This window comes from Rhipicephalus microplus, chromosome X (genome assembly GCF_043290135.1).
Source record: "Rhipicephalus microplus isolate Deutch F79 chromosome X, USDA_Rmic, whole genome shotgun sequence".
In the NCBI taxonomy this organism is placed as follows: domain Eukaryota; kingdom Metazoa; phylum Arthropoda; class Arachnida; order Ixodida; family Ixodidae; genus Rhipicephalus; species Rhipicephalus microplus.
In genome coordinates, this window is record NC_134710.1 from 218,642,572 (window position 1) to 218,886,364 (window position 243,793).

The 243,793-nt window shown below is 44.5% G+C and overlaps 4 protein-coding genes, 1 long non-coding RNA gene and 6 pseudogenes across 11 annotated transcripts; 3 read left to right on the top strand and 8 right to left on the bottom strand.

Annotated features, from left to right (window-relative positions):
• Positions 1–14,361: 14,361 nt before the first annotated feature.
• LOC142775182 (CCR4-NOT transcription complex subunit 7 pseudogene) lies at positions 14,362–16,249 on the bottom strand (annotated as a pseudogene).
• Positions 16,250–19,457: 3,208 nt separating this feature from the next.
• On the top strand, positions 19,458–243,218 carry LOC119187546 (large ribosomal subunit protein eL14). 2 transcript variants are annotated; one of them, XM_075878661.1, is made up of 6 exons: positions 19,458–19,509; positions 200,942–201,007; positions 201,844–201,945; positions 229,639–229,833; positions 237,931–237,984; positions 243,077–243,218. In XM_075878661.1, exons 2-6 carry the CDS (start codon positions 201,005–201,007, stop codon positions 243,188–243,190), a joined length of 468 nt encoding a protein of 155 aa, XP_075734776.1. In that variant the 5' UTR covers positions 19,458–19,509; positions 200,942–201,004; the 3' UTR covers positions 243,191–243,218. The 2 variants fall into 2 exon arrangements, with proteins under 2 accessions (XP_075734776.1, XP_075734777.1); XM_075878662.1 differs by lacking the exons at positions 19,458–19,509; positions 200,942–201,007 and adding an exon at positions 90,359–90,363.
• LOC142775183 (CCR4-NOT transcription complex subunit 7 pseudogene) lies at positions 32,319–38,989 on the bottom strand (annotated as a pseudogene).
• On the bottom strand, positions 39,480–47,617 carry LOC142775184 (CCR4-NOT transcription complex subunit 7 pseudogene; annotated as a pseudogene).
• On the bottom strand, positions 53,717–68,979 carry LOC142775186 (CCR4-NOT transcription complex subunit 7-like). The gene is given in 5 exon segments (XM_075876528.1): positions 53,717–54,085; positions 56,959–57,598; positions 65,824–65,983; positions 68,533–68,586; positions 68,928–68,979. Coding segments are annotated over 5 exon segments (1,275 nt in total).
• On the bottom strand, positions 107,777–108,730 carry LOC119178531 (CCR4-NOT transcription complex subunit 7). The gene has a single exon (XM_037429737.2). It carries the CDS (start codon positions 108,728–108,730, stop codon positions 107,777–107,779), a length of 954 nt encoding a protein of 317 aa, XP_037285634.2.
• On the bottom strand, positions 119,340–151,016 carry LOC142775984 (uncharacterized). Of its 3 annotated transcripts, none has more exons than XR_012887209.1 (6): positions 150,584–151,016; positions 149,792–149,886; positions 147,134–147,258; positions 133,562–137,849; positions 120,129–120,263; positions 119,340–119,561 (listed from the first exon to the last, which is right to left on the bottom strand). It is a non-coding gene; the product is annotated as an uncharacterized LOC142775984 (long non-coding RNA). The 3 variants fall into 3 exon arrangements; XR_012887208.1 differs by having other exon boundaries at positions 133,451–137,849; XR_012887210.1 differs by lacking the exon at positions 133,562–137,849.
• LOC142776954 (CCR4-NOT transcription complex subunit 7 pseudogene) lies at positions 121,600–124,941 on the top strand (annotated as a pseudogene).
• LOC142776957 (CCR4-NOT transcription complex subunit 7 pseudogene) lies at positions 127,034–130,832 on the top strand (annotated as a pseudogene).
• LOC142775983 (uncharacterized) lies at positions 153,482–180,361 on the bottom strand (annotated as a pseudogene).
• LOC119187548 (selenoprotein K) lies at positions 191,999–200,761 on the bottom strand. Of its 4 annotated transcripts, none has more exons than XM_037435688.2 (6): positions 200,532–200,745; positions 200,355–200,442; positions 199,627–199,645; positions 199,479–199,540; positions 197,990–198,045; positions 191,999–192,323 (listed from the first exon to the last, which is right to left on the bottom strand). In XM_037435688.2, exons 1-6 carry the CDS (start codon positions 200,548–200,550, stop codon positions 192,289–192,291), a joined length of 279 nt encoding a protein of 92 aa, XP_037291585.2. In that variant the 5' UTR covers positions 200,551–200,745; the 3' UTR covers positions 191,999–192,288. The 4 variants fall into 4 exon arrangements, with proteins under 4 accessions (XP_037291585.2, XP_075734778.1, XP_037291586.2 ...); XM_037435689.2 differs by lacking the exon at positions 191,999–192,323 and adding an exon at positions 197,300–197,402 and having other exon boundaries at positions 200,532–200,752; XM_075878663.1 differs by lacking the exon at positions 199,627–199,645 and having other exon boundaries at positions 200,532–200,752.
• Positions 243,219–243,793: the final 575 nt, after the last annotated feature.

The window sequence follows — 243,793 nt, forward strand, 5'->3', positions numbered from 1 at the left end:
ATGACAAGGAGACGTTTTCTTAATAGACTGGAACGACGACATGATAAAAAATAGTGGTCTATTGATTCCAGATCTGAACAAAAGCTGCATAGGGGAGATATTCCCAGACCAGCCCTGTGTGAATATAGATTTATTTATTTATTTATTTAGGTACCTTCAGGGCCAGAGGCATTAGAGAGGGGAGTGGGTTACATTAATTACAAACATAATATAAAACAGAGCAAAAAAGGTATGAACACAACAAAACCAGGAAAATGCAATGTACTTCAGTGTTACACGTTATACAATGTTAGCTAAAAAAAAGCAGTTTTAAAAAGTTGGTGGTCCGAGATTGTTGCCGTCAGTGCGAGTAGGTGGTTCCATTCCTGTGAAGTACGTGGTATGAATGACTGGGAAAAGGAGTTAGTTCTGCAGGACGGCAAGCCGACTTCATGGACATAATTTATATGAGCTGAAATGTACCGAGGAGGCAGAATGAGTTCGTTTCGTAGCTGGCTGTGACAGAAAAGCTTATGGAAAAGACAAAGGCGAAGGATTTTCCTACGAGATGATAAGGAAGGTAATCCGAGGCTGGATTTCATAGTGCTTATGCTGGCAGTCCGGTTGTAGTTAGAGAGTATAAAACGAACAGAGTTATTTTGAACCATTTCAAGTGAGTGTATTAGATTTTCTTGGTTAGGATTCCAAACTGATGCAGCATACTTCAGTTTGGAGTGGATAAGCGTCTTGTAGAGAGGTAGGTTTAGTGTTGAAGGAGCCTGTGAGAAATGTCGACGTACGTAGCCGAGCATGCGATTAGCGTTAATAATTACGTACGTGGTATGCACGGACCAAGTGAGGTCGGTAGTAATATGTATTCTGAGATATTTGTAAGTGCTGACAGATTCCAGTGGAGCATCGTTCAGATAGTAAGGGGGCAATATACGGTTAATTCTAGATACGCGAAGGAACTTGCTTTTGCTAGTGTTGAGTTCCATTACCCATGTTTTACACCACACAGAAATAGCGGTAAGATCGGATTGAAGGGTTAATAGGTCATTGTTATTAGATATTTCACGAAAGAGGACGCAGTCATCGGCAAACGAGTGAATGTGAGAAGTAACAGATAAAGGTAAGTCGTTAATGTAAATAAGAAAGAGCAGGGGAGCCAGGACAGATCCTTGAGGGACTCCAGAAGAGACGTTCGTTCGGGGTGAGACGTTATCGTTAGCTAAAACAAACTGAGCGCGGTTAGAAAGGAAACATTCAAGCCGAAATAAAAGTTTCGGATCGAGATTAAGATATTGTAGTTTGTGAAGTAACAACTTGTGACATACTTTATCGAAAGCTTTGGAAAAGTCTAAAAAATGCAATCAGCGATGAATGAATGATCAAGAATGATGTTAAATCCATGGGTGAAAGATGCAAGTTGAGTCTCACATGAATAGTTTTTTCTGAAACTGTGTTGACACTTGGAAAAAACGAGGTAGATTCGAGAAAACCTGCCAGTTTGGAATATAATATGTGTTCTAGTACTTTACAAGGTACGCTGGTTAACGAGATAGGCCGGTAAATAGACGGTGAATGTTTGTTACCAGTTTTAAACAGTGCAGTTATCTTTCCAATCTTCATGTCGACGGGGAGACAGCCTTCATGAAGCGATTGTTCGAATATCTTCATTAGTATGATTGAACAATAAGAGCTGGTGTTTTTCAAAAATTTAGGACTGATCGTATCACACCCAGAAGACGAGGAAGGCTTTAAGGGCTTGATTACACTTTCAACACCAACGTAGTCAATAATAATAGGAGGCATGGGTGGGTAGTCACGATGGGGGGGTGGTCGGAACAGGGGCGTCTGTAGTTGCAGAGAAATTTCTGGAAAAGGCATCATTAAGGGCTTCTGCACACAAATTGGGGGGAATGGTGTTTCCAGCACTGTCAATCAAAGTTAACAATTCGCTATCTTTAGGGTTAATAACGCGAATAGATTCAAAGGGGGCACACGGCATCGCAGTCTTGTTAGCATGACTTCTAGTTGTCCAGTATGACACCAGCCGGATTTCCATCGGTATCTCAAATGTCTAAATTCAGTGCATGGTGTTACTGATTCTATGGCATCAGCCCTGAGTGCAAAATTTCGATATCTTATTGCCGTTATAATGGACAGCACCGGAAGCACAGAAGGTATTGGGCCATTTAATGCCATTCGAGCTAATGAGTCCGCCATTTCATTTAACTCTAACCCGCAATATCCAGGTACCCATAATAATTTTAGGAGCTTAAGCTGTGGATGAATTGTCGTAAGGAATGTCCTTAAGGCATCTGATTGAGATGAAACTGTCAGTGACCTACATACGGCCAGAAGGTCTGTAATTATAATAGCAGTGTAGGTGTACAAAGTTAGTTTTCGTAGTGCTAGAACAATTGCCAAATTCTTCAGCTTCAAAAATAGGTGTAAAGTCTGGTAGTCTTACTAAAAACGACCAGTCAAGTGGAGAAGAGTAAATACCTACTCCTGCCTTCTCATCTATTACTGAAGCATCAGTTGCTATTAGATTATTTGTTTCCACGTGCGCAAGGTAATCTTGCAAGCGGCTATTTAGGACACTGTGTGATTGAAATTTAGGCATAAGAACCACTGCATCTGCTCTCTCCTACACTCTCTCACACCACGTACTTGGTTTCTAGAGGAGAGGTTAAGCCCGCGCCCGCAGCTGCTGCTATAGAAGAGGGGGTGAAAGCAGAAAGCAGCGTTTGCCACGCACAACGCCGGATGCTTGAAATAGCTGAGTAATAAATGCATTCGCATTTGAAAATGACACCTCCAGCTATCACGAGACCACTGCGGGTGACCCTGGACGCAGTGATCGCCTACTTGAGAAGGCATCGAACTCACGGTCTCCGCCACCAAGACCGAGGCCTTGCTGATCCATCCGCTGGCGGCAGCACGACGCTACGTGAAACAGCTGAGATCCGGCAACCACTGCCTGCCTTAGAAGCTGACTGTGAGGCACCAGAGGTTTGCCGTCAACAACCCGCTCGCATGGACCCCAGCTGCCAAGCTCGCCAGCACAGAGATCCGACGTGTCCAGGAGGCCATCAGCAAGCTCCAACAGCGTGGCCGCGGTTGCTCCACCAAATTGGCACAACGGCTCATCCAGGTTTTGGCGTTCTCGGCATGCTGCGCCTACCCGCTGGTGGCCTTGACACCTGCCAGGAGAATGGACCTAGAAGGACATCCAAGGAGAGCAGTGGGGGCCATCCTGGGTCTCCCCATATACTCCCTCGGGGCAGCGACCCTGGCCGAGGCCCGAGAGTGGTGTCTGTCCTTGTGCATGCACCAGATTGCGCAGGGTGACATGGACCGCCTTCAACATGCCACCGACGGCAAGACCTTCATGGAGCGCCTTCACAGCTAGCCGAGATCACGGATTGGCACTCTTTGCGCACTCTGCAACCATATAGTCCCAGATCCGCAAGTCCCGGTGGCCCCACTTCGTCACCGGACACCTGAGGTCCACCTCTCCTTGGATGGAGCAACCAATCACCAAACGCCTCTTGAAGCACTGTAACAGGCCCCCGTCTCCAAGCTCCAGGAGAAAACGGCAGGCCGCCTCCAAGTGTTTACCGACGAATCCGTCATGCCATTAGGAACTGCAGCGGCTGCTTGTGTCATCCCATCACCGGGCCGTTAGCAAGCAGTGCCGACTACCCTTCCAGGTGAGCTCGATGGCAGCGGAGCTGGCGGGACTACGCCTGGCAGTTGACCTGCTGGCTGAGAATGTCCCTGCTGAGCCAACTGCAGTCCTGCGCGACAGCAAGGTGGCCCTGCAGACGCTGCCCAACCACCGCGTGCAGGGCTCACAAGGAGTCCTTTCTCTTCTTGTGTAGTCTGGATACTTTCAGTCTCGACAGCTGGGAACAGCTTCTTGTCATTGAAGTCTGGACTCGATTCCATTGATGCATCACACGCTTCCACGGCTGCTCGCGACCTTTCTCAACGTCTGTGTCTAATGACGTATGGCACTAAGAACCTGTTCTTACAATGCTTGTCTGACTTTGGGTGGTGACCCTCGCACAGCGTGCAACTATAATTGTACTCGTGCACCTTATCTGGGTTCTTGATCTCGCAAACATTTGCAGATGGTTTCAGCTGAGTTCAGACAGACGTCAGACTAATGTCCCAGCTCTTTAAAGACCGAACAAATGTCAATGTGCTCGCGCTAAAGAAAGAACTGAAAGTGAGGGACCATATCTCACGAATCTCAGCACTTTTTGTCCTTCTAACGCATTGATGATTGTCCCAGGGTCTTTGTTTCTCTGGGCCTGAAGAACCAGTGAGTTCGAATTCACAATCTTTCGCGTCACAATGTCCTGAGTATTGCTTACGAGGATCCCTGAAATCACTCCTTTAGAAGTGTCGTGGGTTACCGTCGCCTATGTGCTAACCTCGAAAAATTTGCCTCTAATGTCAATCTTCTTGACCTATCTTGAAACTCTGTCTTTGTCCGGAGTGCTTGCCACCATAATATTCTCTTTGAAGTTTGATTAGATGATGCCCCGTATGGCCTTATTTCCAGCATTGCCGCCTGTACTATTCCTTCAGCCACAACTCCAGCACCAATTCTCGAGATGTATAAACCTCCACGGGGTAGTGGCAATATTTCACTAAAGTCCTTGGGGGTGCCCACATGCGTCCCCCTTGCGCGATCTTGTGCTCGGTGTCATTTCTACTACGACTGGCTCGAGTATCTCCCCCAACGTCAGCCTTAGTCAAACCCTTGGCCACGGGAACGTCAACCACAGTAAGCTTATTCCTTGAGCGTCTCACTTCGACTTCCTCCCAACCCATTTCTCCTGGGCAATCCTCTGGAGAAATGTCTTCTCCATCAACTTGGTATTCAATCGTCAGTGGCCGCTCATTGAATGCGGAGAGCGTTGAGTCACGTAGCACCGGGCCGGCGCATCGGCAGCAATCGCCTCCAGAAATTAGGCTGAAATCCTTCCGTGGTGCTTTGTGCAAATATGTCCCAAAAACTGTTTAAACGTCAACTCACCAGCACAAAGGTATTATCTACTAATTCCACGAAAGCTCAAGCACACGATCAAATGAACAATTCGGCAAAAATCTGTGGTTTTCATAATAAAACATTCTAGAAAGCAGGAGCCAATCTTCTTGTGTGCACACTACACTCGGCTACCACTTTTCTTGGCACTGAAGTGAAAGCTACGGCGGCAGAGCTTTGGCACATGTAGCACTACGCGAAGTAGTCCGTATTAGCACGCGTGGAGAGGTAAAGGAGAAGGAAAGAGCACGTGCATGCATAGTAAGGATGGTCACGCCGACCACCGAATTGAGCTCCACCATAAGATGCTCCACATCGGGAAATTCTGGGTCTGAACGGGGATCGAGCTCCAGGCGTTCGCGTGGCAAAGGGTGTTCTACGGCACAGTCACACGTCTGCTTGTGAAGAGAGTGAAAATAATTTTTCCTGTTTGAGAATCAGTGAAAGTATCTTACATGCTTTACAAGCATACGCGTCCTGTATACATGCTTCCCAATACAAAATTAAAAAATTAGGAGACCCTAAAGCTTCGCCTTTAAGAGTTGAAAGTGATAACAATATCCTGTTCATAACGTGTACTTCAAACACTATAGGTGCATGAAAGATTTTCGACTTGCTCAGTACCTACTACATGACTTTTAGGGAATAGACGCAGTAGCGTGCGTGCCTTTTGTAGTGGGCGTCCTGCTTTAAATCACGAAGCTATCATAATAATCACATGTTCGGAGGCGCACTGGCAATGGGTGCTTCTACCAAGCATTATTACTGGAATACTTTATATTGCATTGTGAATCCTGGACGCGTGTGTTTTTAAAGCATGAAACCTACTTTCACTTCATTTCCAAGCAGAGGAAATTGTTTGCACTGTATTCACAAGCACACACGTACGTGGTTGTGTTGTAGAACATATACTTGCCACTCAAACAACCCGGGTTCAACCACCCCTCGGACCCAACAAGTTTAATTCGGTCCCCACTCTCAACCAGGATTTTATCATCATTTAGCTAATTCGCATAGTTCTCCACAATCAGTGATGCATGAGATGATTTTTCACTCACAATCAACGACGCCAACTCTGATATCGCCACCGGAATTTCTGCGAAAGAATGATGATGATGATGATGGTAGATTTTAGTGGCGCAAGGGCAACTCAGGCCAAAGAGCGCCAAAAACATGGTTTTTCGTTGGTTCAATTATAGAAAAAAATCTCAGGGTTGCAAGAATAAGAGAGTGGGGCATAGGGATTAAACTTAAGTGTAATGACTATGTATGATGAGTTTGAAACGGTCTAAACCTATGGGTTTTGAAAAAGTCACGCAGTGGCGGCAGTGGTCCTTGTCAGGACAAGGAGTGCGTGCTGCATGGCATTTGGTAAAGAAGTCTGAGCGGTTCTTTCAGGATTGAGAGAGGGCTGAGATTAGCGAGATTATGTAATTAAGTGCAGGAATCCGACATCAGCTAAGACCTTTAAAGCTACTTTTATGAGAAACATGGGATCGTCCCCAAGAAAAAATAAAGGGTGAGGGGTATGTGGCATTTGTATAGCTTTGGCAAATGATGCAGTTTTTATGGTTCAAGGTACGGGCACATAATTAAAACTCTAACGACAGATAGCACATCACCCCAATTTTCATAACACGGTGCAGGAGAGTTGCTTAAAAGGTGCGAGTGTGTTGCATGTGTATCACCGATCCTGAGTCTGCACAGTGCAACCTCTTGATGCCTGTTACGTTTTTCAGGAGCATATCTACCCATTCTTGGCTTTACTGTGTGCAATTTGTTTTCAATTGCTGCGTTCCATTCCTCTTGCTATTGCTTACGCATTCGGTTTTTGGTTAGCGGCCTCAAGTCCTCGTATGGGATGACGACTACGTCTACTGTTGGGCGGAGTGCTGCGGACTTCGCAAGTCGGTCCGCTGCCTCATTGCCAGCTATGTTGCAGTGTCCCGGAATCCAGCATAGCGTGATTTTAAGCTTGGATCTGTAGGCTGACATGAGGCAGTTTAGAAGGGTATTAGTCACTGGATTTTTATGTGTCTTTGCGGAAGACAACGCAGTCACTGCACTGAGGGAATCTGTGTATATGATGGAGGCTGGTTATTTCTTCTTTAAGATATGCCTTATGGCTAGCAGTATGCCATAGCACTCAGCAGTAAATATGCTGGTATGTTCATTTATTGTTGCAGATTCAGAGTACGCTGGGCCGTATGCAGCACATGCGACGGCCGAGGACTTGGAAGCATCAGTGTAGTACTCAGCACACCTGTATTTTGCCTGCAAGTATATAAAATGCTGATCGATTGCGACTGGGAGGCCATGCTTTCCTACTTCTAGGAATGACAAGCCGCAATTGATAGCTCGCATTTCCCATGAGCCACAGTGTCCTTGTGGGAACTTAGTTGAAGATTGGAGACGGGTATATTAAGATTTGCAAAGTGTGAAGCCACTCTGATGGGATACGTTGGCGTAGCTGATGGTCGCCTCAAGAACAGGTGGGCATTTGATGTATCCTGCAATAGCTCGCGAGATGGGTGGTCAACATGAGAGAGCATCTTGGTTGCATACTTGATGCTTGTGAACTGCCGTCGTCGTTCTAATGACCCCCGATCTGTCTCAACATACAGGCTGGCTATTGGGCAGGTTCGGAAAGCGCCTCTAGCCAGACAAAACTCATGGTGATCCACTGGGTCGAGCATCTTAAGTGCGGATCTCGATGCTGATTGGTACACAATCGAGCCATAATCAATACGTGAGAGCACTACACTACTGAGAAGGTTTAATAGACAGTCACGATCTGTACCCCATGACTGATGCGAAAGAATCTTGAGCAAGTTCAAGGCTTTCAAGCATTTCAGTCGCAGCTGCTTGATGTGTGGGACAAAGCTGAGCTTTTCATCCATCACAACACCTAGAAATTTATGATCCTTCTTAGTAACAATGGTGTGTCCGTTCATTGAAATGTTAAGTGACGGCCTTATGCCACGTAGTTTTGAAAAGAGTAGGCAGACAGTCTTGTCACAGTTAAACTTAAAACCATTTTTGTCTGCCCAGCTTGAGAGCTTATTTACTGCCAACTGAATCTGACGTTCAAAGAGGGCTAGGTTGCAAGATTTGAAGCTGATCTGAATGTCATCCACATATACAGAGTAGGAAATTGTTTTAGGCAGTATAGTGTTTATGGAGTTCATTTTTACGATGAATTGTGTGCAACTAAGCACACTACCTTGGGGGACACCATTTGCCTGCGTAAACCGCCTTGAAAAGACATTTCCAACACGACCCACGAACGTACGTTCAGAGAGGTAGCTTTGAATTGTATTCAGCATGTTCCCTGACACTCCAAGAGATTGCAAGTCACGGAGAAGGCGATAACGCCATGTCGTGTCATAAGCCTTCTCCAAGTCGAAAAATACAGAAAGGCAGTGTTGTTTGTGAATGAAGGCATCCCTGACGTAGGATTAGAATGCTATGAGTGGGTCAGCTGTCGACCGGCCTGATCTGAATCAAGCTTGACGGCGGTCAAGGAAGCCATTATATTCAAGGTAATACATCAGGCGGCGGTTCACCATTTTTTCAAATACCTTGAACAAGCAGCTAGTCAGAGCGATAGGCCTATAACTAGCGACAAGTGTGGCTTCTTTTCCTTGTTTGAGGATGGGTATTATAACTGCCTCTTTCCAGGCCTTGGGTAGACGCCCGGATGACCATACGCTGTTGAACAGTAAGAGAATGACATCAAGCGTGTGTTCGTGTAAGTGTTTCAGCATGCCATATGTAATCTTGTCTTGGCCTGCAGCTGAGTTGCCACAAGTTGCCAGCACTGCCTTCAATTAGTTGATGGTAAACAGAGTATTGTAGCCTCCAGCAGATGGCCTTCTATCGCGGATAGGCTTACGTTCCTCAGCAAGCTTGTGCCATTTAAAGGAGTCTGTATAATGTGCTGAGCTGAAGATATACTCAAAGTGTTGGCCTATGGTATCTGCCTGGTGTTCCAGCGTATCACCAGCAGTACTGACGAGAGGGACCGAATGAGTGTTGTGCCCTTGAAGTGCTCTTACTCTGTTGTACACCCTATGCATATCAGTGTATGAGTTAACTGACGAGAGAAAGGACTGCCAGCTCAGCCTCTTTAATTCTCGTCGAATACGCCTACCATTTGCTTTTGCACGCTTGAAAGTCATCAGGTTGTCAGCTGTCGGGTACCTGTAAAATTTCGACCAAGCTTTGCTTTGGTTCTCACGAGCTTTTTTGCACTCCGCATTCCACCACGGTCATCGTTTGTTTCGCGTCTTGTCAGATGTCTGTGGGATCGATCGCTCTGCGGCCTGTATGATATGAAGTAGGACTAAATGCTTCACAGTCATCAATGTCTAGGTTTTCAACAGGAGAACGCGAGAGTTCTGCAAGTTCTCGGAAAAATTTTCAGTCAGCATCCTGTGCTCTAAACCTGAATACATTTGTAGTCGTCTTACTTGTACTTCCTGTGTGTTTTAGGCAGACAGGAAAATGATCACTTCCATAGAGGTTATGAATAACAGACCAATCTGTCGTTTCCATGAGTGAAGGGGAGCCGACAGCAAGATCTTTGGCTGTGTATGAGTTGCACGCTGCGTTAAAGTGCGTTGGTTCTTTTTTGTTAAATATACAGAAGCCGGAGTACAAGAGGAAGTTTTCGATTAAGAAGCCTCAAGAATCTGTTCTGCATCCCCATAGGGGGTTGTGTGCATTAAAATCTCCAACCAAGAGGAATGAATGCGGGAGCTGGTCGACTAGAGTTTCCAACTCTTTTGTACACAGGTGGTAGTCTGGAGGGATATATAGTGAGCACGCAGTTGTCATTCGTCCAAAGAAAAGAGTTCGTATTGCCACTGCCTCTAAGTCAGTAACCAGAGTGAGGTTTTGGGACGGGAGTGCTTTCTGCACCACGATGGCGACACCGCCGGATGAATGGGCAGTGCCATGCCTGTCCTTTCGGTATACCGCATATCTTCTTGGAAAGTTAGTGTGTGTTGAGTTTAAGTGAGTCTCCTGCCGGCAAAGTATGTTAGGTTGGTGTTGCGGAAGTATTTCATAAATGTCATCCAGGTTCTTCAGTAGACCTAGGCAGTTCCAGTAGATGATACTCTCGGCAGCCATTTTTTAAGAAGGAAGAAGGGTAGGAGGGTTATTCAGACTTCACCACGTTTGTCAGGCGCCTGGACTGGAGGGTCTTTCTTTCCTCTGAGGCGTTCTGTTGGCCTCCGCTTCACTAGGATGGATTCCGTGAGCATCGGAGACACTGAGGACGCCGGTGTCACATCCATTGCCCCCTGTGAACACTCGGAGGCTGACGGAGGTTTCTCAAGAGGGACAGGTGCCCTCTCAGTTGTCTGCGTCATCCCCGAGCTTTCACGGAGGTTGACTTGCAGGGTTTGGATTGTCTGTTTTGTCTCCGAGGTCTGATGGAGGTGGACCTGCGAGACTTCGAACGTGGGTGCAGCCATCGGCTGCTTGGTAGGGGGCCGAGATGTGCACACATCAGCAAAGCTGTACTGCGTGCCCATTATTGCTAGTCGCCACCCGGCCCCCTGGCGCGCTGCGCCAGCGTCTGTTCTTCCGGAGAAGAGCGACACCTTCTTCCGGGCTTCAAAGATAGTGATGTTTTCCACTACTTTTATCTGGATGATTTCCTTTTCTTTTTGAAAATTTCACATGTCCACGAATACGCTGCGTGCGGCCCGTGACAGATAGGGCACTCTGTTTGCGTGGAAGTACAGCTCTCCGTTGGGTGCTCATGATCACCACATTTTGCACATGTTTGTTTTCCGCGAAAGGTGTTCGACCCATGTCCGTATTTCTAGCTTTTGTAGCACCTTCTAAAGTTGGGTATGTAGAGCGGACTTTGGAGTGAAGGAACACAGCTTTCACGGATTCTGGCAGGATGGAGCGGTTAAATATTAGTACTATATGAGGCGTCACCACTTCTTCATTGTTTCGCCTGATGATTATCCGACGGATGGCTACTAGGCCTTGCTCTCGAAAGCCTTCAAGGAGCTCAGCTTCAGTTTCTCGCATCAGATCACGTTGTGAAATGACGCCTTGCACAGTGTTAAGACTGCGATGGGGGGTGATAGACACGTCCAGGTGGGCGAACTGCTTCTGTTTAAGGAGAGTGTTTGCATGCTGTTTCTGGCTTACTTCAACAAGAAGATCACCGGATGACAGTTTCTTTGCGTCGCACTTTTTGCCTATTAGGTTAGCAAGGGTTTTAGCTATCAGGAAAACCGAGAGTCCTGCGTCAGAGACATTATCTGCCAGAGAGTGTATGACTAGAAAGCGTGGGAGGTAGTCACAATCGCTTCCGGTTCGTTTGGAGCTTTCATGGGTGCGGTTCCTTTTCAGGGACCGATCATTGAGGAGGGGGAAAGATTTTGCCATGTGGTGCATTTCATGTTCGGCGGCGATGGTGACCACCCACCACCGGGCCCAACAGGGGGACGTTACAAGGTAGATCACTTGAATGCGCCAGTCATACATCGCCGCTATAACCAGATATAACTACCAGATGTTGGGTAACTATACAAGGTTAACCCCTGCCGCCAGGAAATTTGGAAGTAAACGGAAGATAGGAGATGACAGGATAGATAAAAATAAGAGATAAAGACGAAGATGAGAGAGGAGAGATATAGGAAAAGGCGACTGCCGGTTTCCCCTAGGTGGGTTAGCCCAGGGGTGCCGTCTACATGAAGCCGGGGCCAAAGGGGTGTGTTGCCTCTGCCGGGGGGCCTTAAAGGTCCAATCACCCGGCGTCGGCTCAACCCCCAAGATCCCCTTTTCCCCGGACACGGCATAGTCACGAACGGCTAGGCGTGGGAGGGAGTCAAAGCTCCCCCGTTAGCTCGGGTCCGTGGTGTCGCTACACACCAAACGACTACTTGCGCAGGCGCCCCTTCGGGGAATTTCGGCGAAACAAGCTCACGCCGACCACCGAATTGAGCTCGACCATAATATGATCCATATCTGGAAATTCTGGGTCTGAACGGGGATCGCGCTCGAGTCGTTCGCATGGCAAAGGGTGTTCTACGTCACAGGCACGCATCTGCTTGTGAAGAGAGCGAAAATAATTTCCCCTGTTTGGAAAATCAGTGAAAGTAACTTACATGCTTTACAAGCACACGCGTTCTGTATACATGCTTCCCAATACAAAATTATAAACGTAGGAGACCCTAAAGCTTCGCCTTTAGGAGTTGAAAGCGATATTAATATCCGGTTCATAACGTGTACTTCGAACACTATAGCTGCCTGAAAGATTTTCGACTTGCTCAGTACCTACTACATGACCTTTAGGAAATGGACGCAGTAGCGTGTGTGCCTTTTGTAGTGGGCGTCCTGGTTTAAACCATGAAACTATCATAATAGTCACATGTTCTGAGGCGCACTGGCAATGGGTGCTTCTACCAAGCATTATTACTGCAATACTTTATGTTGCATTGTGAGTCCTGGACGCGTGTGTTTCTAAAGCATGAAACCTACTTTCATTTTATTTCCAAGCAGAGGAAATTGTTTTCACTGTATTCACAAGCAGACACGTACGTGGCTGTGTGGTAGAACATATACGTGCCACCCAAACAACCCGGGTTTAATCAACCCTCGGACGCAACAATTTTATTTCGGTCCCCACTCTCAACCAGGATTTTATTACCATTTAGCTGATTTGCATAGTTCCGACATTTCAGGGATGCATAGGATGATTTTTCACTCACAAACAACGACACCGACCCTGATATCGACGCCACAATTTCTGCGAAATAAGCTCGTTATCGCTATCGCGTTAATATTGTCGTTATAATGTGTGGTAAAAACGTGAATTGCCATCTGCTTCACAACATGTGATTATCAAGACTTCGTGGTTCAAAACCAGTCACCGACTACAAAAGGCCCACATGCTGCGCCTATTTCATTAAGGCAACTTAGTGCTGCACAGCAAGTTCAAAAATATTTCATGCACTAAGTGCACGAAGAATGCACTTGGGACAAGATATCGCTATCACGTTCAACTCTAAATGCAAAGCCTAATGAGCCTCATAACGGAAGCGCTGCTGAACCTTCATTTAAAATACGATTCTTTTTATACAGAATCAGCGTGAAAAAAGCGAGCTTACAATCTCAGAGCAGCGGTACCCATAAAAAAATGGTCGACAAGTTGGCTTATTTGCAGCTCAATATTGCGATTGACTGCACTTGGCCAATTGTGAAAGAGAGCCACGTGGAAAGTGCGAAACTCAGGTTCCTGAAAAGTGCTTCTACATATTGTAATTTAGCGCAACTTGGTGTCCCTAGAAATGCCCACTCATTCAAACGCACGCTTTCACTCATTCGAGCACGCTACCACTCAAGAAACGGACGCCAGACCAAAAATTCTTTAGTGGTAGCGTTTGTGATTGTATGAGAGTTTTAGAAAAAGGGGTTAACGATATAGACAGCTCAGTACTCTACTATGGGAGTGTCCCTCAGCTTCGCACTTGCACAATGGAGTCTTCCTGTACTTGGTACTGGGGATGCCAAGTAGCGGCGAATTACTGACGATACGACGAGTTAGCAAAAATCTCAGCAAAAAGATATAGTAAGATACGGCAACTGCAAATTTTTTAATTTCGCATAGAGTTACTGTATATGCTGCTGCCTAAACGTAGCGTATACTGTATTTCTAAATTTACTCTACATGCTACGCCATCTAGCGCCTTACTTGGAAAGCCCCCCCCTCCCCCTTACTCCAGCGCTGTGCGTGCTAACGCTGAGAATCAAGCCTCACTCTTGCAGATACTGCAGATGTCAAGGTTAACATCTTCTGTAACAAAATACTACACAAAGGTACATACCCTGGACATAAAGATCGTTAACGCTTACATACCTTGAAGGGTCACGGTGCTAGCGCTCCATCCCTTTGCGTATGACAAAATGAAAAAAAGTCCAAGAGCTGCCCCGCTGTGACTAGCTATACTATTACAAAAGTTATAATCGTTGATAAAACCAGAATGCAGCTTGAAGCCGAAGATCAATTAAATGCATGCGCTTACAATCACTCGAACTGCCGCTAAGTGTTTTCAGCGTTCAAACTCGAATAAAAAACTACGCATCAATGAAAAACACACGATATGTATATTCGCTGTGGCACGATATACAACGTACAAAACAATATGGAGAAGTTTAGAAAAACATAACTGATATAAAAGTCCGCTGATGAAACATGCAGGAATTCAAAAGGTGTCAATCCAAAATGAAAATGCAAATATAAGTGAAACATGAGTCCGGTTGCGGCAAGGCTTTAAAGAAGTTCAGGTCACGACGTTCCTGGAGACCGGTGTCGAATAGACGACCAGGGGGAACCTCGATAGCATTTGAGCATTATGGCGTGAATTTGTGCGTACTTCGAACATTTGCTCACCGTACGTGCCGTAAGACGTGTCCAGGCTGTGCAAGAAACCGGAGAGCTGTGAATCGTCCAGCTTGTCTTGGAAAAACAATTTTCGAATCTTGAAAAAAGTCACCCCCGTAAGCAAGCTGTCGCTTCCCGCTTGGTGTTGTAATCCGACTCTTTCAATCTGCAGCTGCCCAGACACTTCCTGCAGGCTTCTCCTGAGGCTTCCGCAACTCTTCATTAGGTACATGATATCGTAAATGCAAGGAAAATAAAGTTTTAGCGTCTCAAAAAAATCTGTCTCAGCCACAGGCAGGTTTTCGCCGGTAAGCATCTCCAACAGGTAGCCGAAGTCGTAGCCAGTGTGAAATGTGAGCCACTTAAACTCGTCTGATAGAACCAATCCTGAAGTTATGAGTAACTGGACAAACTCAAACGGTTCAATGCGTTCCTCTTCATGCCTGTGAAAATTTATACCGGACTGGACAAGGAGGTCAATCGAGTCTTGCGCGAACGTGTCTTTCGACAAGCAACACTTGAAGGAGAACTGCCAGATAGAGATGTGTTCGTGCTTGTTGCCATGCTCGTCGAAAAATCTGATGCCCAGGTGGATAATCTTGAGAAAGTTCACATTGAAACTCACATTTGGTCTTATTAGTCGATGAGGCTTCGGAATATTTCAACGGGCTGCTTTACGACGCCAGAGAACTCAGGATCCATTGCGATATAGCTGTACCTTTGGACCAGGCACCTGATGGTGTAGAACTCTTCCTTGACGTTGGAGGCCCAAACGTCGCGTATTTCGCAGGCCCTGTCGTCTATGGACAAGGCGCTTATACTGGTACCATCAGAGCTGCTGCTGCTGAAGCTCAACTTACTGAACGCTTCACGTACACCAGACACGGTTCACTCGCAGGAGGTCTTCGAACCTTTGCAGCCAACAAGCAAGATGCTAATGGCGATTCCTTTGCAGTTGACCTTGGTGCTCGTGCCTTTTTAGAAACTGAGCGCTGGGTAACTGGTGAGTTGCGATGATTATGATGATGATGCCTCCACTGTGGCTCTTGCCCACTCAGGCGGTTTGGTTCAAAATTGAGGATAGGAAATTTGAGGCCTTTCGAATGATACCTAACCCTAACAGAACGAGGATAAGCACACGTAAATACAGAAATAGGGCAATATTTTTTTTGCCATTTCAACCAGACAGAACAATATATATCTCATATTGAAATTGCAGTAATTTTGAACACGTTAAAAATTATGTTTAGAATTTGCCTAATTATATTATAGCAACAAATATGCAATTTAGAATTTAGAGGCCCATTGGTTTTGTTTCACGAAGATAACTGCAAACGGCATTAAAGTCATTCCTGTAGCTGTAGCCCACAACCGAAGCACCATAGGAGAGTATATTCTCTATGAGGAAGGGCAGCCCAACATTCGTGATTGGGATGACAAGGAGACGTTTTTTTAAATAGACCGGAACGGCTTCATGACAAAAAATAATGGTCTATTGATTCCAGATCGGAACAAAAGCTGCATAGGGGAGATATTCCCAGACCAGCCCTCTGTGAATATAGATTCAAAGGGGGCACACGGCATCGCAGTCTTGTTAGCATGACTTCTAGTTGTCCAGTATGACACCAGCCGGATTTCCATCTTTATCTCAAATGTCTAAATTCAGTGCATGGTGTTACTTATTCCATGGTGTCAGCCCTGAGTGCAAATTTTCGATATCTTATAGCCGTCATACTGGACAGCACCGGAAGCACAGAAGGTGTAGGGTGATGTCGTTGCCACCTCATGTTTTTGACGTCACTAAAGAATTGTTGTTCCTTCCTGCCTTAATGTATTCTAGTATAGTTGATCTGCTACATTTAGTCGCTGGAGACGTAAATCAGAACCCAGGTCTCGCTATTGCCGATCTGTCGCGCTCCATGGCTTCGGTTCTGGAATAAGTTCGCAGAGTCAAGGAAGGTCAGAGCGCTACACTCTAAGCCAAAAATGGCCGAAATGGGAGCAACGGCTGTTTTTACTCCTTCAGACCGACTGTTACTCTCAGAAAAGACCAAGCGGAACAAGATGGCCGACTTGTTCGAGAATGGGGGAGCAACTGTATTCATCTTAAGTTTGTAAGGGAGCAACGGAAGGAGGAACCGCTGTAAATGCTCTCGTCACGCAACGGTTACTCCCCGGCAGGACACCGCACACAAATATGCATGCCGCCCACATTGATATTCATGGGCCAGATTATTGTTTGTTCTGTGTGCCAAACGTCACCAAACCAAAACAGTGATTTATTTTAGCATCCGTAGATAATAAGATAGCAGTGCTGGCTGAACACAGAAGGCCTGAGAATACAGTACGGCAAATACCTAACACACGCAGCAGCAGAATGGAGAGTTGGCACGTCAAAGCGGACCGAACGCCGAAACACGTGCAAAACAACGATAAAAATAGCCTAGACACGCCGTTCGTCCGCGAAGTAAGGGCGTCAAAGTCGATCAAGCACCGAAACACGTGCATAAAGAGCCCCCCCCCCCCCCCACCCAGATATATCGGAGAAGAAAAAAAAAAGCGGACCCAGACGCGCTTCTCATAAGCCATACACTTAGTAGCACGCTTCACCGTGTAGTTTGAGGGCAGAATGACAAATCTGCGCCATCTGCGCCCGCACGACAAGTGTGGCGCTAGCGTAGCAAACGATGTAAGTTACAAAGTAATTTTTATTCAGTGTTTATGTTGACTAGCACTGAATAAAAATTATACTCAACTTTTTATGTTTATTTATGGGTTTTAGTGTACCTCAGTTTTTTTTATAATTGTATTAGGAGAACACACTGAAATCATTGCGCTGACGCCTGTGCTGCCACTGCTCGACGTTTTTTTTTTCGGCGCAACTAGGTTCGCGTTCGCACTACTCATCATGACCTACTACACTCCTGACCTGTTCAGATAGCGGGGTTCCTATGGGAGCGCGTGTCCCCGCTCTCGTTCAATCGCTCGCCGTAGGTGGCGCTACCTATAACCTGTTCGTCTGCTACTGTGCGGCCGGCAGGAGGGCGACGGACTGATACCATGCGTCTGCTTCTGTGACAAACTGCCTATACGTGTGATTGTTTTTTGCTGAAAAGGCTAACGTGTGCTATGTGTTACATTTTAGTAGTTAGGCTATACTGGTTGATTGACTTCTAAAGCTGTATATTTGCGTAGAAATGTCTTGCTGCATGGTTGTTTTTGCCATTCCAGCCTAAAAAAACTTCAATTTAGTATTCATAAAGCTTTTGACTAATAATGTACTCATTGGTAATAGAATATCAAACTGATTTTAGGTTGTTTAGGACGCGTCAGGTGAAACGCAGTGCCCCTGTTGAGCACTTACCTTGGACACTCGCCCTGGACAGGTGTTACACTTGTAGTCAATTGATAGAAGAGAATAATGCACATACGCCCACGGACGCATATCAAGGAGAGACACAGGAATTGAAGCTTTAACTCTTACTGTGACCTACACAACAAAAATTGTGCGTCAAATTTCGCTACGGGAGTTTGTCTGCTGGAACGGGGAGCGCTGGCCGATGCGCGTTTCTATGATTTTATATGTCCGTGCGATGAGACGATATGGTAAAGGCAGTGATGTGCCTATCGAGGGCAACACATTGCGACCCCAATAAAGTTTTTATCGTCATCATTATCATCATCTTGTCGAGCATAGTTAATAATAATAATAATAATAATAATAATAATAATAATAATAATAATAATAATAATAATAATGTTTTATTTTTCATCAATAGTTTGATGAAGGACAGCGGCAGGTAAAAGCTGCTCTTCGAAAGAGGCAGCTTGACATAGGCCCACAGACGCCTTTAGCACGACAGCACTGGCAAACAGTTAGCAATGTTATCTAAGCAACAATTACAAAAATATCAAGTTCAAATTCTAAAAATAAAAATAGCAACCATGATAACAATGTAGCAACTGCAAAGAAATCTTGAAAACTATACATGTGTATATCGTGCAATTGAGTTCGGGTACAGAGTAAGAAATCTATGCCAGCTTTCACATATTTATCAATTAACGTAGAAACTGTGTAGAACAACCTATCTGTGGAGTAGTTTGTTCTCGAAGTTTTTATTTTCCATGTTTCTTTATGTCATGTTTCGAACAAATTATTTGGCTGCAGTTTCGAGAGGTCGTACAAATAATGTCGACTTTCTTGAAATTGACGCCTGACCACCAATGCTAACTTAAAATCGTAGAGACGATGTAGGGGTGGTATTCCAGCCTGTTGAAACAATTCACTTCTGCGAGCATCATACGACCAGTAAAAAATTATTCTAATATACGTCTTTTGCATCAGGTACAGTTTTTGTAAGCGCGTGTTAGTCGTAGTCCTTCATACCAAGAAACAATAAGCAAGATGCCAACAGAACAGTCATTTATAAAGTAAGAATTTTACCTTGTATAGTAGAACAGTTTTGCCACTGTACACCGTGCCCTCTACGCGAGATAACTGACCCAGCACACTGTAAATGCGATCGTTTCAAAGCATATTGCTCGAAAATGTAACTCCAAGAATTTTTATACAATTTACTAACTCAATAATAGTATCGCCATACTTGAAATGTATGTTTTCATTAACAGACTTATTTTTAGGGCGGAATAGTACCGCCTTTGTTGTACTAGTGGTTATGTTTGATTGATAGCGCCCAAGGGCGACACCCGCAGTTGGGGCGCGTACACATGCTGAAAATGTGCCATTATACTCGTTTGTCAATGAAAAGCAGATCCCTCAAAGTGATATCAAGGTCCACACGAATGCAGCCAACTCTGACGAGGAATCATATCGCTTTATTTGCCATATTTTACACATTCATACACAATTCATGCACAATAAGAACGATTTGCACTGCCACAGCGATGGCTGAAGCAGACGACAGCGAACAGGTGCTGCCTAGCGCCACGCCGCTCGTAGGTGACGGCCCTAGCGGCAGAAGGTATGAACTAGAACGTGGGCGCTGGAAGAGGTGCTCTCTGGGCAGGTCAGGAGTGTAGTAGGTCATGCTACTCATAATCATTTGGTCTGTAGTCGGTGAGCACATGGACGTGCGGGCTTGTGAGCTATGTTTTGATCGTGTGTGTGTGTCGCAGATTTGCGTTTCTACTTTTTCGTGATGAAGGTTAGTGTATATTTATCTTTATGGAGCGCGAAGTAGTTGTGGATTTTGCTGCCGGGTGGAACAAACACATCGTAAACACGTCTTCAGCTATCTGCAAGCCTGTTCGCTCGTCGGACAAAGGACCGAGCATGCATCAGCGTGCAGGTGAGTGGCATTTCCAGCAAGATTTAATGCTCTTACAATACATTGTTGAGTGGTTGCGCTATTGAAAGAGAAATGATTTGCTCTTATTCGCCGTATCCATTGCTTGCCGTATCGGACTAAATTATTTCTATTACCGCCTGCATACCCTCTTGCTTCCCCTGTCACCACTGCAGTGCCAGTGTACTTTTGCAGTTAAAAGTTCATTTACGCAACACTACCTCGCTTGAAAAAACATTGGGGCGGGGTTGTAGCTGCATTCATACTGGCACTTTTCTACCATTGGCTTTATGTAATGTTAACGGCTGAGTGTTGGGGCCTTGGGCCGCATTTTTTAGAGCTATAAAGTGTATGTAAATCAGTGAGTGAACAAATCATTGTCGCATCACTTCACTGGCATAGCCAGGCGGTTGCGCACAGAATTTTTTTAGGCCGGGCGTAGGGAGCCCAAATTGACGACCATATTCGCTTGCCCGGCCTATTCAGATAAGCGGACCCCCCCCCCCCCCTCCCCGCACGCCTAAAAAAAAAAAATCTGCCCACATCACTGCGTCACTTGCTTCACCTCTGCGCTGAACGTACTATTTTATAAGCGCACCATCAAGCGAGCAGTTTACATATTGACAGAACAATTGGAGGAGGAATGACCCAAATCTTTCAGATATCTTTAGAGATGCAAAACCTTAGCAAAACTGAATATTGTAAAAGACAATCATAAATGCTGTATGTTCTCGTTAGCGTTGTCATTATTCTGCATCATGAAATCTTTATGCGCTGTGAAAACTTGGCATGCCGTTGAAGTCACATATCGACGTTAATACCGATCGACGAAAATTTCGACAACCTCAATAACACCGTTTGGGATTTGCCGCATGCACATAATTAGGCTGATTCCCACTTCACTGCTACCAAATTAAACAATATTTGATGCATGCCTTTTACTTTTTTTTCAGAGATATGACACAAATTTGGTTATACTGCAGATGCTCCCAACGATGCTAAAGTACAGAAAGCAAGTGAATTTTGGTAAGTGCAGACTTTTTGTACTACGTATATGAAAGCATCGCTTTTTAGGGGCAAACTGTGCATGTGTTGGCCAGAGAATAGTTCATCATGCCACATGGTTACACTGGCACTGACGATTCGACATGGCTCCGCTGGCCCGTGTGTGTGCTCACACTGTTACCGTTAAGATAAAATGTTTATGTTTTCATTGCAGGGATTGCTGTTTGTACTAAAAAGCCAACTGCCAAGATTTGTTTACGCTGGTACTGCTAAAAGTATGCTTTCCCTATTTACATGGATTTTGGCTTGCACAAAGCATAACACTTGGGCCTAGATTCACAAAGCTGTCCATGCGCAGGCCTTCATAACAGCGTTTCTTGACTTGCCTTTACCCTGTTTTCTGCAGATGTTTCGAGGGTTTAAAAGTGCCACAGCATGTTGACCTCCCCCACTCTGAAATATTCGCGTTCAAAGTTCCGCAAGAGTGGGCTTAACTTTCTTGTGCACCTCTTTGCTAGTCCAAGATAATGAAGTGTTATGCTCTTACTAGAGGTGGCAGTGTTTCTAATGTTTGTATTTCCATCACATTCACCAAGTATGCGATCTTGGCTTGACTGGTAGCACATCCTCAACAAATGTCTTTGTGGCACATGTAGAAGGCAGTACAAAATGAATAGGCAGACATTCACACCGGGAGATAACTTCTAATAATGCTTTTTTTTGGAAACCACGGTGTGCTTATTCCAATTTGTCTAACAAGCAGTAACCTGTTTGGCTGTGAACCAACAAGACGTTGAACTAATAGAAGCATCACATCTTGTTGCTCTCAAATATATATGTATTGGCAACCTATCTGTGACACTGTCAAACAAAGAATCAGAATATCTGTGCATGCCTTAAGATATATTGCTTCCTCGACAACCGAGTGAACAAATGCACCCTAGTTTACTAAATTTAAAAAATTTTTTCAAGGTAGCACGGTCTAAATTTTTTGTCTATAGCTTTTGTCGAGCCGTTTGCGTCAGGTACAAAGAAATATACTGAAGATTATCATGTAGCCTTTGCAAATGGTTGCTTTCAAGCAGGCTTTGCCTGCTTGGCTTGTGCCTACAGGTATTGCACAATTCAAGACGCAGCAGCGTATGATAGAACAGTAGAATCGAGAGCATCTATGTGCACGAGCTAAATAAGTATTTTAACATGAGCGGACAGTACGTGTTATTTGCCACACACATGACCACACTTAGAATGCCCATTGGTGAATGGGCTCATAGAAATGTCACTCAGCTGTGTATAGGAAACAAGTTAGCTGAACCTAAGGGTATCTTTAACTGCTACAAATATGCCTTGTTGAGGTGCTGCACATTTTCTTCCAGAATATTGCTGTCTGAGACATCATGTGAAGAGCGTCTATCACATCAGCATTTATATGGCTTGCCAAGTAACGTTTGGCCGAACCTTCCTTTTTTCACATTTAGTTTTGCAGTAGACATCCTAGAATGTAAGCGCTGCTGCAGTGTGTGTGACTCATTGTTATGAATTGATTCTGGCATGTTTAACCTCACATTTCTATTTTTTTTCTTGCAGCAATGAGATGCTTCACATATGCCTGCGGTGACGTTCCGCTGGGCTAGCCTGATGGAAACAACAGCTGCGAAACTTGAGTTCTTCAGAATTGGAGAAGTTGCCCTTCTCTCACCAATGATGACACAGACTGCCCTATGCTAGAAATTCAAGATTGTTTATCCACGGATGACGCAGAAAACCTTTGATGTATTGTGTTTGTTTAGTGCTGGCTGTAGTGTGGCGAAGTCTACTTTTACGTGTGGTCACACGTCGCCTCATAAAAAGAACAATAAAGCATTTATTTTCCTTTCAATATTGTCCACTTTTTGTGTTAGAAGCACCCAAGCAGTGCTCTTCCAAGGAGCTCTCGCCATGTGTTAAGCGTGTGACAAGCATACTCGAGATAAATACTCATTTCCCCAAGGAGTAACTGGAAGCATGTGCAGTTGGTTTTCAGAGAGTAACTGCGAACACGTGGGAGGAACGGTAAAGAGTAACTGTTGCTCTTAGAAGAGCAACTGGTGGGAGTAATGGTTGGTCGGCAGGGAGCAACTGGTGGGAGTAACTGTTGGTCTGCAGGGAGGAACTGGAGAGAGTAACTGTTCATCCCCCGAAGGAGGAACTGAAAGGAGAGCAACGGTTCCTCCCTCTGCAGTTACTCCTTTTAGGAGAGTAATGGGAGTGGCAATGCAATTGCTCCCTGAAAGGAGCAACCCCTATACCCCTGTTGCTCCGTTTTGGCTTAGAGTGTATACGGTGGTAACTTCAGGGCGTAAAGGAAAAACAGGTTGCGACTGACCTTGAAATCGAGAGTTTAAATGAAAGGGTCGGGACACTGGAAGCGGCCTACTCTCCGGTCGATCCTAGTTAAACAAGCGCTTCAAATGTTTCTGACATCGTCAATCAACTAAAAAGAATAACGTCGCGGTGCGATGATACCGAAAATAAAATGCGACGTTTCAATATACTTTTTTTGGCATTGAAGATGATGAGAAGGAAGATTGGACGGCAACTGAACTAAAGATCATATCTTTCTGTTCCAAAAATCTTGACATCACAATGACTGGTTCACAATTTCATAGGGTACATAGATCAGGTCGCTTTGCTTCAAACAAATGTCGGCCTATAATATCAAAATTGACCGTCTTCAAGGACAAGCAAAATATTCTGGCTTCCACCCGCAAACTTAAAGGGTCCAAATTTGGAATAAGCGAAGACTTTTCACCCTCAACACGTCAATCAAGAAGGAAATTGCTGGAAGAAGCCAGGGGAAAGGCTAAACCTTATAGATTATCGGTAGATAAGCTCCGAATTGATAGAGAGACATGCGTTTTTGACTCCTCCACGAACTCTGTTGTTTTATCTTCACGATAGCTAGAGAAAAAGAGGAATAAGTGTGGTCGTAGTAAACCATCGAAACCCACCTCCACTTCTCTGCTGTCAGTTTTATTCACTAACATCAGAAGTCTTCTACCGAAATGCGACCTAGTTTCATCCTTCCTTGAGGACAGCTGTTCAAAGGTCGTAGCACTTACAGAGACTGGCTTGTGCCCTATTATCAGGAACAAGCAATTGCTGTTTGATAAGAACTACACCATTTATAGGCGTGACCGCACACATAGGAGAGGTGGAGGGGTACTGCCAGCCATTAAGAACGACATTGCATCATTCATAATTGATACGTTCTCTGATCTGGAAATAGTATGAGCAGCATGTAGGGCTCACACCAAGAACATACTAATAGGCGTTTGCTATCGTCCACCCGATGCTAGTCCGCTATTCCAAGATGATTTGCGAAAGAGCATCTCGGCCGCAATCAAGGGAGTCCTACGGATCACGTGTACCTTTTTGGTGACTTTAACTTACCCAATATCGACTGGCCCACTTTATCATCACCCTGCCAAACTTCAACTGATTTCATTAACCTTTCGTTGGATTTCAACTTTTCACAAGTGGTAAACAGACCCACACGTGGTACTAATGTTCTAGATTTGGTGCTAACCACCGCCATGATACGATAGGCACAATCGAATACTGTGACGGTTTTAGTGACCACAATCTCCTGCAACTCACCATCCACAAACCGGTACCAAACATAGATTGCATGGCTACGAAGTTCATTCGTAACTACAATAGAGCGGACTACATGGCATGAACAATGAATTAGCGGCCTTCTTCATCAGTCTTTTATACAATCTTTCTCTCTTCAGTCTGTGGCTGAAAATTGGCTTGCATTTAAGAACAAAATGCCAGAGTTGGTGGACAGGTATGTGCCTCTCATCTCTATCTCTCACGATAACAAAAATCTCTGGTTCAGTTCATCACTTCGCAAACTGCGAAATAAAAAGAAGCGGTTCTACACTGCAGCCAGACCTTCATCCAGCGCGCCTTCCTGAGAAAGGTACAATACATGCCTGAAAGTATATTCATCGACTATATGTTCCGCCAAAAACAAGTACTACTGACATGACCTATCGTCCCTCCTGCAGTCAAACCCACGAAAGTTCTGGCAAACCATATCTCCTGGAAATGAATCGCGACAACTCTGTCTTTCCAATGACTACAACACACCACTAAGAGATGAGCAATGCTCGCACGAGTTCAACAAACGTTTCTCGTCAGTATTTACTAAAGAAGATCACCTTAATGTGCCTTATGTTCCAGATTTAGGTTGCCCTTACATGACACCAATAACGGCCACTGAGGATGGAGTTGCGTGTCTCATAAATAACCTTAAACTATCAAAATCGGCGGGTGTAGATAATTTAAACGCTAAGATATTGAAAAATACCCTACCGCTCTCTAGCGAAATACTATGCATAATATTTAATCAATCACTGTCGACTGGACAATTACCTAAAGACTGGAATATTGCCAGGGTTATTCCGGTATTCAAAGCTGAAAAGAAATTTCAACCAGACAACTACGGCCCCATCTCCCTAACTTGCATTTCCTGTAAAATGCTAGAGCACATAATTGCATCACACATCTACCACCACTTGGGGACTAATAATTTCTTTTTCGTAAATCAAGATGGATTTCGTAAAAATATGTCATGTGATACGCAATTGTTTGAACTTACTACTGACTTGCACTTTAACGTGGACAACAATCTACAAACCGATAGCATTTTTCTTGAATTTTCCAAAGCTTTTGACCGGGTCGCCCATTGTCGTTTGTTTTCCAAATTAAATTCCCTTGGACTGGACTCTGCTAGCTTATCTTGGATTAGAAATTTCTTATCATCTCGCCAAGAATTCACCGTAAATAATAACTGTGTTTCTTCCTTAGCTGATGTAACTTCCGGAGTCCCTCAAGGTAGCGTTCTAGGCCCTTTACTCTTCCTTGATTACATTAATGACCTGCCCAACAATATTTCCTCAAGTATTGGATTTTTCGCCAATGACTGTATCATTTATAGAAAAATGACATCTCCCGAGAAATACCACATCCTGCAAAGTGAAATTAACCTTATAAATATGTGGTGTCGAAAATGGCTCATGGTATTGAACTCCGGACTATGTAAACTCATTTCTTTCACCCGCAAACAATCGAACTCTGATTTTTCCTACGTAATTAACAACTCTGTCATATCTCGTGTTCAGTCATTTAAGTACCTAGGGATAATCTTGACTCACAATTTTCATGGCACCCTCACATTACCGCTCTCTGTGCTAAAGCATCTCAAACGCTTGGATACACTCGTCGTAACCTCCGTAAATCACCACCTAACATTCGCAAGTTAGCGTACCTTACCTTCATTCGCCCACAGTTAGAATTCGCCTCATCTATTTGGTCCCCTTATCAAGACTACTTAAATACCACCTTAGAGCTTGTTGAAAACCGTGCCGCTCGTTTTATTACCGGAAATTACGAACGAAAATCTAGTATCACTAAAATAAAACTCTAACTTTCGCTGCACCCTCTTTAGGTTCGCCGGTGTGTTTCCCTTTCATGTCTGCCTCATGGATACCTTCAAAACACCAGGCCTCATTCTCTCCCTTTGAAAACACCACTGCGCATGTCTAGGCAGCTCCATAATCGTGGCAGTTTCGAGCGCATATTCGGCAACACAAAGGCGTTTACTTGTTCTGCGCTTCCACACGCCATCCAGCTTTGGAATGATCTACCTAGTGATATCAATTCGATCACAAATCGCAAAGCCTTTCACTACCGCCTACTCGAACATTTCATGCGTGCGTAGTTATTTCTTGTTCATTCTCTCTAGATGTGTTATCTTATGTATAAAATTGTTTAACGTTGTATTATGTTGCATTGTAGTATTGTAAAGGCTGCCAAAATTTTCTTTATTTTACAATCACTAACTGTTCATGGTAATAAAGTTCGCGTTTCGTGCACGCTCTTCCTTTGTTTAGTTTTTCTACTGGGGTGTTACTCTATTGCTTTTCTGGCAGTCGTTTAGATCACAGTGCACTTTCCATATTGTGCCATCTTGATTTCATCTTTTTATATTTGTCTCAAGTCATGTTTTACCATGTATCGCCCCCCTTACACAATGCTCCAACTAGAAGCCTATAAGGTATTGTGAATAATGCCATTCCAGCTAATGAGCCCGCCATTTCATTTAACTCTAACCCGCAATGTCCAGGTACCAATAATAATTTTAGGAGCTTAAGCTGTGGATGAATTGGCGTAAGGAATGTCCTTAACGCATCTGATTGAGATGAAACTGTCAGTGACGTACATACGGACAGGGGGTCTAAAATTATTATAGCAGTGTGGGTGTACAAAGTTACTTTTCGTAGTGCTAGAACAATTGCCAAAAGTTCAGCTTCAAAAACAGGTGTAAAGTCTGGTAGTCTTACTGAAAACGACCTGTCGAGTGGAGAAGAGTAAATACCTACTCCTGCCTTCTCATATATTACTGAAGCATCAGTGGCTTATACATTATTTGTTTCCAAGTTTGCAAGGTAATCTTGCAATCGGCTATTTAGGACACTGTGTGATTAAAATTTAGGCTTAAGAAGCACTGCATCTCTCTCTCCTACACTCTCTCGCACCACGTGCTTGGTTGCTAGAGGAGAGGTTAAGCTCGCGCCCGCAGCTGCTGCTATGGAAGAGGGGGTGAAAGCTGAAAGTGGCGTTTGCCACGCACAACGCAGGATGCTTTTTAACAGCTGAGTAATAAATGCATTCGCATTTAAAAATGACACCTCCAGCTATCAGGAGATCGCTGCGGGTGACCCTGGACGCAGTGATTGCCTACTTGTGAAGGCATCGGACTCATGGTCTCCGCCACCAAGACCGAAGCCTTGCTGATCCATCCGCTGGCGGCAGCACGATGCTACGTGAAACATCTGAGATCCGGCAAACACTGCCCCCTTGGAAGCTGACTGTGAGGCACCAGAGCTTCGCCGTCGACCACCGGCTCACATGGACCCCAGCTGCCAAGCTCGCCAGCACAGAGATCCAACGTGTCCAGGAGGCCATCAGCAAGCTCCAACAGCGTGGCCGCGGTTGCTCCACCAAGTTAGCACTATGGCTTATCCAGGTTTTGGCGTCCTCGGTATGTTGCGCCTACCCGCTGGTGGCCTTGACACCTGCCAGGAGAATGGACCTGGAAGGACATCCCAGGAGAGCAGTGGGGGCCATCCTGGGTCTCCCCATATATTCCCCGCGGCAGCGACCCTGGCCGAGGCCCGAGAGTGGTGTCTGTCCTTGTGCATGCTCCAGCGTGCGCAGGGGAACATGGACCGCCTTCATCATTCCACCGACGGCAAGACCTTCATGGAGCGCCTTCACAGTTAGCCGAGATCACGCATTGGCACTCTCTGCGCACTCTGCCACCAGATTGTTCCAGAACCGCATCTCCCGGTGGCCCCGCCCCGTCACCGGACACCAGAGGTCCACCTCTCCTTGGATGCATCAACCAATCACCAAACGTATTTTGAAGCCAAGCAACAGGCCGCCATCTCCAAGCTCCAGGAGCAAATGGCAGGCCGCCTCCAAGTATTCACCGACGAATCCGTCATGCCATTAGGAACCGCAGCGGCTGCTTCTGTCATCCCATCCCCGGGCCGTTAGCAAGCAGTGCCTACTACCCTTCCCGGTGAGCTCGACAGCAGCGGAGCTGGCGGGACTACGCCTTGCAGTAGACCTGCTGGCTCAGAATGTCCCTGCTGAGCCAATTGCAGTCTTGCGCGACAGCAAGGTTTCCCCGCAGACGCTGCCCAACCACCGCGTGCAGGGCTCACCAGGAGGCCTTTCTCTTCGTGTGTAGTCTAGATGCTTTGAGTCTCGACAGCTGGGAACAGCTGCTTGTCATTGAAGTCTGGACTCGATTCTATTGATGCATCACACGCTTCCGCGGCTGCTCACCACCTTTCTCAACGTCTGCGTCTAATGACGTATGGCACTAAGAACCCGTTCTTGCAATCTTTGTCTGACTTGGGGTGGTGACCGTCGCACAGCGTGCATCTATAATTGCACTGGTGAACCTTATCTGGGTTCTTGATCTCGAAAAGAATTGCAGATGGTTTCAGTAGGGTTCAGACAGACGTCAGACTAATGTCCCAGCTTTTTAAAGACCAAACAAATGTCGATGTGCTCGCGCTAAAGGAAGAACTGAAAGTGAGGGACCATATCTCACTTATCTCGGCACTTTTTATCTTTCTAACGCAATGATGATTGTCCCAGGGTCTTTTTTTCTCTGGGCCTGCAGAACCAGCGGGTCTTTCGAATTCACAATCTTTCGCGCCACAATGTCCTGGATATTGCTTACGAGGATCCCTGAAATTGCTCCTTTAGAAGTGTCGTGGGGTACCGTGGCCTACGTGCTAACCTCGAAAAATTTGCCTCTAATGTCAATTTTCTTGACCTATCTTGAATCTCTGTCTTTGTCCGGAGTGCTTTCCACTATAATATTCTCTTTGAAGTTTGATTAGATTATGTCCCGTATGGCCTTTTTTCCCGCATTGCCGCCTGTACTATTCCATCAGCCACGGCTACAGCACCAATTCTCGAGATGTCTAAACCTCCACGGGGTAGTAGCACAATTTCGCTAAAGTCCTTGGAGAGAGCCCACATGCGTCCCCCTTGCGCGATCTTGTGCTCGGTGTCATTTCTACTACGACTGGTTCGAGTATCTCCCCAAACGGCAGCCTTAGTCGAACCCTTTGCCACGGGAACGTTAACCGCGGTAAGCTCATTCCTTGAGCGTCTCACTTCGACTTCGTTCCAACCCATGTAACCCGGGCAATCCTCTGGAGAGATGTCTTCTCCATCAACTTGGTATTCCATCGTCAGTGGCCGCTCCTTGAATGCGGAGAGCGTTGAGTCACGTAGCACCGGGCCGGTGCATCGGCAGCAATCGCCTCCAGAAGTTAGGCTGAAATTCTTCAGTGGAAATTTTGTGCAAATATGTCCCAAAAATTGGTTAAACATCAACTCACCAGAACAAAGGTATTGTCTACTAATTCCTCGAAAGCTTAGGCACACGATCAAATAGAAAACTCGGAAAATATCAGTGGTTTTCACAGTAATACAATCTGGAAAGCAGGAGCCAATCTTCTCTTGTGCACACTACACTCGGCTACAACTTTTCTTGGCCCTGAAGTGAAAGCTACGGAGGCAGAGCTTCGGCACGTGTAGCACTACGCGAAGTAGTCCGTATTAGCACGCGTGGAGAGGTAAAGGAGAAAAAAGAGCACGTGCATGCATAGTAAGGGTGGTCACGCCGACCACCGAATTGAGCTCGATCATAATATGATCCATATTTGGAAATTCTGGGTCTGAACGGGGATCGAGCTCGAGTCGTTCGCATGGCAAAAGGTGTTCTACGTCACAGCCACGCGTCTGCTTGTGAAAAGATTGAAAATAATTTCCCCTGTTTAGAAAATCAGTGAAAGTAACTTACATGCTTTACAAGCACACGCGTTCTGTATACATGCTTCCAAATACAAAATTAAAAACGTTGGAGACCCTAAAGCTTCGCCTTTAGGAGTTAAAAGCGATACTAATATCCTCTTCATAACGTGTACTTCAAACACTATAGGTGCATGAAAGATTTTCGACTTGCTCAGTACCTACTACATGACCTTTAGGGAATAGACGCAGTAGCGTGTGTGCCTTCTGTAGTGGTTGTCCTGCTTTAAACCATGAAGCTATCATAATAATCACATGTTCTGAGGCGCACTGGCAATGGGTGCTTCTACCAAGCATTATTACTGCAATACTTTATGTTTATGTTGCATTGTGAGTCCTGGACGCGTGTGTTTCTAAAGCATCAAACCTACTTTCACTTCATTTCCAAGCAGAAGAAATTGTTTTCACTGTATTCACAAGCAGACACGTACGTGACTGTGTGGTAGAACATGTACTTGCCACGCAAACAACCCGGGTTCAATCACCCCTCGGACCCAACAATTTTAATTCGGTCCCCACTCTCAATCAGGATTTTATCATCATTTAGCTAATTTGCATAGTTCCCGACATTTCATTGATGCATAAGATGATTTTTCACTCACAAACAACGACGCTGACCCTGATATTGACGCCGGAATTTCTGCGAAACAAGCTCGTTAGCGCTATCTCGTTAATATTGCCGTTATAATGTGTGGTAGAAGCGTGCATTGCCATCGGGCGTCACAACATATGATTATCAAGACTTCGTGGTTCAAAACCAGTCACCGACTACAAAAGGCACACATGCTGCGCCCATTTCACTAAGGCAACCTAGTGCTGCACAGCAAGTTCAAAAATATTTTATGCACTAAGTGCACAAAGAATGCACTTGGGACAAGATATCGCTATCACGTTCAACTCTATATGCAAAGCCTAATGAGCCTCATAACAGAAGGGCTGCTGAACTTTCATTTAAAATACGATTCTTTTTATACAGAATCAGCGTGAAAAAAGCGAGCTTACAATACCAGAGCAGCGGTACCCATAAACAAATGGTCGACAAGTTGGCTTAATTGCACCTCAATATTGCGATTGACTGCACTTGGCCAATTGTGAACGAGCGGCACGTGGAAAGTGCGAAACTCAGGTTCCTGAAAAGTGCTTCTACATATTGTAATTTAGCGCAACTTGGTGTCCCTAGAAATGCCCACTCATTCAAACGCACGCTTTCACTCATTCGAGCACGCTACCACTCAAGAAACGGACGCCAGACCAAAACTTCTTTAGTGGTAGCGTTTGTGATTGTATGAGTGTTTAAGAAAAAGGAGTTAACGATATAGACAGCTCAGTACTCTACTATGGGAGTGTCCCACTTCGCACTTGCACAATGGAGTCTTCCTGTACTTGGTAATGGGGATGCCAAGTAGCGGCGAATTACTGACGATATGACGAGTTAGCAAAAAGCTCAGCAAAAAGATATAGTAAGATACGGCAACTGCAAATTTTTAAATTTCGCATATAGTTACTGTATATGCTGCTACCTAAAGGTAGCGTATACTGTATTTCTAAATTTGCTCTACGTGCTACGCCATCTAGCGCCTTACTGGGAAAGCCCTCCCTCCCCCTTATTCCAGCGAAGTGCTTGCTGACGCTGAATATCAAGCCTCACTCTTGCAGACACTGCAGATGTCAAGGTTAACATCTTCTGTATCAAAATACTACACTAAGGTACATACCCTGGACATAAAGATCGTTAACGCTTACATACCTTGAAGGCTCACGGTGCTAGCGCTCCATCCCTTTGCGTATGACAAAAGGAAAAAAAGTCCAAGAGCTGCCCTTCTGTGACCAGCTATACTATTACAAAAGTTATAATCGTTGATAAAACCAGAATGCAGCTTGAAGCCGAAGATCAATTAAATGCATGCGCTTAATATCACTCGAACTGCCGCTAAGTGTTTTCAGCGTTCAAACTCGAATAAAAAACTACGCATCAATGAAAAACACACGATACGTATATTCGCTGTGTCACGACATGCAACGTACAAAACAATATGGAGAAGTTTAGAAAAACATAACTGATATAAAAGTCCGCTGATGGAACATGCAAGAATTCAAAAGGTGTCAAGCCAAAATCAAAACGCAAATGTAAGTTAAACAAGAGTCCGGTTGCGGCAAGGCTTTAAAGAAGTTTAGGTCACGACGTTCCTGGAGACCGGTGTCGAATAGACGACCAAGGGGGACCTCGATAGCATTTGAGCAATATGGCGTGCATTTGTGCGTACTTCGAACATTTGCTCACCGTACGTGCCGTAAGACGTGTCCAGGCTGTGCAAGAAACCGGAGAGCTGTGAATCGTCCAGCTTGTCTTGAAAAAACAATTTTCGAATCTTGAAAAAGGTCACCCCCGTAAGCAAGCTGTCGCTTCCCGCTTGGTGTTGTAATCCGACTCTTTCGATCTGCAGCTGCCCAGACACTTCCTGCAGGCTTCTCCTGAGGCTTCCGCAACTCTTCATTAGGTACATGATATCGTAAATTCAAGGAAAATAAAGTTTTAGCGTCTCAAAGAAATCTGTCTCAGCCACGGGCAGGTTTTCGCCGGTAAGCATCTCCAACAGGTAGCCGAAGTCGTAGCCACTGTGAAATGTGAGCCACTTAAACTCGTCAGATAGAACCAATCCTGAAGTTATGAGTAACTGGGCAAACTCAAACGGTTCAATGCGTTCCTCTTCATGCCTGTGAAAACTTATACCGGACTGGACAAGGAGGTCAATCGAGTCTTGCGCGAACGTGTCTTTCGACAAGCAACACTTGAAGGAGAACTGCCAGATAGAGATGTGTTCGGGCTTGTTGCCATGCTCGTCGAAAAATGTGATGCCCAGGTGGATAATCTTGAGAAAGTTCACATTGAAACTCACATTTGGTCTTATTAGTCGGTGAGGCTTCGGAATATTCCAACGGGCTGCGTTACGACGCCAGAGAACTCAGCATTCATTGCGATATAGCTGTACCTCTTGACCAGGCACCTGATGGTGTAGAACTCTTCCTTGAGGTTGGAGGCCCAAACATCGCGGATTTCGCAGGCCCTGTCGTCTATGGACAAGGCGCTTATACTGGTACCATCAGAGCTGCTGCTACTGAAGCTCAACTTACTGAACGCTTCACGTACACCAGACACGGTTCACTCGCAGCGGGTCTTCGAACCTTTGCTGCCAACAAACAAGATGCTAATGGCGATTCCTTTTCAGTTGACCTTGGTGCTCGTGCCTTTTTAGAAACTGAGCGCTGGGTAACTGGTGCGTTACGATGATTATGATGATGATGGTGATGATGATGCCTCCACTGTGGCTCTTGCCCACTCAGGCGGATTGGTCCAAATATAGGATAGGAAATTCGAGGCCTTTTGAATGATACCTAATCCTAACAGAACGAGGATAAGCACACGTAAATACAGAAAGAGGGCAATATTTTTTTGCCATTTCAACCAGACAGAATAATATGTATCTCATATTGAAATTGCAGTAATTTTGAACACGTTTAAAAATTGATGTTTAGAATTTGCCTCATAATATTATAATAACAAATATGCAATTTAGAACTTAGAGGCCCATTGGTTTTGTTTCACGAAGATAACTGCAAACGGGATTAAAGTCATTCCTGTAGCTGTAGCCCACAACCGAAGCACCATAGGAGAGTATATTCTCAATGGGGAAGGGCAGCCCAAGGTTCGTGAATGGGATGACAAGGAGACGTTTTTTTTTAATAGACCGGAACGGCTACATGACAAAAAATAATGGTCCATTGATTCCAGATCGGAACAAAAGCTGCATAGGGGAGATATTCCAAGACCAGCCCTCTGTGAATATAGATTCAAAGGGGGCACACGGCATCGCAGTCTTGTTAGCATGACTTCTAGTTGTCCAGTATGACACCAGCCGGATTTCCATCTTTATCTCAAATGTCTAAATTCAGTGCATGGTGTTACTGATTCCATGGTGTCATCCCTGAGTGCAAATTTTCGATATCTTATAGCCGTCATACTGGACAGCACCGGAAGCACAGAAGGTGTAGGGTGATGTCGTGCCCACCTCATGTTTTTGACGTCACTAAAGAATTGTTGTTCCTTCCTGCCTTAATGTATTCTAGTATAGTTGATCTGCTACATTTAGTCGCTGGAGACGTAAATCAGAACCCAGGTCTCGCTATTGCCGATCTGTCGCGCTCCATGGCTTCGGTTCTGGAATACGTTCGCAGAGTCAAGGAAGGTCAGAGCGCTATACGGTGGTAACTTCAGGGCGTAAAGGAAAAACAGGTTGCGACTGACCTTGAAATCAAGAGTTTAAATGAAAGGGTCGGGACACTGGAAGCGGCCTACTCTCCGGTCGATCCTAGTTAAACAAGCGCTTCAAATGTTTCTGACATCGTCAATCAAATAAAAAGAATAACGTCGCGGTGCGATGATACCGAAAATAAAATGCGACGTTTTAATATACTTTTTTTGGCATTGAAGATGATGAGAAGGAAGATTGGACGGCAACTGAACTAAAGATCATATCTTTCTGTTCCAAAAATCTTGACATCACAATGACTGGTTCACAATTTCATAGGGTACATAGATCAGGTCGCTTTGCTTCAAACAAATGTCGGCCTATAATAGCAAAATTGACCGCCTTCAAGGACAAGCAAAATATTCTGGCTTCCACCCGCAAACTTAAAGGGTCCAAATTTGGAATAAGCGAAGACTTTTCACCCTCAACACGTCAAGCAAGAAGGAAATTGCTGGAATAAGCCAGGGGAAAGGCTAAACCTTATAGATTATCGGTTGATAAGCTCCGAATTGATAGAGAGACATGCGTTTTTGACTCCTCCACGAACTCTGTTGTTTATCTTCACGATAGCTAGAGAAAAAGAGGAATAAGTGTGGTCGTAGTAAACCATCGAAACCCACCTCCACTTCTCTGCTATCAGTTTTATTCACTAACATCAGAAGTCTTCTACCGAAATGCGACCTAGTTTCATCCTTCCTTGAGGACAGCTGTCCAAAGGTCGTAGCACTTACAGAGACTGGCTTGTGCCCTATTATCAGGGACAAGCAATTGCTGTTTGATAAGAACTACACCATTTATAGGCGTGACCGCACACATAGGAGAGGTGGAGGGGTACTGCTAGCCATTAAGAACGACATTGCATCATTCATAATTGATACGTTCTCTGATCTGGAAATAGTATGAGCAGCATGTAGGGCTCACACCAAGAACATACTAATAGGCGTTTGCTATCGTCCACCCGATGCTAGTCCGCTATTCCAAGATGATTTGTGAAAGAGCATCTCGGCCGCAATCAAGGGATGTCCTACGGATCACGTGTACCTTTTTGGTGACTTTAACTTACCCAATATCGACTGGCCCACTTTATCATCACCCTGCCAAACTTCAACTGATTTTATTAACCTTTCGTTGGATTTCAACTTTTCACAAGTGGTAAACAGACCCACACGTGGTACTAATGTTCTAGATTTGGTGCTAACCACCGCCATGATACGATAGGCACAATCAAATACTGTGACGGTTTTACTGACCACAATCTCCTGCAACTCACCATCCACAAACCGGTACCAAACATTCGTAACTACAATAGAGCGGACTACATGGCATGAACAATGAATTAGCGGCCTTCTTCATCAGTCTTTTATACAATCTTTCTCTCTTCAGTCTGTGGCTGAAAATTGGCTTGCATTTAAGAACAAAATGTCAGAGTTGGTGGACAGGTATGTGCCTCTCATCTCTATTGCTCACGATAACAAAAATCTCTGGTTCAGTTCATCACTTCGCAAACTGCGAAATAAAAAGAAGCGGTTCTACACTGCAGCCAGACCTTCATCCAGCGCGCCTTCCTGAGAAAGGTACAATACATGCCTGAAAGTATATTCATCGACTATATGTTCCGCCAAAAACAAGTACTACTCACATGACCTATCCTCCCTCCTGCAGTCAAACCCACGAAAGTTCTGGCAAACCATATCTCCTGGAAATGAATCGCGACAACTCTGTCTTTCCAATGACTACAACACACCACTAAGAGATGAGCAATGCTCGCACGAGTTCAACAAACTTTTCTCGTCAGTATTTACTAAAGAAGATCACCTTAATGTGCCTTATGTTCCAGATTTAGGTTGCCCTTACATGACACCAATAACGGTCACTGAGGATGGAGTTGCGTGTCTCATAAATAACCTTAAACTATCAACATCGGCGGGTGTAGATAATTTAAACGCTAAGATATTGAAAAATACCCTACCGCTTTCTAGCGAAATACTATGCATAATATTTAATCAATCACTGGCGACTGGACAATTACCTAAAGACTGGAATATTGCCAGGGTTATTCCGGTATTCAAAGCTGAAAAGAAATTTCAACCAGACAACTACGGCCCCATCTCCCTAACTTGCATTTCCTGTAAAATGCTAGAGCACATAATTGCATCACACATCTACCACCACTTGGGGACTAATAATTTCTTTTTCGTAAATCAAGATGGATTTCGTAAAAATATGTCAAGTGATACGCAATTGTTTGAACTTACTACTGACTTGCACTTTAACGTGGACAACAATCTACAAACCGATAGCATTTTTCTTGAATTTTCCAAAGCTTTTGACCGGGTCGCCCATGGTCGTTTGTTTTCCAAATTAAATTCCCTTGGACTGGACTCTGCTAGCTTATCTTGGATTAGAAATTTCTTATCATCTCGCCAAGAATTCACCGTAAATAATAACTGTGTTTCTCCCTTAGCTGATGTAACTTCCGGAGTCCCTCAAGGTAGCGTTCTAGGCCCTTTACTCTTCCTTGATTACATTAATGACCTGCCCAACAATATTTCCTCAAGTATTGGATTTTTCGCCGATGACTGTATCATTTATAGAAAAATGACATCTCCCGAGAAATACCACATCCTGCAAAGTGAAATTAACCTTATAAATATGTGGTGTCGAAAATGGCTCATGGTATTGAACTCCGGACTATGTAAACTCATTTCTTTCACCCGCAAACAATCGAACTCTGATTTTTCCTACGTCATTAACAACTCTGTCATATCTCGTGTTCAGTCATTTAAGTACCTAGGGATAATCTTGACTCACAATTTTCATGGCACCCTCACATTACCGCTCTCTGTGCTAAAGCATCTCAAACGCTTGGATACACTCGTCGTAACCTCCGTAAATCACCACCTAACATTCGCAAGTTAGCGTACCTTACCTTCATTCGCCCACAGTTAGAATTCGCCTCATCTATTTGGTCCCCTTATCAAGACTACTTAAATACCACCTTAGAGCTTGTTGAAAACCGTTCCGCTCGTTTTATTACCGGAAATTACGAACGAAAATCTAGTATCACTAAAATAAATCTCTAACTTTCGCTGCACCCTCTTTAGGTTCGCCGGTGTGTTTCCCTTTTATGTCTGCCTCATGGATACCTTCAAAACACCAGGCCTCATTCTCTCCCTTTGAAAACCCCACTGCGCATGTCTAGGCAGCTCCATATTCGTGGCAGTTTCGAGCGCATATTCGGCAACACAAAGGCGTTTACTTGTTCTGCGCAGCCACACGCCATCCAGCTTTGGAATGATCTACCTAGTGATATCAATTCGATCACAAATCGCAAAGCCTTTCACTACCGCCTACTCGAACATTTCATGCGTGCGTAGTTATTTCTTGTTCATTCTCTCTAGATGTGTTATCTTATGTATAAAATTGTTTAACGTTGTATAATGTTGCATTGTAGTATTGTAAAGGCTGCCAACATTTTCTTTATTTTACAATCACTAACTGTTCATGGTAATAAAGTTCGCGTTTCGTGCACGCTCTTCCTTTGTTTAGTTTTTCTACTGGGGTGTTACTCTATTGCTTTTCTGGCAGTCGTTTAGATCACAGTGCACTTTCCATATTGTGCCATCTTGATTTCATCTTTTTATATTTGTCTCAAGTCATGTTTTACCATGTATCGCCCCCCTTACACAATGCTCCAACTAGGAGCCTATAAGGTATTGTGAATAATGCCATTCCAGCTAATGAGCCCGCCATTTCATTTAACTCTAACCCGCAATGTCCAGGTACCAATAATAATTTTAGGAGCTTAAGCTGTGGATGAATTGGCGTAAGGAATGTCCTTAACGCATCTGATTGAGATGAAACTGTCAGTGACGTACATACGGACAGGGGGTCTAAAATTATTATAGCAGTGTGGGTGTACAAAGTTACTTTTCGTAGTGCTAGAACAATTGCCAAAAGTTCAGCTTCAAAAACAGGTGTAAAGTCTGGTAGTCTTACTGAAAACGACCTGTCGAGTGGAGAAGAGTAAATACCTACTCCTGCCTTCTCATATATTACTGAAGCATCAGTGGCTTATACATTATTTGTTTCCACGTTTGCAAGGTAATCTTGCAAGCGGCTATTTAGGACACTGTGTGATTAAAATTTAGGCTTAAGAAGCACTGCATCTGCTCTCTCCTACACTCTCTCGCACCACGTGCTTGGTTGCTAGAGGAGAGGTTAAGCACGCGCCCGCAGCTGCTGCTATGGAAGAGGGGGTGAAAGCTGAAAGTGTCGTTTGCCACGCACAACGCAGGATGCTTTTAAACAGCTGAGTAATAAATGCATTCGCATTTAAAAATGACACCTCCATCTATCAGGAGATCGTTGCGGGTGACCCTGGACGCAGTGATTGCCTACTTGTGAAGGCATCGGACTCATGGTCTCCGCCACCAAGACCGAAGCCTTGCTGATCCATCCGCTGGCGGCAGCACGACGCTACGTGAAACATCTGAGATCCGGCAAACACTGCCCCCTTGGAAGCTGACTGTGAGGCACCAGAGCTTCGCCGTCGACCACCGGCTCACATGGACCCCAGCTGCCAAGCTCGCCAGCACAGAGATCCAACGTGTCCAGGAGGCCATCAGCAAGCTCCAAGAGCGTGGCCGCGGTTGCTCCACCAAGTTAGCACTATGGCTTATCCAGGTTTTGGCGTCCTCGGTATGTTGCGCCTACCCGCTGGTGGCCTTGACACCTGCCAGGAGAATGTACCTGGAAGGACATCCCAGGAGAGCAGTGGGGGCCATCCTGGGTCTCCCCATATATTCCCCGCGGCAGCGACCCTGGCCGAGGCCTGAGAGTGGTGTCTGTCCTTGTGCATGCTCCAGCGTGCGCAGGGGAACATGGACCGCCTTCATCATTCCACCGACGACAAGACCTTCATGGAGCGCCTTCACAGTTAGCCGAGATCACGCATTGGCACTCTCTGCGCACTCTGCCACCAGATGGTTCCAGAACCGCATCTCCCGGTGGCCCCGCCCCGTCACCGGACACCAGAGGTCCACCTCTCCTTGGATGCATCAACCAATCACCAAACGTATTTTGAAGCCAAGCAACAGGCCGCCATCTCCAAGCTCCAGGAGCAAATGGCAGGCCGCCTCCAAGTATTCACCGACGAATCCGTCATGCCATTAGGAACCGCAGCGGCTGCTTCTGTCATCCCATCCCCGGGCCGTTAGCAAGCAGTGCCTACTACCCTTCCCGGTGAGCTTGACAGCAGCGGAGCTGGCGGGACTACGCCTGGCAGTAGACCTGCTGGCTCAGAATGTCCCTGCTGAGCCAATTGCAGTCTTGCGCGACAGCAAGGTTTCCCCGCAGACGCTGCCCAACCACCGCGTGCAGGGCTCACCAGGAGGCCTTTCTCTTCGTGTGTAGTCTAGATGCTTTGAGTCTCGACAGCTGGGAACAGCTGCTTGTCATTGAAGTCTGGACTCGATTCTATTGATGCATCACACGCTTCCGCGGCTGCTCACCACCTTTCTCAACGTCTGCGTCTAATGACGTATGGCACTAAGAACCCGTTCTTGCAATCTTTGTCTGACTTGGGGTGGTGACCGTCACACAGCGTGCATCTATAATTGCACTGGTGAACCTTATCTGGGTTCTTGATCTCGAAAAGAATTGCAGATGGTTTCAGTAGGGTTCAGACAGACGTCAGACTAATGTCCCAGCTTTTTAAAGACCAAACAAATGTCGATGTGCTCGCGCTAAAGGAAGAACTGAAAGTGAGGGACCATATCTCACTTATCTCGGCACTTTTTATCTTTCTAACGCAATGATGATTGTCCCAGGGTCTTTTTTTCTCTGGGCCTGCAGAACCAGCGGGTCTTTCGAATTCACAATCTTTCGCGCCACAATGTCCTGGATATTGCTTACGAGGATCCCTGAAATTGCTCCTTTAGAAGTGTCGTGGGGTACCGTGGCCTACGTGCTAACCTCGAAAAATTTGCCTCTAATGTCAATTTTCTTGACCTATCTTGAATCTCTGTCTTTGTCCGGAGTGCTTTCCACTATAATATTCTCTTTGAAGTTTGATTAGATTATGTCCCGTATGGCCTTTTTTCCCGCATTGCCGCCTGTACTATTCCATCAGCCACGGCTACAGCACCAATTCTCGAGATGTCTAAACCTCCACGGGGTAGTAGCACAATTTCGCTAAAGTCCTTGGAGAGAGCCCACATGCGTCCCCCTTGCGCGATCTTGTGCTCGGTGTCATTTCTACTACGACTGGTTCGAGTATCTCCCCAAACGGCAGCCTTAGTCGAACCCTTTGCCACGGTAACATTAACCGCGGTAAGCTCATTCCTTGAGCGTCTCACTTCGACTTCGTTCCAACCCATCTAACCCGGGCAATCCTCTGGAGAGATGTCTTCTCCATCAACTTGGTATTCCATCGTCAGTGGCCGCTCCTTGAATGCGGAGAGCGTGAGTCACGTAGCACCGGGCCGGTGCATCGGCAGCAATCGCCTCCAGAAGTTAGGCTGAAATTCTTCGGTGGTAATTTTGTGCAAATATGTCCCAAAAATTGTTTAAACGTCAACTCACCAGAACAAAGGTATTCTCTACTAATTCCTCGAAAGCTTAGGCACACGATCAAATAGAAAACTCGGAAAATATCAGTGGTTTTCACAGTAATACAATCTGGAAAGCAGGAGCCAATCTTCTCGTGTGCACACTACACTCGGCTACAACTTTTCTTGGCCCTGAAGTGAAAGCTACGGAGGCAGAGCTTCGGCACGTGTAGCACTACGCGAAGTAGTCCGTATTAGCACGCGTGGAGAGGTAAAGGAGAAAAAAGAGCACGTGCATGCATAGTAAGGGTGGTCACGCCGACCACCGAATTGAGCTCGATCATAATATGATCCATATTTGGAAATTCTGGGTCTGAACGGGGATCGAGCTCGAGTCTTTCGCATGGCAAAAGGTGTTCTACGTCACAGCCACGCGTCTGCTTGTGAAAAGATTGAAAATAATTTCCCCTGTTTAGAAAATCAGTGAAAGTAACTTACATGCTTTACAAGCACACGCGTTCTGTGTATACATGCTTCCAAATACAAAATTAAAAACGTTGGAGACCCTAAAGCTTCGCCTTTAGGAGTTAAAAGCGATAATAATATCCTCTTCATAACGTGTACTTCAAACACTATAGGTGCATGAAAGATTTTCGACTTGCTCAGTACCTACTACATGACCTTTAGGGAATAGACGCAGTAGCGTGTGTGCCTTCTGTAGTGGTTGTCCTGCTTTAAACCATGAAGCTATCATAATAATCACATGTTCTGAGGCGCACTGGCAATGGGTGCTTCTACCAAGCATTATTACTGCAATACTTTATGTTTATGTTGCATTGTGAGTCCTGGACGCGTGTGTTTCTAAAGCATCAAACCTACTTTCACTTCATTTCCAAGCAGAAGAAATTGTTTTCACTGTATTCACAAGCAGACACGTACGTGACTGTGTGGTAGAACATGTACTTGCCACGCAAACAACCCGGGTTCAATCACCCCTCGGACCCAACAATTTTAATTCAGTCCCCACTCTCAATCAGGATTTTATTATCATTTAGCTAATTTGCATAGTTCCCGACATTTCATTGATGCATAAGATGATTTTTCACTCACAAACAACGACGCTGACCCTGATATTGACGCCAGAATTTCTGCGAAACAAGCTCGTTAGCGCTATCTCGTTAATATTGCCGTTATAATGTGTGGTAGAAGCGTGCATTGCCATCGGGCGTCACAACATATGATTATCAAGACTTCGTGGTTCAAAACCAGTCACCGACTACAAAAGGCACACATGCTGCGCCCATTTCACTAAGGCAACCTAGTGCTGCACAGCAAGTTCAAAAATATTTCATGCACTAAGTGCACAAAGAATGCACTTGGGACAAGATATCGCTATCACGTTCAACTCTATATGCAAAGCCTAATGAGCCTCATAACAGAAGGGCTGCTGAACTTTCATTTAAAATACGATTCTTTTTATACAGAATCAGCGTGAAAAAAGCGAGCTTACAATACCAGAGCAGCGGTACCCATAAACAAATGGTCGACAAGTTGCCTTAATTGCACCTCAATATTGCGATTGACTGCACTTGGCCAATTGTGAACGAGCGGCACGTGGAAAGTGCGAAACTCAGGTTCCTGAAAAGTGCTTCTACATATTGTAATTTAGCGCAACTTGGTGTCCCTAGAAATGCCCACTCATTCAAACGCACGCTTTCACTCATTCGAGCACGCTACCACTCAAGAAACGGACGCCAGACCAAAAATTCTTTAGTGGTAGCGTTTGTGATTGTATGAGTGTTTAAGAAAAAGGAGTTAACGATATAGACAGCTCAGTACTCTACTATGGGAGTGTCCCACTTCGCACTTGCACAATGGAGTCTTCCAGTACTTGGTAATGGGGATGCCAAGTAGCGGCGAATTACTGACGATATGACGAGTTAGCAAAAAGCTCAGCAAAAAGATATAGTAATATACGGCAACTGCAAATTTTTAAATTTCGCATATAGTTAATGTATATGCTGCTACCTAAAGGTAGCGTATACTGTATTTCTAAATTTGCTCTACGTGCTACGCCATCTAGCGCCTTACTGGGAAAGCCCTCCCTCCCCCTTATTCCAGTGAAGTGCTTGCTGACGCTGAGAATCAAGCCTCACTCTTGCAGACACTGCAGATGTCAAGGTTAACATCTTCTGTATCAAAATACTACACTAAGGTACATACCCTGGACATAAAGATCGTTAACGCTTAGATACCTTGAAGGCTCACGGTGCTAGCGCTCCATCCCTTTGCGTATGACAAAAGGAAAAAAAGTCCAAGAGCTGCCCTTCTGTGACCAGCTATACTATTACAAAAGTTATAATCGTTGATAAAACCAGAATGCAGCTTGAAGCCGAAGATCAAATTAATGCATGCGCTTAATATCACTCGAACTGCCGCTAAGTGTTTTCAGCGTTCAAATTCGAATAAAAAACTACGCATCAATGAAAAACACACGATACGTATTTTCGATTTGTCACGACATGCAACGTACAAAACAATATGGAGAAGTTTAGAAAAACATAACTTATATCAAAGTCCGCTGATGGAACATGCAAGAATTCAAAAGGTGTCAATCCAAAATCAAAACGCAAATGTAAGTTAAACAAGAGTCCGGTTGCGGCAAGGCTTTAAAGAAGTTCAGGTCACGACGTTCCTGGAGACCGGTGTCGAATAGACGACCAAGGGGGACCTCGATAGCATTTGAGCAATATGGCGTGCATTTGTGCGTACTTCGAACATTTGCTCACCGTACGTGCCGTAAGACGTGTCCAGGCTGTGCAAGAAACAAGAGAGCTGTGAATCGTCCAGGTTGTCTTGGAAAAACAATTTTCGAATCTTGAAAAAGGTCACCCCCGTAAGCAAGCTGTCGCTTCCCGCTTGGTGTTGTAATCCGACTCTTTCGATCTGCAGCTGCCCAGACACTTCCTGCAGGCTTCTCCTGAGGCTTCCGCAACTCTTCATTAGGTACATGATATCGTAAATGCAAGGAAAATAAAGTTTTAGCGTCTCAAAAAAATCTGTCTCAGCCACAGGCAGGTTTTCGCCGGTAAGCATCTCCAACAGGTAGCCGAAGTCGTAGCCAGTGTGAAATGTGAGCCACTTAAACTCGTCTGATAGAACCAATCCTGAAGTTATGAGTAACTGGACAAACTCAAACGGTTCAATGCGTTCCTCTTCATGCCTGTGAAAATTTATACCGGACTGGACAAGGAGGTCAATCGAGTCTTGCGCGAACGTGTTTTTCGACAAGCAACACTTGAAGGAGAACTGCCAGATAGAGATGTGTTCGGGCTTGTTGCCATGCTCGTCGAAAAATCTGATGCCCAGGTGGATAATCTTGAGAAAGTTCACATTGAAACTCACATTTGGTCTTATTAGTCGGTGAGGCTTCGGAATATTCCAACGGGCTGCGTTACGACGCCAGAGAACTCAGCATTCATTGCGATATAGCTGTACCTCTTGACCAGGCACCTGATGGTGTAGAACTCTTCCTTGAGGTTGGAGGCCCAAACATCGCGGATTTCGCGGGCCCTGTCGTCTATGGACAAGGCGCTTATACTGGTACCATCAGAGCTGCTGCTGCTGAAGCTCAACTTACTGAACGCTTCACGTACACCAGACACGGTTCACTCGCAGGAGGTCTTCGAACCTTTGCAGCCAACAAGCAAGATGCTAATGGCGATTCCTTTTCAGTTGACCTTGGTGCTCGTGGCTTTTTAGAAACTGAGCGCTGGGTAACTGGTGCGTTACGATGATTATGATGATGATGGTGATGATGATGCCTCCACTGTGGCTCTTGCCCACTCAGGCGGATTGGTTCAAAATTGAGGATAGGAAATTTGAGGCCTTTCGAATGATACCTAATCCTAACAGAACGAGGATAAGCACACGTAAATACAGAAAGAGGGCAATATTTTTTTTGCCATTTCAACCAAACAGAATAATATATATCTCATATTGAAATTGCAGTAATTTTGAACACGTTTAAAAATTGATGTTTAGAATTTGCCTTATAATATTATAATAACAAATATGAAATTTAGAACTTAGAGGCCCTTTGGTTTTGTTTCACGAAGATAACTGCAAACGGGATTAAAGTCATTCCTGTAGCTGTAGCCCACAACCGAAGCACCATAGGAGAGTATATTCTCAATGGGGAAGGGCAGCCCAAGGTTCGTGAATGGGATGACAAGGAGACGTTTTTTTTTTTAATAGACCGGAACGGCTACATGACAAAAAATAATGGTCTATTGATTCCAGATCGGAACAAAAGCTGCATAGGGGAGATATTCCCAGACCAGCCCTCTGTGAATATAGATTCAAAGGGGGCACACGGCATCGCAGTCTTGTTAGCATGACTTCTAGTTGTCCAGTATGACACCAGCCGGATTTCCATCTTTATCTCAAATGTCTAAATTCAGTGCATGGTGTTACTGATTCCATGGTGTCAGCCCTGAGTGCAAATTTTCGATATCTTATAGCCGTCATACTGGACAGCACCGGAAGCACAGAAGGTGTAGGGTGATGTCGTTGCCACCTCATGTTTTTGACGTCACTAAAGAATTGTTGTTCCTTCCTGCCTTAATGTATTCTAGTATAGTTGATCTGCTACATTTAGTCGCTGGAGACGTAAATCAGAACCCAGGTCTCGCTATTGCCGATCTGTCGCGCTCCATGGCTTCGGTTCTGGAATAAGTTCGCAGAGTCAAGGAAGGTCAGAGCGCTATACGGTGGTAACTTCAGGGCGTAAAGGAAAAACAGGCTGCGACTGACCTTGAAATCAAAAGTTTAAATGAAAAGGTCGGGACACTGGAAGCGGCCTACTCTCCGGTCGATCCTAGTTAAACAAGCGCTTCAAATGTTTCTGACATCGTCAATCAACTAAAAATAATAACGTCGCGGTGCGATGATACCGAAAATAAAATGCGACGTTTCAATATACTTTTTTTGGCATTGAAGATGATGAGAGGGAAGATTGGACGGCAACTGAACTAAAGATCATATCTTTCTGTTCCAAAAATCTTGACATCACAATGACTGGTTCACAATTTCATAGGGTACATAGATCAGGTCGCTTTGCTTCAAACAAATGTCGGCCTATAATAGCAAAATTGACCGCCTTCAAGGACAAGCAAAATATTCTGGCTTCCACCCGCAAACTTAAAGGGTCCAAATTTGGAATAAGCGAAGACTTTTCACCCTCAACACGTCAAGCAAAAAGGAAATTGCTGGAATAAGCAACGGGAAAGGCTATACCTTATAGATTATCGGTTGATAAGCTCCGAATTGATAGAGAGATATGCGTTTTTGACTCCTCCACGAACTCTGTTGTTTTATATTCACGATAGCTAGAGAAAAAAATAATAAGTGTGGTCGTAGTAAACCATCGAAACCCACCTCCACTTTTCTGCTATCAGTTTTATTCACTAACATCAGAAGTCTTCTACCGAAATGCGACCTAGTTTCATCCTTCCTTGAGGACAGCTGTCCAAAGGTCCTAGCACTTACAGAGACTGGCTTGTGCCCTAATATCAGGGACAAGGAATTGCTGTTTGATAAGAACTACACCATTTATAGGCGTGACCGCACACAAAGGAGCGGTGGAGGGGTACTGCTAGCCATTAAGAACGACATTGCATCATTCATAATTGATACGTTCTCTGATCTTGAACTAGTATGAGCAGCATGTAGGGCTCACACCAAGAACATACTAATAGGCGTTTGCTATCGTCCACCCGATGCTAGTCCGCTATTCCAAGATGATTTGCGAAAGAGCATCTCGGCCGCAATCAAGGGATGTCCTACGGATCACGTGTACTTTTTTGGTGACTTTAACTTACCCAATATCGACTGGCCCACTTTATCATCACCCTACCAAACTTCAAATGATTTCATTAACCTTTCGTTGGATTTCAACTTTCCACAAGTGGTAAACAGACCCACACGTGGTACTAAGGTTGTAGATTTGGTGCTAGCCACAGCCCCTGATACGATAGGCACAATCGAATACTGTGACGGTTTTAGTGACCACAATCTCCTGCAAATCACCATCCACAAACCGGTACCAAACATAGGTTGCATGGCTACGAAGTTCACTCGTAACCACCATAGAGCGGACTACATATGCATGAACAATGAAGTAGCGGCGTTCTTCATCAGTCTTTTATACAATCTTTCTCTCTTCAGTCTGTGGCTGAAAATTGGCTTGCATTTAAGAACAAAATGTCAGAGTTGGTGGACAGGTATGTGCCTCTCATCTCTATTACTCACGATAACAAAAATCTTTGGTTCAGTTCATCACTGCGCAAACTGCGAAATAAAAAGAAGCGGTTCTATACTGCAGCCAGACCTTCATCCAGCGCGCCTTCCTGAGAAAGGTACAATACATGCCTGAAAGAATATTCATCGGCTATAAGTTCCGCCAAAAACAAGTACTACTCACATGACCTATCCTCCCTCCTGCAGTCAAACCCACGAAAGTTCTGGCAAACCATATCTCCTGGAAATGAATCGCGACAAATCTGTCTTTTCAATGACTACAACACACCACTAACAGATGAGCAATGCTCGCACGAGTTCAACAAATTTTTCTCGTCAGTATTTACTAAAGAAGATCACCTTAATGTGCCGTATGTTCCAGATTTAGGTTGCCCTTACAAGACACCAATAACGGTCACTGAGGATGGAGTTGCGTGTCTCATAAATAACCTTAAACTATCAACATCGGCGGGTGTAGATAATTTAAACGCTAAGATATTGAAAAATACCCTACCACTTTCTAGCAAAATACTATGCATAATATTTAATCAATCACTGTCGGCTGGACAATTATCTAAAGACTGGAATATTGCCAGGGTTATTCCGGTATTCAAAGCTGAAAAGAAATTTAAACCAGACAACTACGGCCCCATCTCCCTAACTTGCATTTCCTGTAAAATGCTAGAGCACACAATTGCATCACACATCTACCACCACTTGGAGACTAATCATTTCTTTTTCGTAAATCAACATGGATTTCGTAAAAATATGTCATGTGATACGCAATTGTTTGAACTTACTACTGACTTGCTCTTTAACATGGACAACAATCTACAAACCGATAGCATTTTTCTAGAATTTTGCAAAGCTTTTGACCGGGTCGCCCATTGTCGTTTGTTTTCCAAATTAAATTCCCTTGGACTGGACTCTGCTAGCTTATCTTGGATTAGAAATGTCTTATCATCTCGTCAAGAATTCACCGTAAATAATAACTGTGTTTCTCCCTTAGCTGATGTAACTTCCGGAGTCCCTCAAGGTAGCGTTCTAGGCCCTTTACTCTTCCTTGATTACATTAATGGCCTGCCCAACAATATTTCCTCAAGTATTAGATTTTTCGCCGATGACTGTATCATTTATAGAAAAATATCATCTCCCGAGGATCACCACATCCTTCAAAGTGAAATTAACCTTATAACTATGTGGTGTCGAGATTGGCTCATGGTATTGAACTCCGGACAATGTAAACTCATTTCTCTCACCCGCAAACAATCGAACTCTGATTTTTCCTACGTCATTAACAACTCTGTCATATCTCGTGTTCAGTCATTAAAGTACCTAGGGATAATCTTGACTCACAATTTTCATGGCACCCTCACATTACCGCTCTTTTTGCTAAAGCATCTCAAACGTTTGGATACACTCGTCGTAACCTCCGTAGATCACCACCTAACGTTCGCAAGTTAGCGTACCTTACCTTCATTCGCCCGCAGTTAGAATTCGCCTCATCTATTTGGTCCCCTTAACAAGACTACTTAAATACCAACTTAGAGCTTGTTCAAAACCGTGCCGCTCGTTTTATTACCTGAAATTACGAACGAAAATTCAGTATTTATTTATTTATTTATTTATTTATTTATTTATTTTACCCTCAGGGCCAAATGGCATTACAGAGGGGGGTGGGTTATTTACAATAAAATATTGAATTTAACAAAAAAAGCAGTGAATACGGTTAAATCGTACAAATAAATTTGGAAGAGCACAATGTTTGTTAATATGCTGTATAATAATACATGTTAGGTAATACAACAACAAGCCTAAATATACAATGTTAGCTGTTGCAACAAAACACAAAAAAAAAGAACTTATTACACAATGTTAGCTAAAGCATCACGGAACAAATTGTTATCAGTAATAGCAACAATGTCACCGGGAAGTCTGTTCCACTCCTTTGATGAGCGAGGCAAAAAAGAATTGAAAAAAGTTTTTGTGTTGCATGAAGGGATGCCTACTTTGTGATGGTGGTCAATGCGGTGGGAAATGTGCTGTGGGCGAAGTAGTAGTTTAGCATGCAAGATGGGATGATGGTAGATCTTGTGAAATAGAGTTAGACGGGAGACTTTTCTGCGAGATGCTAAGGAAGGAAGTGCAAGTGAAGTTTTCATGGTTGAAATGCTAGCGGTTCTGTTATAATTGGACAATATAAAACGAACGGAGTTATTCTGAACAAGTTCAAGGGAAGTTACCAGGTTATTATAGGTAGGGTCCCACACGGTTGTAGCATATTCTAGTTTAGAGCGTATTAGTGTTTTATAAAGTAGCAGTTTTAAACCATGTGGAGCGTTAAAAAAGTTACGTCGTAAATAGCCAAGCATGCGGTTAGCATTGATAATGATGTATTCAATATGAGTTGTCCAGTTGAGGTTAGTTGTTATGTGAACTCCAAGATATTTATAAGAGTTAACAGAATCCAAAGGAATGTTATTAAGATAGTAAATAGGTGAAGTAGTGCAACTTCTTGATACACGCATGATTTTACACTTTTTAATGTTTAGGTCCATTAGCCATTTATCACACCAGTTAGATATAGCGTTAAGGTCAGACTGCAATATATTAATGTCATTATCGGTAGTAATTTCTCGAAAAATAACACAGTCGTCAGCAAATAGATGAATTTTTGATGATACAACTGATGACAGGTCATTAATATAAATGAGAAACAACAAGGGACCTAAGACGGACCCTTGCGGAACGCCAGAATGAACTTCGCGAAATGGAGAATTATGACAGTTGGCAGTAACGAATTGTGATCTGTTAGTGAGAAAGCATTCAATCCACATTAGTAGGTTACCGTCAAGGTTTAGTTGGTGTAGTTTGTAAAGTAGAAGTCTATGGCAAACCTTGTCAAAAGCTTTTGAAAAATCTAAAAAAATACAGTCAGCATGGGATGATTTATCAAGGATCTGATGTAAGTGATGGGTGAATGATATTAGCTGTGTTTCACATGAATATGTTTTACGGAAGCCATGTTGTGCTGACGTGAAAAATGAATTTGATTCTAAAAAATTGACTATGTTTGTAAATATTATATGCTCGAGCATTTTACAACAAATACTGGTTAAAGAAATGGGACGATAATTATTCGAAGAGTGTTTATTACCAGATTTATGGAGTGGAACGACTTTTCCGATTTTCCATTGACTAGGAATAGTAGAAGTATCTAGTGACTGTTGAAAAATTTTAGTAACTATAATGGAACTATAAGCGCTAGTATTTTTTAAAAATTTTGTGTTAATACCATCATAACCAGGAGATGAATCGTTCTTAAGTGTCACTAAAATAAAACTCTAACTTTCACTGCAGCCTCTTTAGGATCGCCGGTGTGTTTCCCTTTTATGTCTGCCTGATGGATACCTTCAAAACACCAGGCCTCATTCTCTCCCTTTGAAAACCCCACTTCGCATGTCTAGGCAGCTCCATAATCGTGGCAGTTTGGAGCGCAACACAAAGGCGTTTACTTGTTCTGCGTTGCCACACGCCATCCAGCTTTGGAATGATCTACCTGGTGATATCAATTCGATCACAAATTGCAAAGCCTTTCACTTCCGCCTACTCGAATATTTCATGCTTGCGTAGTTATTTCTTTTTCATTCTCTCTAGATGTGTTACCTTATGTTTAAAATTGTTTAACGTTGTATCTTGTTGCATTGTAGTATTGTAAACGCTGCCAAAATTTTCTTTATTTTACAATCACTAACTGTTCATGTTAATTAAGTTCGCGTTTCGTGCACGCTCTTCCTTTGTTTAGTTTTTCTACTGGGGTGTTACTCTATTGCTTTTCTGGCAGTCGTTTAGATCACAGTGCACTTTCCATATTGTGCCATCTTGATTTCATCTTTTTATATTTGTCTCAAGTCATGTTTTACCATGTATCGCCCCCCTTACACAATGCTCCAACTAGGAGCCTATAAGGTATTGTGAATAATGCCATTCCAGCTAATGAGCCCGCCATTTCATTTAACTCTAACCCGCAATGTCCAGGTACCAATAATAATTTTAGGAGCTTAAGCTGTGGATGAATTGGCGTAAGGAATGTCCTTAACGCATCTGATTGAGATGAAACTGTCAGTGACGTACATACGGACAGGGGGTCTAAAATTATTATAGCAGTGTGGGTGTACAAAGTTACTTTTCGTAGTGCTAGAACGATTGCCAAAAGTTCAGCTTCAAAAACAGGTGTAAAGTCTGGTAGTCTTACTGAAAACGACCATCAAGTGGAGAAGAGTAAATACCTACTTTTGCCTTCTCATCTATTACTGAAGCATCAGTTGCTATTACATCATTTGTTTCCACGTGTGCAAGGTAATCTTGCAAGCGGCTAATTAGAACACTGTGTGATTGAAATTTAGGCTTAAGAAGCACTGCATCTGCTCTCTCCTACACTTTCTCGCACCACGTGCTTGGTTGCTAGAGGAGAGGTTAAGCACGCGCCCGCAGCTGCTGCTATGGAAGAGGGGGTGAAAGCTGAAAGTGGCGTTTGCCACGCACAACGCAGGATGCTTGAAATAGCCGAGTAATAAATGCATTCACATTTAAAAATGACACCTCCAGCTATCAGGAGACCGCTGCGGGTGACCCTGGACGCAGTGATCGCCTACTTGTGAAGGCATCGGACTCATGGTCTCCGCCACCAAGACCGAGGCCTTGCTGATCGATCCGCTGGCGGCAGCACGACGCTACGTGAAACATCTGAGATCTGGCAACCACTGCCTCCCTTGGAAGCTGACTGTGAGGCACCAGAGCTTCGCCGTCGACCACCGGCTCACATGGACCCCAGCTGCCAAGCTCGCCAGCACAGAGATCCAACGTGTCCAGGAGGCCATCAGCAAGCTCCAACAGCGTGGCCGCGGTTCCTCCCCCAAGTTGGCACTATGGCTCATCCAGGTTTTGGCGTCCTCGGTATGTTGCGCCTACCCGCTGGTGGCCTTGACACCTGCCAGGAGAATGGACCTGGAAGGACATCCCAGGAGAGCAGTGGGGGCCATCCTGGGTCTCCCCATATACTCCTCCGCGGCAGCGACCCTGGCCGAGGTCCGAGAGTGGTGTCTGTCCTTGTGCATGCTCCAGCGTGCGCAGGGGAACATGGACCGCCTTCATCATGCCACCGACGGCAAGACCTTCATGGAGCGCCTTCACAGTTAGCCGAGATCACGTATTGGCACTCTCTGCGCACTCTGCCACCAGATGGTTCCAGAAGCGCATCTCCCGGTGGCCCCGCCCCGTCACCGGACACCAGAGGTCCACCTCTCCTTGGATGGAGCAACCAATTACCAAACGTATTTTGAAGCCAAGCAACAGGCCGCCGTCTCCAAGCTCCAGGAGCAAATGGCAGGCCGCCTCCAAGTATTCACTGACGAATCCGTCATGCCATTAGGAACCGCAGCGGCTGCTTGTGTCATCCCATCCCCGGGCCGTTAGCAAGCAGTGCCTACTACCCTTCCCGGTGAGCTCGACGGCAGCGGAGCTGGCGGGACTACGCCTGGCAGTGGACCTGCTGGCTCAGAATGTCCCTGCTGAGCCAATTTCAGTCCTGCGCGACAGCAAGGTTTCCCTGCAGACGCTGCCCAACCACCGCGTGCAGGGCTCACCAGGAGGTCTTTCTCTTCTTGTGTAGTCTGGATGCTTTGAGTCTCGACAGCTGGGAACAGCTGCTTGTCATTGAAGTCTGGACTCGATTCTATTGATACATCACACGCTTCCGCGGCTGCTCACCACCTTTCTCAACGTCGGCGTCTAATGACGTATGGCACTAAGAACCCGTTCTTGCAATCCTTGTCTGACTTGGGGTGGTGACCGTCGCACAGCGTGCATCTATAATTGCACTGGTGAACCTTATCTGGGTTCTTGATCTCGAAAACATTTTCAGATGGTTTCAGTATGGTTCAGACAGACGTCAGACTAATGTCCCAGCTTTTTAAAGACCAAACAAATGTCGATGTGCTCGCGCTAAAGGAAGAACTGAAATTGAGGGACCATATCTCACTTATCTCGGCACTTTTTATCTTTCTAACGCAATGATGATTGTCCTAGGGTCTTTTTTTTCTGGGCCTGCAGAACCAGCGGGTCTTTCGAATTCACAATCTTTCGCGCCACATTGTCCTGGGTATTGCTTACGAGGATCCCTGAAATCGCTCCTTTAGAAGTGTCGTGGGGTACCGTGGCCTACGTGCTAACCTCGAAAAATTTGCCTCTAATGTCAATTTTCTTGGCCTATCTTGAATCTCAGTCTTTGTCCGGAGTGCTTGCCACTATAATATTCTCTTTGAAGTTTGATTAGATTATGTCCCGTATGGCCTTTTTTCCCGCATTGTCGCCTGTACTATTCCATCAGCCACGGCTACAGCACCGATTCTCGAGATGTCTAATCCTCCACGGGGTAGTAGCACAATTTCGCTAAAGTCCTTGGGGAGAGCCCCCATGCGTCCCCCTTGCGCGATTTTGTGCTCGGTGTCATTTCTACTACGACTGGCTCGAGTATCTCCCCCAACGGCAGCCTTAGTCGAACCCTTGGCCACGGGAACGTTAACCGCGGTAAGCTCATTCCTTGAGCGTCTCACTTCGACTTCGTTCCAACCCATGAAACCCGGGCAATCCTCTGGAGAGATGTTTTCTCCATCAACTTGGTATTCCATCGTCAGTGGCCGCTCCTTGAATGCGGAGAGCGTTGAGTCACGTAGCACCGGGCCGGCACATCAGCAGCAATAGCCTCCAGAAGTTAGGCTGAAATTCTTCGGTGGTAATTTTGTGCAAATATGTCCAAAAAATTGTTTAAACGTCAACTCACCAGCACAAAGATACTGTCTACTAATTCCTCGAAAGCTTAGGCACACGATAAATAAAAAACTCGGAAAATATCTGTGGTTTTCACAGTAAAACATTCTGGAAAGCAGGAGCCAATCTTCTCGTGTGCACACTACACTCGGCTACAACATTTCTTGGCCCTGAAGTGAAAGCTACGGAGGCAGATCTTCGGCACATGTAGCACTACGCGAAGTAGTCGGTATTAGCACGCGTGGAGAGGTAAAGGAGAAAAAAGGAGCACGTGCATGCATAGTAAGGGTGGTCACGCCGACCACCGAATCGAGCTCGACCATAATATGATCCATATCTGGAAATTCTGGGTCTGAACGCGGATCGAGCTCGAGTCGTTCGCATGGTAAAGGGTGTTCTACGTCACAGGCACGCATCTGCTTGTGAAGAGAGCGAAAATAATTTCCCCTGTTTGGAAAATCAGTGAAAGTAACTTACATGCTTTACAAGCACACGCGTTCTGTATACATGCTTCTCAATACAAAATTATAAACGTAGGAGACCCTAAAGCTTCGCCTTTAGGAGTTGAAAGCGATATTAATATCCTGTTCATAACGTGTACTTCGAACACTATAGCTGCCTGAAAGATTTTCGACTTGCTCAGTACCTACTACATGACCTTTAGGAAATAGACGCAGTAGCGTGTGTGCCTTTTGTAGTGGGCGTCCTGGTTTAAACCCTGAAGCTATCATAATAGTCACATGTTCTGAGGCGCACTGGCAATGGGTGCTTCTACCAAGCATTATTACTGCAATACTTTATGTTTATGTTGCATTGTGAGTCCTGGACGCGTGTGTTTCTAAAGCATCAAACCTACTTTCACTTCATTTCCAAGCAGAAGAAATTGTTTTCACTGTATTCACAAGCAGACACGTACGTGACTGTGTGGTAGAACATGTACTCGCCACGCAAACAACCCGGGTTCAATCACCCCTCGGACCCAACAATTTTAATTCGGTCCCCACTCTCAATCAGGATTTTATTATCATTTAGCTAATTTGCATAGTTCCCGACATTTCATTGATGCATAAGATGATTTTTCACTCACAAACAACGACGCTGACCCTGATATTGACGCCGGAATTTCTGCGAAACAAGCTCGTTAGCGCTATCTCGTTAATATTGCCGTTATAATGTGTGGTAGAAGCGTGCATTGCCATCGGGCGTCACAACATATGATTATCAAGACTTCGTGGTTCAAAACCAGTCACCGACTACAAAAGGCACACATGCTGCGCCCATTTCACTAAGGCAACCTAGTGCTGCACAGCAAGTTCAAAAATATTTCATGCACTAAGTGCACAAAGAATGCACTTGGGACAAGATATCGCTATCACGTTCAACTCTATATGCAAAGCCTAATGAGCCTCATAACAGAAGGGCTGCTGAACTTTCATTTAAAATACGATTCTTTTTATACAGAATCAGCGTGAAAAAAGCGAGCTTACAATCCCAGAGCAGCGGTACCCATAAACAAATGGTCGACAAGTTGGCTTAATTGCAGCTCAATATTGCGATTGACTGCACTTGGCCAATTGTGAACGAGCGGCACGTGGAAAGTGCGAAACTCAGGTTCCTGAAAAGTGCTTCTACATATTGTAATTTAGCGCAACTTGGTGTCCCTAGAAATGCCCACTCATTCAAACGCACGCTTTCACTCATTCGAGCACGCTACCACTCAAGAAACGGACGCCAGACCAAAAATTCTTAAGTGGTAGCGTTTGTGATTTTATGAGTGTTTAAGAAAAAGGGGTTAACGATAAAGACAGCTCAGTACTCTACTATGGGAGTGTCCCACTTCGCACTTGCACAATGGAGGGTTCCTGTACTTGGTAATGGGGATGCCAAGTAGCGGCGAATTACTGACAATATGACGAGTTAGCAAAAAGCTCAGCAAAAAGATATAGTAAGATACGGCAACTGCAAATTTTTTTAATTTCGCATAGAGTTACTGTATATGCTGCTACCTAAAGGTAGCGTATACTGTATTTCTAAATTTGCTCTACGTTCTACGCCATCTACCGCCTTACTTAGAAAGCCCCCCCTCCCCCTTACTCCAGCGAAGTGCGTGCTGACGCTGAGAATCAAACCTCACTCTTGCAGACACTGCAGATGTCAAGGTTAACATCTTCTGTAACAAAATACTACACTAAGGTACATACCCTGGACATAAAGATCGTTAACGCTTGCATACCTTGAAGGGTCACGGTGCTAGCGCTCCATGCCTTTGCGTATGACAAAATGAAAAAAGTCCAAGAGCTGCCCCGCTGTGACTAGCTATACTATTACAAAAGTTATAATCGTTGATAAAACCAGAATGCAGCTTGAAGCCAAAGATCAATTAAATGCATGCGCTTAATATCACTCGAACTGCCGCTAAGTGTTTTCAGCGTTCAACCTCGAATAAAAAACTACGCATCAATGAAAAACACACGATATGTATATTCGCTGTGGCACGACATGCAACGTACAAAACAATATGGAGAAATTTAGAAAAACATAACTTATATAAAAGTCCGCTGATGGAACATGCAAGGATTCAAAATGTGTCAATCCAAAATCAAAACGCAAATGTAAGTGAAACAAGAGTCCGGTTGCGGCAAGGCTTTAAAGAAGTTCAGGTCATGACGTTCCTGGAGACCGGTGTCGAATAGACGACCAGGGGGGACCTCTATAGCAATTGAGCAATATGGCGTGCATTTGTGCGTACTTCGAACATTTGCTCACCGTACGTGCCGTAAGACGTGTCCAGGCTGTGCAAGAAACAGTAGAGCTGTGAATCGTCCAGCTTGTCTTGGAAAAACAATTTTCGAATCTTGAAAAAGGTCACCCCCGTAAGCAAGCTGTCGCTTCCCGCTTGGTGTTGTAATCCGACTCTTTCGATCTGCAGCTGCCCAGACACTTCCTGCAGGCTTCTCCTGAGGCTTCCGCAACTCTTCATTAGGTACATGATATCGTAAATGCAATGAAAATAAAGTTTTAGCTTCTCGAAGAAATCTGTCTCAGCCACAGGCAGGTTTTCGCCGGTAAGCATCTCCAACAGGTAGCCGAAGTCGTAGCCACTGTGAAATGTGAGCCACTTAAACTCGTCTGATAGAACCAATCTTGAAGTTATGAGTAACTGGGCAAACACAAACCGTTCAATGCGTTCCTCTTCATGCCTGTGAAAATTTATACCGGACTGGACAAGGAGGTCAATCGAGTCTTGCGCGAACGTGTCTTTCGACAAGCAACACTTGAAGGAGAACTGCCAGATAGAGATGTGTTCGGGCTTGTTGCCATGCTCGTCGAAAAATGTGATGCCCAGGTGGATAATCTTGAGAAAGTTCACATTGAAACTCATATTTGGTCTTATTAGTCGGTGAGGCTTCGGAATATTCCAACGGGCTGCGTTACGACGCCAGAGAACTCAGCATCCATTGCGTTATAGCTGTACCTCTGGACCAGGCACCTGAAGGTGTAGAACTCTTCCTTGAGGTTGGAGGCCCAAACATCGCGGATTTCGCAGGCCCTGTCGTCTATGGACAAGGCGCTTATACTGGTACCATCAGAGCTGCTGCTACTGAAGCTCAACTTACTGAACGCTTCACGTACACCAGACACGGTTCACTCGCAGCGGGTCTTCGAACCTTTGCTGCCAACTCGCAGGGGGCCTTCGAACCTTTGCTGCCAACAAGCAAGATGCTAATGGCGATTCCTTTTCAGTGGACCTTGGTGCTCGTGCCTTCTTAGAAACTGAGCGCTGGGTAACTGGTGCGTTACGATGATTATGATGATGATGTTGATGATGCCTCCACTGTGGCTATTGCCCACTCAGGGGGATTGGCCCAAAATTGAGGATAGGAAATTTGAGGCCTTTAGAATGATACCTAATCCTAACAGAACGAGGATAAGCACACGTAAAAACAGAAAGAGGGCAATATTTTTTTGCCAATTCAACCAGGCAGAATAATATATATCTCATATTGAAATTGCAGTAATTTTGACCACGTTTAAAATTGATGTTTAGAATTTGCTTAATATTATTATAATAACAATTATCCAACTTAGAATTTAGAGGCTCATTCGTTTTGTTTCACGAAGATAACTGCAAAGGGCATTAAAGGCATTTCTGTAGCTGTAGCCCACAACCGGAGCACCAAAAGAGAGTATATTCTCAATGGGGAAGGGCAGCCCAAGGTTAGCAAATGGGATGACAAGGAGACGTTTCTTTTAATAGACTGGATTGGCGACATGACAAAAAATAATGGTCTATTGATTCCAGATCTGAACAAAAGCTGCATAGGGGAGATATTCCCAGACCAGCCCTCTGTGAATATAGATTCAAAAGGGGCACACGGCATCGCAGTCTTGTTAGCATGACAACTAGTTGTCCAGTATGACACCAGCTGGATTTCCATCGATATCTGAAATGTCTAAATTCAGTGCATGGTGTTACTGATTCCATGGCATCAGCCCTGAGTACAAATTTTCGATATCTTATAGCCGTTATACTGGACAGCACCGGAAGCACAGAAGGTATAGGGCGGTGTCGTGCCCACCTCATGTTTTTGATGTCACTAAGAAATTGTTGTTCCTTCCTGCCTTAACGTATTCTAGTATAGTTGATCTGCTTCATTTAGTCGCTGGAGACGTAGAGAAGAACCCAGGTCCCGCTTTTGCCGATCTGTCGCGCTCCATGGCTTCGGTTCTGGAAACAGTTCGCAGAATCGAAGAGGGTCAGAGCGCTATACTGCGGGAACTTCAGGGCTTAAAGGAAAAACAGGTTGCGACTGACCTTGAAATCAAGAGTTTAAATGAAAGGGTCGGGACACTGGAAGCGGCCTACTCTCCGGTCGCTCCTAATGAAACAAACGCTTCAAATGTTTCTGACATCGTCAATCAACTAAAAAGGATAACGTCGCGGTGCGATGATACCGAAAATAGAATGCGACGTTTCAATATACTTTTTTTGGCATTGAAGGTGATGAGAAGGAAGATTCGACGGCGACGGAACTAAAGATCTTATCTTTCTGTTCCAAAAATCTTGACATCACAATGACTGGTTCACAATTTATATGGTACATAGGTCAGGTCGCTTTGCTTCAAACAAATGTGGGCCTAAAATAGCAAAAATGACCGCCTTAAAGGACAAGCAAAACATTCTGGCTTCCGCCCGCAAACTAAAAGGGTCAAAATTTGGAATAAGCGAATACTTTTCGCCCTCAACACGTCAAGCAAGAAAGAAATTGCTGGAATATGCCAGGGGAAAGGCTAAACCTTATAGATTATCGGTTGATAAGCTCCGAATAGATAGAGAGACATACGTTTTTGACTCCTCCACGAAATCTGTTGTTTTATCTTCACGATAGCTAGAGAAAAAGAGGAATAAGTGTGGTCGTAGTAACCCATCGAAACCCACCTCCACTTTTATTTTATCAGTTTTATTCACTTACTTCAGAAGTCTTCTACCGAAATGCGACCTAGTTTCATCCTTCCTTGATGACAGCTGTCCAAAAGTCGCAGCACTTACAGAGACTGGGTTGTGCCCTAATATCAGGGACAAGGAATTGCTGTTTGATAAGAACTACACCATTTATAGGCGTGACCGCACACAAAGGAGAGGTGTAGCGGTACTGCAAGCCATTAAGAACGACATTGCATCATTCATAATTGATACGTTCTCTGATCTGGAAATAGTATGGGCAGTATGTAGGGCTCACACCAAGAACATACTAATAGGCGTTTGCTATCGTCCACCCGATGCTAGTCAGCTATTCCCAGATGATTTGCGAAAGAGCATCTCGGCCGCAATCAAGGGATGTCCTACGGATCACGTGTACCTTTTTAGTGACTTTAACTTCCCAATATCGACTGGCCCACTTTATCATCACCCTGCCAAACTTCAAATGATTTCATTAACCTTTCGTTGGATTTCAACTTTTCACAAGTGGTTAATAGACCCACACGTGGTACTAATGTTCTAGACTTGGTGCTAACCACCGCCCCTGATACGATAGGCACAATCGAATACTGTGATGGTTTTAGTGACCACAATCTCCTGCAACTCACCATCCACAAACCGGTACCAAACATAGGTTCCATGGCTACGAAGTTCATTCGTGACTACAATAGAGCGGACTACATAGCATGAACAATGAATTAGCGGCCTTCTTCATCAGTCTTTTATACAATCTTTCTCTCTTCAGTCTGTGGCTGAAAATTGGCTTGCATTTAAGAACAAAATGTCAGAGTTGGTGGACAGGTATGTGCCTCTCATCTCTATTGCTCACGATAACAAATATCTCTGGTTCAGTTCATCACTGCGCACACTGCGAAATAAAAAGAAGCGGTTTTACACTGCAGCCAGACCTTCATCCAGCGCGCCTTCCTGGGAAAGGTACAATACATGCCTGAAAGAATATTCATCGGCTATAAGTACCGCCAAAAACAAGTACTACTTGTAGCGAGAGAGGAAGACGGGACGGCGGCCGACGTGGTCGTGTCGTTCTCTCGCCACTTTATTCCACGCCTGAAGCGGAGCTGCGTGGCTTTCCACGTCCGACACACCAAGTGCCCTAGCTTGTTCAAATCCTCGCGCAGCTCGAGCTAGCATCAGCTGCGCGAGAGGCGCGACGCGGTGATTGAGAAATGATGATGGTGATAATGGCACTACATACTCACATGACCTATCCTCCCTCCTGCAGTCAAACCCACGAAAGTTCTGGCAAACCATATCTCCTGGAAATGAATCGCGACAAATCTGTCTCTTCAATGACGACAACACACCACTAACAGATGAGCAATGCTCGCCCGAGTTCAAAAAATTTTTCCGTGAGTATTTACTAAAGAAGATCACCTAAATGTGCCTTATGTTCCAGATTTATGTTACCCTTACATGACACCAATAACGGTCACTGAGGATAGAGTTGCGTGTCTCATAAATAACCTTAAACTATCAACATCGGCGGGTGTAGATAATTTAAACGCTAAGATATTGAAAAATACCCTACCGCTTTCTAGCGAAATACTATGCAGAATATTTAATCAATCTCTGTCGACTGGAATATTACCTAAAGACTGGAATATTGCCAGGGTTATTCCGGTATTCAAAGCTGAAAAGAAAAATCAACCAGACAACTACGGCCCCATCTCCCTAACTTGCATATCCTGTAAAATGCTAGAGCACATAATTGCATCGCACATCTACCACCACTTGGAGACTAATAATTTCTTTTTCATAAATCAACATGGATTTCGTAAAAATATGTCATGTGATACGCAACTGTTTGAACTTACTACTGACTTGCACTTTAACATGGACAACAATCTACAAACAGATAGCATATTTCTTGACTTTTCCAAAGCTTTTGACCGGGTCGCCCATTGTCGTTTGTTTTCAAAATTAAATTCCCTTAGAATGGACTCTGCTAGCTTATCTTAGATTAGAAATTTCTTATCGTCTCGCCAACAATTCACCGTAAATAATCACTGTGTTTCTCCCTTAGCTGATGTAACTTCCGGAGTCCCTCAAGGTAGCGTTCTAGGCCCTTTACTCTTCCTTATTTACATTAATGAGCTGCCCAACAGTATTTCCTCAAGTATTAGGTTTTTCGCCGATGACTGTATCATTTATAGAAGAATAACATCTCCCGAGGATCACAACATCCTGCAAAGTGAAATTAACCTTATAAATATGTGGTGTCAAAAATGGCTCATGGTATAGAACTCCGGAAAATGTAAACTCATTTCTTTCACCCGCAAACAATCGAACTCTGATTTTTCCTACGTCATTAACAACTCTGTCATAACTCAAGTTCAGTCATTCAAGTATCTAGGGATAATCTTGACTCTCAATTTTCATGGCGCCCTCACATTACCGCTCTCTGTGCTAGCGCATCTCAAACACTTGGATACACTCGTCGTAACCTCCGTAAATCGCCACCTGACATTCGCAAGTTAGCGTGCCTTACATTCATTCGCCCGCAGTTAGAATTCGCCGCATCTATTTGGTCCCCTTATCAAGACTACTTAAATACTAACTTAGAGCTTGTTGAAAACCGTGCCACTCGTTTTATTAGCGAAAAGTAGGAACGAAAACCCAGTATCACTAAAATAAAACTAACTTTCGCTGCACCCTCTTCAGGTTTGCCGGTGTGTTTCCCTTTTATGTCTGCCTCAAGAATACCTTCAAAACACCAGGCCTCATTCTCTCCCTTTGAAATCTTCACTGCGCATGTCTAGGCGGCTCCATAATCGTGGCAGTTTCGAGCGCATATTCGGCAACACAAAGGCGTTTACTTGTTCTGCACTGCCACCACCATCCAGCTTTGGAATGATCTACTTGGTGATATCACTTCGATCACAAATCGCAAAGCCTTTCACTATCACCTACTCGAACATTTCATGCTTGCGTAGTTATTGATTGATTGATTTGTGGGGTTTAACGTCCCAAAACCACCATATGATTATGAGAGACGCCGTAGTGGAGGACTCCGGAAATTTTGACCACCTGGGGTTATTTAACGTGCACCCAAATCTGAGCCCACGGGCCTACGACATTTCCGCCTCCATCGGAAATGCAGCCGCCGCAGCCGGGATGTGAACCCGCGACCTGCGGGTCAGCAGCCGAGTACCTTAGCCACTAGAACATTGCGTAGTTATTTCTCTTTCATTCTCTCTAGATGTGTTATCTTATGTTTCAAATTGTTTAACGTTGTATCATGTTGCATTGTAGTATTGTAAACGCTGCCAAAATTTTCTTTATTTCACAATCACTAACTGTTCATGTTAATTAAGTTCGCGTTTTGCGCACGCTCTTCCTTTGTTGAGTATTTCTACTGGGGTGTTACTATTGCTTTTCTGGCAGTTGTTTAGATCACAGTGCACTTTCCAAATTGTGCCATCTTGATTTCATCTTTTTATATTTGTTTCAAGTCATGTTGTGCCATGTATCGCCCCCCTTACACAATGCTCCGATTAGGAGCCTGTAAGGTATTGTGAATAATGCCATTCCAGCTAATGAGCCCGCCATTTCATTCAACTCTAACCCACAATGTCCAGGTACCCATAATAGTTTTCGGAGCTTAAGCTGTGGTGGAATTGGCGTAAGGAATGCCCTTAAGGCATCTGATTGAGATGAAACTGTCAGTGACGTACATACGGACAGGGGGTCTAAAATTATTATAGCAGTGTGGGTGTACAAAGTTACTTTTCGTAGTGCTAGAACAATTGCCAAAAGTTCAGCTTCAAAAACAGGTGTAAAGTCTGGTAGTCTTACTGAAAACGACCTGTCGAGTGGAGAAGAGTAAATACCTACTCCTGCCTTCTCATATATTACTGAAGCATCAGTGGCTTATACATTATTTGTTTCCACGTTTGCAAGGTAATCTTGCAAGCGGCTATTTAGGACACTGTGTGATTAAAATTTAGGCTTAAGAAGCACTGCATCTGCTCTCTCCTACACTCTCTCGCACCACGTGCTTGGTTGCTAGAGGAGAGGTTAAGCACGCGCCCGCAGCTGCTGCTATGGAAGAGGGGGTGAAAGCTGAAAGTGGCGTTTGCCACGCACAACGCTGGATGCTTTTAAACAGCTGAGTAATAAATGCATTCGCATTTAAAAATGACACCTCCAGCTATCAGGAGATCGCTGCGGGTGACCCTGGACGCAGTGATTGCCTACTTGTGAAGGCATCGGACTCATGGTCTCCGCCACCAAGACCGAAGCCTTGCTGATCCATCCGCTGGCGGCAGCACGACGCTACGTGAAAACTGAGATCCGGCAACAACTGCCTGCATTGGAAGCTGACTGTGAGGCACCAGAGCTTCGCCGTCGACCACCGGCTCACATGGACCCCAGCTGCCAAGCTCGCCAGCACAGAGATCCAACGTGTCCAGGAGGCCATCAGCAAGCTCCAACAGCGTGGCCGGGGTTGCTCCACCAAGTTGGCACTACGGCTCATCCAGGTTTTGGCGTCCTCGGTATGTTGCGCCTACCCGCTGGTGGCCTTGACACCTGCCAGGAGAATGTACCTGGAAGGACATCCCAGGAGAGCAGTGGGGGCCATCCTGGGTCTCCCCATATACTCCCCTGAGACAGCGACCCTGGCCGATGCCCGAGAGTAGTGTCTGTCCTTGTGCATGCTCCAGCGTGCGTAGAGGAACATGGACCGGCTTACATGCCACCGACGGCAAGACCTTCATGGAGCGCCTTCACAGCTATCCGAGATCACGGATTGGCACTCTCTGCGCATTCTGCCACCAGATGGTCCCAGATCCGCAAGTCCCTGTGGCCCCACCCCGTCACCAGACAACTGAGGTCCGCCTTTCCTTGGATGGAGCAACCAATCACCAAACGCCTTTTGAAGCCCTGAAATAGGCCGCCGTCTCCAAGCTCTAGGAGCAAATGGCAGGCCGCCTCCAAGTATTTACCGACGAATCCGTCATGCCATTAAGAACTGCAGCGGCTGCTTGTGTCATCCCATCCCCGGGCCGTTAGCAAGCAGTGCCGACTACCCTTCCCGGTGAGCTCGACGGCAGCGGAGCTGGCGGGGCTACGACTGGCAGTGGACCTGCTGGCTGAGAATGTCCCTGCTGAGCAAATACCAGTCCTACGAGACAGCAAGGTGGCCCTGCAGACGCTGCCCAAACAGTGTGCAGGGCTCACCAGGAGGCCTTTCTCTTCTTGTGTAGTCTGGATGCTTTGAGTCTCGACAGCGGGGAACAGCTGCTTGTCATTGAAGTCTGGACTTCATTCCATTGATGCATCACACGTTTCCGCGGCTGCTCGCGAGCTTTCTCAACGTCTGCGTCTAATGACATATGGCACTCAAAACCTGTTCTTGCAATCCTTGTCTGACTTGGGGTGGTGACCGTCGCACAGCGTGCATCTATTATTGCACTGGTGCACCTTATCTGGGTTCTTGATCTCGCAAACATTTGCAGATGGTTTCAGCTGAGTTCCGACAGACGTCAGACTAATGTCCCAGCTTTTTAAAGACCAAACAAATGTCGATGTGCTCGCGCGCTAAAGGAAGAACTGAAAGTAAGGGACCATATCTCACGAATCACGGCACTTTTTGTCCTTCTAACGCAATGATGATTGTCCCAGGGTCTTTGTTTTTCGGGGCCTGCAGAACTAGCGGGTCTTTCGAATTCAATCTTTCGCGTCATTATGTCCTGAGTATTGCTTATAGGATGATCCCTGAAATCGCTCCTTTAGAAGTGTCGTTGGATACCTTGGCCTATGTGCTAATCTCGAAAAATTTGCCTCTAATGTCAATTTTCTTGACCTATCTTGAAACTCTATCTTTGTCCGGAGTGCTTGCCATGATAATATTCTCTTTGAAGTTTGATTAGATGATGTCCCGTATGGCCTTTTTCCCGCATTGCCGCCTGTACTATTCCATCAGCCACGGCTCCAGCACCAATTCTCGAGATGTCTAAACCTCCACGGGGTAGTAGCACAATTTCGCTAAAGTCCTTGGGGAGTGCCCACGTGCGTCCCCCTTGCGCGATCTTGTGCTCGGTGACGTTTGGTCACCTTTGGTCTCACATTTGGTCTTATTCACATTTGGTTTTATTCTCACATTCTCACATTTGGTTTTATTAGTCGGTGAGGCTTCGGAATATTCCAACGGGCTGCGTAACGACGCCAGAGAACTCAGTATCCATTGTGATGTAGCTGTACCTTTGGACCAGGCGCCTGATGGTGTAGAACTCTTCCTCGAGGTTGGAGGCCCAAATATCGCGGATTTCTCAGGCCCTGTCGTCTATGGACAAGGCGCTTATACTGGTACCATCAGAGCTGCTGCTACTGAAGCTCAACTTACTGAACGCTTCACGTACACCAGACACGGTTCACTCGCAGCGGGTCTTCGAACCTTTGCTGCCAACTCGCAGGGGGCCTTCGAACCTTTGCTGCCAACAAGCAAGATGCTAATGGCGATTCCTTTTCAGTGGACCTTGGTGCTCGTGCCTTCTTAGAAACTGAGCGCTGGGTAACTGGTGCGTTACGATGATTATGATGATGATGTTGATGATGCCTCCACTGTGGCTATTGCCCACTCAGGGGGATTGGCCCAAAATTGAGGATAGGAAATTTGAGGCCTTTCGAATGATACCTAATCCTAACAGAACGAGGATAAGCACACGTAAAAACAGAAAGAGGGCAATATTTTTTTGCCAATTCAACCAGGCAGAATAATATATATCTCATATTGAAATTGCAGTAATTTTGACCACGTTTAAAATTGATGTTTAGAATTTGCCTAATATTATTATAATAACAATTATCCAATTTAGAATTTAGGGGCTCATTCGTTTTGTTTCACGAAGATAACTGCAAACGTCATTAAAGGCATTCCTGTAGCTGTAGCCCACAACCGGAGCACCAAAGGAGAGTATATTCTCAATGGGGAAGGGCAGCCCAAGGTTAGCAAATGGGATGACAAGGAGACGTTTCTTTTAATAGACTGGAACGGCGACATGACAAAAAATAATGGTCTATTGATTCCAGATCTGAACAAAAGCTGCATAGGGGAGATATTCCCAGACCATCCCTCTGTGAATATAGATTCAAAAGGGGCACACGGCATTGCAGTCTTGTTAGCATGACAACTAGTTGTCCAGTATGACACCAGCTGGATTTCCATCAATATCTGAAATGTCTAAATTCAGTGCATGGTGTTACTGATTCCATGGCATCAGCCCCGAGTGCAAATTTTCGATATCTTATAGCCGTTATACTGGACAGCACCGGAAGCACAGAAGGTATAGGGCGGTGTCGTGCCCACCTCATGTTTTTGATGTCACTAAGAAATTGTTGTTCCTTCCTGCCTTAACGTATTCTAGTATAGTTGATCTGCTTCATTTAGTCGCTGGAGACGTAGAGAAGAACCCAGGTCCCGCTTTTGCCGATCTGTCGCGCTCCATGGCTTCGGTTCTGGAAACAGTTCGCAGAATCGAAGAAGGTCAGAGCGCTATACTGCGGGAACTTCAGGGCTTAAAGGAAAAACAGGTTGCGACTGACCTTGAAATCAAGAGTTTAAATGAAAGGGTCGGGACACTGGAAGCGGCCCACTCTCCGGTCGCTCCTAATGAAACAAACGCTTCAAATGTTTCTGACATCGTCAATCAACTAAAAAGTATAACGTCGCGGTGCGATGATACCGAAAATAGAATGCGACGTTTCAATATACTTTTTTTGGCATTGAAGGTGATGAGAAGGAAGATTCGACGGCGACTGAACTAAAGATCTTATCTTTCTGTTCTTAAAATCTTGACATCACAATGACTGGTTCACAATTTATAGGGTACATAGGTCAGGTCGCTTTGCTTCAAACAAATGTCGGCCTAAAATAGCAAAAATGACCGCCTTCAAGGACAAGCAAAACATTCTGGCTTCCGCCCGCAAACTAAAAGGGTCAAAATTTGGAATAAGCGAAGACTTTTCGCCCTCAACACGTCAAGCAAGAAAGAAATTGCTGGAATATGCCAGGGGAAAGGCTAAACCTTATAGATTATCGGTTGATAAGCTCCGAATAGATAGAGAGACATACGTTTTTGACTCCTCCACGAAATCTGTTGTTTTATCTTCACGATAGCTAGAGAAAAAGAGGAATAAGTGTGGTCGTAGTAACCCATCGAAACCCACCTCCACTTTTATTTTATCAGTTTTATTCACTTACATCAGAAGTCTTCTACCGAAATCCGACCTAGTTTCATCCTTCCTTGATGACAGCTGTCCAAAAGTCGTAGCACTTACAGAGACTGGGTTGTGCCCTAATATTAGGGACAAGGAATTGCTGTTTGATAAGAACTACACCATTTATAGGCGTGACCGCACACAAAGGAGAGGTGTAGCGGTACTGCAAGCCATTAAGAACGACATTGCATCATTCATAATTGATACGTTCTCTGATCTGGAAATAGTATGGGCAGTATGTAGGGCTCACACCAAGAACATACTAATAGGCGTTTGCTATCGTCCACCCGATGCTAGTCAGCTATTCCCACATGATTTGCGAAAGAGCATCTCGGCCGCAATCAAGGGATGTCCTACGGATCACGTGTACCTTTTTAGTGACTTTAACTTACCCAATATCGACTGGCCCACTTTTTCATCACCCTGCCAAACTTCAAATGATTTCATTAACTTTTCGTTGGACTTCAACTTTTCACAAGTGGTTAATAGATCCACACGTGGTACTAATGTTCTAGACTTGGTGCTAACCACCGCCCCTGATACGATAGGCACAATCGAATACTGTGATGGTTTTAGTGACCACAATCCCCTGCAACTCACCATCCACAAACCGGTACCAAACATAGGTTCCATGGCTACGAAGTTCATTCGCGACTACAATAGAGCGGACAACATAGGCATGAACTATGAATTAGCTGCCTTCTTCCATCAGTCTTTTATACAATCTTTCTCTCTTCAGCCTGTGGTTGAAAATTCGCTTGTATTTAAGAACGAAATGTCAGAGTTGGTGGACAGGTATGTGCCTCTCATCTCAATTGCTCACGATAACAAAAATTCCTGGTTCAGTTCATCACTGCGCAAACTGCGAAATAAAAAGAAGCGGTTCTACACTGCAGCCAGACCGTCATCTAGCGCGCCTTCCTGGGAAAGGTACAATACATGCCTGAAAGAATATTCATCGGCTATAAGTTCCGCCAAAAACAAGTACTACTCACATGACCTATCGTCCCTTCTGCAGTCAAGCCCACGAAAGTTCTGGCAAACCATATCTCCTGGAAATGAATCGCGACAAATCTGTCTCTTCAATGACGACAACACACCACTAACAGATGAGCAATGCTCGCACGAGTTCAACAATTTTTTCTCGTTAGTATTTACTAAAGAAGATCACCTAAATGTGCCTTATGTTCCAGATTTATGTTACCCATACATGACACCAATAACGGTCACTGAGGATAGAGTTGCGTGTCTCATAAATAACCTTAAACTATCAACATCGGCGGATGTAGATAATTTAAACGCTAAGATATTGAAAAATACCCTACCGCTTTCTAGCGAAATACTATGCAGAATATTTATTCAATCACTGTCGACTGGACAATTACCTAAAGACTGGAATATTGCCAGGGTTATTCCGGTATTCAAAGCTGAAAAGATAAATCAACCAGACAACTACGGCCCCATCTCCCTAACTTGCATTTCCTGTAAAATGCTAGAGCACATAATTGCATCGCACATCTACCACCACTTGGAGACTAATAATTTCTTTTTCATAAATAAACATGGATTTCGTAAAAATATGTCATGTGATACGCAATTGTTCGAACTTACTACTGACTTGCACTTTAACATGGACAACAATCTACAAACAGATAGCATTTTTCTTGACTTTCCAAAGCTTTTGACCGCGTCGCCCATTGTCGTTTATTTTCCAAATTAAATTTCCTTGGACTGTACTCCTCTAGCTTATCTTGGATTAGAAATTTCTTATAATCTCGCCAACAATTCACCGTAAATAATAACTGTGTTTCTCCCTTAGCTGATGTAACTTCCAGAGTCCCTCAAGGTAGCGTTCTAAGCCCTTTACTCTTCCTTATTTACATTAATGACCTGCCCAAATATATTTCCTTAAGTATTAGGTTTTTCGCCGATGACTGTATCATTTATAGAAGAATAACATCTCCAGAGGATCACAACATCCTGAGAGTGAAATTAACCTTATAAATATGTGGTGTCAAAAATGGCTCATGGTATTGAACTCCGGAAAATGTAAACTCATTTCTTTCACCCACAAACAATCGAACTCTGATTTTTCCTACGTCATTAACAACTCTGTCATATCTCGTGTTCAGTCATTCAAATATCTTGGGATAATCTTGACTCACAATTTTCATAGCTCCCTCACATTACCGCTCTCTGTGCTAGCGCATCTCAAACGCTTGGATACACTCATCGTAACCTCCGTAAATCACCACCTCACATTCGCAAGTTAGCGTACCTTACCTTCATTAGCCCGCAGTTAGAATTCGCCGCATCTATTTGGTCCCTTTATCAAGACTACTTAAATACTAACTTAGAGCTTGTTCAAAACCGTGCCGCTCGTTTTATTACCGGAAAGTACCAACGAAAATCCAGTATCACTAAAATAAAACTGCAACTTTCGCTGCACCCTCTTCAGGTTTGCCGGTGTGTTTCCCTTTTATGTCTGCCTCAAGGATACCTTCAAAACACCAGGCCTCATTCTCTCCCTGTGAAAAACCCACTGCGCATGTCTAGGCGGCTTCATAATCGGGGCAGTTTCGAGCGCATATTCGGCAACACAAAGGCGTTTACTTGTTCTGCGCTGCCACACGCCATCCAGCTTTGGAATGATCTACCTGGTGATATCACTTCGATCACAAATCGCAAAGCCTTTCACTACCGCCTACTCGAACATTTCATGCTTGCGTAGTTATTTCTTGTTCATTCTCTCTAGATGTGTTATCTTATGTTTCAATTTGTTTAACGTTGTATCATGTTGCATTGTAGTATTGTAAACACTGCCAAAATTTCTTTATTTTACAATCACTAACTGTTATGTTAATTAAGTTCGCGTTTCGTGCACGCTCTTCTTTTGTTTAGTTTTTCTACTGGCGTGTTACTGTTGCTTTTCTGGCAGTCGTTCAGATCACAGTGCACTTTCCATATTGTGCCATCTTGATTTATTCTTTTTATATTTGTCTCAAGTCATGTTTTACCATGTATCGCCCCCCTTACACAATGCTCCAATTAGGAGCCTGTAAGGTGTATTGAATAATGCCATTCCAGCTAATGAGCCCGCCATTTCATTTAACTCTAACCCGCAAATTCCAGGTACCCATAATAGCTTTAGGAGCTTAAGCTGTGGATGAATTGGCGTAAGAAATGTCCTTAAGGCATCTGGGTGATATAAAACTGTCAGTGACGTACATACGGAGAGGGGGTCTAAAATTATTATAGCAGTGTGGGTGTACAAAGTTAGTTTTCGCAGTGCTAGAACAATTGCCAAATGTTCAGCTTCAAAAATGGGTGTAAAGTGTGTTAGTCTTAATGAAAACGACCAGTGAAGCGGAGAAGAGTAAATACCTACTCCTGCCTTCTCATCCATTGCTGAAGCATCAGTTGCTATTACATTATTTGTTTCCATGTGTGCAAGGTAATCTTACAAGCGGCTATTTAGGACACTGTGTGATTGAAATTTAGGCTTAAAGGGAAAAATCTCATCATATTTCTTTATGAGATTTTGAATTGGCTCGTTAGCTGCAGGTATATCTCAAATTTTTACGTTTATTCTGTCTAGTTGCTTCTGAACAAAATTAATTTGTGGTGCATGAAAATGTGACCAATGATCAAGAAAAAGAGAGTCCGGGTCGTTGACGAATACATATACTGATCGTCTTACCGAATAGCTAAAAATTTTAGATAAGGCTGAAGCGTTAGGATACAGAATCGACAAGGCAAAGTTGGTAAGCGCGCCTCCTAGTACAAAACATTGATCGCAACAAACTTAGGGAGCCCTATAGTCGCAGGGCCTCATACTCCAAAACAATCAAAGGTTTAAGCTTAAAAGCCGGGCCACCTGAGAATAACACACATCCAAATTTTAGTATGGGACGCATTACATTTCGTAAATCATAAGCAGAGTGTCCCCGCGTAAAGCATTGCGTCTACTGGTCAATCTGCGAATCATGCCTAAGGCACGTTGTGCCGTACATGCCCTACTCTCTATGTGAGGAGCCCAGTGTAATTTATCATTATAAAGCATTCCCAAATAATTAAGCGACTCAACTTGCGGAATAGGCTCTCTTAAAACATATAATAGACGAGATAAGATCTGTTAATGGAAATAGCAACATTCCACTTTTGTTTACATTTAGTGACAAGCATATTGTCTCTAGCCACCCCTCTAACAAATTCATATACCTCTGCAGTTTTTGATAGATGGAATGATTGTCAATGTCTGCTGCAAAGAAGGCAATGCCATCAGCATACACATATACATGCACATCCTGGCTGTAAGGGATTGAACTCATTAAGATGTTGAATAATATTGGAGACAAAACAGCCCCTTGGGGAACACCGCGAGTTTGTTTAAATTTTGTCGAAGCGCAGCAATTTTTAAAGCAATAAAAAAACCTTGCTCTCACACATTCACCCAGGCACGCAATATTACACTTTGGGAAATTCTGGCTTAGAAGTATCTCCAATATCACTAATAATTCCACACTGGCATAAGCTTTGGCGATGTCCAAAGTCAAAAGAGCAGCATGTTGCCTTGTTTAGCGAACATGTTGGATACAGCTTTCTAAATCAGCGTGGGCAAACCATATCGAACAGTGTTCTCTGGAGCCAACTTATTAGGGTTTAATAATTTATTTTCTGTCATCCAGCTTGTCATTCTCTTATGAAGCACCCTCTCAAGAAGCTTTACCATATTAGAAGTAAGGGAATCTTGTATGTATTCTATGGTATAGCCTAAACCTTGTTTCTTTTGTATCGAAATTATTTTGCTTATTTCCAATACTATGGAATCAAGGCGCACTTAACGAGTAATTTAAAGTGTTCAGGAGGTCACCTGGTGATAATTCAAATAATAATTTCATCATGGCAGCTGTAATTCCGTCTGCACCGGGAGCTGATGAGGGAAAATTTCGAAGAATCTGAGCTAACTCTTCAAATGTAACTCTAGTAAAATTTGTTATTAAAATGGGAGGTCTTAGATTATACAGCATGCTTGATGTGAATCGACACTCTAGTTCTTTTGCAATGATTTCCAAAGATTTCTTCATATCATCGGGCGACACGATTTCACAGACTGCATTGGTTGGAGATGACAGAATTTTACGCGAGGTGAGGAACCTAAATCGGGCACTTTTGTTTTCAGGGTTAAAAAGATGGTCATAATGATTTCTATCATATTTGTCTTTAGCTAAGAAAACTGTGCACTTAAAAATTGCAGCATCAACTTGTTATTGGACCAATTTATTGAACACTGATTATACAAAAGTACTTCCACGTGGCCTGTCGTCGTCGGTAATCCCGTGCGCACTCAGAATTCTACCACGGACTCTGATTTGTGCTGTTTGCAGACTTAACTACGAATTCAGCTTTTTTATACGTTCTTTTGAGCAATGCACATAGTCTCATCGCTTTTGTGTTTTCTGTCTTTTAATAATGACTGGTCAAGGCAGATTCCAAATCTTGTTTAAATTTATCATATTTTATATATACTCGGTTCTGACTGCATGATGGTGTTGTAGGGCAAACAATATCAGATATTACTGTCAAGTGATCACTGTTGGTGGCACAATCCAAGACAGTTCATGACGAACTAGTGAGGGAAGAACTAAGAAAACTTAAATCCAATGCTGAGCGAGACATGTCACTAATGAAAGTACGGTTTCGGGAATACAGGCACTATAAATCGTTATCTGCTGTCCTCTCCCACAATCAGTTACCACAACCATCGGATCGAAAACCCCAACAGGTAGGGTGGGAATCGAAATTACCCACCAGAATTTTATGTCTACAACGAGATGTCAGTGTAACGCCCAAACATCGTGTGTCTAGAACCCATGTGGGGAATATGATTTGACTAATAAGTAAGGCAGGCAACCTGTCAAAGTGATTTTGAAGACGAAAATTTCACTTTCCAGTGACATATGCTTATACGTGATTTTAGCCTTCAGACTTATTTTATTATAATAAAAAATGCCAGGCCTCCACCTTTCGATGGACGGTCTAGACGGAAATATTTATATCTATTTATTGAAAGGTCTGATGTTCTAAAAGCAGGTTTCTTGTAAAGCAATTATATCTGGATTGAATTTCAATGCTAAAAATGATAAATCGATTACTGCTGAATAAATTGATCAGCAATTTCAGTGAAGAATTTTAAGTGACCCTATGGTTTGGCTAAAATAGTTCCGGTGACTGCCTTACTTAAGATACTGTCTTTTAGAAAGTCGTTGTTAGATTGGGTGTCCCTTTGGTATTTCTTAGACTTTGAGTGCCTAGGCTAAGTACTTTTTTTGCTCAAAGGGGATCTTGAGCGCTTTAGTGATCGGGGGTCCATCTCCATTTCATCTGATTCTGACATGTGTTCCCCGGTAGCTTTGCTTTGACCCAGAGTGAGTTCACCAGATGCACTCTCAACTTGAGCACCATGTGAGAAGGTAAATGAGATTACCTCTTTTGAAGGACCTTTACTTTCGCTACTGTGAGTAGGTGGGCTGAGATTTTCAGCTATGCCCAATAAGTGGGCCATCTGGTTCGTGAGTATAAGGGTCAACGTCTCATAAAGGCTTCCAGCTGGGCATTTCATCGCCTTTTTCATTGCTTAATCAATTGCTTCCGCACTAGAAGCAGAGAGCGACCCTTTCATTGCTGGTATATGACGGGCTGTAATACTAGCATAATCTAAGTTTCGTGCTTGAATTTCTTATTGCTGTTCTTATGCTTCATCAAACTTTCTTAAGCTCAAAACTGTGATACCTTTGTCGAATTGAACCACGAATATCCAAATAAAATTCAGGGTTCATAGCATGACAGTTATTATCAACGTGTAACAGTCTTTGTCCAGAAATTCTGATTTCATGACTTCAGTCATGTTGTTCTTTAAATGCGTGTAAGTTTACTAGCTTAGAAAGGTACCAGAGCAAGGCATAGCTAAAAACATGGTGTCGTCCTTTGTTTTCAAGCTAATAACAGAACATTTACCCCCATTGCTTCAATTATGTAGTTAAACTAGTAATACTGGCCCATACTAGTGTTGCACAAGCTAGTTTCCGACGAATTTGCAGCACAATGTCAACTGATCATACTCACACAGTACAAGGTAACACTTTAAGCGTGCCACAACACGGCGTCACTGTGAGGTTGTGATTTACCCTCTGGTCATTCTCGTGATAAAGAATCGCGATATGACAGATTGCGATGTGTGTGAGCGTGTCTTTTGGTTGTGCACAGCATAAATATTCTTAGTCCAGTATGCGAAACGGCTCATACAGAACACTTCGTGGGCTATAGCTGGTTCTAGAACTACCGCGTGATTGGTGGGAATAAACCTAATCGATCTCACGTACTACCCGCTTCGTGAACCGCGTCTCAAATTCTCAGGCTCTTTTGTTAGGTTGTATATTATTGTTACCTTTGATACAGAAATGATGATCTAACATTACCCGCCATTGCTATAGCTATATCCTTGTCAAACATGACCATTGGATTGCATATGTGTAGGTTATATCTCTTACATCTGCAAAGAGCTTTACGCAACGCGCAGGAGCTTACACAGCCCTTGTAGTTTTGCCGGTAAACATCACCCAGAAGTGATAAAGCTTTTTGTTTGTCTATATGGCGTAAAATAATAAGAAGAAAAAACAATATGCCTCACCAGCTGCTGTGCAGAGTGCACAATGTGATACTCTAGGTGTCACATTCACGAGCCAGCCCAAAACATTGAAATTTGAACCTGTGTGCAGCTTAAGAATCCACAAAAATGAATTTAGTGCAATTCATGCGCCTTGCTGCGAAGTCATTTTCTTGTTATTGTTTGGTCCGGTGACTTTTTATTATTGTTGCGCCACATTTGCTGAGTGAAATCAGCTATACAAGGAGACTAAAGTGTACTGATACTTGAAGTTATTCTGCGCAATCAATACTGTGTGGCTTGTATGCGTGTAAGGAGAAGCACAAGGCCCTGAGACACAAACAAGTCCTTGCGTAAAAAAAATGAGGAAGGTGGAATGCCTTTCACCTTTTTTACGGAGGCGTTATAGCATCAATATATAATGTAGAACATCTCTCGTTTCATAGGCATTTCTGCCAAAATGCGTAACCGTGGTACACAGGTACGACAAATGCCTGGTTCAGCACAACATCGCAAGATGACACCTTGTGGTGAAAATGGAAAAAATAGCTTTCATTTATTGACCGTATTTTTGCACTTATCACAGTCCTAAACGGCTAAGTAAATTGAAGATAAAGACTTAATTTAAGATACCCCCTCAGTATTTCATTGCACACAGGTAGCTTCAGATATTTGCACTCTTGTCTGTACGCATATTGTGCAGTTTAAAGAAAAGTATGTGTCGGTATAAGGTGCTTTGCTTTATTTTCCTTATGATTTCTTGGAATGAATGCGGTCTTGAACATGGTTGGTATTTTGACATTTTGCCATGCAGCATTCCATCATATTATCCATGTTTAGAATGGGAGAGAGTGTGAGGTAGCCATACATAGGGATGGTCACACTACGTGTTAATGGCGTACGCAAACACGTGACTGACGGTCATGTGAGCAAACATAATATCAGAGTGTCCGAAGATGCAGCACATAGTTTAGGCGAAAACTTAAGAGCGAGCCATTGAGCTCCAGATCACGTCATACTTCCCAAATTCTTTAGTGAACTCACAAGCGCAAAATTTATCAGTTGGGTAGTTTTAACTTCAACCTTCGTTCACCGGTGCGAGTGTTGAAGCGGGTGTTACTCCAGATGCTAATGAATGTGATTTGTAGAGACTATCCGAAGGAAAAGTTCAATTCAGAGTATACTGCCTGACCTTAGGTTGTTGTTTTATCAAGGTGCTGTGTTGCATTTTGCTTTTAATGAACTGAAACAAACTGTCGTTTGTTTCGTGTGCTGCCCATGTTCTCAGCATGTTCAGCTGGGAACCTCATTTGCCTCTATAGATTATGTATCTCACCACGAAACTATTTCACTGCCACAGCTGCACCATCTAATGAATGCATTTATTGTTTCCATGTGTGTCTCAAACTGCAACTTGCGAATCTTCGTATTAATGCACTCTAGTTCTCGTTGCTTCGTGTATATGCGTGTTTCGCATTCTTGAAAATGGTCATCCACAGATGAAATGTGTGATGTGAAGAATATTACAAGCACCTGAAGACAAGGGTTTGCATTTTCTTCCAGCCCCTGTAGGCCGACATCGAGTGTAGAAGCCTTGCACGAATTATGTATGATGTACAGATGCAATACAACAAACAAGAGTTCTTTTATATCCTGGATTGTGTCTGTCGTCACTGTTTTCGCCTTACTCTTGTTTTCTTAAGACGGGTCCAATAACCAAACAACGAGCGAGCCTTGTGGTCAAGGCGGTCGAGAAAAAAAATAAAAAGCGTTCTATCGTCTGCGGCATCTTTTTTTTCTTTCACCTAAGCAATAGGATGACTGCTCTGTTCTTAAAGAAAAGCGCCTTGTAACAATATCGGTCATAAAAAAATTTAACGGCAAATTGCTACGAGAAGTAATGCACCTGAAGTTTTGTTTCCTGTAGTTAGTATTTAAACGACGCCCTATCAAGGCTATGTGGATGTACTAACACTCATTATTGAGCGAGTGTATCGAATGTATTAAAAATGCTAGTGACACACTATAAGATAGTTAACGTGACAATATTTTGCGCAAACGGTACTTAATTATTCATATTACTTCACATTTATGAACATGCAGAGGCATATCCATGTGACGTGCAAGGTCGGACTTCTCCTCCAGCTCTCTCACTGCACAGCCTGCAGCCGCTTTGGCGTCTCCTTTTTTATTATTCTTGTTGTGCTTCACATCGACAAAATCTGTAAAATACTGCTGCAGCTCCGTCCCTGACTGTACAAAATGGTGAATAACTGTTCAGGAAAAATGTTACGCTCTTCATCCCAACGAGCCGCCAAAATCCGGTGTGCATTCGAATTATAGCCGAACTTCTATAACCGGAGACGCTTATCAAAGCCTGGACTACCTACAGTCGTTGCATCTCGGTTGTTCTTTTTGTCTGTATTGTTTTCTGTCTGCAACATCCGAAGGATATCTGCAAGGGATTTAATGAGGATGCAATAATTTCGAATGCAAATGGACGTCCACGAAACATCCTATAAAACAAAACCCGAGAGACTTTTCCAAACGGCTACAGACGGTTATATACGTCTTTGTCTAAGAGAACACCTAAAGTAGACATTTTCAAAAGAGAAGAATAGCGCCTCAAATGTGCTTGCTTGCAGTTTATTGGTATTTTTAACAACTCCAACATATCCTCTTCTGCCAAATAAGTTCATTATATTGCCACATTCCATTTCCCAAGTTTTTCGGGGGATTTATTGTTGTATCGTAATTTATTCGATACAACAATAAACCGGACCGTTCATGTACCGGACGGGGGCGTCCGGTACATAAACGAAGCAGCACCTCCACCAGATGTCACGGGGTCGTGACGTGGCCAAAGACAGGAGACTTCGTGTTGGGATTTAACTGTTTATTTGGGCGAACCTGCGCCCAGTAAACGGAAAGTCCAATTACAGCAGCAGTCTTGCACAGATAGCAGTCTCGGACTGATAGCGGCGAATGGAGCGTCGGCCTTCGTTCAACAACTGACAAGCGGTGAAGCGCGTCGGCATTTATACTCTTGCCGTCGAATGTTCTAGCGTTATTGCTGGCGGTGGCGTAGGTTCCAGAATAATCTGTACCATTTGCACAGTGGAAGTGATTTTATCGAAATGATCTACTACAGTCCGGAACCTTCTCGAAAACTGCAGGTGCGGTTTGCGCTGAGAGTCGTGTGGTGTTTTGGGACGATAACAAAAACTTGGGAAATGGAACGTGGCAATATATACTTCAAGGCATTGTTTAGGCACTATAAAGAGCCAGCGTTCAACGTCCAGTTCAATGATTCTGTGAAATTTGTGTCGAGAAAGTAACAAAATGCCCAAAACTCATGTAAAAAAAAAAGGTGACCGTCAGTTTTACCACAAAATGACGCAATTACTAGCAATCTCCCTGAAATAATTGACTTTACACCACAAGTACGAGTGTACAGCTGCCTATTTTTCGAACCTGAACGTGCGAGCGCTGACCGCCGAGTCATTAATTCTCTCTTCTCGGTCTGCCGTTGTCCGGATCCCAGAACAGCCAAGGAGACGACAGCTGAAGACTGTTCTATAACGACAATATGGGTGCGTGCGCGTTTTGTCGTTATATAATTTCACCGCTGTGCTCAGTTAATAACGCTTTCATATACTAGGTGGTCAACGCCAGTGCGTTTAGGTTTTAAAAATCGGTCGCTGTACGTGCGTGTGGCATATTCTCTTCAAGCATATCGACGCTTGCTGCCACAAGAGGTCCATTCGTTTCACCCGCACTTTGTGAACCGGTTCACGGAGGCACTGCACTTTGGCATTCCTTTCTCGAGTTCAACATGGTGGCTGCGGCACCCCAGTATTCGCTTCGAAAAAAATTGGTTCCAAATCTGCTTGTTACACCGCAAATGTAGTCGAAAGACAATAGTCTTGCTTCTGGAGAGAGTGAACAAAATGTTCATTTGATGTTCTGCGCAAGAAAATCGGTGAATGGTATTCTGGAGGCACTGCGTTAGAGTGCCTCAAGCGTGTAGCGGAGGCGAAGGAGCGCATCGAGGCACGTTAGACACAAGCGCCATCTGGCAGTTATCTTCGAAAAACAAGGCGTGCAGCCTGCGGAGAAAGATGCGCGTCAGTCTCAGAGGCGATATTGTGTGGAACACAAAATGACGGGCAGGTGCCACCACCGTGAGGTCGTAGCAAAGCGTTGGAAACAACTTTTTTGAGCATCGCGTTGCACTGTCAGCACGGCGCGCTAAAACGCTTCATTTCTTAGAGTTACTTGTGTGTGCCTCTTCTAGTATAACGGCAGACATATAAAACTTCGAAGTGTTGTTATGGCACCTCAGATATGCGCATTAATTGCTTTTTAATTGACAATCGCACAACTATGAACGCTAAACCTTGAGCAATATTGGTGGGCGCTGTGAATGGGGTTGGCCGTTCGGTACCGTTTGAGGTATCGTTAGGGCGGACAAACAGACAAATGTACCGACAGACAGACCAAAATTGTTTTGTGGAAGGTCCCCAAGAAAGACTATCATCTTTAAAAGTGCAGCTGTCGTGCAATGCTAGTTCATGTATTCTCAGCACCTGCTCGTGAGGTAGTGCCGAGACCATGCAACACAAAATGACTGCAGCTGCAGCAGACGACACCGCTGGCGGCATTCATGTCTGTTTTAGCCTGTGTTTTAGCGGCGTGCAACAAGTATGACAGTGAACATCTTCAGGTACCCAAGTAACCATGAATATGCGGTGGGCATACGACGGGACGAACATTTCGAATATTCCGGACATCCATCAAATGTCCACGAATGTACACTGTACGTGTACACCGTACGTGTACACTGTAACACGACGGACCAAATCCGTCTTTTCCGCCGCGTATGGCGCATCACGTGACCCCACGTCGTGGATTTCTGCCATCCGTGCCAGGTCCGCATACATCGCAGACGGAAAATGCGAAGCTCGTTTTTGCAATCTGATTCGCGCGGAATAACACAACCGATTTATCTGAGGGTGACATGACAAATCTGGCAAGAAGCGCCGATTTTTCTTTTTCTCGTTTGGTTTCGTAAAATTAGCCGACGAAGTGGCTGGTGGCACCATCTTTACAAATTAAGAATAAGAAGCACTCGCACATTAATATGAGCTCTGAGATTTGGTAGGACTTGCGCTATCGCGAATCACCAAGCTCATTTTCTGCCAATAGCAGTCTACAGCTCCCAGAAAACGAATGCGGCGGTCGAAAGCAGTACACCAAATTGTCATGTGTACGTTGCCGCTTATGCTTGAGGACCCATATACCTAAAGCCGACACAACCATAAGTTTGGGAATAACAGCCGAAGCAATGTGCGACGAAGAGCTTTAACATTTGAAGCCGGCAGCTCTCGCTTCATCTAGTACCACCACATAATATATATATATATATATATATATATATATATATATATATATATATATATATATATATATATATATATATATATATATATATATATATATATATATATATATATATATTCTGCTCACTTCGTCCATCGTCTGGATGTGATTCGCTGCCGGAAGGAGGCGGAACAATCGTCCGCGGAAAAGATTTGCGCGGATATGTCCGTCGTGTGGATACACGCTGAATACCGCTTTCTTCAGACAAAGACATGCCGCCAGATACAAAAGTTGGTCGCCATGCACTGAACGAGGTAAAAAAGCAAGTCACGGTTCAGCCCCTCTCCAGTGTCATTTCCGTCGGCACCACAACATGCAAAAATTTATAGGAGACGTCATCGAGGGCCACCAGCTCCTGCTTCTGAACCGTAAGATCTGCCTCTCAAGAGACATGGCCGAGCTACGGGATGGCAAAGCGAGGATAATACTGATGAATTTCAGCCACGAATATCCATCACCTCCACAAATGTAACCGGTAGTGACACTGATGAAGGAAGTGGTTACTTTTCTAACATTAAACGATTTAGCCAAACTTGCGGCTAAAAAGTAGAAACGTCAGACAGCGCAAGTCATCCAATGTACACTGACATCGGCTAATAAAGAGTCGGCCGTCGATAAAATTCACAAGCGGCCAAACACGTGAGCCTGTATACATGTATAATCGAAGATTCCAGCGTTATCGCTAAAGGCTGCGTAAGCTCCAGAACTAACTTTAGTGTTCGCGCTTTGCACGCAATCTCATCGCAAGGTTCTCTAGATATCTAGATAGTTACCAGTCCAGATAATCTATATTGCTACCAGTCATTTGGGCCCACTTTGCGCAAAGCAGCGGTTACAGTGTAACTGGGCGCGGTAACATGAAAATATAAACAAAGGAGCCCGTGTGGCGATATAGTTGTCCCTTTCGCTGTCTTCGTGTCTGTCGCAGGCTTGCTCTTCCGAATATCATGAACCAACTCCCCAAGCATGCTACGTCAATGTTGCCTTGTTTCAAACATTGTTGTGACAAATCGGCATCGAGATCTTATCAGTCCAATTTAGTGAGAGATAGAAAACGGCTAAAAGAAAGGCGCGGATTGTTCGGCTTGATAGCCTGCCGTATCGCATGGAGTGCAGTACGAAGCGAAGAAAAACGCAAGACATTATATGCATACCCAAAGTTCAGTGTTTTGTCCGCATTCATGTTCTGTGCGTCATTTCACACTAACTTTATGGTGGTCTTTATTCTTTCCAATTGTCCACCTGTTTAACCGGCGAAGCTTTTGGCTGAGGATCATTTCTGTTTGTTAGAGCGCGTGTCGTATATTGCGCTTTCCTTTTTTTTCTTCCTTACAGGAGATGTGTTCCAGTTTTTGAAGTGATTCTTTCCAAATATGTACACCCAAAATAGCGCTCTTGCTGATTCGGACTGCTGAACAATATAATCATTTGCTGTCATACGCATCCATTAGAATTAAAGGCCCCGGACACCAAGTTGCAAAAGCCATATACTTGTGTTGTTTGAGAAGGCTCTGTGCGGGGGCACATCTAACTGATTATTAGTGGCGAGTGTTGCCTATGAGATATTTTCATCACTATCAGCCTGACTACGCCCACTGCAGAGCAAAGGTCTCTACCATTATCAGCCACTCAACCCTGTCTTTCAGCGGGCACGTTATAACAGCGAACTTTTGATCTCATCAGCCCTCTTAACTTTCTGTCTCCCATTCATGTTTTTGACTTTCTTGGAAATTTAGTGAGTAACTTTTCATAATGAGTCGTTATCCTGCCTACGTGCTACGTGCCCGGACCATGTCCCTTTCCTGTTCTTGATTTCAACTATAAGGGAGAGGAAGACGAAGTGATTCTCTTGTGGAACACATCTTGCGGTCTGTGCTGTATTTTCTGCGTTCCACAGCGCAACAGCGGGGTCTCCAGCCCCCTACATCGCGGTCATGGATGTACAATCCCCGGAGACTCACCCAGTACCAGTTCATCCACGGGCATTGCTTCAAGAAAGCGTGGTAATTCATCAAGTGAGAGCCAGGACACCGAGCTGTACTCTGCATCAGACTACGAGTCCTCGGAAGACGGCTTCTAACCTGCGCTCTACCGCAAGGCCAAACGAATAATCACGAACGCATCATTGGGTTCAAGTACAACCACTGTGAGGACAGCGCCTCAGCGATGGCCTCACTCCATTCTGTTTGTGCCGCAGACTACTACTTCCAATCTACGCTTCCTCAACAGGCAAGCACTGTCCTTGTACCTTGAAAACATTGTGCCTAACAAGATTAAGGACATCAGGCTAAACACGAGAAAGAATATTTTGGCAATCGACGTGAGGAACCCGAGTGCACTGAACACGCTACAGCATGTGTCGGAGCTGGGAAACAACAAAATCCGATCCGTCATACCAGCGAATGGTGACACCGTAACAAAAGTTATCTATGACATAGACACTGAAATCGCTAATGAAGATCTTCCTGTACTGACAAAACCAGTGAGTGAAAACAACGTCATTGTGCATGCTGGTCGCCTAGGCAACTCTCGTTGTGTGCGAATAACATTAAAAGGTGACTGTCTTCCCTCTTACGTGAAGGTTGGCCATTTCCGTCACCAGGTTCGCCCATTTATTCCGAAGCCTATGCAGTGTTTCAAGTGCCAGAAGATTGGCCACGTGAAGGGCATTTGCAGAAATTCCGCAGTGTGCCCCGATGCGCTGAACACCACTCAGAAGACGACTGTAATGCAACTACGTTGAAATGCCCCAACTGCCAAGGAGCTCATAGTGCTTCCTCCAAAGACTGTCCTCTGATTAAGAAAGAGATTTATATTCTAAAGCAAATGGTGCGAGACAACTCGACTCACAAAGAAGCTGTGCAAAAAGTAAGGCGAAGGCGCCGTCATCGTCGAAGGTCCTTACGAAGGACAGTGCAAAATCTGACGAGAAAGTCAGAAACTCAAGTGAAATCGACAGGCGCGGCTCCTAGCACGGCAAACATCAGCGCTGAAAGAGAAGATGCTGGAAGATCTCTCTCTCCAAAGGAATGGCCACCCCTTCAGCCTAGACGATCTGTTGCGCCTCAACAGAAGCCGCCTACACGACCTGTTGAGCCTCAACAGAACAGCAACAACAAAGAACCTCAACAAAGAGCCTCAACAACAAAGGACAAGCACAAAGTGCTGCAACGGCCGGGAAGCCAGATCATCGCGTGATGGTGATGCTAAGATCATTAGTGGACACCATTCGCATGTTGTTAAGCGACATGAATACACCGTCAGCCAAAAGTGCCCTTCAAGTACTGGACGCGCTTAGTCCAGTGCTAGCAGTCCTAGAGTAGACCATGGCTAACCCATCACTGTCTTTCCGGTATGAGGTTCGTAAAGCAGCAATACTGCTGTGGAATGTCAAGGGACTGAGATCACGCATTGGTGACTTTCCTCGATTTGTGTACGTAAAATATGTTTCCCGTAATCGTCATCTGTGAGCCGAACTTATCGAGTGCAATACGACTCTCGGGCTACGAACCTTTTATGTCGTCTACTGTTACTGAAAGCAGCAAGGTTCTGGTGTACATTCGCCGAGATCTCACTTACATCCTTCAACCTGTACCACCTCATGACGGAAACCAATACGTATGCTTAAGAGTGAAAAAGAGGAGGCTCAACATCACTGTGTTTGGCGCATACCTATCACCATCAAGCCGTTACGATCAAAAAAGACTACGAGACATCATAGCGTTAACTCCTGACCCGTGTGTTATCATTGGAGATTTTAACGCTCATCATACATTATGGGGAAGTCAGAATACCAACATGAAGGGCAGAAGCTTGGTGTCTTTTGCCTCCGACAACCAACTTTGGTTACTGAACGATGGCAGTCCTACATTTTTACGTGGCTCCACATACAGTAGCTGTCTCGACTTGGCTTTTGTTTCGCGAAGCCTAGTGAAACATACTGAATGGTTCACGGATATAGAAACGCACGGGAGTGAACATATTCCAACATACGTCAAGATCAGAGGATTGTCGCCTCCTAGAGTGCGCGACATGGTTAAAAGAGTGGACTGGAAAAAATTTCAGTCTCGTATGGAACACCAATGCCAAGAACACATATCCGATTTACAAGAGGCCATCAAGAGCACTGTAAAAGAGACTGTGTGTACGATCACATGCCCTGTAAGAATCATGGACATCGACATAGAGCTCGAGCGGCTTCGAGCCTTGCGACGACGAGCTGAAAGAAGGTACCGGCGCACGAAGGACATAGAAGATTTACGGACTGCTAGACGTATGCAGAAGAAGATCAAACGTTGGTTGGACAAGCTAGAATTCCAACGCTGGATTACTCTCTGCGAGTCACTCGACCCTAGTAAGCCTTTATCGCAGATATGGAGGACGGTTAGAGGTTTGCGGTCATCGCCCATTCAGAAGTCACCATTGAAGGCTGTAGCCCTTCACCAAAATCGACCAGATGTGGACGTTGCTGAAGAGTTCTGTACCGGATTATCAGGGCAAACTACAGCCATCAGCAGCTCACCACTTTCGAGCAGTTGTCCGCCACCACGTGATTTCTGTATGGACTTCCCGTTCACCATTCAGGGGCTCAAAGCAGCACTCGCTTCATGCAAACGTACCTCCGCACCAGGACCTGACGGAATCTCCTACAGAGCCCTGTGTCATCTGGGTGAGCGCGCAAGAATAGCTCTACTTCAGCTATATAATGATTGTTGGCTAGAGGGCTCTGTCCCCTTAAGTTGGAAAACTAGTCGTCTAGTACCATTACTACAGCCTGGCAAATCACCATTGCAACTCTCCTCCTATCGCCCGATCGCATTGGCTAGTTGCGTGGGTAAAGTGATGGAGAGAATGATTCTCGGCCGACTCGAGTGGTACTTGGAGTATCATGAGATCTACCCAAATGCCATGGCTGGCTTTCGACGTGGTCGATCATCGATCGATAGCGTCATCGACCTAATCACGTACGTTGAACACGAGAAAGACCATAAGCGTCTTTGCGCCTCTCTGTTCCTTGAGGTCAAAGGAGCCTATGAAAACGTTACACATGAAGCCGTCCTTACCGCACTAGAAGAGATTGGAGTGGGAGGCCGAATGTTTAATTGGATACGCAGTTACCTCCAAATGCGATCCTATTATGTGAGTACAGAGTCCGGGAACGCGTCTGCACATTTCAGTTGTCGAGGCGTCCCTCAAGGTAGTGTACTGAGCCCCGTGCTATTCAATATAACACTAATCGCTCTCCATACGCACCTACCAAACAATATTTGTCTATCAACATACGCTGATGACATCTGCATCTAGACATCTGCGGTAATTCGCCTGCAGTTACGAGCGAGAATACAAAGAGCTGCTACTGCAACTGCTTTGTATCTACGCAATCCAGGCCTGGAAATTTCCTCCGGAAAGTGCGCTCTTCTGGAATTTACGCGCAAACCCATGTCGAATTACAGAGTGTCAATTAACGGTCAAAATATACCATATCGTCGATCTCACAAATTTCTGGGTGTCATAGTCGACAGAGACATATCATGAAGCCCTCATGTGTCGTATTTGAAAAAGCGATTGACAGGAATATGCCATCTTTTCAAGTTTCTCGCTGAAAAGACTTGGGGAATGCAGCCTAATGCTTTGTTACGACTGTACAGGGTGATTTTCCTTGGCTTTTTACGATACAGTCTGCCTGCATTATCAAACGCCAGCAAAACAAGTGGACGCATGATACAAAGCGTTCAGGCACAGGCGCTTCGAATATGTCTAGGTCTGCCTCAGGGTGCCTCAACAATGGCGACTATAGCTATAGCCAAAGACCACCTCGTGCAGACCAATATTGAAATTGAAGCTTTGAGGACACACATAAGGCATGTGGGCCGGACTCCCCATCACCACCTAGCCTCTCTACCAGTGGATAGGCCTCATACTTCCTTTTGTCGAACAATAACTACAAATGGTGACTACCTACCAACTGGTTTTACGCCCGCGGCGAGACCTTCAATTCCTCCATGGTGCCTCAAACAGCCAGTCATCAACCTGACAATACCAGGCATCCAGAAAAAAACGAGATTTCTCAAAAAAACAAGCAGCTCGCCTTACTTCTGCTGTACGAGAAGTACCAAGACTGCACCCACGTCTACACCCACGGCTCCGTCCTGCCAAACAGCTCAACTGCAGTGGTCGTTATTCCAATGCACGCCACAATCATCAAACTCAGGACAGCTCATGCAACCACAACAACGGCAGCAGAGCTTGCAGCGCTTCGCGCTGCGCTGCGTTTCATTAACGACCAAAGCACGCAACGGTGGACGATTTTCTGTGACTTCAAGGCGGCACTGCAGTCACTTCTGTCAAATCTACGCCGTGGTCCACACGAGCAGTTGGTATTTGAAACATCGGAAATGCTACGCCATATAACAGAGAAAAGGCACCACGTTATATTTCAGTGGTTGCAAAGACACTGTGGAATTATCGGTAACGAACGAGCTGATCAAGCTGCCCGTTCAGCCCTTACAGAAGACAACGACCAGTCAATACCTCTCTCAAGGACGCACGCTGCTAGGAAGCTCCGCATGCTTGCTCACCAACGCTCCATGGCTCTTTGGAATGAGCCTCTATTTACGCATGTAAGATTACGATCCCTCGATCCAACGTTAAGCATGCAGCTTCCAACAAAAATTCGACGAGGCGACGCTACTGCTCTGTGCAGACTATGGTTGGCAGTCGCGTTTACCCGTGCGTACGCGTTCCGCATAGGTATGGCCGACATCGCCGACTGTGCACCCTGCGGATATGAAGAAACCATTCGACACATCCTGTGTGACTGCCCGAAATACAACCTGGAAAGACAACAGCTTTCCAATAAACTAAACAGGTTAGATGACCAGCCGCTGTCAGAAGAAAGTATACTGCGCCATCGTCATGACTCATTGTCACAGACGAAAGCCGTGCAAGCGCTACTGGGCTTCTTACGAACTACTGGCCTGTCGGAACGCCTCTGAGTGGACTGATTTTGTGTGTGCGTGTGTGTCGGTGTTTTTCTCTTATTCATTTTTTAACTCTTCCTTTCTCTTTCAACCCCCTATTCTCCAACCCCAGTGTATGGTAGCATACAGGATATTAGCATCTGGTTAACCTCCCTGCCTTCCTTTTTTCTCGTTTCTCTCTCTCAACTATATGATATCCTCGACACCGGTTCGACCCCGGGGAAGTAAGGAAAGGCCTAGAAGGAATGTAAAGAGGCAAAACCGCTGGTGAGGATAAGGTAAAACGATGAACCTGCTGAATAGTGGCGGAGAAGTTGTGTTGAAAAAAAATCGCGAAGCCTATGTGGACTGTACAGCAGTCACAGCGAAAGCTGGACAAGCGACCTTGCAGAACCTTTTTTATACACTCTTTGGGTAACTGCTACAACCACACATGCTGGGCGCCCACTGCGCCATAAATTATCATATTTTTGTGTAGTAGGACACCATTCGCTATGTTATCCTTCGTTATTCTTCGGAGAAGCATGATATTCGCTGCACACCTGCTCTAAATAGTGTGCGATTTTTTATGCAGTCACTGACGATGATGAATTCTGCCAGAAGTGGGTATGCGCCACAGTTAATAGGGGACCAAAAAGAAGTTTTCTAATGGGTTGGACTACTGGACGACCAACTCGTTGGGCAATTGGCATTGTGTGACGCCTTGTTGCTCCTTTGATGCTCGAAAACGCTTTATTACTCATACTAACGTGATTCTTCTCCCGGCATCAAGCTTGCCTAGGGCCAGTTTAAAAACGAGTTCCAAGCGCCATCGTGGCTAAATGGTATAGAATACTGGGCTGGCACGCAGTGACCCGGGTTCAAATATCGTAGTGTCCTAGGTGTTTTTTTTTTTTACCGAGTTTTCTTTTTCTGATTTCTCGTGATGCTGGTTACGAGCATCAGCGGCGGCGGCGGCGGAAACTACGGCGCCGCACATGACTCGTGTTCTGATCTCATAACAGCTTTCGCTGTAAAACTGGCCACCTTATACGTGTCTCTTGGCAGGAAGCGTACCAGAATCTTGAAAGAACGCCGACATTATCTTAATTCGTAGGAAAAGAGGCGTCAAGAACTTAAAAAATTACATACCGACCAGCTCACCATCCGTCTTCTACAAACTATTTAAAAAATAATAGCTAATAGTACTAAGGCGACATAGAAATCAATCAACTAAAGGATCAAGCAGAATTTCGTACATGCTACTCCATAGTATACCGCAATCATCCTATCAATCAGATAATAGGGAAATGCGCGAAATACAACCAACCCCTATACACAGCTTTCAAAGAATAAAAGAAGGCGTTTGACTCGAAACATCGGCAGTATAATGCAGGCCCTAGGGAATCAGGGCATCGATTAACCCTACATGTAAACATACTGGAAGAAATTTACAGCGGATCCAAAGCCACCATAGTACTCCATAAAGAAAGCGACAGAATCCAGATAAAGCAAGGTGTGAGGCAGAGAGACACGACTTCTCCCGTGCTATTTCCCGTGTTTTTACAGGAGCTAGGTATTCGGGACCATAGAGTGGGAAGAGTTATGGATAAGAGTTAATGAATAGCATCTGAGTAACCTGCGATTCGCTGATGACATTGCCTTGATGAGTAACTCAGGAGACTAATTACAGCTCATTATTACTGAACTGAACAGGGAAAGCAGAAGAGTAGGTCTGAAAATTAATACGCACAAAACTAAAGTAATGGGCAACAGTATCGACAGAAAACAGCATTTTGCGATAGGTGGAGGAACGCTGCAAGTTGTAAAGGAATATATCTACTTGGAACAGGTAGTAACCACGGAGATGAACCATGAGTGTGAAATAACTAAAAGAACAAGGATGGGGTGGATCACGTTCGGCAAGCATTCTCAAATCGTGAATAGTAGTCCGCCACTAACCCTCAATACGAAGGTTTATAACAGCTGCATTTTGCCAGTACTTACCTACGGAGCAGAAACATGTAGGCTTACAATAAGGGTTCAGCTTTAAATTGATAACGACTCAGTGAGCGATGTAAATGAAAGTGATAGGTGACACCTATCACTTTCATTTAGTCTATAACCTCAAGAGAATAGAATAAAGCAGAGTTGGTCAGGGAACAATTAAGATATCTTCATTTGTTTTTAAAGTAAGGGTTCGTGCTTGCCCAAGTATTCAGGCGCAATTGTCGTATTCTGTGGATTGACATAGATAGGGGGTTCCTTTGGGATCTAGCAAAGGCCAAGCAAATATCGTCGGCGTCAGAGAACGTTTGCGGGACTTACCGGCGCCCCTCTCACTGGGTTGTTGGTCTCAAGATGGTTTTGATTGCTTAAGCCAGAATTGCTTTTCGTTTTTCTGAGGAAGAAACCCTCAAATCATCTGCATAGTTTCATTATACACCATCCGCGGTCCCCAAAAATTAAAGGCACTAACTGGCTTTCCAGTAGGTTCCCAGGGCACATTAGTCGGCTCAAGCTGCAAATAGCTCAAAAGGTTCAATAAAAGCTCGTTAGTTCGAACACGAAAAAGACTACAAAATTGCTTGAATCAAGCGGAGTTCGAATGAGCGGGCGGACGCCACAGTCAACGGACATCGTATGCACACAGCGTGGGCAGAACGCGAAGCATCCACTTCAGGATCGCTAATTGAAAACTAGGCTCGTTTGTGGCAAGTGGTTTCGTAAGTTACTTTCATGGTGCTCCAACAGAAAAGAGAATTATTTGATCAGCCAGTGATGCGCCAGAAACAAGCACTAAAACACATTCATGTGAGCAGGAAGTTGTAATGTCGAAATATATTTCGGTATTTATGCTACAAAACAGGCTTACTCACATGGAAGAGTGAACGCAATCAAAATAACAACAATCAATAACTTGCACTTGCTTTTGATTCTTCTGTCATAATTCAAAATGATCATCGTTCGCAGCTTACCTAAAACTCCAAGACAGCGTCGAAAATGCCGCTCTTTCGTTGTTTCGCATCTCTAGTACATTTGCCTTTGTTCTTATTGTGATCACTCTGGGCCGATTTCTGCGAGGAGCAATGAAAACCAGGGACGCTCTGTTCACATTAACCATTGTGGGGGCCGAGGTTTTCGAATTATCAGGACTTTTCTTTCATGAAAAATTTAACACTGCTTCACAGATTGTCATGTTTTATTCCTACTTCCAGGAAATGATCATTTAAGTGTGGCTGCTGTATGGTATGGTAAATTGAGAACACAAGTGTCATTTTAATGTGATCATGACATTATGTATGTCTTAGATAACATGCAGTGTAAAGTACTTTTATTTCACATGATCATTTCTTTCGAACTATGTCTCTGGGAAACCGATTTGCAGTTAATGGTTTTGTGAACTGATTGGATCTGAAACACAGGGAAGTGATAAATGGCACAAAAAGACACAGACAAAAGGAAACAGACATGCGCAGTGACTCACAATTTATTTCATTTTGACAAGTGCATGAAATATAAAGCAGTTTGTTTTAACGAGGGAACGCGTATCTCCTTTTGTCTGTGTTTTCATACTGTCTATTATTTCACAAATTCCTTGCTAGTTCTTTTTTTTCTTGAAAACCACAGCAAGTTTTTTGGAGTTCATTTGTTGACTTTTGTACCAACAACACTTTTGTATAATATATGTTCAGTGACAGTAATAAAAAATGGCTACAATATTTTCGATAACTGCGTCTGCAAATACAACGTTTGTCTGTACTGTACAACTATACTTCTGAATGCAGTAGCCATGTTTAATTCTGAATGCAGTAGCCATGTTATTTGTTTCACAATACAGGTTTTTTATATATTCAGGTTGCATGGACTACAGTGGGCACTACTACATGCACTGCATGTTTTATTCAACATGACAGAGATATGCATCAAGTGACATGTACCGTTTCCTGCTTCATATTTCTTTCTTTTTCTGGGGAACGCCTGGGCTCCAACCGCTCTACTCTACTAGATGAGTTTCATGAGCCCTGTGCGCGTTAAGAGCACGCAAGCTGGCAGTGTTTAGCGTGAAACAAAAAGAAATAAGACGCCAAAGGACCCATGGATGAACGCGTGGCGTAGTGAGAAACAGCACACTGCCACAAAACAACTAACGTTGAAACAAGTTCGTCTCGTCTTAGTTTATGCACTGGACACAGAAGACCAATGCGCAAATTCCACAGGTGATACAAACCACTTACCTTAAAACAGCTTACATCCGGAGTAGTTCAAGTGGTGCGTCTTCTTCGCTGGCCGGCAGCCCAAACGAACGCATAATAAATAAAAATTCACAGGACGCCAGCTGCATAAGAACGCAACTCGTTTCAGCGACACCGTCAGTGAAAAGCCCACATGTTTCAGCGTAATATCTATGGCGTGCGACTTCAACAAGCTTCACCAGCGCAAAGCTAGCGTTATGCTATAGCGTCAATGCGTGCCGCCCTCTTGCATCAAACGAAACAAAAACAAACAAGAAATACCAGAAGCGCACTGAGATTATATGATAGTCTTCAGCCAATAGCGGGGTCACATTTTTCCGATACATCTCCTGCGATGTGATATGAAAACACGCGTCCCCCCGGGCAGGCGGTGAAGCGGCTTGAAGGGGCGGTGTTCCGCGGACAGCTGAATGTTGGCGAAGTGTCAAGGCAGCGTCGATACGGTCCACATCAGAACAGCCTGCAGAGAGGGAGGAGTTGGCATGACCATGCTTCATGCAGTGACGTGACCCCTTGTCAAGAGCACTGCCTTCGGCACCGTCAAAAGTGTCCAAGCGTTGAATACAAACGTCTTGAGCTTGGAATCGCCGAGATTTAGGCTGCTACGCTACTTTAATAACAATTCTGTGCATGTCCGGTCATTTTCGCGCCTCCAGGTGGTCTCACCAATCTGGGAGCGCCCTAGGCGTCTTATGGTTACGGCGGCACAATCTCAATTTAACACGAGCGTGAACAGTCTATGGACGAATGAAAGTTCGCTGTTGAAGGGGTACTTACACGGCATTTTTCACTCATGTTTCTTTTTTTTTCATCAATTGATATGCCCAGGCATCCGAGAGCGCAGGAAGTGTACCTGTAAGCGTGAGTACGACCTGAAAAAGTAATCACAGCCAACTTGCGCGTGCACATGCTACCAGGATGAGCACGCGCATGTTTTCGTTACTTATTTTGGCACGCACTTCACTTCTTCGATCGTCTGCTGCGTGCCGCACGTGTGGCGACTGTCGCGGCAGGGGGGCGCAACGTTGGGATGGCATCTAGGGACCCTACATGAACACTGGTAGGCTTTTTAATGGCATAACTTTTAAGACAATCCGAATTATGTCAGCAACCACATGTTGCGGGAGTGTACATGCGTAGTGAAGTGCAGCGAATAGAGTAAACGTTGCTTCGTTGGCGTCCAGTCTCCGAGTATAGGCCGCGGCGCACGAAGTCGACGGGGGCTTGTGGCCACGCCGTATCGGACGGGAATCCGTGAAACTTCCACCTACTGTCCCCTGTTTCATTGGCGCAAGACATCACAGGGCAAAATGTCGGTGTCATGAGGATGAATTCGAAATCAAACTATTTCTTGCCCCTCTGATAAGCGTATATCTCGTATTCGCGTGCGCGTACACTATTCCAGACTCCGCTAGCTCGCTTCACAGGTACGCTGCATGACAGTGACCGCACGGTGCGGGCAGACAACTGAGAATGCGACTCGAAAGTACAGTGTTATGGAACGTTTTGTAGTGGTAAGAGCGAAGTGGGCGCCCGTGGGCGGCAGCTGCCATGGTTTCAAAAAAGCTTACGGCCGCGGGTGACGCTGCTGCGGCTAGCCCGGGCTTTAGGCTAGAGTCTCGTAAGCATTCAAAATTGACCAGACCAATCGCTCCATCAACTAAAATGGCCAAAGAATTAGGAGAAAAGTCAGAGAGGCCGAGATGATTTATAGGATGAGAGCGATGGAAAAGAAGCCAGCTCTCCGTAACTACCGAAAGAGCAAGAACAAAATAAGGCGGAAGAGGTGTTATGATAATTCAAGGGGAAGCGCTATCTGTTCGAAGCGAAGTCCGATTGCCTTAGAACGCGTAGTCATAAAGCGAGATACAGTAAAGAAGCAGAACAATGTACATGCTGTGTATATAGTTAAGGAAACGATATTACATGTTATGATTGACTGCGGCGATATCCACCCAGGGGTACCTGTGGGTACAAGCCTTTCGCTTTCAGGGACAAACATGGAAATCTAAAAAAGTCCGCGATAGAAACAATGAAAAGACGGTTAGAGTAGTGGTGGCAGAAAAGTAGAGATAAAGCACAGAGATAGTGGAAAAATAAGGTCATTAAGCCTGAAGAGGCGGAGAGATGAAACACAATTTTATATTTTTCTTCGCAATACTAAGATCGATTTAACCAAGTAGATACGGCATTAACCAAGTAAGGCATCAACAATAAGGCAATAAGGCATTCCCAAGTAGACAACCCCACCATAAGAAGCAAGATTTCTATTTGCTTTTTTTTTTCTTGGGAGCCTGGGGGCACACATGTAACCGCCCCGTTGTAAAGGGGACACTCATACCATCCATCCATCCGAGTAGAAAACAGGTTGCAACGTGTGCGAAGGAGTGAGTGCTCGGCGCAGCTCAACCAGCGAAAAACCACTGTGCGTGAATTGTTGCTTTGTGTAGTGATCCTTTTGTGCGTGTGCGTGCGAGCGTTTGTGCGAGTGTGTGCGTGTGCCTGTGCGTGCGTCGGCGATGAAACTTTCTATATTTTGATGTATAAGAAGAGAAAGATGGTCATGCATTGCTTTGTTTCGGGTTGCCAGACAGGCTACCCCGACAATCGCAGGGTTCGCAAGACCACAGTAAGACCACAGCAGGGTTCGGAAGCTGCACCTCAAACGGAATGACAAACCTCTGGCCGAGACTACTGCCAGTGCGAAAAACATTTTGCTGAACATCTTGTTATTCGCGTCTGTAAACGTTATCGGCGGTGTTATGATCGGCATCGGCCTGCCCAGCTTGACCCCGCTTTGACGCATGAGACTTTGTGGCTGAGCCTACCCTGATTTCTTCTGGGTCAGTGCTCCCAGAGATGCACCAAGAGCGGCGACAACAGAAAACTTGTTCTTCTAGTTATCCCAGGCCATCGGCGCCGCTCGTAAAACCCTTTGGACCCGCCTGACCGACTGACAGATTAGGAAGAGCTGTTGGCCGTCGAGGCGGCTTGCTTTGTCGTCAAGATGCCCGGGGCAAAATGCCCAGCGTCTGAGGACTGTCTGCGAATGCATTTCCCACGTTCACAGTGGCACCTTGAGACCACTGTTTCCACAATTTGTGGTCTACCAGGTGCCACATACCCATCACTGCAACAGACTACGACATTGACTTCCCCTTAAGACTCCACGTTTTCGTGCTGTGACGTGAAGTGTCAACGTGGTGTTCAGTGTTTTCTCCCTCGCCATGGCACGGACTGGACATGCCTCTTTCTCCTTTCGTATGTTGGGGAGGAGATGGCGTTTCACCTTTCCCTTTTGACGGCGGAGGTGAATATCACACTTTTAATTATCCTGTCCTGGCCTTCATTATTTTTTTATTCCTACAGGGAACCCTGGGAAGGCCAGGACATAAAACAGAAGCGTCAAGGCGCTCCCGACAAGCTCTCACAAGCTACAAGAAGTTCACAGAAGCTCGATGGCTTCCATGACCCCATCATGCAGCAACACGTTACCTGTAAATATTGTAAATAAAAGTAAGTGTTGACAGCTCAGTGCTGCTCTCCTCGACATATCCTTGAAACTCTGGCTGGCTCCGGTCCTCTGGGCTGACCCCCGAACATATCAGCGGTAACCAAGTGCGAATGTCCCGGGGTGCTGTCGCTGCAGGTGCGGTGCCAACGCTGTTACCCAACCTACCTGCATACTTCAGTAAGCCACGACCAGAGCGAAAACGTCGCGGTGTTCCTCCATCCGAATCAGTGAAAAAAGTACGATTGTCTTGTCATGATATGAGCACGAAGACCAAAATTCTGACACAAACGCAAGGCCCATCGAAAACGACAAAGAAAATTCTGCAGGAGACTGGCAGGCCTTCGCTGTCTACTTCAGTGAGTGTCTCTTCCACGTCATTATATCATTTCTGAATTTTCATATTCACTCCTGTTGTCTTAGCATTGCGCGATAATTTTGTAAGATTGTCTTGAAATATATATGTTTTACTTTATCTTTCCAACGTTCGTAGCTTCTAAACTACAATCAGTAGGAAGTAAACTGCCTTTTGGTGTGTTGTACTTGGGATAATTCTTTGTCCTTCCTAGAAAGCTATCTTTATTTGACACTTTCTTTGGATTGTTCATATATAAATGAGAAAAACCCTTGATATTAGGTTCAGCAAACTGAATGAACCTAATGAAGTCTTGTTAAAATAAACACTTGAGCATAACCTTTCAAATTTCAACGCGGTAGCCACATCTCAACGCATACGCACGCCCGCGCACACACACCCACTATATCGCCTTGCCTTTCGCTCGCCAGCCTTCACTCCTCGGTGGTTACATAAATTGTGCCTCAAGGGAAAAGCCAATACACAGATTGGCCAAAGCGCAAACACCATCCAGCGCTTAACCACGCCGCAGTGGTCCAGTAGCTATAGGGTTCTCGGCTGAGGACCTGCAGGTTGCGGGATCGAATCCCCGCTGCAGCGGCTGCGTTTCCGATGCAGGTAAAAGTGCTGTAGGTCCATGTGCCCAGATTTGGGTGCACGTAAAAGAACACCAAATGGTCAAAACTTCCGAAGCCCTCCCCTAGGGCGTCTCTCATTATCATGTGGTGGTTTCAGGACGTTAAACCCCACATATCAATCAATCAAACCTCCGGCTCTTATCTTCAGTTGCACATGGAATTTTCGCTGATGGCCAAAGATACCACAACGAACGCCGGAATTTCAGCGAGACGAGCTTTTCAGCGCTGTTGTATTAAAATGATTTTATTTGTCATAGTATTACACACTTTTTGACCATTCGCAACACCATGTGCTTTCATAAGTACTATATTTTTCATTAAAATATTGTGCGCAATTCGTACGAGCGTTGTTCGGCGCAACTCCTATGAAAATGCATGGGAAAGGTTTGCCATCAAGTCTAAACGGTGAAGCACAGCAGCGCGGTAAATTACTCGTGGTTCACTATGCTCAAAATGACAAGATAAAGAGCCTTCCGCAGTGCTGAAACGATCACACGGCAGCTACATATGCTTTCCACGCACGACAGATCAATAGAAAAAAAAAGTTTGCAGCGTTGTACCGCGCTATACCGTTTTTTTTTTCACACCAGAACCTAGTGGTAGCTAAGGTCCATAGATCAAACAGCTTTCCAAGGTATTCACTCATTGTTCTCGATTCTGTCCTCCTCACTCTCTCACTTACCCCTCATTTTTTCCACTATCCGCGTCGGTAATTGGTGCATTCCTTGCACGTGGTCTTGCAAATGGCTGGTGGTGTTATTTAATTATATGCAAAAGGTTCAAAACGCGTGCCCATACGCATTTGGCTGCAGCCGCATTTTCGTCGGACTATATAAAGACGAAATAGTAGCCAGGACCTATTATGCATAGGAGGAGCGTTCCAGTTGGCGCCGAATCGGGCAAGATTGTTTCGCGGTGCGTGTCCGCTGCAACATCCACGTTTTTAAACAAAGCTGGGTTGTCTTAAAATAACAGAAAACGCTTTCGCTCTTTTCAACGTACATCGTGCTATCCCAAATGATGCACACCTTGAAGTGTAGCGATGAAACATTCCACCCGAACGCTTTCGTGCAACGCCGTCGACGTACGTCGAAGAAGATCTGCGAAGCGAGCCTCAACTTGCCGGTTCTTGTTGAAACGCCAGGAGCGCGTCTAATGCGCTTCTAGCGTATGCCAGGTGTTTTACTTGTGCGTATTCACGTACACAACAGCTGCAGGGCGTAATGAACGCACCTTCAGGAACATTTCACGCTTAACCAGTTCGAGCCACCGTCGTAGCATAAAAAGAGCCGAAACGCGCTGCTTCTCGACCTCTCAGCGGTAGAACCACGGCCGCTGGATAAAAAAAAAAAACTTTTTTATCCAGCGGCCATGGTAGAACTCTAACTTTTTCGGAAGTTCCGCGCACCACACCATAGTTACCTGGCATCACGACTGTCAAAATGGGAGCATTAAAAAAACTGTCATCGCAGTGCTGCAAATCAAGCATTCGTACCAGTCTGGCCGCGGTTTTTCTTTGCGTGTGCACAAGCCGGCTGTAATCACTCGTCACAATGTCACGCTTTGTGGTGACTGACAGGATCCACCAAGAAGCGTGTTCACTGTGTCACAGGGTGAACACCACCAAAACAAATTCGGAAAACCGGGTGTACTGCGATGCACGATGCGAGATGCCATGAATAGCCGTGTGAAATATGAAACTGCACAACGTTGCCAGGTGAGTACACACACTTCGCTTGGCTCTTGTGTTGTACCGTTTGTATTCATATAGGTAACCCTTTATTGTACGACTCATTTCTATCCATTTTGTTTCATTAACATCTATTCCCCGTAACCACCGAAGCAAAACGTTCTCCTTTTTATGAAAGTTTTCAACCTTCTAGGGGGTGCGCCGGGAACATAAGCGAGGAGGACAGGGGAGGGGGTTGCTACCTTAGCCACTAGTTTTATCTAGGCACCTTAGCGGTAGCTATACAGCTGCGCCACCGGTGGCGTCAACTTTTTAAATGCGAAGCATTTCTTAGTCGCACGATGTCACGCTTCATGCGTTGTCGTTGTCCACAACCCACTGCACATTCTCGCACCTCGTGTGTCCTGCCGCATGCCAGCGTGTCGTGCCAACTGTTTGCCCCCCCCCCCCTCCTCTCTAGCAGTGTGTTTACTAGCAGACGTGGCAACACAGGCCACGTCTGCTAGTAAACACCGACAATCATTCAATAAATAACAATAATAAAAACGAAATAACAATTAGGCATTACCGAACCATACCCAATTACGCAACATTCGCACAATACCCCGATCACTCGCGGACGCATTTACTCGAGTTCCCACCGCAGTAAGATGTGCGCGGCACTTTTTTTAGCCTCACGAGAAGCGCTTCGCTCTTGCCACTACAAGACCTTTTAAGCTGCCATTTTTGTGTTTTGGTGCTTGAGGTCATCACAATATAGCTAGACTGCGGCTTGTATTTACCACGGTACACAAGGGCCACGTTTATAAACGTTTCACCAGGGATAGTACTCTGGCCTGAGTGAAGTTATAGGGTCGATGACGGAAGGTGCGCCGCGAGAAGTTTGACTTTAATATCACAATAAAATGACTTTTCAGTATTTCCTACAGAGCGTCACCCTTGCGTAGAGCCGTCTCTCTGTAAAAAAAAATCAGTACAGTAAAGTAAACTCGCCTCCGAAAAAAGGTCAATTTTTCCAAAACAGCACCTAACATTTCTGGACGTTTGTTTAAAATGCACTTTCTCTACGTTTATTGTGACAGAGCTATCGAAGGCTTTGAAGTTTTATTAGGGACTGGCAAAGAGATTATGAGATACACCAACTTTCAAATGTTTTCATGTATTTTAAGTTTTACCTGCTAAGTGTACACAGCATCTCACTATAGCCTGTGAAAAAGAAGGCCCCCGTTAAGGCGCGTTTCAGTGTCTTTCCTAAATATGTAGTACTACCTAGCGAACGCCAGTTGGTGCGCTAGTACCACCTAGCGTTACCCAGTTGGTGCGTATGCCGCCAGCATACGCACCAACTGGGTAACGATGTGCCAAATGGGAGGGTGCTTTCGATTCCCGAGAGTTTTACTGCTGCCCCCTCCCTTCCCCATCTCCTTTTTTGAACAACCTAAGCGATCAAAACGCAGTGCAAATACACGGTACGTCGGGAGAAGAGATCCTTAATGTTATTGCATAAAAATGCCCCTCAACCCTCTCGTAGGGAATCGTGAAGAAATGCGAATGCATTGCATGGCGCCCATGACGGTGTTTCGCACGTGAGGACCCAACGTTTGAAGAATCCATTAAGGCTTTTGGACGCAGGTGGCGTTTTTATTCGCGAGAAACGCGAATAAAACTTAATCTATAAAGGCAAGGGAGAAAAGGACAAGATTCGCTCGTATAGACCACTAACCATTACATCGGTACTATACAGGATGGCGATGCAAGCAGTAAAAATGAAAATAGAAACATGGGCCGAACATAACGATATTTTGGGAGAACTTCAGAACGGATTTCGAGTCGACAGGCGGTTAGACGATAACCTGTTTGTTCTCACTCAGTGTATAGAAATATCTAAAATAGAGAATAGGCCCTTGTACGTGGCTTTTCTAGACATCACTGGGGCATACGACAACGTTAATCAGGAAATTTTGTGGGATATATTGAAAGGAATGGGCATGGGCGACGACTGTATACAGCTTTTGAGGGAGATATACCGAGAAAATACAGTTTGCATAGAGTGGGAAGGAATGCGTAGCAAAGAGAACGTTGAGGTTAGCAGGGGTCTGAGACAGGGATGTCCTTTGTCCCCGCTGTTATTCATGCTGTACATGGTGAGTATGGAAAAAGCGCTAGAAGGTAGCAACATTGGTTTTAATCTGTCACACAAACAGGGCGGCATGATGATTGAGCAGAAGCTTCCAGGTTTATTTTATGCGGACGATATCGTCTTATTTGCGGACAGTCGAGATGATATACAGCAGCTGGCGAATATATGCGGAAGGGAAGGTGAAGCTCTTGGACTAGGATTCAGTGTAACGAAGTGTGGATTGATGGTATTCAATGATCCCTGTGATCAGACGGTGTCCATACAAGGCCAAGAAATACCGAGGGTAAGTGAATACAAGTACCTTGGAGTATGGGTAAATGAGAGTGATAGATACATGGAGGTACAGGAAAAAGCCTCGGCAGCAAAAGGAAAGAGGAATGCGGCAATAATGAAGCACAGAGCGTTGTGGGGATACAATAGGTATGAGGTGCTTCGAGGTCTGTGGAAGGGTGTAATGGTTCCAGGGCTTACTTTTGGGAACTCAGTGGTGTGCATGAGGGCAGAGGTGCAATCGGGAATGGATGTAAATCAAAGGACTGTGGGACGCCTCGCGTTGGGTGCTCACGGGAAGACGACAAACGAGGCTGTAAAGGGCGATATGGGGTGGGCAGGTTTTGAGGCGAGGGAAGCGCAGAGCAAAATAAGGTTCGAAGAAAGGCTAAGAAATATGAAGGAGAGTAGATGGGCAGAGAAGGTGTTCCGTTATTTGTATAGGAAGAGCGTGGACACACAGTGGAGAAAAAGAACTAGAAGACTCACTAGTAAGTATACGGCTGGTATTGTAAGCCATATGTCAACAAAGAGCGTTAAGGGAAAAGTCAGGGAGGCGGAGAGGATTTACTGGATGGCAGCTATGGAGAAAAAACCGGCTTTGAGTAACTACCGAAAGGGCAAAAATGAAATAAGGAGGGAGGCATTTTACGATAATTCAAGGGGAAGCGCTTTACTGTTTGAAGCGAGATCGGGTTGCCTTAGAACGCGTAGTTATAAAGCAAGATTCAGTAAAGAAGAAGAACAATGCACATGCTGCGGGAAAGATAAGGAAACGGCGGAGCATGTTCTGATTGAATGTGGAGATATCCACCCGGGTGTACGTTTGGGCACGAGCCTACAGGAAGCCTTGGGTTTTAGGGACAACAATGGAAAGCTGAACACACCCGCGATTGAAATAAGTAAGAGACGGTTAGAGTATTGGTGGCAGAAAATTAGAGAGAAAGGACAAAAATAAATATTGGAAAAATAAAATATGGACAGTGTGCCGTAAATGGCAGAGAACTTAAGCTGAAAATTTACCTTTTTTCCATTAAGATAGAATTTATCGAAGTAGAGGCATTAGGCCAACATAAAAAAAGAAAAAAGGTTTTTTTTTTTTTTTGTCGAGCCTGGTGGCATACTTGTCACCACCCCGTTATAAAGGGGGCGCTCATAGCATCCATCCATCCAACGCGGTATGCGTTTTCAGCTCTATACTTGGAACACTTTCTGTGGCTATAAAGGGAAGGCTACGGAGCCAAAGTGGGCGTGTGCCACCGCTGAAGCATATAATGCCACAAATGCGCCCATGTTTACCGCATGAAAATAATGAAAAGAACAACATTAGTTTCTACTGGATGCTGTTTAATAAGAGACGCTGCACGCCCTGAGGAGATATTCATATATGTTGTTGATTTCTGAAGGGTCGCTTCGCATTTTTGCACGTCTGAAAACATCGCACGTTTTCGTCTATAGGTAAGCACGTGTCACCCTCCAGCCCTTCCGACCACTCGCTGAAGGAGCGTGTGACGAATTTCACCTAGGAATAGCTGTGCAAGCAGAGGTATCAAATTGTGTGCAGTGTGATTACCTAAATACGGCCGTCATTTGAAACGTGAGCCGAACCGGACTATTTCGCGGAGTAGCGGAGCCGTAGCTCCACCCCCATGGCTTTCCCTTTATTGCCACAGAAAGTTCTCCCTGAGTATAGTAGCTAGCGTGCGCGGTTAAAAATATATCAACTGAACAAAAAAGGCGTTCTCGGATGGGCATTGGCATTTCACAGCGGCCTCTCGAGCACACAATCCCGGATTTCTTGAGGGCGCCCACCCAGCGAACGCTTGCGAGTGAGGCGTGAGTGAATGGGAAAGTGGGGTACAAGGAGGAGAGAGAGCGTATAGCGAAAGATAAACGCAGGAAAGCACTGCATCTACCCTCTCCTACACTTTCTCGCACCACGTGCTCGGTCGCTAGAAGAGAGGTTAAGCATGCGTGCCCGCAGCTGCTGCTATGGAAGAGGGGGTGAAAGCGGAAAGCCTCATTTGCCATGGAGAACGGCGGATGCTTAAAAAGCCGACTAATGCAGTCGCATTTGAAAATGACACCTCCAGCTATCAGGAGATCACTGCAGGTGACCTTGGACGCAGCAATCACCTACATGAGGAGGCATCGAACTAACGGTCTCCGCCACCAAGACCGAGGCCATGCTGATCCATCCGCTCGCGGCAGCACGACGCTACGTGAAATAGCTGAGAGCCGGCAACTACTGCCTGCCTTGGAAGCTGACTGCGAGGCACCAGAAGTTCGCCATCTACCACCGGCTCACATGGACCCCAGCTGCCAAGCTCGCCAGCACAGAGATCCGACGTGTCCAGGAGGCCATCAGCAAGCTCCAATAGCGTGGCCGTTGTTGCTTCGCACTATGGCTCATCCAGGTTTCGGCCTCCTCGCTATTGCTGCGCCTACCCGCTGGTGACCTTGACACCTGCCAGGAGAATGGACCTGGAAGGACATCCCAGCAGAGCACTGGGGGCCATCCTGGGTCTCCTCAAGTACTCCCCTGGGGCAGCGACTCTGGGTAAGGCCCAAGAGTGGTCTGTGTGCTTGCGCATGCTCCAGCGTGCGCAGGGGCACATCGAGCACCTTCAACATGCCACCGACGGCAAGACTCTCCTGAAGCGCCTTCGAAGCTAGGGGAGGTCACGGATCGGCACTCTCTTCGCACTCTGCCACCAGATGGTCCCAGATCCGCAAGTCCCGGTGGCCCCGCCTCCGCCTCGTCACCGGGCACCTGAGGTCCACCTGTCCTTGGATGGAGCAACCAATCACCTAACGCCTTTTACAGCACTGCAACAGGCTGCCGTCTGCAAGCTCCAGGAGCAACTGGCAGGCTGGCTCCAAGTATTCACCGACAGATCCGTCATGCAAGATGGAACCGCAGCGGATGCTTGTGTCATCCCGTCGCCGCGCCGTTAGCAAGCAGTGTCGACTACCCTTCCCGGTGAGCTCGACGGCAGCAGAGCTGGCGGGTCTACACCTGGCAGTGGACCTGCTGGCTGAGGACGTCCCTGCTGAGCCATGTGCAGTCCTGTGGGACAGCAAGGCAGCCCTTCAGACGCTGCCCAACCACCACGTGAAGGGCTCACCAGGAGCCCATTCTATTCTTTTATATTCTGGATGCTTTGAGTCCAGACAGGTGGGAACAGCTGGTTGTCATTGAAGTCTGGATTCGATGCCATTGATGCGTCACACGCTTCCGCGGCTGCTTGCGACCATTCCCAACGTCTGCGTCTGATCACGTATGGCACTAAGAACCTGTTAATGCACTCCTTGTCTGACTTAGGCTGGGGACCGTCACACAGCGTGCATCTTGAATTGACTGGTGCAGTTTATCGGGGTTGTTGATCTCGCAACATTCGCAGATGGTTTCAGCTGCATTCGGACAGACGTCATATCATTGTCCCAGCTTTTTAAAGACCTAGCAAATATCGATGTGCGTGCGCTAAAGGGAGAACTGCAAAAGTGAAGGACCACATCTCACGAATCTCGGCAGTTCGTGTCCTTCGAACGCAATGATAATTGTCCCAGTGTCCTTCATTCTCTTGGCCTGCAGCAGGGGGTCTTTCGCACTCACAATATTTCGCGTCACAATGTGCTCAGTATCGCTTTCGAGGATCCCGCAAATCACTCCTTCAGAAGTGTCGTGGGGTACCGTGGTGTATGCGCTAACCTCGAAAACTTTGCCCCCAACGTCAATTTTCTTAACCTTGTGGTATCTGGAAACTCTGTCTTTGTCCGGAGTGCTTGCCACCGTAATATTCTCCTTGAAGTTTGATTAGATGATGTCCCGCATGGCCATTTTCCCCGCATGGCCACCAGTACTATTCCATCAGCTACTGCTGAGCATCCATTCTCGAGATGTCTAAACCTCCACGGGGGGGTACCACAATTTCGCTAAAGTCCTTGGCTAGTGCCGACATGCGTCCCCTTTGCGCAATCTTGTGCTCGGTGTCATTTCTACTACGACTGGCTCGAGCGTCTCTTCCAACAGCAGCCTTATTCGAACCCTTGGCCACGGGAACGTTAACCGCGGTCAACTTACACCTTGAGCGTCTCACTTCGACTTCCTTCCAACCCATGTCTCCCGGGCAATCCTCTGGAAAGATCTCTTCTCCATCGACTTTGTATTCCATCGTCAGTGGCCGCTCGTTGAACGCGGAGAGCGTTGAGTCACGTAGCACTGGGCCGGCGCCTCAGCAGCAATCACCTCCGAGGTTAGCCTGAAATCTTTCAGTGGTGTTTCCCTGCAAACATGTCCAAAAAATTGTTTAAAAGTCCACTCACCGGCACAAAGGTATTATTTACTAATTCCTCGAGAACTGTGGCACACGATGAAATAAAAAACTCGGTAAAAATCCGTGGTTTTCACAGTAAAACATTCTGGAAAGCAGGGGCCGATCTTCTCGCGTACACACTACACTCGGCGACAATTTTTCTTGGCACTGAAGGGAAAGCTACGGAGGCGGAACTTCGGCACATGTAGCACTACGCGAAGTAGTCCATATTAGCGCGCGTGGAGAGGTAAAGGAGAGGGAAAGAGCACGCGCATGCAGAGTAAGGGTGGTCACGCCAACCATTGAATTGAGCTCGACCATAAGGTTATCCACATCTGAAAATTCTGGGTCTGAACGGGGATCGAGCCCGAGTCGTTCACGTGGCAAAGGGTGTTCTAGGGCACAGCCACACGTCTGGTTGTGAAGAGAGTGAAACTAATTTCCCTTGTTTGGAAATTCAGTGAAAGTAACTTACATGCATGCTTTACAAACACACGCATCCTGTAGACATTCTTCACAATACAAAATAAAAAACTAGGAAACCCTCAAGCTTCGCCTATAGAAGTTGAAAGCGGTAACAGTATCCTGTTCATAATTTGCACTTCAAACGCTATAGGTGCATGAAAGATTTTCGACTTGCTCAGTACCTACTACATGACCTTTAGGGAATAGACGCAGTAGCGTGTGTGCCTTTTGTAGTGGGCGTCTTGCTTTAAGCCACGAAGCTATCATGCTAATCACATGTTCTGAGGCGCACTGGCAATGGGTGCTTCTACCAAGCATTATTACTGCAATACTTCATGTTGCATTGTGAATCCTGGACGCGCATGTTTCTAAGGCATGAAACCTACTTTCACTGCATTTCCAAGCACAGGAAATTGTTTCACTGTATTCACAAGCAGACACGTACGTGGCTGTGTGGTAGAACATATACTTGCCACGCAAACAACCCGGGTTATATCCCCCCTCGTACCCAACAATTTTAATTCAGTCCCCACTCTGATTCATGATTTTATTATCATTTAGCTAATTTGCATAGTTCTCGACATTTCAGTGACGCGTAATATGATTTTCACTCACAAACAACGACGCCGACTCTGATATCGACGCCGGAATATCTGCAAAACAAGCTCGTTAGCGTTATCGCGTTAATATTGCAGTTATAATGTGTGGTAGCAGCGTGCATTGCCATCGGGCGTAACAAGTGATTATCGAAATTTCGTGGTTCGAAACCGGTCACCGACTACAAAAGGCACACATGTTACTGCGTCTATTTCACTAAGGCAACTTAGTGCTGCACGGCAAGTTCGAAAATATTTCATGCACTAAGTTCACGAAAAATGAACTACAGGGACAAGATATCGCTATCAGGTTCAACTCTAAATGCTAAACCTAATGGGCATCCTAACGGAAGGCCTGTGGAGTCTTCATTCAAAATACTCTTCTTTTTAAATCGGAATGAGCATGAAAAAAGCGAGCTTGCAATCTCAGAGCAGTGGTGCCCAAAAACGAACGATCAACAAGTTGGCTTGATTGCATGTCAGAATTGCGAGTGGCTGCACTTGGCCAATGGCGAAAGAGCGGCACGTGCAAAGTGCGACACTCAGGTACCCTGAAAAGTGCATCTACATATTGTAATTTAGCGCAACTTGGTGTCCCTAGAAATGCCCACACATTCACGCATGCTTTCACTCATTCACGCACGCTACCACTCATAAAACGGACGCCAGACCAAAAATATTTAGTGGTAGCGTTTGTGATTGTATGAGTGCTTGTTTGGAAAAAGTGGTTAACGATATAGAGTGCTCGATACTCTACTATGGCAGTATCCCTGGGTCTCGCACTTGCACAATGGAGTCCTCCTGTACTTGGTACTGGGTATGCCGAGTAGAGCGAATTACTAACGATACGACGAGTTAGAAACAAGCTCAGCGAAAGAATATATTAGAATATGGCAACTTAAAATTTTCTAAATCTTCTCTACATGCTGCGCCACCTGGCGGCTTACTTGGAAACGTCCCCCCCCCCCCCTCTTACTCCAGCGCAGTGCGTGCTGATACTGAGGATCATGCCTCACTCTTGCAGACGCTGCAGATGTCAAGGTTAACATCTTCTGTAACAAAATACTACACTAAGGTACATACCCTGGACATAAGGATCGTTAACGCATACATACCTTGAAGGGTCACGGTGCTAGCGCTCCCTCCCTTTGCGTGTGACAAAATGAAAAAAAAGTCCGAGAGCTGCCCCGCTGTGACTAGCTATACTATTACGGAAGTTATAATCGTTGATAAAACCAGAATGCAGCTTGAAGCCGAAAATCAATTATATGCATGCGCTTACAATCACTCGAATTGTCGCTAAGTGTTTTCAGCGTTCAAACTCGAATAAAAAACTACGCATCAATGAAAAACACGCGATATGTATATTCGCTGTGCCACGACGTACAACGTACAAGACAATATAGAGAAGTTTAGAAAAACATAACTTATATAAAAGCCCGCTGATGGAACATGCGACAATTCAAAATGTGTCAATCCAAAATGAACATGCAAATGTAAGTGAAACATGAGTCTGGTTGCGGCAGGCCTTTGAAGAAGTTCAGGTCACGACGTTCCTGAAGACCGGTCTCGAGTAGATGACAAGGGGAGACCTCGAAAGCATCTGAGCAATGTGACGAGCACTTGTACGATATTCGAACATTTTGTCGCCGTAAGGGCCGTAAGACGCGCTCAGGCCGTACAAGAAACCACAGAGCTGTGAGTTGTCCAGCTTGTCTTCGAGAAACACTTTTCGGATCTTGAAAAACGTTGCCCCAGTAAGCAAGCTGTCGCTTCCCGCTCGGTGTTGTGATGACACTCTTTCAATCTGCAGCTGCCTAGCCACTTCCTGCAGGCTTCCCCTGAGGCTTCCGCAAGTCTTCATTAGGTACTTGATATCATAAATGCAAGGAAAATAAAGTTTTAGCGTCTCAAAGAAATCCGTCTCAGCCACGGGCAGATTTTCACCGGTAAGCATCTCCAACAGGTAGCCGAAGTCGTAGCCACTGTGAAAAGTAAGCCACCTAACTTCGCCTGATAGAACAAGTCCTGAAGTTATGAGAAACTGGGCAAATTCAAACGGTTCAATGCCTTCCTCTTCATGCCTGCGAAAATTTATACCGGACTGGACAAGGAGGTCAATCGAGTCTTGCGCGAACGTGTCTTTCGACAAGCAAAACTTGAAGTTGAACTGCCAGGTAGAGATGTGTTCGGGCTTGTTATCATGCCCGTCAAAAAATGTTGTGCCCAGCTGGATAATCTTGAGCAAGTTCACATTGAAACGCATCATTTGGTAATGGTAGTCGGTGAGGCTTCGGACTATTCCAACTGGCTGCGTTACGCTGCCAGAGAACTCAGTATGCATTGCGATGTAGCTGTACCTTTGGACCAGGCGTCTGATGGTGTAGAACTCTTCCTCGAGGTTGGAGGCCCAAACATCACGGATTTCGCAGGCCCTGTCGTCTACGGACAATGCGCTTATACTGGTACCACCAGAGCTGCTGCTGAAGCTCATCTTCCTGAACGCTTCACTGACACCAGATATGGTTCACGAGCAGTCGGTTGTCAAACCTTTGCTGCCAACGAGCAAGATGCTAATGGCGATTCCTTTTCAGTTGGCCTTGGTGCTCGTGCCTTCTTAGAAACTGAGCGCTGGGTAATTGGTGCGTTACGATGATTATGATGATGATGATGATGATGCCTCCACTATGACTCTGGCCCACTCAGGGGGATTGGCCGAGAATTGAGGATATGAAATTCAAGGCCTTTCGAATGATACCTAATCCTAACAGAAGGAGGATAAGCACACGTAACTACAGAAAGAGTGAAAAAATTTTTTTGCCATTTTGCCGAGACTGAATAATATATATCTCGAATCGAAATTGCAGTAATTTTGAACACGTTTAAAATTGATGTTTAGAATTTGTTTAATAATATTATAATAACAAACATGCAAATTAGAATTTAGAGGCGCATTCGTTTTGTTACACGAAGATAACTGCAAATGGCAATAAATGCATTCCTGTGGCTGTAGCCCACAACCGTAGAACCAAAGGAGAGTAAATTATCAATGGGGAAGGGTAGCCCAAGGTTAGCAAATGGGATGACAAAAAGACGCTTTCTTAGTAGACTGTAACGGCGACATGGCAAAAAATAATGGTCTATTGATTCCAGATCTGTACAAAAGCTGCATAGGGGAGATATTCCCACACCAGCCCTGTGTGAATGTAGATTCAAAGGGGGCACACGGCATCGCAGTCTTGTTAGCATGACTTCCAGTTGTATAGTATGACACCAGCCGGATTTCAATCAATATTGCAAATGTCTAAATTCAGTGCATGGTGTTACTGATTCTATGGCATCAGCCCTGAGTGCAAATTTTCGATATCTTATCGCCGTTATACTGGACAGCACCGGAAGCACAGAAGGTATTGAACCATGTAATGCCAATTGAGCTAATGAGTGCGTCATTTCATTAAACTCTTACCCGCTATGTCCAGGTACCCATGATAACTTTAAGAGCTTAAGCTGTGGAGGAATTATCGTAAGGAATGTCCTTAAGCCATCTGATTGAGATGAAACTGTCAGTAACGTACATACGGAAAGAGAGTCTGTAATTATTATTGCAGTATGGGCGTCCAAAGTTAGTTTTTGTAGTGCTAGAACAAATGACAAAAGTTCAGCTTCAAAAATAGATGTAAAGTCTGGTAGTCTTACTGAAAACGACCAGTCAAGTGAAGTAATTACCTACTCCTGCCTTCTCATCCATTACTGAAGCATCAGTTGCTATTACATTATTTGTTTCCACGTGTTCAAGGTAATCTTTCAAGCGGCTATTTAGGACACTGTATGATTGAAATTCAGGCTTAAAGGGAAAAATCTCATCATATTTCTTTATGAGATTTTGATTTGGCTCGTTAGCTGCTGGTATATTTCAAATTTTTACGTTTATTCTGTCTAGTTGCTTCTGAACAAAATTAATTTGTGGTGCATGAAAATGTGACCAATGATCAAGAAAAAAAGAGTCCGGGTCGTTGATGAATACATATTCTGATCGTCTTACCGAATAGCTATAAAATTTTAGATGAGGCTGAACCGTTAGGATACAGAATCGACAAGGCAAAGTTGTAAGCACGCCTCCTGGTACAAAACATTGTTCGCAACAAACTTAGGGAGCCCTACAGTCGCAGGGCCTCACGCTCTAAAACAATCAAAGGTTTAAGCTTAAAAGCCGGGCCACCTGAGATTAACACACATCAAAATTCTAGTATGCGGCGCATTACATTTTGTAAATCATAAGCAGACTGTCTTTGCGTAAAGCATTGCGTCTACTGCTCAATCTGCGAATCATGCCTAAGGCACGTTGTGCCTTACATGCCCTACTCTCTATGTGAGGAGCCCAGTTTATTTTATCATTATAAATCATTCCCAAATATTTAAGCGACTCAACTTGCGGTATAGGCTCCCTTAAAACATTTAATAATTGAGATAGGATCTGTTAATGGAAATAGCAACATTCCACTTTTGTTTAGATTTAGTGACATGCATATTGTCTCTAGCCACCCCTCTAGCAAATTCATATACCTCTGCAGTTTTTGATATAATGATTGAATGTCAATTTCTGCTGCAAAGAAGGCAATGTCATCAGCATACACATATACGTGCACATCCTGGCTGTAAGGGATTGAACTCATTAAGATGTTGAATAATATTGGAGACAAAACAGCCCCTTGGGGAACTCCGCGAGTTTGTTTAAAGTTTTGTCAAAGCGCAGCCATTCTTAAAGCAATAAATTATCTTGCTCTCATGAATTCTCCCAGGCACGTAATAATATACTTTAGGAAATTCTGGCTTAGAAGTATCTCCAATATCACTGAAAATTCCACACTGTCTTATGCTTTGGCTATCTCCAATGTCACTAGAGCAGCATGTTGCCTTGTTTTGCGAGCAATTTGGGTACGGCTTTCTGAATCAGTGTGGGCACACCATATCGAACAGTGTTCTCTGAAGCCAATTTGATTTGGGTTTAATAATTTATTTTCTGCCATCCAGCTTGTCATTCTCTTATGAAGCACCCTCTCAAGAAGCTTTACCATATTAGAAGTAAGGGAAATTGGTCGCATGTTTTCTATGGTATAGCCTAAACCTTGTTTGTTCTGTATCTAAAATATTTTGCTAATTTCCAATCATATGGAATCAAGGCATGTCTTAACGAGTAATTTATAGTGTTCAGAGGGTCACCTGGTGATAATTCAAATAGTAATTTTATCATGGCACCTGTAATTCCGTCTGGACCGGGAGCTGATGAGGAAAAATTCCGAACAATCTGAGCTAACTCTTCCAATGTAACTCCAGTAAAATCTGTTATTACCATGGGAGGTCTTAGATGATACAACTTGCTTGATGTGAATCGAAACTAGTTCTTTTGCGATGATTTCCAAAGATTTCTTCATATCATCGGGTGACACGATTTCACAGACTGCATTGGTTGGAGATGACAGAATTTTACGCGATGTGAGGAACATAAATAGGGCACTTTTGTTTTTAGGGTTATAAAGATAGTCATATAATGATTTCTATCATATTTGTCTTTAGCTAAGGAAACTGTGCGCTTAAAATTTGCAGCATAAAACTTGTAATCGGACAAATTACGTGGACACTGATTGTACAAAACTTTTTTCCACACGGCCTGTCGTCGTCGGTAATCCCGTGCGCACTCAGGATTCCATCATGGACTGTGATTTGTGCAGTTTGCAGACTTAACTACGAAGTTAAGCTTTTTATAGGTACTTTTGAGCAACGCACATAGTCTCATAGCTTTTGTGTCTTCTGTATTTTCAGAATGAATGGTCAAGGCAGATTCCCGATCTTGTTTAAATTTATTATATTTTATATATACTCGGTTCTGACTGCATGATGGTGTTGTAGGGCAAACAATATCAAATATTACTGGCAAGTGATCACTGTTGGTGGCACAATCCAAGACAGTCCATGACGAACTAGTGAGGGAAGAACTAAGAAAACCTAAATGCAATGTTGAGCGAGACATGTCACTAATAAAAGTAGGTGTTCGGGAATTGAGGCACAATAAATTGCTTCCTGCTGCCCACTCCCACAATCATTTACCCCAACCATCGGTTCGAAAACCCACAAAGGTATGGTGGGAATTGAAATCACCCACCAGGATTTTATCTCTACAACGAGATGTTAGTGCAACGCACAAACATCGTGTGTCTAGAACACATGAGGGGAAACATGCATTCACTAAAAAGAAAGGCAGGCAACCTGTCAAAGTGATTTCGAAGGCGAAAATTTCGCTTTCCAGTTACATATGCTTATACGCGATTTTATCCTTTAGACTTATTTTATTATTAATAAAAAATGCCAGGCCTCCACCGTTCGATGGACGGTATAGACGGAAAGATTTATATCTATTCAATTGAAAGGTCTGATATGTTAAAAGCATGATTCTTGTAATGCAATTATATCTGGATTGAATTTCGATGCTAAAAATGATAAATCGGTTACTACTGAATGAATTGATCGGCTATTTCAGTGAAGAATTTTAAGCGACCCTATGATTAGGCTAAAATGGTTTTGGTGACTGCCTTATTTAGAATACTGTCTCATAGAAAGTCGTCTTTAGATTGGGTGTTCTTTTGGTATTTCTTGGACTTTGAGTGCCTAGGCTAAGTACTTTTTTTGCTCAAAGGGGATCTTGAGCGCTTTAGTGATCGGGGGTCCATCTCCATTTCATCTGATTCCGACATGTGTTCCCCGGTAGCTTTGCTTTGACCCAGAGTGAGTTCACCAGATGCACTCTCAACTTGAGCACCATTTGAGAAGGTAAATGAGATTACCTCTTTTGAAGGACCTTTACTTTCGCTACTGTGAGTAGGTGGGCTGAGATTTTCAGCTATGCCCAATAAGTGGGCCATCTGGTTCATGAGTATATGGGTCAACGTCTCATAAAGGCATCCAGCTGGGCGTTCCATTGCCTTTTCTATTGCTTTATCAATTGCTTCCACAATAGAAGCAGAGAGGGACCCTTTCATTGCTGGTATAAGACGGACTCTAATGCTAGCATAATCTAAGTTTCGTGCTTGAATTTCTTATTGCTGTTCGTTTGCTTCATCAACCTTTCTTAAGCTCAAAACTGTGATGCTTTTGTCGAATTTAGCCAGGGATGTTCAAATAAAATACAGGGTTTATAGCATGTCAGTTATTATCAACGTGTAACAGTCTTTGTCCAGAAATTCTTATTTCATGACTTCAGTCATGTTTTTTTCTTAAATGCGTGTAAATTTACTTGCTTAGAAAGGTGCCAGAGCAAGGCATAGCTAGAAACATTGTGTCGTCCTTTGTTTTCCAGCTAATTAACAGGACATTTGCCCCCATTGCTTCAATTCTGTAGTTAAACTAGTATACTGGCCCATACTAGTGTTGCACAAGCTAGTCTACCGACGAATTTGCAGCACAACGTCAACTGATCATATTCACACAGTTCAAGGTAACACTTTAAGCGTACCACAACACGGCGTCATTGTGAGGTTGTGATTTAGCCTCTGGTCATACTCGTGATTAAAAAACGCAATATCACAGATTGCGGTGTGTATGAGCGTGTCTTTTGGTTGTGCAAACATAAATAATATTAGTCCAGTATGCGAAACGGCTCATACAGAATACTTCGTGGGCTATAGCTGGTTCTAGAAATACCGCGTGATTGGTGGGCGTAAACCTAATCAATCTCACGTACTACCCGCTTCTTAAACCGCGTCTCAAACTGATTGATATGTGGGATTTAACGTCCCAAAACTACCATATGATTATGAGAGACGCCGTAGTGGAGGGGTCCGGAAATTTAGACCACCTCGGGTTCTTTAACATGCACCCAAATCTGAGTCTAAAGTCTCAGGCTGTTTTGTTAGGTTGTGTATTATTGTTACCTTTGATACAGAAATTGCAATTTAAAATTACCCGTCATTGTTAACTATATCCTTGTCGAACATGACCACTGGATTGCATATATGTAGGTCATTCCTCTTACATCTGCAAAGAGCTTTACGAAACGTGCAGGAGCTTACACGGCCATTGTAGTTTTGCCGGTAAACATCACCCAGAAGTGATAAAGCTTTTTGTTTGTCTATATGGCGTAAAATAAGAAGAAAAAAAACAATGTGCCTTGCCAGGTGCTGTGCAGAGTGCACAATGTGACACTCTAGGTGTCACATTCAGGAGCCAGCCCAAAACACTAAAGGTTGAACCTGTGCGCAGCTTAAGAATCCACAAAAATGAATTTAGTGCAATTCATGTGCCTTGCTGCGAAGCTATTTTCTTGTTATTGTTTGGTCCGATTAGTTTTTATTATTGTTGCGTCACATTTGCAAGTGAAATCAGCTACACAAGGAGACTAAAGTGTACAGATACTTGCAGTTATTCTGCGCAATCAATACTGTGTGACTTGTATGCGTGTAAGAACAAGCACAAGGAGAAACAAACAAGTCCTTGCGTAAAAAAAAGGTGCAAGAGGGAATGCCTATCACCTTTTTTACGAAGGCGCTAGATCATCAATATATATCCTGGAACATCTATCGTTTCATAGGCATCTCTGCCAAAATGCGTAACAGTGGTACACAGGTGCGACAAATGCCTGGTTCAGCAAACATCGCATGCAAGATGACACTTTGTGGTGAAAATGGAGTAAATAGCTTTCATTCAATGACCATATTTTTGCACTTATCACAGTCTAAAAAGGCTGAGGAAAACGAAGATAAAGACCTAATTTAAAGTTCCCCCTCAGTATTTCATTGCACACAGGTAGCTTCAGATATTTGCACACTCTTGTCTGTACGCATATTGTGCCGTGTAAAGAAAAGTATGTGTCGGTATAAGGTGCTTTTCTTTATTTTCCTTACGATTTCTTAGAATGAGTGCGACCTTGAACATGGTTGATGTTATGCCATTTTGTCATGCAGCATTACATCATATTATCGTTGTTTAGAATGGGAGAGAGTGTGAAGTAGCCGTACATGGGATGGTCACACTACATGTTAATGGCGTACGCAAACATGTGACTGACGGTCATGTGAGCAAACATCTTTTCAGAGTGTCCGAAGATGCAGCTCATAAATTAGGCGAAAACGTAAGAGCAAGCCATCGAGCTCCAAATCACCTCATACTTCCCAAATGTTTTAATGAACTCACAAACGCAAAATTTATTAATTGGGTAGTTTTAAGTTCAACCTTCGTTCACCGGTGCGAATGTTGAAGCGGGTTTTACTCCAGATGCTAATGAATGTGATTTGTAGAGACTATTCGAAGGAAAAGTTCAATTCAGAGAATACTGCCTGACCTTCGGTTGTTGTTTCATTTTATCAAGGCGCTGTGTTATATTTTGCTTTTAATCAACTGACACAAACTGTCGGTTGTTTCGTGGGCTGACCATGTTCTCAGCATGTGCAGCTGGGAACCTTATTTGCCTCCATGAATTATGTATCTCACCACGAAACTATATCACTGCCACAGCTGCGCTATAAAATAAATGCGTTTTTTTTTTTTGTTTCCGTGTGTGTCTGGAAACTGCCACTTGCGAATCTTCGTATCAATGCACTCTAGTTCACGTTGCTACGTGTATATCCTTGTTTTGCATTCTTGAAAATGGTTAGCCACTGATGAAAATTGTGATGTGAAGGAAATTACAAGCACCTGAAGACAAGGGTTTGCATTTTCTTCCGGCCCCTGAAGGCCGACATCAAGTGTAGAAGCCTTGCACAAATTATGTATGATGTACAGATGCAATACAACAAACAAAAGTTCTTTTATTTCCTGGACTGTGTATGTCGTCACTGTTCTCGCCTTACTCTTGTTTTCTTAAGACGGGTCCAATAACCAAACAACGAGCGATCCTTGAGGTCAAAGCGGTCAAGAAAAATAAAAAGCGTTATATCATCTGCGGCATCTTTTTTTTTTCACCTAAGCAATAAGATGACTGCTCTGATCATAAAGAAAAGCGTCTTGTTACAATATCGGTTACAAAAAATATTAACAGCAAATCGCTACGAGAAGTTATGCACCTGAAGTTTTGTTTCCTCTAGTTTGTATGTTTGTATTTAAACGACGCCCTATCAAGCCTATTTTGAAGTACTAACACTCATTATTGAGCGTGTATCAAATGTATTAAAAATGCTAGTGACACACTATAAGATAGTTTTCATGAAAAAAATTTTGCCCACGGGTTACTTACATATTACTTCACATTTATGAACATGCAGATGCATATCCATGTGACGTGCAAGGTCGGACTTCTCCTCCAGCTCTCTCACTGCACAGCCAGCAGCCGCTTTCACGTCTCCTTTTTTATTATTCTTGTTGTGCTTCACAGCGACCAAGTCAGTAAAATACTGCTGCAGCTCCGTCACTGACTGTACAAGATGCTGAATAACTGCTCAGAGAAAATGTTAGTCTTCATCCTAATGGGCCACAAAAATTCGGTGGACATTCGAATTATAGCCGAACGTTGATATTTGTAGACGGTTTTCTAAGTCTGCAGCTCGTTGCATTTCGGTTGTTCTTTACGTCCGTATTGTTTCCTGTCTTCAACGTCCGAAGGATATCTGCAAAGGATTTCATAAGAACGCAATAATTTGCACAGCAAATGGACATCCACGAAACACCCTATGAAAAAAACCTGAAAGACTTTTCCAAACGGCTACAAACGGTTACATTCGTCTTTGTATAAGAGAAGTCCTAAAACAGGCATTTTCAAAGAAATGAATAGCGCCTTAAATGTGCTCGCTTGCAGTTTATTAGTATTTTTAAAACTCCAACATAGCCTCATCTGCCAAATAAGTTCATAACGTGTACTTCAAGGCATTGCTTAGGCACTATAGAGAGCCATCCTTCAACGTCCACCTCAATGATTCTGTGAAATTTGTGTCGAGAAAGTGCCAAAATGCCGAAAAGCCATGTCAAAAAAGCGGCGACCGTAAGTTTTACTACAAAATGACGCAACTACAAGCAACTTCCCTAAAATAATTGACTTTACACCACAAGTACGAGTGTACAGCTGCCTATTTTTCAAACCAGAATGTACGAGCACTGACCGCCGAGTAATTAATTCTCTCTTCCCGGTCTGCCGTTGTCCGGATCCCAGAACAGCCTAGGAGACGACAGCTGAAGACTGTTATATAACGACAATATGCGTGCATGCACTTTTGTCGTTATATAATTTCGCCGCTGTGCTCAGTTATTAACGCTCTCATAGACTGAGTGGTCAACGCCAGCGCGTTTGGGTTTAAAAAATCGGTGGCTGTACGTGCGTGTGGCCTATTCTCTTATAGCCAAGGCACTCGCATAACGACGCTTGCTGCAACAAGAGGTAGATTCATTTCACCTGCACTTCGTGAACCAGTTCACGGAGGCACTACACTTTGGCATTCGTTTCACGAGTTCAACATGTTGGACGGCACCTCAATATTCGTTTTGAAAAAGTGCAGCTGTCGTACAAGGCTAGTTCACGAATTTCCTGCAGCTGCTCGCGAGGCAGTGCCAAGTGCATGCAGCACAAGATGGCTGAAGCTGCGGCAGACGACACAGCCGATGGCACTCGTGTCTGTTTTAGTCTGTCTTTTAGCGGCGTGCAACAAGTATGACAGTGAACATTTTCTGGTACCCAAGTAACCATGAATATCTGGTGGGCATACGACGGGACGTACATTTCGAATATTACGGACGTCCATCAATTGTCCACGAATGTACACTGTACGTGTACACTGTAACATGACGGACCAAATCCGTCTTTTCTGCCGCGTATGGCACATCACGTGACCCCACGTCGCGGATTTCTGCCATCCGTGCCGGGTCCGCGTACATCGCGGACGGAAAATGCGAAGCTCGTTTTCGCAATGGGATTCGCGCGGAATAACACAACAGGTTTATCTGAGGGTGACATGACAAATCTGGCAACAAGCACCAATTTTTCTTTTTCTCAAGTTTCAAGTTTTATTATTTCCAAAAACAAGGTACAAAATTTAAGAAATACAGACGAGGGTTCCAGAGCCAGAGACTTTAGTGGGACCCTCGGTTTGTCGATACAAATCGACGATAAAATTTATACAGAGCAACAGAAAATTCTCAAGCACCTCGATGCCCTGCGATGAGTGCGTGCAAACGTGGACGATAATCCACGGTGGCCACTGAGGATGCGGGAAGTCAAGCACGAGTAGGCCCTGTTTGCAGAAAAAGTGCGTCTTAGAACGGGGATATGCCACCGCAACTGCAGCTGCCAAAAAACTTGTTTGGTGTCGCAAATTTAGCCGACGAAGTGGCTGGTGGCACCATCTAGAGAAATTAGGAATAACTTTGTCTTCCCTTCGTCCGTTTGCCTTTTTTGAAAATCTAGTCATATGATTATGAGAGACGCCGTAGTGGAGGGCTCCGGAAATTTCGACCACCTGGGGTTCTTTAACGTGCACCCAAATCTGAGCACACGGGCCTACATTTCCGCCTCCATCGGAAATGCAGCCGCCGCAGCCGGGGTTTGAACCCGTGACCTGGCGCCATAAATTATCAATTTTTGTGTAGTAGAACAGCATTCGCTATGCTATCCTTCGTTATACTTCGGAGAAGCATGGTATTCGCTGCACACCTGCTAGAAATAGTGTGCAATTTTTTTTTATCCACACTGCAAAAAATATTTTCCCTCGATTACGTAAAAAGGTGTAGGTAACATGCTGACAACCACTTCCGTAAAAATAAAATAGTACACCAGAGATTACGTAGAACACATTGAACGTACAGATTGTTAAACTTTCACTGAGATCTCCGCAATGAATAAAGTAAAGGCTGCTACGAAACAAAACCTCCTCCGTAAGGCCATTTATCACACATTATTTATATTACTATTGCTACATGTCCGTAAATAACAAACATGTTTCCATTAAATTCAAAATGAGGCATACGTAATCAGCAGATTTTTCTTCTACAAGTACAAGGTCAATCAAAATTTCCCAGGCCACTATTCCAATTATTCCTGTGGCAGCGTCCCCTGGGAACTTTTGACTGCACCCGCACATGCTAAAACTTTACGAAGTGAATTTAAATGTTTAAAAACCAACAAGGACAAGTTTACTATTCACTGAAATCAGACTTTATTTTTCCATTATCATAAAATGAAATACAGCACAGACATGTTACAAGTTGTGTGAACAAAAATGGTCAAAAAATTATTTTATTTCAGCAGCTTTGTATCTGGAATTTTAAATATGAAGAAGGAATATCATAACTTCCAGATGCCCGAAGCACCTGTGTTGTGTTCTTAGTGCAACAGTATTGTGCAGACTTCTTTTCTGAAAAAGAGGAAAAACATTTTGTCAGCACAACCAGACCAGGCGAGTACAGAGCAAAAAACGTTACGAGCACAATCAATTTATCCATTTGAAAACTCCTAACAGGCCTTGTTAGAGACACTGGATTGCAGCACAAAAATAAATGATCACACATAATAAAATATATTACATTCATATCGAATGACATGGCTGAAAGCACAAACAACTTTATAAGCACACTAAAATATCGGCTAACAATATTAGTTGAAGCAAAAGGTGCAAAGGAGTTATTCAATGTATTAAACAATTCAACGATTAGGGTTATACCATGCAAAATCACCCAGTATTTCTTTGAACATCATGAATATAGCGGAAAAAGTTTTCACATTTCTCGAAGTTTGAAACTCGTCCTGGTCATTTAATTCCGTTGCCGAATCTTTTGCTCCCGAGTTATGAGTCTGCAATATGGCACCGACTGAGCTAAAAGTGGTCAAACAATACATATTTTCAAATGTAGTTTTGAATGCACTCAATAAATGGCATTTCCAGCAAGGTAATGAATTGATCTAACTAAAAGTAATGACTTACTTATGTATATCATTTCTTCAAGAGATTTGGCCACGAGCAATATTGAATAATGTTGCCAGGTTGGGATTTTTTTCTGGTAACTTGGCAAATGCCAAGGACACAAATAGGATATGTGCTGGGGTCCTTTTTGACATGCTGCAAATGAAAAATCATTTATGTACTGAAGTTTAGCAGATAGTCTAAAAAATTGTGAATATCACTTTCTTTGGGAAAAGCTCTGTATTAATTGTCAAAAAGCTTGCCTTGGTGGTCGGACAAAAAATATGCACAACATTCCATTTTGAATCTCTATGTACTACCTCAATATAACTGAAGTTGCTAAAGCGTGTTCTTTTTTAAAGTCGAGAGTATTTTTTGAAATTATGTATCTCCACCAGCTTAACCCCTACTTTACTCAAGTGGCATGAGCACTCGCAAGGGCATTTTTCCACAGACTTCCACAGACCTGAGGTACACACAGCAAGCTTGATGCAGAGCAATTGAAGTTGGAATGGGGCTATCATGTGCATTCTATTGCCAACAGAGGTGCACTACAACGAATGTCGCTAGGGTGGGGAGACCAGCAGCGTAGCAAAAAGATATTTTTCGCTTGGGGGTGGTGTGTGAGGGGAAGGCAACTGCGGTCATACTTTATGTACATTCTTGTGTGTTTGCATGTGTGCATGTAGGTATGCACATGCAGAACTAATAAAATCACAGCATATCTACGCAGTGAATGATGATGTGTGGGGCGAAGCTTCAGAGGGTTTTATCGGTAACCGTGAATCAGTCTGTCTGTCTGTCACTCACACTAGAACCTTCTGCTGAGTCATCGATAAACTAGGCGGTCACGAACCGGTCACAGTAGAAGGATGATCCACGGCTTTACCATACAAAATACCTGGACTGTGCTGGGGTGGGAGGGGGGAGAGAGTTAAGCAGCTCCTCCTGCCTTCCTGGCTACGCCACTGGTGATGATGCCCAGATCAGCCATCAAGCCGTTAAAAAGTATAAAGTACAATGTTATTCCTAACGTACAACATAAACGAGACTATCGCCTTGGCTACTAGTTTTTAATTTAATGTTTTTTTTTGCTTCTGTATTTATATGACAGGCTTTGGGTCTCCGGGAGCAGGGTGCTCTCCTGAAAGCCAGTAAAATAAGTAGTGGTGTTTTACAGTAGCATTTATTAGTGTACTGCATCAATGCTACAAGCATGCTACAAGATGTATGTACTGTATATGGCTAGATATGGTCTTCTCGCCATAGTCCATAGTCCACCATATCTATGGACCATATATCCATATATCCACATATCCACCATATCTATGGACGCTGAGAAGAGTCACCCCTCAACCGGTTCATCGTCGTGCGTTTCAACAGAAAAGCGGGCCGCTTCAACCACCTTCTTCGATTGCACTGTAGTCGAAGCGGCACTCTCATCTACATCAATCACGCCTTGAAATGGCTTCCGCCTGGTCGGGTACTGGCGATGGATGGCGTACATCCAAGTTTTGAGGGCTTTGCCGACATGAATAGCCACCTGAAGCCCATGCTTTTGCGAAATATGGTGTGGTCGCCGTCAACCTGGCTGGACCATGCACCATTGGGTCTGTGTAGCCCACTGAATTGACATTTGCTTTCCCGGAGCGAATTCCCCAGCATGCACGAAGCAAACGGAAGCCAGAGTCGACGACCGTCACCACGAGCGCCGAGGGGGGCAGGCGTCGGTGGACGAGTTACTGACGTTTCCCGATTCCTCGTTGGTCTTACGCGCGCGCACCCGTATTACCACGAGGACGGATTGCGGAAAGATTCGCCCCATTCGTCATCATTCACCTGGTGGATATGGGATGACTTTTATCAATTGGTTGATAATGATATTTGAAAACCTGTATTTGAAGCGGTGCGAAGCCATGACCATAACAGGCGCCCTTGAAACCGTTACAGCTCACCCCGCGTAACCTTCGCAAGCCAAATCTCTTCCCAATTCTATTCGGCACCCGAACTGGTCACATGCGCATCACGTTCTTCAGCAAGCCCAACACCATAGCACTAGAGCAGCACTGTTTTATTCACTACCATTCATTTGTGGTCCATATACTGCTCGTTTGTGCGGGGGAAAGTGCGCGCGCCTCATCAGTCCGGCTGTGGTGCGGGATGAATGCTTTGGGGCGCGCTTTTGGAAACACTGGCTTAGACGCTGCAGAATATATGACCAGATTGAGTGCTCGAATGTGCAAGACCACTAATTTTGTTTACAGGGCTGACGTCTCCTCGATGGGCTAACCGCGAAGACGCGAACGCATGTAAAACACAGGCACATTAGCCCCGCATGCCGTTGCAATTCACGGGAAAAAAACGAAAAGTTACACCATCTTGCGAAGGGGACAATGCCGTGATGCGGAGCGTCGCGGTTGCGCAGCGCGAGCAGTCGGTTTTTTAAAACAACAATCTCGCTAACAGACGCTGCCTGCGTCGGCGTTGAGAGAAACCGCGGGGAGGAGTGATAGAGGAGAGCTTGGAGCCAGCGTACGTTAGCATACTCTCCTTGTTTAGGCGTTGGGAGGCAACTGAGGGTGGCGAAGGAGAGGAGAGAGCGGGAAGGCGGCGCCATTTGCAATGGGCGAGCGAACGCAAGTAGATGCTAGAAGAAATGTGGAGAGCGTAACGTGCAGCTGGAGAGAGAGAAATGGGAGAGTTGTCCATGGCTAGTGTGATTGCGGAATGCGGACGCGTGACATAACCCCGAACTGCGCCGTGTCGCCGGTAGGCAGACAGAAATTAGCTGCCTTCTTCCTTTTTCTTACGAACCACTAACCAACCAAGCAGAGATGATCCGCACCCGAAAGACGCGAACATTCCCTTTTTGCGCCTCACTATTTGACCAAAGTTTATTATCTTTTCAAGCGAAAATTTGCACAATATACGAATGCCATGTGAAATAATTTTCCCCGTGTCACGTGCCTAAGTTGGCGACGTCAGAGCGCATTCGTCTACCTGGAGGACCGACACCACAGCACTAAGTTTACGCCATATCTACGTTTTCGTCACGCGTCTACGCCTACGTCCACGTCAACGGCTCTCATTTTTCGGAGCGCGCTCCGCGAAAAGGAGGGCAAGCAGCGTTCATCTTAAAATTTACCCCTTTTGAGGCCCTTCGTCCTGTAGCATTGCAAACAAATTTGGCAGACGTGATCAGAACGCCCCTTGTATGCATTGTGCTCGTCAGCTCAAAATCATCAAACCTGGTGAGGGCCTCTCTTTAAGATCAGACAACCGCGGAAGCACGACAAAACACACAAAATATGATTGAAATGCATTTACAGTTTTGTGCCACAAAACGAAGAAGCGGCCCACTGATGCGACACAGGTTTTTCCCGTGGCTCTGCATAATGCAGCCCATTTGTGCTTACTTCCATAAGTTTCTTCTCCTAAAGCCACTGAAGAGGTCGTTGCAGCACTCAGAATAAATGTGAAAAAAAAACACCTTCTCCAACTGCTTTCAACAGGTTTACAATATGGTCACTGTTTTAAGGAGATTCAAAAACGAAACCGTCAGTCCAGTAGCGCCACTATAACACTAACCACGCTTTTTAAAACGAAAGTCACGTGAAAGTCTTTTCTTTTCCATTTTAATACAACTGTCAGCAAGGACACCCAGCGAAAGTGAAGAAAATTTACACTTAAAGTGAAAAACAATGTATTATTTTGTTAGCAAACCAGTTACCCAGTGCTCAGTTTTTAAGAAGGCACGTGCGGCATGGTCAGCTGAAAAGGAATCGCCATTAGCATCTTGCTTCTTGGCAGCAAAGGTTGGAAGACCCCGTGCGTGTGAACCAAGTCTGGTGACAGTGAAGCGTTTAGTAACTTAAGCTTCAGCAGCTCCAGCAGACACAGTAGCAGCTCCGATGGTACCATGGCAGTCTAAGCGCCTTGTCCATAGACGACAGGGTTCTTGAAATCCGCGATGTTTGGGCCTCCAACCTCGAGGAAGAGTTCTACACCATCAGGCGCCTGGTCCAAAGGTACCACTACATCGCAATGAATACTGAGTTTTCTGGCTCGTAACGCAGCCCGTTGGAATATTCTGAAGCCTCACCGACTACCAATACCAAACTATGTGTTACGATGTGAACTTGCTCAAGATTATCCAGCTGGGCATCACATTTTTCGACGAGCATGGCAACAAGCCCGAACACATCTCTACCTGGAAGTTCACCTTCAACTTTTGCTTGTCTAAATAATGTTCGCGCAAGGCTCAATTGACCTCCGGGTCAAGTCCGGTATAAAGTTTAGCAGGCATGAAAAGGAAGGAACCATTTGAGTTTCCCAGTGACTCATAACTTCAGGACTTGTTCTATCAGACGAAGTTAACTGGCTCACGTTTCACAGTGGCTTGGACTTCGGCTATCTATTGGAGATGCTTACAGGTGAAAACCTGCCCGTGCCTGAGACGGATTCGTTTAAGATGCTAAAGCTTTATTTTTCATGCATTTACGATGTCAAGTACCTAATGAAGAGTTGCGGAAGCCTCAGAGGAAGCCTACATGAAGTGGCTGGGCAGCTCCAGATCGTGAGAGTCGGATTACATAACCAAGCGGCAAGCGACAGCTTGCTTACTGGGGCGACCTTTTTCAAGATCCGAAAAGTGTTTTTCCAAGACAAGCTGGACGACTCACAGCTCTGCGGTTTTTTGTACGGCCTGGGCGCGTCTTACGGCACTGACGGTGACCAAATGTTCGAAGTTCGCACAAGTGCACGCCATATTGCTCAGATGCTATCGAGGTCCCCCCTGCTCGTCTATCCACACCGATCTCCGGGAACGTCGTGACCTGAAGTTCTTCAAAGCCCTGCCGCAACCAGACTGATGTTTCACTTACATTTGCATTCTCATTTTGGATTGACACAACTTGCATTGCTGCATGTTCCATCAGTGGACTTTTATATAAGTCATACTTTTCCAAACTGCTCCATTTGGTTTTGTACGTTGTACGTTGTACCACAGCCAATATACATATCGCATGTTTTTCGTTGATACGTAGTTTTCTACTCAAGTTCGAACGCTGAAAACATTTAGCGACAATTCGAGTGATCGCAAGCGCATGCATTTCATTCATCTTCGGCTTCAAGCTGCTTTATGGTCTTATCAACGATGATAACTTTCGTAATAAAGTATAGCTATAGTCACAGCGGGGCAGCTCGGGCACTTTTTTTTTTTCATTTTGTCAAACGTAGAGGCAGGGAGCACTAGCGCCGTGATCCTTCAATGTGAGCAAGCGTTAACAATCTTCATGTCCAGGTTATGTGCCTTAGTGTAATATTTTGTTACAGTAGACGTTAACCTTGACACCTGCAGTTTGTGCAAGAATGGACCTTTCCAGATATTGACTGGAAAGTTCCAAGATATTGACTACCTCGGGACCTCCTCCTGCATACTTATTCACAATGTACACTTCTGATGCTAATAAAGAAACATTGATTGATTGATTGATTGATTGATTGATTGATTGATTGATTGATTGACGCGTCCCCCTTACGGCGGCTAGGAAGCATTATGGCAAACCGGATCGCCAGCGGAGTGTCGTCTGCTAGCGGAAGCGTTGGCTCACCCTGTTTCCCACAGCGCGCGAGCGTACGAACGCATAGTTGCCGGAATGTCCCACGTCATAATCCTGCTTCAATCTGCACTCACAGAAGAGGCCTCACCCAGAGCAACATGCAGTCAGAAAGCACTAGAATCTTTGACTTAATAATGACTTGAGAAATTTTTCACGTACCCGCGAAAAGGCCCATTGAATAGCAAACTTTTATCGGCTTTCGCGGCGAGTCCACTGTGTTTCGTTGATCGTATTCACCTGTAGCGGAAGCTTTTGTCATTTCTTTTGTTGTCAGTATGACCGTACAGCTTCATCATTAGTACTTCATGTCGGGGACCGTCACTCGCGGTGTGCTTCCGCATGATACGCTGTGCAAGACCACGCACTTCGCCAATGATAATGTCGGAATCCCACCCTTCCATATGAGTTTTAGCCCCTTTGTGCATTGCATATTTGAACACTTATTGCCTGTTTCTAATGCTGCGTATGAGAATGTTTGCACTTAGGACGCTGAGAGTAGTAAAAACCAGCTACCAGCACACGCAGCATATTTTGCATGCAGTAGTTGCTTTCAAACAACGTAAGACCTGCTGTCTCTGCGTAGTTCTTTGAGAATTTTCGACCTGACTGCGCAAAGGTAATGACTAGTTAACAATAGGAAGAAATATACAACGGAATGAGCGTCAGTGTGCATAACTCACCCAGTATTCTATTTTACTGTTTCAGCTCTCGTGATTGCTTGTTTCACAGTTTATGATTATGCTAATTTAGTAATTTCTCGTTTTATAGATCTCCCTCTCCAAGCTGCCCAAAACATGCAAATGTTCGATCCTGTCACCTTTTCCAAAAGGGCCAAACACAAAATATCTGAAGAACTCTCCTCAGACGTATTCAGAAGGAAACATTGCACAGCATGAACATTCTTACGGTGCTAATAATTCCTAACCATCTCGGCACAGATCGTTTAAGCCAGAAAACGTCTAGGCCTAACTAAAATATCAATGTAAACAAAGCGACAACATTAGCGTTTTCGCGTTTATTGCGTGGTTCATATTTCCATAGTGTTCCTATTACTAAAATAAACTTGTAACAATGCTTCGCGTGGTGACCCGTCCGACATTATCGTTTTCTTTTCCTTTTCACTGTTCTTTAACTTATTGACCATCCGATAAATGGTGCCACTGCCCCAGCTGGGGCACGTAAGCCACGTAAACGCTATTCCGCCCACAACGTACGTTTGCTGCATGCTAACGCTATTCCTGTATATTCCGCTATCACGCTAACGGCAAACTATATAACTGTCTAGTGTTTGACAAGCACAAGGACATGGTGAAAAAAATCGAGCGTGGAACTACGCCCAGAGCACAGTCTCCGGAGATTGCAAAGATCATCACCACCTCAGTGCTACCGAAGGCCTCAGACCGCAGGTGCGCGTGCCTCAACCGGTTCATCGTCGTGCGTTTCAACAGAAAAGCGGGCCGCTTCAACCACCTCCTTCGATTGCACTGTAGTCGAAGCGGCACTCTCATCTACATCAATCACGCCTTGAAATGGCTTCCGCCTGGTCGGGTACTGGCGATGGATGGCGTACATCCAAGTTTTGAGGGCTTTGCCGACATGAATAGCCACCTGAAGCCCATGCTTTTGCGAAATATGGTGTGGTCGCCGTCAACCTGGCTGGACCATGCACCATTGGGTCTGTGTAGCCCACTGAATTGACATTTGCTTTCCCGGAGCGAATTCCCCAGCATGCACGAAGCAAACGGAAGCCAGAGTCGACGACCGTCACCACGAGCGCCGAGGGGGGCAGGCGTCGGTGGACGAGTTACTGACGTTTCCCGATTCCTCGTTGGTCTTACGCGCGCGCACCCGTATTACCACGAGGACGGATTGCGGAAAGATTCGCCCCATTCGTCATCATTCACCTGGTGGATATGGGATGACTTTTATCAATTGGTTGATAATGATATTTGAAAACCTGTATTTGAAGCGGTGCGAAGCCATGACCATAACAGGCGCCCTTGAAACCGTTACAGCTCACCCCGCGTAACCTTCGCAAGCCAAATCTCTTCCCAATTCTATTCGGCACCCGAACTGGTCACATGCGCATCACGTTCTTCAGCAAGCCCAACACCATAGCACTAGAGCAGCACTGTTTTATTCACTACCATTCATTTGTGGTCCATATACTGCTCGTTTGTGCGGGGGAAAGTGCACGCGCCTCATCAGTCCGGCTGTGGTGCGGGATGAATGCTTTGGGGCGCGCTTTTGGAAACACTGGCTTAGACGCTGCAGAATATATGACCAGATTGAGTGCTCGAATGTGCAAGACCACTAATTTTGTTTACAGGGCTGACGTCTCCTCGATGGGCTAACCGCGAAGACGCGAACGCATGTAAAACACAGGCACATTAGCCCCGCATGCCGTTGCAATTCACGGGAAAAAAACGAAAAGTTACACCATCTTGCGAAGGGGACAATGCCGTGATGCGGAGCGTCGCGGTTGCGCAGCGCGAGCAGTCGGTTTTTTAAAACAACAAACTCGCTAACAGACGCTGCCTGCGTCGGCGTTGAGAGAAACCGCGGGGAGGAGTGATAGAGGAGAGCTTGGAGCCAGCGTATACGTTAGCATACTCTCCTTGTTTAGGCGTTGGGGGGCAACTGAGGGTGGCGAAGGAGAGGAGAGAGCGGGAAGGCGGCGCCATTTGCAAGGGGCGAGCGAACGCAAGTAGATGGTAGAAGAAATGTGGAGAGAGTAACGCGCAGCTGGAGAGAGAGAAAGAGGAGAGTTGTCCATGGCTAGTGTGATTGCGGAATGCGGACGCGTGACATAACCCCGAACTGCGCCGTGTCGCCGGTAGGCAGACAGAAATTAGGTGCCTTCTTCCTTTTTCTTACGAACCACTAACCAACCAAGCAGAGATGATCCGCACCCGAAAGACGCGAACATTCCCTTTTTGCGCCTCACTATTTGACCAAAGTTTATTATCTTTTCAAGCGAAAATTTGCACAATATACGAATGCCATGTGAAATAATTTTCCCCGTGTCACGTGCCTAAGTTGGCGACGTCAGAGCGCATTCGTCTACCTGGAGGACCGACACCACAGCACTAAGTTTACGCCATATCTACGTTTTCGTCACGCGTCTACGCCTACGTCCACGTCAACGGCTCTCATTTTTCGGAGCACGCTCCGCGAAAAGGAGGGCAAGCAGCGTTCATCTTAAAATTTACCCCTTTTGAGGCCCTTCGTCCTGTAGCATTGCAAACAAATTTGGCAGACGTGATCAGAACGCCCCTTGTATGCATTGTGCTCGTCAGCTCAAAATCATCAAACCTGGTGAGGGCCTCTCTTTAAGATCAGACAACCGCGGAAGCACGACAAAACACACAAAATATGATTGAAATGCATTTACAGTTTTGTGCCACAAAACAAAGAAGCGGCCCACTGATGCGACACAGGTTTTTCCCGTGGCTCTGCATAATGCAGCCCATTTGTGCTTACTTCCATAAGATTCTTCTCCTAAAGCCACTGAAGAGGTCGTTGCAGCACTCAGAATAAATGTGAAAAAAAAACACCTTCTCCAACTGCTTTCAACAGGTTTACAATATGGTCACTGTTTTAAGGAGATTCAAAAACGAAACCGTCAGTCCAGTAGCGCCACTATAACACTAACCACGCTTTTTAAAACGAAAGTCACGTGAAAGTCTTTTCTTTTCCATTTTAATACAACTGTCAGCAAGGACACCCAGCGAAAGTGAAGAAAATTTACACTTAAAGTGAAAAACAATGTATTATTTTGTTAGCAAACCAGTTACCCAGTGCTCAGTTTTTAAGAAGGCACGTGCGGCATGGTCAGCTGAAAAGGAATCGCCATTAGCATCTTGCTTCTTGGCAGCAAAGGTTGGAAGACCCCGTGCGTGTGAACCAAGTCTCGTGACAGTGAAGCGTTTAGTAACTTAAGCTTCAGCAGCTCCAGCAGACACAGTAGCAGCTCCGATGGTACCATGGCAGTCTAAGCGCCTTATCCATAGACGACAGGGCTCTTGAAATCCGCGATGTTTGGGCCTCCAACCTCGAGGAAGAGTTCTACACCATCAGGCGCCTGGTCCAAAGGTACCACTACATCGCAATGAATACTGAGTTTTCTGGCTCGTAACGCAGCCCGTTGGAATATTCTGAAGCCTCACCGACTACCAATACCAAACTATGTGTTACGATGTGAACTTGCTCAAGATTATCCAGCTGGGCATCACATTTTTCGACGAGCATGGCAACAAGCCCGAACACATCTCTACCTGGAAGTTCACCTTCAACTTTTGCTTGTCTAAATAACGTTCGCGCAAGGCTCAATTGACCTCCGGGTCAAGTCCGGTATAAAGTTTCGCAGGCATGAAAAGGAAGGAACCATTTGAGTTTCCCAGTGACTCATAACTTCAGGACTTGTTCTATCAGACGAAGTTAACTGGCTCACGTTTCACAGTGGCTTGGACTTCGGCTATCTATTGGAGATGCTTACAGGTGAAAACCTACCCGTGGCTGAGACGGATTCGTTTAAGATGCTAAAGCTTTATTTTTCATGCATTTACGATGTCCAGTACCTAATGAAGAGTTGCGGAATCCTCAGGGGAAGCCTACATGAAGTGGCTGGGCAGCTCCAGATCGTGAGAGTCGGATTACATAACCAAGCGGCAAGCGACAGCTTGCTTACTGGGGCGACCTTTTTCAAGATCCGAAAAGTGTTTTTCCAAGACAAGCTGGACGACTCACAGCTCTGCGGTTTTTTGTACGGCCTGGGCGCGTATTACGGCACTGACGGCGACCAAATGTTCGAAGTTCGCACAAGTGCACGCCATATTGCTCAGATGCTATCGAGGTCCCCCCTGCTCGTCTATTCCACACCGGTCTCCGGGAACGTCGTGACCTGAAGTTCTTTAAAGCCCTGCCGCAACCAGACTGATGTTTCACTTACATTTGCATTCTCATTTTGGATTGACACAACTTGCATTGCTGCATGTTCCATCAGTGGACTTTTATATAAGTCATACTTTTCCAAACTGCTCCATTTTGTTTTGTACGTTGTATGTTGTGCCACAGCCAATATACATATCGCATGTTTTTCGTTGATACGTAGTTTTCTACTCAAGTTCGAACGCTGAAAAGACTTAGCGACAATTCGAATGATCGTAAGCGCATGCATTTCATTCATCTTCGGCTTCAAGCTGCATTATGGTCTTATCAACGATGATAACTTTCGTAATAAAGTATAGCTATAGTCACAGCGGGGCAGCTCTGGCACTTTTTTTTTTTTCATTTTGTCAAACGTAGAGGCAGGGAGCACTAGCGCCGTGATCCTTCAGTGTGAGTAAGCGTTAACAATCCTCATGTCCAGGTTATGTGCCTTAGTGTAATATTTTGTTACAGAAGACGTTAACCTTGACACCTGCATTTTGTGCAAAAATGGACCTTTCCAGATATTGACGCGTGCCCCTTACGGCGGCTAGGAAGCATTATGGCAAACCGGATCGCCGGCGGAGTGTTGCCTGCTAGCGGAAGCGTTGGCTCACCCTGTTTCCCACAGCGCGCGGGCGCACGAACGCATAGTTGCCGGAATGTCCCACGTCATAATCCTGCTTCAATCTGCACTCACAGAAGAGGCCTCATCCAGAGCAACATGCAGTCAGAAAGCACTAGTATCTTTGACTTGATAATGACTTGAGAAATTTCTCACGTACCCGCGAAAAGGCCCATTGAATAGCAAACTTTTATCGGCTTTCGCGGCGAGTCCACTGTGCTTCGTTGATAGTATTTAGCTTTTGTCATTTCTTTTATTGTCAGTATGACCGTACAGCTTCATCATTAGTACTTCATGTCGGGGACCGTCACTCGCGGTGTGCTTCCACGCGATACGCTGTGCAAGACCACGCACTTCGCCAATGATAATGTCGGAATCCCACCCTTACATATGAGTTCCAGCCCCTTTGTGCATTGCATATTTGAACACTGATTGCCTGTTTCAAATGCTGCGTATGAGAAAGTTTGCACTTGGGACGCTGAGAGTAGTAAAAACCAGCTACCAGCACGTCCAGCATTATTTGCATGCAGTATTTGCTTTCAAACAACGTAAACCTGCTGTCTCTGCGTAGTTCTTTATTAATGTTGGACCTGACTGCACAAAAAGTCATGACTAGTTAACAATAGAAACAAATATACAACGGAATGTGGGGCAGTGTGCATAATTCGCACAATATTCTGTTTTACTGTTTCAGCTCTCACGATCACTTGTTTCGCAGTTTATGATTATGCTAATTTAGTAATTTGTCGTTCGTATAGATCTGCCTCTCCAAGCTGCCAAAGACAAACAACCGTTCGATCCTGTCATCCTTGCGAAAAGGGCCAAGGACAAAATATCTGAAGAACTTGCCTCAGGCGTATTCAGAAAGAAACATTGCGCAGCATGAACATTCTTACGGTGCTAATAAGCACTCACTATCTGGGCACAGATGGTTTAAGCCAGAAAACTTTGCAGTGGAAGGCTGTTAATGGTAAAAATGTTTTAATAAGCAATAGTTAAAGCCTCATTCAGTGTTGGAAAGGGATAGACGGCCACAGCAGCGCTTACATTAGCTGAGAATGTGAAAGAAACTGACGGCGAGTGTAGCTTTTGTATTATTAATCATGAAACTACAACTAGCGCTCTTTGCCTTGACACAGCCCCGCCGTGGTGGTCTAGTGGCCAAGGTACTCGGCTGCGGACCCGCAGATCGCGGGATCGAATCCCGGCTTCGGCGGCTGCATTTCCAATGGAGGCGGAAATGTTGTAGACTCGTGTGCTCAGATTTGGGCGCACGTTAAAGAACCCCAGATGGTCAAAATTTTCGGAGCCCTCCACTACGTACAGAGTTTCCTAAAATTAACTAGAGGACACTCTGGCGCTGCGATCGCTCAGCGACCATGGGAATGATGGGTAGTACACACATTTGCCTAGTCTTCGTACTTGCGGGCCGTGAATCGTAATTGCGGCTTCGTTTATTACAGGTTACGGTTTTGTTTTGAAAGAAAGAAAGAACCTTTTTGAACTTAGGGACTTCATTGAAAATAGTAAGCTTAAAAGAATAAGGTTGTGAAGCGCAAACGGTGAACATTTGCTAATTTAGGTTTTCCTGAAAAAACAGCTCCAAGCCACACGAACTCACACGGAGCCAGAAGCAGGCCAGAAGTACGAAAATTAGACAAATGTGTGTACTACCCATCATTCCCATCACTGTACCCATGCTCGTTGAAGCGCCGCGTGTTGCAACTCCCATAGACACTAGCGCCAGAGTTCCCTCTAGTAAGTAATGTGGGAAACTCTATGCCACAACGGCGTCTCTCATAATCTTATGGAGGTTTTGGGACATTAAACACCACATATCAACATCATTTGCCTTGACAAAGGGAAAAAGAGAGAGAGATGCGCGAAGCGAAAATGGGTGAGTCCACTAGGTTTATAGTCTATGAAAAGCAGATGCGATTGAACATAACCATGCAGTAAACAGCAAATAAACACTACGTAATCGCGCGAAAACGAAAAAAAACTCGCAGGGTTTCCTATGCATTCACCCAAGGCGACCTGAAGGCGACAGCCGTCTGCTTCTTTCTGTTCAGTCAACTTATTGCCCGCCCGCCCCGCGAATGTTTCTGCACCTAAAGTGGCTTCGCGCTGATTTATGATTGGAGGCATTCCAAACTTCAGCACCTCACCTCGTTCTGCTCGGCCTGCGTCATATTTGTGCCGATAAGACGATAACAAAGCAGTGCAAAGTGACGATGTCGTCTCAAGACGTGATCATGGAACCGTCATGATGACCTTACGCATTCTGGAGATCCGTGATGTCACGATGACGTCGTGTGGTGTCGCCATCAGGCGATGATTTGTGCATCCCTCCTGTTGACGCCGACACCGCGGGACGCCAAAGCCACCAACGGTGAATTTTCGTTTTTAGGCGAAAACCTGAAATGCCTCATCAAACACGAAACTTGACCGTCTGCGTACCACGTCGGCGACGTCGAGTGATCGAAAAAAACCCACCGCATGATGATACCATATATGACGTCATACATCGCCAAAATTGTGACGTCTTGAAAATATCGCGTGACTTCATCTGAACACATCATCGCATGACATCCGAGCTTGGTGCTATGTGGCCCCATCAAGAAGGCAATGCAATATCAGTTTTGCAGTGCCTCCGATTTTGGAGGCAGTGCAAATCTCGTTAGCAAGTTTTTTAAGGCTGGTGTGAATGGTGGCGGGCTGGGGCGTCGGCCGGTGGGTGCAAAAGGGGCATTGGTCCCCTTAAAGCCACATCGGCATCTGTCCACGCCCAAGCTACACCAGTGTTCTCACCCAGCTGCGACGCAACACGGGTTCACACCCACCGCAAAACCTTGCTGACAGTCATAGACGGGCGTGGTAGCATCAGTACATCGACTGGGAAGAAAAAGAAGATGGCTTTCGCCATCGACTCATCTTAGGTGGATGTATAAGGGACTTTGTGAGTTTTTAACGCGGTATGTAAGCCTCTCGCCTTAATAAATTCGCGTAGTTAATTACAGGGTAAACTGCAGGTGTCAGCCCCCTAATCACAGTGAGGACACAGATAACAAAGGTCCAACTTAGCTGGAGCACCACGAACATCGAAGCTATGAAGTAGCCCCAAGCAATGAGTGAATAATATAATTGTTGACGTTTAACGTCCCAAACCCATCATGCGATTATGAGATATGCCGTAGTGAAGGGCTCCAGAAATTTAAGCACACGGGTCTAAAGCATTTTCGCCGCCATCGAAAATGCGACTGCCGCGGCCGCGGCCAACACGCAAGTCGCAACCTGCGGGCTAGCAGCCGAATGCCTTAGCCACTAGACCACCGTGGCGGGTAAGCAATGAATGAAATGTCCAGTGACTTTCACGTATATCCCAGCACCAAGCAAGTGTGTCCACCGCTTTCCTTATTCGGCATATTCAGTGATGATTACGATTATTTGCTATGAACAACACGGTCGAGTATGCGTGAATGAAAGTCAGAGCGATCAGAAGAAGCGTTTCTTCACACTAGCAGCTCCTTACACCAGCGAAAACCACTCACGGTGCGCGATGAAAGCAGGCGAAAGCGGGAAAGCGTCGTCTGCTCTGACCACTGGCGCTCCGCTCTCCTATAATGCCCCAGAGCCGATTCACCAAGGGAAGGAGCCGCGCTGCTATTTCTGGAAAGGTCAATAAGGCTTGATCCTCAGCGTTAGCATGCACTGCGTCGGAGTGAGGGGGGGCGTTTCGGAGTAAGCCGCTAGATGGCGCAGCATGTAGAGCAAAATTTTGAAAAATGCAGTTGCCGTATCTCTCTATATCCGTATCTATCTCTATCTCCGTACCTATCTATCTCCGTATCTATCTCTATATAGCTTGTTGCAAACTCGTCTTATCGTCAGTAATTTGCCGCTATATACTTGGCATACCCAGTACCAAGTACAGGAGGACTCTATTCTGTCAAGTGCGAGACCCAAGGACACTGCCATAGTAGAGTACCGAGCACTCTATATCGTTAACCACTTTTTCCAAACACTCATACAATCACAAACGCTACCACCAAACAATTTTTGGTCTGGCGTCCGTTTCTTGAGTGGTAGCGTGCGTGAATGAGTGGGCATTTCTAGGGACACCAAATTGCGTTAAATTACAATATGTAGATGCATTTTTCAGGGAACCTGAGTTTCGCACTTTCCACGTGCCGCTCTTTCACAATTAGCCAAGTGCAGCCACTCGCAATACTGAGCTGCAATCAAGCCAACTTGTCGATCGTTCGTTTTTGGGTACCACTGCTCTGAAACTGCAAGCTCGCTTTTTTCATGCTCATTCTGATTAAAAAAGAAGCGTACTTTAAATGAAGGTTCAGCAGCCCTTCCGTTAGGATGCCCATTAGGCTTAGCATTTAGAGTTGAACGTGATAGCAATATCCTGTCCCTATAGTTCATTTTTCGTGCACTTAGTGCATGAAATATTTTCGAACTTGCTGTGCAGCACTAGGTTGCCTTAGTGGAATAGGCGCAGTAACATGTGTGCCTTTTGTAGTCGGTGATTGGTTTTGAACCATGAAGTCTTGATAATCACATGTTGTGACGCCCGATGGCAATGCGTGCTTCTACCACACATTATAACTGCAATATTAACGCAATAGCGCTAACGAGCATGTTTCGCAGAAATTCCGGCGTCGATATCAGGGTCGGCATCATTGTTTGTGAGCGAAAAATCATCTTATGCATGACTGAAATATCGAGAACTATGCAAATGAGCTAAATGATAACAAAATCCTGGTTGAGAGTGGGGACCGAAATAAAATCGTTGGGTCCGAGTGGTGATTGAACCCGGATCGTTTGCGTGGCAAGTATATGTTCTACTACACAGCCACGTATACACGTGTCTGCTTGTGAATAAAGTGAAAACAATTTTCTCTGCTTGGAAATGCAGTTAAAGTATGTTTCATGCTTTACAAACACACGTGTCCAGGATTCACTATGCAACATAAAGTATTGCAGTAATAGTACTTTGTAGAAGCACCCAGTTTCAAGATAGGTTAAGAAAATTGACATTGGAGGCAAAGTTTATGAGGTTAGAGCATACGCCACGGTACCCCACGACGCTTCTAAAGGAGCGATTTACGGGATCCTCGTAAGCAATACACAGGACATTGTGACGCAAAAGATTGTGAATGCGAAAGACCTGCTAGTGCTGCAGGCCAAGAGAATCAAGAACACTGGGACAATCATTGCGTTCAAAGGACACAAAGTGCCGAGATTCGTGAAATATGGTCCTTCATTTTTTCAGTGCTCCCTTTAGGGCAAGCACATCGACATTTGTTAGGTCTGTGGAAAGCTGGGACATTAGTCTGACGTGTGTCCGAACCCAGCTGAAACTATCTGCAAATGTTGTGAGATCAAGAACCCAGATAAAGCGCACAAGTGCAAATCAAGTTGCACGCTGTGCAACGGTCACCACCCCACGTTAGAAAAGTAGTGCAAGAACAGGTTCTTAGTGCCATACGTCGTCAGACGCAGACGTTGGAAAAGGTCGCGAGCAGCCGCGGAAGCATGTGACGCATCAATGACATCAAGTCCAGACTTCAACGACAAGCAGCTGTTCCCACCCGTCGGGGTTCAATGCATCCAGACTACACAAGAACAGGATGGGCTCCCTGTGAGCCCTGCACGTGGTGGTTGGGCCGCGTCTGCAGGGCCGCCTTGCTGTCGCACAGGACTGCAATTGGCTCAGCAGGGACGTCCTCAGGCAGCAGGTCCGCTGCTAGGCGTAGTCCCGCCAGCTCCGCTGCCGTCGAACTCACCGGGAAGAGTATCGACACTGCCTGCTAACGGCCCGAGATGGGATGACACAAGCAGCCGCTGCGGTTCCATCTGGCATGACGGATCTGTCGATGAACACTTGGAGCCAGCCTGCCAGTTGCTCGAGGAGCTTGGAGATGGCGGTCTGTTGCAGTGCTGCAGAAGGCGTTCTGGGCTTGGTTGCTCAATCCAAGGACAGGTGGACCTCAGGTGTCCATCGACGGTGCGAAGGCGGGGTCACCGGGTCTTTCGGATCTGGCACCATCTGGTGGTATAATGCTTAGAGAGCGCGAATCCGTGACCTCAGCGAGCTGCAAAGGCGCTCCAGGAGCGTCCTGCCGTCGGTGGCATGGCGAGGGTGGTTGATGTGCCCCAGCGCACGCTGCAGCATGCGCAGGGACAGGGACCACTCTCGGGCCTCAGCCAGGGTTGCTGCCACGGTGGAATGTTTGGGGAGACCCAGGATGGCCTCCACTGCTCTCCTGTGATGTCCCTCCAGGTCCATTCTCCTGGTGTCAAGGATCCCAGTGGGTAGGCGCAGCAGTACTGAGGACGCCGAAACCTGGATGAGCCGTAGTGCCAACTTGGTGGAGAAGCCGCCGTCACGCTGTTGGAGCTTGCTGATGGCCCCCTGGACACGTCAGATCTCTGTGCTGGCGAGCTTGGCAGCTGGGATCTTTGTGAGCCAGTGGTCGATGACGAACCCCCGGTACCTCACAGCCAGCTTCCAAGGCAATCAGCGATTCCAAGGCAGGCAGCGTCCAGGGCCACCTGCAGTGATTTCCTGATGGCTCGAGGTGTCATTTTTAAATGCGAATGCATTTCTTAGTCGGCTATTTCAGGCATTCGGCGTTGTGCATCGCAAACGCGGCTTTCCGCTTTCACACTCCTCTCCCATGGCAACAGCTACGGGCACGCGTGCTTATCCTCGCCCCTAGAAACCGGAGCACGTGGTGCGAGAGAGTGTAGGATGCAGTCCTTCCCCGCTCTTATGTCTCGCCATTCGCTATCTCTCCTCTCTGCGTCCCAGTTTGCTATTTGCTCGCGCCTCACTCTCGAACGTTCGCTGGCTGGGCGCCCTCAAGCTCGAGATGCCACTGTGCAACGCCAACGCCGAGATCGCTTTTTGTTTTGTTCATTTCATATATTTTTAACCGTGCACGCTAGGTACTAGAGCCCACGACAGAAAAACACCACATGCGTCGACCGGCGCTATTGGCTGGACGGTGAAATAAAAAGCATTTTTTTTCCAACTCTGGGTCCTCACATGCGAAACACCGTCATGGACGTCATGCAATGCATTCGCATTTTCTCACGATTCCTTACGAGAGGGATGAGGGGCACTTTTATGCAATAACATTAAGGATCTCTTCTCCCGACGTACCATGTATTTGCACTGCGTTTTGATCGCTTAGGTTGTTCAAAAAAGGATATGGGGAAGGGAGGGGGCAGCAGTAAAACTTGCGGGAATCGAAAGCACCCTCCCATTTGGCACATCGTTACTCAGTGGGCGTGTACGCTGGCGGCGTGTTGTCGAAACATATCGCCGGAAATGTATGGGACAAATGCTGCATTGCCATTGGCTAAAAGTGGTCATGTCACCTAAGTAAGCTGCTTTCCGTATTTTTTGTTGGTTTTTTTTTCAAGCGAGATGGCAGTGACCACGTCCAGGTTGTTTTGCGATGAGGAAACGTACGCTAAACGTGCCAAGTGTCGCGGAAACGCGTTGTGTGTTTTTACACAGCTGGTTCGCTCCAATTTTTAGGGGCGAAGCTAATCCGTGGGTCTGTCCCTCCTAGCTGGTACGCGACCGCCTGGATTTATCACCCACTCAGTAGGTGGGGATGAATGACAGATGGACGGACAAACGAACAGACAGGCGGATGGACAGACAGACGATTCATGGTTTACCGATAAAACCCTCCGAAGCTTCGCCCCACTCATCATCATTCACTCCGTGAATATGCTGTGATTTTTTTATTTACTACGCGTCAGTTTGGGCTACCAGCCGGCGAAGAAGACCTGGCACTTGTACAACTTTGGATGTCAGCTGTTTTAAATAAGTGATTGTCTCACGTGTAACATTTACGCTGCGGTCTTCTGTTTTGCGCGTACGCAAAAGCAAGGCATTTTTTTTTTTTACGTTACTGTGGTTTTGTGACAGGTTACTGGTTCTCGCTACCCCGCGCGATCGCCCAAGGGTCCTTTGCCATCTTTTGATATAGCACCATGCACCACCTTCCAGATTACGCGCTATTACCGTACACAGTAGTAGTAGTAGCGGTTGGTGCCTAGGCCTTCGCTAGATGGTACTACAGATTTAAGAAAGACACTAAAACGCGCATTAATGGGGCCTTCTTTTTCACAGACTATAGTGAAATGCTGTGCACACTTAGCAGGTAAAACTTAACATACACGAAAACAAGAAATCGTGTGTCGAAAGTAGGTCATCTCTTTGCCAGTCCTTATTAAACTTCAAATCATTCGATAGCTCTGTCACATCATACGTAGAGAAAGTGCATTTTAAACAAACGTCCAAAAAATGTTTAGTGCTGTTTTGGAAAAATTGACCTTTTTTTCGGAGGCGAGTTTCCTTTACTCTACTAATAGCCTGTATATAGAGACGGCTCTATGCAAGAGTGACGCTTCGCAGGAAATGCTGATCAGACATTTTATTGTGATATTAAAGTCATACTTCTCGCGGCGCACCTACCGACATCGACCCTATACCATCACTCAGGCCGCAGTACTAAACGTGGTGAAACGTTTCTAAACGTGTCCCTGGTGTACCCTGGTGACTTCAAGCAGCAGTCTAGCTATAGTAGTGGTTACCTCAAGCACCAAAACACAAAAATGGCAGCTTAAAAAGTTTTGTAGTGGCAAAAGCAAGGCGCTTCTCGGGAGGCTAAGAAAAAGTGCCACCCGCATCTTTCCACGGTGGGAACTCGAGTAAATGCGCCCGCGAGTGATTGGGATATTGCATGAATGTTGCGTAATTGGGTATGGTTCGGGAATGCTTCGTTATTTCATGTTTATTGTTCTTATTCATTGAACGAAGGAGAAGCGCTGCCTTTAACGAGTGGTGGGACGCTGATATGCGGTCTAGTGCCTACGTATACAGGGTGGCCGGTTGTGCAGCTCGAGCAGTCCGTTTTTACTAGCAGGCGCTGCCTGTGTTGCCCTTGCGAAGAGGGAGAGGGGAGGGGGGCAAACAGTTGGCACGAGACGCAAGCATGCGGCACGGCACGCGAGCATGAGTAGTGGGATGTGGACAACGCCGACGCACGAAGCGTGACATCATGCTACTAAGAAATGCTTCGCATTTAAGAAGCGGATGCCACCGGTGGCGCTGCTGTATAGCTACCACTATAGGGTGCCTCGGTGCGCGCGGCCCCGCAAGCGAAGCGAACATCGAGGCACTCCAGTTACCGCTAAGGTCCCTAGATAAAGCAAGTGGCTAAGGTAGCAACAACATCCCCTTTCCTCCTCGCTTATGTTCTGGGCACACCACCTAGAAGGTTGAAAACTTTCATAAAAAAGAGAACGTTTTGATTCAGTTGCTATGGGGAATAGATGCAAATAAAACAAAATGGAAGGAAATGATTCGTAGAATAAAGAGCACAAAAGCCAAGCGAAATGTATGTACTCAACTGGCAATGTTGTGCATGGGTGCTATTCTGGACACTATCTAATTCCGCCATATTGTCAAATTTTGCAATGGCGGCATTTTAAGCGAATCAGAGAGGTCGTAGCAGCTTTCTTGGCCAATTAGCATCGATCAATGGTGGAATTCGACAACATGGCATAATTCGACAATGTCCAGAATAGCAACCCTGTTCCATATTTCACACGGTTATTCATGGCATTTCGCATCGTACATCGTGGTTCACCCAGTTCTCTGAATGTGTTTTGCTCGTGTTTGTGCCGTGACACAGTGAAGGCACTTCTTGGTGGATCCTGTCAGTCACCACAGGGCGTGACATTGTGACGAGTGATTACAGCCGGCTTATGCACACGCAAAGAAAAACCGTGGCCAGACTGGTAAGAACGCTTGACTAGCAGCACTGCGATGACAGTTTTTTTTTTAACGTGCCCATTTTGACAATCGTCATGACAGGTGACTCTGGTGTGGTGCGCGGCACTTCCGAAAAAGTTAAGAGTTCTACCATGGCCACTGGATAAAAAAGTTTTTTTTTTTAATCCAGAGGCCGTGGTTCTACCGGTGAGATGTCACGAAGCAGCACATCTCGGCTCTTTTTATGCCACGACGGTGGCTCGAACTGGTCAAGCGTGAAATGTTCCTGAAGGTGCGTTCATTACACCCTGCAGCTGTTGTGTACGTGCATACACACAAGTAAAACAACTGGCATGCACTAGAAAAGGATTAGACGCGCTCCTGGCGTTTCAACAAGAACCGGCAAGTAGAGGCTCGCTTCGCAGATCCGCTTCGACGTACGTCGACAGCGTTGCACGAAAGCGTTCGGGTGAAATGTTTCATCGCTACACTTCAAGGTGTGCATCATTTTGGATAGCACGATGTACGTTGAAAAGAGCGAAAGCGTTTTTTGTTATTTTAGGGCAACACAGCTTTATTTAAAAACTCGGATGTTGCATTGAATACGCACCGCGAAACAATCTTGACCAATTTGGCGCCAGCGGCCAGAAGTCAGACATTGTGGCAGTTGAGGAAGTGTCCCCCCAGGTGTCACAAGTGGGTCAAAAATTGTGCCCGTGCTGCGCTTACCAAAGCAGTGGCGAGGGAATCTTTCGAGACATTGTACTCTTCCTCACTCTTTCCCTCCCACACCCCCTTCTGAGCATTGTGTCTGTCTTCGCTCGACTGCGGCCGGGCTGCGAGTTTACAAAGGCGAGCGGATAGACCCCCCCCCCCCCCAATGCACTGCGCCAGGCGCTCTTACAAGGCTCTCGGAAGCTTCGCGCTCATTGGTTCGTACGTGATGTCGTCAGCAAACATGGCTGCGCCCAGGACGATGCTGCAGGAATTCGCGTGTCGGGCGGGGGCACAGCTGATGAAGACGCCGCGACGAAAGCGAGAACAAAGTTGACGCTCGCACGCGTACTGGCGAACCGCCTACAGTGAATGGGAAGATGGCGCTATCAATAAGTTGGTGCTACCAAGGTTGTGCGCACGCCTGTGTCGACGCTGCCGCAAGACTCGTCGCTCCGTTTGCAACGGTCGCCGAAAGCATCGAAGTCGGCACAGATATGCACTGAAAAATGGATGATGACGGTTTGAAGAGTTCATGTGCGGACTATATAACAATAATCGTAACTCGATAAAATTTATTGCAGCTCGAAGAGCCGGTTTCGGAGCACTTGAGTGCCTACGTCGCGCACATCACTCGATCGCTGAGCTTGCACTCACTCTGGCATATCTTAGGCTGCTCGTAGTGAATGCCACCACTACTGATTATGACAGTGATGCCAAATGAGAAGCACGAATATGTGTAGCAGCTTCTCGATAGACCTGCAAACGAATGTCTTCGTAGTGTCACTCTATCAACACACCAAGCAATTCCGTTCACACGAGGAGCGAGAGGCCACGCTATTATTAGAAGAGAAGGACGCGGGTGACAGCGTATTCCCTCTAGGCCAAATACACTTCGAAATCTACTGTATGTTGTGCATGCAAAGAACCCGCCTCAAGTCAGCGATTTTTTTTTCTCACTTCACCGCGATGCATGCATGTAGAGCGGTGAAGCGTTGACAGCCTGAACACTGTTGTATTACAGACGCGCGCAAGCAAGTGGTTTGGGAGTAGTAAATTTCAAAAGCGAATTCAATATAAATCCAATAATAGTATAACCAAAAATAACGCTTAAGTTAACCTAATACTCTTCTGATAGTTTTCAAATGGAAAGGAAACCTTTTTAAAAATAATCCTAGAACTCCAAAACAGTTTATTTGAAATAAATATTCACGAGCTGTCACCAAATAATACTACAATTATGAAAACTGTGATAAGCTTGTATACAGCAGCGGCCAGAGCCTTCAAAATACTTTTCAACTGTATGTAAAAATGCCTCAGCAACTCCATTATTCAAGTTACAACTCTGTTGCCAGCTTTTAAGTAAAATCTAAACAATTTTGAACCGAACACCATGCATTCAGCTAAAGATTTATTGGAACAGGCAAAATTATCACAACATATACCCTGGCACAGAGAGCATGTAAAAATCAAGTCTTGAAAGCTGTATCTGTAAGAACAATTTACGTGAACAAGAGACTTACTGGCATGTGTTTCCCTTCGTGAAGCTAATTGCAGTCATAGTCCCTAGCGTCAATGATGAAAACAGAAAAGGATTAATGTGATGCAGTTCCACCACAGTAAAAAACAGAGTGAAAGTGCAGTTTGCAGGAAAAATGCTTTATCTGGTAATGGTTATAGAATCAATAGTGCTGCCAATACTTAGGCTGCATTTATTGTGGTAGTTCAGGGATTACAAAAAGAAAATAAACCTTCAGTTGATCCCATGTTTTGCTGCTTCAGGGTTGTCCCATCGGGCTAATTATTTTTTTAAATATTGGGTATTTCATGTATGTACAATTAAATTTAATTAGTGAATGCTATTTGGTCCGTTATTTAAATATTTGCACACCTCTAGTAGGGTTGCTGCTACCAATGGCCCACCATCTTTTTGTGTGAATGTGATTGGGCATCTGTAAACATCACGAGTGCTTTTTGTGCTGTATCCCATCTCTCATTGAACACACCCTTGCACATTCCTCAAGGTATGTAAATGGAAAATAGAAAACGCACCTGGCTACAAGTGATGCCAATTTGTGACATGCAATGCAAGTAAAAACTTAAGTGGATTTGGTGAAAGTTGATCTTAATCATGCCGTCCATTAGCAAGAAGGATCAGTTTATTGCACATGTTTTTTACTCTTAGCTTACATCAGTTAACTAAGCATAAGCCTGTTCATAAGAACTTACTTGTTTATTATTGCATTATTTGTGCAATAATGATAAAAACACAAGGTCAGACAGCACAAAATAACTCTGCTGAGATAGGAATAAAGTTAACTAAGCAAACTACAAAAAAAGTACATATTAATATTCAGCCCATGCCAGACAGAAAATGCAGTGAGTGCCAATACATTAACGAAATTCTTGCCGAAATCACAAGTTGCAGCCTGGATAAATTATAATTGTTAATATCAATAAAATGTATTTTTTGAGAAGGTTTGGAAGCATCCATTTTCTGGCTAAAGTTGAGTCAAATGCTTACATACTCTGAGTGCTTTGTTGCAAGACAATAGTAAAAACAAATGTAAAACCTCACATCAACATTTCAATGTTGTCCTGAAATAAAAAAAGAAAATGCCATATGATAATTGTTTTGCCAGAGAATTCTGGATATGAGAAGATTAATTGAGGCTGTCATAAGATGTGTTGAAAATTAAAAAATTACTTGCCACTGCAAACTGCTTGGGGAATGTGAAATTCACGTATATTGTTATTACAGGTATGTGAATTGCTTTATATATTTCTCACAGCAATAACACATGCAGCACAACACGCTATATTCAGATGTTTTTTTGGCCTTTCGGGATAAAAATATCTTTTTACTTGGGATAAATTTAGAAAATAATTGACAAGTCTGACAACTAGTACATGTGTATTGCCATGTGTGTTTTATTTCGATAAAGTCGGGTTTCCCCCACAAAGACTCTAAGCAACACTCGGTGCAGCAGTTTTTCAGGAGCTTCGTGATAACTTGAGATCACACTGTTAAGTTTGTGGGCAGGATGCGAATAGTCTAGTGCTTACGCAGCCACCAGCAATAACCCCAGAATTTTCAATAGCACTTGTATAAAAGCAGATGCACTGTACTGCTTGTCAGAATATTCATGGCCGACGCACTGTTTACCGCTATTAGGGCAGACTATGTATTGCATGTAGTTTGGCTTTCCATACTGCAGGCAAACTTTCGCTAAAATGAAAAGTTTAGTCTCAACCCGGCCGACTACTGCAGTCTTCAACATCATGGCCACGTGACAATATTAGTTTTTATGTCTCTCCAAGAGGTGTTTACATCTATAAATCCAGAAAGTTGAAATTTCATTTCTTAGAAATGTGCAGATGTACAACTGCAAAATTATGAAGTCTACTACTAACAGCTACCTTTTTTTGTTTTATTGTGAATTCATTTGGTGATGCAGAGCAGTACACAAGTGCCACTATTGATGGAGACTATGTGACAAAGCCCATCGATCCTTAAAGCAGCTTACATCTCAAGCTGTCTAGCATGCTGTACGAGTGAAGGTTTCTAAACAAATTTCCAAATGAGGCAATTGTTGCGGATGATTGCGACCGTGCGACAACAAGCAGGAGAACCAAAGAGAAAGAAGAATGGGAGGACACAAGCGGTAGAAATAAACATTAACATTTTTAGTGTAGGGCTCTGGTCTTGAATACACGACAGCAATGACGTGCTGGTCACAATGACCTGCTTGTGGTCCCCCATTTTCTCAGATTAGCAATGGGATGTAAAGAGCTCTTATAATTGCACAGCAAAAGTCCTTGGACACCATTATTATTAAAGAAATGGTGCACAGTTAATGGTTTAAGAATTCACACAAATAAAACACAGTTCATTATCTTCCATTTGAGTCATAATGTTCTTTCACCTACCTCGGCTATTACTATCAAGAGCCACAGACATCTTTGTTCCACTAAGTTCACATTCTTGGGAGTACTCCTAGACGCTCATCTAAAGTACTATCATCACATTTCACTTATAAGACAGATGATGGCTCATGGTGTCAGATCATTAATTAAAGAATGACCATGCTTCAACTTTGCTTAAGCTTTACTACGCCATTATCCACAGTCATATTACCTACTGCATCACGTCATGGACCAACACCTATCCATCTCATATTCTCCCACTTCAACGACTCCAAAACCAAGCCATTCCCATCCTAACATTCAGTACTCTATTCACCAGCGTGCCCCCGCTTCTTCAGCAACATAGTGTACTAACAGTGTGTAATTTATTCAAACATACCCTGAGAATTCTTCTGTTTAAGTGTTTTAACGCTTTCATAACAGCCAATGTCTTACAAAAATTTCAATTGGTAAACGCTAATCCCACCAGGTTCGCCTCTAACAACAATTTTTTACTACCACATACACGCACTAACTATGGAGAACACACTGCCATATTTGCTGCCATACATCTTTGGAATTCAATATCACTATGCACTAAACAATTTACATTCAATACTTTTAAGTAGATTTGAAATGTCTGGTGTATCATTCATTGAAGTCCCTTTTGTTCAATATTCTACTGCCATCTTCTTCATAGCCATGTATAATTACCGAAGATTGTTTTATTACCATTTCAGCTGGAATTTACTTACAAGTTTGCCTTGTCTTTATTTCTATCATAATTACTTGCCACTTTTTAGTTGCCATTTTTCTATAATTATCAACATGTATATTTTTCACAGGAGCTTTGAGCCTTTAAGCCTTGTGCTATGGGACCTCCCTCTGTATATACTAACCCATATTCGTTTACGTATTTTGCAACACATAGCATTTTTGACCGACTGACCTACATAGCCATAACACAGCAGACAAATTGACAAGACAGACCGAATGGCTTATCCTACGGAATTTTAGTAGTTTAAAATATCACCAGCAAAAAGCATTTGAATTCAAGGATTATGAACATGCTAGAAATTGAAGTCATTGCGCAGTGGAAAGTACACCCAGCCCTCGAAAAGTTGAGGTGGGTTCGACTTTGATTTCACCTTTGATGACAGACAGTACTGTGGTGTAACTGTGCTTGCAGATGACCTAACAGAGCAGACTTTGATTGTTTTAGGTTAAGTGAAGGCGAAAACATCCAGCACTACAAACTGTATTTGCGACTTTTTTTATTCAAAGTAAATATTAAGTCTCCATGGGAGCAGGTTTGCTCTGGCAATTCATGGATTCATTTTACACTTTCAATTGTTAGCAAAGGTTGTGTTGCACAACAGTTTCTTGTCAAGCAGAATAAGAAATTATGTGTACTAAACACCTTCAGAAAAAGTCCACAAAGGCGGATGCTTTCCTTATTGCAGTACTTGTCCACACTGAGCTGAGCAGCAGTACGCGGCAGCATCCCAGCTACGGTCACAGATCCACATTGCTTCAGGGGCCAGCCTAGAATAGAGAGGATAAAACAAAATGGTTTTAAATTTTAAGTTCAGCAACCTGCTGTTTAGTGACATTTATAGTTCTTTTTTAGGACAGTTGCATGCAAAGAAGTCAGCACTTTTAGGTGTGTCAAGATCACAGAGCAAGTCACAGAGATGGCATAGCATCGAGTACGAAACCGACAGCTGCACAAGTGGCTAAATCAAAGACTGAACGCAAGGAATGGAAGCAGAGATAGGGTTGCATTGTTAAAAAAATTATGTGACATAATCCCGTATTTAGTCTACTAGACTGCTTTACCATTCAAGCTGAATATAGATGAATCACAATAGTGAATAGGAGCGATACTCTAATAGCGAGATTAAAGACTGCCAAATAGTATCTAACTTTGTGTGGTTGGTTGTCGCAGCTACACGTTTAACAAAGCGAGAGTGAATTGCACGACAACAAAGAAGGAAGCACCGGCCATCCTAAAGGCACCCAGAAGCTTCCACGAAAGACGGTGGTGCAGTATCTGTATTGGAGATCCCACTAGCTGATGTGTAAAACAGTAAATGCTGTCAAGCTTTGAGAAAAAACTGAAGTTCTAAAACTGACACAAGCAGGATTGATCACACTGCCATCCATACTAATAAAAAAATATTCAATCTCTATCATAACTGCTGTCATTTGGGTGGTCATGACGGCATCCAGTGTACATACATGAAGCTAACAAAGCAGTTCACATGATCTGGCATAAAAGAAGAAACAAGATAATCATATCATGAATGCCAGATTAATAAAGTAAAGTTTAGGCAACTGACTCAACATATGGTATCACAACACTTTTCTGCACCGTTGGAGGTCACTCACATGGACTTAGGAGAACTTGATAAAAAAAAATCTAAAGGTTATGGCTTGTAAATGGTTGGTGGCAGCAAATGCAGAAAAGGCCATACCAACGATCTGATTTCCTTTCTAAACTAAAAGATGTCTAACAAAAAGTCAGTATTAGTGAGACAGTGAACCAGATTCACAGAGTAATCAACCCAATAAACGGATAAACCAACAGCGAATTGCACTCAGGTTCACTGCTCCATGTCAATCAGCAGCTAATGGGCTAGTAAAGCCAACTAATTAAGACATATTGTAATACTTCAGCATGTGTCCAGGCTTCCCAGAAGGATGGAAGAGCTGCCTTTAAATGACGTAGCTTATCGTGCACAGCCCTAAAGAGCATCTCTTGGGCGCACACTTCTTATGCATTTTTACATACTGCAGCCTCAATGAAGCTATTGCAAGAGTGGGAAAAAAAACAAGAACAAAAATATTCATGAACGGATTTTTGACTGCTCCTGCAAAACAACATATTTACCAGCCAATGTGGCTGTGAGTTGAAATGATAATCAGCCTGACAGAAGAGAGAACTAAAGAGGGTGAAGTAAAGTACAGAAAGAGAGTGAAAAGGAACTTCGACAAAAAACAATATAGCTGTACCGAGAATTGAGGTTTGGGACTAAGTGCTAGCGATGAAAGAATTGCGAAACTCAGCAGCGAGTCACAGAGGGCCATTCTCTTTTGTCAAAATGGCAAGCCAGCAGGGACATTTAAAAATTGCCCGATACGTCGGCCTCAATAGCTCCTTCGAATTGGCCTCCACAACCAATATTCTAAAGAAATATGACACCACTTTTCAAAGGTGAGTTTACCCTACCATGCGAATTTTATGGATACAAATATCACTCTGAGCAAGTGAGAAGCAAATAAAATCATGATAAGATATATTATAGTCAAGTTTCCCATGGCACATCAGGCAATTCTAGGGACTTTATGCTGCAATCTGGCTAGTTGTGATGACATCAGGTACCAAAACGGCCCTTCAGCGTCGCAAAATCTATCAAAATGACTGCTTGTGGGTTGGCAATGGAACCACAGTGCGTAGCAGCCGAGCAAGTTTCACGATTTCTCGCACAACCACATGACGAGGAGCTGATATTGTGTTACAATGTCAGGGCACTGTAGATATAGAAACTAGCTTTTAAAATGATACTGTTATTACTTTTGCGGAGTGCACTCGCACTTTGCAGTACATTTTCTAGATCCTTGAAGGTTGGGCCTTTCATTTCCCGCAAGAAAATAAATTTTGCAGTTAGTACCCCTTTATCATCCGGGAGGTTAGAAAACAAGTGCTGCGGAAGTGAAGCAAGCTTAAGCAGTTGCAAAAGACAAATGATTTCTTGCATAGGCAACTAGGAGGACTGAGGTATTAAATAAAGAAGTTAGAAATGATGACAAGGAGAGAATGTGTCTCTGTATTATGTGCAGTCTTTTTACATACCACCTGTTAGCAACTTGTACGATAGATAGGCCAAGGTTAGTGTGCATTGAAAGAAAAATGTGAACTAACTTTTGCAAGACCACCAAAATTTGAGTATGTGTTTTTTAAACAATGCATAACGAATATGTGTCAATAGCATAGCATTGAGCCATTTTGTTAGTTACACCTTTGAGTATAATTATGGTGATAATGTTAGCATAATCTGAACAAATCAAACATTACCTTTCAACCTGAGGTGTAATGATGTTTTCTTCTTTTTTTCATGGAGCCGAAACTAGCAGTGTTCCAAAGGGCCCAAGGAATTTCTCAGCAAGGTGCTGCAAACAGATTATAAACTGTTCATAAACTGATCATTCACAGTCCTACAGCTAGTGTAGCACTCCCTGTCACGTGCACTCGGCACACAATCATAATCCATTTGCCTTACGCGAACATGTATTCTCTGTAAAAGAGAATGCCAAGGAGGGTGCATTTTCTAACACTACGCGCAACTTAGCTGCAGCTGGTTATTCTCTTCATTCACAGGACATTTGTCAATTAATTTACGTGTAAAGAATGCAAGCTCAAACCGCTAACGATTCCGGATTGCAGTTTTGATGTACACACTGCACTCTTTCCCACACTAACTGCAGTGATTTGCAACATGATGCTTACTCTGGGCACGCGATCGTAAAGATTCCTACATGCCTTCCCTAAAATACATAACAGCTATGCGGTGAAGCCTCATGTAACGCGTGCGTCTTTTTTTTTTTTTTTTGCTATTATTTTAGAGCTTTCGACAAATACTCAAAGCTGTGGGTAGCAGTTTAAATTTTTTTTTGTGGTTTAGTTTATTCCACTGAAGTCTATGCGCACTAAATGCACTGTGCAACAGCAGCAATAGTCGTGCTCGCGCTGGGTAGCGTAAACCGAAGCTGTGCCTGCCCGAGCATCGTTTGCGAACTTGAGCGCACCGACGGTCTCGTAAGCAAGCATTTTATGGCTCTGTTCAGAACTGCAAAAAAAAGAACTTACCGAGACCAGCATCTCGACGTCTTCTTAATCTTTACTGGATACGACGGCCCACTTTTTGGTGTCTCCTGCAGTCGTTGAAAGCGGACCATCACTGCCGGAGGCAGTGAAGTGCAGCTTCGGTAGAGGCACGCTCACAGCGTTTCTCGGCACACTCGAAGTTTCCACGCGTCCCTCCGAATGTTCGGAAGGCATTTTTATCGATCAAGATCGCCTCAGTAAACACAGCGCGCGCGAAGTCTTGCCTGGCAGCTGCCTGCAGCATCGTCATGGGCGCAGCTATGTTTCCTGACGACACCACTGGTAGGACTGGTAGGTGTTCTGTGACGACGCCACACACGAACCAATGAGTGCGCAGCTTCCGAGAGCCTCGTAAGAGCGCCTGGCGCAGTGCATTGTGGGTGGGTCTATCCGCTCGCCTTTCTAAACTCGCGGCCGGGCCGCGCGTTTACAAAGGCGAGCGGATAGAGCCACCCAGAATGCACCGCGAGTCAGCGCTCTTGGAGGCTATGCATTTCCGCCGGCCTAACTGTGTCATCACGCTGTCGCTCCCCGCACTTTCGTATAGTGTTGCAGCAGCCTAGCGGGGGGTCGCGCTCGCGGAAGGAAGCCCTGCCAAGGCATATGGCCCTGCAATCGGATGCTCGCGAAGTAATCGTGTGCGGCTCGTCTGACCGAACGTGCTGCGCTGAGTTAGATACTCGTGAATAAAGTGTGTGCCCCCACCTCTCACTGTCGCAAAGCCGCGTTATTCAGGACGCAATAAAGCCGAGTCGCCACTACGCCTGTTGCCAAGTGCTCGGAAGGAAGCCCTGCGCCGAGTAGGATACTCGCGAAAGAAGCGTGTGCGCCTACCTCCCACTGAACGAACGCCCTACGCCGAGTTGGATACTCATGAAGAAAGCGTGTGCCCCACCTTTCACTGCCGAGTCGCAAAGCCGCGCCGTTCAGGATGCATTGAAGCCGAGTCGACTGACTACGCCTGATACACCTAGGCCTGCTGCGAAAAACGCCACACCGGGGATTACTGCACTCCACTTGGTGAGTTTTTGGCGATTCTCAGCATGCTGTTATTGAAAGCGAGTTTCCGATACTGTCGTTTTAAATAAGGCTACGAACTGTGCTCGGGCAGCAAGGACAGAAATGTAGTGGTGATACATGCGTGCGATCGTGAAATCCTTGAAAGCCTGCGCGCAAAACTTTGTCGTGCGTCACTACCACAATGTCGAAACTAAAAGTAAAGCATGCAACCTCAAGACATTGTCTTTAGTCGAACTAATTTGAGACAAGAGAATTAAACTTGTCGGATGTTTTTTTTTTCATGGCTTCACTGCAATACGGCCCCGTGTTCAGGTGAAGGCAAGTTAGACTCGCAGTTATCCTCGCCCGTTCGTGGTTGTCGCTTTTTTTTTCGCCCCCCTGTGTTATTATGTGATCTGAAAATAATCTGCCACCCTTCTCTATGAAACTGTCGAGTGCATTCCATGCGGCTCTACTTTGCTGATGTCTCCTTTGAGAGGCTTCTTTAATAAAAGAATGTATGAGTGCAAAGCTTACTAAAATCACAGCTGCCAACTGTTGTAACCACCATACCCATGCAAAAATAAATATGCAATACATGCGATAATAATTTATTAACATGAAAACTGTTTCATGAGAGAACACTGAAGGTATCTACAGGAGAATGGCACAACAAAGATAACACTTTATGCGTCAAGCATAGACATACGTGAATGTACACATTGATGAGTTTATGTATGAACAGTCATGGTAATAACTTTGAAAAGCAAAATGAACTCTGCTTGCAGTGCAAGCTGAAGGAAAATTGAGAAGGGAGACAGGAAAGAGCGTACTCTTTCCTGTCCCCCTTCTCGTTTTTCCATCAGCTTGCACTGCTAGCAGAGTTTTCAAGTATGAAACCAACTAGTCTGCAAAGAAGTATTGATTCAAAAAGCACAAAGTCTTTGTTAGAATTTCAGTGGTAGCGGCATAGCAGGCACGTATATTAAATGGACACTATCGACACGATGCTGTCATGCCAATGTGTGTAAAGTACACAGATGAAGCATGGTGCATACACAGGCAATATCAATTTGACTTTCTGTTGACCAGAAAGCACTATACTGCAATTAGGCTCAGCCATCTTGAGACTAGAGTAGGGCTTTGTTGTTTTGAGCTAAAATTGAAAATGCAAGTGGCACATCGGTACTAAAATTGTGGGCTCCGTAGTTGGCCATCATATAATGATGCACTGGATGATGTGGTGTTCACAGAAGGGCATACTATTGCTGACAGCACAGGTAGTTTGCCGGGTCAACACATAAGGGTGCATTGCAGGGAACTTGGTGGTGACAAGTGGTGTTCTGGTACCGTTTTATACATTGAGTGATGTGGGCCGACAGCACTGAGGACCAACCCACCACATCTAGTGGTGACCTGCAGGTTACGGCATTGAAATCCCGGCCGCGGTGGCAGTCTCGATGCAGCACAATGGAATGAAAAAGGGTGAGTGCACTATACAATGGGACGGCGTGTCATAACGCAAAATAGCTCAATCGGCCGCTATCAAGCAAGGTATCAAATAAGAATAAACAGCAAACAACAAAATGGAGAAGATGAATTAAAAGAAACCATGCTAAGTTGTCAATACACTGTAATGTTGCTAATTAGACGATTCGGAGCAAGAAAAGTACGGTTAAAGTCTAAAAACGCGCCCGACTACACTTTCTGGAAGCTAATAGCAGTTTCTTGAGGTGCCTTCTGGGAGAACCTCATAGGGTACTTCAGTATTTCGCTGTAAAACCTTGTAAGGCACGAAATAGAATCATAGCCCAAAAACCTTCTCCGAAAATATGTCTGTGCCCCAACGGGTGTTTCATAAATGATATTGTTACTGGTAGATGACTGAAAACAGGTATGTTTACAATATATACAGTCACAGTAATGCGGGTAAAAACAACTGCGATAGCGAGAGCAGGCACCACCTAGTCCTTCACTTTTTCGTCCTCTCTATGTGAGCGGCACATAACGTTACCCTCCGGCGGTGAAGGCACCGACTCGGTGCAGTCAGAGAAAGACGGTATAGAGGTGGTTATTATACATGTGCGTTGCGGCAGCCCGGTGTATGACATGGCTTCAGACGTACAACGTAAACGATGTTGGTACGGGGTGAGTCGACGAGGACAAAGACAATTCAATTTCTTATGTCACGACGGTCACTTGGCGGTGCATAGGGTACGGTTCGGATGGCGGGAACAGTAGCTTTGTAAAAAGCCCAATACAGCGTGCTGGAGACCACAGCACAGGAATCCTGGAGGCAAGTGAGTGTTTATATGACTGCTCTCATAATGAAATCGTTGGCCCGCTTGTGAGTCGGTTAGCCGAACGCACACAAGTTGACGTGTATGGTCTGCATGGGCTATAGCTTATTGAGCGTATTCAGTGGGTGGGCATGTTGAAGGAGGCATCATTGGTGTCCATAGGCAACATTGGATTTCAGTCAAATAAAATAAAGGCGAACAGCCAGCTGCCTCGTGTTACGACGTATATGTTACACAAGACTAAGACACCTTGTATGTAAACCATGTACGGCTCCGTTAAGGTTCGGGCACGGCACGAAAGTTCGTTATGTTGGCGTGCAACGGACTTTCCGAAAAGGTTTTTTTTTATTTTTTGAAGCACATTGGATGAAGCACGAGCCAAAAAAAACGAGCGAACCTCTTTGGAAGAACGTGTAATAGGGAAGTTGATGACGGCGCATATTTTTGCTGGATCAGCTTGTTTACTTGCAGCGTCAACAAGATGGCCAAGCACGGCGATCTCCAGGCGCAAAAAGCAGCATTTTGAAGAGTTGAGTTGAAGATCAGCAATGTGAAAGACTTGCAATATGGCCGACAAGTTTTGCAGGTGACTAATGAATGTAAGGGGAGAAAACTACGATATTGTCCAGGCAGCAGAGAGGCATGTGGACCACTTGAAACCCCCTCTGTAGAGAGTCCATCACACGCTCAAAATGTTGCTGGCGCATTACACAACCCAAAGGGCATGGCTTAACTCCCAATCATTTTCATCGACAGCTATTTGTCAATAGCCCAAACGAAGGTCGATGGAAGAAAAGTACCGTGCACCAAAAGGGAATCAATGGCGTCGTCTATTTGCAGCAATAGGCAGAAGTATTTTTTGATTTTGTTGAAGTGCTGGTGAAATGCCGGTAGTCGACGCAGAACTGCCAGGTGTTGTCTTTGTTTTTTACAAATACTATGGGCGACGCTCAAGGGCTCGAAAATGGCTCCATGATGTCCTTAGAGAGTATTTCATCAACTTCCGTTTGAATGACGCTGCGATCGGTCGCGGAGACATGCTAAGGGTGTCGATGAATGGGTGTTGTGTCCGCGTTGTCGATTCGATGCCTCACTAGATATGTTTGTCCAAGTTTGGGTGAAGCGAAATCAAAAGTTGCGGTATGTCTCCTACGAAAAGTGTAGGTCCTGGCTTTTAGAAGGATCAGGGTTCGGGCAGGCAATCATGTTTTCGAATGTGTCATCAGGTGTTGGGCCAGCAGCAGGGCTGCCTGGAGGCGACTGTGGGGCATCAATGGCCAGAGCAACAGGGTTGTTTGCGTCTAAAGGTGATATTGTGCCCAGCGAGATACCTTCAGGAAGCAGTTGTGCGCAGCGTCCAAAGTTCAGGACAGGTGTGCAAAAGTTGTTCGCAGAAACAGTCACAAGATAGTGAGGCAAAACTAATCTTCGCGTCAGTAGAACGTCCAAGGAGCAACGTCCAGAACAGCAAAGAGAACTGAGGTGTTGTGGTCATCGAAGCTCACATGCGCAAAGCACATTCGAAGGACGGTAGGTGTACGGCTATTGGCTTCGCGAACAACAGGTGATGAGGCGCGTGTAACGACTTTACGAAGACGACGAGAAAGGTGAGCACTCATCAATGATTATTGAGCCCTTGTGTGGATGAGCGCTGAAACAGGCATGCCCTCTACATCTACATCCGTAAGCTTTTGTCGAGATGCCAGAGTTAACAGAGGATTTCCGAGTCGATCAGTCAAGGCCGCATCACCTTCCGGGAGCTGCACTGGTCTGTTTTCCCGAGGAAGGACGGTGAGGGGGAGCGACGGGACATAAGCAACCGAGAAAGTCGTTGGGTCTGGGGAGACGGCGACGGCTCATAATGTGGGGTTGATGTTCGGGCATTAGTGTTCAGTGGATTGGCGTGCAAAGGGGAGGATGAAGTGTCGTCTGGACGGCATGGTGCACGAGGAGACGATGGCCGACGATAGCGACAATAGAGGGAAATGTGACCGGCGCCATTGCAGTTGAAGCATATCGACCCGTCTTCTCGCGTGCGCCACTGGTTCGAATCATGGTACCCGGAATAAGTCAGTTGTGGCTGGTAGTATGGAGCAGGGCTGACGTAGAACGACTTTGGGCACATACAGGCTGGATGCCTGCATTCGCCAGTTCTTCGCGCACGGCGGCCTGAATTAATGACACTGTCGGGCGGGCCTCCTCGTGAGAATTAGTCTGGGGAGCAGATGGAGTTGCTGCCTCGATATTACGCCGCACGAGACGCAGGAAGTTTTTGGTACAGGGCGGCGGCTGGATCTAGACGTCTTTGCACGACGACGTGGCAGCAGTGGTAGGGAGCTGAACAAATTGCTGCGTAACATGTCGGCTTTTTGCTTCTTCGAAACTTCAGCACTCCCTGATAATGTCGTAAATGGTGGAGCAGTCTTTGTACACGAGCAAGTGAAGGGCGTCGTGAGCGATGCCTTCATTAATGTGGGTGACTGTTGGCTTCGGCCATTTGGCTATCAACTTGCCCGCACAAGGCTAAGACATCTTGTATGTAAACCATGTGCAGCTCCTTTGAGGTTTGGGCACGGCACGAGAGTTCTTTCTCTTGGCATGCAATGGGCTTTCCAAAAAGGTGTTTCATTTTTTTTGTTTATATACGTCTTTTTTTTGTTACGTAGGTTTAAATTCTCCTCGTGTGTGTCGAACCACACGTTGGCCCTACCCCTGAGGTAGTACCTGACGTTTGCAAGCATCAAAGTCGAATCCCAGCGATTGGTCTTGCTGCTGCACTCTTAGTTGGCCAGCCACTTCTCCACCTGACTGTTATCAGTCCCGCAGAAGGGGCCTGGGCCTCGGAGGTGGGTCACGACAATGTGACTGGGTGCATTCGGCATAGCGGGGGCTGGATCAGCAGAATTGTCTGCCGGCATGATGGACTGTCCAAGAATACGCCCGCTGCGAAGTTCCGTTGTGTGCTCCTGATGTGTCCAGCACCTCCACCTAAGATGTTACGGGGAGATGACAGAAAACGAGTGTATTTACAATATTCATAGTAACAATACTGCGGTTGAAAACAACCACGATGGCCAGGACAGGCACCACCTAGTCTTTTAACTTCTTCGGTTTCTAGGTAAGCAGCACATAACTATACTGTCAGTGTCGTGGTTTGGACATTAACCCCACCGCCACTCAAAAAACGCAATTGAAGAGCTCGTTACTCCTGACGGTAAGGCGAAACAAAAGTCGCTCATGGTGGAATGGCACAATGTTACTGCACAACATTGATGAGTATCTGATTGTGACTTGTGAGGGCCACACCTGGTGGGTCCAAGAGACTAGTGGGATTAGTGGGCACCATTCTTTAACATCAGCTTTGACAAGGCTGTATGCATGATACTGAGGTAATAGTGCAGAGCCAAATGCTTCTGCCTGTGGCTAAGCTGACCAATTGTAAGGTTATGATATTACAGCTAATGCGAGGAGTCGTTCTCGCTTTGGTTCAATCAAAGATGAAGCATTAAGTGCAGCGGTGGCGATGAGCTGCTCCTTCGCGTAGATTTAGGTTCACTTTAAAGAATCCCACATGGCCCAATTTGATCCGAAGTCACCCACTGTGGGCCCCGTCGCGGTGGTCTACTGGCTAAAATACTTAACCGCTGACCCGCAGGTCGTGGCATTGAATCCCGGCTGTGGTGACTACATTTTCGATGGAGGTGGAAATGGTGTAGGCCAGTGTGCCCAGATTTGGGAGCCCGTTAGAGAACCCCAGGTGGTCGAAATTTCCGGAGCTTTCCACTACGGCGTCTCTCACAATCATATGGTGGTTTTGGGACGTTAAACCCCACATATCATCAGTCGCCCACTGCGGTGTGCTTCACAATCATATCATCGTTTCGCCACATAAAACCCTAGAAATGATGTTTGAAACCAAGTTGGCTCTGTGCCTAGAACTGTCGTGAGCCCAGTTGGTGGGAGGCAGCTGCCATTCAGTGCAGCCTTGCACCAGGCACATTTTTCTCTATGCTGTGGCTCAAAGAATGGGGCCTCTTCTTTGCTCTCTTGGCAGCTGGCTCAACTGCTGGGCGCCCTGTAGGGACCCTCTTGGACCCCCTTGTAAGCCCTGGCCTACGCCTAGCAGTGCTGGTCGGTTGCACCCTTATGTGACGGGCCTGGCGACGTCTTGCTGCAGCGGTAGCCTTGAATGCCAGCATCAGTCCTGTCCCATCGCTGCTGTTCTGAACACGAGCAAGCTCCTCTGCAAGGCCCTTCACGATATCAAGGTAAGCTGGATTGTGTGCATTCATAGAATGCACACGCCGCAACTGGATCTCCAGGAACTCGTATGCATGTTCTTGGCCCTGCACCAAAAGTGATGAAAGAAATATACTTCAAGTGTACAGCACACCAACAAGAACTGCACATTTATTTTGCTCCTCTCTAACTGCAGACAACTACTCGAGAATAAAGTTCAAGCTGAGGAGTCAGTTTAAGTTAAGGTTTTCCTGTCACCTGTTTTGACTATTCTGTTAGTGTAAGTGCTGCTAATACCAACAATTGGTGACCTGTAGTCCCAAACATGGAACAATACCACACCAATAGTGTTGAAATCTTGAAATCGCCCTCAGAATGATGACATCCACCAATATGAAATTGTAAATTCGTGAGTGCGGTAGAGCACAATAATATGCTTACAGGAATAAAAGAAGCCTTGACTACTGTTCAGTAGCATTCCCTATGTTTAATTGAAAAGTACTTCAGGGCCCTTTCAAGGGGCTTGTCCTACCTGGGCAAGTTGGGCTGCATCAGGCACCGACGGCACAGGTGCGAGGTGTGTGGCCTTTTGCGTGCTGGTGCCTTGCAATGCTTGGAGTTCGTCTGGCTCCTCCTGCTGGGCACTGGTACCTGCCGTGGTTCTGGAACTACGGCTGGGCTCCTCCTCTTGGAAGGGTTCGAAAAATATCCTGGGGGGTCACTTCTCGCCCAGGGCCAGCTGTCCCAGTTGGTACCGGTCGTCAGTACTCAGTGCCGGAGCATTCGGAAACAGTCCTCCGTACTTTTTCTGCACCAAAGCCTGGTGCTTACAAAATGCACCTTGTTTACCAAAGAGACATGTACATAGTCCTATGTCAGCATAGACCTCATAACTGGAGCTGGGGTGGGTCGCACTAGGCACAATGTACTGTCCCTGGCCTACCACTTGGATGGCCTCGGCTGCATCTTTCGGCATTCTCGACAGCAGCCGCTTCTACAGTAGTTGATGGGCTGCAACACGGCTGTAGGCGTGGCGGAGGATACGGCTTTCAAAGTATTTCTCCCACACCAGAGCCACAGAGTCTACGAGTGCGACTGCATTAAATGCTTTGACTCTGTTCAGGATAATGTCTTTGAGCACGCGTATGGTTGCCTCCGCAAAATTGTTGGTGTTGTGGCCCCTTGTCAACACGTCCAAACGGTAGAGCTGCACCCACTCTTCTTGTCGGCGCAAGAATGTCAGAACTCTAGACACGAAGGCATCGTGTTGTAGGGCCTTCACTTCGGCAGTGGCAGCTTCAAGTTTTTCTGCTGTGTCTGCATACATGACCTGCAGATAGCAGGAAATTTTTCAATGAGGTGCTCGTATTTGGATATTTTCGCTTTTTTTAAACTGCACCATAATACAGATTCATGCTTCACTGTCTGCATTGAAGTCACTTTGTGGTCTGCACATGCTTGCCCCAGTTCAAAAGGCCAGTAAACAATCCCCAAGGACCAAAAATCAAAAATATCTGCACCTTTGCTCCGTGAACATGCTGCCTCCTCAAGGATTTTGCAAATACTTTATTAAGGAATTCACAGGGGTTAGAACATTGGTTTCAGCTAGTTTCAAATTTTCGTGTGGTCTCGCCACCCTTCTCTTTCAAAGGGAGGAAAAAGCGTAGCCTGCCGTCGTGACTGGCTTAACCCAATCGATGAGCTGCGTGCTTCGTCAAGTCGCCGATCGGCGAATTTGTGTCACTGCTCATGAAAGAAGGATTGGTCAGGTGTAGGAAAGGAGCGCGGGAATTGTTTTTCTAAATGGAGGCTGTGCACGGTGCGCAGCGCTGTAATCTGGAAATTGATTGCTGCAGTCTGCTCTACGAATTGCCAAGCGGTGGTCCATAAAAGTTGATGCTGCTGACATTTTCTGTACGCTTGTGCGAATAGGGAATTTTCGGTTCGAAGTGAATTCGAAGCGAATAGTGATTTTGGTCGAATAATATCTAATTGAATTGTAATAGTATATATATTGCATATTATAAACAAAAAGGGGCATATTTGTCATGGCCAAACAAACTTGCACAGATCTTTAAAAATTGAAACAGGGCCTATGCAAAGGCCATTTTTTTTTTCATCAAAGGAAGTGGCAACAACTTCGAATTGTAGCAGCATTCGACTTTTGGTGCAGTCCAAGTAATAGCCAGTAAAATATGCTGCGTTTCAATTTTTTTTTTACTTAGAGCATATAAATCTGTGTAACGAGCTTTTAAACTGAAAACAACAAAAAAAGCAGAATCAATGTCATTGTAATTCTTTATTAAAACCTTGAAGTGGGGCTTTGCTGCAGTGCGAATTTCTCTTGATTACGTGTTTTCACGGCTTAGCACCAATTCACTGCAGTGAAACCACTTTTACATCTGGTCTAATATGCTTGGGTAACTGCTTTCATGGTTTAGCATCCCTCCACTGCCGTAAAACCACCTTTACAGAGTGTTACGTGTGGACTAATATACACCTATTTTGTTCGTTTTTAATAATTCAAAAATTTCAGCAATTTAACTTTGATTCAAATCAAATTTGAGTACTGCATTATTCATTTGAATATTCAAAGCATTTGAATATTTGTACAAGCCTCATTTTATGGCATTCGAAATCATTTGAACCCACCAGACGTTTACTGGTGTACTTTTTAAATGTGATTAAAATGGACACAAATACTGTCTGCGTTTTCATCTGCAGATTAGGGAATCTTGTGCGGCATACACTCCAAATTATATCGCAAGGAAGTGAAGGTAATTCATGCACTAGCCTTGCAGGACAGCTGTGCTTTTTATGCACCTATGCTGCTATGCCAGCACCATCATCTTGGAAACATGAAACGAATGCTAAAATAGCAGACCATTGTGAATTTGTTCACTAAGTGCAGATGCAACGAATGCACCTCGTATCTTAGAGCTAGAGTTACAACTAGATTGCAAAAAAACTTGCCAGTTGGAAGGCAGACATGAATCGTCTCCTCTGGTCTTTGTCGACAGAGTTGTGAGATGTCGTCAGTCAGCGCCACTCCGCTTGTGCCACATGAAAATGGCACAAAAGCTGCCTTGCTGACGGCCATGTCTGCTGTAAGGCGGCCTTCTCAGCACTCGAATTGTCACTCATGAATACCTGTGGGGCCTGGCAGACAATGTAATAAAGTTGAAAGCTGTTCATAGTTATAAAAGCATAGAAAAGTCGTGGCTGTTGTGAGAACAATTTTCGTGGGTGAATCAAAAAATATAAATAGCCTTGGCTAATAATTTTCTATTGAATTTGAGTTCGCTATTTGCTTTTTAATAAACTATAGAGAGCAGTAACATTTATGGTAAGTTTCAAGGTTAAAGACAATTGTAAGTTTGCATCTGTTACCAGTATATTAAAAAGAAGAGAGAGTTCGGGCAATAGGTCCACGAACTCACTCATTGGCCAACTCACACGGACTCACTCAGACTCACATTATGAGTCTGAGTCTGGATAAGCACTATTTTTGTGAGTCGAAGTCCGAGAGAGTTTGTTTGAAGAAAATTTTAGTGAGTGTGAGTCCGAGCGGGTTCGGCTAAGCAAAATTTTGGAGAGTCTGAGTCCGAGTGTGTCTAAAGCGCAAAATATATTTCTTGAGTGAGTTCCACTTTCTTTTGCCGACTTGAGGTTCCACCTAGACATTTTCAGCATTACTCAGCCTTACCTAGATTCACATTTATACTCACATCTATTCATAGGTATTCCAAAGCAGTGTTTTTCATACACCGTTTTTTTTGGTCCAGCTTAATGGAGCTATTTGCTATTGTGTCATTACTTACACTATGCGAATTCAGAAATGTCTTCAGAAGTAGTTACAAAAGTTCCATAGGAAACTACAGGTTTTCCCGCTCACTTTGATCCAAGTGAAGAACTTGACTGTGGGCAGTGATGAGTCAGAAACAGGTACACGCTCAATAAATTAGGGCAGAGCAAATTAGAAATCATTTAAGAGGCTTTCGTCCTGCAGGGCACATAAGACGCAAACTCGTGACCCTGATGTGGAAAACGGAAGTCATATTTTATATTCATATTAGTTATCTTTTATTCAAACAAAATTATGTGTATTCGATGAACGCGTGCTTCAAGCAAACACGCTTCAGGAATACTAGCGTTGTCTTTTTATATGAGAACAGGAGTTTCCCTTTTTATGCTTTTATAAAAAACCCAATTCCAAATGAACCGAAACAAATGCAACTTGGGTTTTAAATGGTTGTTTCTGATTTCAAGAACGAATGAATATCAAGTCAAATCAAACTTTATTTATTTACCATACAAAAACTGGAGGGTCGCCAAGGCTAAAAGCCGCGAGAAGGGCTTGAAAAAGGCCCTGGTGACCATCTGTCTATCACCGGGCTGAGCAGACGACTGCGAATCCCTCAGCGAATAAGTAGCCGAAAGCAGTCTGCTTAGCAGACGACACGAATCTATGCATATGGGATGGTGTACATGGTTAGCCAGAATAATGCAGTAGCGACGAACCATACACTGACTCTATGAGCAAATACTCTTAGTACCCATAAATGCAATCAACACACACTGTTCTTTTTTTTATTTTGAAGCTAAGACACCAAAATGTTAAGAGGAAATAGCAATGCGCACTTCATTTCATAAGCGCAAGCATGCATAGGTGAAGGAAAAGTTCTTCCTGTGACTTCATGTTTACGTTATTTTCACATTTATACTGTATAAAGCGGCAAACTAGTGTTTCTAGTGCGTGGATTAAAATGACTGGCACTTTAATTAGTCATTGGCAATTGGATTAAACTCACTGACATGCGGCCTCATTGAGTTGGCGCTTGGATTAAATGTTTGGCACATGGATTAAATAGCTCAGCGCTCAGATTATTTCAATGGCAAGCAGATTATTTAAGCTGGCACTTGGATTAAAGTGGGCGGGAAAACCTGTAGTTCAGATTATGAATTATAGTCAAGCCACGCATTGAGCACTGGCCTCTACATTTTCTTCACTAGTTGCTCTTGTAATTTTGTGTTAACAATGCTATTGTAGAGAATTGGGATGGCATTAATATATAGCAATTCACTGTGCACAAAATTTACAATTTTGTGCCTACTTCCTTACTTACTGGTTGGCCTCCAAAGCAGAGAGGATGGGCTTCCTTGAGGAGCTTGAAAGCAGCCAGGTAGCCATCGGTGCTCTGCTCCTTGTGAATTAGTACTGCGAGTGGGACAGCACCAGCCTTGGTCGCAGTCAGCACCACTGTTACTGTGCATTTGGTGGTGTCGCATGAGGCAGTCGAATCAACAAAGACGATCTCCATCGCCAGCTCGAGGTTATGAGCTCGTCGCATGATGGGGATAACCACGACCACTGCCCAGCAGGCACTGCTGCCACCACGAGTCACACTTATGTGAGTGCCTGGAAAGTTATGTGGAATGGCAGGTGGTCTTTTAAGAGCAATCTTCAGGCGCATGACTTTTAATGGCCATTTTGCTCTCTGTACAGTGCAAAGTATTCCTGCAAAGTAAGTTTTTGTTCTAGCTTCACCTTGCCTTTTAAAAACGTCTTGCAGGCTTTTTTCAAGCGATCATAACATTACCTCATTGTCGGAGTTTGTTGCCTCACAAATCAATTGCAGCAAAAATATTTTGACTCCTTGAAGTACGAGTGGAGTTCAGGTTTACTGCAATCTTTTTGTACTTCATTTATTGATTCTCCACGAGCACACTGTCAGCTACACAGCGATTAATGACAAAGGGAAAGAGGCTACATCAGCGAGCATTGTTACAAATTAGTATCAGATAGAGCAGGGAAGATGAGCAAAATCAAGAGAGCATGGACCCGTGCAGGTGCCCGCATTCCCTTATGAATGCGGAGCATTTCTTTGTGTACTGCATGCACTTTCGGTATCTATCTACCTGTATATATATATATATATATATATATATATATATATATATATCTATATATATATATATATATATATATATATATATATATATATATATATATATATATATATATATATATATATATATATATATATATATATATATATATCTGTCTATCTATATATCTATCTATCCATCTATCTATCTAATCTATCTATCTAAGCCCTGCCGCGGTGGTCTAGTGGCTAAGGTACTCGGCTGCTGTCCCACAGGGTGCGGGATCGAATCCTGGTTGCGGTGGTGGCATCTATCTATCTGCCTGTCTATCTCTATCTATCTATCTAGCCGCTTACGTCTGGGTGCTCACGTGATAATCTCCTTAACTTGGTGGGAACCTAAATTATTATGAGAGGGTTTGATGATTATGACACGCTGGTCAAAACGCAAATAACATTATATGTATTGTTAAACACTTCTTGTTAAACAGTTAAACAGTGGCACATACCTTGCCACAGCTGTTTGACACTTGGTATCTATCCAAAAACGACGAGAACACACATGGGCCATTGTAACGCATGAACGTGAAAGGGACTCTGAAACACCTTTTTAAGTAACCATGGAATGGATTCACTAAAAGAGCATATTGCCTCACGAATTAAACGCTGCAAAAATTTTAAGAATACGTCCGGTATGAGGGGACTCGCAAAGATTTGTCATGCTGCAATTGCATTCGCTCTGCTCTCATCCCGGCGAAAGCTCTGGGAGCTAAGCCGGGGGGGGGGGGGGGGGTATGGCATGGGCAAAAAAAAAAAATATGTCACACGTGTCTTTTGTCATTGAAAACTTTCTTTTTGTTTTTTTTTTCGCTTTGAATACATGGTCTTTTCTGTGTGATTGCGAGCGCGCGTGGGGACAAGTTGCGGCATCTCGCGGCGATCCCTGTAAGGACCGAACGCGCCATGTTAAAATCAGCGAATGGCTCATAGATGGCCTTTGAATAATTTTTCAGCTTCCTCCGTCATTTGTTGAAACGAGAGAAAGCAATTTTTAGCTGACTTTGGTCATTTATTTATTGCAAATTTCAAGCCGCGTACTGCACTATAATATTTGGCTCGTGTGTTCTCGGGAGCCTCTTCTACCAAATGGCAACATTTTCTGGCCATGCTCAAAAAGTGTTGCAGGGCCTCTTTAAGACAAAACTGACAGTGGCAGCGTTTACTCGACAAACACAAAGAAAAATGTCAGAGTGCGAGCAGGGCCCCGCCGCGGTGGTCTAATGGCTAAGGTACTCGGCTGCTGACTTGCACGTCGCGGAATCGAATTCTGGCTGCGGCGGCTGCATTTTCGATGCAGGCAAAAATGTAGGCTAGTGTGCTCAGATTAGGGTGTACGTTAAAGAACCCCAGGTGGTTGGAATTTGCGAAGCCCTTCACTACAGCGTCTCTCATAATCATATGGTGGTTTTGGGACGTCAAACTCCACATATTAATCTATCAGGGTACCAGCAGGAGTCGAACCCAAGCATAATGCGAGGCAATCAAGAATTCTACCACAGAGCCATGCTAGATCTCTGAACTATTTTTCAAATAGACCGTAACGTTCGTAAATCGTCAAATGTGGTTGCAGTGCTGGCTATGCAATCTCATAAAGATTACATATTTACTCCTATGCTACAACCTTTATGTTTTGTAAATGTGCATTGTAGTTAGGTGCCATGCGCAGAAGTAGATTTATGTACCAGTATCCAGGGCTACCATCCTTGCAAGCACAAACCCTTCATATTAGCTTATCACTTCTGGTGTTGCTAATACTCATGTTACTGATGGCACCGTTGTGCAAGTGCAAACAACTGGTTATAGAAACATCTGCAACTGTTCAATATGCATCTGTTCCTGCAACATTTGTACATATATTTAGCATCATTTCATAACATGTCGCTGAATAAAAAAAGTTACAACACGGCCACCTTCCCTTTGCATGCTTCACATAATGTGAAGTCCCAAAGTATATGGGATCTGCTGAATTTTTTTTTAGTTTCGCATCTGTCAAATAAGGTGTTCTCTGTTTTGGCTCTACTTCTCAGTCTTCAATGGTATGGCGCCAGGACCAGGATAAGATAGGTTTAAGATACCTGACCATCTTCCTGAACAGTGAGAGCAATCGGTGCCACCAAGCTAGGCAGAATGTGCCGCCATGCGAACGAACAGAAAGGAAGCGGAGCAAGCTGTTCAAAGAAACATAACAAGCCGTTCATCCAGTGATCAATATATGTCATAATTCAGTGTTCAAGCGGCTGTGTGTCTGTGGTACAGACTGGGAGGTGTATCAGTTATAGGCCTCGCAAACGTGTCAATTCATGTAAAGATTGGTGTTTGTAGTAATTTAGCCACACATTGTGCTAGGCATGGCTGCAGCATGCCTTCGTCTGTCGGATGTTACAGTCCTAAAATGCTGTTGTCAAAGGCTCGCACGGGAGATATTTGAGGCTTTTGCCATCCACCAAAGGGGCCATAGATGTGTGAGCACTCCGCTACTTAATCTGTTTGAAAAAAAAAAAAAAAATCAATTTGATGTGACGCACATGACTGAAGATTTGTAATCTAACCATTTTTTTTTTTGTATCCTTGTATCCTTGATCTTGTCAATTAAAATTTCAGTTGACAGTCAGCACCCATTTTTGTATCGCCTTCCTTTGTCCCATTCTTGCGCTTTACGCTTCTTTTCTTTTTTTGTTTTCTCCCAAGTTTAAATGGCCTCTCTAGATTGACCTGTGTGGCTGACACTCTGTACAGCTCTGGTTGCTGCTGCTGTCATGCTTTCCGAAATTTCAACACTTCCTTTAATGACATTTACAACTAATCCTTTCAAGTAACAGCCAAGAAAGACAAAAAATGCCTTTGACAAAGATAAATACTTACATTGAAACATAGGCCGGCCAGTTTGAGGCATCTCATTTCTTTTTTTCATGTTTTATATTTCACAATTTGTTTCTATGGGCTGACTCGCGAGCTTCATTAATGCTGGTTCCCTGTGAATTGATGCTCATGCAATGTGTCAGTTGGTCTAGATTGCCAACTTATGCCTTGAACCAAAAACCTTTTAAAAATAAGTCAGTGTCGCTCTCAAAGAAAATAAATAACGTTTTTGTTATTTCTTTTATCTGGTCATGTATATGTTCTTCTTCCCCCCTTTCTTTTTCATCATTTCGGTTTCCCTATCAATCTGATCTGGTTTCGCCACTTGAAACTCCGACCGTCTGTGCACCTCTTGGGCTTTAAGTTTGCCATACTCAAGGTTACTCCAAGAATTTGATGTTTCTGATTTCACAGGAACATAAATTCATCAAAAAGTTGTGGGTTTCAAAGTAAATACATCATTTCTTACTTCCCAAGAAAATAATGGTAAATGTATGCTCTGACTGGCAGGTGCAGTGTACAACCAAGCCACTGGCATGAATCACAAGTAGATGAGGCTTTGTGCTGAATGTGTCTGTAATTTGTCATAGCTACAACTTCACCATTCACACATTGAAAATGAGTGCTTATGCTTGTGAATACTGTTTTACGTAGAGGACAGATTCTCCCACAAGTTTAGACATACCTTGAGCTGCATACAAAGAAGCCTTTTCCTCCAGTTTCAGCACTGGGTCGATGTAGGTACCACCAAAACAGGCCTCCCTCCAAACGCTGTGCCAGTGGTAGACCGTTCTTTGAGGCGGATTTAAAGCCGCATTGGCCAGCTTTGCAGGGCCATCATCTTCCATAGAGAGCTTGCTCTCATGCAGTCTCCTTGCTTCACTAGGGGTCATGCCTTCGCTGAAGTAACGGAGGAATGTTTGCCTTGTTGACCTAGTGCCGCGAAGTAGCCGCAGAGCATCCGCTGAGTCGGTGCTGTGGCTGTGCCTGTCGTCGATTCGTATCACTGCAGAAAGAGGCACCTCTCTCTGCAGATACTTGTCCCTGCGTTTGGTGTCAAACGTGGCCAGCTTTATTTTTACGTCAACTTTTGCCATGCACTTGGCATTGCGTGGGCCACTCTTCTTGTTCTTTGTGTGATGCTGGCAGCGCCAAATTTTGTGAAAAGCCATCCTGCATGACACACATGGGTGCAAATGGGGATAAGCTCTTTCATAATGCACTGCTTTGTAAAATATAATTATCTAAGTAAGAATAACTAGAAGTACAAAACTTTTCACAGTTGCACTGCTGAAATAGCTATGCTTTTATCACATTTGCAGCTGGCTGCTCGTATGTTGTATTCTGTGCAATGGCATGGTACCGTACGATTGTATGAGCACCATATGAGTGGTTGTCACACATCTCACTGGGGCACCCCAGAAGTGCTTCAGCTGCCATGCCATCATGAAGATGATGGTAGTGTTGAACAATCGTTTGGCTCGGTGCACGCCAGGAAAGGACTCTGTCTGTACAGACTGTTGACTGAAAGCAACAAAGAATTATTCAATACTCACAATAACCTTTAACTTCAGCAATTATGACAGATTTTGGACTCCACAACTTGGTGAATATTTTTTTGCCTGACTTGACAATGTGTTAAATAAGTTGTAGTTGGTATTGTTTGCGACGGTCCCCTCTTCCCCTCCCGAGCCAGAAAAAAAAAAGAGGCATCTAGAATTTGTGGCAGAATTGCATAGAGACGGGCAGTATATGAACGTGACATTAACATCAAGTTGGGTATTTATACCAAGAGCCTGCTACAACACATGGCAAGTTCAGCTACCACCCTTTTCAGCATCGCTGGTTAGGCCAATACTTGTAGCTTTTGCAGAGCCTGCTAGGTGAAATGACACATAATGTTGCAATCTATTAGCACCAAGCAAAGTTTTATGGTAGGGCACATGCTTCGGTGCTGAAGTTGCCACATTCAAGATACTGCAGTGTGCGCATGTCATTGCAGTAGTGCAAGACCGGTTGCAGCAGGCAAAGTTTCCGAACAGATGGTAGTTATACATGAATATTGTGAGCTCAACCAAGAGCTAGGTGGCTTTCGTCAACTGCCTCTTCATTATCATTAGCTCAAGCAAGTAATCTCTGTTGAGTATTCAGTTATTGAGTTAAGATGGCTTGTTGGGCAAGTTGGTATATAGTCTTGGTGGGAACCCCAGCAGCATCAACAGAATGCAGAAGCAACCAAGGCAAAAAAAGACAGGGACAGGAAGGACGCTAAGCTGCCAAGTGGCGTGTCTACTACACTGTTGGTATTCCCACCTAGATGTTATTGGCCTGGAGAGATTTTAGGACTATGCAGCTCTTATCTGTGTTGTTCAATGAGCACTAAAATTTACTGCAGTAACTTAGAGACCCTGCTACATTTTTTAAGTAGTCATCTAATGGCTATTTAAAGGAGTTCATTGTCGTACGAATCGACTGCCGCAACAATTTTCAGTGTCAAGTATGGCCAGAGTTAATGGGGTTGGTCGCGTTTTTAAGTGCTTTCTGTACTAGCGAGCGGGCTGAAAACTACACAAGCATGTATAAAAAAAGACAAGATTAGGCAGACCTGTTCGCCAGCGCGCGTCGCCCTTTTTTTTTTTTTTTCTTGGAATGCTAAGCTACTTGCAGCGCGACGAGCGAACATCGCCGCATATTGGGACGGCCGCGGTAACATTGCCCATCACGGGGTGTCATATCAGCCAGTGGCCGTCCACTTTGAGTTTATGGCACGGTTAGGTTGACGGCATCATCGGGGGGAGAGAAGAGCGAACGATTTGAAGATGTTTAAGAATTGTAAATTCTGTTTCACGTCCTGCGCTATGTTTGGCTCACATGCCCTGAGGAGCCTAGACTACCAATTCAGCACAATTGAATATGACGCGCAAGTAGGCGCGTAGAGGACACGGGACAGAGCGCGTTTTTTCGCCATGGTGAAAAATGGTCAAGCACTCGTGTTTCGATCGCCTACCACTTTTTTTTTTTTTTTCGCCGAAAGACCGCGAAAACGTCTTGGCGCACGCTCAGCGTTATTTGTGTGCCTCTTCGGTCGAAATGTTTCAGTATGTAGCAGTTTTCACATCTCGGCGCAATTGCCGCAGCAACCTCATTACCGCAAATGGAGCTGCCGCCATGACACCAATAAAATCGCCTTGTAGCGCGGCGCGGAATTTCGAAACTATGATTTCAGCTGTAAGCCCTGTGTAAATGATCGCTCAAACGGCTGTAGTGCAGTAAATGGCATCGACAAGACAAACCCACCTTTCCCCAGCACTCTGGACGCGCCAGACAATCCAAGAAGTGTTGGTCCGTACGCTGTACGCTTCCATCCATTCATTGACGGCGTCTTCGTCGGCCAAGTTCGCTCGGAACACGGACTCGTGTTCAGTAGACTGCTGGTCATCTCTTACGACCTCAAGTGGCTGACGCATCTCCTCCATTGTGCCTCGATATTGTGCAACAACGCGATCGGCACTCGTACAAACTTGACGGTCACAACCAAAGTGGTAGGACGAACTTCGTGGAGCGATCGCTTTGGTCTGACGTCACCGCCGATTCAGCATGTACACTGTGGCCGGTAATGTTTCGTTCTACGCCGAAGAATTCGCAGTCATCAGCATGAAAATTCCCTATTTCGGGGATTTTTCCCTGTTAACGTTGACGAAAGTTCCAGCATATTTCCCTGCATAACAGTACTCATTTCCGTGCTCATCTACGCAAACACTATAATTACACTGTATGGTGTACTGGCCACTTTTGAAATCATGACTAGCCTACCCGCTGTCGCACAACAAAGCCATGGCATATTCATTCATATAGTGATAGTACACTGCACATTGCGGGATTCAAGTCTAACACCAATAATGAACTAGAAATCGCTCCGCGTATATCAAATCTCAAGGATTCTGCTAGCGTGGTGCATGCACCAGAACCGATAACAGCAGATGAAGGCGCACTGTGACCGCTAATTATCGGTCGTCATATGAGAATTTAACCATTCCTGAAATACCCTGCAATATTGCGAAGATTTCTTTTGGCTCAAAATGACAGGCGAATATTCCCCGATAAAACAAAAATTTCCTGCACGGAACATCACTGAGTGGCTGCGCCTGTGAGACATACTTCACCGTGTGTAATCGCTTTGAAAGGTGGTTTCACTGCCGCATAGGTTCTCTGTGCGGTGAAACCAACCACTTTGGGGATATTCGCAATGCCGTGAAGCGACCTTTCAAGACTCAGTAAGGTTATAGTGCCTGCAACCCTGTTAATTTTAAACAGCGAATTTCATTGGACATTTGTATTTATAGTGGGATCATATCATAACATCCATCTATATTAAAACACTTGTGGGCTCTTATCGCAATAACAACAAAAGTTTATTGAGAAAACTGAGTTCATATGTGTTACAAAAAAAAATCAAGCAATGCTTTATACCGCACTGCACTAGCAATGAGGTGGCACCTCGCTTCCAATTTTCTTTGTCTATTTGAATAGAACCATCATATGCATCATTTATAAATTTGTTGTACTGTTCTTGGGTCATTTATTCTCAAATCGTACATTCTGAATTTTCTTTGTTTTGGAAATTTTGGGTATACAGTGTTTTTATTTCATAACTTGATAAGACAGATGCTTGGGCTAGTTAGTGATAGGGATTCAACATATTTGTACAGCGCAAGACTACGAGTAGTTACGATGTAACTACAGAAGAAGATACAAGGACAGAAAGAGCGCTGACAACTGAAATTTTATTAACGAAAATGCTAGAAATATATACTCATGACGGAACACCACCGCGCAATGTATTGCATCACAGCAAGACAATCATCATCTCATTATATGGTTACAACGCCACAGCTCAGCACAAGTTCACAATCAATTGTGTCAAAGCCAGAAACTCGCTTTCTTTTTTAGTCAGAGCAAGCGAAGGCATGCTGATACATCGATCACCCAGCATTTGCATTTCATTGGCCTCCATAATCTCTCGTGTTAGCTGCTGACGGTGTTTGGCTACAACAGTGCACTTTTCGAAGTGTTGGAGGGCCCTATTAAGTTTAAAAGCTTGTTATATGGGCCAAGTAGGAAACCTTTAAACACAAATATTTCACTGTGTACAACTTGCAATGTAGTCATATTTAAATCATACATTTAATAGAATCTTGCTTCCACTTTGCTTCAACCCAAGGTAGCGTAAGTCAGAAAAACTTGTGAGGCTTGTTCAGACTCGGACTCAATAAACATTTTTGGGAGCCGTACTCACTATCACAAAAATTTGTTCAGCTGGACTCGCTCGGACTCACTGTCTTTTTCGACCACAATGCCAGTGCTTTTTAACACCGAAATTTCACGTAATCGATGCTCTTGTTGGCACCTTTTCTTATGGTGCCTTCGAATACGAGTTACAAGTGCTTGTAAACCAGTAAGGTCGTTTTTCTTGAAAGAGATGACAGCGCAATATATATTCATCACCAACTTTTCTGTTATTAAATGTATTGAAGGAGAGGTTATCACAAACTTCCTTTAGTTGTCAATGGTTAGGGAAAAATCGAGGCCTTCCACCATGTAATTCATGCCACTGATCAATAAATATTCAAATGGTATATAAAAGACACGGCTTTGAAATATGTGAGCATTGACGCGAGTATGAACGCTGATCTAGGTAAAGCGGATAGTAATACTGAAGACGAGTAGGTATGACCATAGCTTGGCAAACAAAAATCGAACTCAGATTCCCTCAGGAAATGTATCTTGCACTTTGGACTCGCTCGGACTCAGAAACACCAAAATTTTCCAGAGACGGATTCATTTAGACGCACACTCACAGAAATGTTAACTCATTCTGAGACTAGCGTCTCGATCCGAGTCAGAGTGAGTAGACTCCGAAGTGAGTTCGCTAATATCTACAAGATAGAGACATTCCTGGTATAAGAGCAAAAAAGGACACTGCTAAGAGGCGAGGAAATTACACAAGCGCATGTGATATTCGTACAAGCCTATTTCTTATTCGTAAAATGTTTAAGGTTATTGGATTATAATAAAAATGCTTGATTTTAAATGATTCAACTAAATTACTACTTTTTCAACCTCACATAACTATTTGCCCATCACTAAACCTTGCAGTTCTTGCTTCTTCTGGCTGTTTTGGACAGGTGCGTGAAAGAAGTTGTGGCCGAAAATCACATGCATGTTTTCTGACAGGGCGAACTGTTGGAGGGCTATATTTTTCAATCAAATGTTGAATGGTAGAACTGAAGATTACCAAGCATATACAAGCTGTCTTGTCAGGTTTCATGCATATTCGGAATTCGCTGCGAGAAGGGTTCGACATATGTAATCAATTTGCAGTATTTCTAGTGCAATGAAGCTGTAATATTGGCGTACAATTTTTTTAAAGGGACTGTCAACTGCACAGAACTTTTTGCTTATTATGGTGACTCATCAGCACCAATGAGCATGTTTTTTTACCATATAAAAGGAGTAATTTTGATGTTGAAAATCTACAAAGCAACTGCTGGCATCACCCAGCAGCTATGTGGTTCAATTTATCCACACAGAAATGCTCGCAAGTAGGCTGGCTTTGCTTTAAAACAAACATGTTTAACTTGAAATTGCATTTCATTCCCTTGAGGCAACTTTAGACTGCACAAGAGAGCACTTTTGCTTGTTTTATCACGCGTTCAAAGAGGCACCGTGGCACTGCCGGCGAGACGGTCGCGTGCTTGCCTACGGCGGAGAAAAGCGAGTGCTGCGCCTGGCGCCGCTCTCAACAACAACAACAAAAAAGTCTTTGGCAAGTGTTAGCACAACTGATTTCAGTAAATTTTCAAACCTTGCCCGTGGGTCCAGTGTCATCTAGTAATGTTGCGCGATCATTTGTGCTTAAAGTGCACAACAGTACTTATCAAAGTTCTAACATTGGAGAACATTTTGCCATCACGTTTCGCTTAATCATGTTGCCCATGCTGGCTCTCATCCCATATGCATCGCAGAACACCTAAACACAACTGCAAGACAGCGGGGACATTCTGCTGTTTTGTGAAGGACATTTCATGTTTGTTTTAGTTGCATGCACACTTGGCAGGAGTAAAACCACTACAGTTCGTTTCACAATGCTGGCGTACCAGTGTTGCTGGAACAAAGTCTTCCCCTCAACTGTGGTGGTTTTTGAGGCTAACTAAACAAAGCTGGAGAAACTTCAGTAATACATTATCTGACAATTTCCATGCTTTATACGACCAGTACGGTGTATGTAGTATTACTGGTGAAGGCCTTGCAAAAACTGCACACGGTTTCAGTTTTAGACTTTCACACCACTGTGATCACGTTAACCAGCCATCGTTCCGGGCGTTCATCACTCCGATGGAAGAAGACTGAACGCAGAATAAAAAATTTTTTCAGAGGATTTCTACACACTCGCCAGAGAAGCCGTTGGAATGTTGGACACTTCAGACGTATGGTTTTTATTGCGATACAAAACAGCAAAGCAGTGGAGGACTATCATAGTCACTTGAAAGTGAAAGACTTACTTGGGGTGCTGCCTTGCATTCTGGCCTTCAGAGCTTGCATTTGAATGACTAAATTACTTATGAGCCCAGACTCGGAGAGGACACTGCACTTGTTTGCACTTGTTTCATCATGAACCTTTACCAACACGCCCAACTGGCAGTCATCCTACATACTTATGAGCGCTAAATAAAGCTAGAATAGATTTATCGTCATTGTGCCCTACCCACCAGAAGCTCCAGATGGTCTCTCAATGCCCGTGGGGTGTGTGAAAAATGATGCAAACAGACAGTTTTCATTTCACTTGGGTATTTGCTTACTTGTAAATAATAAAATCACAAATGTTCATTTTCATGAGTTTGGTACAATAAAGACATAATAGTAACACGCCGTTAATACAAAATAATTGAACTCTCTTTTTTTTTTCTTGCAAATGGTGCTTTCATTCCTTATTGAGCCACCTTTGCTGCTTCTCAGCGCACAAGCGCCACCATCCATTGCCGCGCACCCCCACAAGGCAGTCCTACATGCCCATGAAGCATAGAAAAATGTGAGCCATGTTAACTCAATAGTGTGTGCCCACAGTTGACATGCATCTCCATGTGCAGTACCCTGTAGGTGTGCTGCTTGCCGAAAATATATCTGGTAAGCTTAATGATCAAAATATGTCATCCACAATGCACTTCTCATGGTGTTGTATGTATTATGTCATGGGGTCCTCTTTATTGTGCTGCTTGTGTGCTTTTCTGTGTGTTCAATTTCCTGCCTTCTTTTTTACTTGTACTATAGTTCTGATACATCTAGGATTGCTGACTGTTTCCATTTCCTCATATTTCCTTGCAAAGTTCTGAGAAACTAGAATAAAAATTGACTTGAAAGCAGGTCGCAGAACGCGATACTTAAAAACACTTTGGTATCTTTCCTACTTGCAGGCTGGCCACCAAACCTCGGTGCTAAGGGCTTGAATGCCACTGGGTTGTAGTTGCCACCAACAGCAAGGGGATCGCGTCGTGATGGAAGAAGGGGATGCACGTGATCACGTGCGATGCAGCAGCAATACTGGCGCGAGGGGGACAGAAAATAAAGAAAACATTGGTTGTGTGAAAACCTGTCGAGTCTTTTTCTCACTTGTGCTACACAAGGTATTGTAACGTTCTCCTCATTGTGACCATGTACTGTGATAGGGACAGCAGCTGCCTTTGTGTAGTATTTCTGAATGCTTTGTTGTTGTTACTAACACAAAGCTGTCACATAATTTAACCTTTTACCTCACTAAAATTATAAGTGAACTGTAATAATTACAAGAGCAAGCCTAAAAATGTTGATACTTCATGTTACTTTGCCTGAAAAATGTTAGTTTTTGAAGCATGAAGTTGGTTTTGTTTAATCCTAAACAAGCGAACTCCACTTCTTAAAGGAGTGCCAACCCCTGATGTCCGACTAAGTTGGCATAAAAAGGACTGAATCATCGGCTTTCAGTGCTTGCAAGGAATGCTGGGTGAATGTCAACCGTTTGACACGCTATGTACACAATTGTGTACATCCCTTGATTTTTCTATTGGTATTTGTAGGGGCTAAGAATTATCAATATATAACTTCGTTTTGCAGCATACAGTTGCATATTTATTTTTATTTTATTTACTCTCAAAATCCTTACGGCATAATAGAGGGGACTGGTTACAAAGTAGACAAGGAAAATGCAGCATGAAAAGTTACTAAACAAAGAATAAACTCATCATTACACAATGTTAGCTGTGTAAGGACAACAAACACAATACATAATTCAGCCTGTAAATACAGAATGTTAGTTAGTCTATTTTGCATAATTACAGAATACTGAGTAAAGTTTATTGGAAAACAATTACTAATAGTGACATGTCTTCAGGTAGTTGGTTTCAATGTACCAATGTACAAGATGAAAACACTGGGAGTTGCATAATGCGATGCCAACCTTATGACGAGGTCACTGCAATGGGATATGTACCGAGGATTCAGGATTAGTTGGTCATGCAGGGTGGTATGACTGAATAATTCGTGAAATGAAGCCAAATAGGATATTTTACAAGGGGGTGCAAAAGAAGCAAGGCTTCGGCTAGATTTAATTGAAGTTATACCAGCAATGCAATTACAGTGAGAAGGTTTCAAGTGGATGGAGTTATTCTGTACAAACAAGTGAATCAAGTTGTCATGGCAAGGGTCTCGCACAGAAGAGGCATATTCAAGATTGAAACGTAATAATGTTTCATATAGGAGTAGTTTTAGTGTATATCGGGGTTTTGAGAAGGTGCAATGTATGTAGCCTAACTTGTGATCGGCATTATTAGTAACATATTCAGTGTGAGGTGCCTGAGGTAAGTTCAATGAGATAAGAACACCTAATTATTTATATGAGTTGACCCGATTGCGTAGGACATTTACCTAGTATGTTAGCAAGATGTCTGCATATCTTCTTATGCATGTTTGCTTACATTTACGCATGTTTAAATCTATTTGCCATGTGCTGCACCAAGCTGCTACAGTGTTGAGGTAAGATTGGAGAAATGAACTGCCATTACCACTAGTTATTTTATTGGAAATTACGCAGTAATCTAAAAAACATTAATGTTTGAAGAAGTTGAAGATTACAGGCTCAAGGTCGGCGTCGGGTATCTTTTTTGGCACTGGAGCTGGGTTCATGGCTTGATGGGGGGCGCCCAGAACATAAAAGAAAACACCTCCACCAGATGTCGCATAGTTGTGATATGGACTAAGGCAGCAGGCGGCACTTCCAAGATGAAATTTTTTGTTTGGCCATACTTGTGGCCGAGAAACAAAGTCAAAGACTACAGTAAAGCACAAGTTCGGTTTCTTTTTGAATGCATCTCGTGTTATGCCGTTATTTTTGTAGCAATAGAATATCGAGTGCCTTGAAATGTCAGTTTCACACAAGTACATACAGTTCTTCGTAGGTGGTATCTGAAAGGGCTAAGAGAGCAGTTCACTTTTATTACTTTTTTTTCTTCTCGAAGAAACCCTTGCACCACTTGGGCCGTAGCCCAATCATTCGCAAAGTTTGAGATTAGCTAGTTTGTATGACGAGACCTCAATGTCGAGGTGTTTCATGCATTTGGCACTGTAGTCACTGCCTGCATTGCTTCATTTATGGTGCTGGCAACAGTGCTGTCACCAGGGATATTTTAGGGGGAAAGAGGAACACATGCTCAGTACAGTACTTGCAACAACCCTGAATGGCAGTGAAAAACTTGTGCAAATACACATGCCAGTCATGAGGCATATGAACATCGATACTTGTATAATGCCTTGCTGAACCGAAACTTCGTATAGAGATTAAAAAGAGGTGTGAGCATAACATTTCACAGCTCTGCATTTGGATACCCTCGCACTTTTTGAAGTTTATATTTCGGGCTTCTGGATTTTTAGATGTCCACATCTCTTTGAGAAACATGAACTAGTATGCCAGCAGTCGTCAAGCTTCTAATCTTCATAACTGCAGAAATATTAGAAATGTATGCAAAGGCATAAGCTATCTTTTATCCTCAATGCCAAAAGACATAATAAACTGGGTGTATTATGCTGTGTCTATAGGTGCTATTATGAATATTTTCATCACATTACAAAGACTTAGCATCGATGTGTACAGCTGACTGAAATGCGTGGCCTCCACATTAGACCAAAAACTTATGTTGGCAAGTATTTTTACATTTTCAAGGCCACTTGTGGCAGCCTCAGTTGGTCTAATTTTGTTCAGAATGCTTCTTCAATAGTAAGAAATATATTGCTTTTTCTTTTTACAACAGCTTATAAGTCTTACAGGCGGTTTACTATTTCCTCTGATTTTAACATTACATTGCAGTGAAACGCCAAGTTCATAGGCTGAAGAGGTGTATAGGCATTTTAGACAACTCGTGCAAGAGCTTTTTAGAGCTTCGCAGAAAATAGACATTGCTGGCATTAACCGATATATTTGCCACCATGCCAGCGAAGGCTTTGCAAAACAATTTCCAGAATATATTTGCCTTTGCTGCATTTTCTACCTGGCATATGCTGTGTTGCAAAAGGCAGTTGAACTATTTGCTGCATTGAATTCAATATCTGTTTCTAAAGTGTATACTAATGAATTGTAAAGTCTTATTGCATCTTATAATCCTTGCACAAATCAGGCAGTCACATGAACGGATGTTTATTTGAACAGGTACATGCGTAAGGACTGGCTCTCACCTATACAAGGTTGGATGATGAGGGGTCTAAGCAAGCAATGATCCTGTGATACTTCGAATGGCATTTCATTAGCAAAGCGTTGTTTTTAAATGATGCAAAAATAAAACAAGGTGCAATTGCAAGATCCTGGGTGACTTTTATGGTCTCATAGTTTCCTAAAAGTAACTCTGGCACTGCAGTCGTTTAGTTGCCATGGGAATGATGGGTACTTCACAGATTTGCCTAGTTTTCGTGTTTGCAGGCTTCCCATGCACTTGTGGCTGTGTTTATAGCTATGCATTGATTTTAAACCTTTGCTAAACTTTGTCTTGTGGCAAAGCGAATCCAGGCCACACGGAGCTAACAGAACGAACATTAGACACATTCGTGTACTACCCTTCCCTGCCATGCTAGCTGAAGTGCTGTGCGTTGCAGCTGCCACAGACACTAGCATCAAAGTTCTCTATGTTTCATTCAGAGCAGCGTCTATACTTTAGAACATACTCCAGTGTATCTCAATGCATGGTCTGCACTCCTGCTTTTATTTCAATTTCATGTGACGGCTATGTGGCACTAGTGGCCAGGTATGTTTTTTTTTTTTACTTGCCATCAAGTTTGCATGACTGCTTGTTGGACAAGGGCGGGTTGTAGAAAAAAAAGAGAAAAATACCATGTCGAGGTGCTCGGTCGCATATTATAAAGTTGCGCGTGCCCTCACAGCTTCACCGCATTACACATGCATGCTGCACTGAAGCGCCAAAAAAGAAAAGAAAACACGGGCGCTTTTTTCTGCAGGACGCACCAGAAAAATTTTGTTTTTGTTCGAACCTTACTTGCACCGATAGGCAATATTTAATCAGCGGCGTTCTTTTGCCTTAACGGTGACGTATTAGCTTGTCCGTGTAATATACAAAGGAGGCGTTGAATATATGAACGGGCGAGGCCGGAAGCTTTACTTTTTTTAAGCCGCACAATGGTGTTTGGAAGGTTTTCGTGTGGCATGGCACGTTCCTATTTATAATGCGTAGCTTAGAAGTCAGTGCTGAGCATCAGCTAAAGCTAATTAACCCTGAAGTGACGACCGCGACGTAGCGGAGTGTGATTTTTCCGAAAGCCCCTTTCTGACCAGCGACGAGGCAAAGCTTGCACAAGTACGTGATCGCGTCGTTTTGTGTTGATTGCATACGACTTAGTAAACATCCAAACTTACATCGTTGATAACGGGCCGGCAAAACGTTGGGCAGAGCGAGGAGCGCAGCGCAGCGGCGATACAAGGCGCGCGCACTGCTTGAAACATGAACCGATTGCGAGATGTCAATCGTAGAGGGTTTTCTTCTTCTTGATCACAGCGTTCCAGTGCCCACTTGCGTCATGAACGAGCCGGCTTTCGGTTGCGAGAGGCGACAGGTGGGCGCACACGATTTCTTCGCGAGTATCCAACTCGCCGCAGGTCCAAAAGACGCGAGGGGTTTCCTTTGCGAGCAAGGGGCGGGCCCCCCCGCTAGCTGCAGCAGCAGCCTCTGGCAACACTATACGAAAGTGCGGGGAGCGACAGCGCGATGACACAGTTAGGCCGGCGGAAATGCATAGCCTCCAAGAGTGTTGGCCCGCGGTGCATTCTGGGTGGCTCTATCCGCTCGCCTTTGTAAACGCGCGGCCGGGCCAGACTGCACCTGCGCGCAAGGAGTGGGCGCAGGTGGTCCGGCTCTCGTCGACACACGTTTCGGAAGGCACCGGCTTTCACCATCGATGTCACCATCGCTAGTTTAGGGCAGGTAATTTAGGGGCATCAGTGAAACTTATCAGCCTATGATGGATGGATGGATGAAAAACTTTTATTGGGGTCCTGAAGGATTGCACCCCCGTTTTATAGGGGTAGGATCGCGGGCCGCTTCCACGTTGGGACGGGGAGGCCCAGCCTCACCGCCGCATATGAAATAAAATATATTTTTTTTTTGCCATGTGGGCCGTGTAAACACAAGAAAAGCTTTCAGTTTTCAGTCGTTGTCCAGCTGTGCTATTGTTACTTATAAAATCATTAAGACGGAATGCGAGGGCGAAAATGCTGAAAAGGTATTCTAGTTCTGCTGCACTAGGTGTCCAACTGCAAAAGTACGCGATTGAGACCTGTTCTTGTGGACCATCTCTAGAAGTCTTGGCGCTTCAGAATCGACTCACATCCGTAGCATCGATTGCATTTATTTTCAAGCGCTAAATTGATAGTCCTGTGTGTCCGAATTCATGTATGTTCCTCCTTTCTTCTTTCACTCTCCTCTTCAGTTTTTCTCTCTATGTTTTTTTTTTGTCTGCTCCTTCTATTTCCGATATTTTTTTTTTGCCTCACGTATTTATTTTTCCTCCCAAACATCTTTTTTTTTCTTTTGTCTTCCTTTCTTTTCTTCGCTATCACCATCCCTTCGATTCCCATTCCCTCATGAAAACTTGGTTTGAGATGTCCCCGGAGGCTCACTTGAGAGCATGGTGCATGAGACAATCATCGCGTACTATACACTCCATATTCTGCTTTTTCCTTCTCGACGATGTTAATTGAGAAGGAAACGAAAAACTTGTACGATGATGACGCCAAGTATCGTAACGTTGTTTAAGAATTGTGTTCCCTAAAACCATTGTTGTTTGTCGGCATTCGATTACCCAGTACTTTAGATGGCTGTTGTCGAAATTTGTGTATGGTTATTAAAGCTTGGTTGCCACCTTCAGGATCTTACTAAGTTTCAACTTGGGCTTGTTGGTACGTTAGAACGAGTAGTATTGCGTGTAGGATTGAACAAAGGACGGAACACAAATACACGCTCAGAGCGCGAACTGAACAGTTAGCTTATGGACGAGAACAACAGAACCCTATTGCAAGCATTTCTATGAGCACAGTGCACATTGCAACAGAGTTATCAACATGAAGCGTGGAACAGCGATTCAAATTCAAAGTACAAAACCAATGTCGTACTCTTGATGATTTAGCATCAATAACGTGCATGAGAGCGGGGCAAAATAATCACAAGCAACAGTACCATGCACACGTCGTAGCCCTCACGTCGGCTAGTTCTTTCTTAGGTAAGAACATGCAAGCTGTCCTTGTCCTTGGTACTTGCAGGAGCACCAAGGCATTCATAAATCACTAGGTCGTTGAAAAAAGCTGTCACCCCGAACGATTACACAAGTTCCAGCACCATCATTATCATCATCAGCCCGACTACTGCAGGACAAAGGCTTCTCCCATGATCCGCCAGTCAACTCCGTCGTGTTCTTGCTGCTGCCATTTTGTACCCGCAAATGTCCTAATCTCATTTAACTTTCTGTCTCCCCATAACTCACTTGCATTCACTGGGAATCCAGTCAGTCATCCTTAATGATCAGAGGTTATTCTACCTATGTGCTACATGCACGGCCCATGTTCATTTGTTCAAACCCCAGTTTGTTCCCTGATCCACCCTGCTCTCGTCTTATCTCTTAAGGTTACACCTACCATTTTTCTTTCCATTGCTCGCTGCGTCATCCTCAATTTAAGCTGAACCCTCTGTGGAAGTCTCCAGGTTTCTGCTCCGTAGCTAAGTACCGGCAAGACGCAGCTGTTATATACCTCCCTCTTGAGGGATAGTGGCAATGTATCAGTCATGATTTGGAGTGCTTGCCGAATGTGCTCTGCCCCATTCTTATTCTTCTAGTTACTTCAATCTCGAGGCTTGACTCCGCGGTTTTTGCCTGTCCTTAGTAGACGTATAGTCTATTACAACTTCAAGTGTACTATTACCTATCTCGAAGCACTATTCTATTCTGAAGTTGTACATTACTTTCGTTTTCTGCAGATTAATTTTAAGACCTATCTTTCTGCTCTACTTGTCTAATTCAGCTCTCATGAGTTAGTTTCGATGCATAATTCAATCAAGTTGCATGTGACAATCTCCTGACTTATGCTTCTGTTAACACTGCACGGAGTAACAAAGACACACTTAACATGGAACATTTAGATAACCAATGGAGGGGCACTAACTTGAAAGAGAATTTTGTTAGAATAAAGTTATATATGCTCATACTAAAAAAGAAACTCTGCGAGTTTGCAGCAGTTCATAATGAGCAGGCTACAATGCTAAACAGATGAGGATTTGGGAAAAAATCGTCACAGCATCAGGGTTATGTTATGGCCCTCTTTTTCGAAGTCCTCACCTTTTTGGTGCTGTAGCCTGTCAATTGTAAAATATTGTCATAGATGAATGTCCCTAAATTTCTGGAATGAATTCTGGAATGTCTATGAATGTGTGAAAATTGCCCAACTTTTTTTTTTCCAAGACACTCAATATTTTGTTGCAGGAATAAAGGTCATGTGTAATTTGTACATTTTTAATAAGTCATAATATAGTGTGGAATTGAACATATTTTTATTCTGAAGTCAGTTGTGTTGTATTTTACCATCACAAGAATCAAATCTAAGGCTGAAAGTACACACACAATTTACAGTTAGTTGTGTAATCGTTCTTTTTTTTTTATACAAGTACCTGCATACCTGCAGCGCCACAAGGGCATTATTGCACAGGGGTAACACGAGAAGAAATAATCAAATACAAAATACATGTTTACACAAATACAAAGATCAAAAATGAGCTAATAACAAAGCGTTGTATGCATTAAAGAAAACTGGCAAGACATAGTTCAGGCACAGTCTTGCCAAGAGAAGAAAAGAAAATTAAAAGACGGCAAAAGCAAGAGGACAGCTAGTTTATAGCTCACAGAAAATTTGAATGTAAAAACGATTGGAACTGGGATAATGTTTTGCAATCACCTACACCCTAACAAACTCTGTTGCAATGCATTGAGGTGTGCAGAAAAAATTAATATTAAAACACATTAGTGCAAAATCGTGTTTCAAGTACCTTACAGTCATGATCACAATACGTAGAGTTAAACTGAGGGGGAAAAATGTACAAGTTTTTGTTAATACCTGTGAGATCTGAGTAAATCCGTTATAGAAGTTCTAATTTCATAGCCGCATTGGGATAGGGTTTTGAGCAAATAAATATTATACCTTTTTTACATAACTACTGAAAGAAATGTGGCATGTCAAACAACTTGTCAGACATGATATGACCTTCAGGGAAGTGATCTTCTGCATCAATATGCAGTAAAATTAAATGAAGGAATTTCAAATGTTCAAGAAGTTCAGTTCATTAAGAGATTGATCTCTTGCTGTTTCTTGACCGCAAGGTGACAGAACTGATAAAACCAAGCTGTGTCCACAAATGTACACACTGTGGCACACATAAAAGTCGTATGTCATGTTATTTTAAAAATATACCTTATCCTAGGAGAATGCAGACTTTTTTTTTCATGCTTGTATGAACTAGCCAGCCCAGCAACACATTTTTCTTTAATAGCATGGTGAATGCATGCAGGATATATTCTTCTTAATTTCAGCTGTGTCACAATCTTATAATGATTGATACTACTTTATAACTATGTACAGCTGTAATTTTTCCCTAGTCTTTTCTGCCCTTACCCCTTTAATCATTGCAGAGTAGCCAACGAACCTCGTTAACCTTTCCGCCCTCTATTTTTCTCATTTTGTCTCTTCTTATGCACAAGCTTATTCTGCATCAACCTTAGTCAGTATGCAAAGCATGTGTACCAGTGCCTGAATGTGCTCTCAGGTAAAGTGAAGGGAACAAGCCATCGCATTGAGCCTAAATTTGCTGTATATTTATTTTTTTATTATATTTATTGCAGTTTTGTTAGTTCATAGTGACAAAAGGAGCAGAGTGGCCTTCTGCTATGTATGATTCTGCTATGTATGTAAGCAAGGACATGAGAGTTTGTCACATTTTGCATTGTGCTCTCAAGAATACAGAAATACATATTATGTATCTGAAAAGTATCTCATTCACCAGACACATTCACTGTAGTGAGAATGCATCCCTTTTATGGGCATCCTCTGGGCAAATAGAGATGAAAGTTTTCAAAATACCTTTTGCAGGAATCCCAACAACAGAAGGTGCATACACATGACTGAAGACATTTTATTGCCCTTGCCCTTGGTTTCTAGAAAATGGCTGGAGCAAAAGTTAATAGCATGTGTGCCCATCATCACCCGACTCTATGCACGCTTTTTTCCTCCCTCAGAAAGGGAAATCAGGATGAATATCTCGGGCATATTGCCTAGAGTCATTTTGACGCTACCCCGCTAAAGTGGCAGCAAAAGTGAAGCGCAATTGACTGTTTGCGAAACCCTGCAAGCATGTTCTGCAGAAGGACTTGTTCTTAAACTAACTAGCTGGTACTTGCTCATTATCATGGTGAAGCACAAACTGGACACACAGAAAGAAGCCTGTGGTGTGTCTTTCTGAGTGTCAATTTGTGCTTTTGCATTACACCATGATTATTACCTGCAAGCATTCTTCTTCCGACTACTCAAATGTTGACGCGAAGGTTGATATCATGATTGACAGTTAGTTGTACTAGCCTGTTTCTGCTCTACCCTAGCCTAGGCACATACCCAACGTAAGGGTCCACATAGCAGAAGCAGAAATGGGAGATTACCATGTGGATGTCTTTCCTGTTTTGTGCCCACTACGTACTTCAGGCTGGAGAAAAACCTTTAGTAGTGCACAAATGTTTTCGTATGTGAAAGTATATCTTAATAGACCACCCCTCAAGCCCGGTTTTTTGTGAATGGGTGACAGACTGTGATTGGTGAACGAGCAGTAGTGTCCTGGCATACCTTATTTACTTTGCATACTACATCACTGCTTTGTACTGGCTAATATTGATCTAAATAGGGCCAAATTACTGCAGTTATTGACTCCATCATGGCTAATGTAGGCCCTCTACAGCCGATGTTGTATTTATTCGATCTCAATACAATGATGCTCTTGCATTTAGTACGTCAAAATCAAACTAAATTGTTTAGAAGATTTGCTTGTTGGGCAAGTTCGTACATACTTAGTAAACTACAATAGCCACAAAACGGCGAAATCGGAAAAAGCTGAGCAGTAGAAACAGAGACAGAGAGAAGAGACGTGACACTAGCAACTGATATTTATTTTGGGACAACCTTCTTCTCAAGTTCATACAACCCATGGTAGATAACAAACCAAAAACACCCGGCAAGCTGATCCAAGCAAATCACCTTTGGACTGAAAACAAACATTCTTTCCTGGTTAGATGAACTGAGGCTGCGCTAACACATTTGTCAGGACCCAGTTTCCAGATATGAAATGCCTCAATAATTTTCCGTTCACGTTCATACTTAACAGAGAGGAAACAAATGACACACCCTGCTCGTCTTTAACTAGAGTCAAAAGACTCTAGGGGGGGGGTCCCTCCAGCAGCATCCGTGACCTTTGATTTTACGAGCACAGTTGTCGCTGGTGCGCGCGTCATCTTGCTGTGAGCACGAAAATGTGTGAAGAGTGTTCTTATAGCTGCCATACTCTCTTAAAACTTCGTTTTGTAGATTTGCGTGAGATAGGACCCTAAAGAGTGAGCTGCTAGCCTCACTCTGTATAACATTTCAATTAATTGAAATGTTATATCGCATTCATAGTTTCACCTTTGTAGTGAAACTGACTTTTCTTTTTTTTTGGTTGACTGACGACAACACCGATTGTTCTAATGACGTAAAGGAGGCGTGAAAGCACTTGTTTATTTGAGGCTCACTTCCCGGCTCAATTTATGCACACTGGCTAGTTCATGCGATCCGTCGATTCAGAAATCGAGATGCGCGAGGAGCTTTTGGATTTGCTTTTGGGTGAGTTGGGAGGGAAGAGACAGATGGGCGCCAAGTGAGCCGTTGTACGTTCGTGAGTATCAGACACACTTTACGTGAATATTTGGGTTGACTTTACGATAGGGATGCTGAAGAACATTGCGCAGTGTGATCAAGAGGCATCTGCTTTTTTGTGAAATATGAAAAAAAAATTTTCACGGACGAATCATGACTTGCGTGAATAGGCTGTTTTTAGCACGCAGTGACGATACGTGTTGTCCATTGGCCATGGTGACTACACTACAGTACCCGGAGTGACTCACAAACGAGAAAAAAAGTCACTTTTCTACGCGTTATCACTAGTTTTATAATAAATATGAGAGGCTTATTGACGGCATGCTGCTAAACTTTCAAGAACAGAGACACACACACACAGCGGCACAGATACTTAGGTTAGCAGATACTTAGCACAGATATTAGGTTAACTATAGCTCAGGCCGACCTCTCTACTTTTCTGTAAATAAATTCTTTCTCTCTCTCTCTAGGTTAGTAGCGGCATTATAAAAAAAGCGCTATGTAGTTTTGTTTGTTGTGACCAAAAATAATTTTGAGCCATAAACGGTCCAATGCCGTGTAAAAAGGCAGAATAGTGAACTTTGGCACAGTTGACGCAAGCTGTACTCGAATGCGCGCAGCAAGGCACAGGGATATAGAATTGTAGCAAATTGGCACAGATTGATCACCCCTGTACATGTGCCAGGTTTTTCCAACTTCATGGTCAACCTAACCTGTTGCACTTTACCATATAGGTCACCATGAGGAAGGCCTATAAAAATTTATCTAAAATTTTTTAGCCACACAATGCTTATAAAATCTTAAAAAAAACAGCCTCTACAACCCTGCAAAATTACATCATTCACTACTTATTATCCTAAAGTGACCATATTTCAAAAACTCGTAAAGTGGGAGCTTGTGGGGGCGCGGAATTGTTTTAGGTTTGGAGTAAGTCTGCATAGTGTACGTGAAAACTCTGGCGTGTGTGCAACACCATAATTGAGCAAGCCCCTCTACCGTACACAGAAGGTGCGAGTTAAAGTGAAAACATAAAATGGAGAAAGCAGAGCAAAGAACTGTGATGGAGAGCGGTGGGGAAGGAAGTTTGAGCATGAGGTGGGAGAGAGTAAACCCTTACAAAACGAGGAGTGCTGCGGCAAGGACTCGGGAAAGAGTCCTTGCCTAATATTTATTATTAATATATTAATATTTATTAGAAATATTAGTCCTTGCCTAATATTTCTTCTTCAATAAATCTCTTTGCTGATGATTGTGTTATTTATTGTGAAATTAATGACAGTAATGTCTCTTACCTTCACTAAACACTAATAAGTGCAAGCACATGCGCATTTCTCAGAATTCAAACGAACTTCCTACTTACCACATTAACAATGTTACTCTTGAAACAGTGTTCACTTATAAGTACCTCGACATTCACATTTCTTCTAACCTGTCCTGGAAAACTCATATTGATCATATCATAAATAAGGCCAACCACATGCTTGGGTATCATTGCAGAAACTTTTCTAATCCACCCAGTTCAATAAAATTACTGCTTTATAAAACATTGGTTCGCTCGAAATTAGAATATTCTGCATCTGTCTGGAGCCCTGGCATTGATTCACTCATTTCTGATCAGGAAGCTGTGCAAAACTGTGCCTGTCGTTTCATACTCTCTATCACCGAACAAGTAGTGTAACCGCTATGAAATCATGTTTATTCCTCTCTTTTCTCTCTCATTGCAGGTCTGTAGCTTCACTATGTCTCTTTCATAAAATTTGCTTTAATAACTAGCTAAAAAAACAAGTTATTCCCAAAACCCTCATATATATCAGCTCGCATTGATCACCGCAATAAAGTTGGAATTCCATCATGTCATACTAAATCTTTTCATGACTCATTCATACCCACAACTTGTGTCTGTTGGAATGGCCTTCCCCCCAACATCGCTGACATAACTTATATTAATTAGTTCTGTAAAACAATTACTATTTTGTGAATATATTTTTTGTTACTGTTTGTATAATTTTTTTTTATCAAAGCAACACTTCGCCCACGCCGTACAATTGCACCATATGAGGCCAAAGTTGCACAGCTACATCTGCCCTCACTGCAATGTGGCAGGCACTCTGGCGCACCTCCTACTGCAGTGCAAACTAAGTGTCCCAAGACTACAAGCAGCAGCACTAGATGCGGACCAATACTTCCTCAGTGAATCGTAGGAAGCTGCGATCTCCCAGCTGGGCCTGGTCGAGCAGCGTCAACTCGTCGCTCGAGCCCGGCGGCTGTCCAAGCCAGAGGGTTCCAGAAATAAAGGATCCTCCCACCTTCACTCACAAGCTTCATTCAATAAATGTTTTTCTCTCTCTCTCTCTATCAAAGTTGTTCTTTTGTACTCCCGCTGCAGCTACTTCTTTTTATTGTCTTGATGTGAGTTTTTACCATCCACTTTATAGTTTTTTTACTTCATGTTTTGATGTTTCTGTATTCTTATGTATCCCCACTCCCCTCTGTAATGCCTTCGGGCCCTGAGGGTACAATAGATAAATAAATAAATTTGCAAGATCAGATTCAACGATATGGTCCAAAGGTCAACGTCGTAACCTCTTGTACAGTAGTTGAGCGACCATTTATGGGAACCATATGGCTGCTTTGCTATGGGTGAGAGAATGAGAAAAACATAGAGAGCAAGATGAAAACACGCAAAATAATGAAAGACAAAAAGAGGAAGAAAGAGAAAGAACATCATAGCCATGTATAGGATATTATTCTCCCTGAAATTAGGTGGATTGCTCGTCTGGTGACCACTGGCTGAAGCACGCTTAGTGTGGACTGCTTCCTGCGTCGTCTGCTAGCCACCTAAGGCTTGCATTGTGTCCGTTTGTCAAGCGCATCCTAGAAGGGCAGTTTGTCTCACTCTATTAGTACAAGTTTAACTTCTTGCATGTTTGCCTAGCACAATTTACAGACATACTTTGCCTTGCTAGGGTGTATATGCACTGCAATAATATCAGTTCATGCACTTCCCGAGTGATGTGTGACCCTCCATTCACCACGATCATTTTGGTGTAGGTGCCCCTTAATGGTTGAAGCACATCGTAAAGTGCCCTTGTCGTCATCCAAAACATGAGGAGTATTAGATATTGTGTGAATGCAGTGTTACAGCGACTCAGTGATACACAAATTTCCATTTGTTAGATGTCTAACTGTGGTGTTGTTGCTTAAAAAATATGCAATGAGCTTTAATTGTGCTTGAGATATTCTTTTATTGTGGGGTCCAGGTCCCACTCCAGCGTAATATTTATCAAGTAAATTCTGACACTTCTGTACTTGAAATGTCCCTTAAAAAGAACAGAAAATGGAATGAAACGGAGGTGGTTAAACTTGAGTTATTGTGTGCAATTAGACCATTTGGCAAAATTGATATAGACACACCTGTGCGCTTAGGTTTGCGTTCACCTTAAAGAATCCAGATGGTCAAAATTAATCCAGATGGGATGCCTCACACATATGCTATAGTTTCCACAAAATGTCATCCTTTTTTTTTGGTACATTATCTCGCGCTTTTGTGGCATTGTTATGTAATGCCCAGGAGCAGTTATGTTTTCAGATAAATTGCGAGAAAATGCTGACTGTTTTTACTCTTCTTGTATAGTTCATTAGAAGAAAAATATGAATGACATTTTGTTTAAGGCATAACTTAATTAGTGATAATTGGAAATAATTAATTACTATTATATAGTATGTAAGTCACTGTACCTTCTTCATAACATGTCAAATTTCGAATAGCTGCTCATCGCGGCACCTATAGTAGCTTTTAGAAGCATTATTGAGGTACCATTTTAAATGTATCAAATATGATACAGTGGGCATTACAGTGTCAAAAAAATATACATTTGTGCTAAGAAATAAATGAACCTTTGTTTTATCACTGTCATGCGCAGATAATCAATCGAAGAAAGCTGTGTGCTGCACTGTAATGTTTTTATAATATTACAGGAGTAAGAACAAGCACGATAATGCACTGTCTACCATGTAGCTTTCTCGAACAAACTTGTCAATTGTCCTACATTCATTTCATGGAGAAGTCAATAAGAAAACAATGCAGATGCATATTCGCGATTATTTTTAACTCATTGCCAAAAACTATCACATTCCTTTTTTTTTTCTTTGTACCCAAGACCAACAAACATGAAGCAAATAATGAATTCAGTCACAACAGAGCAGTGCATAGTAGGCGGGACACAAGCTGTACACTTACAAATAAAAATACAAGAAATCCGACATAGGTTTAGTGTGAAAACACGGGCAGTTGCCAGGCACAAACATGCCTTTCAATGGCAGATTCTGTTTATCCCTAAAGTAACAGGAGTAATAGTAACATTCTGCGAGCTTTGTGTGTCCTTTTGGCAATGGACAACGTACGTATTACACGTAGGCTACAGTCAATGCATTTTATTCGCTGACAATCGACTCGCACTGCTAAAAAAAAGTGTCGCTGCATACATTTGTATCAGTGCCACCGGCCGCATATCCACACAAGCGCGGTTATGATGCTTCAACCTGTAGCCCGATCTCATTGCAATAAGGGTGGCTTAGCTGCCCATGACTGCGAGCCAGCTTCCAGCTAAAAGCATGACAATACAGAGTCATGCAGGCAGGTTGGCGAGACAGCGGGACCGTAGCCGTAGAACTGGGACATCTGGTCACTTTATATTATCCATACTTGTGTTGGTGCAAGCTTGCCAACATGCAAACATAATTAATCTTGTAAAAATTAGCACTGTTTGACAGCACTCGTACTGTGTCCTACTCTTGTGCTCCATCCCATTTGCACCGATTTTTACAAGATACATCAAATCCAACTTGCCCGCCTCCCTACCGTACTGTGATATAATCAAATATTACGTTAAAATCTGCCATATGGGTAAAATGAGCTCACATTCCTCTTTTCACTATTGAGACCAAGTGGTGCAATGTTGATTGACAGATGAAACTTATCCTAAAGAAACACCTAGAACTACAGACATCACGGTTCAGCTTCATGTTTACCACTGGTCATGGCTAGCTAAACTCAAGCACGTGCATTGGCATTACAGCACTCTGATCCCATCAGAAAGCAGCTACCATAACCAAGAGCCTGCAACATCGTGCTAGAGGGTAATCTCTTATACGCCTAAGCTTGCCACTTGTGTAAAGTCTTCTTTCAGTATAAAACTGTCACCACATTGACATTTTGCGGCACATTCGGAGGGGCAGAATCATCTCACAAGTAAGGCAACTGGCTACTAGTCTTCATGATGTTGTACATTGCATTAGTGCCTGCATATATATTCTGTGTGTCCAGTCACAGGCCTGAGGCACAACTGCTGCAAGCACTGGCAGGAGCTACCAGATCAGCGTTGGTGGATGCAGGTCAGAGAATGGTCAATAAAAGACTAAACAGGAAAGTTCAAGGCCCAATTGCAACTATACGTAGTCAGGTGTAGTACTAATGATGAGCATTTGTAATGTATGTCAAACATCACAAACACATTTAGGAGTGAATATATAAATGTGCAAAAGCTTTATTATGCCACAGCAATTACAACATCTTCTCATATGGCTCACTCGTGCAATTTTATTCAACCCGCGTAGAAAGCAATTTAAATTTGTGCTGCATGACAAAATGCTTAGATGATACATATTTGGAAGCAACTCTTCGGCAAAGCTTCAGCCACACCCCAGCTCACATTGGAGTTGAAAGGGTGAGCATCATCATGTTGCTCAGAAGGAGTGCTTCATGGTACACGAAGGGGCATAGGCTTCTCGGGTCTTCTCTGTACAGAAGACCCTTTAGCCTCATCCTCCACCAGGGATGGAGCAGTTCATTGTGCCTGATATGAACGAAACATGAAAGAAAAAAAAAAAGAAGGGGGGGGGGGGGGTGTCAATAGAGGTTGTCAACAAAAAACAAGTGCACCTTTTTTTTTAACGATTTCCGGTTTTCATAGAGCGCTACTTTTAGACGAAAAAAATATTTCTTTGGAAGAAAAGCAAATACAAAACAAGCACGTTGCACCTAAACTATTGCAGCCATATGTTGCGAATCTGTGCAAAGATACTAGAGAGCCGTCAGAACTCAACCTTGCGTGTTGTTTATATGCATGATTATTTCCTTCATGTTAAGCCTATTGTAAGCCGTCATGTGCCAGCTGAAGCTCTACTTGAAAAAAATACTAGCAGCTTAGTGTACTGACAATCATAGTTTCTTTCAAACTTACCTAGAGGGAAATCTGGCGCTAGTGAGCTGCTGGATGCAAGGAAATGATGGGATATGTGAGCTTCGAACTTGACTTGGATTTGTACACCTCAAAGATGCATCTGGCTTCACGTTAAAATGATTGATTTCTACCTAAAGGGCATGTAATAAGCTATTTATTTTTGTCATTGCACATAAACGTGTTTTATTTAACACTGGAACCTTCTGCGTCGATGTACATTTTTACGAAACGCAAGGAGTAACCAACAGCCACTAAACTTGGCAGGCAGACGACAGAGCGAACATTCCTTCTGCTACTTTATGTCGTCTGTTTTTCTTTCGCTGTTTCGATGCGCGCGCCGTCAAGGTAAGCGCACTTTTATCTAAGAATATAATATGAGTGAATGAGATTCTCTATGAAGGTTTTGTTTTATAGAAACTTCATTTACTTTTGAGCCGAAGCCTCGCTCAGCACCAGCCAACACAAGCCGCGCAGACACATATACTGTTATTCCCAGCGAATTTCTTAAGAGTAGCTGAAGCTACTCTTAAGAAATTCGCATAGACGGTGGTGGCACACTTCCCTCTAGGTATTAGTGTGAGAAACTCTATGCTGACAATGGTGTCACACAAGCACATATGGCACCGCATGACAGTTACCATTACAGTACTAAGCAGAGTCATTGGAAAAGGTCTGCTTTTAACACAATCATCTGTATGCCAAAGCAATTATTATTATATTTATTGGTCAAGCTTTGTCAAGTTTCTTGACTTCTGTCCATGAACACTTCATGAAAGAACGCTATCTCGGTAACATAAGGTGCATAATTCCTCCAGACTGAATTATTTTTACTTGTACTAAACAGAAACCTCAACTTAATGAAAGCCATAATTCAAAGTTTCTTAGCAAATATGACTGAATTAAATTGGCATAAGATAGCTCCATGAGGCAAAAAGAAAGTGAGATAGCATATTGTTTTACTGCAGTTCAAATATGCACATGCAGAACTTACGCACAGCATCTATGCAACCTAATTTTGAAAATTATATGTAACATGTCTGCATCGCTTGCCTACTATGATGAAACCACGATTATACAACTTTCAGGGGACCACGCCAAACCACCGTATAATCGAGAAACTAAGATTACAGGCAGTGACACTCGGCTTCTTCCAAAAATGGGTACAGACTGCTTAAATAAGCCCATGGCACAGCCTTGTGCCTTTGCAAGGAAGGTAGATTAAATTATTCTTGCCAGTGCGAGATAATGGCAGCATTACTTATCATTGAAGGAGGTGTGAGCAAACCTTTATTATCAACCTTTAAAAAAATTGTATCGCATACGCATCTTTTTACCAATAAATAGAGTCCGAGCAATGCCTGCACATGAAAACAAAACCGAAACTGCATTTCCAGCTGCTTCCTGTCAGAAGACACAAACGTCATCGCTATCACATAATGGCCACAGAAAACAAGTTTGCATAAAATATGTGTGCATGGTTCGTTCATTACTGCACTGTGTTAGTTGTGATTTGTTGCCTTGTGAAGTGCAACTAGCGGTGTCCTGCTCTTATTATGAATGTTGACGTCAAGTGAAAGTAATTTTGCACAATGAAAACAGCTGCGTTGCCCCGTTATGCGTGCACAAGCCTGTAACTGTGAGTGCGACAAAGGCAGGAGATCAGCCGACCAGAAAAAGTTTTCACAGACCAGAAATGTGAAAATATCAGCTGAAGCTACTCTGTTTGGGTGCAGCTTGAATAGGTAACGACCCCAGATATGTACACATGCAATCGAGGCATATGTAGATGGGCATGAACTTCCAGGAGAATAAGTTTTGCATTCCAAGACATCCTGTCTCACGCTCGTTTTTTTCCAATCGTCAATCTAGGGTAACGCAAGTTCACATTTTGCACTCATCAATATTTGGTCGACATTTGATCCGAGTAAAAATAGTTTTTCTTTCTTTTAGACGGAAGCTGAAAGTCGTCGTGATATGCGGGGTCAGCGTAGAATTGCGTTGTATAACCAAGGTTTTTAATACATTATTTCTACAAGGATTTTGCCGTGACCAAACGGATTTGTCGTAAAATGCGATTCGTCGTGGAACTGGGGGATGTATAATTGAAGTTCCACTGTATGTCCTCAAATGGCAGTAGCAGAAGTGGTAATATTTATATGACAAATTATTAGGTATTACCACTAAAAAGAAATGTTCCTAACAGAGCAGAAGTCTCGCTGCACATTACGAGAATGCATAAAGATTTCTTGGTGCCATTACTCCATTCAGGATTGAAGTCACAGTTGATTAACAAACATGAAAGCAGTGTAATAAGCAGGCCCAACTAATAAATTTTGTGTGCAGCCATTGAAAACGATGCATAGAAGCAAAGTATTGTTTTGTTCCTTCTACCATAACCTTGAAGATGGGGAGAAAATGAGTAGAGTCTGAGAGGTTATGAAAGAACAAGGCTCTCCTGCTGCAGCAGGACTGAGGAGACAACCCTGCAAGCGAATGCACATCTATCCAAAAAAACCATAATGCAACTCTTAGTCACAACGAGAAACTTAAATCTGTAGCAGTAATAACAAAGAAGGGCAAATAAAAGAGGGCCAGGAAATGGCACTAGCATCAGTCTGTCTCAATTTCTTGTACTGTACTACAGACATGAGAAAAAGATAAAAAGGAACAAAGATAGAGAAGAGTAAGTGATTAAAAATAGATGATGCAAAAAAGAAACTATAATCAAAAGATTTGTTGATCCAACAGAAATGCATTAGCATCAACCCTTTGCATGCATTAAATGTCAACAATGTGCCTGCTAACCAACGTTGGCCCGACTCCTCAGACAGCAGCACGCTTTCAGTGCTTTGAGTTAGCTGCTACTGCCAAACAATTCTTCATGCACATCTTCTGATTCAGCTTGTTGAATCGCCTTGACCTTCGTAGTGATGGAAGCGACATTTTGCTTTTTAGAGCAGAAAAAAATGGTGTTTTGGAGCAGCCTTGAGTGTCTTCGGAGCAGAAAAAAATGCTATAGCTTAGGGTTGCTATTGGTGTTTTCGGAGCAGATGCATGTTCCTAATGACTCCTGAAGTCTAAAACATCACTTAAGCATCTAATAAATACTTATATTTATTACTAAACAAGCCGTATGCTAGTATGCAACTAGTATACAAGCAGTATAGTTGGCATAAATCATGGGAGGGGGGGTCAAGAGAAGGCTGGGAGGACAGGCCTTGCAAGTGTCCCCCTTGAGATTTAGCTTTAGCATGTGATATAATTGAGTTAACAGTTAAGCATAGTGCAATAAACTTTTAAAATGCTTTATATCTTTTACTGCGCACTTGTGTTAAAGGACCCTGAGCTGTGTGAACTATGGGAATCGCAAGAAGGTGAAAAAAAAAAAAGACTGAATAGAACAATGCAAATACTTGAGCTCGGACCCCATGCTTAATTTTAAAAATTTTATTAGAAAGCATAATTTAATACTTATATAAATGGTCACCATAGATTGATATGTGGGGTTTAACGTCCCAAAACTACCATATCATTATGAGAGACACCGTAGTGGAGGGCTCCGGAAATTTAGACCACCTGGGGTTCTTTAACGTGCACCCAAATCTGAGCACATGGGCCTACAACATTTCCGCCTCCATCGGAAATGCAGCCACCGCAGCCGGGATAAAAAATGGTCACCATGGCCCGATATGTGTCACCCCTTGCGATTTTTCTGGATTTATGCCACTGTGTAACATACTAGAATAAGAACAAGATGGAAATTCGGGTTAGTTGGTAATAACTCATTTTTTGATAACTCACAGCACAAGAAGGATGAAGACACAGACGAAGCATAAGACAACACGAATGTCTGTTTTTGTTAGTATGACCTGTTTTTCGTAGATATGTTTTTGTTTTTTGCAGCATGTGGCTGCTCCACGTGTCCTGAAAAAGTGTTGTGACTTGAATGACTCTGCTGCACATGCGCAGTTGCTCTGTCGAAGCTGGTTGACCTGTGTATATATTCGTGCCTTTCCTTTGAATAAACTTTAGTTGAGACAGCGCTCGTGTTGTCTTATCCTTTGTCTGTGTCCTTCTTGCGCTGTGAGTAATAAAAAAAAAGGGGGGGCGTACTATAGGATGATAGTGCAGTTTGTTTTTGGTTTCACTTAGGCCCACTGGGTGGTTTCATGGTTCAACTTCCTTTTTTTTTTTAGTTTGACAACACCATTTTTGAGCTGGTTTGGAGCAGTTACTAGCAAATATTGCACTTCAGAGCACCATGGAGCAGCATTTCTCTTTTGGAGCAGCACTTCCATCACTGCCTTTGTTCAGCCACACATCCCAGCTCAGCTTTCCATACTGCCCATTGAGGCACTTCATTTAAAAAAAAAATGCTGAAAGTGCTTTCACAAACTTTTCAAATGTCACAAACAACCTGCCAAGTTTGCGAAGAGTAATTCCTTTTTTTCCCCAGAGAGATAGCCAGATATGAGCACGAAAGGCAACACATGCCATCACATGTATTTGTACTGGCTCCTAAGGTGCAATGTCACACAACTGACAAGGGGAGTTGGGTTTTCATAGGAATAGTAAAGAGACAAGAGTACTTCTGTCCATGACACCATTTTTATCTTCCAGTCCTATTATTGAAGATTCTGTCTTCAAGTGCTTTCACATGCTTTACTCTGCTCACCTTAGTTTTCATTCTTCCTGGAATGGCATTTAAGAACACCAGTTAGAGAAGCCATTTTAGCAGGGCCAGCAGGCCTACGTGCTACAGTCAAATGACCCTGCTAACTTGCAGTTCTTAAAACAGAACGACTCTCCGTGATTAGCACCAGAATATGGCAGACAATTTTTCGCCAACATAAAGTGTCAAACAACATTTCTACTCGGTGACAATGTGGTTCTTTCTTTAATATAAGTTTCTTTTCATGCTCTCTCAATACTTAGCTCTCTTCAGTTCTATTCTACTATTAGACTGAGGCAGATTGTTGCTTCAATTCCTGAAGATGAGTTGGCTGGTATGTAAGGTGGTTTCCAGTAGCACCAAAGAATGTTGGGCATTCCAAAACTGTTGTAGAGGAACAGTCGATGATGAGTCAACACTTTCCCTGGTTCAAGGCAGCACATCCAACAGGAGGTTCTAGTTATATACTTACTATATTAGCTTACGCTACTGGGTAATGTGGCACAGTGAAGCTGAGTATGCGTGAAACTTGATTTAACAAGAAATTAACATGGTACTAGAATAAAAAGAACCTTCTTTATATGCTAAAGTTGTTCAAGCAACTTACCAGAGTCAAGGTTTCTAAAACCGGCAAGCCTGCGTCTTGGTTGTTGGCCAGGAGATCTATGGGGACCAAGAATATGCCATTAAACTGACATACAGATTTTTTTCTATGTAATGGATTTAGAGACAAATCCGCTGCAGGAGGCATGATTTAGTTTGTTCCCAGAGTTTGTTCGGCAGCAGCATCGCTTAAGTGCAAGCTCTTTTTTTTTTCTTTCATCAATGCTCTACTTTAGTGGCAAACGAAATATACGAAAAAACAATAGCATGCCACTACTGATGTGCTATTAAAATTCTATATTGTCATGATGGTGTTCAATTATTACCAAGATTATAAATGCAAAGCAGTCTTATGCGAATGCAAAAAATACGACTGAATATTTCATAATGCTTTTGCTAACTAACTTATACATAACTCTCTCTTGTTACTTGAACGCAGTCTGTTTTATCTAAGATGTCTTGTATAGGTTCGAACACTACAGGCTGCCCTCTGAACACCTTTACAACAATGCTATATATGGCTAGGGTTCCATGTATCTTTCGTGCCCGTGCACCAACGACAACAATACCTAAGCGTTGGTCAATCCTAGAGGTAGTGCTATACTCGTATGATCCACAGTGAAGGGTTCCTTTGCTACTTATAAGAGTAAGCAATAAACCAGCCAAGAAATGGTTTACTCACATTGCACTAGAAGAGTTCAGTTTGAAAGGCCACACCAATCTATGTCACTCAACATTGGTCGTGTATAGATCAAACTTAATGATTATGTGCAGTGTTTTGTGGTGCAAGTGCCACTTGATGGCCAAAGAGCGCCAGGCCATGGCATAGGAGATGTGAACAATGATTATAGTAAGTGGCTGTATAAGGGCCTTAAAATTTATCGTGCTAAGGTGGGTAAATGCATAAAGGTATTAAAATTGTGAAAGTGATGCGTAATATGTGTAGTGAGAATGAATACCGAAAGGCCGTCAGATTAAAACTATGGTGGAAATATATGGCATTAGCAAAAGTGCCCTGTCAATGCCCTTGCGTCAGGTGCTTTGTTTCATGTTGGCACCACAGCAGCGACCCCTCAATCTTCAGCGGTCATGCTACAAAATGAGAGGGTATATGACATGAAAAGTATGCACATTTCTTAAAAATGCCAACAATGATTGATGCTTGAAAAGTGGGTCTCTCTCAATGAACATTCAGGGTGAAATGGTGTTTGTTGTTGGTAGAGTAATGGAAAGTGCGGTCTTCTTAGTGTTTTTTTATGCTATATGCGAATGTGAAGCACTGTTAGATTTTTACCACAAGAGATCATACTTGAGCTACGAGTTTAAGGTAGTGAGTTGACTAATCGGAGTATAGCACAGAAATCACATTGCCAAATAATGAAAATAAATGCATGTACTCTTGTCTATAGCCCTCTGTGAAGCTGGTCATCTAGTTTCACAATAAGGAGTGATGCCTCAATATTCTTTTTTAAGAAACACTATTTTGCACATACCTTCGCACATTAGGCCCTCCACGACTTGACAACGACGATCTACTTGAATTATCAGAATCCATCTGAAATATATAATTGCTCAATAATTCTACGCTATTCACCTAAAAGTTTCGTTCATGCTTGTATTACTAGCTATGGAAGCACTTACCATAAACAAAGTCTGAAAGCTGAAATACAAAAAAAAATGGCATAGTGAGTGTGGCAGATAAAGGCAGTAACAATGTGTGTGATTTGGGAGCTTTTGACATCGCGGAGCTGAACGAACTCGTAATGTAGTGCCATCCGCTTTCGGCGCTAGTTCGTAACGCAACTCCACGAAATTTGGTATATAGCCCGATAACTCTCGGCGGGTCTTGGACAAAAATTACTGGTGGCAAATGCTACAAAAACGACGACCAGTCGATAACAAGCCGCAACAAAATACCGAAGAGCTTTTCTTGAAGCAGCGAGATAAACATAAACTTGGCTCGTCACGGATGCTTGCACAAGTAAATCATAAATATTGGGGTTTAACACCACAAAACTAAAATATGATTATGAGAGACGCCGTAGATGAGGGCTCCGGAAATTCCGACCAATGGTGTTCTTCAACGTGCACCTAATTTTTTTACACACGGGTCTCTGCATTTTCGCCTACCTCGAATTGCGACCGACGCGGCCAGGATTCGATCCCGCGAGCTGCGGGTCAGCATCAGTAGTCGAGCACAACAACCACCGCGGCGGTGCTTGCACAAGGAATTCGACTGCAGTATATGCAAGATGCGATACGGAAGCCGACTGCTGTCAAATAGTTCTACCACAATTTATTTTTGTCTGTTATCAGTCAGAAATGAGACCACTAATAAGAAAGGAAACAATGGCAAAGAGAGAACTCACAATAAAGTGACCATCCGTGCCAAACCTTGAAAAAAATCGGTAATGGTTCCTATCCGCCACAAAGGCCGCGACTCCATGATTTCGCCTCCTAGAAAGGCAAATTACCAAGATGAGACACATAACACGGCAAATGTGCTAACGTATATGGACATTTTCTTCGCCTAGTTTCCAGCTTACGTTCGTTAATATAAGGCATGTTGGAAGTCGATGGCACAGAACGAATTTCGGACGAAAACCAAGCGCCGACTTTCCTCGATTTGCTTACGTAAAACCTACGTCGCAAAGAGAAAATACCCCCTCCAAGGGCCTTCAGGCCCTCAGTCAGGCGCTACTTTCGGTTACGCCACGCCAGCTACGCTGCCTCAGCACATATTGAGAGCTGCCATGCAAATTTTACGCGGCTTCCGGCTTCAACCGAGATTGACTAGTTATGACCCTTAAGAAAAACAAATTGCGTGTTCGCAAACTAATATAATTTTATTTTTATTTTTATTAATAAACATAAGACAATATTTTAGTTTGTAAATTTGGAAACAAGTGTTGCTTTTTTTTTTAGAGTTGCGTTCATTTCTCTCCGCTAGAGCACCTGTAGTAAACTCCCATCGGACACTGCGGGCCGTCAAGTCTTCCTTTTTTTGTCGTCCCTCAAGATGGTACGTGGCGTGTGTTAATTCTCAAAATTGGGCTGAGCTCTGCATGTTATATTCCGTGTAATTTAGTGTGTTACGTCATTATGACTTGTTATGATTGTACAAGCCATGGTTTTCTTGCTTTCATTGTTTTCAGCGTGATCGTGGTGTTGTTCAAACAGTGATCCGGCACAATGGCGAGCTGCACGTGTTAAGCCTTACTCACGCCAACATAGTCAAAAATAAGCGTTGACATGATTTTAATATGAAATCAACAAGCTGAAGCGTGTGCCGTTACAAGATTTTGCCCGTGCTATGCGGTGACGGCTAATTCTGTAAATTTTCTTGGATGCATGCAGCCTGTCTAGCAGCCACACGTGTAGCTTGGCGGCGTGCATTTTCGGTGCCGTTCGTTTTGAACATGTGGTGGTGGTAGTGGTTAGATGATGAGAAAAGGCACCTAATTTCTGCAACCTGGTCGGGAGCACGGCCCAGTGCCTTAAACATATGTGTCCATCGTTTACTATTGGCGCTGCTGGTCGATCGTCGTTTTTAGGCCAGCTGCGTATGGAAATGAGAAGTGCCATGACAAAACAGTGTTCAAATTTCGCTAATCCTTGGCAGTATGAGCAACGCGTGATGAACCCTCATGCTTTTGATAGGAATTGCCGTCAGATACGCACTTGACGACAATGCCAGTTCTGAATGTTGCTCAGCTTGCTCTCTCTGTATATATATATATATATATATATATATATATATATATATAGCTTTGACGGACGATTGTTTGACGTTGGTATGCCTTCCAGACATGAATCTTGGACCGAAAAGCGCATAAACGTTCTTTTGTTGTCCAACAGACCCTGCGGACATTCGTGGAGATCGGCCGGGTGGTCTACCTGACCCATGGCAAATATCGGGGACGACTCTGCAGCATCGTCAATATTGTCGACCAGAACAGGGTGCGTGCTTACGATAATCACAGGTGCAGTACAAACGATCCCGGAAGGCAGTTTTGAAGACATGAAGCGGTGCTTGCGCTAGTGTTCGGTCCGATTCGCACAGCTGCCTTTGTGCTTACCCGCCGGTCGCGTGATCGAATCCCGGCTGCATTTTCGATATAGCCGAAAATGCTGTAGGCCCGCCCGTGTGCTCAGATTTGAGTGCACATTAAACAGGGTTCGTAGTGGTCCTTGAAATCCTTGGAAGCCTTTGAATTCTGAAATAGCATTTTCAAGGCCTTGAAAACCTTTAAATTTGTTTGACGTCCTTAACCCTTTCGGCCCTGGAGGTGCCAATGGACACCACCAAACAGTTCCCCTAGTATCTTGGAAACGTAACCAATACTACTCATTCTTGGGGGCATAGTTCTTCAATGATCCCCACTGCAATTGACACCGATATTGTGGCACTTTTGTGGAGGTAGCAGTCACAAAGAAGCGCGACCGAGGTCTTCCGTGAAGCCGAGGCGCGTAATTTGAGGCGGGTATGCGCCATTTTCGGGGCGACGTACAGAAGCTGTTTCAGCGAGTATTGCGCTGAAAAGTGTGACGTTGGTTTCCGTTTCGTGTACAGCATTGATTGGCAGGAAAGAAAAAGCCATTTTTTCATTTTCCAATCACTGGGCCCTAATCACCTAGTTCGATGCCACGTTAATTAATCCAAAAATGCTAGTACCAGTGGCTCAATTTTTTGTTTGTGGGCTTCTGAGGTCCTAACTATGAGAATAACTTGCACAAAAAGTGTATCCGACCAAAATTAAAAATCCAGGGCTGAAAGGGTTAAAAGTCCTTGAATTTCGTTTAGCCATAATCTAGCGAGTTTCCTTGCATGCCTGGCAACTATGTGCTCTCTAGCCATACATTGCAGTGTTGTAGTACAGTGTGCTCTTTTAGTACACTGTAGCTGTGGTAGCGCTTGCGTGGTTACAGCAGCAATGACGGAGCTAAGTCTTGCTCTTTTGTGGAGACTGTGCAAATGTGCGTGGATATTCGCAGTCACGTCGCTTATGGTGAAGCTATGGCGGGCAAATTCTAGCTCTCTTGGTTATGCATCGCTGCTTGTGCATAGTCTTCATGTGATGTCACTTCCACCGTTGTTGCCATCTCCTGTCATGCCCGTATACCTCACTGGGTACCTACAGTAGTTTGCGTGCTGCAGCGCAGTTTGTTGAGGGCTCGTTTTCTGTTGCTGTGCGCAATGTTTAAGAAGCCGTGCGGTTTTTCATTGTCATGATTTAACGAGCTCATCTAGTCGGGAAGGCTTCGCTTGTTCACTCGATACAAGACCAGAAAATCAAATCGTGTCACACGTATACCAGTTACCACCTATACCGGCTGCCCGCCACGATCTACGAGGGCCCATTATCTCGCTTTCACTACAAATTGCATGCTCTAAGAAGTGAAAGCACGAAGTCTCTCGAGCCACAATTTTAAAAGTAGATGAGCGAAGCGCACAGCTCCCATCGAAAACGAGTCATCATGCAGCACTAGGCAAGGTTACAGGAGATATATTAACATTATTATTAATTTTAATATACTGCTGTGGCCCACACCAACAAAGTAGCAGTGCGGCTCCCCGGGTGTTTTAAACAGTGCTGATGTTGAGCGTCTGATTGGAATCTCTGGAAACAGTGAAGGAATATATTATGCATGGTAGAGACTTCACGTGGTGCGTACCGCACTGATGCCGGTCACTTTTTTTTTGCATATGTATTGGTTAATTTTTTTACCTTGTATATTACTTTTGTTGTGCGCTAATGTACAGTAGAGTCCCTGAAAATTGCAGCCTGTTTTAGGGAATCAATCGACCAACTTTTAAAAACCTGAACCCCCAACTCAAACCGATCGGCCATACTTCAAATCGCGAGTGAACGAATCTCGTTTCACATCCATTTTCACGCAATACCCGAATTCCCGCACTTGCCTTCACAATCTTAATCGCCTCCCTGACACGCTAATTGGGCACACAGCGGTCGCGGACAAGTTTCTATATACTGTACCTATCTCTGTTGGCAGGTACATGCTTGGATATAGCACTTACCCGTAATGAAGTTACACCTGAAGTCACATTTATCACCGGTTCTTCAAGTCCTTTTTATTAATCTGTGTCAGCCAAACATGCCGTTGCTTTTCGGAAAATCACAATGTGCGATCTCAATTTTAGGTAATCACTTTCAGCAAAGAGAACACCCCCGACGCTCTGCTCGCTCTTTGTGGACTGTTATATAAACTTGCCTCACCAGCAGCTGCTAATTGCTCAAACTTGCATCGTTAGGCAAAACTGAACAGGCACATGCAGGAGGAAATAACACGGCAGCGTTCGGCCATAGAGTCGGTAGGTACCCGGGCATATTGGTGGCGCATGCAGGAAGTGAGGAATCGGCGCTGCGTGATGCACATGCACACTATGTATAGGGAGTGGATTGCACCCGATACGTCAAACTCGCATCAGGCAAAGTTTTCTCATGTGGGAAGAGCTTTAATATGTCAATGGGGAAGTCTGCCCTTGAAAGTCGCATGAAGAGTGCGAAACACTTTAAGAACACAAAAGCGACTACAGTCCACGGTAACTTGAGTGCGTTCACAGTGCCAACCATACAAAAGGAAGTACAAATTTTTATGCTGTAAGAAGTGGCATTGTCATTTCATGCGGTTTCAATTGTTATTTTAAGCCCTTGAAAAGTACTTGTTAGGTCCTTGAAAACCATTGAAATTTGTTTCACTCGGGTGCTATGAACCCTGTTAAAGAACCTCAGGTGGTCTAAACTTCTGGAGCCCTCCACTACGGCCTCTCTCATAATTATATGGTGGTTTTGCGACGTTAAAACCCACATATCAATCAACAGCTGTCCTTGTGTGGAATATCAGCTGACAGTCAGTGCCACACGGTCAATCGAGTTCGGTCCTGATTAGGACTGAAATTGTTTGCGTAAGTTGGGGGACGTTGCTAGGTGGTGAAATGATCCGGATCGCGGTAGCGTGAACCCTGCCAAACGTGTTCCCATTCTAGTGTCCAAGGCATATATCAAATTAGCCGATATTGCTGTCAGAAATGTACTGTGAACTTCTACTTTTTTTAAACATTTCGATGTTGTCGTAAGCTTATGATTGAACAAATGAACACTTGTGATTGTCAGCAATTCATAACTGTTTCATGCTGTGTAATATTAGCATTGATACTGCAAATGAGATTTTTGTGCATAAGTTTCATTAACATTATTTTATTATAACAAGTATGCATTTATAACAGTATGCAAGTATGTATTTCACTGCAGGGCACAGATGTTGGATTGCAACAACAGAACTTTACTCTGAATCTGAATCATTAGAGGTCATAGTCGAAAGTGGCAACTGCAATCTCTGTAATGGCGTATTCGGTTAAGCGTTTTCGAGCGCTCTGAAAAGTAGCTGCACCTTCGGTTGGTAGGATTCGAGTGCTCGGAAGTCCGAGCCAAGTAAACAAACGAAAAGACAGCTGACCTAGCTACAGCATGTGTAGGCATATTGGTGTTGGAGACTTGCTGTAACATAGCGGACAATGGGAAAAGCAGGGGTGGAAGTGCTGTGCCAATCTGAGCTCCTCCGCATAAAGTGCAATTTCCGCGATAATTGTCGATTGGAAGTGCATACCTGCCAAGGATTTTGACCGTTTTTTCCGGTTGTGCAGTTGTCGTGAAAATCTCCCGGCAATCGATTTCTGTGCTTGATCTGGCTGCATTGACAAAAAAAGCAGCTCAATCCGCTCCAGGCTTTTCAAACCTATACACCTCATTTTATTATACATGAGTTTAAAGGGAGATGCCACTCGAAAAACGATTTTCTTTAATAAGAGTCTGAATTTAACACAAATTGGCATGCTAATAGTTTTTTCTCCTCTTTTCAAATATGTCATTTATTTTCATGTAGATTGCTCGGTTTTCTTTCTGCAGGTCATATACTGCAAAATTATGGCCATTGTTATGCAACAATTCTGACCTATAAAAATTTGAGATAAAGCATGCAGATATAGCCGACTATGATCCTTTGAAACTGTAGAGTGCAAAAAGCTATATTAATTTTGTGTGTAAAAAGGTGAAATACAATAATAAAATAGAAAAATTTACTATGGCTCTAGTTGCCAAGGGCCTTCAATGTTATGTAATTTTTTAAAAACATAATCAAGCAGCACTGACAATCTGAATGGATACTTGCACTCTATGGGCCTTCATCATGCTATGTGCAAAATTTCATAGAGATATGACAATTCTAAGGATACGAACTAGCGTGTATAAGAAGCACAGATCACGCAAAACTGCAAAAGGAGAAAAACGCATTTGAAAGTTTGAAACCTTTTTTTTTTATCACAGAGTTGTTAGAAATGCATAATCTTTGGCCATAATGTTCAACAGAACTTTGAAAAGCACTGCAAGTTACTAGAACTGTCCTGCAGCATAGGTTGTGCCCTCACGGTCCTTGCGAGCACTCTCTTCTAGCCGTGCCCTTTTCACTCCACGACGACAATGGGCCCTTACTTCTGCTGTCAGATGCTCGGACATTCTCTTGATGCGCCTCGCATCGCGGGAATCACTGAAAGTAACTAGATCTCTAGATGGCAGTATGTTGAGCTCTTCCAGGATGTGCTCGAAAGTAGCATGACCCTTGTTGAACCACAGGATTGCCATAGCTGCGGCAGTCTCGACAGCCGTTCGGGAGACAAACTTAGTCTTGGGGCAAAGTAGCCAAATTTTGCTGTTCAGGGATTCCGATGCGTTCTGGGTTTTCCCTTTGATGCATCGAGTAAGGAGCTTCCTATCCGTTAGCCGCCCATAAATGGGCAAAACAGCCAATCCCTGTGCTTTTGTCAGGAGAGGTGTGTGGCGTGGTGCAGGTTCACCAAGTGCTTCAGCGCGTTGATGTTTGCACCACGACTCTGTTCCTGCAGGGCAAAACTTGTGGCTGCCAGCATTGTCAGTAGAGCATGAGTGGAAGTACGAAGCCCATACTGTAGTGTACATATCCCGTACACTCCCCCTGTTGCTTGTTATGGCAATCTGATAGTATGTTTGGAGCTTCTGAATGGCTGGCTCTTTCATTTTTTGCCCTCGTGGTAATGGCACATGCAGCTTCCGTAGCGCGGTGCCAAGTCTCTTGGCCACATGATTAGTGCAGTCTTCTTTTTCTATATTGACAGCATCATAGACTTTTGACCCTGCAACTGCACTATATGCTTTGCTGTCACCGTCACTCAAGAATGTCATTTTATGCAGTGGGGTGTCATAAGTCAATGTTCTCTGCCAAATGCGCATCGCAGCCTCCGTTTCCATGGCATGGGAGGAAGTCTGCATTTTTTTCACAGACTGGGCCATGGAATGCCTGCCACACTACCTCGTCTGGGCCCATATCCTTGTGCCTACTGCATGTCAGGCAGTAATTTGATATGACCTCGAAGTCTAAGCAGAGGCCAGTATCTAAGGAGATAACTGCGCCAATCCCGTTGTGGCTTTTGTGGCCCCTCTTCTGCGAAGTGCCGTCGAACATAACAGCCACATCAGTTTCGCCTGCTACTTCTTTTGTCAACTCTCTGGATCGGCTCAAGTTTTCACTCACAGCTGCCATGGCAGCGGTGTGCACCTTCTTTGCTATCGAAAAAAATACTCAGTGGTGCATTGGCTTTGGGAGTCCAATAATGGAGCAATATCTCGACAATTGCTCATGCCCAATGCCGACAGCGCGTGCAGCCACCACCGCCTTCACATTTACAGCGAAACTATTTCGGGAGCTCCCACTGTCGTATCGTTGGCTCACTCGGCTGCTGCCGTCCACCGTAACACGCAGTGACGTATAGGAGCACGAAAGAACAGTCGCTGAGCATTCGCTGTTTTCGCAATGAAGTTCGAGGAGCGACGAAAGTCCCTTGCGCTTTTCTGCCGGCTCCCAAACGGCAAGTTTTTGAATACCGCAAGCAGGGCATGCGGCACCTGCCACAAGTGTCGTCAGCAAAAGGGTGTCGCACAAAACTGTCGTTGCACAAACCTCATCGCGCTGTCTTTCGTCTTTTTCGAAGAAGCCGAGCTTCTTTTCCGAAGCACTGACGAAAGAAAGCGCAGCGTCAATCCCTTCATCGCAGCCACTGTCGCTCGCGCACTCGTCGATGCCGCCGTCAGGCCTAGCACACGTAGGCGCGTTCTCGTTCGTCGCCGTCGTTCGGGGCGCTTTACGCCGCCTTCACTTGAACTTGTGCTTCGTTCGAAACTTCTGCAGTCTCACGTTGCACTTTTTCGGGCTTGTCACCGCGGAAATATGCGTAGACGCGCAGAAAAGCAGACGGACCAAATGCCGATGGCCGCCACCAACACAGCTGACAATGACTTGGTAGCCAATGGCGATGCGGCTTAGGGTGCCGCGCGTTTCAAACCGCTCAAACCACGTGATAAAAAGGCCTCGTTTTTTATTTTTTTGCCCACGTACGAAACTGGCGGTCGTCAGAGCTGTACGAAGAAGGCCGGGCGCAACTTTCCCAACCGATCGCTATGGCGGGCGGCACTGCGACGGGGAGCAGCGCGCAGTCAAAGATGGCCAATATCGGCGCAAATTCACGAAATTTTGAGCCACCGCGATGCCTTCATACACATTTTTTTGCATTTTGCGGTTCGAATTTAGTTTTGAAATTTTCACAGATGAAAGAAGAAGGTTTAAAGATTACAATGCAATAAAAATCAGAAATACGAGAAATTTCGCTAAAAACGCGATTTTTCGACTCGCATCTCCCCTTAAGAGGCGGTCATGTAAACGTACAGTATAATCAGTGTTGTGAAACCGTGGCAGATACGAATTCTTGAAATTCCCCAGCCAAATTTTACTATGTACATCATCATCCACTGCAGGACAAAGGCCTCTCCCATGTTCCGCCAGTTAACCCGGTCCTGTGCTTGCTTCTGCCAGTCTATACCTGCAAACTTCTTAATATCATCTGCCAACCTAACCTTCTCTCTTCCCCTAACCCGCTTGCCTTCTCTGGGAATCCAGTTAGTTACCCTTAATGACCAGCGGTTATCCTGTCTACGCGCTACATGCCCGGCCCATGTCCATTTCTTCTTCTTGATTTCAACTATGATATCCTTAACCCCCGTTTGTTCCCTAATCCACTCTGCTCTCTTCATGTCTCTTAAGCTTACACCTATTATTTTTCTTTCCATTTCTCGCTGTGTCGTCCTCAATTTAAGCAGAACCCTCTTTGTAAGTCTCCAGGTTTCTGCTCCGTAGCTAAGTACGGGCAAGATACAGCTGTTATATACCTTCTTCTTGAGGGATAGTGGCAATCTACCTGTCATAATTTGAGAGTGCTTGCCAAATGTGCTCCACCCCATTCTTATTCTTCGAGTTACTTCAATTTCGTGGTTCGTCTCCGTGGTTATTACCTGCCCTAAGTAGACATAGTCTTTTACAACTTGAAGCGCTGCTCTCTTCCGAGGTTGGTATACATTACTTTCGTTTTCTGCGGATTAATTTTAAGACCCACCTTTCTACTCTCCTTGTCTAACTCCGTAATCATGAGTTGCAATTCGTCCCCCGAGTTACTCAGCAATGCAATGTCATCAGCGAAGCACAGGTTACTAAGGTACTCTCTATTAACTCTTATCCTAACTGTTCCCATTTTAGGCTTCTGAAAACCTGTAAACACGCCGTAAATAGCATTGGGGAGATTGTGTCCCCCTGCCTTACACCCTTCTTGATTGGTATTCTGTTGCTTTCTTTATGAAGCACTGTGGTAGCAGTTGATCCCGTGTAGATTTCTTCCAGGGTGTTTTATATACTTCATCGATGTCCTGATTCCGCTGTGCCTGATATTTCTACTGAATCAAACGTCTTCTCGTAATCTATGAGGGCTATGTATAGTGGTTGGTTATATTCTGAGCATTTCTCGATCACCTGATTGATGGTATGAATGTGGTCGATTGTTGAGTAGCCTGTTCGAAATCCTGCTTGTTCTTTTGGTTGATTGAATTCCGATGTTTTCTTTACTCTGTTAGCTATTGCCTTTGTAAATAGCTTGTATACTACAGAGAGCAAGCTGATCGGCCTGTAATTCTTCAAGTCCTTGTCATCTTTTTTCTTATGTATTAAGATGATAAGAAAGGAGATGTACATTAGGCCTCAATTCAAATGCTCCGAACACATTTCCTAATCGCGGCGCGTGACACGAACTTTAGTACGGAAACCGTCGAACGAAGGCCGAGAGCAGCCAACTCGAAGCTGCGGAAGTACGCGTGCGACCGGCGTGTGATTGTCGTTGCCACAACCGTTGTGGACGAAACCGCGGTCGCTCTTGACACAATCGTGTATGGCGACAACGTAACTGCCAGAACCCCGAAAGTGTGCGCTCAACCAGTCGAAGCAACGCTGCTTTCCGCAAACTCTGCGGACAAAACTGCGGCAGATGCTATCGTAGATGGCATAAAAATGACTTCGTTTTGAAAACGCGTGTGCAGCCAAATGCATGGCGATTATAAAATGAATGCAACCACCGCGCACAAAATCGTGGTCGCGGCGACACAATAGTGATCTACGACTCCAGAGGGCACGCAGCAGTAGATTAAAGGCAGTAAATACGTATAAAACAAAAAGTTAGTTTCGCCGCAAGGGTGAAGCAATAAATGCGACAGCAACTTGGAATAAAGCTGAGAACGGCAAACAGATCGAAACGCGCAGCGCGCTGCTCCCACACAAATTACGCGCAAAAACGATACTCTCAGGACGACAGCGAACTAACAATGTTTACCGCTTGTCACGTAACGCGCTGTTGAAACAAAAACGATGCCCAATATATAATCACAGGTACAGATAAGTATAAACTAACAAGTGCCCTAGTTATACGTCACTGTGTATTAAAAGCGCGCTGTTTTCACAAAAGGAGCTTGTGCAGAGACCAAAGTGACCTTTGTAGGCCCGGCAACTAACGCTTTCGTTTCAGTGAAAGCCGAAGGCACACGATTGTCCCGCCACAGGATAAGCGCTTGGGCACAGGCATTCCCCCCCCCATGGGGCAAAGTACACGTGAGAGATAAGCACGCATGAGTGTTCACTCTCACCTTAGGGGAAAACTCTACCCACGTATGTTCGGCCACTCCTAGCCACCATAAGTCCGCAATATTGATGCTGGCGATTGAAACCTCCCTCTCACCCCCTTTTGTTTTTCATGATGTTTGTTTGTTTTTTGTGCCCCCCTCCCCTCCTCTGTGAGCGGAAATTTCCCGGATTCTGAATCCTTGAAGTTGGCAAGTATGGAAGTGTAAGCAGTAAATTTAGCTGATCACTAATGTCGACCGAGCAACACTGAGGGTAGGCTACACACAGGACAAGGCGCAGCTATGGTGGCTAGATGGGGAGGTGTCAGCATCGGGCAGCCTGCGCTGCGAGAGGAGGCGCGCCAGTGCTCCATGACGCTGCTAGGTGGCGCGCTTGTCGCCACGGAGATGCCTTCTTGCTCGTGGTGCATCGGGGAACACGTGTGTTTTAGCGAAGTGCTGTCGTGCTGCCGCTGCTTTCAGTGATTTCTTTATGCAATGCCGCCGTGCTCGCGACAGCTATGGTGAATGAAAAGAGACAGAGACACTGCTTTGCTCCAGGATGCACTGCTGGGTATGTTTCCGCCAGAAAGCAAGGTAAAAAGGCGTCCCTTTTCACCGCTCCTGAGGACGACGAACGACGCAAGGCTTGGGAGCGCTTGATCCCGCGTGCAGACAAGCCACTGGAGAAAAACTGTGTCATTTGCGAAGCGCATTTTGATGAACGATTTATCGTTCGGACGTACAAGCATGTAATCAATGGTGAAACCGTCGAAATTCCCCGAGACCGTCCCTGCCTGACTCCCGACGCCATACCGACTGTTTTCCCGAATGTTCCGTCGTACCTTACGAAGAAGCTCCCACCGAAAAGGAAAACAGCAGCGTCGAATGGTGGCGTGCCGCGAAAGCGTAGGAAAGATGACTCCGTATGTGATGTCACTGAAGTCGGTGAAATTTGTGTTACCGATGGAGGAGTGGACTCGGAGTGCTCCACCGCTGAGGCAACGCCGCATTCTGCCGTTGAAAAGTGGCTCGAGAGCATCAGAGACGAGGACCTTCCTAGCAAGTATTGGTGTAAGCATTTGGTACCCAATGCTCCCGATGTCATGGCATTTTCAGTTTGCGAGGTGAACGGTAGTTCACTCTGCTTTCAGAAGCTACTCTTATGTACATTGTCCGAAACTGGCGTTCACTGCACTGTTTACGTACAGGGATCAGTGATCAAAGCTGTGAATGTTAATAGCTCAGATGCTGTAAAGGGTATTTTGTTTGATATGAATTCGATGACACCGTGCGAGGGGCTTGGGATGGGTATCAGCGACGACAAACTGCTAACCACGAGGAACCACAAGGTTCACGGAAGCAAGCTATACAGTAAGAACTGCTTCGGTACCTGTCAGAACAATAGTCGATGTGTGCAATGCAAGTACGCCCGCAAGCTGCTCTTAAACCAAGCTTCTTACAAGCGTACAAGAGCTAGAAATGTTGTCGTGGTCAAGTCACGTAAATTGGCTGCGAAGAATGCTCAAGTTCGACGGCACAAGCGCAGTATCATAAGACTTGAGGAAAAGCTACAACAGATGAAACATGACAATGAAGTCATGAGTGCCGTACAGTTTGAGGAAAAGCTGAAAAGCCTCACGGCTAAGCAGCAAATGCAAGTTCGCGCATGTTTTGAAGCCTCCAAAAGAAAAGCAACAAACGGGATGAAATTTGAAAAGGGCTGGATTCTCGAATGCATTATCATGCACATGAAGAGTCCACGGCTCTACGAGCACATTCGCGCACACAAACTGATGGTAGTGCCGAGTCCTTCGTGCTTGCAGAAGTACGTGAGAAAATACAAAGGCGGCTTTGGGTTTAATGAAAATCTGCTTGCTGCTCTTGCTGAGAAGGCCAAAGACATTGAACCTTGCCACCGACATGGTGGTATCCTTGTAGATGAATTGAAGCTGTCGGAAAGCTTGGCGGTCAGCAAGAATGGTCAAATTGATGGTTTTGTTGACCTCGGATCCTACACTTCTGCGGACCAAGAAGGAGTCGTTTGTGATCATGGCCTTGTGCTTCTTTTTCAGCCATTAACTGGGAAGTGGCAACAGATTCTTGGAGTGTTCGGTTCTCGGGGCAATGTGAAAGCTGACGTGTTGTCAAAAATTATTCTGGACGCAGTGATTTGTGCAGAAAACTGTGGGCTATTTGTTGACTTCATAACATGCGATGGGGCCACATGGAACAGAAGTATGTGGACAATCTTTGGCATCACTGGAAAACTGTCAAACACAGTGTGTAAAGTGCAACATCCAGTAGACTCAAGTCGCTATTTACATTTTATTTCCGACTTTCCCCATCTTGTCAAATGTGTTCGCAATGCTGTCACATCTACAGGACTCCTTACACCCGGTGGGCGGGTTGGTAGTGAGTTTGTGAAAGAGGCATTCCGCTGTGACAGCCGAAGCACTGTCACTTTAAAAGCAATGCCTCATGTGTCAATGGCTGTTTGTTGCCCGAACGGATTTGAGAAACAGCGCGTGAATCTAGCTTTCAGGTTCTTCAGTGATGAAGTCCTGAGAGGGCTATATCTCTATAAGGAAGAAGTAGAGAGGCAGTATGGCTCTGGCAGCACAGCAGCCACTTCTGATTTTGTTGTAATGATAAGAGACCTTATTGCTGCAATGACCTCAAGGCACTGCCGAGAGGGTTTGAGGCCAGATAGTGAGCAAGTGAAGCACATAATGAAGTTTAGAGAATTTCTGGATGGCTGGGAATCCTCTGGAGTCAAACTGGGATTCCTGAGTGCGTCTACAGCCCAAGGCTTGCGTGTAACACTTGAGAGTACCCTGTCACTTCTAGAGTATGTTACAGGGACTTTGGGCTTCAAGTACCTGCTGACAGCGCGCTTGAGCCAAGATCCCATTGAAAACTTGTTCGGTGTCTTGAGACAGATGTCGGGATGTAATGACCATCCAACACCGACACAATTCCTCATCTCCACTAATTGCCTCAGTTTTCAGAGCTTGGCACGGTCTCCCTCTCGTGGCAATGTTTCAGAGGGCCTGTTAAATAGCCTTTTGGATCCGAGCAACAGTTGCGACCTAAAATTTGTGCAAAATAAGCTTGATGATCTTTTAGATGTAGGGCAGCTCAATGAGGTCCATGAGATGTTAAGTGCATGTGATGCCCTTCCAGACCACCGTGATTTGGTTGGGGCAAAAAGTGACTCCCGTGTAACATACTATGTTTGTGGGTATGTAGCTCGAAGAATGCTAAAGAAAACCAAATGTGGTGACTGTGCAGAGTTGTTGCTACGAGGGGACAGCGAGGGCCCGCGTCCAAAAGAGTCGAGTTTAACAAATCACATGGATAGAGGAGGACTGATGTACCCTTCACAAGCACTGACAGAGCTGGTCTTGAAAATGGAAGATGCATTTACACACTGCTTTAGCTTTAACAAGCTGAAGAGCAACAGCATAAGAGATCTCATCTCCTGCCTCTCTATTAACAAGCTTAACACGGTTGGCTGCACACAGCACAATGTACAGGTCACAAATGAAGTGATCAGATTTTATGCGATAACTAGGCTTCATTTTCTAGTGGCAGGTGAGAATGCATCAAGACAGGCTAAAAGAGACAAGATGAAGCACCTTAAGATGAGGCGAACAACATAATGGAATGCATTTATCTTGTGAACATTTCAATGTTCGTGTAAATATGAAGTTCCATTTTGCCTTATTTTATGTGAACTCGAAGAGTTGATAATTAAGAAGTTCTGCTGCTCAGAAGCATTCAACATTCCTTACTGTGATTGTGAAGTCTTACCTCATACATGTGATGTTTTGCTACATTGGTCCATTTGTATCAGTTACAATTTTGTGCATTATGTGAATTTGTAAATATTTTTTTTCGTGTTATGTACTTGTACTTTGCTCAAGATTGATAGATTTTTGAATAAATGTTCATTTTAAGCATGGCCCTGTCCTGGGCTCTTCCAAGTGAACATGTTGCTCGTTGTCTACTTTGAAAGGCAAGGAAGCCAATCCTTGCCAAAACTTAAGTTTATGGGAATTGCATGTGGCATGCAATTCTCATAAACCACGGCCGTACCCAGGAATTTTTTTCGGGGGGTGTTTCTGTGTAGAACGGCTAACTTTGGCAAACCGGTGGTCGCTGTGAAGGCGTGCAAGTATTCTAGTATCACCCGAAAAGTTAGAGCATAAAAAAATTTCGGGGGGTGTCAGAACCCCCTCAACCCCCCATTAGTTGCGGCCCTGTTGCATGCACTCACCACTTAAATGCCTAAAAGGCGTTCTCGCCCTGTTATAACAATATTTTCAAGAAACAGCCTTAGTGTACAGAACCAGCTTGTCTAACACCAGTGGCGTAGCCACTGGTGTTAGCCACTTTTCCCGGGGTGGGGGGTGGGGGGGGAGGGGTGTTCAAGCGCCCTTAATGAATGTCCGTGCCAGGGGGGGTGGGGGCACCTCCTTGATTTATGTGGGTACCGGGCAGGCAGATGTGGTCGAGCGTCATTTTGTGCTACGTATCCCATGCAGAAAAAAAATTCGGGGGGGGGGGGGGGGGGCACGGGCCCGGTGGGCTACACCACTGATCCGTGCGTGTATATATACTCACGCAAAATTGAAAGTTACGGCAGGCTTCAAACCACCCTGGTTCCGCCGTTGTCTAACACACGGAAAAGGAGGTGACCGTATGTTTTTTACCTCGCATGATGTCGACGTGAAAGTGTATTTAGTGGAAGATGAACTGTACGACATACGCGTTGCCATTAATCTTGCAAATTTCTGGCAGATAGCTCGATTATAGAGCGTGCGAAGTCCGCTGTTTCGCAGCGGAGGCAACCGGTCGAGTGTCTTTTGCATCTCCATCGCATCTCCGTGCCGACAGCAGCGCCGCCGCAGCATCCTGAAGGTCCGCTCTCTCCACGGCGCGCCGTTTCGCACACCTCCCCATCTAGCCACCATAGCGCAGCCTCATCCATATTCAGTGCAGTTCGATCGCGTTATTTCGGTTTGCTAGCGCTTGTCTCATCGCAGTTATTGCCGTGGTTTTTCTGCCATAGTGGTGACATCAACATGAGTACCTGTGAATTGTCTAGTAACACAGGGAAACCTCACAAATTTGTGCCAGCTGGGAATGCGGCATGATCATGCACTAAATGGCAGTGCGCGCTGACAAGCACAAATGTGTCCCCAAAACGGATACAGTACCACAGCAGATGTTGCTGAAAATACCCGCCGGAAAGTCTTTTCTTCGTTTTGCCAAAGTGCAAAAACGATACTGGGTTGGCACTCGCTGTACAATATTTTTATAGCACGCAGTGCTGGTGCCAAGGAGCATTTCAAAGCTGTTACAGGGTGCTTCCAGTCCGGAATACGCAGCGACTGAAATGCCAATAAAATGGACACTGCCGGCTTTCCGCAATACATTCGTGCGCTTCTCTACCGCAATACTAAGCAACAACTGACAGTTTGAAACGCGGAGCGGTCACATGGACTCTGATAACCTCCTGGTTAGTTGCGTGCAGCGTGGCGCCTAGGCTAGGCCCATGCCATAGCTGTTGAACGGCTCACGCTACTGTGCGCGCAGATTTGCCTAGTGATTTGCTCGTCGCCACTTCGCTCCAAACCGAGCACAGAAGAGTAGTGTGTTTATAACTAGCGTGGGAATAACAAACTTCCACCAAGCGAAGTGCGCTGCAATTATATATATCAGTTGCAACGCTGCTAGCAAAACATTTTGCAGTTGAAGCATTCATGTAAAGAAATAGTTACCTGTTTTTACCACCCGGAATATATTTTAGGAGCTTGCTCCTTTTGCTGGGGGGCGGGGGGGGGGGGGGGTCTCGTCGTCCCAGTGCGTACGCTAGTGCTCATTGCTCCCGTTGGAGGCACAGCTTTGCTCTTCGTTTCAGAGCGCTCACTAGATCGCCGCCGCTTAGGCGACGCCCACTCGACTCTCGTCTCGTGCTCTAGTTTTGTGGGACCACGCCTATATATGACGCTCACTCGTGCGCTTCCTCCCTCTTTTCGTCGGACATCACTCAGTGCGCTTTGATACTGCTATCCACCGTGAACATCAAGAGCTAAGATGGTGTAGCGGAGGGCTCGCAAGGTGGCTGCAGTGTGAGCTCCTTAGGGTCCACGTGATTCGGGGGCAAGATCTCCTAGTTACCTAAGGGGTGGGGGCGGGAAATTTGGCCATACATTGACCTAATAGGGGTGGGAGGAGGTGCTGCAATGAACCTTTGCTATAATAATAAAATTAATGATAATAATTTTTGGAGTTTCACGTCCTGTAACCTTCGCTGGCTCCCATAAAGCAGGCTCGTCTTTGTATTATGGTGCAGTGGAGGTTCACGGTATACCAGATTTAACCTCCGGAGCAAACTCATTGATCATCATTCACTTCGTGGACATGGCTCATTTTCTTTTCGTCTGAGTCCGAGTATTAAATGAGCGTGCTTTGTATCGCAGACACACACCCACACACATTTGTGGGTGGTACGTATGGCACGCTCATTAGTACTGATTGTTCAGTGCGAACCATTTCACTTTTTTTTTCCCCGAAAATACCTTTGATTTATTATGATGTATGACCCTAGAAAGCTACTTCCAAAATGATTCACATGGCTCCAAGACACACCTTTTGGCACACCGAACTTGCTCAAAAACTCCCTTTTACAGCACTAAAGTTGCTCCAAAACAGGGTTATCCCTGCTCTGGGAGCTGCTTCGAAATGCTGAAGTCCACTTCCACCCCTGGAAAAGTTCCATGCAGTGACTGCTGTTACAGAGCAACATATGATGAACCCTCATGCTTTTGATAGGAATTGCCGTCAGACACGTACTTGACGACAACATGAGTTCTGAAAGTTGCTCATTGCAGTCCTCTAAATGATGGGTGTACTTTTTTACCCAACCACTTACCTTCAAAGCACTTGTTCAAGTCACTCATTACTTAATCCAGAGCCTTGTAATAATAATCCAGGCAGGTCTAGTACCATATGCAAAATCCTATAACACACTGTTAACCAATTGGATTGTGCTCCCTTGTTTCATAAATCTGACTTAGGATCTCTTCGTTGAGCACTATTTCAGGGTGTGAAACAGCAGTAACCCTATGAGTCGGTGAAATCTTTTTCTTCTGATGCAGGAAATGCATTCAAGAAAACCAGAAACAACTCGGAACTACACAGCAACAGGATGTCCTGTGGTTCGTGCTGTTTCTGGTTTTCGTGAGCATGTACCACCAAACAAGCGTCCTAGTGCAGGAAATGTGTAGATTGCACATTTTATCCAGCACTGACATGGGCGTAGAGTCGTTTTTTTTTTTATCAGAACTGCTGCCCAATCCCTGCTGAGACATTCACATTACAGTGGAGGCGAAATGGTTGAGGCCCGTGTGCTGTTCGATGTCAGCGCACATCAAAGATCACCAGATGCTGAAAATTTCTGGAGCCCTCCACTACGGCATCTCTCATAATTATATCGTGGTTTTTGGATGTAAAACCCCACATATATTTTATCAAGACTGTTGTCGTGCTTGTGTTCTTAAAGGGCCACTGAACAGTCTCTGGGTTTAAAAGTTCTGAAAAGATAAGCTGTAATAAAGAGGTCACAAGTTAGAACGGCTCCATTAGCTGATTTGTTTCTCACTCTACTTCACTGTTCTTTGCTGCCATGCAAAATTTTAGGCATTGCCTGTTCTTGTAACTGCCCACAACGGGATCGTAAGATTATGTTAGTGATTAGGTCGTTCGTGCACAGCCAGCGACTGAGCAAAGCTTTCTCCATGAGTTGTCTGTATTGTTTACTAGCTGGTGGATTGGTGCAGGGCACTGAGAAGGTAAATAAACATGTAAATGCATGGCCAAAACTGCATCACCATCCAAGAGCACAGTGCTACATGATGGAATGTTGCCCATGGGGTGTTACGGTTAAAGAGAAACGGACAGGCACTGGAGAGAGGTACATATTTTGTTTGTCAAAACTGAGCCTCGGCTCAGTGCTGTGATATTCTCAAAATGGAATCTGTGTCGCCTTCTGTTTCAGTAATTCAAGCTTGTTTGGGAAGTGTAAAACGAAGATAAGTTTGTTTACTGGCCCTTTCGGAGCTCTTGGGCATTAGCAATAAATATTCTGCATAGTGTCATTTTCAACATTACAAGTACTTTAAATTTAGCACACTAGGCGTTGCGCAATATGAAACAGTGAGGGCACCAAAGCATGAGTCTGCTGGGTTAAAAGTTGGGGCTTGCTGCCCTGGTTTCAATTTTGGTACCCTCTCCGCTCCTTTGGGGCTAAATTATCCTAAGGCCGACTGATTTTCCGTACCTGGTGGGGACCGTGAAACAGTCTGAAAAATCCAACAGTTTGAAAAAATGGTCACGTCGTGAAAATGAAGTTTATTCTGATTAGAAAAGCCTAAATAAAAGATCCCCAATAATGCCATGTTTCATGCTGTTCTTGGGAACAAACAAATTTGGTTCTATTTGAGCTACGGTAACATTGTTGCAAGCGCGTTGGAAATCACTGCCGCCAACCGTTGCGGGCTGCTAAGTTGGTGGCTCTATGGAACCAAGCAAACAAAACTTGACACCGGTCGCAAAGGATGCATGCAACGTCTCACCTGTTTGGTGGGATTTAACAACACAATCTGGGCTTCTTTTGCCTGCATCGCACAGTACGCGGTTTTCAGTATTTCGCCACCATCAAAACGCTATCGTTGCGGCCACGATCGAACTTGCATGTTTCAGGTCAGTAGGTAGCTGAGCACCACGACCACCCAACGTGAAACTGAGCAATAGGGACAGCTGCGAGCATGTGAGGCGCTTGACTGCTCAAAAACGCTTTGCACACCACTAGCACAACCACATGTGCAATGACCAAAAAACAAACGCCCAGAAAATAAAAACCTACTGGCGTATTGATGATGATGATAAGGCTGACAAAAAGAAAAGTGATGCTGGCCAAGGACGATCATACATGGCCTCCGACATGTGTGCACTTTCTATCTTGAAGGCCGCGCAACTAGCCACTGTAAGCCAAACTTGACCAAGCCAATAAAAAATACATGGCGACTTTCAAAAGCGAGCGGCATAGCTCAAAACAAACGATTTTGTTTGAAAAATTGAACTCTGGAACATAAATTCGTCCTAAAAATCGGTTGCAAATGTGCATTAGTACTGTAAGAACCTTCGTAGTGCATTTGTGAAGTTCGAGAAATTTTTCTTTGACTGTAGTAGGTGACAGCTGATATAAATGAGGAACACATGCTTTTATTTCAAGATGAAAAAGGATCTGACCACTGATTCATCTTTGTAGTGAAAGCATGTGTGTACAGTGCGTGATTCATCTAGCGTTGATGTTTGACATTTGTTATAATGTTCACTGCTAGTGCTGTACTGGCTCTGCTGTATTTGTGTGTGTGCATATATTTTTATGGCGAATGCCATTGAGAGAACAGGAGTAGAGGAGCAGGGCAGTGGGGAGTAAAAGGTAGAGCACTGAGTGCAGGGCCACTCGATCTGCCACTGGAATGTGTCACGCTTGTGGAGAGCAGGTGAGAGGGTGACGACGAGTGGGAAGACCATGTGATCGAAACATTTCAAGTCCGTGGGGCATCAGCGAAATACGCGTGAAATCGGTCAGCCACTTTGCCTATACATAGTATGTTTATGCAACGACGCATTTGGCAGACATCCAGCTGTCGTCATCGCCACCCGTACAAAACAGTGATTTCAGGCTACACATGTTTGCTACTATTGTCGCCACACTCGTCCATACCTGCCAAGTTTCTGGGATTGGCTGGGAGACTCCCGGATTTCGACCATTTCTTTCATTTGTATGGTTGTCGTGAAAATCTCTCGGAAATAGAAATTTCTGTGCGTGATCTGGCCGCGTTGACAAAAAAGCAGCTCCATCCGCTCCAGGCTTTTCGAACCTACCCCATTTTATTATAAATGAGTTTAAGAGGCGTTCATCTAAACGGGAAGTACAATCTCAGCGATGCGAAGCCATGGCAGATACGAATTCTTTAAATTTTCAAGTTGAATTCCACTATGTTCCTTGGGCCTCAATTCGAATGTTCCGAACACATTTTTTTTTGTCTCGGCGGGTGATACGAACTTTAGTGCAGAAACTGTCAAACGAAGGCCGAGAGCAGCGTACTCGAAGCTTCGGAAGTACATGTGCGGCCGGCGCATGCACTGTCTTCTACAGTACGTGTGATAGTCGGTGCCACACCCGCTGTGGATGAAACCGCGGTCGCTCTTTACATGATCATGTATGGTGACGTAACAGAACCCCGAAAGTGTGTGCTCAACCAGTCAAAGCAGCGCTGCTTTCCGCAAACTGCGGACAAACCTGCGGCAGATGCTATCGAAGATGGCATAAAACGGCTTAGTTTTGAAGGCGCGTGCACAGCCAAGCGCATGGGGATTGTAAATTGGAACTACCGTTTGCCGCAACCGCGGCGATGCGATAGTTGTTTACGAGCTCCGAGGGCACACAGCGGTAGGTTAAAGGCAGTAAATAGGTAAGAAATAAAAAGGCTACAGTTTCGCCGCAAGGGCAAAGCAATAAATGCTGCAGCAACAACTTGGAATTTAAGGCTGAGAACGGCAAGCAGATCGAAACGTGCAGCGCGCTGCTCACACACTGACGCACAAAAGCGATACTCGCAGGACGAGAGCGAAATGATTACGTTTACCGCTTGACGCGTAACGTGCTGTTTAAACAAAAACAATGCATGATACGCAATCACAGGTACAGGTGTATACAAACTAACAAGTGCACAAACTAACAAGCTGTGTATGCAAAAGTGCACTGTTTTCGCAAAAGGGGCCTGGGTAGAGACCAAAGTGGCCTTTGTGGGGCCGGCAACTAACGGTTTCGTTTCAGGGAAAGCCGAAGGCACGCAATTCCCCCACCAAAGGATAAGCACGCGTGCACAGGCATCCATCCATGAGACAAAGTACACGTGAGACATAAGCACACGCCGGCACATTGCGACGAGCTTGGTGCCGAGCGGGGGCGGGTTTTAGAGGCGAATCTCCTTAAAGCGGCACCCGTTCGTCTCTCCTCGTAGTAGTGCGTAACATGTCTTGCGCTTTGATCTGCAAGGTGGTGCCGGTGGGAGATTTCTCCTGTGCGTTGTTGAACAATAAAAAATTCGCAGCGTGCGTGTTAACTAAAATCCGAATTCTCCTGTTTCTCATTCCCCATTAGCAGCCATTGGCATGTACATTGAGCACTATCTGACAAGAAATAGTTGCTAAGTTATACTCGCTGGGCGTAACCTCTTTAGTTTTAAAAAGGTTTAGCAAGCGTTGAGCCGCTGTGCCATGAATACAGTGAACTAGTATATACCATGAACTCGAGGTGGTTAAAGGTGGGAAGTAGATACGAAGCGCAAGCCGTAAGAAAGTAAAAGCCGAATTCTCCTGTCTCTCATTTCCCATTAGCAGCCATTGGCATGTACATTGAGCACTATCTGACAGGAAAGGGTTGCTACGTTGTACTCGCTGGGTGTAACCTCCTTGGTTTTAGAAAGGTTTAGCTAGCGTTGGCCCGCAGTGCCATGAATACAGTGAACTAGTATATACCATGAACTCGAGGTGGTTAAAGGTGGGAAGTAGACAAGAAGCGCAAGCCGTACGAAAGTGTGCGTGTGCCACCTCTCGTTTAGTCCTTAGAATGTCTGCTGGATGGCGGTGCTTCTATATGCGGAATATATGATGAAAACATGCGAGATGGTGGTACTTGGAGTGTTGACTAGATGGACGAACAGACACAGACAGATGCATGGACGGACGAAGGGGTGGATGCATGGACGAATGCAGTGACGGACGCACGTATGGACGTGCGGATGGATGCTTGGACGGTCACACAGACGGACGCATAGACGGACGGAAGCAAGAATGAATAGACGGACCGATGCTTCGCCCCACTCTCCATCATTCACCACGTAGATATGCTGCTATATTTTTTTCTTTGAGTGTTTATATTATATATAGATACGTATACATATACTGTGAAGGACGGTGACGGCAAAAAACAGCCTGGACTGTCCGTATAATTGCTATCGGAATAAAAAGGGGCCAGACGTATTTTGGCGTTCCTGTCAAAAGAATGTAGTAGTGAGCAAAGCTTTGACCCGGGCTTTTGCGGCAGTCAGCTGCGCCGTCCCGTCTGTTCACGTGTGTCCCAGGAAGACCCATGCGAGTTGTTTTGACTGAAACAGATTCTGCTAGTTGTGTTGATCCTTTGAGACTCTCACCTTAGTGAAAAACTTTACCCTCGTGTGTTTGGCCGCTCCTAGCCACATAAGACCGCAACGCTGATGTTGGCACTTGCGCTTGAGACCCTCTCCCACCACCTTTTGTTTTTCGCAATGTTTTTTTGTTTGTATGTCCTTGTATTTTTTTTTTTGTGCCCTCCTCCTACCGTTATGGAAATCTCCCGGATTCAGAATCCTTGAACTTGGCAGGTATGACACCAGATAAAGTATAGTACAACATATACCTAGCTACGTGTCTATCGAAATTTCGTTCCCTCTAAATCATGAGGCACTTGTGGGACATGAGACTCTTGAAATGAGAACTCAGATTTTTTTACATGTCCCACAACGTAATCAAACAGAATACAGAACAAAATTGGCCTCTTGAGATCACTCTGGACGAAAGCGCTCAGCTAAGGTCGTGATGACAAAATTTTGCCCCGACTCACCAGCGAAAAACCGAAAGGTGGAGAAGGTAATAACTAAAACGCACGGCTCCTCACAAACTAGCTCGATATCGTTTTCAATCACCATCGTCTTTCCGGGGCAATCCGAAAACACGTCTTTAAACTCCGAAACAATCCTTCTGAAGTCCTCCTTCCGGACTTAACCTAGGCTCTAGGTTCAACTGCTCCAAGATTACCTCCGATTTCATTTCGATTACATTACTAGAGGTCAAAATTTCTGCTCCCTCTTCCTCTGAAGCATTCAAAAGCAGATTTACGACCGCTTGACATAGAACGTATAGTTTCATCACGTTACTGTGGTAAATTTTGTTCGGCCGCCTTCCTAATTTCGCTTCATAATTGGTATCGGAAAGCTTCGATAATTACTTTGGCGGGCCCTTCCCAATGGTCCTCAAGCTTGTTCTTTTTGGACGGCCGCAGCAGTACCCGACGACCTACTTCAAAAGCGCGCTTCTTCACCGATTTGTCGTAGTACTCCTTCGACAACACTTGTGTAGCCTTCATGTGGCTTTCCACAAGATCTTTGGTTTTTCCAAGCCTGTGAAGGAGGTCTAGAACATACGCAACTACATTAGGGTACTCATCGAATCCCTCCCAGGACTCGCGTAGCATTCGCAATGGTGTTCTCAAACTCCTGCCATACACAACCTCTGCAGGGCTAAAACCAGTGCTCTCATGAGGAGCTGATCTCAAAGCGAACAAAGCGGGAGGAATAGACGCTTCCCAGTCGCATTTGTGCTCTTAGTAGAAAGCTCTCAGCATCCGTTTCAGAACGGAATGCATACGCTCTAGCGGATTAGATTGTGGGTCATGGATCGAGCTGTGCCCTACTTTTATTCCACATTCATCCAAAAAGGTAGAGGTGAGGCAACTGGTGAAGACACTAACATTGTCGCATTGGATTTCAGAAGGAGTTCCGACGCGTGCAAGTATATATAGCAGTGCATCCACGACATGAGGGGAATCGAGCTCTTATGTCGTATCAGTTCTGGAAATTTTGTGGCTACACAGAGGGCCGTCGGGATGTGCCGACAATCTTGCCTTGACTCGGGCAATGGCCCGACGATATCAATCACTAGGCGCCGAAAAGGTTCTGTGATAATTGGTGCCAGCTTCATGGGTGCCTTCCACTTGTCCGTAGATTTGCCCACTCTCTGGCAAGTGTCGCATGAGCGTACAAAGTCTTCGATATCCTTCCAGCGTTTCGGCCAATAAAATTCAAGGGAAACTCTAGCCTTGGTCTTTTTTATGCCAAGATACCCTGCTCATGCGTTTTCATGCGCCAGTTTCAGTAGTTGTCGACGTTACTTTTGTGGCACCAAGAACTGCTCATACTTTCAACCTTGCACATTTGTGTAGCTCTGATACAAGAGCCCTGCCTTCTAAAAAAAAACATTCTTTTTCCTCAAGTTTAGTCTTTTCATTAGCACTTTAATCGAAAGGTCCTCATGAGCGTTTCTCGATCAACCCTCGACAGCTCACAACTTTCCACTACAGGCAAGAGTGTAGCACCCCTCTCGCTCTCATCCAATGGCGTCATGTCGTCTCCTCCGCCGACAGAGACGGCTTCCGCGACGGGCGACTCGGGTGACTCATTCGGAGAATCGCCTGTCTGCGGCACCATCGCCTCGCCGCCAAGGTCACGCAGATTAGCCTCTTTAGCAGGTGGTATTTCACTGCACTGAACGAGATCAAGTTCCTGCGAAAGCTTCCACGCTTGTGATCGTGTGAGGGCAATTTACGCTAAGTTGAACGATTTACCCTGCTCTTTAAAAAGCTGCTCAGAGTTATTAGAGAAAAAAAAAAATCGGGAAACGATCGGGAAGCGCGGCAGACATAGCCGGTTCGGTGCAAAGCTTGCCGAACGGGCCTTCAATGACAACCATAGCGATTGGTAAGCAAGCTTTGTGCTCCTCGGTGACTTGCCTGCCTGATCCATGCGCATTCTCTTGTAAAGTCGTCCAGAGATGCCAACAAAGAATGGACAATGTCCATGGTTGCTGCTGAGTCTTGAAGAGCTCGACATGTTTTTCCATTCACACTAATTTGATGAACGGGAACCCACTCCAACAACCGCATGTTCTTTTCCGATTCTCGGATTGTTGCGAAAGCAAACTTTTGCTTACAGTTTACTGCGATGTGCCCTTCCTTTTTGCAGTTGTAGCAGATTAGCGGTTTCTGTGATTCAAACGCCCGTGTGGTATCAGTGCGTTGTTTAGGAACCTCACTCTGCTTCCGTTTGCCCTTCCCCTACAGTGTCCTTTGTAAGAGACGGGTCCTCTCTGAAATCACGGTGCGGAGTGGGTTCCCGTTCATCAGGTTTTTTTAAAGCCCTCTTTCCTTTCACCCTTTTCAACGTGCTCTGCCTTACTATGCAAATTTCGGCGAGTATAATACTCCTCAGCTAACTAACTCTGCTGCTTTGTTTAGCTGTACATCAAAGTTTGTCCTGCAGCCAAAGCTTGACATGCTCCTTGATGCAGCGGTAGAATCGCTCCAATGCAATGCATTCTACCATCTTATCTCGATCGTCATAAACACCTTTGCCCTTGAGCCATTCAATTAAATCGGCTTTAAGACGAAATGCGAAGTCAACGTATCACTCATTCTCCTTTTTAGCATACCGGAACCTTTGCCGGAAAGCCTCGGGTGACAACTTATAACGTCTCAAAAGCACTTTCTTAATTTCGTCATAGCTCTCAAATGCTTCCCTCAACAATGCATTATGACGTCGGACACCTTGCCGGGAAGAAGAGCTAACAGGTTCTGTGCCCAAAGAGACCGCGCCAAGGCATTTCGCTCACAGGCGTGTTCGAACTTGACAAGATACTTCGCCATGTCCTCGCTGACTACGAACGGTGGCAGTTGGTTCCGAATAGACCTCTCCCTAAGTTTGTAAACAGTGTGACGTCACTGCATGCACCCCGCCCGCCATACCCTCTCTCGGAGCAGGTGCTGATTGGCAAGGAAGTTCCTCCGGCGGTATCTTTCTGCATAGGAGAGCTGCGTGTCTGCATTCCGTCGACAGAAATTTCTACATTGCTATGCCGTAAAGTCGCAGCATTTGAAAGAGGGTCGCGCTCATAGTGTGGAAATTTGCTCATGGTAAATGGATGTATGGAGAAACTTCATTTAGAGTACTGAGAGACGCGACAAGCACGCAGTGGGCTTCACCCTCATAGACGGCAGCCATAAAAAATCTGATCTTTTTCAAAAGCGAACGTTTTGAATGTACATGGAGACTGGCACTTTGAGAAATATTTGCATGGCATGGATGTAAACTTATTCAGTTTTCATCGTGGCATGTGCAATGCTGCTTTAAACGAGGTACATCATTGCGCAAAAGTCTGATCGGAGATGAATGAAAACAAAGAAAGAAACCTCAGCCATGCGTTAAGCTGAGGTTAACATATCCTCGTGAAAGTTAAAGTAAAATTCAGCCACTGCATTTCTCAATAATCCAGTGAAAATTCATATGATACCCGACAACTTAATAATATGCAATATCTGGCACAGTTACCTTGCTGCATTTGACACCTATAATGTGTTTTTATACCTATGATGCTTTTATAGGCCTGATACACGAACTTCTCATGCACATTGTCACTTCATAAGGATCGAGCCGTAAAAGTACAAAGTAGATAAGCAACGAAAATCTCCACTGTTTCCATTGTGGGGGTGCTGACACCCTCTGTAAAGTTGTTTGTGCTGCGTGGTGCATGTGTCTCGCCCAAAACCCGCAATTCAAGTTAACACGTATCCGGTATCCGACAATACGAATTATAGCCATGGTAAAGTGTATATACAGATTCGGAAACGCTACAGCATGCTTATAGAACAACTATTGGGTATCCGACAATACGAGCCGTGGTGAAGCGTATATGCAAATTCGGCAATGCTACAACATGCTTATAGCTCATGCATAGTCATATATATCACCCGGAGGTCATGCACTTTTATTTTTTTGCGCGCCGCGCTTACGCTGAGATGTACCCACTCGCAGATGATCGCGTGAAATGTATTTTTACCTTGGCTAAATTGTCAGATCGTAAAGTTTCATCGAAAACTGGTTACTGCAACCGGCCCACAACGAATACCAGTGTTTTCGCAAACAGGACGAATCGCATTATTCACACTGCAGACAATATTCCCAGTTTCACCGTCTGTAAAGGTGAACCAATATTGTCGACGTCTTTCAACACACACTGCACACCACAGTCAACACTGCCCATTTTCGAAGACAATGCCGCTGTTCCTCGCACAGGCCGCCACATGTGTTCACTTCTCCTGATAAACAGCCAGCCACCGTGGGAAGTAGTTCATCACGCACTTTACCACACACCCAGATCTTCTCTGACGCATACCACAGCTAATGTTGCCATTGAGATGAAGATTAAGCTTTCAAAAAAAAAACTTGCCTCAAGCACCGAGTGACTGCACCCCACTCAGCCACTGGCCAAAGTGCTTTGCCAACCGCTGCCTTGCACCTGCACCGCTGCCTTGCACATGCACAGGTAGACCTCTACCGGTGACCCCGGTAGACGCGCATTAACTTTGGTTTCAAAGCGCTCCGACTTGGCTTTGTTGTGACTCCGGGTCCCGCGGGTCTCAGTTTGGTAGCGGGCCTCCGTCCTAGGACCCATCGTCGAACAAGTCAGATGAGGCGCTCATAAAAACGATAACGATTTATTTCCATGGTTAGTAACTGAGAATTAGAAAGGAGGTGATCAAGTGATCAGAACTGTTGAACTGTAGAACTTCAAATACACGAAAGTCTTCGGCTTATATAGCGCCTCGTTGCCAACCCTGGGCACATTGTCCGCAGCTTCCGCCAATAGGGCGCTCTATGGTCTAGGTGCTCCATCCACGAAGGAGGGGAAAGACACCACACAATGCATGTGGAGAGGGCACAGTCTACACGATGCCCAAATATGGTCACAAACGCACTGCACCGTTTTCTCGCACGTCACCAAGTTTCGCGCACGTCCGATGATATTGGTTTCCAAGATTCTTCTGGCAGCTGGGTGAGGATCGAAAAACCGGCTGCCAGTACAAGTGTCAAACTTGCCTGACTGTTTAGGTAGGACAATGTAGTGGTGGGCCAGCATATCGTCACAATATGCCAACCCATTCAGCCGATCCTATGGAGAAAGGGGGGGGGGGGGACGAGGAGTAGTCAACTAATCCCTCGTCACCGAGGCGGGCTCTGGCAAGGGCTGCAGCAGATAGTGCATTATCCTTTTCTTCAACCCCACATTCCATTCCTCGTTTGCTAGAAGCTGCGGCTTAGCTGTGAATATCTGGGGCTCTGCTTCTCCTCGCAAGGTGCAGCCACAGCCAGTTTGATTTTAGCTTTCAGCCCAAACTGCAAATACCATGCTAGTTCCGAGTTTTCCAGATCCTCGGTGACCTCGAAAATGGCCCAGCTGCCTCCTTGTCTGCCTCGATGTGACAGTATTTCCATTTGCTATTCTCAAAGCAGTCACCATACCAGACATGCTGCATTACCATCCATAAGTTGGCGAATGTAATGATACCTATAATGAAATTCAAGGAATATTTAAATGTTTAACTACTGAAATGATTCAGTTAAATGAAAGGGTAAACTGTATGTAATGAAAAAAACCATGAAAAGGCATTTTTACCTGATTTTATATCGTAACTGTTTTTAACAGTTAGTGATCCACAGTAGCAAGACAGTGTGCACATCTTGTGCTTTTCTGTGTCTGCTTAAGTTTCAGTGCAACTTTTTTTTCGCTCTTTCGTAACAGTGTGCTAAGTTGAGAAAGATCAGTCATGTACTGATGTGAACAGGAAACATGTGCTGATAAGTTTCTTTGGTTTCAGGCTGTGGTCGATGGTCCTGAAACTGGAGTACCACGCCAAGCAGTTCCATTCAAGCACATGAGACTGACTCGGCAAAAAATCCGAGTCCCTATGGGCACATCCACACAAGTTGTACGAAAGGCCTGGAAGAAGAATGATGTCACTCAAAAGTGGAATGAGTCTGCACTTGCCAAAAAGCTTGCTGCTCGTCGTTTGGTGTGTTTTTTGTAGTCATTGTCATTTATTGGTGGTTCTATGTTTCAACTTAAGCCCCATGTACTGTATATTCAGGTTTAAGTTGAAGGAAGCAATAGTATTTGCAAGTGTAAGGGGAATTCGCACCATTTAGCCGATGGTGTTGTGTTCAACAGATGTCTAGGCTAATGACATGACTAAAAGATTCAACCTGTTCTCTTACGCATAGTAAAAAAACCTAAACTTAATGTTAAGTTAGGGGGTCTTAAGAACGATCACAAATGGCAAAAAAATGGTTTTTTTGCAAAACTTTTTTTTTTTTTGGAACGTTTGTACCTCCGAGCAGCTACGATTAAATGGGCCTTCAAAGCACCCTGGCAGCGGTAAAATACTTCCAAAAAAATTAAGTTTGTTCGAACTTCGCGCGTGCACCGTGAGCATTGTGCAGCAGGCTGAATGCCGCCATCTTGAGCTGACCAGTCTTGAGCGACATCTTTTTCGTGCATAAGGATCGCCACATTCAAAAAGATTTCGACTTGTCTCTTGTTGTGAAGGTCTGTAGGTTTGTCGATGATTTCATTGCATTTGTTGATTGTTTGGGTGCCGTTTTTGAAGTTCTTAAACAAACCTAGTCTTCTAGTTTTGTTTAAGAAGCACTTGCATACTCTTGAGCTTACTCATAAGCTACCGTCTGGTAATTCGACTAGGTTCTTATACCTAACACTCTGTCTTCGGAGCAATCATTTGTGCTGGCTGTTCTCACCGAGAAGTGGTAAACCCCTTTTACCTTTCCAATCAGCTCATTCAAACTGTTGAAAAGGGGTATCATTAATGTTGCTCTTGTTAACACTCTTAAGAAGTCACGCTCGCACTCGATGCAACGCAGTTTCAAAGCACAGGTCGAGCACCTCTTAAGCGCTGGTTACATGTACGCTCTGATTTCTGCTGTTACGGATAAGCTTTTGAAGTAATTAACAAAATCAAGGAGGACAATCTCAGCCTGAAAATGCATCAGTTCCTAAGAACTGTCTTGCAGTCCTTTGTCTGCACAGCGTTTTGTGTAGGCTGAAAAAAAAACAAATCTGAAAATGCGCTAGTATCACTGTTGTAGAACTCCCTGTTGGGCTAGTTGGTGCATGTTTTGATAAATAGTCAACATTGCGCCAAATGAACAAGCACACATAGGCACAACTGCCGCCCATTGTGTCTGTGTGTTTCTTTCTCTGTGTAATTGTTCATTCGGCGCGACGTTGACTATTTAATTAGAATTTCTCGTATTTTCCGCCCTGGAAAAGCTATCTAGGCTTTGTAAGTTTGTGAATTATCCAGCTGCAAATAGAGTAAGATGCTCTGTGAAACACAGAACGCGCTTTGTACCTTGTGTTATTGGTGTCGTAAATCTTATTCCGCTATCCTGCAATAAGATATACATGGGGCAAACCGGAAGGGGCTTGAATGACTGTTTAAGAAAGCACATTAATAATTTGCACAATACGGTTCAAGGACACCTCGGAATCCACTGCCGAAACTGCGGCTGCGTGCCCCTCTTTGAGCGTCGCGAGGTAATTGGCAAGTACCACTCGTGGGCCACGCGTGAGATAATTCAAGCCTATCACATAAGTTTGATACGTGTGCAAGTTCCCCATCAGTTGCTCTGTTGCGAAAAGAGATTGCTTGTCTCGATCATTTTTAAGCTGTGTGTTTCCAGCTCAATCAACAACAGACAAGAGTTTCGCTAAGATTGTAATCGCAGTGGTTCTACGCATGTCCATTCTCTTGTTCTTTCACTTTTTACAGTAAAATCTCGGTATAATGAACTTGAGGGGACTGCAGCAATTTGTTATATTGAAAGGTTGTTATAGTGAAAGCCCAAAAAATTAACCATAAATACTTATTTTCCACCGACCAAAACGACTTAACTTTACAACGGTGGTTTCTTAAACTAGTTTTTCTCGATAAAAAACAAATGCGCTAGTGAACACCACAAAAATGCATGTTTCCTTAAAGGAATGTGTGCGATTTTTTTTTTTCTGGACGCGTTCAGCACAAACTTGGCAGCGTGAAGGCCTCCAGCTTATTCACATTCTCCTTAACAAAAACTGCTTCCGCTTCCTTGTCAAGCAGAGATGATCTCATTGTAGTAGCACCGCTGTGTGAACGCGGACTTGCTTTGCGGACGGGATAAGTAATAACAGAAAAGATGAACACAACTGACAAGGCCTCAGAGAACACCTATACCCCTTTAGCCTCCTAGATCTCATGTGTAAGTGACAGAGATAAAATCCCGCAGTGTCGCGGCTGTCATCGCCTCTTCCGAAGAAAAGAAAGAGTTAAAAAGCAAATTCCTCACGTTTCGTTTTCTGCTTCCTGCTCCGCAACTCCCACTCTGCCTTGCTGACCTTGCCCTCCCATGTTGCCCCTTGCCTCTGCGCTTGTAAACCTGAGGTGTCTGTGTTTCAATAAAAAAAAAAAAAAAGAGTCGTCCCTTTATTTTTTTCCCCCCTCCTCCTCCTCCACACCATAGTCTTTCCAGAAGCAAGGCGTCCGTTTGCTGTGTCGTCTGCTTGGGTACTGCTCCGGTGGTCGCGACAAATTTCAGAACATGAGTTGTAGTACTGAGGCGTTAATATAACGTGGAACTAAATTAGCACTCGTTATTCTGAAAAGTTCGGTATTTTGAAGTACGTAGTAGGGGAATAATTTTACATTGGAACTATTAGCCGTTGGCGTGGGATTATTTTAAGAGTTTGTTAATCTGAAAGTTTGTTAAGTGGTGTTCTACCGAACTTTTTATATGTACACCACTCCGCTATTATATCATTGTTGAAAGTCGGTGCTCTTTTCTATCCTTGTTTTTTTTTTGTTTCCGTTGTTACGCTGCAATTACTTCAAGGTTCTGTTTGTGCATTCAGCTAGATTCTTAGCTGTTTTCTTTGTGTGTCCAAGCGGAATGGCTGCTGTCACACGTTTTCTGAAGGTCATTCCCGGGTTGCTGATGGGCTCTCACTCTGCAGATATTTTGAGTGCACCGTACTGAGGCTCGCACTGGCTGGTGTGGCCGGCCCACTTTTCAAGAGCACCGTTCCATGTTTCCCATTGACTGGCGTGACCGCTTTTTTTCTCTCCCCCTTGCATGTTCATTGTCATGGCTGTCCGATTGTGTGCGTCTGCTCTTGTGCTTTGTGCAGGTAGTTAATCCACGTGATCGAAATGTTTGGAGATTCTCGTCTGAAACCATCCTCGCAACGAGCTTTTGGAAGTGGTGCAGATTTGCAACAAGAAGGCGCCAGCTAGAAGTGCACCGTCAGGGAGTGAGTTTGGTGGAGTAGGTGGCCATTAGGCACTTTACGCTTACAATCTGCTCCGTGTGCAAAATGATGGCGCGAGCAGCGTAACAGAGCGCGCATGTCACGCTTCGCTTGCGAAGGCAATTGAAAGGTAAAGGTTCGTCCGCTTGGTTTCACCGCAATTTTGCAAACGCGGTTGTCAGAAACGCGAAATCGTTCCTGCACTGTCTTAGGACGCTACATCAACGCGTGACTGAGCGTAAGCGGTGCTCAGCTCATAGCAACCTACTACAAAGGGCAGCATGTTGCCTAACATCCAGGCAGTCAAGTAATGATTAACATGCAGGTGGTTCATTAAGAATTGGGTTATAAATTCACGACGAACCAGTGGCTTTAGTTTAAACTGTTTAGACATGCGCATATGCATGTCTAAAAAGAAAATATTATTATTAGCTATATATTTTAATAAAATTCAGTGTGTATGTTTCTCTCCAGTTTTCGCAAATATGATTGGTTTTATTGTTCCTCAATTAGTTATGAGAAAATAATTCATTACGAGAAAATTTTGAGAAAATAAGTGGTCTAAATAGGTCATTTCTTTTGAGTGATTAAAGTACTTGCCCCTCTCTCTTTTTTTTTTTTTTTTTTTTTAAGATGCATTTGTAGCCAAAGATCTGCCATATGGAGCTATGCTACAGTGGAACCCCGATTATACAACTTTTGGGGGACCGTGCAACACCGTCCTATAACTCGTGCGTCGTATAATCGGAAAAGCTATTATAGACCACAACACTCGGCCTAGCCCAAAAAATGGGTACAGACTGCCTGAATAAGCCCACGGCACGTTCTTATGCCTCTGTAATGAGACTAGATTTAAGTTATTGTTGCCAGTGGTAGCTAATGGCAGCAATAATTAGTTGAATGAGGTCCAAGCGAATCTTCACTCTCAGCCCTAAAAACAATCAAATCCAACGCACATCTTTCTACACAGTCCAAAAAATGCCTGCACGTGCAACCGAAACCGTGTTGCCATGAGCCTCCTATCAGAAGAGTCGGACGCAGGGCCATCGTTATCGCATAATGGCGATGGACGAGTTTATGTACAATGCATTCGTGCCCGACTGAGATGTGCGGATTGTAATTTGTTGCCTCGTGAAGTGTAACCAGTGGTGTCCCACTATTATTATGAAAGTTGACGTCAAGTGAAAGTAATTTCACTGCGAAAGCAGCTGCGGCATGTCCTTATGCGTGCACAAACCAGTGACTGCGAGTGTGACAGAGGCAGATCAGCCATATGTCGACCAGGAAATATTTCCACGGACCGAAAATGTGAAAATATCAGCTTTTTGGTCAGTTGAACCTAATGTGAATAGAGCTTTACTAGGCAACAACCCCGGATAAGCATGCACGCGATTGAGGCATATGTAGAAGTGCATGAACTTCCGGGAGAATAAATTTTACATTCAATTAAGATGATTCACTTTTTCCTGTAGTCCTCCTTAGGGTACGCAACTTCGTATTTCACACTCGTGAATATTTGGTCGACATATGATTCGAGTAAAGGTGTTTTTTTTTTTCCGACGGAATCTGAGTCAAGTGAGATGTGGGGCCGACGTAAAACTGGGTTGTATAACCAAGGTTTTTAATAAATTGTTTTTATAGAGATTTTGCCGGGACTAAACAGATTCGTCGTAAAATGCAGGTCGTCGCGAAACCGGAGGACGTATAATCAGTTTCACTGTATTTATATATATGCTGTTATCCATCTTTATCTCAAAATTTTCAATTGTAACGATGCTCCATAATTTTGAAGTCTGTGTTCGTACAGGTCCCTGAGAACCTTTGAATTCCAAAAGTGCATTTTGAAGGCCCTTAAAAATACTAGAATTTTTTGCCATCCTTGAAAATCCTTGAATTTCCTGAGCAGTGCACTCTCATATCGACATCGCAACCTCTTAAATGTGGTACATTGGTGTGTGAACGTGTCAAAATCCCCATTTCTGAACCAGTAATGCGGCGTGGGTGCACATGATCTAATTTTGCAAGGTCGCATGTGAAAAAAAGTTAAGTTTCTGGTGAGGGTGAAGCACTGAATGTGATGTCAAGAAATTAGAATGTCACACCAAGGGCAAGCAACCCCATACATGCAACGCGCCGCTCAAGCACGAAGGATGCACGAAAAGAAAGCGCACAGGACAACTGCTAATGAACGACTGTCATAGCCCGACACTAGAAGCATGCTGCTTAAACAAACCAAGAACTTTGCTAGAAAGGAACACACATGTATCCACAGGATAAGTATAAATTAACCACTGTCCCAGTTGTTACTTGTTGAGCAACGTGCTGCGAGTGTCAACTGTGCACAAGCTGACACTCTTGATGGAATGGTGCCATCAAATTTCAAGGCTATAGCAAGCACCGTGTGTAAGAATATATTTTAAGTCCCTTCCCAAGTGTACCTAAATGCTCGTTCTCCTAATCGAGACCTATCGCGAGCACGTTTAACACTGACCTGGCTCTACAGGAAGGGCAACAAAAGTTCTAGTGAAGTCATGCCAGATTTGTAGTCAGCTGAGTGACCTCCAGACTTCCGCCCTGTACATACCGGTAAAGCATCACAGCTGCTGCAAGTAGCAGCGAGTTTGTTTTGCAGGTGCTTGTGTGGCACATGTGTGCGAGAGCTGACAATACTCAGCATGACGCGTGCAAAACTTTGTGACCACATGACTAAGTCAGCTACACTGCTATGTAGCTGCACAACTCGGTCCCTACAAACATGCCGCTTTGAGTTCTTGAAAAACTTGCTACAGGTCCTGGAGAGTCCTTGAATATCTTTCAGTTTTTGCTTTGGAAATCTGTACGAACTCTGGAAGTGTGATTCACTCATATTATTGTTCACACAATCTTATAATACACGCTGGGCCCGTGTCTACGACAGTAAAGCAACAATAAATGTTGCGCTTATGATGGTATAGATGCACCGATAGTTTGACTTAGCCATGCAATTTTTTTCCAGCAGGGCTTGCACGACACGGTATCTTCTTTTGTTGTGCAGCATGGTGACTTAAGTGACCACCATATAATAAACACGCTCCTTGGTCTCTTTCTTTTCGGCATGGCTGAGAAAAGCACCACATGAGGAGCACTGCTAATAGACCAGAAGGTTCTTTTAGCCTCGTGTTAACTTGGTCTAGTCGCATAGGGTCACTTGCTACTCTGTCTGTGAACGCCGGGCCTGTCACCTGGTTTGAGCATTTCGAGCTGACAAGAGAAATGAATGCGCTGGGTGCTCACGATCTAGTCTGCCGAATTTTGCATCGCCGCGTGCCCTGGACAGACGTGAAATATCACTCATGCATGTGTGCCTTGACATGGTGGACATGACGTAGAACAAGGAATGGTCTTGCGCAGGGACATAGCAAAGTATAGCCATAGCCAGCGGGTTGCAGTCCAAGCTTTAAACAAAACAATATTCTTGAAAAGCAAGACCTTAGCCTCGCCATGGCAAGTGTTTGAAAGAGGGGGGGTCTTGAAAAGACCATGGGGTATGGGACTAAAGCCACCGGTCCCTCATAAATTAATAACTTTATTCTCATTAACCACCTGCATGTTAATCATTACTTAACTGCCTGAATGTTAGGCAGCATGCTGCCCTGTGTAATAGTATGAGCTGAGCGTCGCTTATGCTCAGTCATGCGTTGATGTTGCTTCCAAAGACAGTGCAGGGAACCGCATATATTTAGCGTTTCTGACAAGTATGTCTGCAAAATTGCGGCGAAACAAAGGGGATTTTCCTTCGCTCAGTCGATATCGTGTGTGGAGTGTGACATGCACTCTGTTCCACTGCTCACGTGATTGTTATGCACACTGAGCGGATCATGAACATAAAGGTGCTGAGTGGGCACCGACTTCACCACAACTCTCGTCCCGACGGTGCACTTCTATCCGGCACCTTCTTGTCCTGAGCCTGTCTTTTACCGTTTCCAAAAGATCGTTGCGAGGACGGTTTCAGATGTCTCCAAGCATATCGATCTCTTGAAAAACTACCGGCGCAAAGCACTAACATGGTGCATCGAGGAACATGCACGAGCAAAAAAGCAGATGCACACAATCGATCAGCCACGATGCAAACGCACAAAAAAAACAAGCGGTTGATTACACCAGCCAATCAAAAGCGTGGAACACCGCTCTTGAAACGCACGTCGGCCATTAGGAGACTCAGTACAGTGCGCTCGAAATGCGCACAGTGAGAGCCAATTAGCAACCAGAGAACTACCTTCAGGAGATCCGCAATGGTGTCCAGTGTGCTTGGACGATGCCATTTCGAGAAAGCGCAAATTGCGCACCAAGATAACAGCTTCAAATATAGCTCAATATGGCGGTGCTCGGCCTGCTACAATGGTAATGGCGCGCGCAAAGTTCGAACAAATTTCGTTCTTTTGGGGGCATTTGACTGCTGCCGGAGTGCTTTGAAGGCCTGTTATATCATATTTCCTGACCGAATTTAGCATTACTAATTTGAAAGTAGGTGCTCAGAGGTACAAATGCACGAAATAGTTTTGCAAAAAAATCCACTTTTTGGCCATTTTCTATCGTTACAAGACCTGTGTCCCCCCTTACTTATTACCATTAATACTACTTTGCATTGTCGGGGTTGTGCCAGTCACTTGTGTAGCAGTACATCATTCTTGGGCATGTGATGAAGTAATCCAGGAAGTGCCGTCTGATTCGTATTTGACGATATTTGGATGCTGATTTACGGTGCATTATGCTTAGTGACTTGTTAAGTTGTGCTGCCCTAATCTGCTCACTTGTCTGTGTTTTTGAACAGAAAGCCAACATGAATGATTTCGACCGGTTCAAGCTTCGGCGGGCAAAGCAGTCTGTATGTACATCTTGAAATCCAGCATTTTGTGTCAGTTTTAAGAGGCTGTGTGATTGGTCTTTGCTGTCTTCGGTCAGCATCTGGTTTCAATTCAAGGGAGGTAGTTTAGGGTGTGGGATATATGCCTGTGTTTTGGTTAATGTAAAGGTGGCCAAATCCAGCCATAAATCATGATGTTTAGCTTGATGGGTGACTTCAAGCAGCTCTAAATTTGTTACAGCAAGATGGCAAGTTGGGCCAGTTGGATTATGTTCATAATTGAAAATTTTGTGTAAGTGTGCTAAAAAACAAACAGAAAAGGCTGACAAGGACAGCACTTGCACTGTCCTTGTCAGCCTCTTGTCTGTTTTTAGTGCTCTTCAGCAAAAATTTTTAAGTTCATTGTTTACTAATGTTATGTAATGAAGTTTAAGGGGGTATGGTTAAGGTAAAGCCCCCTCCCCCTCCCCCCAAAATTAAACCTATAATTTTGACACACAAAAAAAAAATTCTTTATACTCTGACGAACGAACCTGTGAAAGCTCGACATCGACTTGCTGCTCCAACCAGACCAAATTCCGTTCCGAAGTACGTCACGTGCCCCCTGGCGTAAGCAGTACGCGCAGATAAAATGTTTTTCACAAAAAGCATTTTTTATAAATTTTTCAACTTTAATGCGCCTTTTTTTTTTTTTTTCAAAAAGTATTCAATCGATTTCGATGAAACTTTGTATGCAGGAGCTACAACTTAAGAACAAACTGATCTTTTTAATTGCTGATTTTATACACAGTAAAGCTGTAAAAGAATTACACAATATGCACCCTCTGTGGCCTTGTGCATGCAGTACCTTTTTTTTTTAGAAAACTTCCTTAAAAAAATGTATTTTGTCAGTTAAAATGTAAGTGATAAGCCTCAACAGGGCTGTTAATCGTTACATTCCTTTCAATACCTGCAGAGAAAAGGTACATGCAATAGGTGAAGCCCCTTTAAAAAATGGTGTCACTTGACACCCAGGGGCATTTTTTTGGGAGCACTTAAAATTTTATGAGGATACTTCCAGTCGTTTCTTTAACATATGTATTACACTAAAACTGACATGTACCATTTACCCTACCAAACCCCCTTAAAGTGCTAGATAAGCATTGTACTTGTCTGTTTCATGGTAATGAGGTTTTACAGCAACATTCAATCATCTTTTCAATGAAAGTTCTCCCGGTAACAAGTTTGTGATTAATTTTTACTTTTCAAAATATTAGTAGAAGACTGCCAGCTTGAGACTGCTGGCCACACAGAGACTGTATAGATTAACACAATAGACTAACATTCAAAGCCAGGCGAGTTGGTGTTTTAATATTTAGTTGAACATGCAGGTGCAGCACAAACAAAGGACAAATTATTGGACGACACGTTTTCTGACTCTGATCACCGCTCATGTCTGATTCTTTGTCCCTTGTCTTTGCCGGGATGCCAGGCATGTTCTCTTGAAGAGAGCATTGTTACTGGCATTGTGAAAACACAGCATGCCTGGCATTTTCAACTGATCATGATGCAAGTCCTTCATTTGAGTGTTTTGTAATGACTTGCTACCTTGTCAGTAACAGTTCAGTGTTAGGTAACAGTGTTACTGTCAGTAACAGTAACAGCCTGTCCTTGTCAGTAACAGTTCGTGCTCTAATTTTCAGGATTCATTCAGGTCCTTGAATTAGAAAAGGTTATTTTCAAGGCCTTGAAAGTGCTGGATTTCTTGTGAATCGATGCAAATTCTTGAATTTTCTTTTTAACCAATATTGTTGCGCATTTCTCGGCACATTGTGATTCTGTGTATATAGCAAGTGGCAGACATAGTGTGCACATTTTTGTGTAGCAGGCAGATGTGCCCATCACAAAAGAAACTAACACCGCACATTTTTGGAAACTCTGAAAAGGCTGGAGGAGGATAAAAAAAAAACAGAAAAGGATATGTTGCATTGAGGGAGAGGTCGAAATGTTAACAAAAAAGAAACTAGAAGCTACTCTTAAGGAATGAACAGCTACAGCAAACTCTAGCCAAACACCGTCGGGAAGAATGCCACGGTTCTTTCCACAAACTCTTGACGACCAAACGAGAGGTGCAATCATTGATACTAGCAAAAAACAACAGTCTTGAAGGCAAGTGCGCGGGCATGATCAATCAACATTTATTGTGCCCAACATTGTTGGTAGTGTGCGCAGGCACCAGACGGCATACGGTTGGTTCCCTAGTTACGGGACCCGTATGTATCCAGCAGCTCTTGGCCCCTGTCAGTCATTGCACACTGAGTCGGTAGGGCGGGGCTGGATAACAGTTTCCCAAAGCTCAAGGGGTTGAGGATTCGGGGTGTCAGGAGGAAGGGACGCTGGGGGGTTCTTAAGTTCTATGCATTCTGCCAAGATGTGCAACACTGTGCCATTTTCTATTTTACAAAACGGACAGAGCGTGTCGTGTTCCGCAGGGTACATGCGGTTCAGCAGTACGGGATGCTCAAGCGATCCCGCCTGCGCTTGACGCAATATCGTCTGTTGTTTCCTGGTCAGGTTGGGGTGCGGTTCTGGTAGTCTGCACCTTCCCTCTCGGGCATGATAGTCGGCAATGGTGTTGCCTGCTACCTGCGAGTGAGCCGGGACCCACACGAGCCCTACGGCTCTTCCCGGAGGCCTGTATTTGGATAGAATGGCTCGTGCCACGAATGAGATTACTCCCCTGCGGAAGCTTCCATGAGTCGGTGACCACTGTGTCCACGCTTGGCTGTACGAGTGCGAGGGCCACAGCCACTTCATCGGCAATTGCAGGGTCTTTTGTCCTCAGGGACGCGCTGACGATTAGCCTGTCAATGGACGTAACCACTACCGCAGCACAGTCACTGTTTTCGGAGCGAGGCGTCCACGTACATGACCCTGGGGCTCTCTTCCAGCTTCCGGGCCATGGCTTTGGTTCATGCGGTGCGCCTCTCGTCGTCCTTACCAGGTGTCATGTTCCTGGAAAAGGGTTGCGTTTGAATTATCTTCCAGTCGAAGGGCCGCCTTGATGGGTACTGGCTCTGCCATCCTATCTTGCGTGGGACAGCTCGTCCGTGCTCCGCGCAGGCAGGGGACGTGAATTATTAACAAAACTATAATTTGCCGCAACCACTGCGGTCGCTGCAATGCAATTGGCGATTGGGGCTGCGAGCTCTGAAGATACGCGGCTAACGAAGCAACAGATTAAAGGCGGGAGGGGGGGGGGGTGTTCAATCTTCATCTCCGCATACGACTACAGTGGAGGGGCCCTGAAACACTCTTTCAAGTAACAATGGAATGAATTCACTGGAAGAGGTTATTGCCTCATGAATTCGATGCCACAAAAATTTTGAAAATTCGTCCAATGTGAGTGGAGTTACAAAGGTTTGTCGCATGCTACAATTGCATTCTCTCTTCTCTCGCCCTGACGAAAGCGCTGGAAGCTATGCAGGGAGGGATGGCAGGGCCACAGAAAAACATCACGCGAGCCTCGTGACCTGGAGCACTTTTTTCTTTTTTCCCCTTCGAAGGCACAGCTTTTGCATAAGCATGGGGCCACAGGACGAGAAATTCGAGAAATAGAAATTTCTGGGAACCCTGGGAACAAGGTGGCTCACCTGAATGCTCGAGGTTTCGTCAGCCGAATAAGCCGCTAGCTTTCGCGTAGGTCCTCGAGAGATGGGCTGGTCCCCTTTCATGACATAACGGATCGTTATAAATTAGAGTGGAGGTTTTATCCGCCCCCACACATGCGGTTGACTAAGGCACATGAATGCGTCTGGAGAAAACTGCAGATGCGATCTTCACCCAATCCTTACGTGTTGAACAAAATATACCTGGAGGAAATAAAGCCACAATGCAAATGGTGTCAGGCTGTGGCAACATATGATCACATACTTTGGGAATGTAGCATAGTGCCGCCGCCGGTGGACATTATGCGTGATCCCTCTCTTGAGCACTGGGAGGCAGTGTGGACAACTCGGACACAGTCGTCCAGTTAAGGGTCATGGAGTGGGCCACACCGGTCGCCGCCAACCTTGGGTTGATGGCCATCTAACACGGATTCATCCACATTTGCTTTCTAACGAAATAAAGTTTTACCATCCATTCATTCAGTGTGATCACACGCGTGGACAAGCCCCGGCCTCCCGTGGCAATCTTTGTAACGAGCGAACACACCATGTTCAAATCAGCCAATGGCTGATATATGGGCTTGCTACGTCTGATTTTCGGGCGCATTCCATGATTTCTCGAGAAAAGAGAAAGCAATTTTTAGCTGACTGATAATTTATTGTGAATTCCAGGCCGTGTGCTGCGCTACAATATTTGGCTCGCGTGTTGTCGGGAGCCCCTACTGCTGATCGGCAGCTTTTGCTGGCGATGTTCAAAAAGTGTTGCAGGGCCCGTTCAAAGCTTTGACATGCACTTTACTGGCAGCCAGCTGCGAGCTCTGAGGATACGCGGCTAACGCAGCGATAGGTTGGGGGGGGGGGGGGGGGGTCTTGTCAATTTTCGCATGCAAGTACAGTAGAGTGGACTTCAAGCTTTGTTTGACGTGCACTTTCGTGGCAGCCAGCTGCACCGTTCTTAATTAGTCTGTTTGTGCGTGTCCCAGATGGCGAGTTCTTTTGATGGAAAGGAATGTTTAGTGTGTATATCGAGGTTTGGAAAAACATTTTGCTTGTTTTTCTATTATGCGAAGTTTCGGGTATAGGGATGTTTTCAATCTCTGTGATATGTGGTACATATCACAGAGATTCTGCTGTGGTAGGGACACCCTATCTGCATTGTTCATAAGTGATTATATGATTGCAATGTTAATGTTGACGCTTGCAGGACTGTTTGCCTCCCCCCTTCTTTCTGTGATGGTGTTCTAGTAGGGAGGGGGTGGAAGCAAACAGTCCCCCTTTGGCATTGTTGGGGATGCTATGCACTTCAAGTAGCACACAGAGACAACTAGTGCTTGCATGTACACTACATGAAAATTGTATAGTTGCCCCATAGTACTTTGCTCTGTCATTAGACTACATACTATGCTTAACGTGCAGGTGGTTAATTTAACACAGCGCAAAACCAGATTTTTTTTCTTTGTCCACAGTTCAACAAGGTTGTGCGGCTCCGCTTCTTGAAATTGAAGTCCATTTCAAAGAAGGCTGCCAAGAAAGCCCAGCCAGAGAAGAGTGAAAAGAAAACTGCACCCAAAAAAAAGTGAATGCAGTAAATAAATTTGCTGATGGAAACTCTTGGCAGTGGTGTTGTTTTGTTTGTAGGTTGTGTAGATCACGCTATGTGCTTCTTTTTGCATAAGCTGATTGTGTCCCTCTTACCTTCGCCACCAAGGCTCTGCAGTGTATACAGTAGACTTGTGATAATTCATACTTTTGGTAATTCAAACATAATTCAATATTTCGGTTGGTTTTCTATTCTTTATATATACTTAACATGGTTAATTCATACTTTTTTGTGGTTCCATACCGGAAAATATCTGCTGGTTTCCCAATACTATCTAAAAATGTGGGTGCTTATATAATCTTAACAGTCTAAAAATAAAAAATAAGCACTTCAGGCCTTCAAAAAATAAGGCTTTGCTAGTAAACAAATGTAAATGAAGTACATGCATGGTAAACCATGATGCATCTCAACTGGAATAGAGAACTTTGTGCTGACGGCACATATAGCAAAGAAGCAATTTGCAATTCACGAATACTTTAGGTCTGGTCAGCAGTAGATTGCCAATGAACTTGTGGAATTTACAAAACCTCTGCTTTTTGTTCATTGCATGTAGTCTGGGTTTAAAAACATTTTTTTAAATATG

What these genes read in the sequence shown, in the direction of transcription:
- LOC119178531 (XM_037429737.2), bottom strand. Translation starts at nt 108,730, where the DNA reads ATGAGCTTCAGCAGCAGCTCTGGTGGTACCAGTATAAGCGCATTGTCC.
- LOC119187548 (XM_037435689.2), bottom strand. An exon ending in GGAGGGCCTAATGTGCGAAG is followed by an intron (nt 198,046 to 199,478) that starts GTATGTGCAAAA and finishes TGGTCCCCATAG; the next exon opens with ATCTCCTGGCCAACAACCAA. An exon ending in TTTTAGAAACCTTGACTCTG is followed by an intron (nt 197,403 to 197,989) that starts GTAAGTTGCTTG and finishes ATGCCATTCCAG; the next exon opens with GAAGAATGAAAACTAAGGTG.
- LOC119187546 (XM_075878661.1), top strand. An exon ending in AGCTTGCTGCTCGTCGTTTG is followed by an intron (nt 229,834 to 237,930) that starts GTGTGTTTTTTG and finishes GTTTTTGAACAG; the next exon opens with AAAGCCAACATGAATGATTT. An exon ending in TTCGGCGGGCAAAGCAGTCT is followed by an intron (nt 237,985 to 243,076) that starts GTATGTACATCT and finishes CTTTGTCCACAG; the next exon opens with TTCAACAAGGTTGTGCGGCT.